A 285,647-nucleotide genomic window follows, 5' to 3' on the forward strand; every position below is an offset into this window, starting at 1 on the left:
CAAGCCCCGCTGGAATTTCTCTATTTTCATTTGTTCGTTCCACCCCCAGATTTTGGCCGTATTGGCCCGGAACTCGGCAGCGTACTCACGTGCAGTTTTGGATCCTTGCTGCAGGTCCCTCAAGGCAGTGAGGGCTCTCATTTCTTGCAGGGGATCTTTGTACTGAGTCATTAGGGCTCAAAGGAATGCGGCAACAGTATCTAGCTCTCTTGGGCTATGAAGGTAGCATTGGCTTGCATCTCATCTCTCAGCCCTTTGGCCATCTCGGTTCTCACCATTTGGAGGAATTCCCGGGCGTCGGGATCTGGCTCTTCCTCCTCGTCATCTGGGCATGGCCATTCTCTGTCTCCCCCATCCTCTTCCTCTTCATCCGGGCATGGTCACCCTCAATCATCCCAGCCATCTCTCCCGCTCACCTTCGAAGGGCTGTGGTCGCTTTCCTCCCCTGCTCTCGAGCGCAGGGAGGGTAGTGCCAGGATTGCTTCTCTCCAAGCTGGTGCTTCATCCATCAAGGAGGTGGACGTTCGGAGGACCCACACTTTAGGGGTGATAAACAGCTGCTGGATGTGCAGGGGAGATCCTCTCCCTGTAGCTCTCCGAGCGTCGAGGATGTGCCACAGGGGTGTTTGCACTCCAGCATCATCTCTTCTTAGCTCACCTCGTAGACTCACCAGAGTTATGAGGAGTTTTCCATTGTCTGGAGTTCTCTCCACCATATGGTCAGAAAGTTGCCAATTCGGTTACTTCCCCAAGTATGATTACTTCCAAAATGTCAAGCATTGATATTTCTCAATAATCAAGCTTTTGTTCTTTAATCAAAAGTTGCTTTATTGTTAAAACTCCATAGCTTGCCCAAGGACGGACTCCTTGGAAGTAATGACATACATAGCATTGCATAGTAACTTATAGGCATGCTTCAAAGGGAAAGGTTACAGATAACTTCAAAAGGATAACATAAAGATGCAAATCGAGTTGAGGGTTCAAAGGCTACTCACTAGTATCTCTTTATGACTAAGGAATGTCAGCTAATAAAAACATCTCCCTTCCTCACACATTCTCTGGGAACCGATAAGGCCTGGCTCCAACCCTATAAGAGTTCTATAAGCTGCTGACAATAGTATTCTGGGGACATGTGAGAAAATGATCCTTAGCAGAGAAGCCCATCAGCCTGCCTGATGGGTTCTCCACCTTTGGGCTTGTGATCCCCCACTTGGGGGTCACACCTATGGCTTGCTGCAACCTCTGAGATTACACAACAATTTCTCTCTCAAAGCTGGAGGGGGCCAGGACTGCAGAGGGCGGCTTGCCTTCACATCTGGACTCTGTCTTCTCATTGCTGCCTGAAAGAAGCATTTCTGCACGTTTCTCCACTCCCCGGCTTCTGTGGCAGGCCTGGCCTTTGCTGGCACAGGGATCCCCGTGACCAATGGCAGCCACTACAGAGAGGCTCTTGGGGGATTGCTGGCAGGTATCTGGGCTTCTTATCTCCCCTTGGAGTGCTGGTGGGAGCAGCTCATTGTCCTTCACCACATTATCAATTGTGAGCAAACAGCAGGGTGCTGGAGGTGAAAGAGAGTCAACAAGCAAAGGATAAGCTTGGCTGCTCTGTTGATTTTTCCTAACCGCAGCCAAATGGAATGGGGTGGGGAGATCATTCCCTGTCTGTGGCAGGGATTTTTAAAATTGTGGCACATCCGATAGTGCAAAGACCAGGCCTGTAGCTATTGTGTCCCAGCCGCACCACTTTAACACCAAGGCATGGCTCCCAGCCCAGCCCCACTGCCCTCTCTTGCCAGAAGCTCAAGACAAGCACCACAGTTCCCATTTCCTCAGCGCTGTCAGACGGGAAGGCGACTTCCAGTCGTTCCCACATGGCCACATCTAGCAGGTTGGCTGGTTGGGGAGCCCCACAAGTGCTCATCTTGGGCAGCCCCACACCAAGCTGGCATCCGAGGCACCACCAAGACATGGGCCAGGTCAGTGCCACCCACTCACTGGCCCCTCACCGCTGCCTGTGCCTGAGCTGCCCTCACCACATCGCCTCTCACCTGCCTTTTGCCCACCTTGCACCACAGGGGGAGGGGGAGGCCAAACAGGGGTAGGCCAAAACCAGGGGCCAGGGCCGTAGGCTTTCCAATTTCCCAGGAGGGGGTGCTGGGGCTCAGCCAGAGGCATTGCTGAGAGGTCCCTGAAAGAACTCGGATCCAATGATATCATAGGGAGGGGCCAGTGTCATCACAGGGAGTGGCCTCCATTATCACTATCTATGGAGGTGGGGCCATGGGGGTTTTAGGGAGAAGCTTCCCAGAAATTTAGCGGGAACCCCCCTAACAATGACCTGGGGCTGGACCAAACCCAGGAAAAGGTGGGAGTTGGCCAGTGGTTATAGTGGTATCTCAGCAGTCTCCTGTTCTATCCTGTTTTTGAAATTAACTTTCAGAATAGTCACTTTAAGATCTGCAGACATGCATATCATGTGCATAGGATTAACTAATGGTCACAAATCTGACAGTAAAAGGCAACACAGAAAAGCCTTTAGGGGAACATTTAGAAGTTTCTCTGGATGTTCATTTACAGGTGTCTTGTTTCTGCCTTATTCATGAGGGTTACATTGTACAGAAACTTAAAAAATTATGGCATCACAGATACTTGCATTTAGTAAATGCATGGCTGGAGTCTCTGAGCTAGGGCAGAACAGAAAACCGTTGCTCTGCATTCAAAGCAACTGTACAAGGAAACAGCTACTCTGAAGTCCCTGTTGAGTGTCCTGGAAGGTTCAAGTGTTCTCCTACACTGCAGGCTTCTCAGTCTTGATGTCAGATTTGTGTCCATTGTCTGGGAATCTGAAAGATTTTTTCTGCCATCTATGCCTGAAGGATGCAAGAACAGAAGAACCCTTCAGCCTTCCAGGACACTCAGTGGGAGACCTCAAAGTAGCTGCTTTATTGCAAAGGAACTTCAGAAACAGATGGGAATAGGAGATTGCTGAATTGCAAACTATTACAATACTCAGAACAATGGAACCCTCAGGACTTAACAAAGATATTGGCATCATCTCTCACTACACATGCTAAGTCACTCAGTTCTCACTTATACCCAGAAATCAAACTATTTTGTTCTAAATGGTGCCACTGGACTCAGAGTTAGTTCTCACAGCCATTGTTAATTTCTTTATAATCTGTATAAGATCCTGACTGTGGTGAAATCTAGAAGAAGAAGATGAATTGCAGATTTATACCCCGCCCTTCTCTCTGAATCAGAGACTCAGAGTGGCTTACAATCTCCTTTATCTTCTTCCCCCACAACAGACACCCTGTGAGATGGGTGGGGCTTAGAGGGCTCTCACAGCAGCTGCCCTTTCAAGGACAACCTCTGCCAGAGCTATGGCTAACCCAAGGCCATTCCAGCAGGTGCAAGTGGAGGAGTGGGGAATCAAACCCGGTTCTCCCAGATAAGAGTCCGCACACTTAACCACTACACCAAACTGGCACCAAACTACACCTACCACCTGCCCCCTGGACCCCTGTCCATCCTGGCTTGTGAAGGCTTGCCAGGATGATATCAGGGGCTCTCTGGGTGATATTGTTAACCTGTCCCTGACAAGTGGGACATTCCCAGAGATGTTAAAGGAGGCCGTAATTCGGCCGCCTCTGAAAAAACCTTCGCTAGACCCTAGAGTACTAGCTAACTACCACCCAGTTTCGAACCTGCCATTCCTGGGAAAGGTGGTTGAGAAAGCGGTAGCAGAGCAGCTGCAGGTTTTCCTGGATGAAACATCTGCCCTGGACCCATTCCAGTCCAGTTTCCGCCCGGGCCATGGGACAGAGACAGTATTAGTTGCCCTCACAGATGACCTAAGAAGGCATCTGGACCAAGGTGGGTCAGCACTGCTGATTTTTTTTGACCTATCAGCAGCATTTGACACGGTCAACTACAACCTATTGACCCACCACCTCACCATTGCCGGGGTGCAGGGGGTAGCCTTGCAATGGTTTTCCTCCTTCCTCCGGGGACGGGGACAAAGGGTGATGCTTGGCGAGCAGACCTCCCTGCGGCACCCACTTATATGTGGAGTGCCGCAGGGAGCTATTCTCTCGCCCATATTATTTAACATCTATATGCACCCCCTTGCCCAGATTGCCCGAGGTTTTGGACTGGGCCGTCACCAGTATGCTGATGACACCCAGCTCTATCTGTTGATGGATGGCAGACCGTTTTCTGCCCCTGAACAACTGTCCAAGGCACTAGAAGCAGTGGCTGGATGGCTACAGCAGAGTCGACTGAAGTCAAATCCAACAAAGATGGAGGTCCTGTACCTGAGTCGAGGGGAGTGGATTCATGCATCCAGCTTCCAGCCCTGGGCGGTGCCATTCTGGTACCAGCGCAACAGGTGAAGAGTCTGGGGGTGATTCTGGACACCTCCCTCTCCATGGAGGCCCAGATCACAGCAGCTGCTGGGTCTGCCTTTTTCCATCTACGGCAGATCAGGCACCTATCCCCCCAAGACCTGGCTGCAGTGATCCATGCAATGGTGACTTCCAGGCTGGACTACTGAAACTCGCTCTACACTGGCCTACCCCTGAAACTGATCCGGAAACTGCAGCGGGTGCAGAATGTGGCAGCTCGCCTGCTGACTGCGTCACCTGTACAGGTGAGCATGCGGCCGGCACTCCGTGACCTGCACTGGCTGCCTATGGAGTACCGGATCTGTTTCAAGGTGTTAGTTTTGACTTTTAAGGCCTTGCGCAGCCTGGGTCAACATACCTACGAGACCGTCTCCTCCCATATACGCCCCAGAGGTCGCTTCACTCGGCCTCTCAAGCTTTTCTGATAGTCCCCGGCCCAAGAGATGCCCGTCTGGCCTCTACCAGGGCCAGGGCTTTCTCGGTCCTGGCCCCGACCTGGTGGGATCAGCTCCCTATGAGATCCGGGCCCTCCCTGGCCTGCTGGCCTTTCGTAGGGTCTGCAAAGCGGAGCTGCTCCGCCAGGTCTTTGGTTGAGGCAGCGGGCATCTAGTCATCGATCGGTTGGCCTCCCCCCTACTGCTCTGCTGCTCTGCTGCACTACTGTACTGTGATGCTGTATTGCGGTACTATTTTGTGCTATGCCACCTTGCTGTCATGTCATCTTGCTGAATCATCTTGCTGCACTTTGATGACTGTTGTAATTGCTTTTATTGTGACTTTATTTCTATTTGCTGTACTCCGCTCTGAGCCCCCATTGGGGGAATGGGCGGAATATAAATAAACTAATAATAATAATACCAATTTACTGCAGTTTTCACATCTTACCTAATGTGTTATTCCAGTCTTAGCTGTATGTATTGCTATTTTGCAATTAACTATGTTTATTACACCCAAGTGAAAAAACAAATACAGCAAATAAGAACACAAATACATACAAATACATACAATACATAAACATACACATTCCATACATCCTCCAGATAGATCCAAACTCCCTCCACCCCGCAAACATACTCCCAAACATCCCGGGAGCGAACAGAGATTTATTTATAATGTTTCTATTATTCCAGTATTAGTCCTTTACTTTTTACCCAACAGTATATTGGTTCCCAGCTCTCTTTACATTTTTGTAAATTTCCTTCACGTAATCTTGTAGTCATTAAATCCAACTCCGCAGCTTCAATAAATTTAGCAATAAATTCTTCCCTAGAAGGAATTTGAGGCGTCTTCCAGTATTTAGCAAATAATATTCTTGCAACAGTAACAATATACATTAGCACCTTAATCGTTTTAGGTGGGAGATTCTCTCTACAAATATTCAGAAGAAATAGTTCTGGAGAATGGTGTAGCTTAATTTTTAGAATTTTTTGGGTCCAAATATTAATTGACACCCAGTATTTTTTAGCATACTCGCATTTCCACCAGATATGGAATAGTGATCCTTTAGTCTTTTTACATTTCCAACATTTGTTGGAATAGCTGGGATATATTTTCGCTAGGCGGTCTGGTGTTAAGTACCAACGGTAGATCATTTTGCATAGATTTTCCTTGAACAAAGCCGACATAGTTAATTTTACATTTCGTTTCCATATTTTCTCCCAGTCATCCAAACTAATATTAAACCCAAAATCTCCTAACCATTTTATCCAAGATTCTTTGACTACCTCTCCCTGCATTTTCTCTCGTAGTAACCATTCATAGATTTTAGAAATTAATTTCTGGTCTATCAGGATAATTTGGTCAAGGTCATTTAATTTCTTAGGAAACCCTCTTTCTTTATCTTTTTGATAGCTTGCTTGTACTTGACATTTCAGCCACCAGTCTAGTTGGGCCATTTCTTCCATTCGCAAGTTGTTCTGTTTATCTAATAAATTTTGGTAGCCATTTAAATTATTCCAGTCATAGAGATTGGGGTGGGTATGAGCCTCCACTGGTGATAACCATAATGGAGTATAGGAATAGAACTTTCTAATATCCATCCAAGCCCTATAGAGGGATTTTCTTATTTCATGCCTCCAAAACAAACTATTTGGTGGAGGGTTTTGGTACCAAAGATATCCGTGCCATCCTCTCCCCAAACCTGCCCCCTCCATGGTCAACATTCTTTTATTTCTCAATGTAATCCACTCTATTAGCCAAACTATACGACTAGCCTTATGATACAGGTTCCATTCTGGTAAGACAAACCCACCTCTCAGTTTACTGTCTTGCAGTACTTTCAATCTAATTCTGGGCTTTTTGTTCTGCCAAATGAATGATAAAATCATTTTGTTAATCTGTTGGAAAAATTTCTTCGGGAGCATAATAGGAATCATCTGAAAAAGGAACAATATTCTTGGCAACACATTCATTTTAATAGTTGCAATCCTGCCCAGAAGTGAAATATGCAAATCTTCCCATCTGCTTAAGTCCACTTGAATTTCTTTTATTAATTTCTCATAATTGTCCCAATACAAGTCTTTAAGGTCATTGGTCATTTGAATTCCTAAATATCTCACTTTTTTCCCATATGCAAATTCTGACTGGGTTTCAAATTGGTTGATTTGTTCTTTATTCATATTTTTTGTGAAAAATTTCGTTTTCTGTACATTAATCTTGAGTCCCGATACATGTCCATATTGTTTTAGTGTTTCTTTCAATTGTTTAATAGATGAGTTTGGGTCTTCTAGAATACACAACAGATCATCTGCAAAGGCTTGAATCTTTAGCTCCTCTCCCCTAATTTTAGTACCTTTTATTCTATCTTCGTTCCTTATTCTTTGCATTAAAAGCTCTAACGTTAGTATAAATAATAATGGTGATAAGGGACAACCTTGTCTTGTACCCTGCGCTATCGCAATCAGGTCTGTTTTGGTATTGTTAAAGCTAATCCTTGCGTTTTGTTCTGTGTATATAGTTTCCACCAGTCTACGAAAGTTTCCTGCGCAACCTACTGCCTCCAACGATTTCAATATAAAATTCCAATTAACATTGTCGAAGGCTTTTTCTGCGTCCACAAATATTAGTGCCACCTGCTTCTCAGGATGCTCCTTATAGTATTCAATAACATTCATTAGAAATCTTACATTTTGTTTCATTTGTCTACCTGGAACGAAGCCTGTTTGATCTTCATGGACAACAGCATTTATGACTTTTTAAAGTCTGTTTGCCAGCACAGTAGCGAAAACTTTATAATCACTATTTAGCAGGGAGATAGGTCTATAGTTCCTTGCTTCTGCTGGATCTGTGCCTTCTTTGTATATCAAGGTAATAAGTGCCTCCTTCCAAGATGCTGGAATTCCATAATTCTTTTGTACGTCTTCAATTACGTTTTTGTACGGGATAAGCAATTCTTCTTCAAAAGCTTTATAAAATTCAATGGGGAGGCCATCCGGTCCTGGTGCTTTATTCGACTTTTGTTGGTTAATCGCTTCCCCAATCTCATGCATGGTTATTGATGCTTCTAATTTTTCTTTTTGTTCTTGTGTTAGCTGTTTTAGTTTAGTCTTTGCTATATATTCTTCTTGTAACTGGTTAGGGATTTCTTGTCCTTCATATAATTTTTGGTAGAACTTTTGAATTATTATTTTCATCTGGTTGATTTGTGTTGTCTCTTTCCCTTCTTCATCTTTAAGCAATTTTAGGATTTTTTTACTTCTTTCCTTTTTTAGCTTATATGCTAGCCATCGGCTGGCTTTATTTGCACTTTCAAAGTGGGTTTGTCTCATCCATTTCATCTTCTTTTCTACTTCTTCCATTAATATTAAGTTAATTTGGTGTTGGATAGCCAAAATCTTTAATCTTATTTCTTCTATATTCTTTATCTTTAGCTGTTTCTCTTGTTCACTTAATTTTTGAACCAGTTCCTTATAGGCCTTCAAACGTTCTTTTTTCCTTCCTGCTGTATATTTTATTGCAATCCCACGAAAGAAGGCCTTAAATGTATCCCAAATGATGTGCATGCTGGTATCCTTGGTTAAGTTGTGTCGGAAGAATTCATTTCTTTCTTTCTTTGTTGCCTCCAAAAATTTTGTTTCTTTCAAGATTTGCAAATTAAGGGTCCACCGTGAGTTCTTCAAAGTTCCTAATAAATTAATCTGAATTGGGTTGTGATCAGCGTACGTACTAGGTAGGATATCCGCTTGTCGGACTGATAACATTAAGTCGGCCGACAGCCAGCACATATCGATTCTCGACCAACACTTGTGAGCAGATGAATAATAAGTATAATCCTTGGTTGATGGATTCTTAGTTCTCCACGCATCTAATAAATTAAATTCATCAGCTAGTTTTAAGAAATCTTTTGGCAAACTACTTCGCAGCTTCCTTTTTTTTTGTTCTTCAAATTTTTTATCTTTTTCTGTGTTGAAGACCGCGTTATAATCACCTATAATGCAACAATTCTTGGGTTCGAATTCCATCAATTTTTTATGCAGGGTTTTGTAAAATTTTGCGAGATTTTCATTAGGGGCATAAATGTTCACTAGTATCAATTTATTTCCGCAATACTCTATCTCTACTATCACTATTCTTCCCTTATTATCCGTATATAAACAACTGGATTGGATGAACTTGGATACATATATAGCTACCCCTTTCTTTTTTCTTTCCGGATCAGATGAATGGTAGAGCGTACCTAATTTCTCATTTCGCAAATATTTTGTATCTTTTTCTTGAATATGCGTCTCCTGTAGACAAATTATTGAAGAGGATGTTTTTTTTAGTTGTTGGAATATCCTTCTTCTTTTTCCTGGGTCATTTAAGCCGTTAACGTTAACTGATATAATTTGCATTTCAGTCCTGGTGTTCATTTTAACAAGTCTATACTATCAGATATTACTTTCTGAACTTTTTTAGTTTGGGTCCTTGTCTTTACTCCTCCTTTCCACAGCTTCTGCACAGCTCCCTCTTCTGATTTACTCCGACAGTCTTCTTCTTGTTCTTCTTGTTCGTCTTCCGTCTCGGATTCGTGGCTACTTAAATCCACATATTGATCCCAGAATTCCTCTAATTTTTCCAACGATGTTATGTTATGTCTTCTAGTTTGATATATGAAGAAAATCCCTTCCGGAATTAACCATCTAAATTGCACTGAATGTCTCATCAACCAGGTTGTTAGTTTACGATATTTAGTTCTACGTTGGCGGACATCCCAGGGCACATCTTTCAGCACTTTTATGTTAGCATCCTTCCACTTCAATCCCTGCTCTTTGACTTTTTTCAAGATTTTTTCACATGTCGCAAGATGGGTAAATTTAACTTGCACTTCTCTTGCCAAGTTATGTTTCCTCGTATAGTTGGAGGAAATTCTTTTGGCCCACTCAATATCTCTCCTTCCCTCCTCCAGCCATTGTTCATCTTCAAAGGTCAGCAGTTCCAAGATTTTCTCTATTATATTTTCGTCCTTTTCCTCTGGTATGTTTTGGAAGCGTAATATGTACGCTGCTTTTTCCATCTCTAACTTTATTACTCTTTCCTCCAGTTTGGCCACAGTTGCTTTATTTTCTCGGGTTGTATTGGCCACCTCCTTCTCACTTTCGACTATTTTATCCACTTTAGCAGCTAAACTATGAACCTGTTGAGTATTCGCTAATAGCTGTTTTTGGAATTCCTCAACTTGTCTGTTTGTTTTTATTATCTGACCCATTAGGTCTACTTTCATCGCCTCTAACGCTTCTTGGTTTTGCCTAAAACCAGCCGTCACTATATTTTGCAGTTTCTCAATAGCATCTTGATCTGTTGTTTCTGGTATTGGTTTCCCCCCTCCCCCAGGAGTTGGTGAGGGGGTACCTTGTCCAAACTTTTTGGGACCCATTTCTGTTTCTTAGAAACTTTCTCCGTTTCTGAGACAATTCTTAACAAAAATTCTTTTACTTCCTATATTTACCTACCCCGTCTCCTTACTCAGGGAGTATGCTTAATTAATTAATTAACTAATTAATTAATCCAGTTAGTTTCCCAAATCCCAAATCCTTATATAATCAACAACTGTTCAATTCATTACATTAGTTTCTATTCCTTAAATAATACAATTACTTTGATCTCCTAATACATTAATTAATTACAATTACCCTAATATCTTAATTCACCCTTACACAATTAACTATTTTTCCTATTATATCAGTTGTTACATCAGATATATAATACTTTCCTTTCCACTATGCAGCAATTATATATAGAGCAGTTATATATTCAACAATTATATATACAACATTAGCCAGTTCTCTACCTTTCAATTTAATTTTCCTTTCTGCAACGTATTAATTATTAAGTTCATGTTTTCTAGTGTCCTCCTCTTTCTCCTTCTCCTTCTCCTGCTCCTCTTCTTCCACAATAAGATACCTTCTTTCGTGTTTCCTTTCTTTCTGCAGTTAATTATAATTGTCTTTGTCTTTGTTATCCTTGCCCACACAGATTTATTCCAACAACTTCCAAACAGTCAAAAGCCCATCTTCAGTGGGGAGACAGCCGCAGCGCAACCGCTGCTAAAAACCCTCTCCCCACCCTTTGCCAAGTTATATCTCCCAAGTACTGTACTTGAATTTCTTTCTTTCTTTTTGCACCGTTCTAAACCATTAAATAGTTTTCAGAGATCCTATATATGTTCAAACGCCTTTCTCTTCCCGTCTCGTACTTTCACTTTTAAACCACAGCAACGCCGCCATTAATCTACTCTCCACGTGTCAACGTCTGACGATTTGTCCAGTCAATTTCTCCTTTCCCTTTCTTTATATCTTCTTCCTTTTTCTTCCTCTACTGTTATATTATATTATATTATTCAACTTAAGTCTTTCTGTCCGTTTTTCCAGCTCCAGTAACTCACTCAGACTGACAGCCCCTTTGCCTCCACCATACAGCCTCTGCCATTACGACCGCTGTCCGCCATTAACTTCTCTGTCCTTTCAGTTCCGTTCCACCTTCCCCGTCTCCACCTTGCTAAAGCGACTAAATTTTATCTTTTTATCTTCTATCTTCTTCCAGCGCAAAGACAGAATCCTTAACTCCCGTCTTAGCCCAAAATAGTCTCGTACCTGCTGTATTTCTTGTCAGCAACCTCGTTCGCCACTCATCCGCTTCTTTTCGCTCTCCGTTTTCTGTTCTCAGTTTGCGCCTCCCGACCGAGCATTAGCCCGGCCGCCGAGTCTCCGCCGTCGTTTGAAAATAGGTGAGAACAAACCTTCGGGTTCCTTCTTTTAGTCGTTCCTTGTAATGGATAGAAGATGTTGTCTCTGTTCGTTCCCTTATCCGGTGGCCCGGTTGGTCACTAAAGTGTTGCTAGGCATCGGCTGCAGGGACAAACTGGGGTTGAAAGAGGAGCCTCCGCTCCCCCCCCGATCCCAAGAAGCTCCCCAAACTGCGATACGTCTTCTGACGTTTCTTTAGGAGGTACTTCCCTTCAGAAAGTCCCCCCAAATGCCCAGCAAAACAGTGCAATTCCCGGAGCTCGGGAAAATGCTCAGCCGCACCACGCCATAAACCGGAAGTCCTCAGCTGTATGTATTGCTTAGTTACTTAGACCTTTTTATTCCAATTGCTCTTCCCGGCAATTTAATCCTCCCCCCCCTTACCTATATATATTAGAAGAAATCTGTTTCAATTAATATTAGGGAGTGAACATACTAAGTCTCTCAGCTCTTGCTTATGCCCATAATGGAACTTTACTTGACTTGTAGGTACCACTGGATTCAAACCTTGTTCCCCCGCCTGCTTGTTAACTCTCATATGGGCTTGCTTGTTTACTGCCATTCACAGATCTCTCACACATCCAGTCTCAGCTATAATCACCTAGTACTCATGTATCTTGACTCTAAATTCTATTTCACCTGTATCTGATGGAGTGTGTTTGCACATGAAAACTTATACCCAGAATAAAACTCTGTTGGTCTTAAAGGTGCCATTGGAGCCAAACTTTATTGCATCAGAACAACATGGCTACTGACCGGGATCTAAATAAAATAGCATGCATGCTTATGAAAGCTTATACCTAGAATGAAACTTGGTTGGTCTTAAAGGTGCCACTGGACTCCGACTTTGTTCTGCGATTTCAGACCAACACGGCTAACCCACCTGAATCCATTAGCTACTTGGTTGCCCCTTTGAACCTGTACCACAGCAAAATATACCACAGGTACAGAGTGCACATTCCTTGGCAATGTTGTCTCTGGACTGCACACAGGACAAAAGGAAATGTTAAAAGGCCTCTGATCTTCATGTCCCCCCACCCAATCTCACTTTCCCCCAAATGTAGATCAGAGCCAAGCAAGCATGTTGAGCCCAACAAAGGCCTGACTGTTGCCAAACTGAAAGTTAAGGACTATACTTTCTTTTCCAACAGACACCAAACATATTTAAGTATTGATGTGTTCTGTATATCAAAACCTTAGTAGTTAGAGAGTCCAAAAACTTTTGCAGGTCACAATTACCTTTTACAATATCAAGTGTCCTTCAGCCCTCTAGGCTAGCTGGATGGATGGAAAAATAGCTCCCTTTCCTAGATCTCAGATGAGAGCTCTGTCCTCCCTGATGGATCCAGCAGCAAGAGAGCTCCTCTTCCTATTGCCCAGAAACATTATCAAAGCTCTTTCCCCACCCCCTTGACCCAGGTCTGCTCAGGTCAAAACAGCTTTTCCTGTCTCCAGAGATAGTCATCCTACTTGTTATGTTCATATATATGTTTCCTGCCTGGAGAAGAGAGGGTAGAAAGGGTGTGTGTGTTTAGCTATCCATCTATCTAGCCATTGTTTGCTCTGCTAGCTCAATTAGCATTTGTAAGAAGGTGAGCTTGAAAGATCATTACACCACTGACTCCCTTCTTTCCAGTTCAGAGGAAAAAACACACACAGGGAGGTTTCCCTGCCTCACAATGTCCCAGGAGAAAAATGAATTTCTTCACAGGCTCCACTACTCCATTCATGCCTTTGAAAATCATTATCTCTCCTTGAAAATCTAAAATGGGTTGGAAAACATTTTCATATACTCAAAAGAGTTTGTGACTATGGCTGGCACTCATTGCCTGGGGGAGGCCTGAGCCCCAAGTCTTGTATTGGTTGCCCAGGGGGGCTCAGCCCCTCCGGAAAAATCTGGAGGGAGCTTGAGCCCCTGAAACACCCCCTCCCCATAGTTTACACCTATGCCAGGGGCCAGTGTGCACCAAGGACAGTGAGGCCAGGCGAGACTCTGGCGATGAGCGTGGCCTGGCTGTGCCTGCTGCTGCTGGAGGGAATCACCCTCCTGCTGGTCGGGGCCAGCTCCAGTGAGTGAGTGATCAGGGTGGGGCTCCAGCTCTCTGGGGGGAGGAAATGACCGGAGGCAGGTGCCGGGCTGAGGACCTCGGCTGTAGAAGGGACAGTGCAGACCCCCTTCCAGTGGCTCTGCCATGACCTCACTCACCCTTGGAAGCGGACCTCTGCCTGGAATTGACCCAGCTCCTCCCCAGGAGGAAGCAAAGGAGAGATGGCCCCAGTCCCTCCTGGGACACAAAGGGAGTCTTGGGAAGAGCCAGAACTAAGCAGAGTCTAACAAGATCTTCCAAGAGTCAAAGATCCCTGGCTCAAACACAGACACAGAGTCCTCGAAGCAGCACAAACTTGTGGCCACTTCCTGGTTTCGGTGTCTCAACATCGGTGAACAAACATTTAGGCATTTTTGTTTTATTTTTAATGCTTGTGACATCATGTTAGGGCCCCATGGCCTCCACCACTTTCCCCAGTGACCCCCCCTCATAAATCTCCCTAGCTAAGGGCCTGGCAAAGACCACTGCATTACACAACTCTATCACTCTGTGCAAGGAATGCACAGAGGAGGAAGATATGTGCTTCTCATGAACCCTGGGCAAGAGCAGCTAATGCCATGAGTGTGGCCCATTTGTACCCTAAAGCCCCAGAATGTCTGTGCTGCTGAACAAGCTGTCAATCGCCAAATGCTTTCAGAGGCAGAATGATTCTGTGAGGTTGTCAGGTTTCGCTAGGTAGCTTCAATAAACTTCTCAGATGGATTAATTGAGAAAGGCTTTATTAAAACTGAAGATCAAAGCTAATGCATGGACAGCTCTTGTCAGGACTAACTATAATGGCCATATCTCTATTTTTATATGCAAGTTAATACTGAGCGCCAAACTACTCTGCCAGAATAAAAAAAGGTAGTGGTAGTAGTCCCCTGTGCAAGCACCAAGTCGTTACCAACCCATAGGGTGATGTCACATCAGGATGTTTTCTTGGCAGACTTTTTATGGGGTGGTTTGCTAGGGAGAGTGCTTAAGCTCATGGTTCAGAGATGTCAGGAGATGGCCTGGAAGAGGAAGCTAGAAAGGCTGCTAGTCTGCAGTAAGGTAACCCCAGGGGCATGAGCAAAGGATGAGGGGGCTTGGAGTGATGCAGTGCTGAGCAGGGAGCCTGCCACTCTGTAGCTGCTTGACAGGTGGAAGAATAAACGGGCTGTTGTGTTGGTGCAACCTAATCCTGCCTGTTGGCGGGGGTTGGGGGGGGGAGAATGGAACTATGCCCAGCTTGTTTGGTTGGAGAGCCAGTTTGGTGTAGTAGTTAAGTGGGCAGACTCTTATCTGGGAGAACCGGGTTTGATTCCCCACTCCTCCACTTGCACCTGCTGGAATGGCCTTGGGTCAGCCATTGCTCTGGCAGAGGTTGTCCTTGAAAGGGCAGCTGCTGTGAGAGCCCTCTCCAGCCCCACCCACCTCACAGGGTGTTTGTTGTGGGGGAGGAAGGTAAAGGAGATTGTGAGCCGCTCTGAGACTCTTCGGAGTGGAGGGCGGGATATAAATCCAATATCTTCTTCTTCTTCTTCTTCTTGCATATCTCCGCCCTAGCCAGCCTGTACCTACCCATCTCTGCCCATGGTGTGCCACCGACCATACAGACAAATGAAGAAAATATGGCAATAATCCCAGGAATGCATCATTTGAAATCTGCTGGTTTCATGCAGCCCATAGGACTCCCAGACCTCATGTTGCCATGTTGTTTTCAACAAAAGGAATGGGGTACAGGCAAGTGTCCATTTTCTTGCTATCCATTCCATGATGATAATGGCAGAGGTCATCACACACACTGTGGAAAGGCCCCAGATGCACAAACCACAGCTCTGTCGGGCCCAGCTGCCTGCTGGAACCACATTCTCCAGTCCACAATGAGAACCACCTGATACTGTGCCTCTCCCAAAACGAGGCCTTCATCCAGATGAATATCTGCTTGGCTAACTGTTCAACCCTATCCATGCTCAGACAGAAACCCTATTGTGCTTAATGCAACTTGGCCTTTAGCATATGATTTTAGGATTGTAGCCTCTAGGGCACCTAAGTGGGCCTACTCAGAGGTAAGTCCTATGGTATTCAATGGGCTTTGCACCTAGGAAAGTGTTTTTAGGATTAAAGCCAAAATTAGCAGCTTTGCAGATTTCTGGACACTTGTTGAAATGTACAGAAGCAGGAGTTGTTTCATTTTAAGAAAATGTTCTCTAAAAGCCTCTGGCTGGAACTATCTAGCAACTCCCTGGTTATTTTTAACTTTCTAAAAATAGATAACCTCAAAATGAATTGATCCAAATCTTGGATGGAAAGAAGCAGTCGAGGGTGCCACAAACCTGAGGACAGGAGTGAATGCCAGCCACCAAAACCCACCATCCTGGACTCCAGCTCTTGTTTTTCTCTTTGGACTCCAGTCAAATTCAGCAGGGAGGAGAGTTCTCAGCCCAGCCTGCTGAAGAAGCACTTTGTGCCTCACATGGCTGGGATGTGCAGCCAGGACAATCTTCCTAATGTGCCATCTAACTCTGAACAGAAGATATTCTTGAGAGGCCTGGTGTTGTTCTGCCTGGGAGTGACACAAGGATAGCTTCTGGGTTTTGGTGCCTCCTGGCAGTTCACGTGTGCCTTGGCTGTGGCACTGTCTGTGCGCATACATATGTCCAATTGAGACAGGGAAGTGTCAAAGTGCCAGACAAATTGCACACAGCCAAAAGACTGAGGGAAGCTCCTGCCCATGGCCCAGCATGCAACGGGGCCCCCAAACCATCAGGATGGTGTCTGTTGTGATCTGTAGGTCTGTGGCCACTTGAAAGGATTTGCCTACAAATGAGTATTTCTTGGTTGTCCACCAAAAGAGGTCCTTCCTGAGATGCTGACTCTGATGTGCTTTTGGAGGGCTTTGAGCTTTTGATATGGCAATAGGGCCCATGGAAATACCTGAGAGTGCACCTGGGCCCAAAGGATTGTCTCGATAACTGCAATCATGTCACCTAGCAGATGTGCTAGGATCATCGTCCACTGATTTCACAGAGTGAACCTGCATCACAGTCAGTTCTGTGCTCTGTGAAGTGAAGTGAAGTGAAGTGAAGTGAAGTGAAGTGAAGTGAAGTGAGGTGAGGTGAGGTGAGGTGAGGTGAGGTGAGGTGAGGTGAGGTGAGGTGAGGTGAGGTGAGGTGAGGTGAGGTGAGGTGAGGTGAGGTGAGGTGAGGTGAGGTGAGGTGAGGTGAGGTGAGGTGAGGTATGGTATGGTATGGTATGGTATGGTATGGTATGGTATGGTATGGTATGGTATGGTATGGTATGGTATGGTATGGTATGGTATGGTATGGTATGGTATGGTATGGTATGGTATGGTATGGTATGGTATAGTATAGTATAGTATAGTATAGTATAGTATAGTATAGTATAGTATAGTATAGTATAGTATAGTATAGTATAGTATAGTATAGTATAGTATAGTATAGTATAGTATAGTAAAGTAAAGTAAAGTGAGAACAATACGAGAACTCGTGGGCATTCGATGAAATTGCTGAGCAGACAGGTTAAAACGGATAAAAGGAAGTACTTCTTCACCCAAAGGGTGATTAACATGTGGAATTCACTGCCACAGGAGGTGGTGGCGGCCACAAGCATAGCCACCTTCAAGAGGGGGTTAGATAAAAATATGGAGCAGAGGTCCATCAGTGGCTATTAGCCACAGTGTGTATGTGTGTGTGTGTATATATATATATTTGGCCGCTGTGTGACACAGAATGTTGGACTGGATGGGCCATTGGCCTGATCTAACATGGCTTCTCTTATGTTCTTATGTTCTTATGTGAGGTAAAGTGAATTAATTTTTATATCCCGCCCTCCCCCGCCAAAGGCGGGCTCAGGGCGGCTCACAGACATGGAACACCATGATTAGAATAAAATACAATGTAAACAAGAGTTTAAAATACAATTCAATTATATAAATTAATTAAAATAGATAAACAGGTGCTATAAGTCACAATCATACCTAAGATGGCTAGATGGCTACAGGTCAATTTCAATTTAGCCAGGTTCTGTCTTAAAGGCAAGCTGAAAGAGAAAGGTTTTGCAAGCCCTGTGGAACTGATTGAGGTCCCGCAGGGCTCGCATCATCTCTGGAAGTTGATTCCACCATCGAGGGGCCATTGCTGAAAAGGCTTGCTCCCTGGTTGTCTTCAGTCTAACTTCTCTTGGCCCAGGGATTTTTAAAAGTCTAGTTGATAAAACATGTTTTTTTCTGGATTGAATCTATCAGATGTGTGATGACCTAGACAGGTGTTAGTTGGCTCTTCAAGGAGGTTGATGAGAAGCCAGGACCAGAGAAGCACTGGATCCTGTCCTGAATGTCCCTGAGTGCCTGCTCTTATGAAGGCAATTGAGGTAGGCATGGTGTGAAGAAATGCATTTTTTCTTTGGAGGTTTGAAATGAGGAAAACCTTCACTCTGAATTTTAAAAGGCCTTTCCCCCCTTTTCTTCCTGGGTAGTGAACAGGAAAGAAAGGGGGATGTTAGTTCAGTTGTTTTCCAGGTGTACCCCAGCCCACCTTTGTACAAATGCAAACAGATCAAGCAGGAGAGATAATGGGTGGGTCATGCTCTCCCCCCTTCTCCAAGTAGGGGACAGAGGTTTGGAGGACTTTAGACTAGAAAGGCTCCAGGAATAATCTCCAGGCTGTAGGACTTCCACAGTGGTCTTCAAGGTCTGCATTTTGAACTTCCTGTACCTCACAAACCTGTTCAGAAATGCGAAGTCAAGGATAGGCCTCCAGCCCCCATTCTTTTTAGGAACTATGAAAAAGAATAGATGCCTAAGAACCATTGCAATGATACCACAGGTTTGATGGCGGTGATCTCTTGATGGGGCAGCGAGGGATGGGGTGAGCTCAGGAATGTGTCATGAGGTGTGGGGTGACAAATTCTATTGAGCAGTCATGGGTTATGGCTTCTTTTACTCATTTGCCAGTGACTGATAAATTCCAGGTTTGATGGAATTTTTGAAGCAGTCCCCTCACCGGAACTAGCCTGGTGTGACTTCTGTTGTTGCCACTGTTTTCCTCCCTTGCTGGAGGCTGGTGTTTGGGCTGAACTGCAGTATTGACTTGTGGCTCTATAGTTAGGCTTGGATTTGGTCCATCACTGCCACTTGGAGCCTAATCTAAATCATGGAAGCATTCTGTAGGAACAAAAGGACTGTGGACCATAATTTTTCTGCCATCTATCCTCTCTTTTATAGGTGAACGGCAAGACCTTCTTTTTGTCCTTGGTCTCAGTTAAGATGTCCTCTAGGCTACCCCGAAATAGCTTGCCACTCAGGAAAGGCCAAGATGTCGCATGAGGCTGAGAAAGGGAGTCCACATTCCAGGACTTGAGCCAGAGGGGTCTTCTGGCTACCCCTGTGGAAGCCACAGCCCTTGCTGGAAACTTGGCTGTGTCCAGGCTAGCATCAGACACGAAGGCTGCTGCCCTCTCCAGATTGTGATGTAACTTGACAGGCGCTGATTTAAATCTGGGTATTCTCGGGACAATTTACCAAGGCCATGCATGAAGCTCTTGCCAGCAATTGAGGTAATAATAATAATAATAATAATAATAATAATAAAAAATTTTATTTATATCCCGCCCTCCCCACCTCGGCAGGCTCAGGGCGGCTAACAACATTTTATAAAAACATACAATAATAGATAAAAGCCTTTAGATTTAACAATATAAAACATTAAAACATTAAACTTAATAACATTAAAACCAATCCAATAAGTACAGTTATTCAGCGGTATAGATCTTCAACCCGCATTGGCGGATCCTTAATTACCGATCTTCTTAGCAGTCCAAGTGTGCAAGTTTAAAAAGGGCGGTCTTGCAGGCCCTGCGGAACTGATCAAGGGCCCGCACCTCCTCGGGGAGTCGGTTCCATAGGGTAGGGGCCACGATTGAAAATGCCCGTGCTCTAGTATTCTGATATTTAATCTCCTTCGGCCCAGGGATGGTCATTAGATTTTTCCCGACTGACCTCAGTGCTCTCTGGGGTTCATATGGGGAAAGACGGTCCCTCAGGTAGGCAGGTCCTCGGCCATATAAGGCTTTAAAGGTAATGACCAACACTTTGTACTGGACCCGGTATATAATCGGCAGCCAGTGCAGTTCACGTAGCCCCGGCCGTATATGCTCCCGTTTTGGGAGTCCCAACAACAGCCTGGCCGCCGCGTTCTGCACTAGCTGCAGTCTCCGAGTCCGGCACAGAGGTAGCCCCAAGTAGAGGGCATTACAGTAGTCTAGTCTTGAGGTGACCGTTGCGTGGATCACTGTTGCGAGGTCCCGGCGCTCAAGGAAAGGGGCCAACTGCTTTGCCCGTTTCAGGTGGAAGAAAGCTGACTTGGCAGTGGCTGCTATCTGGGCCTCCATCGACAATGAAGGCTCCAGTAAAACACCCAGGCTCTTTACCCGGTGCGCTGGTTTCAATAGCGCACCATCGAAGGCCGGGAGAGCTATTTCCCTTCCCAGAGCGCCGCGACCCATGCAAAGGACCTCTGTCTTCGCTGGGTTCAACTTCAGCCCACTCAGCCTGAGCCATGTCGCAACAGCCTGTAAGGCCCGGTCGAGATTCCCTGGTACGGGGTTGGGCCAGCCGTCCATTAGTAGATAGAGCTGGGTGTCATCTGCATATTGATGGCAACCCAGCCCAAATCGTCAAGCAATCTGGGCAAGGGGGCGCATATAGATGTTGAACAACATTGGGGAGAGCACTGCTCCCTGAGGCACCCCACAATCCAGTGTGCGCCTCTGGGACCGCTCACCCCCAATAGCCACCCTCTGTCCCCGACCCAGGAGAAAGGAGGAAAGCCATTGCAAGACCAACCCCTCAACCCCAATGTCGGCGAGGCGGCGCGTCAGTAGCCGATGGTCGACTGTATCAAATGCAGCCGACAGATCTAACAGCATCAACACCGCAACGCCGCCTCGATCCAGTTGCCGTTGGAGGTCATCCACTAAGGCGACCAACACCGTCTCCATCCCATGGCCCGGCCGGAAGCCAGACTGACATGGGTCTAGGACAGAAGCGTCATCCAGAAACCTCTGAAGCTGCAACGCCACAGCCCTCTCAATAATTTTACCTAAAAACGGTAAATTAGACACCGGACAGTAATTCGCCAATTCGGCTGGGTCTGCTGTAGCTTTTTTCAAGAGAGGGCGGACCAAGGCCTCTTTCAGAGGTGTTGGAAAATGCCCCTCTAAGAGGGACCTGTTTATGATGTCCCGTAAAGGACACCTAAGCTCCCCCTGGCAAGATTTAATCAGCCAAGAGGGGCAAGGGTCCAGATCGCATGTTGTCGGGCGAGCAGCAGAGAGGATTCTGTCGACTTCCTCCAGGTAGTGGCTAGAGATACAAAACACTCTGTGCTAGCAAAATGAGCCCCGTGGCACAGAGTGGTAAAGCTGCAGCACTGCAGCCCTCAGCTTTGCTCACGACCTGAGTTTGATCCCGGCGGAAGCTGGGTTTCAGGTAGTCGGCTTGAGGTTGACTCAGCCTTCCATCCTTCCAAGGTTGATAAAATGAGTACACAGCTTGCTGGAGGGAAAGTGTAGATGACTGGGGAAGGCAATGGCAAACCACCCTGTAAAAAGTCTGCCGTGAAAACATTGTGAAAGCAACGTCACCCCAGAGTCGGAAACGACTGATGCTTGCACAGGGGACTACCTTTACCTTTTTATCAAAATTGCAAAACTATAATAAAGATTGTAATAAACTATTACCCCATGTGATTCAATATTTAAGAATATATTTTTTCTGAAACACTTAGTTTCTATCTCTAAAATCATACAACACGGTTCCCCCCATGCTATTATTCCACATTACATCAAAAGCCTCTAATTTAAGCTTAAATATACAAAACATCAACAATTTCTACAAGAACATCTGAACCCAAAGCATATACAATTCACAAGGTAAGTTCAACAGGAGAATACAATGCAGTTCACCAGAAAAGTTCACTATGATCCTAAAAGAATGAGTACCAGTCCTTAAAATTTGACCCAGAGACTCAATAGTTCACCCAGGAACCTTCTGTACTTCTTAACTGTCTACCAGAGACATGATGTCTTCTTCTAGATCGCAGCACACAATTCCAACTTGGTATGGTTTCACTTTTGGCTTAACAGGTAATTTGGTAGCCCCTATTTCCACCATACGTCTTCAGAAACTCTATAGATTGATATTATTTCGAACAGGAAAGCCTGTATTTTTAATCAGGTTTTCAGGAATTAGTTCTGAAGAATTATGATGAAGAATTATGATGATGAAGAATTATGATGATGAAGAATTATGATGAAGAACTTTTGAACTGCTCTTATAATTTCCAGCTGTGTGTATCATACATCCTAATGTCTTGTAATGTAAGGTAATTCACAAGTGCAGGGAGAAAGTCAGAGTCAAGAGCAATCTGAACAGAAATAGTAGGCTTCCAACATAAGGGTTACATGTGGCAACCATGGATTTAGAGCTATTTACACCTATGAGAGAGAACATGCAGCTAAGGAATTAAGTAGGACAGGATTCTGCCCAGGCTACACGTATTCTGTTCTGAAGCAGCCTCTTGAAACAGGTGCTTGAGCTGGCCTGTCTGCAGAACTGTGACTCCTTATGCGTCTTGAATACAAAAGTAAGAAAGATCCACAGACACAAAGAACATTTTCTTGGCTGTTGTGCTTAATTGCATTGGATGGTGCTGGAGGGGAAGAGGACCAGGCATCTCCTGCAACAGAGAAAAGTCCCGTTAGCGCACTATGCTTATTAATTATTATTGAGAGATAATTATTGTCTGTGTGAATTCACAGAAACGTATGACATATTCAATTTGTGAAAAATTGAGTTGGCTTTTTGTAAATCTATCATAGTTGTGAGCAGTGTTCCCTCTAAACTGAGTTAGTGTGAGCTAGCTCACAGATTTTTAGTCTCCAGCTCACACATTTTTCTTTTAGCTCAGGAATGATGACCCCAGAGCACACTAATTTATGCAGTAGCTCACAACTTCAATGCCAGTAGCTCACAAAGTAGAAATTTTGCTCACAAGACTCTGCAGCTTCGAGGGGACATTGGTTGTGTTTGTTTTTCATTTGCCTGCTGGGTGGCACAGGTTCTGCAAGGCAGCCAAGAGTTCCTCTGGTGAACTGAGATGTCACGGGTTTGTCTCTGCCACAGGCTCACTAGCTGGCCTCAGCCCCGGCTCCAGGACGCCTCCCAAAATGGGGGCAGGTGAGCAAGGTCAAGGGAGCCTTCTGTGTGAGGCTGGAGCAGCTCACTGGGTTATAAGGAAACCTCATTCAGGAGCAAAGCTTGCAGTCATGTGGCCGTGTTCCCAAGTCAAGTTGACTCTACAAAGCAATGCCAGGAATCTCGGTGCCTTGATGACTGACAGCTCAGGAATTCTGGCACTGAAGGAAGGGGCGCGTTCAAGAAGGGCTGCAGTTTGGTATTCCAGCGTAGGGTTTTTAATAATGCATTTTAATAAATCCTCCCTCGCCTGAGTTAAACTGCTTGGTCAAAAAGTGGAGCATAAATCCCTTAAATGAATGAACGGGGCTCCAAAGAATTAAAGAGGTTCTTGCAGGGCCCCAAAAGAGGATCCGGAGCACAGGGGGAGGGGGACTTCCTTCTTTTCCCTTCTTGGACTAGATGAATCTGGAGGTCCTTCCAACTCTATGATTCTCTGCTCTTTCCCTGCCCCAAACTGTCCTCCCCCAGTGACATTCCCGGAATCCTCGGGGTCCCCATTTAACCCCCCCCCCCCGCCGCTTGGCCAAGGCCAAGGTTTCCGAGCGCGCCCCTGAGGCCCCGCCGGGCTCTGCAAGCTGCCCGGGTCCCGCCGGCCTTGCAAGGGGGGGGGGGCGGGAGAGGGCGGGGCCGGCCCCGAAGGAAGGAAGGCGGGGCGCGGGGCGGGCGAAAGCGCGCGAGGGAGCTGCCCAGTCACTCGCCGCGTCCCGTTAGCGAGAGGCGCCCGCTCCGCCCGCCCGCCCGCAGCCCCGCCGCCACTCCCGCGCCCAGCCCGCCGCCGAGATGCCCAAGACGGTAGGAGCCCGCGGCCGGCGGGGGGGGGGGGGTTCCTGGGAGCGGCGCTGCTTGAGGGGGGGCTCGCCTGGGCTCTTGGCTGCGCGCTCCCGGGCCGGCTTGTCTGCGAAGGGAGCGCGCTGCAGCCAGGCGGCCCGAGGGCGCCTCCCGTCCTCCGCAGGAGCCCGGGAGAGCGGCGGGGGAGCTGCCCTGGCGGCGAGAGGTGGGCCGAGGGGGGAGGGCGGCCGCTTTTGCAGCGCTCGAGGCGGCGCTCTGCTCGCTGCCGGGGCCTTCCGCGCAGGCCACCCCTCGGCCAGGGGGCGTTTGGGCCCTTGCGCCAGCCGCGGGGAGGCTGGCTGGCGCGCACTGGGGGAGCCCGGGCTGGCTGCAGAGGCTTCCCAGGCGCCCGGCAGCCAAGACGCGGCGTGTCGCAACAAGGTGTCTCTTCCTGCTGCAGCTCGGGGCACACCCTGTTGCAGAGCCGGGCGGAGGCAGGCCCGTCTGGGCTCCTTAGCCCACCAGCCGGGCGGTTATTGGTGCAGGTGGCAAGCAGGTGAAGGGGCTGCAGGCGGGGTTGACCCTGCCATAGGGGGGCAATGGGGGGCCCTCGGTGACACCATCAGCGGGCGGGGGGGCTGCCTTGCCTGGGGTGCCCGACAGTCCCTGGCTGCAGGTCCAGCTGACCTCATCTCTTGGAAATGGCCTTGGGAGGCAGCTGTGGATGCTTCAGGCTCCAGTGTAGGGTGAGGGATATGGGAGGGCTGGCATTGCCCACCAGCCTCTTGTGCTCCACACACCACTCGCCCTGGTTGAGGGTACAGGCACCTTCCCTCAGCATGCAAGCAGGACTGCTGGGGAAGGGGGCTGATCTGCACTGAGGGTGGGGGCTTCATCTTCACGTGGTGGAGCAGTCCTGATACAGATGGCCCCCTTGCCCCATGATGGCTGCTTGGATGAGAGAGCAAAAGGCAGGGTGGGGTTTTTGGTTCTAGATGAGTTTTCGAGTTGCAAAACTGGGACTTGTGGCGGGGAGAGAAAATTCTCTGATGAAATGCAGCCTCTTAAAATGGTGAGTGAGATGCTTCTCAAGGCAGAGCTGTAGAGGGTATTTATCGACATCCCCAGTGAGGCCCCAAAGTTGCTCACATCACTCTCTTTGCTTGCACTTTATCCTCACAGCAGCCCCATGATCCAGGGTCACCCAGGCAGTTTCCATGGCAGGGTGGAGATTTGAACTTGAGTCTTTCAGATCTTCATCTGGCACTCTTACCCCTACACAACACTGCCCCTTGGTGCTTCCTAATAACTGTTAACCCTCCCCCCCGCCCCCAAGTATTTGTATGTACAAAGGACAGACGCGGCTCTTTGCTGCCTGCAGATCTTCAGTTCTGGTGTCTGTGGAGACTAAAAAGAAAAAAACCCAGGCAGGGTAAGAGCAGCAGCCTCTCTCTTCTCAGAAAGGAGTGGTGGTTAGAGGAAGATTGGTGAGCTGCTTACTGTGTGGAGGCTGGGGGCAGGCCCTGCATCTCGCCCAGTGGAGGGAGGGCCTTCTTTGGGGCTTTGCCCTGCCTTCCCTGTCACTTCTGTAAGCAGCTGCTTGTTTACTGCAGAGCAGTTGACATTGCTCTTCTCTCTTTTATCCACACAACAACCCTGCAAAGTAGGCTAGGCTGAGAGGGTGTGCCTGGCCCAGTGTCACCTAGCAAAATTTCCATGGCAGAGGGGGGATTTGAACTGGGGTCTCCCAGATCCTAGCCTGGCACTTTACTTGCTGCACCATACTGGCTCTCTGTTGCAGTCGTCTTCCTTCTGGACAGCACTGGCTGCGTGGAGAGACGGCTGCTTCTTAGGGCTGGGCATCAGCTTCCTTTTCCACACTGATTTTACTAACAAACCCTTGCCTCCCCCAAGTTTCCCAATTGCTTCAAAGTTTGAAAAATGCTTGGGTGCAGGACAGTGTTGCTTGCTGCTCCGTCTGAAACAGAGTGTATTGGGGTCATGCTAAGTTAGGCAGGCAACAAGTTCTGAGGAGGGATGCCGTGCAGACATGCAGTTTCGCTGCAGCCAAAATAAACTTCAGGGTACTCTCAACCCACTTTTCTCCAGTCAGGGACAGAAAGCAGGTTACAGTATTCCCTCACCCGGACAAACAATCACCACAAAGAATTAGTGAAAAAAAACAAACTCAACCACAAGAAGAAGAAGATGAAGATATTGGATTTATATCCCGCCCTCCACTCTGAAGAGTCTCAGAGCAGCTCACAATCTCCTTTCCCTTCCTCCCCCACAAGACTCCCTGTGAGGTGGGTGGGGCTAAGAGGGCTCTCACAGCAGCTGCCCTTTCAAGGACAACCTCTGCCAGAGCTATGGCTGCCCCAAGGCCATGCTAGCAGGTGCAAGTGGAGGAGTGGGGAATCGAACCCGGTTCTCCCAGATAAGAGTCCGCACACTTAACCACTACACCAAACTGGCTCTCCAACTACAAGTCTACCAACTACAAACTACTGTGTGGGGAGGGGAAAGAGTAACCTCCCCCCCCCCTTTGGTGGCTTCAGTCTCTTTCCCCAGGCAGTGCAGTGCAGGCAAGAACGGGGTGATAGATGGCAGGCCTGTCCCCTTGCTTTGTAAAATCCCCTCCAGTCCGTTATTATCATGTTAATGCAACAAAGCAAGGTGCAGACAGTCAGATTTCTCAAATGCTGATCTGTGTCATGTGATGTTAAATAATAGCTCATAATCAAGAATTCAAGTGGCCCAACATTCCTTGCAGGACTCTGGGCACCCAGGGATCTACTGGTGGCTTAAAGCCAGATGCCTTGGCTTACACTCTGTACACCTAAGGGTACTACTGCTTAAGCTGGTTGACACAAAAATGTACATGGCTGGATTTCTCTCTGCTTAATCATTGGCTGCTGAATGTGTGAATGGGCTGCATAGAAAAGCATTATGTTTGTACTGATACAAAAGTACTCTTTGGCAGATCTGTGATGATCTATTGGTGCATGCAGTTAATTGCTCAGCCATGTGGACGTAAAGCAATGTGCATGCGTGTGTGAACCAGCCCTCCTTTCTGTTCAGATGGTAGACTTTGATGCTTAGGGTTGTACTGGCTACTGGTAGAAGTCCAGCATTTCTGAAGGCAGAAGAGGCTTTTGAAAACGTATTTACTTCCTTTCTCCCCAGTTGGGACCCAGAGCAGCTTATATTGTTCTCTGATTCATCCTCACAACAACCCTGCGAGGTTGGTGAAGCGGAGAGTGTGTGACTGGCCCAGGGTCATGCAGCCAGCTTCCAAGCTGCAGTGGTTTCCTAGATCCAGATCTGACACACTGGTCACGGCCCCACCCCTCGCTGTTCTTTTGCAGGAGGTTTCTTGGCCTGAAGCTGCCAAATTGGGAGTCCTTTTTTGTTGTTAGTTCCCTACTGGCCAGAGCTGATTTCTTTAAACTTGTTGATCATTCAGCCTATGCAAGGGTTAAGATTAGGGCTGTTTGTTTGGTAGAAACCAACCCGAATAAATATCCGAAAAATACTGGTAAGGTATTAGGGATGTGCATTTGGTAGAAATCAAGCCGAATAAATATCTGAAAACTAAGGTATTTGTAAATTGATTCGGCTGCTGATATAGTTGATACCAACAAAAGCTGTAAACATTTGGCTTTATTTAGCATTACTGAATAGCAGCTGGGGAGAGGTTTAATGTTTAAAGGGCTACACTTAACTTTTGTTTCTGGCTCTTTCCTGCTGTTTGCTCTGGTTTCCAGGGCAACGGGAGGGAGGGAGAAGAGGGAATCTGCAGGCCAATGACAAAAGCCCCATAGGAGGAGCTTAAAGCCAATCACTGCAATGCATATGCAAATAGAATTGCATTGCAAGTTTGCAAGGTTGTCGCAGGCTTCAGATGTGAAGTCCAGCTACCTGGCTTTCCATGTCTGTTTTCCAGGGAACAGGAGGGAGGGGGGAAAGGAGCAGTAGCCATTTGGCCAATAGTATTTCAGGTTATGCTCTTTAGGCAATCACAGAAGTTTGGTCTTTTTAAAAATTCTTTTGTGCATTAACAGAGAGCATAAAAGCAAGGGTCTGGCTGAGCAACACTCCATTGCTGAGGGAGGTTTGGAGAGAGTGTGGCTGACTTAGGCCTCAGCTGCTAAGTCTGACCTTTCTGCTGCCTGAGAGTCTTTGCTGTGTGAGCTTCAGAACACATCCTGCCTGCCTGCCTGCCTGCCTGGAAAAGACAGTGACTGGTTTGACTTAACAACACATTTAAAAATTTATCTTATTTTATTGGTAGTTTGTTCTTCGGGCTTGGTGGGCAGGGTTGGTTGGTGGTGAGGGGGGATTGAGGCCAAAGGCCTTTCCTTTTCGTTTTATATTTTCTTTGGTTAACTAATAGTTTTAGTTGATTTTTTGACTTCTGACTTGTAGTTATTTTTGAGTTTTGGCCTGGTGGTTGTGTGTGAGGGTGAGGTGAGGCCCAGAGGGCTCAGGCCTGTTGGGGGTGGGGGTTCACCGTTCTTTGTGTGTTCCTCGGGTTTCAGTTTAGGTGCTGCTAAATAGGCTTTTGGGGTTTAGGAATTGTTTAACTTTTAAGCACTTTTAAATAAATTTCTTCATAAGGCTTTAGTTCCTCCCTAACTAGGCCTTTGCTAGGAGGATATGAAAAGAGGCAAGGTTGTGCCTGTCTTCACAGCAGTGGTGTAATAGCCTAGATTATCTTTTTGGAAAAAGCAGTGTGCTTCAGTGAAGGCAGGCGCTTTTAGAAAAAAAAATATTTCTCTTTTGGTTGCCCTGCAGTTTTTCAATTTCCAGGAGGCAGCTCTTGCATTTCCATAGAGGAAATCAGGCTTGTTCCAATACAATATTGTCTGGAGAGGTTTAATAAAGAATAAAATAAAACATTTTGGAGGGTTTGCTATTCCATTTCGAGGATAATTAAATAAACTGTAGCCAGAACTAGTCACTAGTTCTAAAAAACTAAAACCAATAACCCAAAAACAGAAAAAGAAAAAAACCTGATGCAAGAGTAGGTTAGGGTCCTCTGGAAAGAAAAAGCCCTCGCTTTTCGGTGGGAGAGTTCATAAAAAGGTGCTGGACTCTGTTAAGGTTCAGGTTACAGACAGGGCAGGCAGGAAAAATGGAACATGGTGGCACCCTGGGGGCAAGGCTAAGGAGAAGACTGGGCAGAGGGGAGGGCTGCAGCTATCCCCCAGCAGCGCAGAGGATTGCTCCACAGTCGCCCTCCACCACTCCATTCTCAGACCGGAATGGGGCAGTGAAGAAGCATGCAAGGCCCTCTTCATGGAGGCTGCTGCTGCTGCTGGGGCATGCCCTGCAGAGGTGCCCACAGGTGCTGGCACTGGGCAGAGGTCTGCTGCTCAGGCAGTGCCTCCTCCAGGCTGAGCTCTCTTTTGGGGTAAGCTTTGGAGACAAGAGCTCATCCCAGCTACCCAGAAGCTTCTGAAGCAGCTAGAGAAGAGACTGGATGCCCCTGCTGCCGTTCATCCAGAGTCCAGCAGGCCTTCTGAGGAGGAACAGGAGGAAAAGCTGAAAGTTGTGCAAGAGGAAGAGATGGAGGTGCACCCCAAGGTGCTGCCGTCTCAACCCCTCTCCCCCCTCAGTCATCTCTTCCTCCCTCCCCCCCAGAAGCAGTGTGTCTGCCCTGAGCTCCTTGCAGGAGGTGGCTTTAGGGGTGCGTGCAGTTGCTGTTCATCGTGGATGCCCCAACACCTTCATAAGAACATAAGAGAAGCCATGTTGGGTCAGGCCAACGGCCCATCCAGTCCAACACTCTGTGTCACACAGTGGCAAAAAAATTATATATATACACACACACTGTGGCTAATAGCCACAGATGGACCTGTGCTCCATATATTTATCTAAACCCTTCTTGAAGGTGGCTATGCTTGTGGCCACCACCACTTCCTGTGGCAGTGAATTCCACATGTTAATCACCCTTTGGGTGAAGAAGTACTTCCTTCTATCCGTTTTAAGCTGTCTGCTCAGCAATTTCATCGAATGCCCACGAGTTCTTGTATTGTGAGAAAGGGAGAAAAGTACTTCTTTCTCTACTTTCTCCATCCCATGCATTATCTTGTAAACCTTCCATGTCTGGAAACACCTGCAGCTAACAGAGGAGACCCACTTTGCACAGCGCCAGTTGTGTAGGGCCCAGGTCAGCCATGGGAGAGACGTCAGTCACCATGTGAAGGAGCACCATGAGGCAGTGCTGCTTTGGGGTGGGGGGGAGAGGCTGCTGCTGGGGTGCCCAACTGGTCACCACCAGCCAGCCAGGAAGTGAGTCATCCGGCAACCACCTTTATTGCTGTCCCTGAGCAATCTGTGGCAGGGAAGAGATGTCAGGCATCTCTAACCGAAATGCTTGGTGAGGTTGGCACTGGAGTACCCAGGCAGGGGAAACAACAGGACCCCTCTCCTTGGTCGAAGACGCTGCTTTCTGTGGGCTGCTCCAGGATGCGCCTCCCTGGTAGGTGCCCCCTGCTTGCACCACGCTGAGCAGGACTGTGTTGCCATCATTGCACTGGGCTGCCCGGGGCCACATGAAGGCATAGTTGTCCTGTGCTCACAGGAGAACTGTGCACTTCACATCTGACATCTGGACATCCTGTGCACTGGTGGCAACACAGTGATGTTGTGAGGGGGGTGGTGAAAGTGGTGTTAGGCAGCGTCAGGGCTGCTGGGCCATTTGTTGCCAGGCTCTGCTGCATGCTGAGGTACTCGATGGGCCACACATGGCAGACATCTCAGCCACCACTTAGCAGCATGAGCAGGCAGGGACCTCTCCATGGGTGACCGATGGTGGCTCGAACATGAGGGCAGAGGCACTGGGCCTCAGGCACCTTTATTTATTGATTTATTTATAAACTGCACTTCTCAGCCACCCTCGCCTGTGGACAAGGCTCAGGGCGATGAACAAGAGATTAACAAACACAAGCATAGATCTGATTAAAACAGTAAAAAAGAATAAGCAACACAAAAGCAGTTTCAGAGAGCACAAAAATAGATCATGCTGAGTCATTTTCCCCGTTGGGGGACAGAGAGAAAAAGGAGAAACTGGGCTAGATGGATGGGCACCGTTGCTGTCCTCAAACATTAGGCAAGACCTCTGCCTTACAGGCCCTGTGGAACTGCACAGCCCCCCTTCTCCACCTGTGGTTAAGGATGCCTTGGGGCTGGGTTCTAAAGAGAACCCCAGGGTGGATGCTGAGACCCATGAGCTCAGGCATCTCTAGAAATCCTGGCACATCATGGGTCGCTTCTCGCACAGCATGAAGGATGCCCATCTGCTGTGCAAGAAGCAAACACTGACAGAGTTCTCCCTTTCTCACAATACAGGAACTCATGGACATTCAATGAAATTGCTGAGCAGTCGGGTTAAAACTCATAATAATAATAATTAATAATAATAATAATAATGTTTAATTTATATCCCACCCTCCCCACTGAAGCAGGCTCAGGGCGGCTTACATAGCATAAAATATAGACATTACAACAATGCAATAATAAAATATCCCAATTTCATGACAATTATATTTCTCAATTAAATATTAAATTACATTAAAACCATCAATTGAAACTAACAATTTAAAAACCACAATTTAATTCGGTGCTGCAATCTTGATATGATACAATTTTTCATGACGACAGTAAAATAATTCCATATTAAAAAGCCAGCTGGAAGAGGGAGGTCTTGCAGGCCCGGCGGGACTGGTTAAGGCTCCACAAGGTCCGTAACTCTTCTGGTAACTGGTTCCACCAGTGGGGGGCTGTAATCGAGAAGGCCCTCTCTCTCATAACTTTCAATTTGGCCTCCTTTGGCCCAGGGATTGTCAGCAGATTTTGCAAGCCAGATTTCAGTACTCTCTGGGGAACATATGATAAAAGGAAGTACTTCACCCAACGGGTGATTAACATGTGGAATTCACTGCCACAGGAGGTGGCGGCGGCTACAAGCATAGACAGCTTCAAGAGGGGATTGGATAAGCATATGGAGCAGAGGTCCATCAGTGGTTACTAGCCACAGCGTATCGTTGGAACTCTGTCTGGGGCAGTGATGCTCTGTATTCTTGGTGCTTTGGTGGGAGGGGGGGCTACAGTGAGAGGGCTTTTAGTGTCCTGGCCCCACTGGTGGACCTTCTGATGGCTCTTGATTTTTTTTTGGCCACTGTGTGACAGAGTGTTGGACTTGATGGGCCATTGGCCTGATCCAACATGGCTTCTGTTATGTTCTTAGGTGTGCTGGAGCATCGCCTGACCAGCGGTGTGAGCACTCACTGGAACTCCATCTGTGCCACGCTCAAGCACTGGGTGGAGCAGCAGGAGAGAGCCCCAGCTGCTCTGATCTCTGAAGCTGATGCCATTCAGAGAGAGTGCCAGCTCACCCACAAGGAGTGGTTGGCCATCTCACAAACTGGAAAATGTGCCAGTTTTTTGGAGATTCCAGGGATTGAACCTGGGACCCTCTGCTTCCCAAGCAGTTGCTCTACCACTGAGCCACCGTCCTACTCATCTGACATGGCAACTCTGGCTCTCATCATCCCCATGACCCCATGATTCAGGCAGCTTGTGAGGACTTGGCCTCCTTTCTGGAGCCATCAGTGCGCACACTGGTGAAATTAAAACAGCAGCTCAGAAACTGTTCTTCACATTGATGATGGTGAAAGGGTAAAATAGGGCAGTGAGAGATGTGTGCCAAACTGAAACCTGTAGAACCCACAGGAGCGCCATAAATATAAACATTCTCCTTTGCGGGGGTGGGAGGTGGCAGTGGTAGTTGGTGCTGCCGAGAGAGGAGGATCGGAGTGGACACGCAACCCTCTCCCTCTTATTTTCTGAGGCCTTCTCTGGGGAAATGGTGTATACCAGGGGTGGCCAACGGTAGCTCTCCAGATGTTTTTTGCCTACAACTCCCATTAGCCCCAGCCAGCATGGCCAATGGTTGGGGCTAATGAGAGTTGTAGCCAAAAACATCTGGAGAGCTAGTGTTGGCCACCCCTGGTATATACGGTTTCTTTGGGTTTTCCCTTGTCTTTGGGGGAAAAAACCAGCATTACTGGGCTGCTGTGTATTGAGTTGGCCTTGGCTCAGGTGGGCTGCCCACCCTGCAGTTTTGAGTGTTCTAATCTTCAGGACTACTTCCCTGGCTTCTAATCCTTCTCCTCCCTGCTAGGATTCTCTGGTGTGACATTGGTTAGTTCTGTTGAGTTTGCACTGCTGCCACACAGGCCCTGGGGTGTGCTGCTGGGTAGGCACAAATGGCACTGGTTCTGCTGTGCTTGCTGTCCCCCTCCCCCTCACTTGGATTGTGATTATGGTCAGTCTCTTTGAGCTGGCATTTGCCCTAATGGTACTGCCTTCTGCTGCTGGGCATTAGTAGGTTGGCACTGGGTTCTGCTGCTTGGCACTAGTGCTTTGCACTGGTTCTGCTGTCCTTGCAGAACAGCAGTTTCTCAGTTCCTACTTCAGAGATTCTCAGAGCTGACCTTAGTCCTCCTGGTGGGTTTTGTCGCTGCCATAGTGGCACTGGTTCTGGTGAGCCCATTGCAGTAGTTCTGCGGCTGGTCTTGCAAAACTGACCCTCATGCACTTCCGTTTCTCGTTTCTACTGCAGAGATTCTCTGGGAGCTGGGCTTGTATCGCCTTGGTATTTGCCGCCATTGGAAACAAAGGAGGAAAGGGGTGCCCATAGAATTGGACCCCCTGGTCCAAAATCTTTGGAACTTGGATGTTCTTTTGAGGAGAAGCTCCAGCAGCTATGCTGCAAATTTGGTGCCTCTGCCTCAAACCTCTGATCACTGAATAGAACCCAGGATATTTGTCATTGATTCCGGTGGTCCCCTTAGGCCGTGATGAACCCAGTTATATTTGGGATTCCTGAATATTTACTGAAACTGATTATCATGCCAGGGATATCAGGAAATACTCAGAAATAATCTTTGCACCCAAACTTGGAGGAAAAAACCCATTTCCCCCCTTGCCCATCCCTCCCTAGTTGAGATCCCTCTGCCCCCCCCTTGTGCCTGAGCCGGATGATACCCCTTCTGAAAAGCCTTTGGTGACAACAGTGGTTGACTCTGGTTACCTGATGGACTCTGTATGCTGCACAGTCTCTGGAGATGGACCCTGGACAGTCTCAGTAGCTGTGTCGGAGTAAACATGGTCTCGGCACAAAAGACCCTTGTAGGTGAACGGAGAGGGCTTAGCTGAAGGCAGAGGCAGGGGCTGTTGAGGGGGGAACTGGGGCATGGCATGGATGTCTTCCTGAAGGTGAGGGGGAATGTGAAGCCCTCACCTGGGCGACGTGAGTCCTGGGCTCCATATGCAGCAAAGGATTCTGCCTTAGTTATGGAAACCATGAAAGCCTCATTCTCTGGGTTGGTGGGGCTGCTTTTTAAAATGGTGTGTTAATAGTTCATTTTTAACTAACTTTATCTGTTGGCGTGTTTGTCGTGATTTACTTGGAAACTGCCCGGAGCAGGGTTCCTGGAGAGGTTGCAACAAAATGTTCTTTGAAAGCCTGGAATCTCCACTTTCTGACTCTGGGCTTGACTTGGGGGCTGTCTGCCCCTTCCAAGCAAGAGGGGAAAGCAAGGCGCTTGTTGCTTTGAAAGCAGATCTCTTCTGGGCTGCAGTGAGAACTAACAGAAATCAGTGGCTAGTTGGATAGACAGTATTAACATGAAGATGCAACACTAACATGGCTGTGGAAAGAAAGGGGTGGGTGGGTGGAGGGGGGATCAGTGAGAATCTTAGGAGCTGCCGGGTCGTCCTGCCCACATCTGTTCAGGAAGCCCATGGCTTTTGGGGCCAGCTCTCTTGAAGGCCCAGGGTCCGGCTTCAGCTTCCCACCAGTTGTGGACATGGTGCCATCTCTGAAAAGCATTGTCTGTGACAGGACTTGCCTGTGATGGTGGTCTTCCAAAGTCATTGGTTTCCAGCCCTTCCTCTGAGTTGTGTTAATGGATCAGGGCCTCTTGTGTCCCAGTTCCTCCTCTGCTGCACCTTCCCCAGGAAGCAGCTCTCTAGTTAGCTGTTCCAGGAGTTCCCCAACAACTGTGGGGGAGGAACTGCTCTGGCAAATGGCAGACATAACTCTGTTTTGGTGCACCTTAGGAAAGTGAGGCACTGTGGGGAAATCAGCTAGGAGTGTGCAGGGATATCACTGTGTTGCTTAATGGAGATGAGGCATTTGCTGGCTGGGAAAGTAGGGTGTGTTCTTGTGAGTAAGTACAGTACAGGAAGCTGCTGCTTTCAAGTGGGGGTTGAGTTTGAGCTAGTGTGTTCATGGTGAGGTCTTGGGTGACTCACGTAGGGCTGCATTTGCAGGAATTCTTGCCTGAAAGTCGGCATAGCTAAATAAAATGGGACTTACTTCCAAGCAGGCTTGCTTAGAATTGCTCTCCAGGCCTGTGCTGTTGTAGATGTTTTGGCTGATGGGTCGGATTGAGCCCTTCTCTGCATGCACCTGGGACTGTAGCTGTCGAACTGCAGGGCCTAGCCAGCTTCCAGGCGACAAAGCAGTAGCAGCCTGCAGAACCTGCCCGAGTCAAAGCAAAGCTCTGCCGCCTTTTCCAGCTCCACAGAGCAGCTGCTTCGCCTGCTTGCTGGAGACCACTCAGGAGGCCGTTCCTGACAGGTGGGGAGGCAGGGCCGGGAGGTGCCTTGCAGGGAACGGCAGCAGTGGAAGCTCAGGAGTGCCTTGCTGCTACCAGTTTGGGAGCCCCCCTGTCATACTTGGCTTCTCATACTGAAGGGTATTGTGTGGCAGCCAGCAGGGTTCAGACTAAATATCTCTCCAGGCTGCAGCTGAAAGCTGTGCTTGATCGACCACCGGGCTGAGGAACGTGACCCTTTGCTGCCCTGAGCCTTCACTCATCCGCAGGTGTTTATATGAACATCCGTAAGGTAGATCCAGGTGGGCAGCCGTGGGGGTCTGAAGCAGCAGAGCAAAGTTTGAGTCCAGTCAGGCACCTTGAAGGTCAACGAAGGTTTGTTCTGGGTAGAAGCTGAATAAGCTGTGCTGTCTGCACATGAAAGCTTAGAATCAGAATAAAACTTCGTTGGTCTTCAAGGTGCCCCCGGACTCAAATGTTGTTCACGTAGGGTAGATTCTGCAGGTGGACACATGCTGATAACTGTTTTGTGGAATGATTCCTGGAATGCGGTTGCGGTGTCAGGGGCTTGCATATCCACTTCCCAGTGGTGGTGGCGGCTGCTGTGTGGGGAGCATTGTGCCTGCCTTGCAGGGGGGTTTCACAGGTGCCTGTTATCTTGGGGGATTCCACTTTTATTGGCCTTTCCTTTAACCAGTGCAGAAGAGAACATGGTGGGCCTGAGCTGGAATTTTAATGGATCTGTGCTTGCCCAAACTGGCTTTATGGCCAGTTTGCTTCTGGGTGGGGGGCCATGACTTGTGGGCAGCCCCTGCTGATGCCTTTCCTGTCTGATGCAAGCAGCTGGCGCTCAGTGCAGAGCTGAAGACGACTGGAGAAGGTAGAGAACGTACCCCGGAGCCTTTTGCCTGCAGGCTTCCTCCTCCCATTCTTGCCATCACAGAATCTGAATGAAGCGTGCAGGTGCTTTTCAGTGGGCAGGGAGGGAGGGTCTCTGGGAAACTTGTGCTTCCAGCTGTGCTTCTCTGGAGCAACCAGCATGCCTTGCAGAGAGGCAGCTTTGCATTTCCCTTGGAGAGGTTGGCTCTCTTAGGTGGGCTGTGGTATGTGCTTCAACCTGTTTGGACAGGTAGATGAAATTGCAAGAATTTGGTGATTTGCAGTCTGCTGAAACATTCCCGTTGGTCCTGCGTGAGTGTCTGTGAGTGAAAGTGACAGCCCTTAGAGCCAAGCTTTTGTCATATTTTCTAAAAATCTTCCCAGAGAACTGACCTCCTTTCCTCAGAGAACTTGGTGGCATGCTGAAGACTCCCTGGCTCAGAGAATGCAACTTGGCTTGCAAAAGAAGTCAGTTGGGCCTTAGAAGAGGAGAGCTGCCCTCCCTCCCCGCCCCTCCCCTCCCCTCCCCCCAGGAAATGAAGCCGCTGCCTCGAGAGGAAAGGAAGCGCTGCCTTCCTTCGCATGAAGCTTCGCGGTGTCTCATCTTCCCCTGCATGCCTGGCAGGAAATGGCAGACCTTCAGCCAGAATGTGTGCAGTTTTGAAACAGGCCGTTTGTGGTGGGCAGTTTTTCCTTCTGCCCCCCCCCCCCGCCCCCAGGCCAGGCCTCCCTGCTCCCAACAGCAGCTCCATGGGCAGATCAGAGGCTCCCTCCCGCTGGCCTTTTTCCAGCATTTGAAAAGAGGCCGGTGACTAAATGCTTCCTCTGAGTGATGTCAGCTCCTGGACTTTTCCCTGACTTGCTGCAACTCAAAAAAGGCCTTATTTGGTGCTCCCCATTCAACAGGCCTTCCCTGAATTAGCACAATAAAGCTGCTGTTATCTGGAGCTGAATCAGAGGTTTCTGCAGCCCTCTGCCCCTGCAGGCTCCCCTCCTCGGCTGCCAGATCCACCAGGTCGCACCCTGCTGCTTCTCCTCCACCGTCTGTGGGGCCCACTTCAGCTCAGGCCTACTGTCTCCAGGGGAGAGAAGAGGGGGCCTCACCTTCTCCCAAACTCCACTTTCTCCTGGGTGGGGCAAGGGGGGCCATTTGCCTTGCAGTTCATCTAGCTTGACTCTGAGCAGCTTGAGCCAGCTGGCCTTCTGTGGGGTGAGCTGGGCAGTACCAGGATTGGCTGCATCTGTGAGCAGCTGGACCAGTCCAGGAGGGAGTCTGGCCAGGCTCCGTTGAGCTGCAAAGGGACACCTCCCACAGGCATCAGCAAAGGATCTTGCCTGGGTGCCCTCTGAGAGGCCCTCCTAAGCAGCACACAGTTTAAGGTGGTTGGCAGATTCTGCACTGCTGTGCCCTCCCCCTTGTTCCTGGACTGGACTCCAGAGACCAGGGCCACGGACTGGCATTCTGTATCTCTGCTGACAGCAGAAACTCTTTGGATCTGACCTGCCATTTAGAAGCTTCTTCTGTAGTGAGATCGGAGGGCTCAATGACGTGCCAAGCGCCAGCCTCTGGGTGCCCTTGGGTGGAGTATGTGGGCTGTATTCTGAGGAAGAGTAGCAGTTACTAACCTGGCAGTGTCTGTTGGCCTGGGTGTGCCTGTAAGCTAAACAGAGCCCCCAAACTGCAGTGTGGAGGGCTGATCAGTACCTTTCTCAGTGACTGGGCAGGCGCCCTGTGCCCTTGGTTGGCATGGTTGTTTCTCCAGATGGCTGGCTGGGTTCCTCCCAGGGCTTCTTTCTTGTGTTGGGGGTGGGGGGACAGCTGCAGTGTGTGATGCTGCTTTGAGTGTGCCTTCTCTGGGGCTTATGCTTGGCCCAGCCTGCCTGTCTCCATCTTGTCACCTGGCTGGGCCTCATCCCTGTTCAGCTTAAGAGCAGCCGTTCTTGGTGATGAATGCTGAAACCGCAGCTTGCTGTCTGGTCTCTGGCAGGCCCAGCAATGCAGCGCAAGGGGAAGGGTCTCCACCACCTCTGGCTTCAGGCTAGTATGAAGTCAGTGATTCTCCAGATGATGAATGCTGGTGAGAACAAGTCCTCTGTTCTGTGCTGGAGAGGTGCAAGTGGGAAGCAGACTGTCTTGGCTTCCCCCAGGCTGCCTTCAAAGATGATGCAACTCATGCCTGGGCATGGCTGAAAAGGGTTTGCGTTGCTGGTGCGGCTTGTCAGTAGCAGAAGGCTGCAAAACCCTGCAGGGCACATGTGCTCCTCTCCAGAGACTCTGAGCTGCTGCTGGTGGTGGGAGGGAGGGAGCTGTACCTGATGCCAAGGAAAGGGGGGGGGGGACTGCAGCTCACAGGCAGCGCATCTGCTTGGCATGCAGAAGGCCCCAGCTCCAACCCCTGGTGGCTCCAGTTAAAAAGATCAGGGAGGAGGTGACGTGAAAGATCTCCGTCTGAGACCCTGGAGAGCTGCTGCGAGTCTGAGTGGGCAATGCTGACCTTGATGGACCAAAGGTCTGATTCAGTCAAAGGCAGCTTCATGCTTTCCAGTGGCTTCAGCCTCCTCAGTGGAGGCAGCCTCCCTAGCTACAGCTTTCCCTGCAGGCAGAAGGTCAGTTGCCATAAACCATTTTGGGACCAAACTGTGTGATGGGGAGAGAATAAGGAGTGGTTCTCCCCCAGCTGCTGCTTCCCCCTCCGCCTTTAGAGGAACAGGCAGGGGAGATGCAGTTCAGTTAGAGTGAAACCTGCCCTGTTGGGACTCCTTTCCCAATGCGGTTCTCCTCAGCTTAATTATGCCTTCACACGGGTATCTGCTACAAGTGCCCTGCAGTTATCCATAAGTTCTCTTCCTCCTTCCCATGGGGCCAATAGAGTTGGGGAATTGACACTGAGATAATAGCACTGGCAGAGTGTTCATTTCCCCGTTGTGCCACACAACTCCCCAAACATCTGCTATTAAGTATTTAAAAAGCAAGATGACAGTGGATCTCGTGAGGTTGCCTCCATTTTGCCCCCCCCTGTGTGCAGATGTGTCAGATGTTGCTGAGAGGCCTTCAGGTGTTTGTGCGGAGAATGCATGCCACTGCCCCCCCCCTCTTACTTTGGAAAAGATGGGGAGCTGGGTGTGCACCACTATTCAGCATAGACCCAGGTGGGCAGCCGTGTTGGTCTGAAGCAAAAGGACAAAGTCTGAGCAGGGGCACCTTTAAGGCCAGCACACTTTTATTGCAACATGTGCACACGAGAGCAGATACTCAGAATAAAACTATTGGGCTTAAAAGTGCTCCTGGACTCAGAATTCATTCATGTAAGTAATTTGTAATTTGCATGCCCATGAAGCAGATACCCAGAATTGAACTTTGTTGGTCTTAAAGGTTCCCCTGGACTCCAGCTGTGTTTGGATATTCCACATCGTGTGAGGAACTGGGGCTGGGTGTGCAAATGGCCAGTTGGTGACTTTGCAAGCTATGTGGAGGCAGCAAGAATATAGACAAGCTGGAGCGTGTCCAGAGGAGGGTGACGAAGATGGTGAGGGGTCTGGAGACCAAGTCCTGTGAGGAAAGGCTGAAGGAACTGGAGAGGAGGCGGCTGAGAGGGGATAGGATCACCACCTTCAAGCACTAGAAGGGCTGTCAGAGAGAGGATGGGGCAGAGTTGTTTTCTGTTGCCCCAGAACATCAGACCAGAACCAGTGGGTTGAAACTGAATCAGAAGTGGCTTGGGCTAAACATTAGGAAGAACTTCCCGACAGAGTGGCTCCTCAGTGGAACAGGCTTCCTCATGAGGGGGAGTGTTCTCATTCTTTGGAGGTTTCTAAATAGATGCTAAAGAGCCCCGTGGCGCAGAGTGGTGAAGCTGCAGTACTGCATCGGAAGCTGGGTTCAGGTAGCCGGCTCAAGGTTGACTCAGCCTTCCATCCTTCCGAGGTCGGTAAAATGAGTCCCCAGCTTGCTGGGGGAAAAGTGTAGATGACTAGGGGAGGCAATGGTAAACCACCCCGTAAAAAGTCTGCCATGAAAACGTTGTAAAAGCCCTGAGTCGGAAACTACTGTTGCTTGCACCGGAGGGGGGGGGCACCTTTACCTTGTTAAACAGAGGCTGGGTGGCCATCTGACAGCAATGCTGATTCTATGAGCTTTGTGAATTGGAGGTTGGACTAGATGACTCTGGAGGTCCCTTCCAACTCTGTGATTCTAAGGAAGAGCAGTATGTTCCCACATTGTCCATACATGTTCCCACATTGTCCATACCTGGAAGTGTCTGTTGGCAAGTAGACAGGTTCATGGAGGAGAGGTATGTCATTGGCTACTAGCCGTGGAGACTGAGGTCTGAATCCAAGTGGCAACATTAGGGGAAGGCCTCAGCCTCTGTGTTGCTGGACCTTCAGAGGACCTGGCTGGTCACTGTGTGAGACAGGATGCTGGACTGGATGGATCCTTGCTGGCCTGATTCAGCAGGGCTCTTCTGATGTCCTTCTCAGGGGAAGGCCTCAGCCTCTATGCCCTGTTGTTGGCCCTCCAGAGGAACTGGTTGGCCTCTGTGTGAGACAGGAGGCTGGACTACATGGACTCTCACTGGTCCGATCCAGCAGGGCACTTCTGATGTCCTTCTCAGGGGAAGGCATCAGCCTCTATGCCCTGTTGTTGGTTCTCCAGAGGAAATGGTTAGCTGCTGTGCGAGACAAGATGCTGGACTAGAGGGACCCTCACTGGTCTCACCCAACAGGGCTCTTCTGATGTCCTTCTCGGGGAAGGCCTCAGCCTCTCTGCCCTGTTGTTGGCCCTCTAGAGGTTGGCCACAGTGTGAGACAGGAGGCTGGACTAAATGGACCCTCACTGGTCTGATCCAGCTGGGCTCTTCTGATGTTCTTCTCAAGGGAAGGCCTCGGCCTCTCTGCCCTGTTGTGGGCCCTCCAGAGGAACTGGCTGGCCCTTGTGTGAGACAGGAGGCTGGACTAAATAGATCCTTGCTGGCCTGATTCAGCAGGGCTGTTTTTATGTTTACCTTTCTTACTGCAGATGAGGCTCTGTACTGATGGGAGAAGTGTAATTTCTTGCTGTTGTGTTCTGAAAAATCCCTAAGAGAGGCATCTAATGAGGAGATGGTTGTAGGAAACAGCCAAAATATGGGTGTCACAAGTGGCCCTGGAAGTGGAGGCTGGAGGCATTTGGCTGTCTCTTTAGCATGATGCTTCAAGTGCTCAAGGTCCCCCAGCTTGCTGTACCAGAGGGAAAAACATGGCAAGCACAAGGAGTGCACATATTCTAATTGTTCAAGGGGGGGGGGGGGGAGAAGGTTAAGATGGCACACTGTATTTCGGCCTCCAGGCACAATTGTCAAATGCTGCCATCCTGCTAGGCAGCATTTGATGACAGTCTGCTAGTTTTGGGTTCTTATTTTCTCATTAAAACATCAGAAGAGTCCAGCTGGATCAGTCCAGTGGTCACTCTAGTCAAGCAGCCAGCTTCACTCAGCAGCTGAACAGCGCCCTGGAGGGCTGGGCCAGCCGATGGCACCTCCTCCCTTTAATGTTGCCTTCTGGCACCGGTAATCAGAGGCTTGCTTTAATTACTCGGGCTAGTAGCCGCTGGTAGAGCTCTCCTCCAGGAACCTGCGTAATCCCCCTTTAAAGAAGTCGATTCCTGTGGCCATCACTACATCCTCTGGCACTGACTTCCACATTTTAATAACTGAGTGTGTAAAGAAGTATTTCTTTTTGCCAGTCCTGAATGTGCTTCCCATCAGCTTGATTGGATGCTGCTAAATGCTAGTATTTGGGGAGGGGGAGGAGATGTTCTCTGTCTCCCCTTTCTCCCCGGGGCATAACTGCGTAGTGCATCCACAGCCCCAGACTGTGCAGAAGCTGCAAAGATGAATATAAACTTCTATCCCCCCCCCCTTAGCTGTCTCTTTTCTAAATGGAAGAGTCCCAGACTCTTCAGCCTTTCCTCCTAGGGAAAGTGCTCCACCCCTCCCCCATCGTCTTGGTTGCCCTCCTCTGTGCTTCTTCCAGCTTTGTGGTTCCTTTTGGAGACACAGTGACCAGAACTGTGCGCAGTGCTCCAAATGAGGCCACCCCCACAGGTCTTCTTATGTTTGGCGGGAAGCTTTCGCGCATCCGGGCGACCGTGGGAACTTTGGCGACTCAGCAATATATGCTGAGATCTGGACTCCTTCTATGAACCAATGAGCAGTTATGGCGTGAAGCTTGTCTGCTGTGATTGGTTTGGGGACTTGGGGGGTGGTTCTACGGCCCCACCATGTTGTCTCATGGTTCCTGTTTCACTCCAATGTATTGAACTCAGAATTTAACAGACCTACACGGGGGCATTATAATAAAGACCATCTTGTTTTCAGTCCCTTTCCTAATAATCCCTGCAAAGAGTTTGCCTTTTTTGTCAAGGTGCACACTAGATGAATATTTTCTTTGAGCTGTCCACTGCAACCCCTCTCAAAATGGCTGTCAAAGCTTCCTTATAAAGGCAGCACTAAGGGCTGTGTAAAAGGAGTGTGTGGCCAAGTGCAGGCCCGGAGATTTCGGTGGCTGCTTTCCAGCATTGCCATGGAGTCTGTGTGGGACGCTGGTCAGTCTCTCTCTCTCTCTTTGTTCCTTGTTTCCTCCTCTGATACTGTTAGGGAGAATGTAGAAGCCCTCACGCTAGCTTGCGTCTCACTTATTCCCTTTGGAGGGGAGTGGCTCTCTTTTTTTTAGTTCGGATTTGGAACGCCATCTTGCCCCTGCAGAGCAGAGGTGCTAAGAGGAGAAGGAGGTTTCCTCCAAGCAGTTTTGCACCTTAGTTTTCTTTATCTTTACTCCCCTTCCCCCAACGGCATGGCTGATTGCAGCCTGCAGAGTGGGGAAACTATTCCAGTGGCATTTGGGGCAAGCCACTCTCTGGTGCTTCACACAACCAATAAAACATTAGGAGGGCAATTATCAGTCTTGCCTGTAAGCTCTACTTTGGCCTCTGCTCTGGGAAGAAGCAGTTCACCCACCTCAGCAAACAGTGGGATGTTAGGTTTGCATTGCTTTCCATTGTAGATTCTCGGGCATTTTGACGTGGTCACCACCAGCCCTGACTTGGGTCAAATGCTGACCCCTCTCTGCTCAGCTGTCGTTGATGGCCTGCTTTGCCAGGCTTTCATTCTGGGACATCAGAGAAGGGGTCTGTTCAGAATTTAAATAGATGCAGTCTTGGTAGAATTACCCTCCGGAATGCAAAGGGGAGAATTTGGTTTCCTGTAGATCGGGGTGGTCAACGGTAGCTCTCCAGATGTTATTTGCATACAACTCCCATCAGCCCCAGCCATTGGCCATGCTGGCTGGGGCCAATGAGAGTTGTAGGGAAAAACATCTGGAGAGCTACTGTTGGCCACCCCTGCTGTAGATGGCTGGAGAAGGCAGTGGCAAACCCCCATAAGAAGTCTGCCATGAAAACGTTGTGCGATTAAAGAAATGACTGGTGCTTGCACAGGGGACTACTTTTTCTCCTCCCTTCCCCCACTGTCCCCACTGTGCCAGAACTGCTGGGGACAACGTGGTTGGCATGCCGTTTACAAAGAACGTTCTTCCTTGCTGTGCTGGTGAAATTCCTTGACTTGTGGATTAGAATGATTTGAAATGCTGACAGGTGACCTTTCTCAAAAGGCTCCACTCACTGTCATGTAGCGCTACTTTCACCCCAGAATTGTGTTCTCTTGTTCACATTTTTATCCCATCCTCCTTGCAAGGGACTCAGGGCAACGTGTGTGGTTATCCACCCGCTCCGTTTCCTCCTTGGAAGAACCCCGTGAAGCGCATGAGGCTCAAGAAACAGACCTCTATGACTCCAAGCTTCTGTCTGGTTTCCAGTAATGGGATATCTGGGGTCTAAGCAAGAATATATTAATATATTGGATGCTATTAATGTTATTTATTAAAAAGCGCTGCTGGACTATTTTAAAAATTCAATTATTGTGGACCAACTCATTTGTATTTTTAGTTTATGTCTCCTGTTATTTTATTATAGCAGCAGTTTTCTTTCTGGTTTTTTTTCTTGGATGGTTATTGTAATTTGAAAAAATTTAATAAAAAGTTATTTTTTAAAAAAGCAGGTGAGACTGAGTGTGTGACTGGCTCAAAGGCAGCCTGAGACATTTATGGTGGAATCAGGATTTGAACCGTTGCAGTCTGGTGATGGACCCAGTTCTCCCAATACATCTGTCCCACTTGGGGTCCTGCTCTCCTTTGTGCTTGCACACTGCAGGCAGGCTCACCGGCACTGCTATGGAAAGCTTCTGGCAGATCTGGGTCTTTGAGATCTCTTCCATTCAACAATGGTGGTTCTCAGGGCTCAAGAGTGCACAGCGTGGTGTGAAAGATTTGGTCATCAGAGAGTCAGTTTGGTGTAGTGGTTCAGTGCGTGGACTCTTATCTGGGAGAACCAGGTTTGATTCCCCACTCCTGCACTTGCACCTGCTGGAATGGCCTTGGGTCAACCATAGCTCTTGCAGGAGTTGTCCTTGAAAGGGCAGCTGCTGGGAGAGCCCCCTCAGCCCCACCCACCTCACAGGGTGTCTGTTGTGGGGGGAGAAGATATAGGAGATTGTAAGCCGCTCTGAGTCTCTGATTCAGAGAGAAGGGTGAGGTATAAATCTGCAATTCTTCTACTTCCTCAGAGCCAGAAGGGAGACGGCCTTCTGACTGTAAGATGTTGTTAGTGGCTGGAATGTTGAGGAGATGTGAGCTTAGATCAAGTCTCTGTTGTGAAGTTGGCAGGGTGGCTTTAGGTGAGAGCAGCAGATGGACCAGCTTTGTAGGGCGGTTGCAAAATGACCGTTCTGAGCTGCCAGAAAGAGGGTTGTGTTGGAAATGGGCCAGGGAAATGCTGCTGCGGATCATGATGATTGGGTTTGGGTTTTGTTTTTTGTAGATTTAGACCGGGGTCCCCAGTGTAGGGCCTGTGTGCAGCACAGCACCCTCTTGACACCCTTCCCGGTACCCACCAAGTGTTTTTAGAAAGCGGGTGGGGCTATGTGGGCTCTTGGCCAGAAGGACTTTGATTGGCCACTGGTGATCTGATTGATTGGGCAATATTGTTTCAGCTGCAGCTGCTACTACAGTGTTGGTTTTATTCTCTCTCACTCCTCTTTCCCAGTGAATTTTCTTTTAAAGTTATCCTGCTTCCCTGCACTTGGGCTTCCTCTGTGTGTGTGCGTGCTTCCTGTGGAGCTGCTTTCTACTTGGCAGCCATTTTGCACTTGTGTCAGAACACCAGAGTGCCCCCAGGCTTAGAAAGTTTGGAGACCCCTGGCTTAGATACTGCTGGGGCCTTGGAGCGTATAATCTGAAGGAAGCGATGCTGCATCCCCTCCCCACAACTCAGTTTGCTGGAGGCCACATGACTCTCTGGCGGGGGCGGGGGTGAGCTGGTGCTGCAGCATTCTGAGTGGGTCAGGTGCTTGGTCATTGGGTGCGGTCAGAAATATACATAGAACAAACTTGAGCCTGAGAGAGACAGTGCGGTATAGTGGTTGAAGTTTGGGAGACCCAAGTTCAGATCACTACTCATGCCATGGAAGCTGGCTGAGCGGGCCTCGGGCCTCGGGCCCCACAGGATTGGTGTGAAGACAAAGTGATGGATCTTTGCTGGGGAGAAATGCAAGGTAGAAGTGGAGGAACTAGAATGCAGAACTCTGCCATTGCCCTGACGTAGGTTATGCTACATGGCAGCAACAGCGGGCAGTGAGGGTATGTTGGCGGGAGACTGGCAGAAAATGTCCCAGGGAGATGGTGGACCTGCACGACAACAAAAGACCCCCAGCCGCCTTTCCATGGGTCAGATACATGGCCATCCTTGCTGATGTAGCACTGTGGTGAACAAGAGCCTGAGGACGAGATCTACTCTGAAACTACTCCTGAACAGGTTTCCATGATTATTTTCAACAAATTGCAACTATTTGTTTATATTAATTTGACTTGTTCTATGCCTTGGTTGTCCTCACATGCCCTTTGATGTGACTGCAGTACAGCCACCACCTCCTAGTCGCTCCATAGAATCCCTGGCTGGCGGGGCGATGGCTGGGCGTCAGTGTGCGTGGCATTTTTGCCTGCACCCAAGGGAAGTCTTAACTGAATGGCAAAAGTCTTACCCAGTTGTGGAAGGTTAATCCTGGAGAACAGAAGCTTTGGGGGATTATTGCAATATTTGTAAAGTCTGCCACAAACAAAGCCCCTCAGTGATTTACAAACCCATTCTTTGACCCTTCATCCAGTCAAAGGTAAAAATGAAGCCCAGGGAATGTTGGCCCAGTTCTCAGATTTTCACAGGCAGGGTGGGGGAGAGGAATTACTTGATGTTCTCCCCCCCCACACCCCCAACAGAACCAGGCCTACCTGCAGTCGCGGTGACATTCAGTTGAGTGACATTCTTGACGTCTAAATTTCTCTCTGGCTTCCCATATCAACAAGACCTTTAATGGGGCGGGGGGGGGGGGGTCCAGAATCCCTGATCCAGGAGATTCCTGGTCCAAGCTGGCTGAGCACAAAATTACACTCAGCAGTTCTGATCTGCCACCAGCCTCTTGGATGGCCCAAACAGTCAAAGGTTAAGGGGCAAGTTTCTAAATTGACCGGGATTAATCAAGGAAGTCAGCCCTGTAAGGCAGGCCACTTACAGAGTGGCTGATTTTGCACTGACCTTTTACTGGCGCGACCACCCTCCTCACGCCGGCGGATCTGCAGGGATTTCGCACCAGAAGCGCCGGCGCAGCCAAAAGAGCCTGCAACTTCCGTCGCGAAGCCAGCTCAAACGGAAACCGCCAAGAAGTAGGAAAACGTTTGAGCGGGTTTCGCGACGGAAGTAGCCGGCTCTTTTGGCTGCGCCGGCGCTTCTGGTGCGAAATCCCTGCAGATCCGCCGGCGTGAGGAGGGTGGTCGCGCCAGTAAAAGGTCAGTGCGAAAACGCCCAGTGAGTTTCAGTAACAACTAACTTGCTAGGTGGACTCTTAAATTCTAAGGTACTGGAAATGGGACTGAGGCAGTTGAGGCACAAAACACCAAATATAATCAAAGGATATTTATTAAAGCCTGCAGAAAGAATATTAGCAACCATGTACATTTAAAAGACAAGTAATACAGGAATTCAGAGTTCCCAGATGTTAACTCATCTGAGTTGAAACCTCCCTGTCCGGAGAGCCTGGTCCATTCGGAGGTTAGCTCATTGCACTCATGACAAGGAACAAAGAGCAGAAAAGGCTGACTAGGTTTGCAGAGGGCTGGGCCCCTGCCCGATCCACAACCAGACCACTGATTATGTCAGCAGGAACAGATGGGGGGGAGGAGTTATCTGCAATCTCACCTCTCCTTGGAATAGCGTAAAGCACCAGAAAGGAGAAACGGGGAAGAAACCCAGCCACAGAACCAGCGTGGGCACTCAGAAGGCTGAGCATAGCAAACATCAAAGTATTATGCTGTGTTTGTTATACTCGGCCTTCTGAGTAGCCATAGCGTAGAGTATGCATGGAGTAGCACAGCATCACTTGAAGGATGCCTGCACCAGCTCCTGTGCTGGGAAACAAGTGGTTTGTGAATTGTCATCCAGGGGTCTCTCACAGCTGATTTATCAGCCAGGTATTCCCCTTTTTGGGCTCTTCAACCCAGTTGCTGACCTAGATTTTGATATGAAGCCTTGAGTATCTAATGAAAGACCAAGAAATTAAACCAAAGGTCCAACTTCTTTATAGGGTGTTCTATAATTTTTAAGGAGCCCTGTGACACAGAGTGGTCAGCTGCAGTCCTGCAGTCCAAACTTTGCTCATGACGTGAGTTCAATCCCTGTGGAAGCTGGATTCAGATAGCCAGCTCAAGGTTCACTCAACCTTCTGTCCTTTTGAGGTCAGTCAAATGAGTACCCAGCTTGCTGAGGAGAAAGTGTAGATGACTGGGGAAGGCAATGGCAAACCACCCCCTTAAAAAGTGCCATGAAAACATCGTGATGCGACGTCACCCCAAAGTTGGAAATGACTGGTGCTTGCACAGGGGACTACCTTTGCCTTTACCTTTTAACAATTTTTTTACAGGGAAAAGTTTGGGGGTTGAACTAGATGACCCTGGAGGTACCTTCTAACTCTGTGATAATGTGAAAAGCTTGTTTTTCCAAAAAGATAAAGGCAACAAAAAGAAAGGAAGAGATGTCTCAGAGGGGTGAGGAAAGGTGCTTATCAGTCCTTTCCAGCAACTATTGTTGTTATGGTGTCCGTCGAAAGCCTGTTCGCTTGCATGAGGGCAGCCAATGGTAGACCCTGCTTTACAGCGGCCACGCCCACTTCCTGAAAAGGTTGGCAGTGGAAGTTCTGGAAGGCGCCACGTCACCCATGGCACCACACTGGAGTATCTCAGATTCATACTGTTTTAATCAAACAAAAGTAGCCATATTAGAAAAAAATGCTTGGAAATGTTATATGCCAGCAGCAGCAGAATTATTATCTAATGCACATAACAACCTTGATAGTTTTATTGAGGCAATACTGTTTCTTAAGATGCAGTATTCAGGGATCCTAAAAGGAAATATTTCATAAGTGATATTTTAGTGCTCTCAAACATCAGTTTGAGAAATGGTGCCTTGATCATTGAAACAGTTTCCTAAGCAGAACTGGCCAAACCAAGCCTTGGCTAAAAGCCAGCTTAGAGATGAAATGGCTGTGCAGGCTGCATATGGCAGTTCCTGCCTTAGATTTACCCCCAGGCAGGCCTTTGAGGAAAGGTTCGTGGTGGCTGCTTGCTCTATTCAGATGTGCCAAATGTGGCTGAGGGACTGTCATCCCCAGGGCTTTTTTCATAGCAGGAGCTCCTTTGCATATTAGGCCACACCTCCCTGCTGTAGCCAGTCCTCCAAGAGCTTACAGGGCTCTTAGTACAGGGCCTACTGTAATCTCTTGGGGTGTTGGCTACATCAGGGGTGTGTGGCTTAATATGCAAAGGAGTTCTGCTACAAAAACCCTGGTTCTCCCTACCCTTATTCTGGCTTCTGTCTAGAACGTGCCCTGGCTCCAAGGGGGAAGGCCTGTGCCAGCTCAGGTGGGAAACTGGAAGATGGCAGACTAGAAGACCCGTGCTGGTTGGGTGGTGTGTGTGTGTGCTGGAGGAGAGAGTAACAGCAACTGGAATCTGGCCCCAGTTCTCTTTCAGGCTAGCAAATAACAATGGCTCCAGATCCTACCAGTTGCCAGTTTGTGTTTCTAATGAACACTGTGGAAGTATTTTGTGAGAAACTGGATTTTTCTGGTAGCTGCACTGCTCCATTCAAGCACAACTTGAATTGTCCTGGCTGTCACCACTCTGGGAGGGCCCAGAGCACCCCCCCTCCTTGTTTTCCTTCTTAACAAAACACCTTTTATCTGTGACTGAAGAGGCAGGCAAGCCCAGACAGCATAGGGCTGCGAAGCCCCCAGGCCAGGTGGGGGTTCTCCTGCTCTGGAGGTTCCCAGCCCACATGGGGAACCTCCCCTGACATCACTGACGCCATGATGTCACCCGGAAGTGATATAATTGCGCCGGTGATGTCGCTTGCAGGCCACTCTAGGCGTTTCTGAGAGAACTCTATGGTTTTCACGGATGCTCTAGCGATTTGGGAGGGAAAACTATGGTACAATATGCATTGCGCGTGCAAAATAAATCCCCCGCCAAAGCCCACAGGGGACTTGGCAACTCTAAGGCAGCATAACAGCAATAAGTTTATTGTGAGTGCTCAAGAAGAAACAAGTGGATTGTAACTTTTAGTACAGTACTGAACATGGAAATAGTGAAGGTGGTACAAAGCAAAATAAAAAGCCCTGACGTAACTAACTGTACATTCCCTTCCTATAATTCTAGCTGACTCACCACTCTTTGGATGAGGGCGCTCTCATGACTGCAGCTTTCTCCAGCCCAGCCTTTGCAGAGGGAACCCTCCTGACTGCAGCCTTTCCAGAGAGAACAACCCCCCCCCCCCCCTAGGCAGACCTGTTTATTTTCTTCCTTCCAGGTTTCACTCCTCTGGTCTCCACTGGGCATGTTTTTGCTCCAAAACTGCTGCCCATCCGATCAGAGGGACAGAAAGGATCCTGGGAAATGTAGGCCCTGTAGCTACTCTAACGCAGGCTTTCCTGGAGTCTGCAGGCCTCACTAGGCCTAGGATCATGGCACACACCCCTCCCCCAGATCTTCCACAACTTTTCCCTTTATCTGGATCTTTCCCAGACTCATTAATCTGGGCTGGACACTTTCACAGAAATCCTTGATCATGAGCTGGAGTGGTAATGGTGAAATAACTATTTCAAGTGCATAGCTTAAGTTTTTTTAAACCTTGCAGACTATTTTCTCCTTGTTTTGATTCAATGACATCAGCTTGGAAAATGGGCAGGTGAAGGTTGATAGAAATTCCGTCATTTGGCTTTTGGCTGATGCCGACTTGTGGCAGGCACAGGACAAACTAAAAATAGTCCTCACTGCACACATGATTCAGTGCCATAAAACGTGGCCAGCAGCTTTCCAAGGACACTGGTCAAACTTGTGGGGTTACTGGCAGTGACTGATACTAGCAAGGGAGGCCCATCCGTCCGTCCATCCCCCTTCGTGCTAGAGAGGAGTTCCAGAGAGATGTGAGCAGAATGGGGTGTGGGGCAGGGCCTCCATTGGGGTCATTCTCAGCTGCAGAAGAAGAAGATGATGATATTGGATTTATATCCCGCCCTCCACTCCGAAGAGTCTCAGAGCGGCTCACAATCTCCTTTCCCTTCCTCCCCCACAACAGACACCCTGTGAGGTAGATGAAGATATTGGATTTATATCCCGCCCTCCACTCCGAAGAGTCTCAGAGCGGCTCACAATCTCCTTTATCTCCCTCCCCCACAACAGACACCCTGTGAGGTAGATGAAGATATTGGATTTATATCCCGCCCTCCACTCCGAAGAGTCTCAGAGTGGCTCACAATCTCCTTTCCCTTCCTCCCCCACAACAGACACCCTGTGAGGTGGGTGGGGCTGGAGAGGGCTCTCACAGCAGCTGCCCTTTCAAGGACAACCTCTGCCAGAGCTGTGGCTGACCCAAGGCCATTCCAGCAGGTGCAAGTGGAGGAGTGGGAAATCAAACCTGGTTCTCCCAGATAAGAGTCCGCACACTTAACCACTACACCAAACTGGCTCTCCTTCCTCCATGAGGATGGACATTGTGAAATCTGTTGACCTCCAGGATTTTCCCATCCACCCCCCCCCCCTTGGTGTTTACTGACCTAAGAGGGTGCATGAATGCTGTTAATTCATAACACCAGGAATCTTCTCTGATGGCTGATTCACAATAGCATCCAGTAGTTCAGGAGTTGGCAACCAGAGTTCTGTTTTCCAGAGGGTAAGTTGCAGTAGTATGCCAGAGCACATGCCAGATGTCACAATCCTGTTGTGAACAAAAGCAAAATGGGGAAGGGACCATGAGGTGGAAAGATTGTGAAAACGGCAGATTATTGCCCAACCAACTATACGTGCAACAAAGGGGGGCTGTGCTATGTCCATCTGCTGATGGACGGCTGACTGGACACCACCCCAGATAATTTGGCTGAAGGGTTGGAGGCCGTGGTTGGTTGGCTGAAGCAAAGCTGGCTGAGATGGAATCCTGTGGCTGCCCCCCCCCCCCCCCCCGATTGGGGTGCTGATTTGCAGCTCTGGACAGTGTGGCAGTAACTCTGGCGCCTCCTGTTAAGAGTGGGTGAGTTTTCTGGATGCCTCCAAATCTACGGAGGCCCAGATCACAAACATTGTCAGACCAGCATTCTTTCCGTTATGCCAGGTGAGGCAGCTGCCTCCCTTCTTGCCTTGCCCTGATCTAGCCGCAGTAATCATGCAATGATCACTTCTAGTCTAGACTACTGTAACTCACTCTGCGCAGGACTACCCTTGTGGCTGACCCAGAAGTTACAACTGGTCCAGCCTGCAGCAGCCAGGCCCTCATCAGAACTCCTTTAACAGCACATATCCAGCCGGTGCTGTGCCAGTTGCACCGGGTCAGGTTCAAGATTCTGGAACTAACCTTTAAGGTCCTAAGCAGTCTGGGTGAAACTCTCTGCCTAGCAAGAACTGTGCTCTGTGGGACTTAGTCCAATTCCACAGGGCTTGCAAGGCTGAGGTTACACCAGGCTTGTGGTTGAGGACAGCAGTGGCTCTTATTTAGCCTGGCCCCACCTTTCCTTCTCCCCACTTTGGGGGTTAGGACAAATCTGGCTTATTCAAGGTGCCATCTGGAACGGGCATGGAATGTGTTTTTGCTGTTTTTAACATTTTAAATGTGACTGTATCTCTTAGATGTTTTACACCACCCTGAGCCCCAAGTATGGGGGAGGGTGTTTCAAAAATCAAAGAAGGAAGGAAGCTTTTCCAGTTGCATCTCCACACCAGTGCAGTGCAATTCCTCTGCGTTGCTATGTCTGTGCAGCTTCCCAGAGGGCTTCAGACCTGAGGCTTGCAGTGCTGGAAAATGCTTTGAAACAGTTTCATTGTAACCGTCAAAATGGTGCTGAATGAAGGGGCCCCTTCTGAAACAGTTTATTTACAAAATATGTATCTTGCCTTTCCAGCTTGCAGAGAAGTTTACAGCAGTATTCCGGGAGATTTACCACAGCTAAATCCAATATTCCCTATAAGCTGTGGAGTCTTGCAAGCAAAAATTCTACTTTTGGGAGCATTAAAGTTGTGAGTGAGCAATTTGGCTGTTGCATAAATTAGTTTGCTCTAGGGCAGGGATGTCGAACTCATTTGTTATAAGGGCCGGATTTGACATAAGTGAGACCTTGTCGGGCCAGGTCGGGTCATGTGGATCATAAAATGTAATGCCGGGTAGCGGACAGATAAACTGTATAAAGGGCACAGACACACAATTAAAGATTTTTACTTAAAATAAAACATGCTTAAAATATTAGCAGGCTTGCAATATTTTGTTTTACAGTCTCTGATAAATGTCACTTCTTGCTATGAATTATTGCATCAAAAACTGCAGGCAGTGTCTGTGCTGTACCAGTCTTGAATATGTGCTGTTCAGGTGTGCACATCTGTCATGATTCATTGACATTCATTACAGACATCTCATGGTCAATGCTTTGAGCCTAAGACCCAGAGGAACATGAAGCAGCTGGGCATTGTGAGCTTTTGTACAGAAGTTGCTTCATGTACAAGTCAAGAGCATGTGAAGGCACCATGGCATAGACTGAGGGCTATGTGCTTGTCTACAAAACTATCATTTTCCCCAGAAAAATGACTACAACTAAACCCCCCCCCCCCCCAAAAAAAAACCTACAAGAACAGAGAGAGCCATGTACAGTGGTCAGTGTCAGCCTACTATCCAGGAAGTCTAAATTCAAGACCCCCAATCAAAGGAAAATGTGAAAGAAAAAAATAAGGAAAATTTGCTGGGTAAACCTGGGGTGGAACACACTCTCAGCCTAATGCTGATATTTCTCTTCTAAATAGTTCACATGCTTTCCTATTGAGAAAGACTGCAGGGCATGAGTAAAGTGAAAAAGAGAAGGGGAACTCAGTTACACCCATAACAAGCCCAACAAATCTCTCTCTCGCCCCCTCTGTAGAAAGGCAAAAAATTCATACCTTCACTAAAACATTGCTAGTCTTAAAAGCACTCTTCGTAGCTCTCCTGATGGTGGGGACTGTGCAAAGGAAGCTTTGGCTCTTTCTTTCCTTCCCTGGGGCACAAGGAGGGGGAGGAGCCTCAGCCATTCATTAGAAGGAAGAGAGGCTTGTCTTAGTAGCTCTGCAATTTAATTTAGCCTGGCAAACCTAATCACCCAGCAGAGCTATAGAGCCAAGCTCCCTCATTGGCTGAGGCTGCTCCTCCCTCCTCCTCCCTTTGGGAAAAGGGAGGGGGGGAGAGGGAAAGGCCGCTTTGCTGCTCTGGCCTATTCCGGGGAGAAACACAAAATGGCCACTGAAAAAAAGCAGGCAAGGGAAAATTAAGCAGACAACAACCAGTTGCAGGAGGGCCTGATTGAAGCCCTCTGCGGTCCTGATCCGACCCGTGGGCTGTATGTTTGACATCCCTGGTCTAGAGCCATCCTTCCTGAGCTAAGACAAAAATGTGTGAGCCAGAGGCTAAAAAACTGAGCTAGCTCCCATGGTGCAGAGTGGTAAAGCTGCAGTACTGCAGTCAGAGCCTTCTGCTCAAGACGTGAGTTCGATCCCGGTGAAAGCTGGTTCAAGTAGCTGGCTGCAGGTTGACTTAGCCTTCCATCCTTCTGAGGTTGGTAAAATGAGTACCCAGCTTGCTGGAGGGAAAGTGGAGATGGTTAGGGAAGGCAATGGCAAACCACACCGTAAAAAAGTCTGCCGTGAAAATGTTGTGAAAGCAGCGTCACCCCAGAAATGACTGGTGCTTGCACCTTTACCTTTTTAGCTTGCACTAACTCAGCTTTGAGGGAACACTGGTAAAGACCCAGAATACCAAATAAAATGTGGTCTAGTAAAAAGGGGAGGGGCAACCAGCTGAACAGCCACCAGAAAGCCTCCCCAGCATTCTGTTCTTCCCTCTCTCTCTGGTCTGCAAAGCACTTTCACACACTCACCCCCTCAGAACTTACGTAAAGGATTTGGACTCGCCTGTTTTCACTGGGGGTCTGCTCTGGAGGGTGAAGAGGCGGCTACAGAAAAGCCTTTGTCTTTGGCTCCCACAGACTGGCTGGAAGCGGGCACCACCCGTGGCACATGCTGACAAGCGGCTCTTTTCACATGCAGGTCCACACACACACACACACTCCCTGAAGTCCTCATTTTTTGCTTGTCCTGCAGTGGTTTCGTTGGTGTTTTTCCCCCAAGCTCTCTCAATCTGATCAAAGGTGGCTTGAAAGAGCACAGTGAAACAACAAGGAAAACTTGAAAATAACGCAAATGAAAAATGAGGGTGAAAAGAAACTGAGACAAGAACATGGCCGGCCAGCTCCCACCCACCCCGCACAAAACCCTGTGCAGAAAAAGGCCCCTGCCCTTCATGGTGCTTTTGGTGGATTCCCCTGGAGGCATAAGTTGAACTGGGGTACCATGGAATGACTTCACTCTATTTAGTTGAGCGTCCAGGGGAAATGTGTCAGATGAGCTGCTGTGTGGAAATTTGCACAGAGGTCTTGTGGATTGCGCAGATAATCCTAAATAAGAGAGCTGCTTTTATGTGCCACTACACACAGTACCTTCAGTTCTCATACCCAGCCAGCTCTAATTGTCCTTGCATGGTGGGGGTGCCATCTAAAGCAGGGATGTCAAATCTGCGGCCTAGGGGCTGAATCAGGCCCCCAGAGGGCTTCTGTCAGGCCCATGAGCAATTTGCTGTCATCTGCTTTCTTCTCCCTCTCTCTTGCTTCCTTCTGTACCTTCGCTTGCATGGCAGAGCTTGCTCAGAGAGCCAGTTTGGTGTCGTGGTTAAGTGTGCAGACTCTTATTTGGGAGAACCAGGTTTGATTCCCCACTCCTCCACTTGCACCTGCTGGAATGGCCTTGGGTTAGCCATAGCTCTGGCAGAGGTTGTCCTTGAAAGGGCAGCTGCTGTGAGAGCCCTCTCAGCCCCACCCACCTCACACGGTGTATGTTGTGGGGGAAGAAGATATAGGAGATTGTAAGCCGCTCTGAGTCTCTGATTCAGAGAGAAGGGCAGGATATAAATCTGCAATTCTTCAATTGCACAGGAACTACAGAGCAGTCTATTTTCTCCATTGGCTGAGGCCCCTCCCTTGGGTAGGAAGAAGGGGGAGGCAAAGCTTGCTTTGTCAGGCTCTCTCAATCACACAGCAGAGCTACTGAGCCAAGCCTCTCTTCCTTCTATTGGCTGAGGCTCCTCCCTCTCCTGGTCCTCTGGGGAAGGAAGGAAAGAACCAGAGCTTCCTTTGCCCAGTTCCCTGGATCCCATGGGAGAAATGCAAAGAAAGCACCTTTAAGACCAGTGAATGCTAATGTTTTAAGCATGTTTTATTTTTAAGGTTTTTTTTAATTCTTTAATTGTTTGTGTCCTTTATAAAGTTTATATCTTCTATGTAATCTTAAATAGGTACACACATGGGCCGACCTGACAAGATCTCATTTATGTCAGATTTGGCCCTCATAACAAATGAGTTTGACACCCATGATCTAAAATAAGGACGCTGCAGGGAGGAAATTTGAAATTCATCTCTACTTTTCCAGGGCAGGCTTTCGCCTTCTGCCCGGTCATGCTGCTTTCCTCTTGGGCGTGTTTCCCAACTTGAATTCACTTAAATCCCCGTTTGTGTGTACGGGAAGCTTCCGATGAAGAAGGCCTCCAGTGGAACACTTCCTCTTTCCAGAAGGTGGAGCCCCTGCCAGGGGCCATTCCTGCTTGCAGAACTGGTGCTGTGCGTTGAGTCTCCTTCCTTCCTTTCTTCCTATTTTTTTTTCAATAGAAAGAAAACTTGAAGTGACAGGGCTGGCCATGAATGCCCACTCAGCTCCTCTGATACAACCATTCCTGGTTAGAGTTATATTTGGAGCTCGCCCTCATAGTCTGGGCAGGCAAGGGCCATGTGGTGAGTAACCAGGGGTTATTTCCGAGCAGTGTGGCTTCTGAGCTGTGCAAATCCCTGCTGTGCCCCACCCAAGGCTCAGGCTGCCCAGAAAGGGAGGTTCTCTGACAGGCAGGGAGCAGTCTTGACCAGATGGCTTGAAAAGCACTTCAGTGGAAATAAGTGCAGGCATCCTGTTGAGCTGTGGTCACTGAAAGGCAGGATTCCCATCTGAGATGGAAGGGGAAGGCCCAGGTGATGGCCACCCTCCAGCTAGAGTTTCCTAATTCTCTGCTTGGGCATCTTCTGCAGTGCTTTGTGGACTGGAGCCTACACACGCATGGGAAGATGTGCAGGGGGCAGCATTGGGGTGGAGGCAAAGATGCATTGGGGTCTGCTCCTTCTGGGAGCTCTCAGACACGTCTCCGTGTCCAGAAAGCAGGTTTCTGTCACTGGACAAAGAGGAGAGGCGAGGGAGAGGCAGCCTTAACCAGCCACAGTGGCAAGGAAGCTGTCTGCCTGTGGTTCTGCCTGAATCCAGAAGGCCTCTTCCCCAGGAATCAGAAGCCTCATACACTGGATGTGTGTTGAGCCCATGGGGCCCACTGGCTCCTTCTCCTGGAACCTGCCAAGTGTTTCTAGAGAGTGGGTGGGGCCAGCAAGACTTCTGATTTGCCTCTGGTAATTTGATTGGCTACGCAGAGCTTTTAAAAAGTTGCTTTGGCAGCAGCTGCCACCACTGCAGGAGGATCGTCACTGTGTGACCGAAGGGAAGCTACAGCAGCCGCTTCATGGCTGGCCCTGCCTCCTCCAGCATCCATTTTTGTGGCTGAGCCCACTGCACAGTTTCAGAATTCCAAAGGCGCCCTCAGGCTCAATTAGTTTGGGGACTCCTGGTTTAGCCTCTGCAGTGCTGAGTGTGCCATCCTTCAGAATTTGCTTTCCCTCCTGCTGATGATGTTCTTCTTCCCCCGTCAGGCATTCTGTTTGAAGGCCTTAATCAAATCTGCTGTTTTGGACAACATTTCTGGGGCAGCCATAGTTTCTGTAGGTCTTCCTCTTTCCTGCCATTGCATCTGCACAAATACACCCAGCATTGAAACAAAAGACAGCTGCAGACGCTGTCTTGCCACATGTAACTCTTTCCAAGAGAGAGAAATATGGCCAAGGAGGTGTTTTTTTAAAAAGCGCTCCCCAAAGGTCTCAGTCTTTGGCTTTTCATTTTAGCTGTTAGTATATTCTTAGTCGACGACACCAGACGGTTTTCTGTATATCAGTTGTCCCAAAAGAATTCCCTGATGATGCTCCAGGATGCACTCAGTGTTCCCATTGGGCCGAGGGGAAATGCAACCAAGATTTATCTCTCCTCTAAGCTGACTCAAAGTGCTGTAATGCAGATTAATACAGCTGATCCCCCAGATAGGAATGATTGATGGCGCTGATGTCATTCTTCCTTGCCTGGAAAAGCTTCACCTTTGTAGTCAAATTAGTGAAGAGGTCATACTTCTGAGGAAGAGCAGACTCTCTGACCCATTTCCCACTCCCCTTTTGCCGCTCTCACGGTCGTCTTCTCAGCGCAGCTTCCTCCCGATTTCACACCATCTGCCGCAGGGCTGCAGCAAGCGGCGGCATTTTTGCACAGCAAACAGAAACCATTAAAAACCAGTTTCTGTTTGCTGCTCGAAAACAATGATGCTTCTTGCAACTGTGGGGCAGATAGTGTGAAATCAGAAGGAAGCCACGCTGAGAAGACAAACGTGAGAGTGGCGTAAGGTGAGTGGGAAATCAGTCTCTCTCTCTCTCTCTCTCTCTCCTCCTTCTTACTCTAGAGCAGGGGCCCCCACCTTTTGGAGTCTGCAGGCACCTTTGGGATTTTGACGGTCTGGTGGGGCCACCACAAAACGGCTCCTGCAGTAAAGCTCCCTGTGCTGGGACAGCTGCCGGTGCTCAGTCTGCACATCCACTCATATCTCCAGTTTGGAAGCTGTATTGGGCAAGAGCCTCTCCTGGCACCGCTCACTTTGTAAGAAGACTTGGCAGGTGCCAGGAAGGGTGTTGGCAGGAGGCTTGCAGGGTTTGGGGCTTGTTGGTTCCAGACCCTCATCGTTTGCAAAAGTCCTGCGATGCCCTGAGGGCAGCAGGTGTTCGAAGGGCTCCTTAAGCTCACGTGAAGCAGCTGCAGTGCCTCTTGCAAAGTGTGACTTGGGCTCTGCAGGAGCCTCCCCCAGGGTCAGCCTGGGAAATGCATTGCCTTGAGGGAGCCAGGAATGGCAAACTCTTGAGGGTTTCCAAAGCCAGCCTCTTGTCTCCTAAAGACTGAAGGTGCACCATTCTAGAGACAGTCTTTTTCCTGCTTGGTATTTATTGGTGTCACCAAGAGATAAGGAGCTGTGCCCAGACTGTGGCACGGGTGACTGTAGGAGGTTTCTTCCCTGTGCTGTGGACTCACCGGTACAACTTGCATGATGGCCATCGATCCCAGCAAGGTGGGTGGCCCCTCAAAGGGAGGCCTGTTGTGATGGAGCTATAATGTGGTGTGCCGGTTTTTTAGGGGGCCTTTTTCCTTGACCTGCTCAGAGTGTGGCATCTGGGGAGAGACCAGTGGCCCACCATCTGCTTCCTTCTAGGTTGCAGTTACCTGTGCTGAGAGAACTTCATGGGTACCTGTAGCCTCTTTCCCCAGCAAAGGTGAAAGAAATTTGATGATGCAAAGTGTTGTCAAGTCATCGCCAGCTTCTGACAATCCTCTGGGGTTTTCAAGGCAAGAGACGTTCAGAGGTGGCTGGCCGTTGCCTGCCTTTCCTGCCACTGTGAACTTCCTCAGGGGTCTCCCCTCCAAGGAATAAGCAGGGCTGGGCCTGCTTAGCTTCTGAGCTCTGAAAAGAGCCAGATCAGGTCAAAAGTATTCAGAGATGGCTTTTCAGGGAAGCTGATGGTTGAAGGCCTTCTCTTCGCTCTGGAACCTGCAGCATCTCTGCCAATGGCCTTTAACATGATTATGGTTTTATTTATGCGCACTGCTTTACACACTGCGCAACTCTCCTGTTTCTTGCGCAGGAGCAGCTGCCACCAGTCTAGAGTGGCCCTTTCAGCTCTGAATTGCTCTCTCTGATCAGCCCCCATTGGAGCTTCTCCTTGGAAAGAATTCCTTTTCTCTGAAAGGATCTTCCGTATTGTTCTGAGCCACTTTGGGTCTGGGGGAGGAGACCTGACAGGGCAATTTAGCCAAACAATAAAGTGTGTTTCTAAGCACAGATGGAGATGCTGCGAACAAAGAAGCCAGGCACATGTTAGAAAATAACTGCATGCTGAGCAAAATAAGCCTAGCAGACACTTTACCCTCCTGCTGCAAAGTGGGATAGTGGTCCAGAGGTCATGGTGGTTGGAGGCGATCAAGTCTTGTCCCTGCCAGCTCTGACTTTAGGGGTTTAGCTGGGGAAGGGACCACTGCACCAAGCAAACCTAACCAAGGCTCGGGGCAGGAGGTTTCCCTGAAATGTGGGTTCTGTGCTTTTTGTTGTTGTTCAGTCATACAGTCAAGTCCGGCTCTTTGCAACCCCATGGACAAAGTCCACGCCCTCTGTGCTTTTTAGTGGGGTGCAAAACTCTTCTCTCTTGCTCTCAGAGTGCCCAAGGCGCCAGCTAGTCAGGTCGGAGCTTGATGGGGAATTCACCGTTGATAGCAGGAAGGCTGGTTACTGCTCATGAATGTCTGGCAGAAATTACAGCTCTCGATCTCTTATGTCACAGGCCTCGGTGAGGGAAACCGAAGTCTCTGTCCCCGTGAAGTTGAACCTAAGGAAAGAAGGAAGGGGGAGCATCCTTACATACATACAATGCAGATTTGTCCTTTATACACCTGCAGAATTTCCCTGGGTGGGCAGTGGGACTCAAGGTGTGCATTTAAGAGACTAAACAATTGGCATCCTTCAGGGTTGGCTCCGCCTGTCTTCCAAATGAACTGTGCAGCAGGCTAAAAAGGCTCTTTCCAGAGAGAATAAAGTTATGGCTGTCCATATTAATTTATATTGATTTCACTCACAAAATTTGTATGCTGCCTTTCTGCCCTTACAAGGGCCACCAAGACAGGTGACATTTCAAAACATGCATAATATAAAACATACATAATAAAAGAATACAAGGAAGCAAGATGTCCTAGTTCCGCTGTACCCTGCATTGGTCAGGCCACAGGTGGAGTTCTCCCTTCAAGAAGGATGCAGGCAGAATGGAGTGAGGGCAGAGGATGATCAGCGGCCTGGAGGAAAGGCTGAGGGACTGAATGTTCAGTCTGGAGAAGAAGAGGTTGGGGGGACATGATTGCTCTCTCTAAGTCTTTGAAGGGTGTCAGAGGAGGGCAGGGAGCTGTTTCTGTCAGCAGCAGAGGAGAGGAGAGGAGTTGTAATAATGGGTTTAAATTAAGGGTGGGAAGGTATCAACTGGATATTAGGAAAAACGTTTTGACAGGAAGAGTTGTTCAACACTGTTCTTGGCTACTGAAGGAGGTGGTGAGCTTCCCCCACCCCCCCAGGCAATCTTTAAGCAGCAGCTGAACGAAGACTTGTCAAGAATGCTCTAGGCTGAGTCTAGGCTGATCCTGCATTGAGCAGGGTGTGTGTGTGTGTGTGGTTGGGCTAGATGGTCTGTATGGCCCCTTTCAACTCTGATTCTATAAAACCACATTTTAAACCCGTTGCTGGGGGCAATGCTTGTGAAGAGAATGCATGTAAATCCATGTAAATGACTGTAACATTGTGAAGAAATTTCTATTCATAAGAGAGAGTGGATGAAGGCTGCCAAAACTGCCAGCAAGTTCTAGATTTGGCGAGTACTGTTCTTCTCTTTTGAAATTGTTTTATTGACCTGTGGATTTAACAGCTCTTTTCTGCTGGTGTGGAGTGATTGTGACTATATGCAGGACAAGTCTGAATACATTCAGAAAGCTGTGAGAAGGAATATTGCTGCTTTTTAAAGAGACCACAGGCTGGTTTCACAGGACTGGTTTGCATACATTGTATTTGCATATATTGTCATTGACTTTTGCATGTTAAAAGAGACATTGTTATCATTTAGAAGTGTTGTTTATTTTGGTGGAATTTTTTTTGTCTTGGTTAATATTAGTACACCAGAAGCTGTCTTTATTGTATATGCTGGAGGAAGATGGCAACATAAGAGGAGAGACAAATTTTGTTACAGGGCGTGGGGGAGTTCCAGAGCTTTGGAGCCAAGACCTAATCTCCGAAGGTGGGGGCCGCCTGAAGCAGGGCCCCGCCCGTCTTAGGTGTTACTGACGTCGATGAGTCTGATTCAGCCACTTCCTGGCTGAGAGCAGACAGCCGGCCCAGGGCGGCATCAAGTGTGCCGGCTGGAAAAGGAGCAGCCAGGGGCCTCCGGATGGCAAGCGGCCCACCCCCAGAACAGGGACTGCACCCTGCAAGAGTTTCCACAGCACTCACGGTAGCTTTCTGGAGTGGCTTCAATCTGGCCCAGGATGGGCTGCATGTGAGATAGGGATGGCAGGCAGATGTGCGCGTGTGTACACACTTTTGATCCACCTGCATGCCATACCTGGGGCGGCTTAAACCGCCTGTCTGTTATCAGCTCCTGTGTTCTTGTGAATCTATTCATCTCGGAGGCTGTATCCCATGGGGATGATCCGCTGTGCCTCTGCGTCGGCAGGGTTGCGTCTGATTGCCAGAAAAGGCTGCTCCCTTTCCTGAGTGAAACGAAACTGTCCAGCATGCTCAGACATTTGGCCACAGGTGCTCAGTGGAACTGTAGCTGTGGCCACCAGCTTCTTTGGCAAGTGTGCCAGCAGTGCAGCTGAAGGGTGCCAGGTTTTCCCTCCATCGCTGGATCGGTGCTCTGGACATGGGCTCTCTGAAAGAGGCAGGCTGCCTGCCCATACCACAGAAGCGTCACACTTCCTTAGCTTGAAAGCTGGGACTGGCCTGATGCTGAAGCCCACGCCTCTTTGCAGGTTGCAGGCTTGTGTGCCTGTGATGAGATTATAAGGAGACCCTGCAACCCCTGAGTCCCTTTGTTTCCCCTGGGAAATCTTGTCCTGTTCCTCTCTCTCCGAGGGCACAGTTATGGGGCTCTGGTGATGAAGGGCACTTCCTGCTGCTTTGTGTCCCTCTTTGCTGCAGTGGGAGGCAGTGCAGTGAAAAGGAGTGAAAGGGGGAGGTCAGGATGAAATGGTTGACCAGGCCTGTTGCCCCAAAGTGAGCAGGGCCTCCTGCCCTTGTCTGCCTTCTCAAATGAAAGGAGGAGAAGAGCGAGTAAGCTTTCGTTAGTCACTGGGTAGTTTCATTTCCTTCCTTCTTCCCAAGAGGCATAAGAAAGGAGGTATTCATTTGGCTCCACCTTCTGTGGCAGCCATTTTGGACCCCTCTCAAAATTCCAGAGATGACCACAGGCTCAAAAAGCTGCGGGGGACCCCTGCAGTAGTCTCTCTCTGTGTGTTTGTATTGTAATGTGCATGTAAGTGTGTGTTCACTGCCCTGGAAGTTGTGGTGACCTCTGCTGACTGACCCCTCTTAGAGGCCTAGAGGATATTCAGGGAGGTGGCTGAAAGAAGCCTGCCCCTGCCTCCCAATCCTGGTGTTCCCAGGCAGTCTCCCATCCAAGTGCTTGCCAGAGTCAACCCTACTTGGCTTCTGAGATCTGATGAGATCAGGCTTGCCTGGCCCATGCAGGTGAGGGCAGACTTCATGATCTCTTGACGGAAGTGGAAGTGTAACAGCATCCGGCTCCCTAGGATGTTTGAGCTGCATGACTTTGCTTTTGCTAGTGCAGCCCCCCCCCCCGCCCGCAGCAGTTGCTTGCTTCTCTGGGGGGGGGGCCTCCTGTGCAGCGGATGTGCTCTGCTTCCTGTCGTGGGGCCTGCCCTGGCTGCTGCCGCTGCCTTCTCCACACAGGGCTGAGGCCGGCAAGAGTGTGTGGCGGGGAGGGGGGAGGATGCTAGACCCAAACACTGTGCTTTTGATCCCTCCCCCTCTCTGGACCTTATGAATCTGTTGGCCAGTTTGGCTGCTGCAGGTCAAATCTGTCAGCCTGGTGGATGCCCAGTTTAGAAGGAGATTGAAATGCCCTCCTGTGTATCGTCCCAGGCCAGCACTGTGGAGCAGGAAGAGCCTTTCTGGGTGGCTCCAAAGAGCAGTCCGGACTCTTCCTCTCGCTTTCTAGCTGTGCTGCCTTTGATTCCGGTCCGGTGGGTTCCTCCTGTCTCCAGCGGGATGCCTTGGGAGGGTGTGGGCAAGAAGAGGTCTCTTGGAGAAGGAGGGCCGGTGAGCCTCTCCCAGGGCAGCAGACGGGGCAGAGGAGACTCCAAGGTCTGCCTTCCCTTTATTTTTAACCCAGTGAAGTTGCCTGAACTGACAGGCCCATCTAGTGTGGGGGAGGGGGGGGGCTGAAGGAGGGTTTCTCTGCTTTTTGGACAATAAAAAAATTCCTGTTTGTGCTGCAGTCGGGTTGCCCAGCCCCCTGGCCACTGATGGGGGGGGGGCGTTCTTGGCTCCAGGTTGGGCCAGTCCTGGAGATTTGGGGGTGGAGCCTGGGGAGGGCTGCGACTGCAGTGGAGTGCAGTGCCACAGAGCCCGCCCTTTTGGCCTCTGTAGTCTGCACACTCGAGATGAGCTGGAATTCGGGGGGGGGGGGGGGCGCCTGGAAGCTGGCAACTCTGTTTCCCATCCACCCCCTTGTGCTTGGCTCTACTGGAGGCCCTCCAACCTCTTCTCACTCAGGGAGCTGTGGGGAGTTCAAGGGGTGGGCTTTTTCTTGCCATAGGGGGGAGGCTTGCATCACTTCTTAAGTCTCCTGGACTGAATGCCTTAAGTATTGGTAGTGGTTGTTGTTATGTGGGAGAAAACCATCCATTAGACAGTAAGTGCCCACCATGAGGAGCTGGCTCCCGTGGGCTGAAGAGGCGGGCACTTTGGCAAGGGTTAGGTAGGAGGGAGGCCACCGGGGATACAGAGGGCCTTTGCGGCTTGGAAAGTGGGGCAGGAATTGCCTCCATGTGGAGTGGGAGAAAGCCCCAGCCAGGGCAGGCAGTGGGACTCCCCTTCCCAGCTGAGGGGGAGGGGGTTGGCTGGGCCCCCCAGAGTGCCTCCTGGCTGGCATTCGGTCAGCTGGTCAGCTGAGGGTGATGAAAAGGCTGGTTTAATTAAACCTAATCCCATCAGCAATGGCAAGCGCTTTCATATGACCCGGGGCCTTGAAACAGGAGCCACACAATCCCACCAGGAGTCTGAGCACGAGGGGAGCCGGAGAAGGCTGTTGGAAGAAAGGGGGCCAGATGGCTGTAAGTGACGAGGGGGGTGGCCAAGCTGGGGGCTGGGGGGTCCTGGGTACTCTGGCAGGTACCTTTGAGCTCCACCTGCCCAGAGCAGGGAAGAGAATGATCTGGAGGATGCCTTTGTCCTTGTGGGGTGGAGGTTTCTGGGCCTCTTGATGCTGACTGGAAGCGCAGCCAAGGGACCAAAGCCCTTAACCTGACAAGCTGTCAAATTCCGACTTCCTCACGGCTTAATCCCGAGGGAGGGAGGGAGGGGAGCAGCACTTGCAGCAGCACTGTGGTTTGGTGGGCTGTTTCCAAACCCTCAACAGAAGGCCCCTCCCTGTGGAAGCAGGAGTCCTGCTCTAACACTCAGTTGGTTGATGGTGGATCTCAATAATCCTCACAACTCTCCTATAAAGAAGGCCACAGCCTGGTTATGAGAGGCGAGCCAAGGCCCCCGGGTGGGTGGGCTCTGACCCCTCCCGGAAGTCAGCTTGTGGCTGAGGACTAATGGGGACCTGTTGATGAGACCTGCCCCCCCAACACTGGAAGGGGGGCACAAATGAGGAGTGCAGAGCCTCTCCCACCTGCTGAATGTCTTCCAACAGCCCCTCAGTAGCCAGCCCAGGAGGGCCTGGACTCCTCTTCGGCATGCCCTTTCCCACTGACGACCCCCTTACCTTACACCACACATGTGCACACAACTACTTCTTTCAGCCGTCTGGTCTATCCATGCAACTAGTTTGAGGGGAGGGGGCATGGCTCAGCGGGAGAGCCTCTGCCTTGACTGCAGAAGGTCCCGGGTTCAGCTCTCCCTCGGCATCTACAAAGGAGCAGGAAGTGGCTGATAGGAAAGGCCTCAGCCTGAGCTGGTCAGAGTAGAGAAGACTGACCTTGCTGGACTAAGGCAGTAATTCCGTGCAGGCTGCCCGTGTGAGCCCGGGATCTTGACCTCATATGGTAGCACACATGTCCCTTATGCTTTGAAGTGTTCATGGCCGACATAGAACCTGGGACTTTCTGCATGCCCAGCAGGTGCTCTGGCACAAGGTCACAGCCCAGGGCCAGTGGGGAGCTCCACGGTGGGACTCCCTAGTGGGGAGAGAGGCCTGGCTGTCCCTGCTGTGCTGAGTGAGTGTCGCTTGGAAGAGGTCAGGATAGAAGTGCTAAAGCAGAAGGAGGTTCCTCCAGGTGTGTGAGCATTCCTGCTTCTGTCTGAATTATGGGGAGAGCCTGATTATAATTCCCTCTTGCTTGCATGCAAGTCTCTCCATCCACTGCAGAGCGGCGGAGGAAGAGGCAGGAGAGGGATGGGGTTGGGGGAAGGAAGCACTTTGGTTTGTCCAGTTTTCTGTTCCTATCAGTGCATCAGGAACGCTGGACATGTGAGGTATTTATAAGTCATGTTTGCATGTACTTCTGCTTCTAGTGAGTAGCCCAAAGTGTTTGGTTCCCAGAGCATGGCTGTGCAGCCAATAAAACCTTCATTGATTGCTGCAGCGAAACAGCAAGCTCTGCACCTTAGAGTGCCTCTACAACCCCCCCCCCCCCTTGCAGAGGACCAGCAGGGAAAACCGAGGCCTTTTCTCACCACCCCACCCACCCGATGCAGCCGGTGGGCCCAGGGATGGCATGTGAGGAGGGGGAAAGCTCTCTCTCTCTCCAGCCTTGTCTGCCAGGAGGCAGGACACCTCTTTCAAACTGCGGGTATCTCCTCCCCAAGTCTTTCAGCAGCAAAGGGAGCTGGGCTCCTCCTGACCCCATATGTGTGACCCACTCTCTTGTTTTTTGCACATCTGGGGCAATTGGCTGCCGTGTTGATTTGCCCTCAGTCTGTCTCCTGCAGCCGCTGCTGCCTCACTGTGCCACATCTGAAAGCCCCGCAGAAGGGCCACGAAGGAGGGCTGCGCCCAGCCATGGCCTGGCATGTCTGTCTGAAGATTTCCCTGGAAAGGGGTGGAGGGTTTTGGGCTCCCACCCTCCAACAGACTTGGTCTTCCGGCAAGGCCCAAGCAAGGGGATCAAAGAAGCAAATCCCTCTAGCGTAGCCAGGATTAAGTCTTTTATACGTAGATGGTTTTGGAACCTGTCTTTGGTGCCTCTTGGTGTGGAATTTGCTTGTGAAGGGAAGGGTGGGGCAGGTGGGAGGTGGGTCTGGAAAGTATACAGGGAATGCAGCTTTTGAAGAGCCCTGCACCAGGCACCAGCTAGCACACACTCTCCAGTTAGATATTACGGGAGGAGGGGCAGGGAACTCTGCAAGGGCGGGGGCCTTCTGGCTGCTGTCTCCCTCACTTAGGCGACCCCATTGCAAACACCAGAGCAGTGACTGCAAGGAGGCTCCTGGAAGAGCTCGGGGCCAAGGCAGGCTGGATCTGCTTTCTGTTCCTGATGTCAGGGAGACAAAGGGACTGGCTTCCTTCCCCCCCCCCCTCCCCTTCTCTCTCCCTGTGGCGTCACTGTGGCTGGAAGGGGTTTCCTTCCCCCCCTCTCTACTTGACCACAGCTTAAGAGGGGGACGTTACTGATGATGCGAACACCCCTCCCATTCTTTCTGGTCAACAGATGTGCACATTTTTTAATTTGATCGGAGGTGGCAGCATAGTTGTGTGTGTGTGTGTGTCAGAGAGAGAGAGACAGAGAGAGAAGCCCCTGGGTTGGATGGTGTTCTCTCCATCTGTGAGCCTTCCCGCAGAGCCATTTGAAGTGTTCCAAAGATTTTGAGCCCAGGGTGCATGCAGGTCTGTTTAATTGTCTTGCATAACCGTGCTCCCTGCAGCCCATATTTCTTTAATAAAGTGAACTTTTAGATGTGTATCCTGAAGTGCATCATTGTTCAGAGAAAATTCTAATTAGGTTTGCTTGAAAAATGTCTGTTCAAATTCCTTAAATTAAACCTATAAGCCCCATGTCAAAACTTGCAGAAGGGCAAAGGTGCAGGAACCAAGGAGCAGGGAGCTGAAAAGTGTCTGAGTACATAACACCTTGTAGTGAAGAGTGGGTGGGGCTGCTCCAGGTGAGAACTGGAGGAGTGGGACAAACACCAGGTGAAGCAGAACAAAGCAGGAGTCAAGTTGCACCTTTAAGACCAACCAAGTTTTATTTAGAATGTAAGCTTTCGAGTGCTCTCTAAGCACACTTCATCAGACGAGGGGATCAGGTATTGTGAGCAGAAATACAAGCAGTTCGTTGATGGTCAATTAGTTTGCCCTCTTAATCAACAAGCTGCTTGTATTTCAGCTCACAATACCTGATCCCCTCGTCTGATGAAGTGTGCTTAGAGAGCACACGAAAGCTTACGTTCTGAATAAAAATTGGTTGGTCTTAAAGATGCAACTTGACTCCTGCTTTGTTCCACTGCTTCAGACCAACACGGCTGCCCACTTGGATCTATCTGCCAGGTGAAGTAATCTGTCGACTGCTGGCTATGAGTAAAACCTTCATTTAAAAAAAATGTTTTACATGTGATCTGTAAGCAGAACTGGACACGAATACACTTCAGTGATTTTTTTGTAATATTTTCAGCAGTCCTGTCAGGTAGCCTCCTGATGTGCCCATCCATAAAAGCTATGCAATACCTTTATTAAGAGCAACCAGAATGGCACTGCATACATGTGTGAACTTCTGAGTTTTCCAAAACTGCCAGTTAGGCTGGGTGTTCAGAAGAAAAAGTGGTGCGGTGGAGAATTCTGCTCACCCATGTAAGGGAGGAGGGGCAGTTTCAGAGAGGGGGCGGGGCTTGGTGAATTCTGGGGAAACCTGACCTGGGGCTTCAAGGCTCTTTCCTTCTCCTCACCACGACTTCTGTGCTCCTTGCCCATGAAGAGAGCCTGAATTCCTTAGACAGGTTTTGCCAAGTCCAAGGCAGCTGGTGATGTCAGATTGGTGAACCAATTACAGCAAACCAGATGCTTCTATATGCATATATGTGTTACTAGCTTCCTTTCCACAGCAGCTGAGAGCTTTCTACAATCGCAGCAGCTCAGCTGACTTGATGGGTGCCCCAATTATGGGGGGTTCACTACAATAAAAATTGGGCTGAGACTTTGACCAGGGAGATTCTGAAGTTTGTTTTTGTTTGGTTGGCTTCTGGTTTTGTCTCCTCAGATAAGACAGGAATACAGTGTCAGATCTCGGAAGCTGAGCAGGGCCAGCTGGTTAGTAGTTGGGTGAGAGACCACCACAGAGGCAGGCAATGGCAAGCCACCTCCGCATGTTCCTTCCCCTGACCTGAATGGCTCCCTCAGGCTAGCCATCTTGGGAGCTTCAGCAGGGCCGGTCCTTGGATGGGAGACCCCCACGGAAGTCCAGGGCTGCTCTGCAGGGCTCTTGTCTTGAAAGCCCCCCAGGCTCACCAGAAGTCGGTTGCACACTGATGGCGCTTTCTGCCACTCGATAAACAGAGAGCAGCACCTTTGCTTCATCCCGTAGCAGTGAGCCGTAATGGCACAGGGGTGCCTCTTGTGCGGATTGCATTATGTGCATAATGCTTTTTGCCATTCTGTGACCGATCTTCAGTTGGGACGTTTATCTAAGAACCCCATGTGACAATTGGGGTGGGGCTGTAACTGAACATTGTTGTTAAACGTTCTTGGATTTTGATTGGACCTCCAGTGCTAGGGGCTTTAACCCTCTCAAGCTCTGCACACTTTCCACAATGAATTTTGCGCGCGCGCACACACACACACACAAAGCGACTGTTGACAATGGTATGAAGAATTGAGCTGAATTCTCCCCCTCTCCCTCTAAGATCCTCGTGGCGCAGAGTGTTAAAGCTGCAGTACTGCAGTCCTAAGCTCTGCTCGCGACCTGAGTTCAATCCCGGCAGAAGCTGGTTCAGGTAACCAGTTCGAGGTCGACTCAGCCTTCCGTCCTTCCAAGGTTGGTCAAATGAGTCCCCAGCTCCTGGGAGGGAAGTGTAGATGACTGGGGAAGGCAATGGCAAACCACCCCGTGAAAAGTGTGCCGTGTAATGCTAAAGAAAATCATGGGTCTCTTGCATTGTGTGTTGTTTGAACCTCAGGGAGAAGGTTTCACACTTGCTAAGGATAGCCCGTCTCTTGGCTGCTTGTGTGTTTGTGGGTTCTGTGTGGTGTTCTAGTGCAGCAACTGCAAGCGCTTCCTCTTCTGTTTCAGATCAGCGTGCGAGTTACCACCATGGATGCGGAGCTGGAGTTTGCCATCCAGCCCAACACGACAGGGAAGCAGCTCTTTGACCAGGTAAGAGTGGCCAGCAGCACAGGAACTGCTTGGGCAAGCGGGGTGGGAATCCCTGCCTTAGGTAGGTGGGAATCGCTTGGCTGTGGCTTAGTCATGCATGTTGCGACGGTCTGCACTGAGGAACATGGATGTGAAGGTTTATTTATTTACTTCATTTATAGTCTTGACTTTCTCACTAAAACTCAAGGGAGAATACACAATTAATAAACAGCGTGTTACATACAAACAATGCATTAGAACTGGATTAGAAAACTGGAGAATGCAAAAAATGATGTGCTGCATATAACAGACAATGTAATAAAGTTGAATTGCAAGGAGGAGAAGAAGAAGAATTGCAGATTTATACCCCGCCCTTCTCTCTGAATCAGAGACTCGGAGCAGCTCACAATCTCCTTTACCTTCCTCCCCGACAACAGACACCCTGTGAGGTGGGTGGGGCTAAGAAAGCTCTCACAGCAGCTACCCTTTCAAGGACAATTCCTGGGAGAGCTATGGCTGACCCAAGGCCATTCCAGCAGGTGCAAATGGAGGACTGGGGGGACAGTGGCTCAGTGGTAGAGCATCTGCTTGGGAAGCAGAAGGTCCCAGGTTCAATCCCTGGAATCTCCAAAAAAGGGTCCAGGCAAATAGGCATGAAAAACCTCAGCTTGAGACCCTGGAGAGCCGCTGCCAGTCTGAGAAGACAATACTGACTTCGATGGACCAAGGGTCTGATTCAGTATAAGGCAGCTTCATATGTTCACATGAGTAGGGAATCAAACTCGGTTCTCCCAGATATGAGTCCACTCACTTAACCACTATGGCTGACCCAAGGCCATGCTAGCAGGTACAAGTGGAGGAGTGGGGAATCAAACCTGGTTCTCCCAGATAAGAGTCCACGCACTTCACCACTGCACCAAACTGGCTCTCCAAGAGGCCTAGCTTGAGAAGGAAGGGTGTTTAAGAAAAAGTACCGGAGAAATGGGACTGGACCATGAAAGTTTTATCGTGGTGTGAAATGGACAAACTAACTAGAACACTAAGAGACTATGATTTAGAGATATTCAAAAGGGAGTGGAGAAAATTTAAAGGATATATGGAGAAAACTTGGAAAGTAAAGAAACATTGGACAATTTTTTAGTAGTAAGAATATATACATTGAACTTTGAGCAGTTAGAAGTGCCTTTAATATTGATTTTGAATTTATAACCTCGGGGAAGTCAACATTGGAGGGAGGGGGGATGAAAATGTCATATGGGTTAATGCGGGAAAAAAAAATTAAGAAATAGTTAAGTTTTGTAACCATATGCTACCAATAAATTGTTTAAACCCCGAGAAGGAAGGGTGTTCATCACTGACCTTTAACTGGCAGGTTGGTACCAAACTCAAATGTGTGCTGCACCTTCAGAGGAGAGAAAGGGAGATGGGGTAGGACTGGGGCAGGTGCTGCATGGGAAATGGCATTTGCCAGAATTCCCTGCTGCCAGCACCTCTGAAAGGTAGAGAATCCTGTCCTAGATCTAGAGGGAAGACAGAGGGCAGAGTGGAATAGAAAGGTGATTCTGCGTCTGTCCAAGGTGAAGTCAGCTTGTTGGTGTGGTGGTTCTTCTGCAAGCAGAGACAAAAGGGTCGTGTTTCTGAATTAAATCCCTCTGCAGACGAGGGGTTCATCCCCTAGAAAAATATCTGAATTGTCTTTTGCCCTGACATAGATGGCCCAGGCTAGCCTGATCTTGTAATATCCTGGAAACGTAATCAGGTTGAGCCCTGGTTAGTCCTCGAATGGGAGACCACCAAGAAAGCCCTGAGGAGGCAAGCAAAGGCAAAACACCTCTCTTCAGCTCTTGCCTTAAAAATTCTCCACATCAGTCAGTTGCACTTTGATGGCACTTTCCCCCTGAGGCAAAAAGAGCAGAATGGGAAGAGCATCCTGATGAGAAGTGGGAGAGGCCAGGCCTGCCTTTGTCTCTTTCCCCTTCTCTCCTGCCCTCTGCAGTCCTCCATCAAAGCGAGCTGCTCGCTGGGGCACGAGAGGAGTGAGCAGAAGCTCTTCTTGGTGTGACTTCTGCGGCTGATGCTTGTCCTCCTCTGCTGGTTTGTGCTCATGTGACTTCATTGTGGCTTTCAGGGGGGTGCTGCTGCTTCATGGAAAAAATCATTTGTCAGCTCTTTTCCCACGTGATGGCACACTCTCTTTGAAATGACACATGATGGCACACTCTCTTTGAAGTTGACACCTGAGTAGCTTTTTTGTTTAAAAAAAGGTCTGTCAGTGAACCTAAGGAAATGCTGTTCAAGTCCTTTATTATAGTATTAGCAGTGAATCAGGTGATGCAAATTGCCACTGGCAGCAGCTGAACAGAAGGACGGAACTTGGGCTGTTGAGCAGAGACAAGAGAGTTTATCAGCTGCAGCTGCTGAGAAAGCCTGTCTCCCTCCTGCCACATCCCCCCTCCCCAGTGGCCCTGTAGCCAGGATCTCACCTGACTTCTGTTCACCCGGAGACTGAGAGGCAATTCCAGTGTGAGGCTGTGAAGTTCTTGTTGAGCTGCTGCTGACAGGGGGAGAGACCCACTGAAGGGCTGGAGTGGGGGGGGGGGAGCAGCTCAGGGGTTCCATGACCCTGCCCTTCCTCAGAGAACCCCTGCACCCTTCCTCCTCATTGCGTGGTGTCCATTCCTTTCCCGTCAGATGTTTGGGCTTGGGAGGGGGAAGGTGTGTTGGGGTTCACCTGCTGGTCAAGCCGACCCTCTCCTGGGAAGTTCTTCTGGGCTTTCAGCTTGTGGGCCAGTCTCCTCATGCATTTCTTGATTCCATTTTAAGTGAGTCATAATACTTCTTGTATGGCAGTGGGTGTAGTATAGCCAGGAGATCTGAAGGTTGCCCGGCAGCCTGAGAGGCTGGCTGTTTTTGTGGTGAGCTAGGTTTGTTTTTTGGGCTGAGAGAACTGTGACTGACCCAAGCTCACCCCACTGGCTTCATGTGGAGGAGTGGGAAATCAAACATGGTTCTTCAGATGAGAGTCCACCACTTTAGCCACTACACCAAACTGGCTGCCTTTTGAGTGAGTAAAACCTTGTCTGTAAAAGACTGACCTTTTTTTCTAAAAGAGAATCGTTTATGGCTGTGTTTTACTGCTGCCCCCTAACCTCCCAGTTTCCCACTGAAAATTCTTGACAGAGGCAGGACAGGGGCATGGATATGTTTTCTTTCCTGGCTCTCGCATCTCTGGGTTTCCTATGCAAAGGCGCCTGTCAGGGGATGAGTGCGCATGTCACTTGTTAGCCCTGGTCCCCATGTGGACCCCAGGCACCTCTACGGGTCAGTGTTGAGGGTTCCAGACTGTTGTGATAAAGAAGATCTAAGCAGGGGGAAAGGTAGATTATAGTGGAAGAGAAACATGTTTTGGTGCTGGAGGCAGACATGCTCCACAACATACACCTGTCTGTCTCTGAAAATATCAGCTCTTCCTGAGCAAAACATTTACTGTAATTTCATGTCCTCTTCCTCCTGGGCTGTAACAATACCACCCCCTCCCTGAGCTTCTCTTCCATCTGTCCAAACAGCAGTTTCTTTTCCAGGGACATTCTAGACCAACAGCTTTCGGTGGTTTGCCTGTGCAAGCAAGATGGGCCTGGGCATATCTCAGACCCTCTCCTCCTCCCCTCCCTGGGTGGATAACAAATTGTGTGAGTGGGCCACAGCAAGAGAGAGAAGGGGTGGGGCTTGGATTCTAATCCCTGTCTTCAACTCAGGGTTTGTTTGGTTTTTTGTCAGAAATGCTGTAAATTCTGCACGTCTCTGCCTTACAAGTTGGCGTTTGCTCTCTAGGACTAGGGTGGTGCCTTTCCTGGTGCCCCCCCCCCCAAAGTGTTCTAGAGACTGGGTGGAGCCAGCGGGGGACTTGACCAGCAGGGCTTCTGACTGGCAGCTGGAGAGCTCATTCAGTTTGCAGGTTAAAATAATGTTTTGGCAGCAGCTGCCATCCCAGCGTTGGTTGCATTCTCTTTCAGTCCTCATTCTAAGTGTATTTTTTGTAAATTACCTCTCTGATTCACTGTGCATAAGGTTCCTCAGTGTGGGGGGGGGGGTAAGGGTTTTTTGGCTCCATGATGGGCATTTCCTGGTTGGCTCTGCCTCCTGGGGCAGCCATTTTGTAGTTGCACCTCCTTCCCTGTGCCATATTTCCAAAGGTGACCACAGGCTCAAAAAGTTGAAAGGGGGGGGGCTGGGCTAGATATTAATAATAATAATAAAAAACTTTTATTTATATCCCGCCCTCCCTGCCAAGGCAGGCTCAGGGCAGCTAACAAGACATGGTAAAACCATGATACAATAAAACAATATATTGCCCCTATAAATGGTTGCTGTTGTATCTTATTGCTTCATTTATCCTCCACTTTTCTCCCCAGTGGAGCCAAACACTAGCCACTGCACAACATTACATCACGCCATATTATCTTCCCCTTTCTTTGGCGGGGGGGGGGGGGAGAGGGGAGAAGAAATCCTGAGCCAACTCAGTTAATCTCCTTTCAGGATAAATTTCTTTCCCCTGGGCTGGCTGTTGATCCTCATGAGGTCTGGGAAGTCTGGGGGTGTTCTCCGCTGGCACCAGCTGGCCTGAAGTGCTGAGAGCAGGGAGTTGGACACCATGCCTTGTGGCTTTACCTGTTTTGAGGGACGGTGGCTCAGTGGTAGAGCATCTGCTTGGGAAGCAGAAGGTCCCAGGTTCAATCCCCGGCATCTCCAAAAAAGGGTCCAGGCAAATAGGCGTGAAAAACCTCAGCTTGGGACCCTGGAGAGCCGCTGCCAGTCTGAGTAGACAATACTGACTTTGATGGACCAAGGGTCTGATTCAGTATAAGGCAGCTTCATATATGTTCATATATAAAAATGTAGCCAGACTGATCAAATCATTCTCTGTCTCTAAAGCATCCAGAATTTGTACAGTTCACTTTAACTTTCAGCTACAGAGGAAATAAATAGTAAAATTCCTAAGCAATGTGCTAGAATCAAGGTGAATTAAGTTTTTTCAAATAATAAAACAATTGAATTAGATTCCTTGAAACAGAAACTGAAGTTCCGTTGAATGGAAATTTCCCTTTATGGCAGAGCCTGCAGGCCCCGTTTCCGCCCTGCCCTCCTAGTTGGAGGGGCTTTTCTTTCACTCTTGGGCAGCCACCACCACCACCACCACCACCTGGCCATTGCAAGGAATTGCCCACTGGGAGAGTCTCAGGACTCCCTGCTTCCCTTCCCAGTTCTGAGGCCTTGCCTCTGGGTCTCCCACTGCCAGTGCCTGGTCACCACGGGGACAGTTTACAGCCTTGCACACCCCTGGAGAAATGGCCGCCTGCCAACTGCCTGCCTCCCCCCTGCTGGTGCTCCTTTTAGAACAGCGGGTCAGACAATGGAGGTCTATGTGGTACAGAGATCCACTACAAGATTCCAGAGTTAAAAAATATTTATTAAAAAGTTTACAAGCGTACTTTCAGCACAGCACCTAACTGAAGAAGGGATACCAAAAGAAGCAGAGGAAAGTGCAAATCCTCTGTCCCTCTCTCTCTCTCTATGGCCTTTCAGATGTTAAAACAGGACTGGCTCCTTAGCTTAGGTAGTTACAAATCCCTGGTGGAACTGAAATCCCTACAAAGTGACCATTACCTTGAGGCTCACTCCTGCTTTTGAGGTAAGCATATGATCAATGGCTGCTTTGCCAGGGGAGAGGTCTGCATGTGCTCATGGACACAGCACCCCAGGAGAAAGAGAGGGCCTTCCTGTTGCGAGGAAATTTTATCAACTGTTTCCCCTCCCACGGACCAGGTCATGCCAGGTCAAAGAGGCGTTTTCTGGAGATCTCCAAGAATCTCTTTTCCCGAAGACTTTCTAGCAATCTCTTTCCTCAAACTCTCTTTCCTGTTTGAAGGGGGGGTGAAGAGGGTGGAGCCTGTCCATCCCATTGTCTCTAGCATTTGTATGAAGGGGAGGCCATCTCTGCCCAGAGGGAGGGAAAACCCTGTCAAAGCACAATGTGGAGGCTTTTGCTCCACTCAGATGTCTCAGGAAAAAAGGCATTTCTTCATACCCTTCCTTAAAATAGACATTTCCGTTCCTTGAATTGCTCTTAAAACCTGGTTTTAAATTAAAGCTATGTATATTAAAACTAAATTCAGATGCTGCAATTAAACACATGAAGTTCAACATAAAAATACTGGCCTAAGAATGAACTGGAGGCAAAATATCTGACATGATTAAGCATTCTAACTAGGGGTGTGCAAAAAACAATATTCAGATTTACACAGATTTGGAAATACACAGGGCCAAAAAATTCAGAATACCATGTATTTCCAATTACCGGTACTCGGAATAGCCGCATATACGGTAGATGCGCGGCTATTTCCGAATATACGGCCCCATTATGCCCTATGGCCATTGAAATCAATGGCAAAATAGGGTACCGTATATACTCGAGTATAAGTCGACCCGAATATAAGCCGAGGCTTCTAATTTTACCCCAAAAATCTGGGAAAACTTATTGACTCGAGTATAAGCCGAGGGTGGGAAGCGCAGCAGTTACTGGTAAATTACAAAATTAAAATACTGGTAGATACCAATAAAACAACATTAATTGAGGCAAGACTCTTTTATTTGTTTTCTATGAAATATTTTGTAATGAAAACAATTCATAATGTTTGTATTAACAGGAAAAAGATCTGAAAATAAATGAGATGCATTTAATTGATCTGAGAGCTTTTGTGTGATTCCCCCCCCCTTAGTATTTTTTTTCTTTTAAAGAGGGTCAACCTAAACAATATGGTATCAACAATAACTAAAAAGTGCAAAACCTTAGCTCAATCAGCAACTACGGTAAGCTGATTGGCTGGCCAAAGGGTGATTAACATGTGGAATTCACTGCCGCAGGAGGCGGTGGTGGCTGCAAGCATAGGCAGCTTCAAGAGGGGATTGGATAAGCATATGGAGCAGAGGTCCATCAGTGGCTGTTAGCCATAGCATATTGTTGGAATTCTCCGTCTGGGGCAGTGATGCTCTGGATTCTTGGTGCTTGGGGGACAACGGGGGAGGGTTTCTAGTGTCCTAGCCCCACTTGTGGACCTCCTGATGGCACCTGGGATTTTTGGCCACTGTGTGACACAGTGACACGGCTCTTACGCTTAGGTTTGGCCACCCGCCTTGTGCAATCCCCAACTGCTTCTTTGTGGGACATCTGCGTCCCCCACCCTGCACCATAAGTTCTAATCATATATACGAGGAGCAACGTTCCCTCTAAGCTGTGTTAGCGTGTGCCAGCTCACCGGTTTTTAGCTTCCAGCTCACACATTCTTGCTTAGCTCAGGAAGGATGACCCCCCCACACACACACACACTCATTTACGCAGCAGCTCACACCTTGCATGCCGGGAGTAGAATTTTTGCTCACAAGACTGCAGCTTACAGGGAACACTGACGGGGAGGGAAGCTTTGCATTTCTCACCAGTAAACGGAAAAGCACGCAGCACGCTCTCCAGCAAGCCGCCACGTGCTACCCTTGCGCACGCGCGCTCATCCCTTTTTAACCCGCCTCTTCCCCCTGCTCTTTTTGAGCGACGCCAGCGGTAAAGGGGACCCGCCCCATAGCGGCTCTTTCTCCTGTGTCAATGCAAAAAAAGGCCCATCTCAGAAAGCGTAGCTCGGTTTGCTCCTGTGCAGACGATGCCTCCAGCTGGGGCTGCAGGGTAGCAAGTTCTTGAATTGAACTTGGCGACCCTACTGGCAACCGCTGTTCGCTGGCCCGCTCTTCGCCTCATGTTGGGCTGCCAGCCGGCGGGCACGTCCCAATCGCTCGGGCCCTTCGCTCCTCGAATGCTGAGCAGCGGCGGCAGCAGCAGCAGCGGTAGGGCGGCGGCGGCGGCGTCCTGCAAACCCGGGCGTGGCACCAGAAAGAGAAAAGGCAGCGCCTTGGCCAGAGACACGCCAAACCCGGGGAGGACTTGGAGCCGCTCTGCGCCAGGGAGGCGGCGGGGCCCCGATCGCCTCGTGCTCCACAGGTGCTGCCGCAGCGGCGATCAGGGAGGGGCTTTTCGGTGTTGCAGCCCCCGCCCTCTCCTCCTGCCCACCCCCGGGGGACTTGGCATTCCAGGCGAGGGGAGGGAGGGAATCGCGAGCGGGTTCCCTGCTGGCTGGCGAGGCGCGCACGCAGCCTTTGGCCAGGCGGGAGCCGCCTCGCTTTGGAGGGATAGAGTTTCCGCTTATTAGACGTGCAGGCAAAAGAGGCACGGAGTGCAAGCGGGTTGTCTGGCGCGCTTCTCTCCCCAGCTGGGAGTGTCTGCAGGCCGAGGTGGTGAAGCTGTTCAAGGCCAGCCGCGGCGCGAAGCCGAGTGGAGAGACGAAGGAGCAAGCGTCGGCCCCAGCCTTTGAGGTGCTGGACGTCCCTTGCGAGAAGCACCCTGCGGCTTTCCCCCGGCGCTTTGGAGAGGTCCCCTTTTCCCCGGAAGATCTGGAGCAACCAGAGTCGCCATGCAGGAACCTCGTTTGTCCTCCCAACCCCATCCGGGGGTGACAGAGTAAGAACACCCCCCCCCTCTAAGACCCCAGCCCGTCTAAGAGACTCGGTAGCCCCCCCCCCCTCCTTTCTGTTCCCCAGACCTTAATTATTGGAGAGAGAAAACACCGCTGCCGCCTTCTCCTCTTTCCCGCCTCCCCTTCATGAGTCTCAAGGCGGCGAGTGCAGCCGGCTTCTGAGGGGCCTCACGGCCGCCATCTCCCCGCCGGCCTCACGCGTGAGTTGACTATAAGTCGAGGAGGGGGTTTTTCTGCCCAAAATTGGGGCAGAAAAACTCGACTTATAGTCGAGTATATATGGTATATTGGAAGCCACCTGGAGGAGAGGGGGTTTGAGGGAGAGCCTCCAAATTTGCAGGGGATCTGCAGGGGACTCTCCCCTACAAACCCTCCAAGTCCCAAAAAGATTGGGCCAGGGGGTCCCATTCCAGGGGCACCCAAAGAAGGTGCCCCTATCCCACCATTATACCCTATGGGCCATTGAAATCAATGGCAACATAGGGCATAATTAGAGGCTACTAGGGGGCAGGAGGTTTGAGGGAGAGCCCCCAATTTGCAGGGAACCCGCAGGGGACTCTCCCCTACAAAACCCCTGAGTCCCAAAAAGATTGGGCCAGGGGGTCCCTGTCTTTGGGCTCCCCAAAAGGCGCATTGCCAACAATGATGAGGAAAGCCCAATTAGCCACTTCCTCCACTATAATTACTGTGGGGAAAGTGGCTCTGGCCAGAGGGGGGTTTGAGAGAGAGGCCCCAAAACTGCAGGGCATCTTCAGGGGACTCCCCAGCATGAAGCCCCCCCGGCCCGAAAAGACTGCACCCATCAGTGGGCACCCCAAAAGGAACACTGCTGCCAATGGTGAGAAAAAACCAATTAGAGCCACTTCCTCACTGTAATTGTCGTGGGAAAAGCGGTTCTGGAGAGCAGGAGGTTTTGACGAGAGCCCCCCAAACTGCTGTGCAGCTTCAGGGCACTGTCCTACACAAAACCCACAAGGCCAAAAAAAAAAATTGGACCAGGGAGTCCAATTCCTGGGGCACCCAAAGCCAAACCTAACTTCACACCAGAGAATCTCTATAGGACCCAAATGCACTACATCCCTCTATCTAATCTATGAACCCTGCAGGCCTGGCACCAATATAAACCCAGTTGCCAACGTCACTGCCACACATAACACAATCTGCTCAAGGTCTGCTCTGTAGACCTGGCTGCAGCAAACCTAGATGCCAGCTCTCCAGCCCTGCCCCAAACAACACGGGGAGAGCTGGCCAAGCACAACAAGCCTGCTGGTTCTGGGTCTCTCACCCAGGTGCCAGCTTCCCTGCCACAGAACACACAATCTACAGATGCCAGCTCTCCAGCCCTGCCCCAAACAACACAAGAGTGGCGGTGGGCCACACCTAGCTCCACATCATTCTGTGTCTGACACAAAGCATTTAGACTTACCTTGAGTGATGGATGGTTGCCTGGTCCAGGCTCTTTTACGTTACACAGGGTGCACGATGAGGAGGCGAGCCAGAGTTGCACCCCAAATGAGGAAGATCACTGGGAGGGCCTCAGATTGTGTGAGAGGAAGGGAACCATTCCTTCTCTCTCAGCTCAAGGCCTTGAGCTGGCACTAGAAATGAGGCCAGATCCTCACGGGCCATGTGCGATGCTCGCAGTGTCAGACGAGAGCATTTCTGTGTGGGTCTTGAAGGGCCCAAGAACCTCCACAGTCTGAGAAATGACCACCCAGTTCTCTTGGGTGAGACGGTTCTCATCCTGAAAGACCCTCGTCTCAGAGACGAAGGCATCCAGGGCTGCTCTCTGCTCCAACATGCACTCCAGCATGGCGCAGGTGGAGTTCCAGCGTGTGCTGACGTCACTGATCAGGCGGTGCCCTGGCACGTCTGTCAGTGTCTGTTTCTCACACAGCAGATACAATTCCGTATTGCTGCATGAGAAGTGACCAGTGATGTGCCAACACTTCTGGAGCAGAAGTCAGTACTCATGGGTTGCAGCTAGATACCGACGATCCTGGCTTTTCGTCTGGCCCGATCCTGGCTTTTCGTCTGGCCCAATCCATGCGGTGGAGAAGGTGGGCCATGTAAGGAAGGCGTTTTAGGCCCTGACGCTGGACAGCCGCCTTGATGTTGGAGCCACCATCAGTCACCAGGAAGCCCTTGGCGACGTCCCCGCTGCCTACCCAGCCCTCTAACTGCCGTGAGAGAATGGCTCAGAGAGTGTCCGCCGTGTGCAGCGCGTCGACTGCTTCAGCGTGCAGCAAGGCCCAGCGATAGCCAGCCAACCTGCCAGCCCTGACCCTGCCTGCCGCTACTGCACCTCACTGGGCTGCCACCAATGCTCAGTCAGGGAGAGATACCCCTCGAGCGCATGTTGGGAGCTCCAGATATCTGAGGTGAAATGCACAGTCCCCCCAGCAGCATGGGACAAATGCTCCTTCACCACAGATCTGGTCGCCCTGAAAACAGCTGGCACAATGGTCCTGCTAAGGGTGGTTCTAGCAGGAACTTTGTACCAGGGCACCAGGTACTCGAGCAACCCTAGCACCCCAGGATTCTCGACCACTGAAAATAGAAGCCCATGGGCGACCAACCTGGAAAGGTTCCAGGTGATCACCTTCCGGCCATGCCTGATTCCTCCTCTTGGCACACAGGTGCCACCCCCACCAAACGTCTCAGGCAGAGATGCCTGGCGTCCCTGTTCTCCCACGGAACGCTCCTGGAGAGCTCCGGAGGTAGTCGCGATGGGACGGACCTCCTGGCTGGGTGGTGTTGGCCGCTTGGGCACCCCAGCACCAGCCTGCTTCTCCCCCTTAAGAAGCACTGCCTGGTGGTGCTTTTGCAGGTGGTTCCACATCCCCCCCCAGAGTCAGGTGGGCAGAGTCCTGCCCACGACTGATCCGGGCCCTACACAGCTGGCACTGCGCATAGTGTGGATCCTCCGTAAATCGGAAATGCTTCCAGACTTTGGAGGTGTACAGATGCCCAAGCTGACCAGCAGCTTGGGTGTCCAGAGCCACCTCCTGTGAGGTGCTCGGGGTGGACACATCGTGTCTCAGGGTGGCAGGAGGGGCTGGCTGCCAGGAGGAAGTGGGTGAAGATGGAGGCACCTCGTGTGTCTCCATCTTTTCTCCCTGCACCCCATGCGGCCTCCCCTCCTGGCCATCCCCTGAAGGGACTGCTGGTGCCAGAAGGAACCAAAGAAGGGGGCTGGTCCTCCTCAACCAGCTTCTCCTCCAGCTCCTGCATGACACTCTGCACCCTCCTTGGGGTGATCGTTTTGGACAGAAAACTGTCCCCAAAGCTCATCTCCAAGGAGGGCTGCTCTTGCTGCCCCTCCTCCGGCTGCTGAGGCCAAGCGACTGGAGGAGAGACTGCCCGAGCAGCAGACCCCTGCTCAGTACCAGCACCTAATGGCACCTCTGCTGGGGGCGCCCCAGCAGCAGCCTCGATGGAGGCTCCAAGGCAGGCCTTCTTCTTCATCACACTCTGGCCAGAGGTTGGAGTGCTGGAAGGGTGGCTGTGGAGTGGCCCTACGCACAGGTAGGGGGGAGACCTGGGTCCTCCCCCTCCCCTCCACTCCTCTAGTCTTCTCCTTGGCCTTGCCCCCAGGGCCCCTCTTCTGCTGCCTGTCACTCATGTCACCCTTGGCCAGTCTCACACAGCCTGAACTGAGAGTGGTTTTTTTTTACAAACCTAACTCACTGCACTGTACCCTGAACCAACAGGTGCCCTGACTTCTTTTTAAGAACCCTCCCACCAAAACTTGTTTGTTTCTTTGGTCCCTAACCTATCCTTCTTTGGGTTGGGGTAGTAGTGATCTGTTAAAGTTTAGGAGACTAGGTGATCCTGCCTCTACCTGGCTACAGTTTTTAAAAGGCTACCTTGAGATGAAGGCAATCCTTGTTATATCCTCCTAGTGAAATTTCTCCTAACTAGATCCTGGGACAAACTGGATTTCCTTGCAAACTAGAAATCAGGTGTCCCCTATAACTAGAGAGAAGCTGTGGTTTACCCTGTGGAAATCTAAGGATGCACCAGCTTTTAGTGGCTGAAAGCAAGATGCACTGCACACTGCCTTTTATGAGAAACCTAAAATCTTTTTAAATCACCCCTATCTGGCCTACTTGAATTTTGAAAAAAGATAAAGCCCTAAACTGGATTAATTTTTTTTAAAATTTCAAAAAACACAATCCCTAAAAACACCCTTATTAGTGGGGCAGCCTATTTAGTGGCCCTAGGCAAACCGAAAGCAGCCTCAGACTCCAAAAACAACTCTATAAAAACCCCACCCCACACAGCCCACACACCAACCCTCTCACACCAACCAGAGGTAACTTAAAAAAACCAAAACGTGACAGAAAGAAACTTAACTTTGAACCCTCCTTTTCACCAATAAGAAACCTCAGGCCAAATCAGTCATCAACACACACACACCCAAACCCAGAACCAGGAAAGGGACAACAGGACAGGAGGATGCAGAACCTGCAGCAACAGAGAATAGATCCAAACAGAAGGCCAACAAACTCAACTGTTAAAAAAGTGGCCTTTTCAACTATAAGAAACCTCAGGCCAAATCAGTCCACAACACCCCCCCCCCAAAAAAAACCCCCAGAACCAGGAAAAGGAACAACAGGGAAAAAAAAGGCCAACAAACTCAAGTGTTAAAAAAGTGACCTTTTAAACAATGAAAATTAGGCCAAACAGCCCCCCCCCCCCCAGGAACCAGAACCAGAAGAGAAAAGGAACAACAGCAGCACAACACAGCAGCAACAAATTAAACACAGAACCTTTTTTAAACAGTAAAAAACTTAACTTTTAACAATACAGGAACTTTACCAACCACTCCCCCCCAAAAAAAACCCTTCACCCTAACCCCAAGAAATCCAAGCCACCCAAATCAAGAAAAGTAAAAGGACACTGCACTTCTAAAAGTCCTCTCAATAAAGTAAGATACGGACAAATGGGCAAACCCCCCACCCCACCCAAGGCCCCCAGCCCCAACAGAACCCCCTAACCCCAAATAAGCTACCCAGTACTCACCCGCCCCAATCTGGATAAGTAAAGGGACTTTGAGTCTTAAAAAGTCCTTTTACTAACTAAAATAAAAACAAGAACCCCAAGACTGTCTTACCTTCAGACATCTTCTCTTCTCCATGCACTGGCAGGTCAGGCAAGGCTGAGAGAGAGCAGCAGCAGCTGAAGCCAACCAACACACCAACACAACAGCAATGGAATGGAGTCCAGCCAGGCAGACTCCTTAAAAAGGTTCTCTGGCCCTACACAGAGCAGTTTCAAAAAATAGCACTGCTTTGTGATTGGCCAGAGAACACTGTTTACTTAGATACCCAAGTAAACAAAAGAACAACAATGTTGCTGATGGCTGAGGGATTAGCCCAGCCATCAGCTACACAACAGCCCTGCAAAGCATGCATTTGCAATGCATTTTGCAAATGCATGCTTTGGATTGGCTGCTGGGGCTCCTCTCCCCCTCCCTCCCTGATCCCAGGGAGGCTATGGGAGAGGCAGGAAAAGGCTTCCAAAAGCGGGAAAGGAAGCAAGCAGCTCCCCTGAGGCTGCAGAAGCTCCTTTACCGCCTTTTCCATTGACTTCCGTACACTTCCGACTATTGGGCTGAATACTTCCATTTAATGGGCTGAAAATGGAATCGGATGATTCGGTGGTCAATTCGGTTCGGCCGAACTGATTGCACACCCCTAATTCTAACCTGTGCGATAGATGTTATGAATACTTGCGACTGCAGGGCTAACAGCGTAAAAACTCACTTCCCATCTGCTAACCTACTGGACTAACCTTGTTCAGCAACAACCAGCCGTTGCTTCTGGCACCTGATCTTGAAGCAAGTGATTTTGCTCACTGCCTTTTCTCTGCTTGTTGGGAGAGGAAAAATGCTCCCTAAACAGATTTGCCTGCTGAAATTCAAAATGTAGGCTGAGCTATGTGACCAGATGCTTTGGACCACATTTTGACAAAAAGCTCTTATACGGTTTGGCTGCTATGGTAAAAACATTTATTTGCAGTTAGTTACAATACAGCCTGTTCTCCCTTGGTCTTCTAAACCATTACTATCTTGACCCAACCTGAGCACCAGAGTATGGCTAATATTTCTTGTAGCATCACAAGAAATCTGCAGGCCAGTGTGGTAAAACACAGCATTTTTTTGGGCCCAGGGTCCAGCGGGGGCCTGTCTTGCCAGGGTCTCTCGCTTGGATCTTCCACAGGCCTCTGGCACTGATAGTGGCTTTACCAACTCCCCCCCTCCCCGCCCCCACACATGATCACTGGTGTCAAGAAAACCTGTCACTCTTGGCCATCATGGAGAAGGCATTTTCCTTTAAATCACTTCGCCAAGCCAGCCAGCAGCTTGGAGAATCCATTTAAAGTTGCTTTCTTTCCACCTCTGTCCCTCCCCCATCTGTATGCCTTCCTGCCTTTCTTCCGGCTCTCAGACATCTGACATTCATGCTTTGTGGCTCTCAAACTTCTGATGTTATTCTTTGTGGCTCTTACATTAAGCAAGTTTGGCAACCCCTGGTCTTAAGAGCTGATGATGTCAATATAAAATTAAAGGGATGGCAATCCCTGGGCATGTAACATGGTGCAATTTCTTTATTTTGTACATGTTTTCTTTGGGAAACATTGGCCTCTGGGTAGCCGCCCCTTTTGCTCCACCGAGGGCAGAGCTGCCCACAACTTCTGGCAGAGGCGTAGATGATGTTTCCACTCAAGTCTGGGATGTGGGAGGTCGGATTTTTCCATTAGAACACTGAAGAAGCTGTGATGGCTCTTCATCGCTGGTTACCTCCTTGCTGAAATGGTTGGGTGCTTTATTCATGTTGCTTATTTTCCCCATTTTATTCTGCCCTCCCTGCAAGTGGGCTCAGGGTGGATCCCTACAGAGGCCATTCGGCACCCCAACATGTACAAATTAATAAATAATTAAAACATATTAAAACAAGAAAATTTAATAACAAGTTGCACTATTTGTTATGTGCACGATCCCCAAACGGGGCCGCTGGACGCTCTGAAGCGATGACTTCAGCAGAGGAGGCCGACTTTTGTGTTGGATGCTGCTGCCTTTCCCAGTTTATCTCCTTGGCTTGTGCCAGGACAGCACAGCAGGGGCTGAAGGGAGACAGTGGGGGCTGAGGTTCCTGTGTGAAAGCACAGGCAGATTTCTTTCTTTCTTTCTTGAGACTTTGATCCCGCCCTGCCCCACAAGCGGCTCAAATCACAATAACACATTCATGAAAACATTCAAATGTGAAAACATTCACTTAAGTGAAAATTCAGACACCGTAATTAAAGCATAATAGCAGGTCAGTGAATAGCTGCGCTCCCCCCCCCCCCCCAATCCCAACCCCATGCCAGGGAGATCAGCTGATCTGGTGGTGGAGGCCAGAGGGTGGTCAGAACAGGAGAGGCTGATGTTAGTGGACATCCGCTGCCTCAACCAAAGGCCTGTTAGAACAGCTCTGTGGAATTGCAATAAACCACGCAGGGCCCTGATCTTAACTGGGAGCGCGTTCCACCAGGTTGAGGTAAGGTGGATGGCCTTTGGGGCGGGGACTACTAAGCAGTGTTGGAATTGCAGCAGACCTAACAAAGAATGCATTAATCCCAGAGGTATAAAGTGGGATTACAAATGTGAGATCTGAATCCAGGAGTTCTTGGGTCTCTCCGAAGCTACTGGACTTGAATGTAGCTGTCCTGCCACAGACCAACATGGCTGCCCTCCAAGGCAAACTGGAGAGAGGCCATCTTGGCTTGTACTTTTCAATCAAAAAGGCCAACTCCATGCTGGGAATTATTAGGAAGGCAATTGAAAACAAATCAGCCAGTATCATCATGCCCCTGTATAAATCGATGGTGCGGTCTCATTTGGAGTACTGTGTGCAGTTCTGGTCACCTCACCTCAAAAAGGATATTATAGCATTGGAAAAAAGTCCAGAAAAGGGCAACTAGAATGATTAAAGGGTTGGAACACTTTCCCTTTGAAGAAAGGTTAAAACGCCTGGGACTCTTTAGCTTGGAGAAACGTCAACTGCAGGGTGACATGATAGAGGTGTACAAGATTATGCTTGGGATGGAGAAGGTAGAGAAAGAAGTACTTTTATCCCTTTCTCACAATACAAGAACTCGTGGGCACTCAATGAAATTGCTGAGCAGTCAGGTTAGAAAGGATAAAAGGAAGTCCTTCTTCACCCAAAGGGTGATTAACATATGGAATTCACTGCCACAGGAGGTGATGGCGGCTGTAAGCATAGCCAGCTTCAAGAGGGGATTGGATAAAAATATGAAGCAGAGGTCCATCAGTGGCTATTAGCTACAGCATATTACTGGAACTGTCTGGGGCAGTGATGCTCTGTATTCTTGGTGCTTGGGGGGCGGCAAAGGGGAAGGGCTTATAGCCCCACTTGTGAACCTTCTGATGGCACTTGGAGGGTTTTTTTGGCCACTGTGTGACACAGAGTGTTGGACTGGATGGGCCATTGGCCTGATCCAACATGGCTTCTCTTATGTTCTTATGTGACACAGAGTGTTGGACTGGATGGGCCACTGGCCTGATCCAACATGGCTTCTCTTATGTTCTTATGTGACACAGAGTGTTGGACTGGAGGGGCCATTGTCCTGATCCAACATGGCTTCTCTTATGTTCTTATGTGACACAGAGTGTTGGACTGGAGGGGCCATTGTCCTTATCCAACATGGCTTCTCTTATGTTCTTATGTGACACAGAGTGTTGGACTGGAGGGGCCATTGTCCTGATCCAACATGGCTTCTCTTATGTGACACAGAGTGTTGGACTGGAGGGGCCATTGTCCTTATCCAACATGGCTTCTCTTATGTTCTTATGTGACACAGAGTGTTGGACTGGAGGGGCCATTGTCCTGATCCAACATGGCTTCTCTTATGTTCTTATGTAACACAGAGTGTTGGACTGGAGGGGCCATTGTCCTGATCCAACATGGCTTCTCTTATGTTCTTATGTGACACAGAGTGTTGGACTGGAGGGGCCATTGTCCTGATCCAACATGGCTTCTCTTATGTTCTTATGTGACACAGAGTGTTGGACTGGAGAGGCCATTGTCCTGATCCAACATGGCTTCTCTTATGTTCTTATGTGACACAGAGTGTTGGACTGGAGGGGCCATTGTCCTGATCCAACATGGCTTCTCTTATGTTCTTATGTGACACAGAGTGTTGGACTGGATGGGCCATTGGCCTGATCCAACATGGCTTCTCTTATGTTCTTATGTGACACAGAGTGTTGGACTGGATGGGCCATTGGCCTGATCCAACATGGCTTCTCTTATGTTCTTATGTGACACAGAGTGTTGGACTGGATGGGCCATTGGCCTGATCCAACATGGCTTCTCTTATGTTCTTATCCTTTGATCTTTTTGTGTACAGTTGAGTCTTGAAGTGGGTCTTACTGTGCGCTTCTTAAACACTGAACAGCTTGGGACTGCTCTGCTCTGACATTTCTGGAGTTTCTAGTAACTTTGTTTTCAGGGGACTCCTTTTGTCTTGTCTTTTCTCTTATGGAACCTCCTGTACATCAGCCATGCCTTGCTGAGGAGACTGCAGTGGAGAACATGGGCCTGTCTCTTGTTTCAACACAGCCTTTGCTTCTTGTCTCTGCCACTGCAGAGGAAAACCTGCATTCGTGGGCCAGAAGACTTCCGTGAACAATTGTGCACTATTATAGCTAGCTGTTCTCCTCTGGAAATGTCTAATAGGCTTCTCAGGAGCTCCCTTGTGGGGGGCGGGCACTGAAGACACTTTTAAAAGCTCTTCTGTCAAGCTGTGCAAGAGTCTGTTTGGTTTCTCAAACATGCACAAGTCTCACCACAATTCTCTAGTGCTTTTTGGCATTCAGAATGCCTAATGTGTGGAAAGCAAGTGGGGCTGTTAGTCCCCCATGCCATCTTCAACGCTGGGCACTGTGGGCAAGTCAAGGGGCCATGCCAGGAATGGTGAGTGGCTCCCTTCACTGCCCCTCCCCTGAGCTAACATCACAGGAGGGGAACACCTGCATCCTCCCCTCCCCACATTCCACTCTCCCCAGTACAAGCAGCCGTGGTGGAGGGCTAATAATGGAAAATGCTTGAGAAAGTTATATGTCGGGGTGGCCGTGCTTGCTTCATGTAAGAGCCACGCAGAATAAATGTCAGATGTTTGAGAGCCTTAAGACATGAACATCAAATGTTTGAGAGCCACAAGATGGATGGAAGGAAGGAAGGAAGGAAGGAAGGAAGGAAGGAAGGAAGGAAGGAAGGAAGGAAGGAAGGAAGGAAGGAAGGAAGGAAGGAAGGAAGGAAGGAATAGATGGAGAGGGGGATGGAGGTGGACGTGGAGAGAAAGCACCTTTAAATTTAAATCCATTCTCCAGAATGCTTTAAAAAGACAAGCACCTTGTCCAAACTGGTGGATGGGGCAGTGGGGGCTTCAAGAGCCACATGGGGCTCCCGAGCCACAGTTTGGCCACACCTGTTATATGTTCTATTTCAAGTTGTATGTTACATTTTTACAAAATAAAAAATATATCTTTTTAAAGAGAGAGAGAGAAAGTCAACAGGCGATCCCTCCCTCTGTGGCATCCATGCCCAGCCCTGACTGGGCCAGGCCACCTCATCTCAGCAGATCTCCAAAGCAAAGCACGGCCAGCCCTGGCTAGTATTTGGGTGGGAGACCTCCAAGGAAGACCAGGGTGGTGCTGTGGAGGCAAGCAAGGGCAGACCTCCTCTGAGAGTCCAGCATGGCCCCTGGGCATTTCCTAGCAGAGGTGTTCTGCTGCCACCCCCTGGTCACTTGGCTGCCTTGCACGACTCCCTGGCAAGGGCTTGGTCTGTCCTTGTCCTGACTGATGCTGGGAAGGGACTCAGAGGGCTCTGAACTGAAGCTCTCTGGGGCAGCTGTGGGGTGATGGAGGCATCAGCTGACATCATGGCTCAGTCCACCAGCTGAGGCTGTCAGAGGAGGGAGGAATTCTGGGAGCTGTGCCTCCCCCACGATCTAATCTGGCCTTTTCTAAGACTGGCTTGGAATTCAGCAGCTATCTGTCTCTGGACAATTGCAAGAGGAGGAAGTTGATTTGCAAAGGAAATAACCCATTCAACTCTGGCCACAATGGGAAATGAAAACGATTGTTCCATACTTTTATTTTTGCTGCCTGACTGAATGTTGCCCGAATAAAAAAGCTTGTGTGTGTGTGTGGGAGGAAGAGAGAGAGCTCAAGCAGGGGTCATTTTGTAGAACAAGATGTGCTGCAGCTCATTTGCATATGCCCCACACTCCTGACACCACCAGAAGTGTTACTGAGATATTCTGCAATGAATTTTGAAATGGCCCAGACTAGTCAGAGCTTGGAAAATAAGCAGGAGCCTGGGGAACTCCAGGTTCAACCCTCCTCTCCAATAGTCATCTGTGCCCATCTCACAGGGTTGTTGTGAAGAGAACACACTCTGGGTTCAACCCACACACACTCCCCCCCCCCAAAGCTCATTCCCACCAGGCCCTCTGCTTCAACCAGGCCCACTTCACAGGCTGTTGTGAGGGGAAACTAGGGGCTGGGGAATCACACACTCCCTGCACCCCTTGCAAAAAGGCCGGGGCATCAAGTCTGGCAAAGGCCTGTGTGATGATTCCCACACTGTGAGCAAGACTGCTTGTGCCTGCAAATGAATGCAACTATGAGATGAGAATGCCTCCCAGCCCCTCCCCAAATTCTCTTGGGGAAATGGTCTCCTCAAAATGGTGCTTCACACACCCCCAAAGCCAGAACGCCCCATCTAGTACCTTGGCCGGCAGTACCTGCTAATCTGAATATGCCCAGGCCCGGTGGGGGGGGGGCACATGGTCACCATGATTCCCCCACTGTTGAGATCCTGCCTGAGCTGCATGAGAAGGAGAGAAGGTCAGTGGGAGAGAAGTGCAGAAAGCCGGGAGGGGGGGGAGATGGAGCTTCCAGCGCATGGCCTGCCCATCTCTCCTGGGATTGGTTTTCTGCCATGGTTTTCAGCCAGCTCACTCTACTCCCCCCCACCCCCAAGCTCAGTCACCAACCATCCCCGAGCCACGCCCAACTGAGAACACCACCCATGTGCTCTGGCACACGTGATCCCCACTGAGGTGGCAGCTACTGAGAACTTCAAGCTCTCAAGTGAACACTTGAGGGGCATACTGAAGTGGGGAAGCAGCTAGATTTGGACAGATACTGATGCCAGCGCTGAGCATAAGGAGCCTTGCGGTGAGGCTGGAGGCCCAGGTCACTTTGGTTGCCGGATCAGCTTTTTATCATCTCTGGCAACTGGTTCCCTGTCCCACCCACTGGGACTTTGCTACAGTGATCCATGCAATGGTCACTTCCAGGCTGGATTTCTGTAACTTGCTCTATGTGGGGCTGCCTTTGAACGTGATCCGGAAATGGCAGCTAGCGCAGATTGGGGCAGTATGCCTGCTCTCAGTGAAACCTCCACAGGCACTCCAACTGCACTGGCTGCCAATCAAATACTGGATCCGGTTCAAGGTTATGGTCTTGACTTTTAAAACTTTATGTGGCCTGGGAACTGCCTCTCCCCATATGAGCCCTGGACGCTCTTCTGACCAGCCCCTCCTGAGGGTCCCCAGCCCAAGGAATGTCCGCCTAGCCTCAACCAGGGCCTGGGCTTTTTCGGCCCTTGCCCCAGCCGGGTGGAACGTGCTCCCACCCAAGATCAGGGTTCTGCAGGACTAGCTACAGTTCTGCAGGGCCTGTAAAATGGAGCTTTCCCACCAGGCTTTTAGCTGAGGCAGCAGACATTCCGTTCTGTGGCCTCCCCTGTTCATGGCCCCTTTCCCTGGTGCCCTGCTGGAGAGGGGCAAATAGCTGCTATCTTGGAGGGGGGAAGAGTTAGCTGTATTCCCTTTTCCTTTCTCAGTCAGGGGTGCATGTGTGGACGTGTGGTGAAGGAGAGACACATGAGAAAAGCTGCTTTGCTATGCGTGTGAAAAAAACAGTGCTATGCTATCCCTTCCCCATACAAGGTTGTGCCATTGCCACTGCAGAAGGGGAAGGGATAAGAAAGTGGTGACAGCAGTGTTGGAAGAGAGGCACTCCCAAGGGTCCTTTTGTCCTCTCCTCCTGTTGGGTGTGAGGAAGCTGAGGAGCCCCAAAGAAGGGGGCTGAGAGGGCCAGAGGAGGCGGCAGCTGTGGCTCCAGGCCTGAGGAAATGAGAGCCACAGAGATTTCAGCCCTAGAGGGGCTGCCTGCTCCAAGGGGAGAGAAATGACAGGGTGGCCAAAGGAAGTCAGCAGTGGCAGGACAGACAGGAAACCAGGGAAACAATGGTGGGTGGAGAAGGAAGAAGAAGATGATGATATTGGATTTATATCCCGCCCTCCACTCTGAAGAGTCTCAGAGCGGCTCACAATCTCCTTTCCCTTCCTCCCCCACAACAGACACCCTGTGAGGTAGATGAAAATACTGAATTTATATCCCACCCTCCACTCCGAAGAGTCTCAGAGGGGCTCACAATCTCCTTTCCCTTCCTCCCCCACAACAGACACCCTGTGAGGTAGATGAAGATATTGGATTTATATCCCGCCCTCCACTCCGAAGAGTCTCAGAGCGGCTCACAATCTCCTTTACCTTCCTCCCCCACAACAGACACCCTGTGAGGTAGATGAAGATATTGGATTTATATCCCGCCCTCCACTCCGAAGAGTCTCAGAGCGGCTCACAATCTCCTTTACCTTCCTCCCCCACAACAGACACCCTGTGAGGTAGATGAAGATATTGGATTTATATCCCGCCCTCCACTCCGAAGAGTCTCAGAGCGGCTCACAATCTCCTCTACCTTCCTCCCCCACAACAGACACCCTGTGAGGTGGGTGGGGCTGAGAGGGCTCTCCCAGCAGCTGCCCTTTCAAGGACAACCTCTGCCAGAGCTCTGGCTGACCCAAGGCCATGCTAGCAGGTGCAAGTGGAGGAGGGGGGTGGAAATCAAACCCGGTTCTCCCAGGTAAGAGTCCGCACACTTAACCACTACACCAAACTGGCTCTCCAGTTTGGAACAGGGAACAGGCCCAGAGCTGGAAGGTCGGCTGTGGGGCTGGTCTGGCTAGTTCTGTGATCTGGTGATGATCCTGTGGGGGCCACAATGAGGGCTGTCTGGGCAACACAGTTAAGAGGGTTTCCCTCCTATTTTATCCTTGCGTGAAGGTTCTCCTGTGGTATGTCTGGCTGAGATGTTTTGGCCCTCAGATGCATAGTGAGCCCTGGCCTTAGGCTGCTTCCAGAAGTAGTACAAGACTCAAATCCAGACTTCGGATGACTTTGTAGCCCCAGTGATAACAAAGGGCTCATAAAGGTAGTATTTGACTTGTTCAGTGTTTCCTTGAATATACAAGTGAGCATTCAGGGCACCATCAGAGTAAAGTCAGGAACGTTCGAAGAGCCCTCTTGGGTCAGGCCACAGGCCCACCAGTCCCAGCATGCTGTTGCCATAGCAGCCCCCGCAGCAGGATGATGGAAAGAGGCCGACTGCCTCTGGGCCTGGCAGCAGCAGCAGGGCTAGCAGCGGCCGTATGAATCTGCCCAGTCCAATCCAGGCTGGCGGCCATCAGCACATCCTGCGGCAGGAAGTGCCACCATTTAAGCACACGCTGTGGGAAGAAGTGCTTCCTTTCGTCTGCTCTGAAGGTTTAGGGATGTGGTGTGTCCCTGGGTGGACTGTAAACATTTTTATAAAGTCACATGATGTATGTGCAAGTGCACATAAAGTGAAAATATTGGGTGCATCTTCCACTCCTCAAAAACACTGCCTAACAGAGAATCCACCAAGTCTCTCTCTCGGCTTGGCTTCGCGAACGAAGATTTAAGAAGGGTGATGTGGATATGCCCTTCAGGCCTGCGCAGAGGAATTTTTTAGGTGAAGCGCAGTGTGCGCGGTACTGGCTCCACCCTTTCACCTGGGGGTCATCTGCCATCGCCCAGTAAGCCGGGACGCCGGCAGCGAGTCCTCCAGGTGGTAGGTGTTACATTAACGAGCTCTATCTGCCCGGGTTTGATGTTAGAGTTTTCCTTCTCTTAGGCTGGCGAGGTTGGTGGGCCCAGCCTGCCCATCCGGTTATACCGCCGGACAATTCGGTCGCACCATGACGTAGCAAACTCTGTGAAAAACAGGGGGGACCAGCGAGAAGGTGTTGCTACGGATGCAGTAATGCAGGAGAGGCCATTGCAGTGACCATCTGCCAGGCATAGCCAGACAGTGACCACGCGGCGTTCACTACACCGGGAGAGGAGAGGCTATGTATTGCGCATACACTTTCCCTGGGGGGGTAGGATACCCAGAGGGAGCCCGCCCCCATCCACCAAGTACAAGCAGAAGAAATAGGTCAGCCCAGGAAGCTGCACGGATATACAAATGAGCTGCTCAGCTGCACGGGGTTTGATGCAAGGCCTTCTTCCCAGACAGCCCTTCCCAGGAGGGCTGTCACTCAGAATACAGCCCTGCAGGATCCTGCTGCCTCCCAAACTTAGAAAGGGAGCCCTGAGTCCAGTGCAGCCTCTGTAGCGCTGTCTCGATGACACAACCTTGTGCTTGCCGTGAATGATGGGCAGCTTTCTTATTGTCCCTCCCTCTTCGGTTTAGAGCAGGGTTCCCCAGTGTGGCCCCCGGGAGCCTGCCAAGCTTTTAGGAAATGGGTGTGGGGGGTGTCACTCAACTTAAAGGGGGTCCCATGGGAGCAAGAGCAGGAGGTCTCTCTCGCAAGCAGCCAGTGTTGGGGTTCCAGGCCCCTTTCTTTTGCTCCCTCCTTTCCACTGGTTTCCCTTCATTCCCCTGAGCCTGCTTCGGCGGGGAGGGCAGGATATAAATAAAATATATCATTATTATTATTTTATACTCCTTCTGCAGTTCTTTTGGGATTATGTTTGCTTCTACCTCCTGCTGCAGCCATTTGGGGTTTTTGTCTTTTTGGCAGCCATTTCGGAGTAGCAGTCACCACCCCCTCTCAAAATGTCAAAGGTCCACCCAGCATCCAGCAGGTTGAGGCCCTCTGCTTAGAGAAACAGGGGTGTCTGAGGTGGGCAAGGGAGTCCCTGGTGCCCAGTCCGCATGCTGACTCGTACAAGTATTTGGGATGTCTCCATACAGGCAGGGTTTTTAAATCTGCGCCTAGAAGCAGAAGGGAAATTTTCTGGGTTTAGAAGCAGCAAGGCTGGAGACCCCAGTGCAGGGCCAGAAAACACGGCTTCCTCCTGTTGGAATAGACAGAAACTACCCAGTAGATGAAGAGGCGAAGCTTCCTTACTGTGTGGTCCAGGTTCCAGAAAGCTGGTTAGAATTATCAGACAGGCCTGTGTTCCCTGATCTTGAAGGTTGGCCGCTTTCTCCTGGTCTGATCAGCAAACGTATGCAGGCGCTCCCTGGCAATTCTCACACACTCAGATGCCTAATTTGGAATGGTTTCCCTTTCCCTGCTTTCAGATGTGCTTCTGCCCGCTGCTCTGCCCTAGTGGGTTTCCCTCTCTTGAATGCTGGCTGCCTATTCAGCCCCATATCTCACCTGGACAAGCGGGTGTGTGGTGGGAGGGGGTCTGGCCTGCTCCCCTGCTTTCTGCTGCTCCTCATCAGAGCCTGGGCTGGGATAACTCAAAGTCCTGGGTGCAGAGAGGCAGGCTGCTCCAATTTGTCTGACTTGATTCTAGTTTTAAACCACTTTTAAACTTTGTCCGTTACAAAGTACCTTTCAGTCCTTTGTGAGGTAGCTGTATTGTTTCCTGGTTTTTGACCCCTGTCAATCTCTTTCTCTCTTGAAAATTTTCCCTTTGAGGTGTGTCATTGGTGGAATCCCCCCCCCCCCCGCAGCCTGCTTTTCTGGTGGCTTCCAGTTTGTGGTGTGAGGTTGAGGGGGGGGCACCTTCTCAGCAGTCTGCAGGTAGCAGGGCGTTCCCTTCAAGGTATGCCTTCCCAGGGAGGCAGATGAGTTAAGAACATAAGAGAAGCCACGTTGGATCAGGCCAATGGCCCATCCAGTCCAACACTCTGTGTCACACAGTGGCCAAAAAAGAAAGGTTCACAAGTGGGGCTAGAAGCCCTTCCACTTTGCCCCTCCCCACCCCCAGCACCAAGAATGCAGAGCATCACTGCCCCAGACAGTTCCAGTAATATGCTGTGGCTAATAGCCACTGATGGACCTCTGCTCCATATTTTTATCCAAACCCCTCTTGAAGCTGGCTATGCTTGTAGCCGCCACCACCTCCTGTGGCAGTGAATTCCACATGTTAATCACCCTTTGGGTGAAGAAGGGCTTCCTTTTATCCGTTTTAGGGTGCAATTGCAGGGCAGGGGTCCCCAGCCGTTTGGATCCTGAGAGCACCTTTGGGATTCTGAGAGGGCAGTGGGCACAATCACAAAATGGCTGCTGCCAGAGCTGGGGCCAATCACACAATGTCAGCGATTGAAGTTATCTGCATCTCTAACATCTAGTCTGAGGAACTGTGTGTGGGCACATGAAGGCTCACATCTGGAATAAGACTTCTTTAGTATTAAAGGCGCCACAGGACTCTTAACTTTGCTCTACTGCTTCAGACCAGCATAACTGCCCACCTGGATGTATCTCTAACAGTAACTCTTCAACAGTTCAGGTAGATGTTGTGTTTACCAGGATGCCTTTTAATCTTCACAATAACCAAATCTAGAATCTACAGCTGAATAAATAACCAAATATAGCGACCGTGAAAAGCACAATAAGCAAGAAAATGTACAATAAGGTATTATTCAAAACCATGTGTCTGTTTATCATAAGAAATTGTGCAACATGTATGCAAACAAATAAATTATTCCCAGTGGGGAACAATTCCTCTGCTGGTCAAACAATATCTGTCACATCCAAACAAGCACAAAATGGAACCCAAAACCAATTAATATCACAGTCCTCAGGACAATCAATAGTACACAGATCTCAGATGCCATCCAGACTTGCTCATGCAGTCGTGTCGAAGGTTGCACACAGCATAGAAGATAGTTCATGAGTTCAAAAAAGTATGTAGATGGTTGATGACTATTCATGAAATCAAATAATGCAACTTCCAGATCTGCCTAATGTTTGATAAGTATTTCAAATATGAATCATGATCAATGTTGAACGAGGCCCCCGCCTGTTGTAGATATGACAAAAGTTCTGTGTTTCTATAGCTGGCTGTTCCCCGCTGGATAATATTGCAGTGAGTGGCTTCTGGCCATGGAGGTGCCAGGAAGAAAGTGTGTGTCACACCCACCCTGCAGGCCCACCTTTGGCTACTGATCAGTAACTGTGCTCAGTTCAAGGTACTGGTCTTTACCTGCAAAGCTCTTTGTGGCTTTGGTCCCACTTACATATGATGCCACCTCTTCTGCTGTGCTCCACCATGGCAGCCTCAGTCATTTGAACCTTTTGAAGGCTCCTCTGCATGGATGGGGAAGAGTGACCATCACCTGTGCATCATGCCTTCTCCTTGCCCCCCCCCCCCCCCATTGCAGCAGTTTGCCTGAGGAGGTCAGGAAGGCTCCTGCACTGCTGCTGCTCTGCAGGATGTGCAAAAGGAGAAGCTTCAGGGGTCTCTCTTGAAAGGGCATCGATCCATCGTGGGACAGGCTGGTCCAGAAGGGCACTTTCATAGGGGAATGAGGAGTGCACTGGCTGCACCTTTGGAATCCCTTCTTCTGTGGTGCTTTTGCGATGTTGGCCTGGTCAGTTTACAGTCCATGTTGTCATTTTATTCTGCATGCCTCCTACGGCTAGTGCATTGTTTATATGAATTCAGTTTCATGTTCCTAGTTCAGTTGCATTGTTTATTTGCATTTGTGGTTGAGTGTCTTGCTTGTGTGTGCACGCGCCAAGTGCCGTCAAGTCGCTTCCAACTCACAATGACCCTGTGAATGGATGACCTCTGAAGCCTCCTGCCATGAATGGCGTTGCTCAGGTCTTGCCGACTGAGGAGGGCCTTTGTGGCTTCCATGGCTGAGTCTGCCCAGCTCCTGTTGGGGCTTCCTCTTTTCCTGCCGCCTTCAACTCTTCCTTGCATGACTGTCTTTTTCAGCGACTCCTGTCTTCTCAACACAAGTCCAAGTTATGACAGCCTCAGTTAAGTCATTTTCGTTTCTAGGGAGAGTTTAGGCTTGATTTGATGTAGAACCCTTTTAATTGCCTTTTTTGCAGCCCAGAGTATCTTTAAAACTCTCCTCCGACACCACATTTCAAATCAACCGACTGTCGGCTTTCTTCACTGTCCAACTTCCCCATCTATATATAGTAATGGTACCAGTTGTCTTGATCTTGGTCGCCAGCGTCACAGCCTTCCCCTTAAGGATCTTTCTTGGCTCCCCCGTGGCTGCCCTTTCCCCTGTCAGCCACCTTCCGCTTTCTTGCTTGTGCTTTCCTTTTGGTCAGTGACTGAGCCGAGGAATAGAAAGTCTTGAACGACTGCAGTTTCTTCATCACCAACCTGAATGTTGTGTAATTTCCCCAGCAGGTGTTACTTTCGTCCTCTTGATGTCCAGCTATACCCCTCTTTGACATTTTCTGCTTTCGCCTTTCAAGGCTTCACTGTTTTCTGCTATTAATGGGGCAACATTTATGTATCTCAGATTGTCATTGCTTCTTCTTCTAAACGGAGTCCAGCTTTCCTTATGGTGTGTTCTGCATACAGATTTGCTAGCTGGGTCTTGTCAAATAAACCTCACTTGGGTGAGGAAGCTGCTTCCTTCAGTGCTGGTGGAAGTTGTTGAAGGCCCATGAATCACTGCAGACTTTGCAGACACTCCGGTCTAGTGACATCAAGTGGCCTCCCTTTTGGACAGAGTGATTCATTAGCAAGCTGGAATGTGCCTGTGCTTTTGAGCTCCAGTTAGCTCACATTATGCTAGCTGCAGAACCCTGAGCAACTTGGCCGGCGAGCAGAACAGTTCCTTCAATGGAGGGGGGGGAGGTGCAGGGGGTGTGCACAGTTTGCTTCCCCTTTTCTGTCCTGGCTGCTGCTCTGGAAGGCAGGAGCTGCCCCTTCAGGAGGATTGGATGGGGCTGCTGCTGAATTGAGCTCACCTCCCTCTTGCCCACAATGGCACCCTGCAGACTTGTCCTGTGGAGGCAGCCTCTTCATCTTGGCTGGCCGGGCAAAGGCTGCCTCTGGGGGGAGGAAGGGGGGATTGTCATCCTCATTCAGATGATCAAGATGACATGAGAAGGGAGCTGACCCAGACTTGCCTCTACCCAGGAGTGCCTTGTAGGCCCTCAGAAAGCCCCCCTCTCCCTCCTGGCTTCTAGGAATCTGAGTCAGTGAGGAAGGCATAGGTTGGCCGCTGGACGCAAGCCCAGAATGAAATGCCAAATTTTGAAGCATGAAAAAATAAGCTTATGAGGTTATCTTTAATAAAAGATTCCAGTGCAGATTGAGAGTTCTCATTATTGCATAGGAAAGCATGAATATTGTCCCAGCACTACCGTTTATTCCAGTACATACTGAAAACAATTCAGCTTTTCCACCACCTCACTTCCTCCCACTGTGTCTTCCGGTGTTCATACTGCTCTGGCTGGCGTAATAAAATATCAGCCAGAACTTCCCATTGGCCTTGGCATTCTTCCAGTTGGCAGCAGCTGACTGTTAGTGCTGGGCTGAATTTGCCAACCTGCCCAATTCAACCGGGAATGTACAAAATTCCTTTTTGAGAAATTTCTATGGCCTTTCAGTCAACTGTGCATTTCCTCCGAAATTCCAAGGGTGCCTGCAGAACTCAATTCTTCAAGATAGTATTGAAAGGGGCTGGATTATCGCCCTTTCCTCCCTACCAAATGGAAGACTCTGCAGGGGGAGGGACCCAAATTGACACCCACCCCCCAAGCAGCCAGAGAGGCCAAACATCCCTTGCTGTAAAGCACCCACGGCGCTGGGGCAAACATTCTTCTGCCCGTCTCTGAGGTGCTCCTGGACGCAGATCTACACAGTCTTGTGGTGATGAGAACGAACTGGAATCACTCTGGACACACAATGAAAACAAAGAAAAAACATTTTGCTTGTTGCTCAGTATACTTTTGAGGGGGGGAATATAGTATAGAATACCTAGATTTGAGTCAGGTCGCACCTTAGAAACCAACAAGGGGGCGGGGAGGGTTATAAGCTTTCAAGAGTGAAATTGCCCTTCATCGAATGCCAGACAGAACCGAGATTCCTTCTGTCCCCGTCTGAAAAGGTGAGGGAGAGGCCTTGCAAAGGAAGGAGTCAGAAGGCGGCCAGCTTGGTTAGAGGAGAGGTGAGAGGGGCTCAAGGGCAGCAAATTAGTACCTGTAGTGAGATAAGAATCTCGAGTCCCTGTTCTGAATTTGTGAATGAACTCAAGTTCAGCAATCTTACATTCATAGAATCATAGAGTTGGAAGGGACCTCTAGGTTCTTCTAGTCCAACCCCCTGCACAATGCAGGAAACTCACAAACACCTCCCCACTAAATTCACAGGATCTTCATTGCTGTCAGATGGCCATCTAGCCTCTGCTTAAAAACCTCCAAGGAAGGAGAGCCCACCACCTCCTGAGGAAGCCTGTTCCACTGAGGAATTGCTCAAATAGTCAGGAAGTTCTTCCTAATGTTAAGCCAGAAACTCTTTTGATTTATTTTCAACCCATTGGTTCTGGTCCTACCTTCCAGGGCCGCAGAAAACAATTCCACACCATCCTCTATATGACAGCCCTTCAAGTACTTGAAGATGGTGATCATATCACCTCTCAGCAATCTCCTCTCCAGGCTAAACATCCCAAGCTCCTTCAACCTTTCTTCATAGGACTTGGTCTCCAGACCCCTCACCATCTTCGTCACCTTCTTCTGGACCCGTTCTAGCTTGTCTATATCTTTCTTAAAATGTGGTGCCCAAAACTGAACCCAATACTCCAGATGAGGTCTTACCAGAACAGAATAAAGCAATACCATCACATCACATGATCTGGATACTATATTTATGTTGATACAGTCCAAAATTGCATTTGCCTTTTTAGCCACTGCATCACACTGTTGACTCATGTTCAGCGGTATGATCCACTAAAACCCCTAGATCCTTTTTGCACATACTACTGCTAAGACAAGTCTCCCCCATCCTATAACCATGCACTGGATTTTTCCTACCTAAATTCCTACCTATCGGCAGCGTTCGATATGGTCGACCATCGGCTCCTGGCGTGCCGCCTTGCCGACGCAGGGATTCAGGGGTTGGCCTTGCAATGGCTTTCCTCTTTCCTTGACGGTCGGGGACAAAGGGTGGCGATTGGGGAGGAACTGTCCCGGAGACACACGCTTGAGTGTGGGGTGCCTCAAGGGGCAGTGCTTTCCCCGATGTTATTTAACATCTATATGCGCCCCCTTGCCCAGATGGCCCGAGGGTATGGGCTGGGTTGCCATCAATATGCTGATGACACCCAGCTCTATCTGCTTATGGACGGCCGGCCCGCCTGCGCCCCAGAAAATCTGGACCGGGCGTTACAGGCAGTGGCTAGGTGGCTTAGGCTGAGTGGGCTGAAGCTGAACCCGGCGAAGACAGAGGTCCTTTGCTTAGGTCGCTGCGGCCCGGGAAGGGAACTCCCCCTGCCAGTTTTTGACGGCGCTCCATTAATAGCGTTGGGCAGGGTTAAGAGCCTGGGGGTGCTGTTGGAGCCTTCATTGACGATGGAGGCTCAGATAGCAGCCACTGCCAAGTCCGCTTTTTTTCATCTTAGGCGGGCGAGGCAGTTGGCCCCCTTCCTGGAACGTGACGACCTGGCAACAGTGATTCATGCTACGGTCACCTCGAGGCTGGACTACTGTAATGCCCTCTACATGGGGCTACCCCTGTGCCGAACCCGGAAACTGCAGTTGGTGCAGAACGCTGCTGCCCGGCTGTTATTACGGCTCCCAAGATGGGAGCACATTCGACCGGGGCTCCAGGGTCTGCACTGGCTGCCAGTAATATTCCGAGTCCGGTACAAGGTGTTGGTTATGACCTTTAAAGCCCTATATGGCCTAGGACCTGCCTACCTTAGGGACCGTCTCTTCCCACATGTTCCCCAGAGAGTACTACGTTCAGGTTCACAAAACCTGTTGGTAGTCCCCGGGCCAAAGGAGGCCCGCCTAAAATCCACCAGGGATCGGGCCTACTCAATAACGGCACCTTATTGGTGGAACCAGCTGCCGGAGGGGGTGCGGGCCCTGCGGGATCTAGGGCAATTCCGCAGGGCCTGTAAGACAGTCCTCTTCTGGCAGGCCTATGATATTAACTGACAATGTAAAATATCCTGGATGAAAAATGTATCTATAGGCCGCCGGTTTTTATTCTATTTTGTTTTTACTAAATTATGGTTTAATGGTATTTTAATTGTTTAAACTGAAATTGTTTTAATTATTGTGTTGTAAGCCGCCCTGAGACACCTAGGTGAGAAGGGCAGGGTATAAATCTTAATATAAATAAATAAATAAATAGAACTTTACATTTATTCCCATTAAAATTCATTTTATTGGTTTTAGCCCAGTTTTCCAGACTGTCAAGGTCACCCTGTATCCTATTTCTGTCTTCTTCTGTGTTTGCAACCCCTCCCAATTTGGTATCATCTGCAAATTTAATAAGCATTCCCTGTATTCCTTCATCCAAATCATTGATAAAGATGTTGAACAAAACAAGTCCCAGGACAGATCCTTGAGGCACTCCACTTGTCACTCCTCTCCAAGAGGATGAGGAACCATTCGCAAGCACTCTTTGGGTGCGATCTGTCAACCAGTTACAGATCCACCTAATGGTAACAGGATCCAAACCACATTTCACCAGCTTGTCAACAAGGATAGTATGTGGAACCTTATCAAAAGCCTTACTGAAATCAAGTTAAACGATGTCTACAGCACTCCCCTGATCCAGCAAGGTAGTCACTTTCTCAAAAAAAGAGATCAGGTTAGTCTGACATGACTTGTTCTTGAGAAAACCACGCTGGCTCTTAGTTATCGCATCCATTCTTTCTAAATGTTCCAGTACCGACTGTTTGATGATTTGTTCTAAAACTTTTCCAGGTATAAACGTCAAGCTTACTGGTCGGCAGTTACATGGATCCTCTTTTTTCCCCTTCTTGAAGTTGGGGACAACATTCACCCGCCTCCAATCTTCCGGCACCTCTCCTGTTCTCCAAGAATTCTCAAAAATAATAGCCAGAGGCTCAGCAATTACATCTGCAAGCTCTTTTAGAACCCTTGGATGCAATTCATCCGACCCTGAGGACTTTGTTTCATTTAAAGAAACTAGGTGTTTTTGTACATTGTCATCTCCCCTTGAAGCTTCTGTGTTTGAGGGTTTCCAGTCTAGAATTGACTGAATAGAATATTCAGTGAGGTGCAGATTTCCCCTTTACTCTCTGTTAAACCTCTCCCTGTAAGAGCAAACGATGCTAGTCCCCTCCCTGCCCGCTCCCAGGTCAGGAGCAGAAGTCAGCGCTTCAAAGCAAACCCTCTTTGGCATCCTTTATATTTGCTTCTTTTGGGGGGAACTGCAGCAGCCCTTGGGCTTGCTCTGTAGTGTGACTTGTCTCTGGTGATTTAGCTTGTGCTTCAGGATTATTTTTACCCCTGGAGGCCAATTTGCTGATCCTTGAAGGAGGCTGGCAGCTTGCAGGGAGACCTGCAACAGACCTTCATGGAAGTCCTTAGATGGACATTCCTGGGCTTCACTTATCAAAGGGGAAGAATCACAGTTGCTGAGAGGTGCTGGCTTCTGTTTTGGAATAGCTCATCTTGGGTGAAGAGGGTAACTGCGGTGGGTTTGAGGTTCCAACCAGCTGAGCCTCAGCCTTCTGAACAGTTACCAAGAAAACAAGTTACAAGACTGTAGAAAAGAGCAAGAAGTGAGCCGTGACTCACAAAAGCTCCTCCCCTGCCGCAAATTGTGTTAGTCTAAGATGCTACCGGACTCTTGCTCTTGTCTGCTGCTAAAGACAGACTTACAGGGCCCCCCATCTTCGGTTATGAAACTGTTCCTCCTCCCCCATCCTCATCACCTTCATCAAACGGATGCTTTGTTCTCGTACCAGAATGTTTTAATTGCAGCGTTGGCTGCCCTGGTGCTGACAGACATCTGATTTGTTCATAAATATTGTGGAAGTGCCATGAATGGGAAATGTCCGTCATGGCAGAGAGGCTTCTGATGATCTGTTGAAGTGAGAAATGGGACATGAGTCTGTCTGGCCCTGTCTGTCCTTGCTAGCTAAAGTAACCTCGAGGCTCTGTGTGTGTCAAGGGCCCTGAAGTCCCAGCTGACTCATGGTGACCCCTCATGAGGCTTCCAGGGTGTGAGATCTTCAGAGGTGGTTCTGCCAGTGCCTGCCTCTGCAACAACGCAGGACATCATTGGTAACCAGGGCTGGCCTGCTTAGCTTTCGGGGTCTGATGAGCCTGGGCTCGCCTGGGTCCTCCAGGGCTTGGCTGTTGTGATGCCTTCTGCATGGATCTGCCCCGGGATTCAACTAGGGTGCTTCAGTCGGTGCAGAATGCTGCTCAGCTCAGTTACTGTGGGGATCTAACAAAGTCTGAGTCCAGTGGCGCCTTTAAGACCACCAGAGTTTACTCCTGGGAATAAGCGCTCATGTACACGTTGTGGATCTTTCACACAAAAGCTTCTCCCCAGAATAAAGCTTTGTTGGTCTTAAAGGTGCCCCTGCACTCAGATTTTGTTCTGTTGCACGAGAGCCACACAGGCGCCCCCTGAATCTGTCTCTTTGGGGATCTAGGCAGAGTATGCCCATGCTGCACATTTACACCCACGGGCTGCCCATCATTTACCAGGTTCAATTCAAAGAACTGACCATCCTGTGCATAGTCGCTCGTGGCCTTGGTCTGTCCCCTCTGCAGGACTGCCCCCCCACCCCCACCCCGTGCTCTGCCATGAAGCTCTGCTCATTTGAGCAGCATCTTCTGCAGGTGCCACCCTGCAAACAGGCAAGGTCAGCCACGGCACATCCTTTGCTGTTGCCCCCACCTCGTGGAGCGGCCTGCCAGTCATCCCACAAACTATGCAAAGTGGAATCGTGCAGGGCATTTCTGTCAAAGTAGCAGAGCAGCAGTGTAACAGAATGATTCAGGAAGGCCTTTTTATGAAGAGAACAGAACTGTGCCACCGTGTATCTCTTTGCTGCATCTGTTATCCTGCTTTTACTACGTTGTAGCTGCTTTCACAATTCCATTTTCTGCATCACTTGATATATATCAAGCCTGATACTTTTTCTCCCTTGTTTTCTAATTTTTTGTAATACTAGTCCTATTCTATTGCTTATTAGATTTCTCATGCTATTTGATTACAATATTTTATACCATGTTAAAACCGCCTTGAGTCTTAGTGAGAGGGGGGGGGGTATAAATGAAGCAAAGAAATAAATAAGCTAAGCAGGGCTGGCCTCGGAAGTCTAGGGGAGCTGTGCGGAAGGGCACAGGCAAGGGCAAACCTCCTACGTTTGTGTCTCTCCCTTGTTCTGGAAGATCTCCAGCCGCCAGCTGGAGGTTGGCAACCCTGATGCGTGCCTGTTCCTGTAAATTGGAGGGGTTAGATCCAGGGTCACATTCCCCACCCAGCAGCAGTGAAGGGATCCTACAGAGTGCTTTTCACCCCAAACTCTCATTTAATCTCAGTTTTTCCTGAGCAGGCTTTTCCTTCTCTCGCGCTGGATGCACCACTCTGGCTGTGCTGCCTGGCGACCCTTCCCCGGGTGATGGACACTAATGCGCTGGTTTCTGACTTCCTTGACAGGTTGTGAAAACCATTGGCCTGAGAGAAGTTTGGTTCTTTGGACTTCAGTACCAGGACACAAAGGGCTTTTCAACATGGCTTAAGCTAAACAAAAAGGTATTGGTGCTTGCTCTTCATACTGTCTCGTTTTCCGTCACCTTCCCAAACTGGAGGGCGCCTGTCTTTCTTAAGCAGTCCCTCAACTCAACACCCATGTGAGCTCCCCCCCCCCGTAGATCTCTGCATTCCCCCCTCCCCCAAGCCTAGCGAAGGGCAACAGCATCCCAGAAGTGGTGGCAGAGACGTTGGTGGGGAAAGTGGGTGTTCCAGAGAAACAGGCAGTCCCCAGTGTCTGATGCCTCTCTTGCCTGAATGAGGCCTCTCAGACGAAAGAGCCTTGGGCTGGCTCTCTTCCCACCCTCCCCATCTCCCCCACATTGCTCTTGAAGTGTGTTTCCGCAGTACATTCCCTGGGGCTCTGTCACAGATGCATGGGGGTGGTGAGGGGAACCTGCTATGCAGACGGATCTCTACTCCCCACCCCCACATACACCCACCTCTGTTCCTCCTATCCATCTTAACCCTTGGAGCAGACCAAGCACTGCAGACTTTGGAGTTTTAACTTGAGGGAGCCTGGGTTATCTCCTCCACCCCCGAATACACCCTTGCCACCCCCGGGCACACCTCCTGTCAGAAGGGGATGCAGGCGCAAAGGGGCTGAGCCCTTGGCCTGGAGGGCTGCTGCTGAGTGGGACTTTAAGCCATGCACTTAGCGGAACGTGCAGTCTACGAGGGCTGTGGCCCTAGACTGAGGGAAGGCCAGCAGGAAAGGAGCAAAGAATTCTTTAGCACCAGGAAGGCTGAGCTGGTCCTTGATGTGCTCGCAGACTTCCTGATCCAGCCATTCCCTCAAATCAGCAAGCTTGAGCTCCTCATGGGAGGGCGCCCATCCCCACTCACGGCAGCCCCCCCCCCCAACTCTAGGAGAGGAGAGTTTTATCAGAGTCAGTCCCCCGTGCCTGCACTTTCCCCCCTGAACAGGAAAAGGCTAATCCTGGGAGACTGAGGGCCAGAAGAGAAGAAGGAACTCCTCCTTCCCAGAGAGGGAGAATGTGGTCAAAAGCACACAGACTTTGTCTAGGGAGTTCGGGCTGTTTTGTCTCTAAGGACGTCATTCTAGGAAAAAGAGGCCACAGAGGGCCAGGAACGTTGGTTACGGGACAGGACAGTCATGAATGTACCTATGGCACTTATGTCCACAATTCATTACAGCTGCAGTGTGTCTCTGCAGGTGACAGCACAGGATGTCCGGAAAGAGAGTCCCCTGCTCTTCAAATTCCGGGCCAAGTTCTACCCAGAGGACGTGGCGGAGGAGCTGATTCAAGACATCACGCAGCGCCTCTTCTTCCTCCAAGTGAAGGAAGCCATCCTGAATGATGACATCTACTGCCCCCCAGAGACTGCCGTCCTGCTGGCTTCCTATGCTGTCCAGTCCAAATACGGGGACTTCAATAAAGATGCACATAACCCCGGCTACCTGTCTGGTGACAAACTGTTACCTCAGAGGTACGTCACATTTGCAGCTCTTGGGGTGGCTGTGCTTGGCGGGGGACGAGGCATGTGGCCCTTCGCAGGCCGTGGCTTCTGCTGCTTGAATCCTTCTTGTGAATGAAAAACAGCCAGGCTTCCTTCCAAGACCTCTTCTTCTTAATGTGCCACAATTGGCCTATTTGGAAACAGTTCTCCCATCTTTTCCTCCTGTTCTTTGTTTCCTAGAGTTTTGGAACAACACAAACTCAGTAAAGATCAATGGGAAGAGAGGATCCAGGTGTGGCATGAAGAACATCGGGGGATGCTCAGGTAAGCCTGAAGCATCTCTGGCCATGTGTGCGTGTGCCTTCTGCGACTGAGTGCTGCTGGGATTTAGTAACTGAGCGTTTCTTTGGCTCTGCCTTTGAGTGTTCCCAGGTCTTCCCAAGGCCTTGTGGTCCTTGTAACTGTCCTGGGTCCTGCCCATGTTACATGGGGGGAGGATTTAGCTTAGGGGGAGTGGCTTTGCTTCAGGCCATTTGTTGAGTCCTGTAGAGACTGAAGCATAACCTGGAGCTGGAGACTTCCTGGCTTTGGCCACAAGAAGAATTCCCTGGAATTTTGTGGCTTTCAAGTCGGGCTCTGGATCAGTCTCCAGACTCTGTTTGAGAAACAAATAAGTTTCTTTCAGGAGGGCAGCCATGTTGGTCTTCAGAAGAAGATTTGAATCCAGTAATACTTTTAGAAACCAGTGAGATTTGGGGGGTGTTGGAGAGCCAAAGCTCCCTTCATCAGATAGGAAGGTTCTTCTTGGCACTGAGAGTATTGTGCATCCTGTAGATAGAAAACTTGTTTGCAGAAGTAAGATGGGGTAGTCTGTAAATCAGGACAAGAGCATTTGTGCCCAACTATTCTCTTCCGCACGGATGCCGGTCGTTCCCCCTTGCGCAGGTTCTGCCTCCGAATCTCAGCTACATAGACAGTCAGCTCCTGTGCTCAGTGGAATCACGCGAGCTCAGCAGTCCGGTCATTTTCCTCGTGTGGAACTAGCTGCAGCTCTGCCTTACAGGTGCTGAATAACTTTTAGCCATCATTCTTGCTATCTTTTTATAACTCTTTTGAGTGTTCAGCATGCTGTGTGTCCTCTGCAATCCCCACGACATCCCTGTAGTAGTATTATCTCCACATTGTATTCTGCTTTCATTTGTGAATCCTGCAGAACCGTGAAATGTAAATGAGGGGTGGTTTTTTTTGGTGTGTGTGTGTGTGCATTTTAGGGAAGATGCTATCTTGGAATACCTGAAAATTGCACAAGATCTGGAGATGTATGGCGTGAATTACTTCAGTATTAAGAACAAGAAGGGCTCCGAACTCTGGCTGGGGGTAGATGCCCTCGGACTCAACATTTACGAGCAGAATGACAGGTGAGCAGAGCAGCCTTCGCCTTCTTGTATCGGCTGCATCAGACTGTGTCTTTCTAGTCCAGCATCCTGTCCCCAACAATGCCCAGTCCCTGCCGCCATTCACAGGTCTGCTGCTTTTATAGGCTCGCTTTGCCATTGTGTCTAAGTAAAACCAGAACGGCAGACTGCTGCAGAACACGGAGATTCCTTGTGTAAAAAGGCAAAGTCTTACTGGGTTAAAGTACATGCAATGTTACAAGGGGTCTTGAAAACGGTGTTACCATTTAAAACTGAGCTTTTTAAATTAAGCATACGACAGCAAGAAGTAGACAAAGAAAATATGCATTTAGTGGTGCGTGTGGCAAGAGCTGCAAGAATCCTATATGCTAAAAGTTGGAAACAAAATGAGAGTACCAAATATGGAAGAGTTATTAGAGAAAATTCTATTAGAGAATTTATTTTTATTAGAGAAAATTCTAAATATAGCTGAATATTTTAATGGCCCTTTTGAATGGAAAATTGAGAAAAACAGCAGTAGATAAATGGGATAGACTGTATAGTTGGTTACAAGAAACAGGAAGTAGAAAACTTTTATGCAAATGAGGCAAAATGGATATAAATTAAAGGTAAAATATGATTTGTAAAACTTTAACGTCTGTATCAACTACCTTCAGACTCTGTTTTATGTACATACGTTGAACATGAAATGTATTTTTTCTGCATATACATTAAATTAATAAGCTAGAAATATGACGGGGGGAGGGGAAGAACATGGAGATTCCATTTGGCTCTTGGGGGTGGGAGGTGATGCTGCTCCTCCACTCTCCTCCTTCAGACCTGAGACAAAACACCAGGTCTCCTCCCACAGCTAACTCACATCAGTCACTTCGTCCTGATTCAGGCTCATGAGCTGGGAACTGTGCATTTCTTTCTTCTTCACTTTTTGCAGGTTAACACCAAAAATTGGATTCCCTTGGAGTGAAATCAGAAATATTTCCTTCAATGACAAGAAGTTTGTTATCAAACCAATTGACAAGAAAGCCCCCGTAAGCCTTTCTTTCTCTCTTACAGTTAATCCTCTTTCCCTTGGTGACCTCCTGCCTTTTTCTCTTGCCCCTCCTCCACCAAGCAGCCCAGGGCAGGGGCCACAATTTTCCCTCCCTCCATTTAGTCCCAACAGCTCTGCGGTGAAGGCTCTGGGCACTGCGGGGCCCGCCAAAACATTTCCTGCTGCTTGTGGCCAGTTGTTTGCAGAAAGCAGATGGGGCTAGGTGGGGTCTTTGCCCAACAAGGCTTCTTTTTGCCGATGGAGTGACTATGCAGATTTTAAAATAGTTGTTTTGGCAACAGCTGCCCCCACTACGCAAGGATTGTCCCTGGGTGACTGAGGGTAAGTGGCAGCAGTCGTTGCCTGGCTGACTCCACCTTTGATGGCTGCCATTTTTTAGCTGTACCCAGCATGCCCTGTCAGAATTCCAGATGTGTTCCGCTTACCTGCTTTGCCTGTCAGTCTGTTAATGCCCCAAAAACTGAGTCCTGTCCTGTCCCTTGCGGAATCGTTGAGTCTCTCCCCACTAGTGGGTGTTGCATTCTGGAAGGATGAAATTCCAGCCCTGTCAATGTCTGTCTTTGCCAACCCCCTGCCTTGACCTGGTGTGCAGGGCTGACTCCTGGGCTTGGAGCCAGGGGGTTATTTGCATTTGTTTTGCGAGGCCAGGTGCTCTATATACCGTGGCTACTGTTCTTTGGGATTCTTCATTTCTCATCCACCTTTAGTAATGCTGCATTTTGGATTGCATGGGTTTGCCTTCGAAGGCTGAACATGTTGCATCAGGGCCCAGCTGAAGCCATGGAGGGAGCCCAGCATCTCTGCCTTTGGGCATGAGTCTTGCTTCCTCCAGGATGTCCCCACCTGTGCCTTTTGGTGACTAGCGGAATCCAGTTTGACCAAGGAAAAAAAAAGCTGTCTGTCTGTTTTAATTGGGCTGTGGATTCCTTTATCTGGCTGTGCTGTCTGGATTTGATGGACCTTTGTTTTGCAAGCAACTTCTAGAGTGTCTGAGCAGATGTGTGACGTTAGCCTGGAAAGTTTTTCTTGCTGGTCACCTTGAGAGAGTTCAGCTTCAGACTTAACTCTCCAGTTTTGCAGCTTTCTGGCCTCTCTTCTAAGCAGAAAATTGCTGAATGGCTGTTGGCCTGCCTGGTGTGAACAAGTTAAATGGACGGGGGAGGGGGGATAACCTAGGCATGCAACTGTTCTGCAAAAGAAGGGGAAGTGTGTGTAATCCTGTACATTCTTCCCTTTGTTTTTGCAAAGGACTTTGTCTTTTATGCTCCACGGCTAAGGATTAACAAGCGCATCCTGGCTCTGTGCATGGGGAACCATGAGCTCTACATGCGCAGGCGCAAGCCAGACACCATCGAAGTGCAGCAGATGAAGGCCCAGGCCCGGGAGGAGAAGCACCAAAAGCAGATGGAGAGGTGAGTCCAGCTGAGTCTTGGGTGGAGCGTTCCCAAGAGGAACCGTGTGTGGGCATGTTGGCACTCAGAGATGGTGTAAAATGTCTGTGGTATGGCTGGAGGTCAGGGGTGGGGCTAAATGTTCCAAAAATTCTGCAACTGAAGACTGTTAGGAGGGGAGGTGTTGGCTGCCCCCGTCTGGCTGCCCAGAGATCACTCTGGGGTTCAGCAAGCTGTGGGGAAAATGGAATCAGCTACTTGCAGCCCTTCTTTAGGAGGACAAAAGTGGGAAGCTGGTTCCCATCACATTTTTCAAAGGGATTCTGCAAGGAAGGGGTTGTTAAGTGTTAGAATGGGGTGAAAAGTGCCATCTGACTTATGGCAACCCCTTTGGGTTTTCAAGGCAGGAGATGTCCAGAAGTGGCTTGCCATTGCTTGTCTCTGCATAGCAACCATGGACTTCCTTGGTAGTCTCCTATCAGAGTCCTGATGTCATTGCTTAGCTTCCAAGACCTATCAAGACCAGGCTTCTCTGGGCCATCCCGGCTGGGGCAACTGTCAGCAAATTCAGTGCAAAGCCCAGCCTTGGAAATCCTGAGAATGAATGGCTTCAGAGGCCACTGGGCAGGCGAAGGGCTAGAAAATGCCCTCCTCCTCCTGTCTAATGACCTCCAAACAGTGCCCAGTTTCACCAATATGCCCTAAACCAGGGGTGGCCAATGGTAGCTCTCTAGATACCTTTTGCCTACAACTCCCATCAGCCCCAGCCATTGGCAATCATCTGGAGAGCTACCGTTGGCCACCCCTGCCCTAAGCAATTAAGCCACTTAGTTCTTGGATGGCCTTAAGAGGAGGAGGAGGTATTGGAAGACACCCCCCCCCCACCACCATTGCCAAGACATGAGCAGTGGTGGCCTCTGAAAGGGGGATGGGAGTAAGGATGGCTGCACAGTCTGGATGCTGCCCAGATGAGAAGCTGCTGGGTGTGGTGGAATCCCAGGAGTGAGCGACACAAATGCAGAAAGACCCGGGTCCCGAGTCATGATTGGCTGCGCAAAGGGAAAGGCTGGGTTTCCCAGATACAATAGGATGCGTTTCCCTTTCTCTGAGGGTAGATGCAATTCTTGTATATTTTAAACGAGGCAAAAAACTGTGCTCCTGATATATGAAATGTGGGAAATGCTCAATGTGCCCAGCAGAATGTGCTGCCGTTGGCAACTGCAACTGAGCACAAGTAAAAGACTTTGCCAAGAGGGTCTCAGATCAGTGGGGAGTTTGTTGAAGGGAGTAGTGAGTTTTGTCAGCCAAATAACCTTCTCTCATGTGTGTCCCCACCACCCCATAGAGCCTTGCTGGAGAATGAGAAGAAGAAGAGGGAACTGGCTGAGAAGGAAAAGGAGAAGATTGAGCGTGAGAAGGAAGAGCTGATGGAGAGGCTCCGGCAAATAGAGGAGCAAACCAAGAGAGCTCAGCAAGGTATGGGGTGGATTTCCCCAGCCATGACATTGCCAAGGACTCTCCTGAGCTGGTGCTGTGGCATCCTGGGCCAGGAGAGATGGGTCTGGTTCTGAGCCTCTGCTTGGAGAGTGCAGAAGACTCCTATGCTTGTTTTGTCCCTTTAGAACTGGAAGAGCAGACCCGCAGGGCACTCGAGTTGGAGCAGGAAAGAAAACGAGCTCAGGAGGAAGCAGAGAAGCTGGCAAAAGAGCGCAAGGAAGCCGAGGAGGCTAAGGAAGCCTTGCTGAAGGCATCGCATGATCAGAAGAAGACCCAGGAACAGCTGGTACGCTGGCCAAGGGTTCTGTCAGGGCACTTGGTTCTGCTCCACCAAGGGTTCTGCTCAGGGTACTTCCAGAAGAACAGAAGCCAGAAACAAGGAGCCTGAAATCAAGAACCAAGCAGGGGGATTAGAAGAGATGCCAGTTTTGCTTATTTGTGGCTGGGGAGCTGAAGTCCTGGGGCTGGAATTCAGACCAATGCTGGTGGTGGGCATTGCACAGAAAACACATTAGCTGGCAGCATTTCCAAGGGAGCCAGTTCTTTGCAGCCTTGTCATCCCAGATCCTTTGACGCTTTTCTCAGGCTTTGCATTGCAGTGTGGTGCAAAGCATCTGAATGGGATGTTGCATCTGACTTGCCGGAGAACTGAGTGTTTGTTGAGAAGGTTCTTGTGACCTCCGATGCCCTAGACAGGTGCAGCAGGCTGGACTGTTTCCAGAGCAGGGGTGGGTGAGGAGGAGGAGGGCCCGAATCCCAAGGAACCTCCATCTCTGGGAGATGCAGGCAGCTGTGGTGGTGCCCACGGGAACGGCAGGTGTGATGTGGTAAACATGTTGCCTTCGTCTGCTGTGCAGGGGGGGGCGGGCAGATGGACATATGCACACACACTCGCATTAGAAGTTGCAAGCAGAACTCTCAGTAGCCTGGCTAAGATGCCATTCCCAAGGTGCGAGACAAAATATTTTTTAAACTGCCATATGGTTATAGAATCAGTTCCACCTGAGATTACAGCAGGGGTACAGAAAACCACAAGTGTCACCTGGAGCCCCATCTTCTAATCGCAAGCAACCTGTGGTTTTGCTTTTTCAGGCTGCTGAGATGGCAGAACTCACCGGCAGGATCTCCCAGCTGGAAATGGCCCGGCAGAAGAAAGAGAGTGAGGCGATGGAGTGGCAGCAGAAAGTGAGTGGGGCTTTTCTCTCCTTTCCTCCCTGTTGCCTTCCCCTGTGGCCTCCTGCATCATAGCAACAGAAGTGTGATCTCTAAATGGCTGCAGCTGTCAGTTACACAATCGGAAATCCAGTGGGAGAGCTGGCTGCTGGTTCTACTCTGCATGGGTGCTTACCAGTCCATGATTTCCGATGCACACTTTGCTCTCCTGCATGTAGGCCAGTGCAATTTCATCTTCTTTTTAATAGCATGTTACTTAACACTTGGCTCAAGCATGCACACCCCTCTGTGGATATTGTGGAGTCCCACACAGACGGCATTAATGGTGGTTTTCTACCAGGCAGCGGCCAGGGCCAAAAAGGCCAGAGACCACCAGGAGATGTTGGTTAGCTGATCTTAAAGATCTGAGGGGCTCATAGGGGAGAGGTGTTCCCAAAGGTATGCTGGCCCCTGACTGCATAGAGCTTTAAGGATAAGAACCAACACCTTGAACTGGATCTGGTACTCGGTACGCAGTTTGCACAACACAAGATAGATCTGTACCTGCAAAGACAGCAACATCTGTGCAGTCGCATTCTGCACCAGCTGAAGTGTCCAGAGCAGGACCAAGGGTAGCTCCACTTAGAGTTAGAATAATCCAGCCTGGAGGTAACCGTTGCATGGGTCACTGGGGCCACATCATGGGGGGGTGAGATATGAGACCAACTGCCTGACCCTCAGATAGAAAAAGGCAGATCTGGCAGTGGAGGTAACCTGGGCCCCCATGATCAAGAAGGCATCCAGAAGTCCCCCAGGCCCTTCGACCCTGATGTAGGCGCCAGTGGAGCCCCCTCAATGGATGGGAGCCTGATCACTGATCCCAGTCCCCTGCAGCCAGGCACAGGACCTCCGTCTTTGATGGGTTCGGTTTCAGCTGGCTCTGTTGCAACCATCCCACCACAGCTTTTGTCGAGCTCCACCCAACTCCTCCGGGGCAGAGCCCGGGCAGCCATCTGTTAGCAAATAGAGCTCAGTGTCATCCACATACTGGTGACACCCCAGCTCATATCTAGTGGGACACCTCCCCACCCCCGAGCACCATCCTCTGTCCCCAATTCTGGAGAGAGGAGGCTGGCCAGTATAAGGCAACCCCCCCCTCCCCGCATTGGCAGTGCTGATGTGCCTCAATCCAGATGCCTCCAGAGATCATCCACGCAGGCGACCGACACCATCTCTGTCCTGCGGACAAGGCAAGGATCCAGGATATTAGCATCCTCCAAGAAAGCCTGGGACTTTAGTAATCTACCTGCCCACACACACCTGAGGGGCCTATCTGTAAAAGCCTCCCTGCCTCATCATTGGGAGGCGATTCTTAACTACCACAGTCAAAAGTGGCCATTTCCAAGCCCTGGGTGGAAGGTTCTGCCAGTTATTGACCCAGCTCACCAATTCTCATGTTAAAAGAGTAAAAGACATTTGCCTTGTGCTGCAGACAGCCAAAGCTGGAATGATGAAAGCAAGAACAAAGCATACAGTTAGAGTTTAAAAAAAAAATGCTCAAAAAGTCTCTTGCCAAGCTAGGCCTAGTTCCCACAGGAGGCACCGCACAGAGCTGCCGTATTTGGAGGATCAAGGTCAGCAGCCAAGTCCTCCTCCTGTTACCAAGCAACGTGTTAAGTACCTGTTCTGTCTAGACTACAATGGATTACACACTTCGCTTCCTCCATATTACACCTGCGCATTTCTTAATGGTTACATAGCGATGTCTGTTAGCAGCAGCTAGAAATCAAAGTTATATAGTTCCGAAGTCTGTTAGACAAGCATTATAAGCAGGTTTCTAATGAACCAGAACGCCCATAGAATATTATGTTACAGGAACAGAATACAAATAGAATAACACATTGCAGAAACAGCCTGTCAGGCCCATCCAGGCACTGGATTTTGGTAAGAAGGCTTTGTCTCTCTTCAGAAGAAGCCCACAACTGATAAACCTTCTTAGTTCATTTAAACTGCTCTTTCTTTCATGCGAGCTTTGGTTGGGCCAAAACTGATTTCTCTTTGAACCCACCAAGGTGTGCGAGAGACTGCCAAATCACTCACGGGTAAGATGAATTCAGTTACATGAGACTGGAAACCAGAGTAAACAAGAACATAACTTGCAGCCTGAAAGATACAGCTCTACCAATAACAATACAACTGTACCTGTTATAGCAATTATGCTTTCCCCAGATTTCCCCAGTCACTCATTAACCATTCATACATGGCTCATTCTCTTTTTTTTTTTTTTTATGTCCAAAAACTTTTTTATTGAATTTAGTAAACATACAAATAAAGCAATCAATGACTGTATCTGCAATCATTCTTTGTGTATAAGCATAGCATAACACCTCTTTTTTGGTCCTCCTTTTTCCCCCTTCCTCTTTTTTAGGAACACATAACTCTTTTTTAACATACACAATTGTTTTGCTACCAGCTAATTGACAAGGTTATAACTTAAAGATCTGAGCCTTCCAGAACTTGCAAAACATTATTTTTTTCCCTACAAAGAATACGTGCTGATTTGTAACCATTCAGAATAAGCAGCCATTTTCTTTCTTCCCCCCATGTACTAATTGCTAATTAGCAACATTGAAGAGGAAGAACATAAAAACTGAGACAAAATGGCAAGGCTGATTGCTAAACACTACATCTGTTATGGCCTCTGTTAATTCTTATTTTCTTTTGTTTGGGATTTGGAATTTATATTTTTTCAAAAGAAGAAGACTGCTTTTCTCTCTTCCCCCCTCCCCTCCCTTCTTTCATCTGACACATTTCAGTGAATTATAAATATATATATTGGACCCAAATACTATTTGACATTACATGGAACTAGCTTACAATAACATTGGTTACAAATATATTTAAAAAGAAACAATGAAGAACCTAAAACTGACTAAAAACAATTGACTAAACAGGATTTGATTTCATGGCAGTTATTTTTTTTCCTATTACTGTAGTGGCTAAGTAAGAATAAATTTGGCACAGAAGATTTCTTTGCACTGTACATTTTCAGATCTGCAAGGAAGACTTTTCCCCCCATAAGGATGCCAAATCCTTTGCTGCCACCTGCTGATAACTGTTCATAATATAAATTGTTCTTGCCTGTCTTCATTATATATGTAATTTTATAAGTACTGAACTTGAATTTGCATACAAAATTACATATATAACAAAAAGAGCCAAGAACAATTTTGTAAAAAAATATTATAAGTATAAAATATATATTTTAGGCATTTGATGGTATAACAAATTATAGTAATTGTGAATATTAATTTTAATATTTTAGTATTTATAGTAAATATTAATAATTTATACTGATTGCTTATAGAAAACTGAGGTTTTTCTGTTCAGTTGCACAGTTGAGTTTGACTCTTTGTGACCCTATGGACCAAGTCACACCAGGCCCTCCTGTCTTCCACCATCTGAAGTCAGCTCAAATTTATGTTAGTTACCTCAGTAACGCTGCCCAGCCATCTCATCTTCTGCTGTCCCCTTCTTCTGCCTTCTGTCTTCCCTAGCATTAGGGTCTTCTCCAGGGAGTGCTTCCTTCTCATATGGTGGCCAGTTTAAATAAATAATCAATTTATATAATAATATGTTTATATTGTTTAAGGTGATATTACATTTATGTGGTTATGTGGAAAAGCTGTATAGACTGTTCCAATACAGAAAAAAGTCAGCAAAACTGAGAAAAATGGCAGCTGAAACAAGATCAACTAAGATATCAGCTCAGAACAGGACACATAATTAGAATCATAGAATCATAGAGCTGGAAGGGACCTCCAGGGTCATCTAGTCCAACCCCCTGCACAATGCAGGAAACTCACAAACACCTCCCCCTAAATTCACAGGATCCTCATTGCTGTCAGATGGCCATCTAGCCTCTGTTTAAAAACCTCCAAGGAAATAGAATCCTAGAGTTGGAAGGGACCTCCAGGGTCATCTAGTCCAAACTCCTGCACAATGCAGGAAACTCACAAACACCTCCCCCTAAATTCACAGGATCCTCATTGCTGTCAGGTGGCCATCTAGAATTATTGAGGAGTGGATTTTGTCCAGTCTGAAATCCACACATTATTTCACTTATAGAGTCCCCCTTTCCAGTTCTAACAGATGAAGGGGGGAAAGAACCCAACCATACAGCTTGCAATCTTATTAGCGGAGGGGAGCAAGAGTCCCGGAGCACCTTAACTAACACAATTTGTGGCTGCAGGGCTTTCATGAGCTTTCACGAGTCGCTGCTCACTTCTTCAGACACAGCTAGAATGTGAGTCCATCTCTCCTTCTATGTTGAAGAGTGAAGTGATTTCAGATGTCAGATGACAATAGCAGGTGTTGGTAATGAGAGAAGAAACCTAAGTCTTCATTCAGTCCAGGAGGATGCCTTGTCTTGAGCTTTATTATCAGTTGCAATTCAGCAGTCTCTCTTTCTCATCTCCCTCTGCAATTCCTTTGTAAAAGAACTGCTGCTCTTAGATCAACAACAGAATGTCCTGGAAGGTTAAAATGTTCCCTCACTGGTTTTTGAATGTTGTGGTTTCTAATAGCAGTTAAAAAAAAAAAAAGAGTCCAGCAGCCCCTTAAGGACTAACATTTGTGGCTGCAGGGCAGGAGCTCCCTTGAGCCACTGCCCACTTCTTCAGACTTATGTCCCATTTATTCTTTGCGTCCTCCTGGACTGAATCCACCTGGGATAAACTGCAACCTCTAGTGCCATTCAGCAGTCTGAAATCACTTTTATCAATTTTGTATCTCTGGTGCCTCGTGTTACATTTTATGGCACTCGTGGCCTGGCCTAATAGAGTGGCAGTTATGTTAGATCTGTCCCTTGTAACAAATGAGTTCGACGCCTCTGCTCTCTAAGCATTATACCAAACTATCTTTCGTGGGGTGGCTGCTGTTGAACAGTAGCATGCAGCCAATCTTGGGCAACTCATGGAGCAAATTGCCAGGTGGCTGCTGCCAATTCTGGCCCGGACCATTCCTTCCACCAAAGCCAAAAGGGCCTGACCCCTTCCCCTGCATTTTACTGGCAGAAACCAGGGATTCCATGGGCAATAACAGCCATTGAAGGGGCATTTGTTCCTTAAAGGTGCTGCTTCAATTATGTGGGGAGGTAACCTCCAAATGTACATTTTTTTGGTTAGATTTCAAATCTGGGTCTTTCCTTAGGTTGATCTGTCTTGTCAGTTCATGGTTTCAATCTCCAGATAAGTATCTTTGGCCATGTAGATCCTACCAACTTTTCTGCTGATGAAAGAGAAAATGCTGGGAGTCACATGAGATGGGGCTGCAGTAAAGAAACGAGCTGGGCAGGATTCCCCCCTCCCTCCCTCTGGTGCTGGTGGGGGAAACCTGGAAGGAGCCAAGCCCGTGTTAGTTGAGGAGTCTTCAGTAATTTGGGTTTTTGCATGATTGTCACCTCTCTCTCTTCCATTTAAAGGCACACAATTTATCACAGTGCTGGAAAACCAGAAAAGGTGCTTATAAGTTTTAGGGCTTGTGATGTGGTGATTTTGCTCACTGTTGAAAAGTAGGCAAAATCCCCTCGTGAAAATGTCCTTGTGTCACTAACTTGCTAATGGGACGTTACCCTCTCCTTGCAGGCCCAGATGGTTCAGGAAGACCTGGAGAAGACCAAAGAGGAGCTGAAGACTGCCACGAGCACCCCTCACGTCCCTGAGCCCATGCAGTCTGAGAACGAGCACGACGACGAGCAGGACGAGAACGCGGCCGAGGCCAGCGCTGAGCTGAAGGCTCACGCCTCCATCAAGGACCGCAGCGAGGAGCAGCGGACTACAGAGGCAGAGAAGAATGAACGGGTGCAGAAACACTTGAAGGTAAGGGGGGGGGCTGAAGGAGGACTCTGGCTTGACGCAGGGAGAGACCTGCCTTCCTGCTGGGCCCAGCTGCAGATCCACAATGTGTGGTTTCCTCAGCAATGGCAGCCCACTGTCTCCCAGAGTACGTTGGGAGTATCAGAGCTTTGAAAGCTGAAGGGTTCTTCTCTGCTATGTTTATCAAGAAATTGACGTTAGAAGAGATTGGTCAGCTAGCCAGGCCACAAAGCCCGCAGGTCTGGTCTAGGCCTTCTGTAGTTACATTTGGTGTTCAAAGCACTTTGTGTACAGCACTAGCACTTTTATTACTAATTAATTAATCAATTTTAAACTTATTAGAATTTTAACGTTAAATGTAACTTTGTTGATTTGTTGTTTTTGTATAATTGAATGATGTTGTCAGCCGCCCTGAGCCTGCTTCGGCGGGGAGGGCGGGATATAAATAAAATTACCTACCTACCTACCTACCTACCTGTAGCTGAAGAAACTATGCTATGAGCACTGGCCGCTGTGTCCCCTGCACAAATGGACTGCGTGAAAAAGACCCCAAGACATTATTTTTCAGCCCATCAATGTGTCTCCAGTCTTCCAGACACTGAGGTCATCCAGTCACTCTTCTTTTAATCACTGTCATGTACAGGAGCACACAATGAGATAAAACAAACCAGGCAGGTGGCTCTTTAAAGATGCTGTGCTATAACTGCCGCCAGATATCTGGTCACCTGTACCAGTAACTGGGCTTTCTGCTCCCCTTAGTAACCAAGACATTTTCTTATCCAGGAACTCAAAGCCTGCTCCAAGCAATGGGAGAATTAAGTTGCATTTTAAATATGAAAATGCAGAATAATTATATGGTCACTAGAATCTATTTGATCTGAACCACAGGTACACAGTGGATCAGAAAAGGGTATACCTTGGTATCTTCCTATGAAAACTGCAGACGGCAGTGCAGTCTACCGTGCTAACATAAATGCCCTTCTATGCCTTGGGATTGTCAGCAGAAGAAAATGTCTTTGCATTTTAATTGGAGGAGGAATACAAAAAGTATAACACTCTCTGGGCTCTAATAGAAATGTTTCCGCAATCTAGATTCTTCAGACAACATTTTATCAGGTTGCACAGTTCCTCTCTTCCCAGGGCAACCATCGTTTTATTTGTTATATTTAGAAGACCAGTTTCACTATTAGATTTTAAAATTTTGATTTTTCAATGAAATGTTCTCTGCCAGACTTTGGCCTCCAAAGACATTTCTCTCAGTTCTGCATGTAAAACTATCCCAGCAACACATTTTTAGGGCTCCCAGAATGCAGTGTAAGAAGCTTAGTGAAGGAGGTTAATATTTTCTGTTACCGCATTAATCCAGATGCCTGCTGCATACAGTAGGTGTCCAGCAGCCTTAGTGCTGAAGGCCTGAGCTGCAGCTGGAACATCTTGTCCTCCTGTGATAATAAAGAGCTCTTGTGACGGTTCTAGTTGACCTAGTGGCAGCTCTCATTGCCAAACTCAGATGGATCTTCCAGGAAAGATTAGCCTGAAATGCGACTCCCAGAAAGTTATCTGCTCAACTTATCAATAGTGTGACTGGCAACTGGCCATCTGAACTTTCTGTGCTCTGAGGCCACTTCTCTATACGGGGGTGGGGTGGGTGGGGGTTCTACAAATGAGCCTCTTCTCGGCAGTGGTGGTCTGTGAAAAGGGGCCTTCTGTCTAGAGGAACAGTCAGTATAGGACACAGAAACGGGCCTGGGCGTCTTGAATGGATGGTTTGAGAGGTGTTGCTGTGGGTACAATATTCAGGGTTTGAAGAAATAGGAATGATTTGTGGTTAGTGGTTAAGTGTGGTATTGGCTGTGGCCAACTGGAAAAGAGGTGGTGGGCAGCAAGGGAGTGGTCTTGTGGGCAGAAAGTCCCATCAAGTTGCAGCTGACTTATAGAGCCAGTTTGGTGTAGTGGTTAAGGGTGTGGACTCATCTGGGAGAACTGAGTTTGATTCCCCACTCCTCCACCTGCACCTGCTGGAATGGCCTTGGGTCAGCCAGAGCTCTGCAAGAGGTTGTCCTTGAAAGGGCAGCTTGTGGGAGAGCTCTCTCAGCCCCACCCACCTCACAGAGTTTCTGGTGTGCGGGGGTGGGGGAGGTAAAGGAGATTGTGACCGCTCTGAGTGAGATGCAGCGTATAGGGCGGGATATAAATCCAACATCATCTTCTTTAGCATAACTGAAACTTTTGGGATTTCATTTGATTTCCCCAATCAAGGAGCAGGTGTCAGGGCACTTTGGGGGGAGGGGTGTGTGTCTCCTTTCACGATCAAAGCATTTTCATAACATCTATATGTGAATTAGAGACAAATTTAGAAGTGGAGGCTGCCATTTCAGCAGCAGTAGATTCTGAAATGTCAGATATATTTTTGAATAAAGAGAGTGTCATTCAAAAAAAAAGAAAGAAAAAAAAGAACTACTATAGATTTTCTGTAGTTAATAACCAACTTTCTAAGGAACTGTGATTTGGGGAGGGCTGTAGGAGTATTCCCAGCAATGCTGTATTTTATTATTATTATTATTACTTTGAATTTCTATCCCGCCCAGTCCGCAAGCGGACTCAGGGCGGCTGACAACATTCATATTCTCAAGTTAAAACCAATAAAAACAATTACAATTTAAACTTTTAAAAACCATTTTGTGGTGCTGTGTCACTTCAATATAAGCGAGTTCTTATTTTCTGAGGGTGACCACCTTGAACTCTATATGATGTCGGGTGGCAGTTCTCTCCCGGTTAGATATCAAAGGCCTGTCGAAATAATTCAGTCTTACAGGCCCTGCAGAAAGTGGAGAGATCCCGCAGGGTCCTTATGGCCTTCGGGAGAGCGTTCCACAATTCTGGTGCTCAGGTAGAGAACCTCCGTCTTTGTCAGATTCAGCTTCAGCCGACTCAACTTGAGCCAAGATGCTACGGCTTGAAGAGCCAGGTCTAGATTTTCTGGGGTACAGTCTGACTGGCCACCCATCAATAGATAGAGCTGGGCGTCGTCTGCATATTGGTGACAGCCCAGCCCATATCACCTGACAATCTGGGCAAGGCGGCGCATATAGATATTGAATAACATCGGGGACAGAACCGCACCCTGTGGCACACCACATATAAGCGGGTGCCTTCGGGATGATTCCTCCCCTATCACCACCCTTTGTCCCCGATCTTGGAGAAAGGAGTCAACCACTGTAAGGCGGACCCCTGTATCCCCACGTCGGCAAGGCGGCCAGTCAGTAGCTGATGGTCAACCGTATCAAAGGCGGCTGACAGGTCTAATAATAACAGCACTGCTGAGCCGCCCTGATCCAGATGTTGCATGAGGTCATCTGTGAGGGCGACCAGAACCGTCTTCATCCCGTGACCTGGTCAAAAGCCGGACTGGAATGGATCCAGTGCGGAAGTGCCCTCCAGGAATCCCTGTAGCTGAGTTGCCACCGCCCACTCTATAACCTTACCCAAAAAGGGAAGGTTTGATACCGGCCGATAGTTCGCCAATACGGCCGGATCTGCAGATGGTTTTTTTAAGACGGGACGGAGCACAGTCTCTTTGGGAGGTGTGGGAAAGACCCCTTCTACCAGGGATCTGTTGACAATACCTTGTAGTGGCTCACGTAGCAACGCCTGGCTAGCTTTTATAAGCCAGGACGGGCACGGGTCCAACCCACAGGGCGTAGGGCGTACAGCAAAAAGGATCCTGTCGACTTCCTCCAGGCTGAGTGGGCTGAAGGAATCTAGAATTGGACCAGAAGACGTGCTCAGTGCCCCAAGTTCTTTCACTGTATCAGTTATGGCAGAAAGGTCGCATCGGAGTGACGAGACCTTATCTGCGAAAAAACTCGCAAAAGCCTCACAGCCAATTTCCAATTCTCTAACGTTTGGTTTACCTTGTAGTAAAGTTGTTAGTGACCGAATTACACTAAACAATTGTGCTGGGCACGAAGTCGCAGATGCAATCCGGGACGCAAAGTAAGCCTTCTTTGTGGCCCGGACTGCCATCTCATAGGTCTGCATAAATGACCTATAAGATGTTCTCGTAGCTTCATCGCGAGCGCATCGCCATGTTCTCTCTACTCATCTTAATCGCCGTTTCTTCGATCACACAGAGCAGATCGTGAACGAGGATGAAGAGGACATCGGGGAGCGATCTTGTTGATGGCTGTAGAGAGCGGGTTATTCCAGCGAGTCTCCAGAGGGCCAGGGATCCTGTAAAGCCATTTAAAGCCGCAAAGAGTCCATCTGGCTTCGCGGGTGACCTAAAACTTGCTCACTGCCTAAACGGGGTAGGGGTGGGATATCCACACGGGCCCTAAGGGCATAGTGGTCAGACCAGGGCACTGCTTCGGCAGAAATCTGATCCACTACAACTCCCGCCGCAAAGATCAGGTCTAATGTGTGTCTGGCTCGATGTGTGGGCGCCGTTATATATTGGGAGAGTCCCAATGCTGTCGCCTGAGTGGAAGCCGTGTCCTTGGCATGGATATTGAAGTCACCCAGGACTAAATGCCGAGGATGCTCCAGTGCCCAGCCTGCTACAGCCTCCATCAGGGACAGTAAGGCACTGGCTGGTGCGTTAGGCGGATGTTACACCAGCCAGATTGCCAAACTCTCCCCAACGTCCCACATCAGGCCAGCACACTCTATGCCCACGATCTTTGGTGGTGGAAGCGCCCTGAAGGAACAATCCTCCCGTATGAAAAAGGCCACCCCTCCCCCCGCTAGTCTGAGCCTGGTGAAGAACGGAGAACCCAGGCGGGGCTACTTGGGAGAGAGCAACCGTCTCCCCATCCCGCACCCAGGTCTCCGTCACGCAAGCCAGGTCCATGTCCTGCCTGATAAAAAAATCCTGCAGGACTGAGATTTTATTTTTTATGGACCTGGCATTGCACAATACCAGGGACGGAGCCGAGTGTTTCCACTTGGCCCCCATACCTCCTATCCTTGGGATGGAACACAGGCTGGAAGGGGAGCGAGCCCTCTTGTGTCTCAGTCTCCTTCCATTCCAACAATGCCTACTCCCACCGCTGTACTTCCCCTCCCCAGGAGTGCTGGAATCCCCTGGCCAGACATCTCTTTCCGATGGTCTTCACAGAGTCTGAGCTCACCAGCAGTGTGCACATCAATGTATCCTGCTCCTCCCACCCACCCACTCACTTAACCTAATAGTCTGCCCACTGATATTTCCTATGACCTAACTAAAACTTATTCTTACCACTACTAATTTTATCCTAGCCAATTAATTTAAAAACTCTCTCCCCCCCCCAACAATCTAATTAGATGGCAAAATTTGTATATCAATTCAATTTAGCAGGTAAAATATTCAGTTAGGTCCAAAGACAATCAATTTTTCCAAAGAAGAAAGAAAAAAGATGATAGTGCTTGCTGTAAGGTTCTCTAGTAGTGCTTTCCCCTTAAGGGAGGCCAATCTTGCAGGACAGGAAGGAGCACAAACCATTAATCCAGATATTAAATAGCAGTCATGTGTGCAAGAATGCCACCTTGCTTCACCCCCTTACTCAGTGCAGTTTGATCTTACATCTGGCCAGAGGGGGCACAGCTCACTTGAACAGAAGGGGGATCAGAATTGTTGAGTTGTTGGACTGGATTGGAGTTGGAGGTCCTCTCTACAGCTAGCCCATCACTGTAGCCCTCATGCAGTCGTGATTTAGAGCTGAAGTGTGATGTAGTGCTGAAGTGGGCGGATTCTTATCTGGGAGAACCGGGTTTGATTCCCCACGCCTCCACTTGCACCTGCTGGAATGGCCATGAGTCAGCCAGAGCTCTCACAGAGGTTGTCCTTGAAAGGGCAGCTTCTGGGAGAGCTCTCTCAGCCCCACCTACCTCACAGGGTGTCTGTTGTGGGGGTGGGGTAAGTAAAGGCGATTGTAAGCCACTCTTGAGATTCAGAGTAGAGGGTGGGATATAAATCCAGTTTCTTCTTCTTCTTTTCCTACTGACTAGTTTCCAAGAAGGTAATAAACCAGCTTAACTTCCTCCCTTCCCACATGACCAAGCCCCCCACCCTCCAGCCCCACTCAGTGTCTGAGTACTTTTCTGTGGCCAAGTCCCTTCCATGACAGCCGTGCAGATGTGCCTCAGAAGTGCTCTTCCTATCTGGAAGGAAACAGGCCTTGGCTCCTGTGATAGGGAGAGCAGGGGGAAGAGGCTGTTATCTCCGAGCCCTGCTCAGAAGGGGCGTCCCACTCCAGCGGAGTTTGCTCTTGGTCCAGGCATGCCCCAGCACAGCTCTTGGGCACTACTTTATAGCTGTGAATCACAAGAATGGGACGTGTAATAAGAAGGGTGCCTTTACAGGAAGGCCCTCTGGCCTCATCACCTTCCCCTCCGTCTCTGCTGAGGCAGGCAGCTTGGATCTTCCCTGCAGGAGTTGCCCACTCTTGAAGGGCACTGCCAGTTGCCCATCTGCTGGAGCTCAGATCTGTTCACGTGGGAGCCACGCCCAGATGATTGACTCATTCAGAAATATTCGCACCTGGCAAATCTGAGAGCTTGGAAAGGGTGTTAAGAGGCCTTGCTAGCGGGCTTCAGGCTGGCCTTGTGCCTGTCCCAAGTTCCTTGAACATAGGATGGTCATTGTGAAGGCAGGAGAATAATCGAGCTTTCATCAGGAATTTAAAGAAGGGAGAGAACTGAAAATTTTAAAGCAATGCCAAGGATAATCCAAGGAGGAAAATGCACAATCCAGGGAATGGTGCAAGAGAAGTCCAGGCAGGGTTCTCAGGCTTCCCCAAAGAGCAAACATCCATCCGTCCGTTCAGAATACAATCACAACTCCTCCATCTCTCTCGCAGCCCTGACATAGTTGGGAATGGGAAATCCCACACTTCACAGACAATAAGAGGTTTTGGGGTGAAGAAAGGACATTTTTCTTAGCTTTCAAACAAAGAGAAGTTGGGTCAGTGTGACTGACTGAAGAGGGAAGGCAGCCAAGGATTTGTCTGCCCTGATCAGAGACCAGGGGAGGCGCCCGGAATTCCGCTAGGAGTAGCCCTAATAATCAGGACTAGTTGGTAGGTGAATGTTGACCACGTCACTGGCTGAAGGACCCCTCCCATGCTTTTAATGACATCTGGAACAGACTGACGGGGCCTGTCTCTCCTTCTTTCTCTCCTCTCCCGACAGGCTCTGACCTCTGAACTGGCCAACGCCCGGGACGACACCAAGAAGACGGCCAATGACATGATCCACGCTGAGAACATGAGGCTGGGCCGCGACAAGTACAAGACGCTGCGCCAGATCCGGCAGGGCAACACCAAGCAGCGTATTGATGAATTTGAGTCCATGTAACCATTCCTGCAGCCCCCGTTCTCTCCTCTCCTCTCCTCCTTTCCCTTTCCCTCGCTACTCATGTGTAACTGTTATGCTGGAACTATGACAGAAGATCGGTCCCAGGAAGCCAGAGAGTTCTGTGCAGATGCTGCCATTCAGCGTAGGACCAAACAGTCACTTGTGCCTTCTTTTTGACTTTCTGACAGTAGTGAGAGATCTTTTACTTACTGTGGGCTAAGCAGAAACCTCCCTTCTGCGTGGCTTTCTGATGCCTTGTCTCAGTTGTGCTGCAGTGGTGGCCTTGCTTCAAGCCCCTCCATACAGCCCACTCTCACTCCTGTTGCTGCAATACTGCTGACCTGGTCTAGGTTCCCTGCTTTCCAGAGGAAGACAGCTTGGACATGAAATAGCAGTAGAATTTAACAGAAACCGGGTTGAACATAAAATGCAGCATTTGTGCCTTTTTCCTAAAGACCAAAGTTGTTGATGGCTTCCCAGCCTGATCCTCCTTTTCTTCTTGGTACCTTCTCCGTCCCACTAGCTGAGAGGCTGGATTTTTTTAGCCACCTATTTGGGGTCAGTCCAGTTATGCCCTTGAGCATATCTTGCTGCAAAATAACATTTTTTGCATCCACAAGTAGGAAAGTTTGTACAGCTTCAAAGATTAGTGGCCATTCATATTGCCAATGTAAGTCAGGCAGATTTTTCCTTGGGGGTGTTAGCCACCACTCCCTGGGAGAGCAGAGGCAAAATCACCCAACTAGACTTTCAGGAGAGAGACTCCAGAGTACACCAGATGTGGTTCAGGTGCCTTATGGCATGAGCTTTTATAAAGAAGTCCTGCTGACTTGGATGACCCGTGCCCCTCTTCCCTTCCCTTCCCTTCCCTTCCCTTCTCCAGGCTGCTGGCCATTTGTCTTGGATTTAACACTGGCTTTGGTTTCTGCTGCCCTGGCAGCTTCTTGTCTTGGAATGCCTTTTGTTCTTCTTTGAACAGGAGTCCATAGCTATGCTTTTTAAAGGTAAAAGACTGATTGGCGAGAGTTGCTTGGTTGTCAGCTGTCAGGTGCAATCCTGCCCATGCTGTGACTCAGGGCCACCTCCTTTAATCGGAGGAAGAGCCTGGCTTCCCCAAGGCTGTGGGCCTCCTCGGGAGAAAACAGGGAAATGCAGACGCAGTCTGGGAAGCCAGCCTCTCTTCAACTAAAACGAGTTTCATGCCAGTGGGAGTTTCTCTGCCCTTCCGGCCCCTGGTTGCCCCGGATTTACCCCCTTTAAACTCTGCTCTGCACAGAACTAAAAGCTGCCTGAAGGAGTAGGAAGACACAAGCCAGCTTCACTGGTGCGTGGCCAAAAAACAGCTACAGAAGTCCCAAACTGCCTCTTACATAAGCCTTCTCTCCAAAGATGCCAAGTCTCAGCATCCAACCTGCGTGCCCACCTGCTCGCCATCCTGCCCCGTCACAGATGTCCTGTGCCTTTAGGAAACGAGGTGTGGGGGATGCAGTGGGGACAAGCTTCTCCATCTCTCCTGAGAACCTGCAGCCCCTCAGCTTCGAGTTCTTTTTCTTTTTTAGAATAAAAGCTTTCAGTGAAACGTGTCAAAACCAATTTACGTTCTCTTTACTGAAAAGTTTCTGGCATTGAGTTGACTGTGGTTTCCCTTCTCACTACCGAGTGAACAAATTCCCTTTTGGCTTCTGGTGCCGGAGTTCTGCTCCTCCCCCTGCACTCTGGTATCCCCCCCCCCCCTTGCCAGCTCTGCCCAAGGAGAGATCTTGGCCTCGTTGCTGGCCCAAGGAATGTCTTCTGCCCTGGGTGCCGTTTCTTCAAAGTGCTCCAGAATAGGAACAGTCCAGTGTGTGCCGGCCAGTCTGTTGCCTTATTGTCACTCCAGTTCTTCCTTGATCTTACCAGTATTACATACTCCAGTGGTATCTAATGAGATTGAGCTCATTCTTTTCTAGCTATGCACAATTAGAAAACATTAGTCTTGGAAGTGTTTTTTTGGGGGGTGGGGTGGGGTTGAGGGAGACTTTTCCTTTCTCCCTGGAAAATGTATACTGTATTGTAAAGAGATAATATTTTGCAAGGAAATTAATGTAAGAAGCATTCAGTATTACAGTAAGGTTTCTAGACACAGGTGTTTTTTTTATTATTACTTCTTAGGATCCATGGAGTTTTTGCCTCCCCCTCTCCCCATTTTGTTTACTGCTATTTGGATATATCCGGTCCTCCTCGAGGGGGCTCCCCATTAAGCATTTTGCCTGGCTTTTATTTGTGTTTTGAATTTTACTGTAAATTATGTCTCCTTTTTGACCAACCTTTTTCTGTGTTGTGTTAAAAACACCAGCCCTCTGGAGAGGCTGCAAGGTCGCCCACAAAACTCCTGGCCAGTCAGAGGCCTGGTGTTAAGAAGGGTTTTGGTCAAGGTGCACAGCCTGTTCTTCATCCAGTGCCAATAAAGTTTAGACCAACTGAACCTTTTGTGTCCTCTAAATGACTGCAGCCTCTCGTTTCCTGTCTCTTCCGGCACAGATCTCACTGCTGCTGGTGTGAAAAATGCAGGAATGTGGAAAAGAGTCTCCCAGCTGTGTGAATGGGCTCCGAGTCTATCAGCTGTGGCCAACTGGAAAAGAGGTGGGGGGCATCACATCCTCACAGGGAGTGGTCTTGTGGGCAAAGTCCCATCAAGTTGCAGCTGACTTATAGAGCCAGTTTGGTGTAGTGGTTAAGAGAACGGAGAGAGAACTGGGAGAACTGAGTTTGATTCCCCACTCCTCCACTTGCACCTGCTAGCATGGCCTTGGGTCAGCCACAGCTCTTGCAGAGGTTGTCCTTGAAAGGGCAGCTGCTGTGAGAGCCCTCTCCAGCCCCACCCACCTCAGAGGGTGTCTGTTGTGGGGGAGGAAGGGAAAGGAAATTGTAGGCCGCTCTGAGACTCTGTCCTTGAAAGGGCAGCTGCTGTGAGAGCCCTCTCAGCCCCACCCACCTCACAGGGTGTCTGTTGTGGGGGGAGAAGATATAGGAGATTGTAAGCCGCTCTGAGACTCTGAGATTCGGAGTGGAGGGCAGGATATAAATCCAATATCTTCTTCATCTTATGGTGTCTCCAGAGGGTTTTCCAAGCAAGAGGTGTTCAGAGTTGGTATGCCTTGCCTGCCTCTGTCTAGCAATCCAGGATTTCCTTGGTGGTCTCCCATCAAAAGACTAACCAAGGCCAACCCTGCTTCGTTTCCAAGATCTGATAAGACCCGGGTAGCCTGGGCCATCTGGGTTGGGGCGGGGGGGGGGGGATAGTCTTACAAGCACTAATGTGAGAACTCCACGTGTGTTCAAGGCAACACTGTGGAACTTTCTTTTAATGTATATCCCATTTGAACTGGTAGCAGCTGCCTGGAACCCCTCCAGGCTTCCTTGGCCTGAGCTGAGCAGAGGTCACCTTATAGCAGCATTTCGAAGGATAACTGGCAGAAGCACCACCAGTGCCCTTGCTGGAGATGTTGGTGGAGGTCTAGTCGAGGACCCCGCGGAGATCCTTGGGAAGGAGACGTGCAGGCCAAGCAGCTCCCAGCAAGGCTTCTCTGCCTCCTCCACTGCCGGGCTCGCTGGGCCTTCACAGATCGGAGACTGGGGGTGGGGGGTGAAATTATTATTTGTCCTCTAATGACTGGGGAGGGCTCCAGACACTATCAACTGCTGTTCTCTCCCCACCCCCCAAAGCTGCTTTGTTGAATTTTTTCATTTTGGTGTGGAAGAGCGGTGTGGTCTCTGATGTGCAAATGGCCTTTGTCGTGCACTTTTGCCAGGTTCTCAGGATGGCATGTTTCGGAGAGCGTAACTGTGTGTCGGCCTCTAGGGTTTCCAGCACTCACTTGGCAAATGCCAGGAGGTTTGGGGATGGTGGAGTTTGGGAAGGATGTGATGTCGCATCTGGGTGATGGTCTGTGCCAGCTCCCGAGTTTGTTATGTTTCCCACAGAGACTAGGGGAAATTCCTAGAGCAGGGGTGTCAAACATGTGGCCCGTGGGATGGACCTGTCCCCCACAGGGCTTGTATCTGGCCTGCAAGCCACTGGCTTTCTGCTTCTTTCTGCTTCTCCACTGCTCTTGCCTGTAGCCACAGTGGGATCCACAGGGTCCCAGCCCAACCACTCGAACATCGAGGCCAGGGCCCCAGCCAGCCCTACCTCTTACCACCCCCAACTTCCACCAGCAGGGGGGACCCTGGAGCTCCCTCGCTTGCTCTGGAGGGAAGCCCCAGCTGGCCAGGACCCCTCCCCCACCCAGCCTCTGCTGTGAGATGGATCCTTGGAGAGCTGGCTGGAATCTCAGGGCCCTGTTCTGGGGACTCACCTGTCCACTGTGCCACACAGGGTGGCTAATTCTGATCCCTGGGCAGATTAATGGGAAACCTATTTCTGCCAGTATCAACGAACAGAGAGGAAAGCACATTCATGATCCATATTGAAAGAGAAGCCCCTGCACAGAAAAGAAAATTTGGGATGCAAATTATTTCAAGAGCACAGTGTTCCCAGACACAGAAATCCTCTGCTGCAATTCCGTGTGCAACTAATGCTGAAACAGCAGCACACCTAATCTGTGGACAGCCCCAGTATGAAAGCAGCACTCTCTCAGCACAGTGTGTAGCAAATAGTGTCTCATGCTTGGTTTTTTTTAATTGTGCTGTCCCTAAATGTTAAACTAAAGACAATATTCCTAAGGAACTGTATTTCTAGGGGGGCAGCAAGATGCTTGTGTTCTCTGGTGAGCCACTAGGGGGAGCCAGAAGGCATTTCTTTTTGCCTGCCTGCCCAACTGTCCACCTAAAATGGAAACTTGCCGTTTTTGGCAGGATGTACTGGTCACATCAGTATTAAGTGGTGGGAAAGCCTTCAGCATGTATGGATCAAACACAAACCTTTGACGGGAGGGGAAGTTGACGGTTTTGATCACAACTCTGGAAAAGCCCCACTGAACTTCAACTGCCCAGAAGAATTGCCCCCCCCCGCTATAGATAGATAGATAGATAGATAGATAGATAGATAGATAGATAGATAGATAGATAGATAGATAGATAGATAGATAGATAGATAGATAGATAAATAATTTTATTTGTATCCCGCCCTCCCCGCCGGAGCAGGCTCAGGGCGGCTAACAACATCATAAAAATTTCAATTATACAAGGAAAGCAAAAGAAAACAAAATTACATTTAAGCATTAAAATTCTGATTAAGTTTAAAAATTAGTTAATTAAGTTAATAAAAGTGCTAATACTATTGTTCTTTTATGATGGCGGTTATCATTAGCAATTTCTTTCTTTGTCAGCGAAAGCCAGTCGGAAGAGGAAGGTCTTGCAGGCCCTGCGGAATTGTTCAAGATCCCGCAGGGCCCGCATTTCCTCTGGAAGTTGGTTCCATAGGCTCGGGGCTACAGAGGAGAAGGCCCGGTTACGGGTGCATTGCAGCTTTACCTCTCTCGGTCCGGGAATAGTCAACAAGTTTTTCCCGGCTGACCTCAGTGCTTTCTGGGGTTCATATGGGGAGAGACGGTCCCTAAGGTAGACAGGTCTTCGACCATATAGGGCTTTAAAGGTAATGACCAGCACTTTGTAACGAACCCGGTATATAACTGGCAGCCAGTGCAGCTCGCGCAGACCAGGCTGTATGTGCTCCCATTTAGGAAGCCCCAGCAACAGTATAGCCGCTGCATTCTGCACCAACTGCAGCTTCCGGGTTCGGTACAGAGGCAGCCCCATGTAGAGGGCATTACAGGAATCCAGTCTCGAGGTGACCATTGCGTGAAGTACCGTTGCCAGATCTTGGCACTCTAGGAAGGGAGCCAGCTGCCTTGCCCGCCTTAGGTGGAAAAAGGCTGACTTGGCAGTGGCTGCAATCTGGACCTCCATTGATAATGAAGGCTCCAGTAAAACTCCCAGACTCCTAACCCGGTGCGCCGCTTTCAGCGGCGCCCCGTCGAAGACCGGAAGAGGTATTTCCCCTTCCCGAGCGCCCCGACCCAGACAAAGGACTCCTGTCTTCGCTGGATTCAATTTCAGCCCGCTCCCCCTCAACCAAGTTGCCATATTCTGCAAGGCCTGGTCTAAATTCTCAGGGACGCAGTCAGGCCGGCCGTCCATCAGCAGATAGAGTTGGGTGTCATCTGCATATTGATGGCACCCGAGTCCATATCTCCTGGCAATCTGGGCAAGAGGGCGCATATAGATATTGAATAACATTGGTGAGAGAACTGCCCCCTGGGGCACTCCACAGTCCAGTGTGCGCCTCCGGGACCGCTCGCCCCCAATAGCCACCCTTTGTCCCTGATCCTCGAGGAAGAAGGAGAGCCATTGTAAGGCAGACCCCCTCACCCCTATGTCGGTGAGGCGGCGGGTCAGTAGCCGATGGTCGACCGTGTTGAACGCGGCCAACAGATCTAGCAACATCAGCACCGCCACACCGCCCCGATCCAGCTGCCGTTGGAGATCATCTACCAGGGCAACCAGTACTGTCTCTGTCCCATAGCCCGGGTGAAAGCCGGACTGGAAGGGTCTAGGATGGAAGCGTCATCCAGAAAGCTCTGCAACTGCAACGCCACTGCCCTCTCTATTATTTTACCTAAAAACGGTAAATTAGAGACCAGTCGGTAGTTTGCCAATTCGGCCGGGTCTGCTGTACTTTTTTTCAAGAGACTGAGAGCCCTGGCGGGATGGGCTCGGCTAGCCTGATGTTGTCAGATCTCAGCAGTGCCGGATTAAACCCTGTGGAGGCCTAGTTAGGCAGTCAAAATCTCGGGGCCCCCCTTGCAAATTGTCTCAGAGTTGGAGGGCCCCACTGCTGCAGCCTGCAAGCACTGTTCCAAAAGCCCCTTTGACAAAACCGTGCCAGAGGGGCAAACTTGGCAACAACACCAGCAGCAGTGCACCAGGCAAGTTGGGCAAAGAGCGACTCAGTTGCTGGCTGCGTGTGCAGGCTGGGAGGGCTGCAGCAGGGGGGAAACGAAGGGAGTCATCCCACAACAGACACCCTGTGAGGCGGGTGGGGCTGAGAGGGCTCTCCCAGCAGCTGCCCTTTCAAGAACAGAGTCTCAGAGAGGCCTACAATCTCCTTTCCCTTCCTCCCCCACAACAGACACCCTCTGAGGTGGGTGGGGCTGAGAGGGCTCTCCCAGCAGCTGCCCTTTCAAGAACAGAGTCTCAGAGAGGCCTACAATCTCCTTTCCCTTCCTCCCCCAAAACAGACACCCTGTGAGGTGGGTGGGGCTGAGAGGGCTCTCCCAGCAGCTGCCCTTTCAAGGACAGAGTCTCAGAGAGGCCTACAATCTCCTTTCCTTTCCTCCCCCACAACAGACACGCTGTGAGGTGGGTGGGGCTGAGACGGCTCTCCCAGCAGCTGCCCTTTCAAGAACAGACTCAGAGAGGCGTACAATCTCTGTTCCCTTCCTCCCCCAAAACAGACACCCTGTGAGGCGGGTGGGGCTGAGAGGGCTCTCCCAGCAGCTGCCCTTTCAAGAACAGAGTCTCAGAGAGGCCTACAATCTCCTTTCCCTTCCTCCCCAACAACAGACACTTTGTGAGGCAGGTGGGGCTGAGAGGACTCTCTCAGCACCTGCCCTTTCAAGAACAGAGACTCAGAGAGGCCTACAATCTCCTTTCCCTTCCTCCCCAGCAGACACCCTGTGAGGTGGGTGGGGCTGAGAGGGCTCTCCCAGCAGCTGCCCTTTCAAGAACAGAGTCTCAGAGAAGCCTACAATCTCCTTTCCCTTCCTCCCCCACAACAGACACCCTGTGAGGTAGATGAAGATATTGGATTTATATCCCGCCCTCCACTCCGAAGAGTCTCAGAGCAGCTCACAATCTCCTTTACCTTCCTCCCCCACAACAGACACCCTGTGAGGTAGATGAAGATATTGGATTTATATCCCGCCCGCCACTCCAAAGAGTCTCAGAGCGGCTCACAATCTCCTTTCCCTTCCTCCCCCACAACAGACACCCTGTGAGGTAGATGAAGATATTGGATTTATATCCCGCCCGCCACTCCAAAGAGTCTCAGAGCGGCTCACAATCTCCTTTCCCTTCCTCCCCCACAACAGACACCCTGTGAGGCGGGTGGGGCTGAGAGGGCTCTCCCAGCAGCTGCCCTTTCAAGAACAGAGTCTCAGAGAGGCCTACAATCTCCTTTCCCTTCCACCCCCAAAACAGACACCCTATGAGGTGGATGGGGCTGAGAGGGCTCTCCCAGCAGCTGCCCTTTCAAGAACAGAGTCTCAGAGAGGCCTACAATCTCCTTTCCCTTCCTCCCCAACAACAGACACCCTGTGAGGCAGGTGGGGCTGAGAGGACTCTCTCAGCACCTGCCCTTTCAAGAACAGAGACTCAGAGAGGCCTACAATCTCCTTTCCCTTCCTCCCCAGCAGACACCCTGTGAGGTGGGTGGGGCTGAGAGGGCTCTCCCAGCAGCTGCCCTTTCAAGAACAGAGTCTCAGAGAGGCCTACAATCTCCTTTCCCTTCCTCCCCCACAACAGACACCCTGTGAGGTGGGTGGGGCTGAGAGGGCACTCCCAGCAGCTTCCCTTTCAAGAACAGAGTCAGAGAGGCCTACAATCTCCTTTCCCTTCCTCCCCCAAAACAGACACCCTGTGAGGTGGGTGGGGCTGAGAGGGCTCTCCCAGCAGCTGCCCTTCCAAGAACAGAGTCTCAGAGAGGCCTACAATCTCCTTTCCCTTCCTACCCCACAACAGACACCCTCTGAGGTGGATGGGGCTGAGACGGCTCTCCCAGCAGCTGCCCTTTCAAGAACAGAGTCTCAGAGAGGCCTACAATCTCCTTTCCTTTCCTCCCCCACAACAGACACCCCTTGAGGCAGGTGGGGCTGAGAGGGCTCTCCCAGCAGCTGCCCTTTCAAGAACAGCATCTCAGAGAGGCCTACAATCTCCTTTCCCTTCCTCCCCCACAAAAGACACCCTGTGAGGTGGGTGGGGCTGAGAGGGCTCTCCCAGCAGGTGCCCTTTCAAGAACAGTCTCAGAGAGGCCTACAATCTCCTTTCCATTCCTCCCCCACAAAAGACACCCTGTGAGGTGGGTGGGGCTGAGAGGGCTCTCCCAGCAGCTGCCCTTTCAAGAACAGCGTCTCAGAGAGGCCTACAATCTTCTTTCCCTTCCTCCCCCACAACGAACACCCTGTGAGGTGGGTGGGGCCAAGATGGCCAGCAGCTGCCCTTTCAAGAACAGAGTCTCAGAGAGGCCTACAATCTTCTTCGTGGTCTCTGTGCATCACACTTGTGGGATACTGCGCCTGCGCTGGTCCCCGATCGGTATCTGTAAGAAAGCCCGGGAATTTTCCGCGGTCGGCGCCACTGGGCATGCGCAGGCGTCCCATTGCGCACGCCCAACGGCGCCATCACGGTAATCCCGCCAGTTCCTTTCTGACCGCTGCGCAAAGAAGCTGCGTTTTCCTCGTGTTCCCGGTCGGTGAGCTTCGGGTTTTACCCTTTTTTCCCCTAGCCTCTGTAAATATTAGCCTGTTTGTTGTTTTCCTTAGAGTAGTAGTTAGTTCTTAGTTAGTTAGTTAGTTTAAAAAAAAAAAGTCTTTGTTTTTTCGGGTGCGTGTTGCGGCGGGTCGTCCTCCGGGACCTCCCCCCCCGTTGCTCCCTAGTTTTTCCCCTCTCAGAGGACTCTGAGAGGACCTTCCCAGCGACCCCTGTCTATGGACAGTCGCTGGGGTTTTTTTAAGAGGTGCCAGGCCTGCGGGAAGAAGATCGCCCCTCCCGACGGCCATTCCCTGTGTCTTCTCTGCTTGGGTGAAGAGCACCGTGTGGAGGCCTGCCCACACTGCCTCCGCTTCTCCAAGCAAACCAGGAAGAACAGGGCGGCAAGGCTCTCGGCCACACTAACTGCCTCGGCACTTCGCCCTCCGAAACCAACGGCGGGCCCTTCGGCATCCGTACCGAAAATGGCGGCTGCCCAACCCCCGACGGTCCCATCGGCCGATGCGACCTTAGTCGACGCGCAAGCTCCGAGGGAGCAGCAGCCCGCGAAATGGGCCCTCGAGGTGTCGGTCGAGAGGCCCACGAAGAAGCGACGGGAGGAAGCGGGGCGCGATTCCTCCAAGAAGGCGAAGAGTAAGGAGAAGCGGAAGCGACCACGCTCCCCTCCGCCTTCCCCCGATGTGTCGGCACCGATCGGCACCGAGCCGCCGAGAAGGGTTCCCCCCTCTCCGCTCCACAGCCCCCCGACTCCAGGGGCCAGCGTGCGTCAGCCGCACAGCCCTCCAACGCCAAGGGCTAGCGTCCATCGGCCACGCAGCCCTCTGACTCCAAGGGCTAGCGCTCATTGGCATCGCAGCTCGCCGATTCCCGGGCCCAGCGCTCATCGACCGCAGCCTCCAGCATCGGAAGTGGAGATCGACCTAACCCATCGATCCCCATTGGTGGCATCTCGTCGGCAGAGCATCGACTCGGCATCGGACGTTGAGGCACTACCACTGGCCGACGCGGCGACGCCTGCAGTGCCCAAGCACGTGAGACGAAGGGAGCCATCGGTCGAGTCGCGCCGCTTCCCACCGATACCCCCCTGGGAGCAGCATAGATGGCAGTCGACGTATCCCTGCTGCCCGCAGTACCACTGGTACCAGCCAGCGGAGCACCCGGATTGGGAGCATCGGTCCGAAATGTCCTCATTCTCCAGGACATCGCACCGATCCAGACAACCATCGGCATCGGTCTCGATCCCACCGGAGCGACGCGTCGCACCGACAGAGCCCCCGCACCGACCACCGACGCCGACCCAGTCGCCACGAAGGGAGCCATCACCACACCTGTCGGAGCGCTCGGGCCACAGAGAGTCTTCGCCATCGGGGTCGGAGAGCGACGGGGAGAGAACCTGGGAACCCTCACCGGATCCCAACACAGCGGAGGACCTTCCAGTCTCGCCTTCTGAAGACCTGCGGTCCTATGCAGAGATGGTCAAAAGAATGGCAACCACCATCTCCCTACCCATCTCACAGCCCAAGCCAGTTGTGGACGATAGCGTTTTTGATATCGTCCAACGGGACACCTCCACAGCTGTAGCCCTGCCAATGACCAGGGTCATGCTACAGGCACTCAAGGACCCATGGAAGAAGCCATCCTCGGCACCGGTGTCCTCGAGGAAGCTGGACCATATGTACAAGGTCTAGGAGATGGGGGCTGAGTTTCTATTCACGCACCCAAAACCAAACTCAGCCATCGTCTCGTCTTCCTCGAGGTTGCGCAGGGTGCATTCTGCCCCCCCTGACAAGGAGGGGAAGAAATTGGATACCATGGGCAGGAAGATCTACTCGGCGGGGTCCCTGGGCGCCAAGGTATCGAACTATACGGCCTGCATGGCCAGATACCAGTACGCCATGTGGGAACAGCTGTCCCCCCTCCTGTCCTCCCTACCCGAGGACAAGAAAACCGCTGCCAAGAGATTGCAACAAGAGGGCCAGAAGGTAGCAAAGCAGCAACTAACAGCAGCGAAACACCTGGTGGACGTGTTTGCCTCGACCATCATGTCCGCCGTCTCCATCCGCAGGCACTCCTGGCTGAGGTCTACCGCCCTGCAGCAGGACACCAGGGCGCTCATCGAGGACTTGCCCTTTGAAGGTGACGGGCTCTTTAGTTCCACCACAGATAACGCCCTGCAGGAACTAGACAAAAACCTAAAGATCTCCAGGAGCCTGGGGGTGCAGGCACCCTCCAGACAACCCAGAGCCAGGCAGTGGAGCAGGTCCTGGACTAGGAAACCCCCCCACAAGCCGTCCTCAGACCAACAGTGGCGCCCACGTCCCTCGCAGCCCGACAAGCAGGCCTACTCGGGAAACAACAGAGGTCGCTACAGCACCCAGCCTTCAGGCAAACCTAAGGGCGCCCGCCCCTCCAAGCAGGGACTTTGACTTTTCTGTACCACGCATCATCGCCCCCACCCACTTCACTATCCGCCTCCGCCCTTTCCTGCCTGCCTGGGAGCGGGTGTCATGGGTGCTGGGGACCCTGTAGAGGAAGTTGAGCCTGCAGCAGAAACTGTGCCCCTGCCACCTGCACCAGTGCCCCTGCCTCCTGCTGGAGAAGATCCCAGCCCCCCTGCCTCGCCCTCTCGGGTGGCGCGTGTGCGTGACCGCCTCCGTCAGGACCTCAGGGATCGGAGGAGGGCGGCACGCTCACAAGCAAGACGCTCCCTGAGTTTTGAGAGGATTCTGGCCCTTCTAAGAGCAAGGATGCTTGAGTTGCAACAGGATCCTGGCTGCCTCTCTGAGCCAGCAATTAGCCCAAATGGGCAACAGCCAGCAGAGGGCTATATAGCTGTAGGCTTTGGGAGGAGGCTTTGTGGAAGCAGCTAGTCATCTACCTGACGTCCTAGCATCCACTTCGGCTTTTGACTTTGGACCTCCTGACCTTGGCTTGACTTCTGGACCCCCTGACTACGGCTTCTGAACCTCTGACCTACGATACCTGGACAACGATTTGGCTTTGGCACCTTGGACACTCTTGCTCACCGGTTACAGACCTTGGACTGCCCCTGGACTTCGCCTGGCCTGGCCCCAGCTCGTGACAGATTGCTTCCACCCACACAAACACCCATTCCACAGGATGGATGCTGAAGCAAGTGGAACCGCAGGACTACTGGCTGCCCTCCAAGCCCAGGTACAGCAGCTGACACAGGCAGTAGTGCACTTGCAGCAACAGCCTGCAGCCAGTGCTCCAGCCAAGTGCCCAGTTCCCCCACCTGACAGATTTGGGGGTGCTGTGGAAGAATTTCCTGCGTTCCTGGCACAGTGTCAGCTGTACTTTGAACTAAGAGCACGGGACTTCCCCAATGACAAGACGAAGGTGTGTTTTATCATTAGTCTGTTAAAGGGGCAGGCGGCCAAGTGGGCCACACCCCTACTGGTTGGGTCCTCTCTCCTACTGACTGATTACCAGGGGTTTGAGGCCCACCTGTCTGCTGCCTTCTCCAACCCAGTCCAAGCAGCCACAGCCAACCGGAAAATCAGGGCCCTGAAACAAGGCCAGTCCTCGGTGGCTCAGTATGCCACCGAATTCAAGCTCCTGGCCCAAGACTTGGCGTGGAATGAGGCTGCTCAGATGGACCAGTTTACCGAGGGGTTGGCAGAGGAAGTCCTGGACGAACTGGCCAGGGTGGAGCGGCCCCCCACGCTCCAGGAACTTATCACCCTCTGCCTCCGCATCGATGGCCGCCTGGAAAGTCGCCGCCAAGCCAAGACCCGAGGGCGCCAGCTCCCTGCGCCATGCCACTTGGCTCCTCTCCCATCCCCAGCTAGTACCAGAGACGAGGGTGAGCCTATGCAGCTTGGAGCTGCTCGACCCCGCCTGACTCCAGAAGAAAAGGCCAGACGCCGCACGCAGAACCTGTGCCTCTACTGCGGCACGGCAGGCCACTATGCCTCTGGCTGCCCTGCTAAACATCGAATACCCAGACCTACATTGCCACCGCCGCCAAAAGGCCAGCCCCAGGCGTAAGTGGACCCTCCAGCCTGGGGCGACTAGCTGGGTCCTCCGAACAACAGGCTGATACCCCGGGCCCGTTCCTGCTACCAGTCAAACTCCATCTGCCCGATGGACGCTGGCTGTTTGTATATGCCATGCTGGACTCGGGAGCGGCCCACTGTTTCGTAGATGCCGCCTTTGTAAAGCAGCACCAGATCCCAGTGCAGCCAAAAGAGATTCCGACGCTGGTGGAGGCTATTGACGGGCGCCTCCTCCGTTCTGGCCCCGTCACCCAGGAGACCTGTCCCATCACCTTCCACGTCCAGCAGCACCAAGAACAGCTGCAGTTTGATGTCGCCCGCATGCCTCGCTTCCCGCTGATTCTAGGCCTTTCCTGGCTGAAGCTGCACAACCCCATCGTGGACTGGGCTCAGCAAGAACTACGCTTCCGAGACCCATGCCCCCATCTGACTCCTCCCACCACTCTAGCAGCCGGCATCCCGAGTGGTGGTCCTCAGCTCCCTCAGAAGTATGCAGATTTCGCCGATGTCTTTGAAGAGACAGGAGCAGATCAGCTTCCCCCTCACCGACCCTATGACTGTGCCATTGATTTGGTACCTGGGGCACCACTCCCGGTGGGGCGTCTGTACCCAATGTCGGAGCCTGAGTCGGCAGCTTTGCGAGACTACCTGGACAAGAACCTGAAGCGCGGATTCATCCGACCCTCAACTTCTCCCCTGTCTGCTCCAGTCCTCTTCGTGAAGAAGAAAAGCGGGGAGCTCCGGCTGTGCAATGACTACCGGGCCCTGAACAAGATCACCATCCGCGACCGGTACCCTCTACCACTGATCCCTGAACTCTTGGATCGTTTAAAGGGGGCCCAAATCTACACCAAGCTGGACCTCCGCGGAGCGTACAATTTGGTGCGCATACGGCCCGGAGACGAATGGAAGACCGCGTTTGGGACCCGATACGGGCAGTACGAGCACCTGGTGATGCCCTTCGGATTGACCAACGCCCCCGCTGTCTTCCAGAGGTTCATGAATGATGTATTCCGGGACCTGCTCGACCGCTTCGCGATCATATACCTGGATGACATTCTAATTTACTCCCGCAATCCTGCCCAGCATGCCGAGCACGTCCGCCAGGTCCTACAGCGCCTACGAGCCCATGGCCTCTACGCCAAGCTGGAGAAGTGCGACTTTGACCTGCGCTCCGTTGAGTTCCTTGGTCACATTGTGTCACCACAGGGAATCCTCATGGACCCGAAAAAGGTGGAAGCGGTCCTGACCTGGCAGGCCCCTCAGAATCGCAAAGACCTGCAGCGGTTCCTTGGTTTTGCCAACTACTATCGGCAATTCATCCCAGCCTATGCATCTCTGACAACACCCCTGACTCAACTACTCCGCCCCAAAGAACCTTTCCACTGGTCCCCAGAGGCCGATAACGCTTTCTCCACCCTGAAGACCCGCTTCGCCACCGGGCCACTCCTGAGATACCCCGACCCCCAGCTTCCCTTTATGGTGGAAGCTGATGCCTCCAACGTGGCCCTGGGAGCAGTGCTGTCCCAGCGCGAGGAGCCGTCCCAGCCACTCCAGCCCTGCGCCTATTACTCACGCCAGCTCACTGCGGCAGAGAGGAACTACACCATCTGGGAGAGGGAGTTGCTCGCGATCAAGGTGGCTTTTGAGGTTTGGAGACATTACCTTGAAGGGGCTCGCCACCCTGTCCAAGTGCTCACCGACCACCGGAACTTGGAGCATCTCCAGACCACCCGCCGTCTCAACCAGCGCCAGATCCGGTGGTCCCTATTCTTCTCCCGCTTTGACTTCAAGATCACCTACATCCCCCATACCCAGAACCGGAAAGCCGATGTGCTCTCGCGGAAACCGGAATACGCTCCTGCTTCGACTGAGACCGTGCCTGCTGCTCCCATCCTGCCACCCTCAGTGTTTGCAGCCACCTCCACTTCACCAGCACTCGTGGAGGACATTCGTGCTAGCCAGGCCAATGATCCCTGGGTCCAGCAACACCTCCAGGCACTCCAAGATGGCTCAACAGGCGAGTTCACGACTCGAGGCGGCCTCTTGCTACACCACGAACGCCTCTATGTGCCGCCCGGGCCCTTGCGGGCAGAAGTACTACGCATGACCCACGACGCGTTACCCGCTGGGCACTTTGGACAACATAAGACCACCCACTTGCTGACACGGGAATTCTGGTGGCCACGAGTTCGCTCCGATGTTGCCCGTTATGTCAGCTCCTGTGACGTCTGCCAACGGGCCAAAGACGTCCCAGCCAAACCCTCGGGGTTGTTACAGCCCTTGCCCACACCCTCAGGACCCTGGGATACCATCTCGATGGACTTCATCACGGAACTTCCACGATCCAAGGGTCAGACGTGCATCTTGGTGGTCGTCGACCTATTTACCAAGATGGCCCACTTCATTCCGTGCCCGAAACTTCCCACAGCTCAGGAGACAGCCCAGCTCTACCTGCAACACATCTTTCGTCTGCACGGACTCCCAGCCCACCTGATCTCAGACCGGGGCCCCCAGTTCTCCTCTCGGTTCTGGCAAGCCCTCCATTCCAGCCTGGGGACTCGAGTGCACCTGTCCTCAGCTTACCACCCACAGACAGATGGTCAGACAGAGCGCACCAATGCCACGCTAGAGCAATATCTCCGCTGTTACACCTGCTACCAGCAGGACGACTGGACCACTCTGTTGCCTCTAGCGGAATTTGCATACAACAACGCGGTCCATTCCTCCACCCAAATGACCCCGTTTGCTGCAACCTACGGGTACCACCCTCGGTTCTTCCCGGCGATCCTGCCACCCACGAATGTCCCCGCCGTTGAGGCCTACCTGCAAGAACTCCGCGCCAGCCAAGACTTGCTCCGAGAGCAGCTACAGCGGGCCAAGGAAGCCTATAAACTAGCTGCGGACCGGAAGAGGCAGGAAGGCCCCCCAATCCAGCCGGGGGATCAGGTGTGGCTCTCAACTCGCTACCTGCGCCGGCCTGGTCGGTCTCACAAGCTGGATGCGCGGTTCATTGGACCCTACCCTGTCTTAGAACAAATAAACCCCGTCGCCTTCAGGCTCCAGTTGCCACCCCACCTCCGCATTCACCCCGTGTTCCATCGCTCCCTCCTTGTTCCAGCTGCACGCCCTGACCCAGCTCGGCCTCCTTCTCCACCGCCACCACCACCAGTGTTGGTGGATGATGAAGAAGAATACGAGGTGCGCCAGATCCTGGACTCCCGGTACCATCGTGGAGGCCTCCAGTACCTTGTGGACTGGGAGGGATACGGCCCAGAAGACCGGTCTTGGGAGCCCGTGGACAATCTTCATGCCCCAGACTTGGTGCAACGGTTCCACAACGACCACCCCGACCTCCCAGGCCCCTCGACGGAGGGGGGCCCTGGGGGGGGGGGATAGTGTCATGGGTGCTGGGGACCCTGTAGAGGAAGTTGAGCCTGCAGCAGAAACTGTGCCCCTGCCACCTGCACCAGTGCCCCTGCCTCCTGCTGGAGAAGATCCCAGCCCCCCTGCCTCGCCCTCTCGGGTGGCGCGTGTGCGTGACCGCCTCCGTCAGGACCTCAGGGATCGGAGGAGGGCGGCACGCTCACAAGCAAGACGCTCCCTGAGCCCTGAGTTTTGAGAGGATTCTGGCCCTTCTAAGAGCAAGGATGCTTGAGTTGCAACAGGATCCTGGCTGCCTCTCTGAGCCAGCAATTAGCCCAAATGGGCAACAGCCAGCAGAGGGCTATATAGCTGTAGGCTTTGGGAGGAGGCTTTGTGGAAGCAGCTAGTCATCTACCTGACGTCCTAGCATCCACTTCGGCTTTTGACTTTGGACCTCCTGACCTTGGCTTGACTTCTGGACCCCCTGACTACGGCTTCTGAACCTCTGACCTACGATACCTGGACAACGATTTGGCTTTGGCACCTTGGACACTCTTGCTCACCGGTTACAGACCTTGGACTGCCCCTGGACTTCGCCTGGCCTGGCCCCAGCTCGTGACAGCGGGTCTCCTCAGACAGGTGGGCCCTTTCTATCATCAAAGAGGGCTACAAAATAGACTTTGCTCAGATTCCAAACCAGTCCGTGGTGATTACCACTCCTCCCTCCCCACCTCTGCTGGCGGAGGTGGCCACCCTCCTACAGAAACAAGCCATAGAGAAAGTACCAGCAGGGGACAGAACTGGTGGGTTCTATTCCCGCTACTTCCTGGTTCCCAAGAGGGATGGAGGGCTGAGACCCATCATGGACCTTCGGAATCTGAACAAATTCATCCTGTACCAGAAGTTCAGGATGTCCACACTGCAATCTATCCTGCCCCTCATCAACCAAGGGGATTGGATGGCCACCCTAGATCTCAAGGATGCCTACTTTCACATCAGCATCCACCCAGAGTTCAGAAGGTTTCTAAGGTTTGCGGTAGGCCCACAGCACTTCCAGTTCACGGCCCTACCATTTGGACTCTCCACAGCACCCAGGGTGTTTACAAAAATGATGAGCGTAGTGGCTGCCCACCTCCGGCTGCAGGGGGTGATAGTCTTCCCATATATAGACGACTGGCTCCTGGTAGCCAGTTCAAGGGAAAGTCTGTCTGCCCACATCACAACCACACTACGCCTTCTCGATGCCCTGGGTCTGCAGGTCAACCTAGAGAAATCAAAACTCACTCCATCAAGGACAGTGCAGTTCATAGGGGCAGTACTGGACACAAACCTGCATCGAGCGTTCCTGCCCGCCCAGAGGGCAGAGGACATCACCAACACAGTACAGTTGCTCTAGAGTCAAGGGTGGGGCACAGTAAAACAGCTTCAGCGGATGCTGGGGCTGATGGCGGTGACGACAAGCGTGCTTCTCTTCGCGAAACTGAGGATGAGAGACCTGCAGCTATGGTTTCTCCGTCAGTTCCGCCCAACCAAAGACTCACCTCGAAAGAGGTTCACTATTCTTCCTACGACGCTCCAATCGCTCCAGTGGTGGGAGTCGAGGGACAATATCTGCCAAGGAGCACCCTTCCACCTCCTGGCTCCCACAGTGACCATCACCACGGACGCTTCCCAGTGGGGCTGGGGCGCCCACATGGACGGTCTGTGCGTGGGGGGCCAGTGGCCTCCCAAGCTGGCCGTGCACCACATAAACTACCTGGAACTGCTGGCGGTCCACTTTGCCCTTCGTTCATTCCACCCGAAGCTGGCGGGAAAGACGGTGGCACTGCTCACAGACAATACCACCGCCCTGGCGTACATCAACAGACAGGGCGGGACGGTGTCCCGTCGCCTCTGTGCACTGGCGATGGACTTGTGGACGGAATACATCCAGCACGACGTCTTTGTGAAGGCCACACATCTCCCAGGGGTCCTCAACATACAGGCGGACTCCCTGAGCAGAGGGGGGGCCTCACCACACGAGTGGGAACTCCAGTGGCGCTTCCTGCAACCAGTTTTCCAGCTTTGGGGATACCCGCAGCTGGATGCCTTTGCCACAGCAGATAACAAGAAGTGCCCCATGTTCTGCTCCAGAGGGGGTGCCGACCCAGCATCCCTGGGGGACGGGCTTCTCATCCCCTGGGAGGGCCGTTTCCTCTACCTGTTCCCGCCCCTCCCCCTATTGACGAGAGTAATCAACAAGATAGCAACGGAGAGGCCACGTTGCATCCTGGTGAACCCTGGTGGCCTCGCCAGAACTGGTTCTCCTCCCTACTACACCTGTCGGGGGGAAACTTTTACCACTTCCCAGCGGAACCAGACCTCCTGTCATCTCAGGGGGGGCTGGTGCTGCACCACAACGTGCCACACCTGAAACTGACGGCGTGGCTCATAGACCCTTAGAGTTCTCGGGCAGGGTCCAGGAGGTCCTAATAAATAGCAGAAAACCCTCCACCAGGGTATCCTACGATAGGAAGTTCTCGAACTTTATGGCTGACCGGCCAGGCGCACCAAGGGAGGCAGGCCTGCCGGCAATCTTTGACTTTTTGCTGTCCCTAGTCGACGCAGGCCTGGTCTTCTCTTCCATTAAGGTCTACCTGGCAGCCATATCTGCCTTTCACGAATCTGTGGGCGGATACTCAGTTTTCGCCCACCCCCAGTCCAAAAAGTTTATGAGGGGGCTGTTTAGACTGCATCCACCATCTAAGCCTCCCACTCTGTTGTGGGACTTGACACTGGTCCTAGACATGCTAACCAGGCGTCCCTTCGAGCCTATGGCCACATGCTCCCTGCAGCTCCTGTCCTGGAAGACTGCCTTTTTGGTGGCCATCACCTCTGCTCGTCGTGTGGGGGAGCTCACGGCGATGCGTTGTGACTACCCCTACCTAGCCTTTAGAGAATCTGGTGTCTCCCTGGCCCCAGATATCAACTTCCTCCGTAAGGTGCCCTCCCAATTCCACCTCAATCTAGAGGTTTGGCTACCCGCCTTTTTCCCTAACCCCTCCTTGGACGAGGAGCGGAGGTTGCACTCCTTAGACGTCAGGCGTGCCTTACTTTTCTACCTAAAGCGCTCTAAAGCCTTTCGCAGGGACCAGCAGTTATTCGTCTCATACACTGCGCCCAGACTGGGCGCCAGGATCTCTTCACAGAGATTCTCAAAGTGGCTGACGGAGACCATCAAGATCTGCTACCTCCTAGCAAAGAGGCCACTGCCGGGACCTGTTCGTGGGCACTCCACAAGAGCGATGGCGACATCGGTGGCGTTCCTGAAGGGCGTGCCCTTGGCGGATGTCTGCAAAGCTGCTACCTGGTCTTCCCCGCATGCTTTCATGAAGCACTACACGCTGGACGTGCATGCTCAACAGAGGACTCGGTTGGGGACTGCGGTTCTACAATCTGTTGTCTCCGGTTGACCATCTTCCCGCCTCCAGGTATACCTTGCTTGCTAATCTCCCACAAGTGTGATGCACAGAGACCACGAAGAAGATAGACAGGTTGCTTACCTGTAACTGTAGATCTTCGAGTGGTCATCTGTGCATTCACACTACCCGCCCTCCTTCCCCACTGCTGACGGTCTCCCTTCAATAGGAGCTTTCAGCGGTCATGAAGGAACTGGCGGGATTGCCGCGATGGCGCCGTTGGGCATTCGCAATGGGACGCCTGCGCATGCCCAGTGGCGCCGACCGGGGAAAATTCCCGGGCTTTCTTACAGATACCGATCGGGGACCAGCGCAGGCGCAGTATCCCACAAGTGTGAATGCACAGATGACCACTCGAAGATCTACAGTTACAGGTAAGCGACCTGTCTATCTCCTTTCCCTTCCTCCCCCACAACAGACACCCTGTGAGGCGGGTGGGGCTGAGAGGGCTCTCCCAGCAGCTGCCCTTTCAAGAACAGAGTCTCAGAGAGGCCTACAATCTCCTTTCCCTTCCTCCCCGAAAACAGACACCCTGTTAAGCGGGTGGGGCTGAGAGGGCTCTCCCAGCAGCTGCCCTTTCAAGAACAGAGTCTCAGAGAGGCCTACAATCTCCTTTCCCTTCCTACCCCAAAACAGACACCCTGCGAGGTGGGTGGGGCTGAGAGGGCTATCCCAGCAGCTGCCCTTTCAAGAACAGAGTCTCAGAGAGGCCTACAATCTCCTTTTCTTTCTCCCCCAGAACAGACACCCTGTGAGGAGGGTGGGGCTGAGAGGGCTCTCCCACCAGCTGCCCTTACAAGAACAGAGTCTCAGAGAGGCCTACAATCTCCTTTCCCTTCCTCCCCCACAACAGACACCCTGTGAGGCGGGTGGGGCTGAGAGGGCTCTCCCAGCAGCTGCCCTTTCAAGAACAGAGTCTTAGAGAGGACTACAATCTCCTATCCCTTCCTCCCCCAAAACAGACACCCTGCGAAGTGGGTGGGCTGAGAGGGCTATCCCAGCAGCTGCCCTTTCAAGAACAGTCTCAGAGCGGCTCACAATCTCCTTTCCCTTCCTCCCCCACAACAGACACCCTGTGAGGTGGGTAGGGCTGAGAGGGCTCTCCCAGCAGCTGCTCTTTCAAGAACAGAGTCTCAGACGCCTACAATCTCCTTTCCCTTCCTCCCCCAAAAAAGACAGCCTGCGAGGTGGGTGGGGCTGAGAGGGCTCTCCCAGCAGCTGCCCTTTCAAGAACAGAGTCTCAGAGAGGCCTACAATCTCCTTTCCTTTCCTCCCCCAGAACAGACACCCTGTGAGGTGGGTGGGGCTGAGAGTGCTCTCCCAGCAGCTGCCCTTTCAAGAACAGCGTCTCAGAGAGGCCTAGAAGCTCCTTTCCCTTCCTCCCCAAAACAGACACCCTGTGAGGTGTATGGGGCTGAGAGGGCTCTCCCAGCAGCTGCCCTTTCAAGATAAGAGTCTCAGAGAGGCCTACTGTCTTCTTTGCCGTCCTCCCCCACAATAGACACCCTGTGAGGTGGGTGAGGCTGAGAGGGCTCTCCCAACAGCTGCCCTTTCAAGAACAGAGTCTCAGCGAGGCCTACAATCTCCTTTCCCTTCCTCCCCCAAAACATACACCCTGTGAGGTGGGTGGGGCTGAGAGGGCTCTCCCAGCAGCTGCCCTTTCAAGAACAGTCTCAGAGAGGCCTACAATCTCCTTTTCCTTCCTCCCCCACAACAGACACGCTGTGAGGTGGGTGGGGCTGAGACGGCTCTCCCAGCAGCTGCCCTTTCAAGAACAGACTCAGAGAGGCCTACAATCTCCTTTCCCTTCCTCCCCCAAAACAGACACCTCGTGAGGTGGGTGGGGCTGAGAGGGCTCTCCCAGCAGCTGCCCTTTCAAGAATAGCGTCTCAGAGAGGCCTACAATCTCCTTTCCTCTCCTCCCCCAGAACAGACACCCTGTGAGGTGGGTGGGGCTGAGAGGGCTCTCGCAGCAGCTGCCCTTTCAAGAATAGCGTCTCAGAGAGGCCTACAATCTCCTTTCCCTTCCTCCCCAAAACAGACACCCTGTGAGGTGGGTGGGGCTGAGAGGGCTCTCCCAGCAGCTGCCCTTTCAAGAACAGAGTCTCAGAGAGGCCTACAATCTCCTTTCCCTTCCTCCCCCAAAACAGACACCCTGTGAGGTGGGTGGGGCTGAGAGGCCTCTCCCAGCAGCTGCCCTTTCAAGAACAGTCTCATAGAGGCCTGCGAAGCCCGGGAGCAGCTAGCCTCCCCCAGTGGGGAAGGGACGGGCAAATCCCCGCGCCCTTCGAGGCCTGGTGGGGCCGCCCCCCTCCAGCCCCTGCTTGGCTCCCTCGCCTGCTGCACCTGCACGCTCAGCTCCCGGCCAAGGGCAGCCCGGGTGGTGCCGTTTACCCGCCGCCCTTCCCCCTCGCCCCTGCCCGCCGCGGGCCCTCCGGAGCCGCCTTGATTCAGCTTGAATCAAGCGCGACATTTTCCTCGTGCCTCATGCAGACTTCAGCACACTAGCAAACTAGGAAGCCTTGGGTGCGGTGCAAGTGCAAGACTTGTGTGAGGCGCTCTTGCTGGTTCTGTGTCCATGGAGAGGCCCTCCGGGGTCCTGCTGCCTCCCCCAGCCCAGCCATCCATTTTCCCCGGGACCTCTGGAGCCAAGGACCCTGTCAGTCTTGGGCACAAGGAATTCCAGCTCATGTGACGGGGGGGGGGGGGGAGCAGACTCCACTGGGCTGGCCCAGCCAAAGGCTCTGGTGCGCTTCTGGCAGCCCCCTCGGGCCCCCGCCTTCATGGAGCAGGACCGTGCTGGTCACAGAGGGGCGGGTGGGGGGGCGGTCTGCTCTCCTTGCAGGAGCCCTTGTGGTTTAGTGGGGAGAGAGCGCTGGACTGGTGAGGCTTGGGTTTTAATCCCCCATTCCCTGTCCAGTTGGTGTGATGACCTTTCACTTTTTCTTTGCCTAATCTACCTGGCAGGGTTGATGTGAGGATAAAACGGGTGAAGCTGCATCCCCCCCCTCCATCCTGTAGGTGGGAGGGGATGCCATTTGTTCTGACACTGCGCAGGGTGTCAGTCTGAGTTGCAGCTTTCTGGTGTCCTTTTTCTTTAACCACACAGAACCCAAGCGCTGCTCTTGCTAGTTCCCTTTTGCTGGGGCAAGTGGGCTTTCAGAACTGGGAGCTTCACAGTCAAACTTGCACCACTTATGGCTGGCCAGACCAGATGCAGCTCATGTAGGGCTTGATCCATTCCTTCATGTTAGCTGTCTGCTCTACAAGCATGGGCGGGCGACCACCAGGTGCCAAGAAAGCCACCATGCCAAGCAGAGGGGCCGCATTTGGTTCGTCCTCAGCTGTTCAGAGCTGTATGTGTTTCAATACGGCTCTTCCATCTTGGACTCAGATGTGGCCCTGACACTCTGCTGGAAAAGCAGTCTGGGTAGGATGGCCTGCCACTGGAGGTTCATGGATCCTCCTGGATTCTGGAAGGCTCTGGAGAATTCTAGGAGTCCAAATACATGCTCAGCTGAGGCTGCAACTGGAGTGTGTGATGTGAAGCTCCCTGAAGCTCCCCTGAAACTCCAGTTGCTGAAGAATGCTGCATCTGAGCTCTTATTGGGAACTAGACAGAGCACACATATTACTGCTATTCTGCCATCACTCCATGGGCTGCAGTCACTCAAAGGGACGTTTTCGGAACTAAAGTACCCACCTGATGAAGTCAGGAAACAGATTAACAAAGCCAGCATGATACCCAGAGAAAACCTGTTACAAGGCAGACCCCAAAAAGACAACAACAGAACACCACTAGTGGTCACACACAATCAACTGAAAACAGTTCAGTGTATCATCAACAACTTCCAATCTCTATTGGACAGTGACAGCTCTCTTTCAAAAGTACTGAGGGGCAAACCTTTTCTTGCACACAGACAGCCCCCCAACCTCAAACAACTCCTCACCCACAACAATACAGCATCGCATCTGAGCATGGACACTGGTACCAGGGCTTGCAATAAACCCAAGTGGCAACTTTGCTGCCACATACACCCAGACAACACAATCACTGGGCCTAACAGCATTAACTACACCATCTCAGGCTCATTCACTTGCTCATCTTCCAACATTATATATGCCATTAGATGCCAACAATGCCCTTCAGCTCTCTACATAGGGCAAACAGGACAAATCCTACACCAAAGGATAAAGACACAAATCTGACATCAGGAATTACAGGACTGAGAAACCTGTGGGAGAGCACTTTAACCTTCCAGAACATTCAATGGGTGATCTCAAAGTAGCTGTTTTACTGCAAAGAAACTTCAAGAACAGAATGGAGAGAAATTGCTGAATTACAAATTATTATGAAACTTGGAACAAAGACCTTCCTTGGACAGAACGGGGATATTTTTTTAAAAAATCTAATTACATATGCTAAACTTATTCTCACCAACTATAGCCTCGTGGCACAGAGCGGTAAAGCTGCAATACCACAATCAGAGCCCTCTGCTCATGACCTGAGTTCGATCCCAGCGGAAGCTGGTTCAGGTAGCCGGCCCAAGGTTGACTCAGCCTTCCATCCTTCCGAGGTCAGTCAAAGGAGTCCCCAGCTTGCTGGGGGGAAAGTGTAAAAGACTGGGGAAGGCAATGGCAAACCACCCCGTAAAAAGTCTGCCATGAAAGCAACATCATCCCAGAGTCGAAAACGACTGGTGCTTGCACAGGGGACTACCTTTTTATAGCTGTATAACCACAATATTCCAATGTATTTCTCTTTTAGAATAGTGTATCAGAATAATGTTTTTTGTATTTACATACTCAAATAAGGAATATTGGCTATTATCTCTGTCAAGCATCAGTATTTTGAATGATCAAGCTTTTGTTTAAATCAAAGACTCATTTTATTGATAATCCAATACTTGCTACAAGGTCTGATACCTTGGAGGTGATACAGTTTCACACAGCATAGAATCTTAAAGGCTACTTCAAAGGCAAAGTTGTAGATAACTTCAAAAGCATAACATACAGATGTAAATTGCATAGAGGGTTCAAATCAACTATCCACTTGGTCACTACAACATCTCCTGGTTCCCACACATTCCTAGTTTACTGATAAGGCATAGGGATGGGAACTCGGGGGAGAGGCATTTTTATTTACAATGACAAGGTTACTTGCATATCCTGAATCATTGAGAGTTACAAGGTAGGGGGTGGCTTTGAAGAGGAGTCTTTATGTAGAAAAGAAAGAGAAAGGGAAGAGAGGGGGGAAGGGTGAGCATAGAATACATATTGAGTCAATAATCAGAAATATCATGCTTGACATATATACTAAACCCATTTTCACTATATTTTAATGGATTTTTTTCTTATGACAAACTAGAATGATGTTTATAATAATAATATTTAATTTGTATCCTGCCCTCCCCGCCGAAACAGGCTCATGTTACATTTTAAAAAGTAAATTAGGTGGACAAGAACATCTTAACCCTACTTGCTAGCAATAGGGCAATTAACTGACAGCTTTTATTACCTTCTATTGGTCTCCCACGCAAATGCTACCCAGACCAAATGTTCTTTCAATTTATTAATTACATTATTTTGTCACTGGATTTTAACTTTGTACCAATTCGCATTCTAAACCACTGCCCACCAGCTATATGTAGCTCTACTCACTGTACCCCATTCCATTGTCTGAGGAAGTCTGCATGCACACGAAAGCCTGCATTCTGAATAAAACTGTGTTGGTCTTAAAGATTCTACTGGACTCCTACTTTGTTCTATTGCTTCAGACCAACACGGCTGCCCACCTGATCTATCAGTTTAGAGGTTGCGGCCTCCACCTTGTGGAATGGCTTGTCTGAGGTTCCCATTCTTCGGACATTTTGCAAAGCATGCAAACCCAAATTATTAAGAGAGCTTTTTTTGCACAGGAAGTAGGGGAGCACTGTAAGAAGTGGTTCACAAAGTTACCTGGATAAATGATTCAAGGCAGTGGTCTGTATTGTTGCATGTAGCTATAAGCAGAATCCCACCAGGCAATTATCGCATTGCTTAACATGCCAGGCAAATATTTATATTTTGCTTCAGTTCTGTTTTCACACTTCTGATTTGTTATATAGCCTTAATCCAACAGCATTGTTTATTGGAGATCCAATCTGTGTAGCCCACCTCTGGAGTCCCTGTAAGAAAAGTGGACTATAAATCATGAAAACGAATAAATGCAAATTTACAAACTGCAATTCCAGAGGTGTAGCCAAGTTAGTCTTGTGGCACCTGAAAGGCCACCAGGATGTAACTTCTCTTCCTACTTGAGATGAAAGTAGCAGATGCCCCCCCTAGTTGTGCTGGGGCTGGCTGGAGTGAAAGAGAAAGACTCTGCATCTGCTCAGAGGCCCTCGCCTGGCCAGCTTGGCCAGAAGCATCACAAGATGCCTGAGCTCTTACACAGACAAGATGTCCCTGCCCTCAGGCTGCGCTCTTCTCTGGTGCAACCAGGCCAAGGTCATGCCTGGGGCCCTCCCAGGCCCCCAGCCGGCTTCCCCCGCCTTGTGCAACCCTCAGCAGCCTTGACCTGCTCTGGTGCGATGGGCTGGCATGAAGCTCCCCTCTCCCTCCCCCTTCCCGTCTTCAGCTGCTGCCTCCCTCTCACGCAGAAGTACTTATAGCTGCCAGCCAGCCTGCTTGGGGTTGCAGACGAGACAGGAGCTTTGCTCGGCATGCTGGCTCAGTGCTTCCCTGCGATCGCCCGTCCTTTGCTGAATGGACCTGCTGTGCCCAGAGCGTGGGCTCTTGGTGTGTCTGGAAGAGCAATGCGCAGCCCCGCTCTTCTCAGTCCACATCCTGGGAGAGGCTTCAGTTACACCCACCGGCTACAGGATGCCCCCAGGGACCCCAGGTGAGCACGCAAGCGCTTGGCTTTTCTTTCTCAGTAGCAGAGGGGTGTCTGCTCCTATGGTAAAGGGGAGGGACGGTGGCTCAGTGGTAGAGCACCTGCTTGGTAAGCAGAAGGTCCCAGGTTCAATCCCCGGAATCTCCAACTAAAAAAGGTCCAGGCAAGTAGGCATGAAAAACCTCAGCTTGAGACCCTGGAGAGCTGCTGCCAGTCTGAGCAGACAATACTGACTTTGATGGACCGAGGGGGGTCTGATTCAGTAGAAGGCAGCTTCATATGTTCATATGAAGGGGAAGCAGGGCACAGACTCCTGAATCAAAATGCTTTTATGTGACTGAGCCTGGGGCAGGTGATGGCCTCTGATCATTCACTGTGTTTCATTCTGAGGGGAGGAGTTCACTCCTCTCGGGAACCTGTTCGCAGGGAGGGAGGGCTGGGGAAAGGCAACAGAGGGGGAGGGCCTCCTGGGCTCTCAGCACACTGGGTGGTTCATCCCCCCCCCGCCCGCCTTATTCCTGGAGAGCTTCACTCCAAGTGCATGCCCCTGCACTTCTCTTCCTTGGCTGTCAAAAGAGGCCGGCAGGCAGGCAGGGTGCGTGGCCGAGACTGTGACAGGCAGGGGTGTAAATTTCAGAGAGCAGCCAGGCTCATGTCCCTCCCGGGCTGCCAGGGGCTCCCATATTTCCCTGTTTACACACACACACTAAAAGTCCTTCCATCTTGGCAAAACCGAGCAACTTGATTGGTTGGGACTGGTCCATCAGCCTTTGGCCTGTCAAAATATCAGCGAAGAGCACTTATGTGCCATTGGTTCAGCCCACTCCTCTCTCCCGCCCAAGTGGCTGTTGCTAGCCAGCAAAGCTGGTTCTGTCAGTAAAAGGCAACCAACATTAGGTCTGGCCATTACTGGCTCTCCCTAATCTCCCATTGGCTGAGCCGTCTGTCACACTGATTCACAGAGGAGAGAAAGAAAACCTTCCCTCAATTGACTGAGAAGGGAGGAGGAGGGAAACAGCCAAAGAAAGGCTTCCCTTCATTGGCTGAGGACTCCTCCCTATCCTCCTCTGAAAAGGGGGGAAAATGGCATCCTGTGGGAACAGACCAGATACAGAGAGAGAAATATGGAAGAAAAGCAAGACAGACAGACTGAGGTCCTGTGCTTAAGACCAATAATGTTATCAAAGACAGACTGTAGGTCTGAAAGGCCAGTGCTGACGACAGCTGCCAGTTTCAGGTTGGTGGGAAATCCCTGCAGATTCTGTGGTGGAGTTTGAGGAGGACAGAGGAGTCAGGGCTTCAGAGTGGGGTCATTCGAACCCAGGTTCTTGCTGTGGAAGCTGACTGGGTGATTTTGGACCAGTCACAGACTTCCAGCCTAACCCACCTCACAGTACTGTTCAGATCAAAGAGGGGAGAAGAGAACGATGCAAGCTGCTTTGATTCTGCCTCCCCCACTGAGCAGAAAGACTGTCCTTTCCCTGTGTGCTGCAGGGAGGGGGGAGGCAGTGGAAAGCGGAACTCTGAGGGAAGGAGCTAGGGTTGCCAACTCCAGGTAAGGACATTCCTGGAGATTTAAGGGGTGGGACCTGGAGAAGGTGGAGTTTGAGGAGGGTTGGGACCTCAGACCATTTCCTCCTGGGGAACCACTGTTGCCAATCTCCAGGTGATGGCTGGAGATCATTCAGAATTACAACAGCTTTCCAGATGGCAGAGACTGGGGGAGGGGGAGTGAATGCCTTCACTTGGGTGGGAAGACAACAAGGGTGGGGTGGACGCTCTCACCCAGAGCCACTTTCTAGAGCGTGTATTTTTCTCCACAATGGGCCTAGTTCCGGGTGGGTGGGTGGGTGGATGGATAGACGATATAGAAACACATGAGAAGGCCCGTGTTTTTTTGAAATAGAAATAATTTCATGTTGTAATCAGTTAGTCTTTATTACTAAATGTGGGCCTGGGCTGGGTTCAGCCTCATCCCACCCCTGGAGCCCCTGAGCCAAATAGGTGGCCATGTCACCATCACCCCCTGCCCCACTGCCTGCCCCAGTTTGGCTGCAAAGTGGGTGAAGACTGGGGGGGGGGGGGTCATGTCTGCTGAGCTGTGTCCTGCTTGGTGGATCATAAGTCCTTCCAGCCCAGACTTTATAAGAGGTGGAGGACAGACTAAGATGTGCCAGTTTGCCAAAGGCTGTCAGAGTCAGGGAAGGCCCTGGAGATCTGGGGATGAAGTCTGGCGAGGCAGGGCTTTGGCTCACCAAGAGAGAATGCCACAGAGTCCACCCTCCAGGAGAAATGACTCTTCCGGAGATCACTTGTCATCCCAGGATCTCTTCAGGCCCTGCTTGGCAGCTGGGCAGCCATCTTTGCGGTAGATGCTGAGCTGGTCTCCCCAGCCCTGTTTCTGCTGCGCTAGACAGGCAGGCGGAGGAGCCTTCCGCAACCTCCGTCCCCCCCCCTCGGAACAGGCTGCCCTTGGGGGAGGGAACATGCCAAGGCTGCCAGATCACAAACAGACCTTGCTGGCTGCTTTCAGCAGATCTCAGCCTGACACTCCCACAAGCGTTCAGCCTTCCCAGAAACCAAGGAGAGATGTGACATTTTTGTTGTTGTTGCTCTTGTCCATTAAGGGGACATCAGGGGTTTTGAGAGTCTGAAACTGGTTCAAGGGCAGCCTTCCACAGGAAAGGCTGGATTCCTACGCAGCAGGGCCAGGATTTCAGGCCCCACAGTCCAGAGAGAAAAGTGACAAGGAAATATCACAGAAGAAGATTTAGGGTGTTTTTACATTCAGCTTGATCCAGAGTTTTAGAGCCTTCAAATTCCCTGCCTCTGTTTTGCTTTAATTATTTCCCTTTCCATTTGTGGGGGTGGGGTGTCTCTGATCAGAGGGCAGCCGGAATACCAGTGCTTAGTTAAATGTATACGATTGCTTGGAAATCATCGTGTCAACACTGCAAAAACGCTTTTGTGGCAGCGTCGAAACCCATCTCACTGAAACAAATGTAAATGCCTCAGGCAGCAACGATGCAAAACAATTATGAGAACGTTATGTAATGTAAAAGGAGAGTTTACAATGCGGAGATAGAGAGTCGCAAACTGCCAGTGTAAAAACACCCTTAGAATGCTTGTTTGCTCTTGGAAGCTTCAGCAGTATGGGAATAGCTCAGGGGGCCATCAAATTCCCGGGAGGGTGGGGGGGGGGCTGGATTTAGCTGCACCGACAGCCAACAGGTACTACAGCAGCTGTCAAGCGGAGAGACTTTTCTAGAAAGTCCAGACCTTTACTCCATCAACCACACTTTCCAAAGGGAAACTCAGAAATGTACATCAATTGAGATGGTTTATAATTGGGGCTGCTTCAAATTTTTGTGGGTGAACCATTTGGGAGAGCAAAAGTGCCTCTCTACGAGGTTCTCTAAAAGACCCTCAAATTGTCCTCTTGTGTCCCACCTCTCTCCTGCCTCAGGCAACCAAAAGGAAGGATTTTCTCTTCCTCTTGCAACCCACTCCCTTTCCCTTCATCCCAATCCAAAGCTGGCAAAGAGGTGCCATTAAATTATCTTTAAATTATTTAAAGCCCCCCCCCCCTGCCAAATGTCTGCCTGTTCACACTGGGACATTAAATTCTCTGTGGCATTTCAACAGTAAAGGAAGAAACCCCTTGAAAGGTACAGAATCCCTTAGGCAAGCAGGAGCAGGCAAGAGGATTCTTTAGACTGCAGGCCTCCTGGGGATGGGAATCTGCTTTCCCCTGTTTGGGAAATAACTCAATGGGTCACTAATAATAATGATATTTAGCCTTTCCTGGATATCTCTAGAAAATGTTGTTGTTGGCACTGTCTGCTTTTCACACCTGAAAAGGCCTCAGTGGAGGAACAGGAAGTGGAAGAGGCCAATTCTGCAGGAAGTCTAACTGACAGTGTCCAACTCAGAGCCCCCCAGAGCAGGCAAAGACCTGGATGTGGTTTTCAGGCTGAAAGCAAAACTGAGTCCTGTGTTAATTTGTAATCATTCTGTGCTCTCCTGCTGTGTCGGCCCACCTGCTAAGTGCAAACTTACGCTTCAGCTCGGCCCAATCTTGTGGCAGCAGCCCTGGGACCCCTCGGGCCACCAGCTCCACCCCAGGCAGTTTTCAGTCTAGAGAACTGGTGGTGGAAATGGGGATTTGGGGAGGGAGGGGGCCTCAGGGAGGTATAATGCTGTGCAGTCCACCCTCCAAAGTAGCCATTTTCTCCAGGTGAAATGGATCTCTGTCATCTGAAGTTGGTTATTATTCTGGGAGATGTCTAGGCCTAGGGTAGCCATAGAGCCCCCGGTCCAGGCGGAGAATCTCCCACCAGGGAGGCTCTCAACCCACTGGCCCGCATTGGGCTGGCGGGGGGAACCTCCCCTGCGTCGCTGGCGTGATGAGATCATGTGGAACTTGGAAGTGATGTCATCAAAATGGTGGCGCCAGTGTGGGGCTGTTCTAGGCGTTTCCGGGAAAACTCTATGGTAAAAACCATAGAGTTTTTACCTCCCAAATGGCTAGAGCGTTCAGGAAAACCAAAGAGTTTTCCCAGAAATGCCTAGAGCGGCCCTGCATGGGCGCCACCATTTTGAAGACATCATTTCTGGGTCATTTCGTTACGCATGCATGCATCACGCATGTGAATGTCCCCCGCCAGGGGATAAAGAGGACTTGGCAACCCTAGGTAGCCAGGTCCCCCCAGCCATGGAGAGGAAATGGGGGAGGGGGAATAAGGCTGCCAGATTGGGGAATCCCTGTAGTTCCTGCAGATGGAGCCTGAAGAGGACAGAGAGACCACCATGGGGTACAACGCCACAGAGTCCACCATCGAAAGCATCCATTTTCTCCAGGGGAGCTGATCTCTGTGGTCCGGAGATGAACTGTCATTCCAGAAGATCCTCAGGTCCCAAGCTGGAGGCTGGCATTTGTAGGGTCCCATCTGGAGGCTGGCAAACCTTTGCAGGGCACTGCACAGTTGAAGACAACTGTCCCCCAACTGGCCTGGCCCTTGGGCTTAGCCAGCACCAAAATGGCAGCCCTTCCCCCTCGTAGTCAATCCCCCTCGTCAGCAGAATGGGTCGGGCCTGGCTGAAGGGGACAGCATTCAGGTCAGCTGAAGCCCAGTAGGACTGGGGGGGGGGGGGATGTTCTACTCTTGTGAGTTCAATTCCTCACATTGCATATCATTTGGCCATTATAGTTAATTAAGCACTGCTTTGCATCTGAATAGTTTCTTTATTTTAAGCTATTGCCTGCTGTTCTGTTTTTCCCATTTTATGCTGCAAGTCACTCTGAGCATGTTCTTGGGAGAGGTGCTACAGAAATGTTTAATGAAATAAACAAGTTCCCTTTGTGTTTCTCTCCCCGCTCAAGTTCTGCAGACAGAGTAACAATTAATTTTATAAATCGAGATGGAGAGAAATTCTCAGCCACAGCTAAAGAAGGGGAAAGTTTGCTGGAGGTGGTGGTGAATCAAAACCTCAACATCGATGGCTTTGGTAAGTGAGAGAGGCACACATCTCCATTTCCTTAGCAGGAGTTACTGGTGGTGTCACGGAAAATGGCCACTTTAGGTACTGTGGCAAGAAAATTGGCTGTCTTGTGGGAAGGGGAGGGGAAGCAGCCTTCTCTCTTTGTCTCCTCCCCTACCTCCTCTTCTCTTTCACTCTTCTCCTTTTCATAGAATCATAGAGTTGGAAGAGGCCTCCAGGATCAGCTAGTCTAACCCCCTGCACAATGCAGGAGCTACACAAATACCTCCATCCCATACATCTTTCCTGCCCTCCTTCTCATCATCTGCCTAATTCACAGAATCAGCATCGGTGTCAGATGGCCATCTAGCCTCTGTTTAAAAACCTCCAAAGAAGGAGGACACACTGCTTCCACCTCATCAAATCCCACTACTTCCACCTCATCAACCAGTTCTTCCCTGTTGGTGAGAATCAAGTCCAAGATAGCAGATCCCCTTGTTTCCCTCTTCACTTTCTGGAGAATGAAGTTGTCAGCAAGACAAGTCAGGAATTTATTTGACCTTCTGTTTATAGCAGAATTGGACTGCTAAAAGATGACTGGGTAATGGAAATCTCCCATGACCCCTGTGTCTTTGAGAACTTTACAATCTGTTGTAGGAATATCTCATATAAGTCATCTGCCTGGCTTGGTGTTCTATAGCAGACCCCCACCATAATATCACTGTTATTTTTTACTCCTTTCATTTTTTGCCCAGAGACTCTCAACTGAACTCCCATGCCCAGATTTACAAATTTCCTCACAGCTATATACTTCCTTCACATATAATGCTGCTCCTCCGCCCTTTCTTATTTGTCTGTCCCTTTTAAAATAAGTTGTACCCCTCAATCCTAGTATTCCAATTGTGTCATCACACCAAGTTTCAGTAATGCCTATTAGGTCATAGTCTCCTTCCTCTATTAGGACTTCCAGTTCCACCTGCTTATGCTCTGTGCATTAGTGTAGAAACATCAGAATCCATGTTTTATGCACCCTGAGTTTTTTTGTTTCCTTATGTAACTGCAAGTTAGTGTTACCTAGTGTATGTGCCACTCCCTACAAAACTTTAGCATTCTTGTTTCTAGTTATTGGCATCATAGTAGGCTTTGAGCTATTGTCTCACTCCCCCATATAATTTAGTTTCAAGCCCTCCTTACTAGGCTAGCAAGGCTCTTACCAGACAGTCTTTTCCCTACCTTGATGAAGTGCAAACCATCTCGCGATAGAAGACCACCATCTCAAAAGCGTAAACCATTGTCTAAAAATCCAAACATTTCCTGATGACACCATCGACGTAGCCAGTCATTTATTCGCAGTATTGTTCTTTCTCATCCTAAGCTATGCCCTTCAACAGGAAAAACTGACAAAAACACAACCTGCACTCCCAGCTCCTTCACCTTCTGACCCAGAGTCACATAGTCTCTTTTAATACATTCCAGGCTGTGCCGGGCAGTATCATTTGGTCTCACATGGATCAGCAAGAAAGGATAATAATTTGCGGGTTTGATGATTCTTCCTACCCTTTCTGTCACAACCTGGATGCTGCACCTGGTAGACAGCAGACCTCTCGAGACAACAAGTCTTGTCAGCACACTTTGGGCTCTATTCCTCTGAGCAGGGAATCCCAATTACCAGCACCCTCCTCTCCCTATACTGGAGAGCAGAAGCTGGAGTCCTCTCATCCATGGGGGCCTGAGAAATTTCTTTCAATCTTTGTGGAGGCTGAGGAAGTAGCCCTTGATAAATCGATGGTGCGGTCTCATTTGGAGTACTGTGTGCAGTTCTGGTCGCCGCACCTCAAAAAGGATATTATAGCATTGGAGAAAGTTCAGAAAAGGGCAACTAAAATGATTAAAGGGCTGGAACACCTTCCCTATGAAGAAAGGTTGAAACGCTTAGGGCTCTTTAGCTTGGAGAAACGTTGACTGAGGGGTGACATGATAGAAGTTTACAAGATAATGCATGGGATGGAGAAAGTAGAGAAAGAAGTACTTTTCTCCCTTTCTCACAATACAAGAACTCGTGGGCATTCGATGAAATTGCTGAGCAGACAGGTTAAAACGGATAAAAGGAAGTACTTCTTCACCCAAAGGGTGATTAACATGTGGAATTCACTGCCACAGGAGGTGGTGGCGTCCACAAGCATAGCCACCTTCAAGAAGGGGTTAGATAAAAATATGGTGCAGAGGTCCATCAGTGGCTATTAGCCACAGTGTGTGTGTGTGTGTGTGTGTGTATATATATATATATATATATATATATTTGGCCGCTGTGTGACACAGAATGTTGGACTGGATGGGCCATTGGCCTGATCTAACATGGCTTCTCTTATGTTCTTATGTTCTTGTTCCAATGGTTCAGAATCAGTATTTAATAAGCCTTCCCTCTATTCCTTCATCTAAATCATTTATAATGATGTTGAACAAAACAGGACAGATCTTTGAGGCACTCCACTTGTCACTCCTCTCCAAGAGGATGAGGAACCATTCACAAGCACTCTTTGGGTGCGATCTGTCAACCCTGGAACCAGTTGCTTAGCCACAAAGGCTCAGAATGTTTCCTGCTCCTGCTGGTTGTATTTTTCTACATGCCCTCCTCCTGTGTTGGGTTCTCCTTCATTTGCTGAGATGCCTTTTCCTCTTCCTCCTGTTTTTCTCTCAAGTGCACTTCATGGGTTCTGTCCATGAAATCCTCACCCTCCCTTATACACTGTAGAGTGGACAAGCATGCCTCAAGTCCTGGCATCTTCTTCAGCCAGGCTACCAACTTACACTTGCTGTGTGATCACTTCACCACTGACATTTCCTTTTTCATAAAGGGGCCTGTGAAGGGGCATTGGCTTGCTCTACGTGCCACCTCATCTTTGATGATAACACTTTCCAGCAACTGGACCCTGTCATGGCAGAGGAGCTGGATATGCTGGACCTGGCCTATGGCCTGACAGACACGTAAGTATCAGTGAACCTTGCAGAATTCCATTTCATGGAACAGAAACAGTGTCAAGTTGAGCAACCTGGAATGCCTTAGCTTGAAAAAGAAGTCTGTAGTCATATGGCTGCAAATACACCTTTGACATTGAGGGAGCAAAGCCTGATTAAATTCTAGAAACCTTTAGAGGGAGGGTGAAGTTGGACTTTCAGGTCAGAGAGTAGAACCTGATGGAACCCCTGTTGTGAAGGTACATAGAATCCATTTCCCAACCGGGAAATTACAGGCCAGTCAGTCTGACTTCAATACTGGGAAAGTTGTAGAAACCATTATCAAGGACAGAATGAGTAGGCACATTGATGAACCCATGAATACTCAGCATGGGTTCTGTAAGGGAAGATCTTTCCTCACTAACCTGTTACAGTTCTTTGAGGGGGTGAACAGACATGTGGACAAAGGGGACCCGATTGATGGTGTTTATTTGGACTTCCAGAAAGCTTTTGATAAAGTTCCTCATCAAAGGCTCCAAAGTAAGCTTGAGAGTCATTGAGTAAAAGGACAAGTCCTTTTGTGGATCAAAAACTGACTAATTAATAGGAAGCAGAGAGTGAGTATAAATGGGCAGTCTTCGCAGTGGAGGACGGTAAGCAGTGGGGTGCCGCAGGGCTCAGTAATGGGTTCCATGCTCGTTAACTTGTTCATTAATGATTTGGAGTTGGGAGTAAGCAGTGAAGTGGCTAAGTTTGCAAATTGTTCAGGGTGGTGAGAACCAGAGAGGATTGTGAGGCACTCCAAAGGGATCTGTTGAGGCTGGGTGAGTGGACATCAATGTGGCAGATGCGGTTCAATGTGGCCAAGTGCAAAGTAATGCACATTGGGGCCAAGAATCTCAGCTACAAATACAAGTTGATGGGTTGTGAACTGGCAGAGACTGATCAAGAGAGAGATCTTGGTAGATAACTCACTGAAAATGTCAAAACAGTGTGTGATTGCAATAAAAAAGGGCCAACGCCATGCTGGGAATTATTAGGAAGGGAACTGAAAACAAATCAGGCAGTATCATAATGCCCCTGTATAAATCGATGGGCAGTCTCATTTGGTACAATTCTGGTCACCACACCTCAAAAAGGATATTATAGCATTGGAAAAAAGTGCAGAAAAGGGCAACTAGAATGATTAATGGTTGGAACACTTTCCCTATGAAGAAAGGTTAACACACTTGGGGCTCTTCAGCTTGGAGAAACGTCGACTGTGGGGTGACATGATAGAGGTTTACAAGATTATGCATGGGATAGAGAAAGTAGAGAAAGAAGTATTTTTCTCCCTTTCTCACAATACAAGAACTCATGGGCATTCAATTAAATTGCTGAGCAGTCAGATTAGAACTGATAAAAGGAAGTACTTCTTCACCCAAAGGGTGATTAACACATGGAATTCACTGCCACAGGAGGTGTTGGCGGCTGCCAGCATAGGCAACTTCTTATGTTAAAACAGAAAACTGTTGTGGGTTGTTTCCTGATGGCTGAATTATGTTATTCTATTGCTCTTTCAAACCCTTTGCAACCTGCACTAAATCGCTGGCTATAGTAGATGAATAATGACATTGTTTATAATTCTCTCTCTCTACCTCACACTACTTCTTATCTTATTAGTTCTAAACAGATAACTAAAATATAAAAAAATAGACCCCTTTTGAATGGCTGTGAAAATCTATCACAGATGCATAACATTTGTAGCTAAATTCTGCTTATCTTTTATACATAATTCCCCTTTCATCTTGGCAATACAAAGCAACCTGATTGTTTGGGGACTGGGTGGGACTGTGGGGCATCAACCATTGGCCCACCCAACCATCAATCAATTGCTCTTGTGTCACACTGGTGACTCTGCTCTCCCCCACCCATTGGCCCATCCAACCATCAATCAACTGCTCTTGTGTCACACTGGTGACTCTGCTCTCCCCCACCCATTGCTGGCCCCAGGAGAGATGAGAATTGGCCCTCTGTGGACACTACTAGGAAGTGGCTGCTGTTAGGCAACTACCCTTGCTTCTGTCAGTAAAAAGCAACTAAGTATGATTCTTTCAGTAAAAAACTGATGGGGAAGGCTCTTTCAAGTCCTATTTTGGCCTTTGAGGGAGAACTCATTGGTTGACTTCACTCATCTCTCCCAACTGAGTGACCATTGCTAGCCAGCCAAGTCGCTTCTGTCAAAGGCAACCAACCTTGGTTCTGGCAGTTTATGGCTCTTACATTGGCTAAGCCACCAGTCACTCTGCTTTGCAGAGGAGAGAAAGAAAGCTTCCTCTCAACTGGATGAGGGATGGAGGAGGAAGGGGAGAGCCATGGAGAAAGCCTTCTCATGTTTGGCTGAAGGAAGGAGGAGGAGGGAAGGCTTTATCTTGATTGACTGAGGACTCCTTTGTATCCTCCTCTGGAAGGGAAACAGACAGAGATGGGGGGGAAACAGCATCTTGTACCAGCAGACCAGATACAGAGAGAGAGAGATAGGGAGGATAGACAGATTGAAGTCCTGTGCTTAAGACCAACAGTGTTATCACAGAGATAGTGTTAGATTGAAAGGTATCACTACAGGCCTCTGAGACAATCCTGACTATGGCTACCAGTTCCAGGTTGGTGGGAAATTCCGGGAAATTCTGTGGTGGAGTTTCAGGAGTGCATAGGCGTTACCGTTTTAGCGTGGGGTCTGCAAGACCCAAATTCTTGCTGTGGAAGCTGGCCGGGTGATTTTGGGCCAGTCACAGACTTCCAGCCTAACCTGCTTCACAGGGTTGTAGTGCAGATCAAGGGGGGAGGGGAAGAGGAGAATGATATAAGCTGCTTTGGTCCGTCCTCTCACTGTGGAAAAAGACTGTCCTTTTCCTACGTAGAGGCTGCAGGAAGGGGGAAGATGATGGAAAGCTGAACTCAGAGAGGCAGATAAAGGGAAGGAGATAGAGTTACCAACCCCAGGTTAGGAAATTCCTGGATGGAGCCTGGAGAGGGTGGGTTTTGAGGGATTAGGAAATTCCTGGGATGGGACCTGGAGAGGGTGGGTTTTGAGGATGGGTGGGAACTCAGACAGGTAAAATGCCATACACCACACAGACACCCCAAACCAACCATTTCCTCCTATGGGACCATTGTTGCCAATCTCCAGGTGAGGGCTGGAGATCACTCAGAATTACAACTGCTCTCCAGACGGCAGAGATCAGCTCCCCTTGAAGTGTGTGTGTGGGGGAGGGGAGTGAATGCCTTCACTTGGGTTGGTGGGGAAAACAGCAAGAGTGAGGCGCACTTGCCCAGAATCTCTTTCTAGAGCCCATTGATACACTTCCTGCACCACAGTCACATACTCGTATCAGAGTGTGGTATCTTAAGATATCACCCTGGCAAAACTTTAGAATTGTCCAAGCAGTCAGCATAAAGCATAAAGCTTGCACTGCATTTGGTTGTTAAGGGTGTAAAAAATGTATTGTGGTGACCTAATTTTCTGGAATAAAATTTGGTAATCTCCAGAATACTGACTGCTGCAGTTGTCTTTCTCCACTGCAAAATGAAGAAGCTTTGAACTCCATCTAGTGGTTTAGTGGATGCATTATTGAGGTACCACCTTGCTTTGCTAAATGGGTAACAGGAAAATGTACAGCAGAAACTCAGACTTTGGGATCTGCTTTTCAGGTCTCGTCTTGGCTGCCAGGTGCGTGTAAAGAAGTGGATGGATGGCCTGACAGTCCAGGTCCCCATGGAGGTATCTGACATCAGGAAAGAACTGGAAGTGGAGAAGCAGAGCAAGCAATAGCTGATACGGGCTCTACAATATGTCCTTTCTCTGGGATACCCACCACCGTGTCTGTTTCTTTTGTTGTTGTTCATCTCTGTGTCTTCCTGTCATCGAAAATCTTAAGTAGCAGGGGTCTCTGTTTACTTCACATCAAAGTACTGCCTTGGTTTAACAGCTACCAATTTTAATTAAAGCTTTTAATTTGATTATGAGCAGTTGGAGTGTAAAGAATCTACAGAGTAGGGGTCTAGAAAGCAGATTTCAGTCCAGAAAGCAGATTCTGTAGATATAATGAAGATCTCTAATACAGCACTGGACATTGGGGATCTGTAAAAGTAGGAATTTTAGCAAGTTCTGAGGTATTTTCTACATCCCCAGAGTACATGAGGTATCTTCTACATCCCCAGGTTCTGAAAGAGCAGAATAGATTAAAAGCTCTGGAATGAACAGAGCAATTTAGATTGGAGGAAATGAGAATTAGAGCTGAAGAAAAGAAATTGGAGTTTGAGAGGGAGCAGCAAGCAGAAAACCTTAGACTTGAGGCAGAGAAATTAAAGTTTGAGAAGTATCAACAAGCAGAGCAGCTTAGACTTGAGGGAGAGAAATTATATTTTGAGAAGGATACGCTGAAATATGAAGATACATTCTGTGAAAAAACAGCTAGGACAAGATAAAGGGAGAATCAATGTAGAGGTTCTAAATACTGCAGGGATAACAACCTAAGGATTTTACTTTATAAGTGGTTAGAGGAAGAGCCCCACATTTTCATGGCAACTTCTCAGAAAGCTGCCCAAAACTGGAATATTCATGAAATAACTACCCAGCCTCTAAAGGAAAAGATGACAGAAATTTATGAAAATTTTCCTTCAGACAAAGTAGTAAAAATTTGAAGCTAGCAATGTACAACTCATTCAAGCTGGGTCCTGATCACTTCAGGAAAAGATTCAGGAATTTACAACCCCAGTCTGGGAAGTTATATGTAGCCTTTGGGGCAAAACCAGGAGATCTTTTTGACAACTGAATTACCTCAGCCCAAGCAGACAGCGGAAGAATCTTATGATACTGCATCTTATGATACTGTGCTAATTCTTATCCCAACTTCCCTTCAAATTCTTGTCAAGGGAATAAGAAAACCATATTGATTTAAGCCAATTTTCAGACCTGAGTACAGGAGGGAAGAAGGGAGATAGAAGAGCTGAGAATAACCATTCTCCTAGGGAGGTGAATCACTCTGATGAAATGGTGGGAAACTGGACTAAGAATTGAAGAGAGGATGCTGAGGGTGTGCGGAAAAGGAGTACTTATAAACACCTGTCCTATAGCACGACATAAGCAGATAGCTCTTGAACATAGAGTGAGGGTGGTCAGGACATCTGCTGATAAAAGGAGAGACAGCCTCATGACCTTTACATCAGCAGCTAAGGGAACTCATACAAAGACAGAGACCCCGAGAAATCATACTTATGTGATATCTAAACCAGAAGCACACATATGGCTACAGAATTTAGAGAAAAGATTACAACTGAATGGAGACAATACACTAGGCATTTTGAACACTGAATCTTCAATTACCCTGATTAGAGCAGACCTTTGGAAACAGAGGATATAACCCCTAACCAGTACATGCTTCTGAAAGGTAGAGGAATACCAAGATAAGTTTCTATTGTCCAAATGAGAGTGGGTTAGAGGGGTGTCAAGAAATTGATCTTATTATGCTGTTGTATGTAAGTGTTTGTTTGTATCCATGACTTCAAGTCTGTAAAACAGGGGTGGCCAACGGTAGCTCTCCAGATGTTTTTTGCCTACAACTCCCATCAGCCCCAGCCAGCATGGCCAATGGCTAGGGCTGATGGGAGTTGTAGGCAAAAAACATCTGAAGAGCTACCGTTGGCCACCCCTGCTGTAAAGAACAATATCCCTGGCCTGTAAGTATTTGTTGAATGTGTATCTCAATCATTGTTAGAGCCAGTTTGGTGTAGTGGTTAAGTGCATGGACTCTTAACTGGGAGAACTGGGTTTGATTCCCCACTCCTCCACTGCTGGAATGGCCTTTGGTCAGCCATAGCTCTGGTGGAGGTTGTCCTTGAAACGGCAGCTGCTGTGAGAGTCCTCTCAGCCCCACCCACCTCACAGGGTGTTTGTTGTGGGGGAGGAAGGTAAAGGAGATTATAAGCCGCTCTGAGACTCTGAGATTTGGAGTGGAGGGCGGGATATAAACCCAATATCTTCTTCTTCAAGTTCTAAGATAGCACCAGCTCCAATATCATGCACCTGGGAGCTGTCAAGTTAATTGACAGTTGGCCAGCCAAGTCTGAGGTTTAGCGTGACAGTTCAACATCTAAATCATCTTGAATTAATTGTTTAATTGGCTGGGTACAATGATAGGTTGTTTAGTTTCAGGAGTGACAGCCAGTTGGGTATAAAAGGAAGCCCAGTCTGCATTAAAAGGGAGAAGAAAGATGAGGGAAGAGGCAGCTGTTCGTTTTTTTCCAAAAAAGAGAAGAAAATATATTATTATTACCCAGGATCCAAAGCTCCAGAAGGAGCTGGATGCTCCACCAAGAGGCTGTGCTGGAGGGTTGTGGGTTGGAATCCTCTAAAGGGAGGCTTCTTGCCAGTGCCTCAAAAACTTCCACTAAGCTGAATGTGAACAGTGCAGCTAAGCAAGTAACCTTGAATTAGCTTGAATTGAGGATCCTGTGAATTTAGGGGGCAGCATTTGTGAATTTCCTGCATTATGCAGGGGGTTGGACTAGATGACTCTGGAGGACCCTTCCAACTCTATGATAGCCAGAAACAGATGTTAGTGAGACGTTTGTATTTTGTTTGTGTTCCTCTGTATTCCATACACTCCATTTCCACTACATGTTTATTTTTATTCTTTTATTCCTTTTTTGTAATTAAACCAATACCTTTATATTTTAATTGCAATAGAGTACTGGTTCTATGAGCTGGTATGATATTATAGAATTCAATTTTGCTACCAAGTAAACGAACCTTGTCTGGCTAATTGGCATTTTGTTATCTAAGATTTAAGCAGGCCCACCCCCTGATATCTTGACAAGAGGAAAGGCAGACCCTCTACCAGGTTGCTGCTAACACTGATCAGGCTGCTGTTAACACTCCCCAAGAATTCTGGGAAGAGATCTTACGGGAGCTCAAGCTCGTGTTCATATTCATACAAACTAGTATTCATATCATTAGGGTTTGTAGAATCTTTCAGTCTCAAGTGCCGTGTTCTACTGGAGAAAGTTTTTCTTCCAGATGTTTCGTTCTCAGCTGCGGAGAACATCCTCAGTGGCGTTGCAGCCGGAGCCTCAGTGGCGTTGCTCCGGCTGCTCCGGCTGCAACGCCACTGAGGATGTTCTCCGCAGCTGAGAACGAAACATTTGGAAGAAAAACTTTCTCCAGTAGAACACGGCACTTGAGCCCGAACGATTCTACAAACCCTAATGATGTTACCAGCCGTGAAAACCTGAAATCTTTAATAGTATTCATATCCATTCACATTCATGTAAGAGCTCTTGTGGGAGCTCAAGCGCATGTTCATATTCATGCCACCATCATAGGGGAAGAGCAGCAGGAAATGAGTGAAACTCCTAAAACAGAGATTAGATGTAGGGAGTTGCAAATGAGAGTTCTGAGGAGAAGAAGGGGGAGGGAAAGGTGCAGGAAGCCGGCAAAGCTGCAGAGACCTCTCCGTTGGAAAATACAGCAGAGGGAGAAGGGAATCCAAGAGCTGAATTTCTGCAGGACCTGAAGTCTGACCACAGCCTAGAGGAAGGGTGTCAAATTCCTTTGTTATGAGAGCCAGATCTGACATAAATGAGACCTTAGGTAGGAAAAATCCCATGCAAAGTTATAGGGTGGGGGAGACTTGTCTTAGCAGTAGAATGTGCAAAAAGGATCTAGGGGTCTTAGTGGATCATACACTGAACATGAGTCAACAGTGTGATGCGGTGGCTAAAAAGGCAAATGCAATTTTGGGCTGTGTCAACAGAAGTATAGTGTCCAGATCATGTGAAGTGATGGTATCGCTTTGCTCTGGTAAGACGTCACCTGGAGTATTGTGTTCAGTTTGGGGCACCACATTTTAAGAAGGATATAGACAAGCTGGAACAGGTCCAGAAGAGGGCGACGAAGATGTTGAGGGCTCTGGAGACCAAGTCCTATGAGGAAAGGTTGAAGGAGCTGGGGATGGTTAGCCTGGAGAGGAGATGGCTGAGAGGTGATATGATCACCATCTTCAAGTCCTTGAAGAGCTGTCATCTTGAGGATGGTGCGGAATTGTTTTCTGTAGCCCCTGAAGGTAGGACCAGAACCAGTGGGTTGAAATTAAATCAGAAGAGTTTCCAGCTCAACATTAGGAAGAACTTCCTGACCGTTAGAGCAATTCCTCAGTGGAATATGCTTCCTCGGGAGGTGGTGGGCTCTCCTTCCTTGGAGGTTTTTAAACAGAGGCTAGATAGCCATCTGACATTGAAGATCCTGTGAATTTAGGGGGAGGTATTTGTGGGTTTCCTGCATTGTGCAGGGGGTTGGACTAGATGACCCTGGAGGCCCCTTCCAACTCTATGATTCTTGTTGGGGCAGGCCATGGATGTCATAAAATGTAATGCCAGGTAGCAGAGATATAAACTTTATATAGCACACAAACGCAATTTAAGATTTTTAAAAACTCTTAAAACATGCTTAAAATATTAGCAGTCTTAAAAGTGCTTTCTTTGTATCTCTCCTGTGCGATCCTCAAGAGGTGGATGAGAATAGAAGTTTTCAGTAGGACAAGGATGACAGAGAACTGATATAAAGATTTTAAAAGACTTTAGAGCTTATTGAGGGGTTTGGTACAATAGTGAGTGTGCGGGAGGGGGGGGGGGACTTAACCTAAAAAAAATTAGAAAATATTAAATCAACACATAAAGAGCACGATCCTTATCCAAATTAACAATAGAACAGTAACAATCCAAATCAATCAGAGCTACTCTAATTTGGAGCAGGAGTTCAATCTGAGCTAGAGATGTGGATGGGGTGGGATGGGGAATAGGGCAGAGAAATGAAATTAGTCGAGGCAGAAGTGTCCAGTCTTCCAGATGTGAGGGACTCAGTAGGAGAGATGAGCAAAATGCTCACTCTCTGTGTAGTACAGTGTGGATCTGGAAAATAAAAGCTGATCGCAGTGTGTGTGAACAAGATCTTGGGGATATGGGTGGACTATAAGCTAAATATGAGCAGTCATTGTGGTGCAAGGATCAAAGGGCTAATGCTGTCTTGGGATGGATCAACAGAGGCAGAACATTCAGATCACAAGATGTCATAGTCCTGCTGTACATCTCATTGGTCAGGCCACACCTGAAGTCATGTGTACAGTTCTGCCGGTCTAACTTTCCAAAAGGATTTGGACAGTATGGAGGTGGTGCAGAAGAGAGCACTGAAGATGATCAGGAACCTAGAGACCAATTTCTATGAGGAAAGGCTGAGGGGGAAAATGATTGCTCTCTTTAAGGAGCTGAAAAGTTTTTACTTACAGGAGGGCAGGGAGCTGTTCCTGTTAGCAGCATAAGAACATAAGAGAAGCCATGTTGAATCAGGTCAATGGCCCATCCAGTCCAACACTGTATATTACAAAGTGGCCAAAAACCCAGGTGCCATCAGGAGGTCCACCAATGGGGCCAGGACAGTAGACCTCTCACTGTTGCCCCCCCCCCCAAGCACCAAGAAGACAGAGTGTCACTTGCCCCAGAGAGTTCCATCAATATGCTGTGGCTGATAGCCACTGATGGACCTCTGCTCCATATGTTTATCCAATCCCCTCTTGAAGCTGCCTGTGCTGGCAGCCGCCAACACCTCCTGTGGCAGTGAATTTCATGTGTTAATCACCCTTTGGGTGAAGAAGGACTTCCTTTTATCAGTTTTAATCCGACTGCTCAGCAATTTCATTGAATGTCCATGAGTTCTTGTATAGTGAGAAAGGGAGAAAAGTACTTCTTTCTCTGCCTTCTCTAACCCATTCATAATCTTGTAAACTCTATCATGTCACCCCTTAGTCAACATTTCACCGAGCTAAAAAGCCCCAAGTGTTTTAACCTTTCTTCATAGGGAAAATGTCCCAACCATTTAATCATTCTAGTAGCCCTTTTCTGCACTTTTCCCCAATGCTATATCTTTTTTGCAGTGTGGTGACCAGAATTGTACACAGTACTCCAAATGAGACCGTACCATTGATTTATACAGGGGCATTATGATACTGGTTTTGTTTTCAATTCCCGTACTAATAATTCCCAGCATGGTGTTGGCCTTTTTTATTGCAGTTGCACACTGTCTTGACATTTTCAATGAGTTATCTACCATGATCCCAAGACCTCTTGGTCAGTCTCTGTCAGTTCACACGCCATCGTATTTAAAGTTAGGATTTTTGGCCCCAATGTACATTACTTTGCACTTGGCCATGTTGAACCTCATTTGCCACATTGATGCCCACTCGCCCAGCCTCAACAGATCCCTTTGGAGTGCCTCACAATCCTCTCTGGTTCTCACCACCCTGAACAATTTAGTGTCATCCGCAAACTTGGCCACTTCACTGCTCACTCCCAACTCCAAATCATTTATGAACAAGTTAAAGAGCATGGGACCCAGTACCGAGCCCCACTGCTTACCGTCCTCCACTGCGAAGACTGCCCATTTATACTCATTCTCTGCTTCCTATTAATTAGTTAATTTTTGATCCCCAAGAGGTCTTGTCCTTTTACTCAATGACTCTCAAGGAGCCTTTGATGAGGAACTTTATCAAAAGCTTTCTGGAAGTCAAGCAGAGGATAGAACTTGCAGTAATGGGCTTAAATGATGGGCAAAAAGATCCTGGGTGGATATGAGGAGTTCAGCAGTGGCCGCTGGTCACCTCCTTCTCCTGGGCAGCCTTCAAACAGCAGTGGGTGAACTCTTGTCCGGCCTGCTTTAAGCTGGTCCTGCACTGAGCAGGGGGTGGACTAGATGGCCTGGATGGCCCTTTCCAACTCTTTGGTTCTATTATTCTAGTCTACAAATAAGTCAGATGAAAGGAGGAGGGATTCAGTATGTCGGTTTGCAACCCAAGTCAGACTCAGATTAATGGCTCTAAAACCAGGTTTAGTTATCCTGTTTTTAGCCCATAGCATAAAGTGGGATCTTTTCAGAAAACAAAAAAAATATAGGAAGGGGAATCTTTTGTCTTCTAGACTGATGTGGTTTAATTGTTTTGTCATGTTGGTACTCCTTGATTTCCCCCCAAAAGGCTTCCTTTGCTACAAGATTCTCTGCTTTGTTTACACCTGCAAGATTCTCCGTTAGACACAAAACAGGGGTGTTGCTGTCCATGCTGGGCCCTTCCCTCCTGAGGCTTGTTTACGGTGTTCCTCATGTCGTACCCCCTTTCAGGCTGGGGGGGGGGGGAAGCGGGGCTGGTAACATGTTTTTGGTAGTGCTCAGAAGGCCATGTCAGGAACACTGGATGGGAATATGGGATGTACAGGTGAGGAGTTGTCATAGAACGAGGCGAAGCTGTGGTTTGCACAGATGGGCTGCCCGTTCTAGGGACCTTTGCTTCCCCATGACACCCTCCTTTCCTCCTGAACCTTCTTCTGGCCCAGAGCAGGTGGGGCCTTAACTGAGTGGCACCCTTCTGGTTCTAGGGCTTGACTGGAGAGAGTCTGGAGCATCCTCTCCACTCCTTCTTCAATTAGGGCATGCCGGCCAAATATATTGCATGAAGAACACAGGATGAGTAAATGAGATGAGGTTTATTAAAGAAATACTGTGGCAATTAAGTAAATAGGAGGAAAGTTATAAAAATGGAGCAGAATTAATACAGGGATACTAGAATTGCAAAGGGCCAAAGTCACAGAAAAAAGGTTGGCCACAAAACAACAAAACAATGGCCACAAAACAATGCTCCAGGTGGGGCTTAAGATCTCCTGGAATTAAAATTGATCTCCAGACAACAGATATCACTTCCCCTAGAAAAAAATGGAAGGTATACTCTATGGCATGAGGCCCAGCATCTTGTCCATGCAGGAGGGAGAGGGAGGGGCCTGTCTGCTGGGCGCAGGGGGGGGGGGGGGACATAGCAGGAGCCTCGTGGAGAACAAAGGGTCAAGTCCATGCAGGAGGGATTTTCCCCCAGGTCAGTTTGCCGGGGATCTTGGAGAGTTTTTCTTTTTTGCCATCTCCTGGGGGGAGGTCTTTGTGATTTTCCTGCATTGTGCAGAGGGTTGGACTAGATGACCCTGGAGGTCCCTTCCAACTCTATGATTCTATGATACATGCAGAGGAAACACTGCGTACAAATGTTCACAATAAAAGTATGATAAGAAAACTCCAAGAACGATTTTAGGGGGTGGGAGGGGGACTTCCAGGGGTCAGATTGGTGGAAGTGGAGAATAGTCCAAAAGCAGAGGGGAATCTCTTGGCAAGTTCCTGGTTGGAAGTTGACTGTGGTGCTCCTCAATCCCCGAGGCTGCTTCTTGCTTGGCCAGTGGTTGCCTAGCAGTGAAAGGCCTTGCCTTGGGTGAAGCCTGGATATTCTCCCAACAACCCCCATTTGAACTCAGGACATAGTCACCTGGGAAAGCTGGGGAAAAGATGGATTTGTTCTATGAAGACAGGAGATTTATGGCCCAGGCCCTGACTGTGGTAGTGGCTTCTTCAATAAGTTTGGCTGTGGCTTAGGCCTGGGAAGTGGCTGTTGTACCACCAGGGGAAGAAGGGGTGGTCTAGCAAAAAAACTCAGTAGTATAGGCCCTAAGGTGGGTGACATTAGTTTCCCCAAGAAGCTGGCCAATGATTTTAGCAGAGGTTAATGACTTAAGCAGTGGTTCCAGAACAGGTATTGCCGATCTAGACAGTGGCTTCCTGGGACCAGTGCTGGGAGAAGTCATTGGAGGAAGCAGATAAGGTGTAGGTGTCCAGGGGCCTTGCCATGTCTTTGCTGAGGCCTGTTTGGTGTAACCTTCACTGTTTGTTGTAACCCTGCTGGGAATGTTGTGGGAGGATGCGTGGGGTTGCTTTTGCCTGCTTGCTTTCCCTTCTGCCCGTAGCACAAGAAGTACCCCCTCTGCCGTGATGGGGAGGCTTGTGCCTGGGTCTCAAGGGCATGACAGCTGCTCACAGAGACTGTCTCAGCACCTGCTGGCACTCAATGGGGGGAGAAACTGTTACCTTTGCTTGCGCTGGCTTTTTGCTATGAATTTGGGCGAGCTGGTCATGGCTCGGGTGGGGTACATAGATGTGGCTCAAAGGGTCATAGCCAGATCTGACACAGAGTCATACCTGCAGCATTGTGTCTATCAATAATATCCTTTCCTGAACACCAGCAAGAGGCCTGATTATTGAGGGCAACCCAGGAGCTGACAGTGGGATCTGCACCACCACCAAAATTTGGATTTGGAAATTGGATGTGTACGTTTGGCATTTCCTCGTTCAGAGTTGCCTGAGAGGAAAGCACGAGAAGCAAGCCCGTTCTGCCTCCCTTCCAGCCGGAAGCCCCTTTCCTTGCTTGTGCCTCTTTTGGGGCTCTGGGGGGGGGGGCACAGAGAGCACAGGGCTTTCTCCCCTCCTTGGAGGGTGACCAAAGCTGGCGCTGGGAAAGGCTGCTCTGAGCAGGCCGCCTATTGTAGAATTCTGAGGATGGCCACAAGGGGGAGCTCTGCGGACAGGAGACGGCCTTTGTTCCTCAGCACATGAAAAAGGCAACAACTGACAAATAAAAGTGCGCTTTTAATAAATTACTTACAACCATAGCTTAGAAACAGCTCTTTAATGAATTTATGTGCAAGACAGAAATGACAGTGGCGAGTTTGTGATGCAAATATATTCTGACTGCGGCCAAGTCAAGTGGACGAAAAGGCAGATGGGCAGAGAAGAGTCAGGTCCACAGAAATCTGCCCACACAGAGGAGGAGGTTTGATTCTCATTCCTTCCTCAAAAAATGCCTTCACTCTGCGAGCCCCAGATCTCTAGGAAGAAAGAAGAACTCCCTGCTGGCTTTTAGTGCAAGGACGCCGGGGAGCCTGCAGAGGGGAGAGCAGACTGCCTAGACCAGTCCAATAAAGCAAAGTCACTTTCTTCCAGCCTTCTCCAGGGGGCCTGGATCCACCCGGAAAACCTTTCCATAACTTCAGTCTCTGCAGCCCTCACTCATGCCTTTTGCAGTGTTGCCTCGCTTGAGCCTTTCCTCTTTGCCAGGACCTTCCCTTTCACTCACTTGCAAACTCTGCAGCCTCACTCATTGCCCTTCCAGTAAACGTGCCCACCCACGACTGGGTTCTCACACCCGCCCTCTGCAAAATGACTCCAATGAAGTGGAGAGGCCACTGATGACGCTCCCCCGCCAGGACATCTTAGCAGCAGCACCAGGACATCAGGCCCATTTGGAAGCACAGCAGGATTTCCCCAGATCTGAGCTTCTCTGCTGCAGTTCGCTACGTGTTCCTTGATGTCCAGCTGCTCTCCACTTTGCCTTTTCTACATGCTCCACGCCGGGGCTTCTCTTGCCAGAGACGGGGGTTCTGGTTGAGGTGCAAGCCCAGCAGCCTGATCCGGTAGCCATCAATACTTTTCATGTCATGTGCTAAAATTTAGGGTGGAAAAAAGGAACCCGGAGATGGTTCCATAGCCAGTTTTGGAGATGTGTCAAGTCAGTAGCATCCCTCCCCCCTTAAAGACAAACTACCCCTGAAGCTGGCTGAGACTGAGACTGATTTCACACTAGGCTTGTTCCGGGTGGAGAGCCCTCTTCCTACCAGGGCTTCACTCCACTTTCGCACAAGTTGTCCCGGAGCTGTGAGTTGGCGCGCCACAATTCCACAGCAAGCGGGATACATTGGCAAGCGGTTTCCACTTGCTGCAGAATAGCAGTGTGCCAAAATGCAGCTCTGGGGCAACTTGTGTGAAAACGGAGCGAAGCCCTGGTAGCAAAAGGGCTCTCCACCCTGGAACAAGCAGAGTGCGAAATCAGTCTGAATGAGACCATCAGTTTATCAAAATCAGTACTTGTCTACTCAGACTGGTTTTAGGGAGGGGTCTTTCATCTCCTACTGCCTGGTCCTTTTAACTGGAGATGCTGCAGGAGATGGAACCCTGGATCTTCTGCATGCCAAGCCACAGCCAAGGGCCTGCATTAGCAGTGAAATGCTCAACATGTCTTCATAAAGAATGGGAATATATGAAAAACCAGCTTAACTAAAAATGCTTTGATCTTGAAGGGGTAAGGAATGATCAAAATGAAGAACACTGTGACGAAGCAAGTCCTTGTTTGATGCAGGTCTTACTTTCATATAAAGCAACTAGAAGTGGAGCGTCAGATGGGGGCAAGCTGAACAATGAACAATGACATGTAAGCTGTGCAAAATGTTTGCAGCATTACCATAAAGCCGCATGAAAGGCAGCCAAGAGCTGAAGAGACCTTCAACAGGATCAGCTCTTCCGTGGGTGCAAAACAGCCTCACCAAACACACCCAGATTAGCTGACCAACATCTCTCTCATCCCCACATCACGTGCTCAGTTCCCTCCCCCTCTGGCTCCCACAACTCTTTTGGCATCAGGCAAAAACCCAACGGCCAGAGTTCTCCAAAGAGTGACCACCCGGAGAGTCGCTTGAGTTCTCAGACAGGAAGGGCTTCCACCATCTACTCCTTCTCGACACCAACTTTCCTTCTCAAAAGCCAAAACTGGAGTCTGCAAGTCATATGGCAAAAGCAAGGCGTATGAATAAGGGCTGGCTATTAAGAGTGTTTGGGAAAGGTTCTGGTGACAATAAATGAAAGCTGAGCACTCCAGTTGCAGCGAGAGAAATGGGAAAGACTGGAACTTGGAAGGAAGGAAGCAACACGGGGCTTGTGAGCACAGAAACACATTTAAGAGTAGTTATTATATTTTTAGGGAGAAAAGACAGCATGGAATAGCCCAAACCTTGAATTCAGCAGGGGCTCATAGGAGCACAGCTCCTGAACCTTTCTGAGGGTGCCCCCTCCCCCCCCCCACCTTGTCCACTGAAGAGGAGGTGCAGCTGCAGAGCAATCCCTGGAGGAGCGCCACCACCTCTTTTCCTACCTGGCCCAAACTCATGTCACAAAAGGAAAGCAGGGCTGGTACTTGGAGACCACCAAAGAGGACCCTGCAGAGGAAAGCGATGGCAAAATGCTTTGGCTTCCCACTTGCTTTTGGGGCCCTGTCAGTCATCTTGCACTTCTTGTCCTCCATCTAACAGGCCCAAGGTGGGTCACTGTCAAGAAACTGGCCTTCTTCTGGGCCTCCTCAAGTTACTGCAGGCTGGGAAATGGTCCCAGTGATTTGCAGCTTCAAGAGAGGCAGAGGCTGAAATGGAGCCAGGCCCAGGTGGAAGCAAGGAGGTCACTTGGGGGCAAGCGCCAGAGGCACAGGGCTGGGTGGCTGAGCAACACGCTGCCTCAATTCCAAACCAATCACTAAAAACAATTCGAGGCCCACAGTGGGAAACAAAGTTGATTTTTGTCTTTCAGGACTTCACTTACCAGTTTGTGAAGAATTTTTTTAGAAAACACACACACACCTTTTGGGCAGCATCTTCAAAGTGCTGAAAACCTTTAAAAGGCCAGTCTTGTTTGCCCCTCAGTGTTTTGGGTTCCCTGGAAACTTGGGAGTGTTGTTTTCCTTGTGCCCGGCTCTACACACCCAGTTGCCCTTCTGTGATTTTTAGCATGAGCAACAAGGTAGGAAATGATGTGCAGCACCTCAGGGTGTTTAAAGCGTTGGGTGCCCTACAAGTCTTCAGGCTCTAGACAAGATTGCTTTCTTTCCTGTGCGCTGAGTGAAGAAGTCTGCGATATTATTTACATATTTATTTGTGAGCTTGTAGAGGCAACCTGTTAAGATTCCTCCAACCAAGGCATGTATCTTACACAACCCTTTTGCACCCCACCCGATCATTAAAAACACAACACTGTGAAGACGGCACTTTCGGCGTGGTGCTCCTAGACAAACGTCTCTTCTGCCAGCCTCAAGTCCTTCTGCTCCTTGGCTGCTGGGCCAGCACAGGGCGGGTTCCTCAGCCACTCGGCCCTGCTCCGGAGAAGTTCACTCTCCACAGCCTCTGCAGCCACGGAGCAGCAGCTCTTGGGACTGTCGTGGCTGAAGTACTCCTGGACGGTGTTGCGGATGGAAGCCGGGAGGAGGATGCGGAAGGTGTGGCTGAAGCTGCTGCTGCTGGGTTGGGGGGCTGCGGCCTGCTGGACCGGCTGCTCCACAAGAGGGGCACTTGGAGGGATCATCACTTGGCTCACTGACTCACGGTGGTACCTCCTGGAGGTGGACTGCAGGACCAACGGGGTGTTTTGCCCATAAAACACCGTCTGGGGAATATGAACTCTGACTGTGTGTACGTTCTTGGGAACATTCGGGTCACAGCTGCCCTCTGAGCCGGCACCTGCAGTCACATCCTGGTCTTCTTGTCCCAACGGAGACGCCCGTGGACTTCTTTCTTTTGGGGCCATGTAGACGGTTATCTTGGTGCGCTTCAGCCCGTCTTGGCTGTGAGGGACAGCTTCCGGGCTCTTTAGCTCTATGTGCCTCACAGTCTTCTCTCTCGGCACTTGCTGGCTCCTCAGAGGAACGCTCTCCAGATGACAGAGCGGAGGCCTGGGGCCTGACAGAGCAAGGCCCTCAGGGGGAATCTCTGCCCATCTCGGCTCCTTCTCGCCTTCTTCCCAGCCGCTTTCACTGTGGAGGCTCTCCAAAGCACTGAAGGGCATGAAGCCGCTGCCCTGCCCTCGGTTGCTGCTGCTCTCCAGGCTTTGCCCCCCATCCTCGACGTGCAGCTCCAAAGTGCCAGGATCAAGGGGCTTATGCCACTCTTTGGAGGACCTCTTTGGGGACAAGGCATGGAGCCTGGCAGAAGTGCCAAAGAGGAATGGCAGGGGAGAGGCGTCCGCGGGGCTGAAGGCAGACGATTCAGAGCAGTAGGAGAAGGCACTGTCCAAAGAGCTGAGGGAGGAGGCCGAGGGGGACGTGGTGGGCGAGGACAGGCTGGAGAAACTGGACCGGACGGACAGGCTGGATTTCTGCAGAGTGAGGCCTTTTGCCCAGCTGCCGCTCGGAGCAGGGGGCCGCCACCAGCATTTCCGCCTTGCTCTGCTCAGCCGAGGACTCAGGCCTTCCTGGAGGAGCTTCTGGCTCTCCAGCTGCAGCTGCTGCAGCCTTCGGATGCAGTCCCCCTGGCTGTGCACAAGGGTGGCATCACAGCTGGACTGCCGGGCTACCGGCTCGTGCTCCTGGGCGGGGAGCTGAGAGCTCGAGCAGACGCTGGGCTCGGAGGAGCAGCGGTCCCTGGCAGGGTCCAGCGAGCAGATGGAGCCCACGGAACAGAAAGAGGCCTCTTCCTCCAGCAGGTCGTAGCTGTCGGCACTGGCCTTCTTCCGGGCTTTGCTCTGGTAGCAGGCGGTTATCTCCCGGAACAAGTCCCAGTCTTCTTGCTCCTCGCTGAGCTGGAACCCCCCAGGTGGGCTGAACCGGCCGTCCTCCATTCCCAGCACACGAGGCTGCGGCTGCTTCCAGGGCTCCCGGTAGGAAGCAGCAAATTCCATCTCGTCCGAGGAATCATTGGGTGGAGCTGCTGGGGGAAGACACAACTTCATGCTGATGGTTTCTGACCCCTTAACTAATTGCCAGCAAACATCATTACAATGCCAACTCCCAGTGAAGGGGACATCCCCCCCCAATTGGTCTTGGATTGGCTTAAGGAAGAGGATCTGTGCTCCCAACCTCCCCTCCCCCAGAGGATGCGGCCAGTGTGATTGGTTGGTGCAAAACAGGACTCTTGTTTGCTCACCTACCCTATTGACACTTAGTCTTTAGGAGCTTCAATGAACACCGTGGGCTCCCCTAGCGGACACACATACACACAGGGCTTCTTTTGTAGCAGGAGCTCCTTTGCATATTAGGCCACACACCCCTGATGCAGCCAGTCCTCCTGGAGCGTACAGGGCTCTTTGTCCAGGGCCTACTGTAAACTCCAGGAGGATTGGCTCCATCAGGGGTGTGTGGCCTAATATGCAAAGGAGCTCCTGCTGCAAAGTGAGCCCTGTGCAAGCACATGATCTTACGCTGCAAGTAAGCTCCTGCTTAGGGGCTGCCCTTGATCTCCTTGCCTTCAGAAGTGAGGCGGGCGGTTCACCAGACAGAGTTGTTTCTGCAGGGGCCCTTTACCACCTGCGGAACTGCTCTGTCGTTCAGCCGGTCCCCAAGCTGAGGCAGTTTGTACCTGCAGGGGAAGGCTGCGGCTTTTTAGTTAATTGGAGGGGATTTTATTTGTGTACTTTTGCCTTGCAATTTTTAGGAGCCAGTGACATTTTAAAGCGATTTCATACCACTAGCAAGTTGAATTATTCTGCTTCAACTGTAAGCTCCCTCAGAAGGCAAGTAAACCAAGGGCCAAAATACACCATATTTTGCCTTCTCCAAACCTGACTCTTCTCAGCAGCCCCATCCCTTTTAAAGTCTGCTGGGGCCCGATTCAGCTTGAGACGAGGGGCTTGGGGGAGGGGCCACTGCCTCCCTCTGGGCTGCTTTCCCATGCTGAGCTGGAGCACGGGTCCAAAATGGGCCAAACGACTCCCTCCCAGGGCTGCTTCAACTCAGGGGATTGACACTGGAGGGATGGAAGGAGAAACATCTCCTTCTCCACAACATCCTTCTGAGCTGAACTGGACTGGCACAGGCTTTGGAAACCACGTTTGCCACAGCTGTTGTGCAGCTGCAGGGAAAGCAAGTTGGGAGAAGGGTGTAGCCTAGCCCTGCGCATCCAGTGATGGTCCAGACATGAGGCCCAACCAGTCCCACGGCTCTTTCCCACCTCACAGACCCTCCCCCTCCTTTTTGGTGAGGTGCTGAGTGGACTCTAGTCAGCCTTTCCCACTGGGGCTTCAGGGGGATTGCGAGCATGAAAAGGGCAGCCAATCAGCCTTACCCAGTAAGTCATCCAGGCTTCCTGACTTCTCTTTCTCTGGTCTTTGAAAGAGCAAAGCAACATCTCCTCCAAAAACCTCAGTGGAGTTTTCAATCAGGAACTGCACCAACATGGCCACCTGCCAAAGGGAAGAGACGCCCCGGTGAGGGTGGAGGAGGCAGCGGGAACTGTGGCCCACAAAGCAACACTCCCAAGCGACGCTTCTGGACAACCTTCCCCCAAGAGACTGTGAGGAGCCAAAATGCCAGCCCTGCAGAGCTGTGTGCAAAGCCACCCCCTGCTCCTCTTGTGTGGGCAGGCCTTTCTTTAGACATCAAACATGCTGCTGCAGCCAGAAGTGGCCCAGCCCTCCGAGAGATGCAGCATCCCCAGCGCATGCGGAGAATCTCTTTCGGCTTTTGTTTGTTGAGACCCATTTCCCTCCTCAACCAAGCAGAAGCTCACTGGGCGGGATCTCCCTGTGGGTGGCTTCACCTTCTTTGTCGACTTGCTTTCCTCCTCGGGCCCAGTGGGGCTGGGGAGCCACAGCATGTTGGGAGCAATGCAGAGGGCCAGGTTGAAAGCAGTCATCTGATTCTCCGTGGAATTCTGCTCGATGTGATGGAGGACTCCAAAAAGATGCCTGAGCAGGATGAGGTTAGCTTCTGGGAGCTGATTCACTAAACTGGACCCAGGAAAGAGGGAGAAGCCCCGGCATGTCACAAAACAGCCTCCTGAGAACACCCAGCCCATGCCGTCTGCCCCTCCCTGAAGCAGCCCACTGTGTTCCCAGGGAGGAATTCACCCCGGCCCCGAAGAGGCAGGAGGGGAAGGGATCAGGGGGCATTTCATTTGAGGCAAGCCTTCCCCCAAACCCAGTGCATGTTCTGCCTCACAGCTGAACGATCCTCAAGGGTGCAAATCTTGAGAGTTTTGTATCTTAAAATTCTCCCTAAAATGATGAAGTTCTAAATCAATATCTGCAGGCATTCATGTCCGATAGAAACTGTCTCCGGAATCCTGTGAGGCGCAGGCTACACAGCAGTGCTGCGGGTCCCCTGGAGGCTTCTTAAGGGATCTCCAAGGGGAATCAATTGTAAATGTGCTTCAGAAGGATTGCTGGTGTGCCTGCAATGGGACCACTGCCGGCAGCAGCCTCAGGGAAATGGTGGGCTGCATCCCAAACACACCTGACCTCAAAAGTCATATGGAGAGGCGGCTCTGTGAGTCCTTTAAAAGCCCCAAGCAGCCTCAGGCAAGACAAAAAGCCCCTCCTGCCCTGCCCTGCCCCTCCCATCTCCTTTTCCCAGCAACATCTCAGGACCCAGCAGGCCGCGCAGAGCCCCTTCCCAGAGCTGCTTCTTGGGGAGAGGAGGGATTCCGCATCTCCTCCACATCTTCCTTGAGGCTTCTTTGAGAAGGTCATTGTTGAGCTGGGAAAGGGCCAGAGCAGAAGGGCAGCGAGGCTTCTTTCTACCTGCTCTTCCTTCCCTCCGAGGCAACCAGGGCAGGGCTGCTCTGGGCAAAAATGCTGAAGAGGAAAGGCTCCCACCCAGAACTCTGCCTAAAGTGCTGCTGGAGCCTGGGATCCATCGTGGGGGCCTGGTGAGCAGAGCAGCCACCCTCCAATGCTGCCAGGATCTTCTGCCTTGGCCCATTTAGAACCAGAGAGTTGGAAGGGACCTCCAGGGTCATCTAGTCCAACCCCTGCACAATGCAGGAACTTTGCAAATCCCTCCCCCAAACACCTCCCCCCACAGCAACCCCTGCAGGCAAAAACTTCCAGGACCCCTGGCCCAAATGGCCTGGAGAACCACTGCTGACTGACCCCCACGTGGCCACCCGCATCCCCCTGGGTGTGTCAGAAGGGGCCACAAGTTTCTGAGAAGCCTGCCCATGACCCTCCGTTGCCCGGCAGAGAGGCAGGGACGCTCACGAACCTTCGGACTGCTTCAATCCTGTGCGCTCGGCTTCCTTTATCCATGGCTCCCATCCACAGATCGTGCATTTCTGAGGATAGAACACTATCAGGTATATTTCGCAGAAAATCCTAAATCAAATATATATATGCAGAACAATGCAGTCAGTGCTGGGATTTGTTTGATGGCGAAGCATAAACTCTCTGCTTGAAAAGCCACCGTTCAGAACAAGGGACTTCACAAACACAAAAGGGGCTCTTCTGTACTTCTAGTCAGAATCAGGTGACAAGTTACAAGCCCTGCCTAAAGCATCTCCCACAAAGAGCCATCCTGCCACATTTTGAAGACTGCCAGTGAAGGGGAGCTCCCCGCCTTCCACCTCTGGAGCTGGAGCTGCCAGGGGCCCAGCTGCCTTCTCAGGCTCCCTTGAAAGTAGAGTCAGGCACATCTTGCCTCTAAAGTACATACATGTGAATGCATTAGCGTGAACTCTCCCCCCCAGCCCCGCTTTTTGCTGTCAAGTTGCAATGAACTCCTCTCAGTGCGCAAGAGGCATGGTTCTTAACCCGTCCATCCCGACTTTCCATTTTGCCAGCCTGCAATGCTTCCCAGAGAAGCTGAACTGTGTCTGGCTGGCTTTTGGCACACTGCTGCCACTGGGACTCTTTCAGCGTTTGCTCTGCAAGCTGAACTGAGCTAGAGGGGTGTGGCTTGGAAACATCCCGCCCCCCCCTTCTCGCACACAAAGTTTTACCAGGCTTAAGAGAAAAGCACTTTGCTTCCCTTTCCATTTCTCAGACCCTGCCCCCTCCCCCGCCAAAGTCATCTCAATGGCCATTTAGGGATATGAGGAATTGTTCCCACCTCTCAGCCCTGGACATTTTGCTAGCCTTGTTGGAACTCGTCTTGGTTTTCCAGGGAGTTGCTCATATATTTTGTCCAAGCTAAGAACATTGGCATTTCCCTTGAAATGTTGCATCAATCACAATTTTGTGGCAATTCTGCACAAATCATCTTGCCAGTAGTCAGCCTGACTCGAACCCACATCACCCCCCCCCCCTCATCTTGACTCCTTGAAGGGGCCACCTGATGCTCTGCACAGCGACTTCAAGCTCTCAGTCCACACAGCCGCAGCCTGCAGCTCCCTGCTCTGAGACACAGCTGTTGCTCTTTCATCTCACTTCATTCCTTTTCCCAATGGACCAGAGTCTTCTGCAAGTCCTAACCTGCAAATGGGCAAAATCAGCACCTGCCCGCCCACGGGCCTTCTCTGCTGTGGCCCCCATCTTATACAATGGCCTACCTGAGGAGGTCAGAAAGGCTTCCTCTCTGGTGGCTTTCTGTGAGCTATGAAAACTGAATTATTCAAGAGGAGTTTTCTATGATTCACAAAGATAAATGATCAGGGACTGTGGCCTACACTCCTGTGTACAGCTAGCAGAAACTAGGATCCTATTCTGTATCCTATGTCATGTTAGCACTCCTGCTTTGCTTTACAGGCTTCTGGTTGATTCAAGCACCCGCATCCCTGCTGCCTTCCTCCCTGAATGTCCCGTCCTGTGGCTTTTGTGGACTCACTCTGGCATCTGCCCTGACTGCAAGCAAGAAAGGCAGACTATGAATAATGTCTGCAAATAGTTACATAGACAAGTGCCTTTTGAGTTTTTGTGTAACATTAGTGCAAAGAGAAAAATGCACTGAAGGCAGCAAATAGCTTTGTAGGAGAGCGATAACTGCAGCTGCAGCTGGTCTCCTTTGGGGGGGAAATGAATGCACGTATTTCTTAGTGAGGGGGACTTATACAGCCTTCAAAATGTCAAAATAGATAAAATGAAGGTAATATTGAATGGCTTAACCCAGGGCTTTCTTTGTAGCAGGAACTCCTTTGCATATTAGGCCACACACCCTTGATGTAGCCAATCCTCCTGGAGCTTACTGCAGGCCCTGTAAGAAGAGCCCCGGAAGCTCTGGGGTGTGTGGCCTAACATGCAAAGGAGTTCCTGCTACAAAAAAAAAGCCAACGTGTATTCTTGCACACCCAGTAAAACCTTCAGGGCACCATCCAGCCGCTTTGAAGTGCTCCTTGCTTCCTTAACATCCGACCTGACTCACCGTGATGACAGCGGCTGCAACTAAGACAGATTCGCAGTCCATGTGCACTTCGTCTCCAGAGTTGAGTTTCTCTTTCAGCTCCTTCCATATTTTGGCATTTGCTGAGCGCCTGAAGATGCCCCTTGTGGAGGGGCCTTTGTGGTAGAGGAGCTGCAGGAGATCCTAGGAGGGGAAAAGGCACCTGCTGAATATTTACCAAAGACGGTTCTGGGCTTCAGTGTCCATTTCAGACATATTGCTTTAGGTTCTCACAAGTGACATACCTTATCGCACCACTTAGACAAGACCTTCGAGGAAATATGGATGATATAAAAGAACAAGTAACGTTTTTGGCCTCCTAATGCATGTTGCTCTTTTAGTAATACGAGCCATAGGAGAATCCATTTTCTTTGTGTTGAGAATACAGCTCTGGAGCTTTCCCCCCTGGCAATGCAGTGGTCTTGAAGGAGAGGAAGTGGATGTCCACCCAGTATACCTTCTGCGCACAGAGTTCCCTGCCTCGTCCATACCCATCACTTTCAGAAACCATCAACACCTGGTGTGGAAAATTTGGGCCGGAGGAAAGAAGTCATCTGCATCCTCCAAGTACCTTTACAATCCACTTCCTGTGCTTCTAGTTTTGCACTACTGCAGTGAAACAAGGAGAGCACTGCCGATGTGCCCACAGAGACAGCGAGCATGAATGGCACTCGGCCTGCCCCATCACTGGCCCACGACAGGAGCCATCTCTTGCCCAGAGGACCTGCTCCTCGTGCTCACTGAGGGGATCTGGCACAGTCCCATGTTTCCTTACAACACTAGGCAGGACAGGGGAGGCATCGTAAGGGCAGTCTGACCTTGGGGGTCAGCAATGGCCGTCAACAGCAGAGAGAAAGCAGAGGTGATCAACCAGCAAAGGGAAGGCAGTCACTTGGACAGGTGGGAAGCTCAGGACAGAGCGGCTCAAAAGCATCGTGGGCAAGGCCAGCCTAAGGTCTACGTGTCGAGAACCCCACATTACCATGATTGGCTTGGGAAGGCTCCCATCAGGACAAACCGATGTCAGGGAGAGGCCAAAAAGCTTCCGTGGGGTGGCTGGGGACTGCGACACTGGGCTGCCCGTTGGGGTGCTGCTGCTCCGGCGGAGAGCCCAATCAATCAAAGACTTCTTCCTCTTAGTCAGTTTCTGAAAAGTTTCTGAAAGGAAAAAAAAAAATCTTTAGGTTTCCAGATGCTCTTCTGGAAGAATTTCCCATTGCATGTAACCTCAGATGTTATGTGATGACCTGAAGGGCCCCGGGAGAGAGAGGCTTCCGTGCTGAGTGTCCCCTCACCCCCTTGTCCCCACTGAATCCAGCCCCTCTCCTGCAGCCAACAGAAAAGAACATAAGAGAAGCCATGTTGGATCAGGCCAACGGCCCATCCAGTCCAACACTCTGTGTCACACAGTGGCAAAAAATTTTATATATACACACACACACACAGTGGCTAATAGCCACTGATGGACCTGTGCTCCATATTTTTATCAAAACCCCTCTTGAAGGTGGCTATGCTTGTGGCCGCCACCACCTCCTGTGGCAGTGAATTCCACATGTTAATCACCCTTTGGGTGAAGAAGGACTTCCTTATAAGAACATAAAAGGAGAAGCACTTCTACAAATGGAGCAAATTGTTAACCAACTTCAATACTTTATCCTGATGCCTGTCTTTTCATTCCCCTCATCCTTAAATTAATCAAGCCCAGAATGACAATTCATACAGTTGCATCTCCACACCTTGAGCAATGCTTCTGGGGCAACTGGTTGCCGCTTCCCCATCACAGAAGATCAGGAAGAGAAGGGCTAAACAATTCTCCTCCTGCTTCGTGCTTCCCACCTGCGGATGGGCCTCTCCTGATAAGCAGGGACTGGAGCTCCAGGGCACCTAATGCATCGTCTTGGCCTTAGAAGGAGCTGTCGGAAGTCCTCCTGCTGTGTAGATGTCTACTGAAGGGCTGAACTTCCTGCTCCCGTCATGTCCAGCCTCGTTACGGCCTTCAGCAATCCTGAGCATTTCATTTGGACTCCAAGGGACTTAATGCAGAGTGAGGATGCTGGAAGCAGGGCATGGACCTTCCTACAAACATTGGACTCCACAGGATTCAAGGGCGGAACACTAAAGGGTGGAACACTATGAATCTAAAACAAATACCCCCTTCCCTGACTGACTGACGATAATGCAGCAGAGTTTTAGCACAGTTTTAGAGAGCCAGTTTGGTGTAGTGGTTAAGTGCACGGACTCTTATCTAGGAGAACCAGGTTTGATTCCCCACTCCTCCATTGGAATAGCCTTGGGTCAGCCATAGTTTTCATAGGAGTTGTCCTTGAAAGGGCAGCTGCTGTAAGAGCTCTCTCAGCCCCACCTACCTCACAGGTGTCTGTTGCATGGTGGGGGGAGATAAAGGAGACTGTGACCACTCTGAGACACTGAGATTCGGCATGGAGGGTGGGATATAAATCCAATATCTTCTTCTTTTAGCTCAGGCTAGCCCAGTTTTTCCGGATCTTGGAAACAGAGCAGGATCAGCCGTGGTTAGCTCTTGCACGAGAGGCCGCCATGGAAGCCCAGGGTCACAACACCAAGGCAGGCAATGGCCAACCACCTCTGAACCTCTCTTCCCTTCAAAATGCTACGGGGTCGCCATAAGTTGGCTGAAACTCCATGGCACTTTCCACCCCCCAAGCAGCAACGCCAGATGGCACATGAGCCTCCTCCCACCCGACCTTTGCTCGACACTGCCGGGTACCTCTTTGCAGCTGCCCTGGAGCAGGAGGCTTGGCTTTGAGGATGAACTGGCACTGACTGGCCCTGGGGAGCTGGTCCAGGAGGGAAGTTTCATTCTCATCAGACAGCTGCAAGTTACTGCTGGTTCCCTGGAGGTGGTCTAGGGAGTCTCGGAGGCAGCCAAGAAGAATGCTGAAGGGATGCTCGTGACCTGTTTTCACAACACACAAGAGGGACCCTCAACAAACAATGGAGGTTCAGAAAGTCCTGCTTTCAGAAACAGACCTTGAACTTGCAAAAGGTTGCTGTTACTGGATGGACATGGGACACTGGAGGTTTTTCAACAGAGGCTAGATGGCCATCTGACAGTAAGGAGGATCCTATGAATTTAGGGGGAGGGGTTTGTGAGTTTCCTGCATTGTGCAGGGGGTTGGACTAGATGACCCTGGAGGTCCCTTCCCACTCTATGGTTCTGTGACATGCTGGGGCCAGAGGGAGAGCTCGTCCGAGGTATGCAGACCAGTGGCAAAGCCTAGTCTTGAGTCAGCAGCAAGAACTTCTCCAGTGTCTGCTTGTCTCTTCAGCCTTCGATCATTTGAATGTTACCTTCCAGAATACATTTCTTACTGGTCAGGGCCAGTCTACCCAATGACAGCTAGTATCCTGATCCAAGGCCCAGTCTCTCCATCCCAAACCATCCTGGTTTCCCCACATGTTGCTCTTCCAGCACAGTTGCTCAAAAGGTCAGGCAATGAAGTGTTGCTGGAGAAAACATACCTTCACTGCATTTCAAATGACATTCTCCTGGATCACAGTAAGGAAACTGCTCTATCAGGCCTGCGAGGCAGGGATCAACTGTGGACTTCGTAGGAATAGTATCCCGCAAGCTGCTACGCAGGGCACTTTGATTCATATTGCATTTTATTGAATGTTCTGTTTCTGACTGAATTTTTATTGCTTCATTCTGGCCTTTTATTGATTTATTGTTATAAACTGTAAACTGCCTTGAGACTTTTATTGATTTATTAGCTAAAAGTAACTAGTCAGTCCTCCTTAAGAGAGCCTGATGGCAGATCACGAGCTTGCATGCTCTTTGCTGCTCAGATGTGGTGCATTTCTCCCCTTCCTTTGTCCTCCTTTAGGTTTTCCTGCTTTTCTTTTCCGCAATAGCCATGGCGAATTGATATTGGCTGCAAACCTAAGAGTGCTGTCCTGGGAATAAACCTCATTGGAAAAAAACAGTGTTGCAAGAACCAAAAGAGGGCGTTGTGGTGGAAAATTAAAAAGATTAAGAACCTAAAAGGTTAAATGGATCCAAATAAATGGGCCCAACATTAAAGGAAATGAATATAAGATATTGTCAAGCCCCTTCCCTCTCATCTTTATTTACTGTCTAAGGCCTTCTGTTATTCACGACTTAGCTGGCCTAGTATCTGGCATACTGCTGCCTATTACCCAAGACCTTCCTGTTTTGTCTATTGGAGAATGTGAAGGTGTCACCCTCTCCTTTCTCAGGAATTCTTATCTCTTACCAGAGCCTTAATAGAAGGTTTTGTAGTTTAGAGTCGTTTTTATTGTAGCCTTATAACCTTTAGATTTGAATATTGCTGCCATTTGGTAACGGTCTATGCCATCCTATATAGTGAATGTGTATCTGATACCTCTTTAGTCTCTTCAGTGACTCTGTCTATGAAGCATCTCTTGAGTTCTAATAAATGCATCTAATTGAAATAAACAAAGGACGCCATTCGCCTCCTTGGCGCCTGGAGGGGGAACCGCCAAGCTGCCCCAAGCCGTTTCCGACTTTTTTTTAAAAAAAAGAAACCATCCAGAGCGTTTGAGTACTTGACCTGTAAGGGAAACAAGAGAGGAATCTGGCTTCAGAGGCACCTTCCCAGTGAAAGCCCAGCCGCCTCACAGCCGCTTTCAGGGGAGCGCGTAGAGACTTCGGGATGGCTCTTTTTGAGCCATCCCGATTTGGGGCACCTCCCAGCCACCCCAAAATGCCCATCTGTTATCAGCCATTGGCACTCATGCATGCCCGCCACTGGGAAGATTTCTCAGCTTCTCATTAGCATTAAAACAAGAGTTGGGGAATTCCCTTCACTCCAGTGCTTCTCAGAGGCCGTTTTCCCACTCAAACAATCATGGGCTCAGGGGAGGTGCTCCCCCTTCCCTCAGCCACCATGATGAGCCTCAGAAATATTAACAAGAAGCTCATAGTGGGTCGGGAGGGAGGGAGGGAGGGAGGGATGTGTGCCTGCACAGAGACAACTCGATGAACCAGTGCCTGCATCACTGGTTGGACTCCTGCCTCTGGGAAACTGTATTTTGAGCAGTGGTTCCAAATTTAATGATGGTGATTTGAGGAAGGGAGAGCCTCTTGAAACACGTCCAGTTTAAACCCGGGCGATCTGTCATCACTTATCTAAAGCCAAGAGCTCAGAGGAACACTACTGGAAACTGACCAGAGTTTTGGAAACTGACTAGAGACTTCTATAAGGATTTCCTTTTTTGCATTCTAGGCATGAATTATGGCTCTGGAAATGTAATTTTGTATTGCTGAGTGCATAAGCGTGTGAATGACAATTATAACACACTAATACTTTGGCCACCAAATAAGAAGGGAGCACTCACTGGAGAAGATCCTGATACTGGGAAAGACAGAAGGTAAAAGAAGAAGGCGACAGCAAAAGAGGAGATGGCTGGACAGTGTTACTGATGTAACAAACACGAATTTGAGCAGACTTCAGAGGATGGTGGAAGACAGGAGGGCCTGGCGTGACTTTGTCCATGGGGTCGCAAAGAGTATTAAGTAAGATTCGGTGTTATTTTGTGGTTGCTCATAAATGGTGGACGTGGCAACCCTATAACAGTTTTCAGCTTCAAACGATGATTTATGAATAAATGGCTTTATACTCAGAATAAATCCATGAGAAACAGAACAGAGTTTGCCACCGTTATTCTTTGGGGGGGCTCAGAAGTGTCTTACATTGTGCCTTTAGACAGCACAAATCACATGGTTCAGTAAAGTCGTGTGTTGGCCTAGGGAGTATTTTCTATCTAAGTTGGCCAACTGTATAACCTAAATGCCTCCGACCTGGAATACACTGAAAGCTGCTTTCTCCTCCTGTTTTTTGGCAAAGCTCTGGGTAAAGCTTTGAAGCGTAACCTTTCTTTAAGTCGACTTAGGCAGACTAGAAATGAGATTTATGCTTATACAGAACTGACTTCTATGGGATATTTTTTCTACTTAATGGTTTGTTTAATCAGAATGGGAGTGATCAGATGATTTTTAAATAAAAGTTTTAATTATCTTGTGAGTCTATTGGCTAGAAAATACAGGGACTGATTTCTTACTAGGCTTGTTCCGGTCTCGAAGCCCCTCCCCCCAAATGCTTCTTTCTGATTTCACACAAGCTGCCCTGTGGCTGCAAGTTGTCCTGCCTCTTTCCAGCAGCAAGCAAGAGCCTCTGAAAACCGGTTTCTGCTTGCCGCAGGCAAGAGGCAGGGCAAGTCACAGTCCCAAGGCAACTTGTGCAAAATTGGACAGAAGCGCCGGGGGGAGGGGGGGATGGGCTCCAAGACCAGAACAAGCCTAGTGAGAAATCGGTCAGAGTTTCATTGTGAACTTGAAGCAAACAAAGAAACAAACCTTAGTATCTTCTTGGAGATTGAGGACTGTGCCCTGCAAAGAGTGAATGTCAGGGAACATTCATTTGTCAAGCAGCACTACAATCTCCATTCTAGTGGTTAATGCGTGAGTCAAAGAGTTTTAAATCTCCGTGTGGCTGTTTCAAGTCATGTCCCCCTTGCAGTTGGATCCCAGCAACTACCACAGTCCTTGGGATGGTCCTTATTGTGTTCTGTGTACACATGGCCCCGGGAAGCCTGAGCGAAGTGGGGAGGGAGTGGGGCTGCAAGCACCTGGTGTCTGCCGCCCCATCCTGTCTTCGCCCAGACTCCCTGAGGCTCGGGAAGCCTGGGCGAAGTGAGGGGTCAGTGACATCATCGGGGCATGCGTGCTTTGTGCAAATATGATGGGGGGGCAGCAGCAGAGTGCTATTCTGTCTGGGGCGCAGAAAAGCCTAGCGCCGGGCCTATCTGTGTGTTTCTGCTGTTTCTACTGCTGTTGCTGGAAGGTTCCTATGGTCCTGCACTAAGAGTCAGGGTATAAAGACATTTGTACCAAGGTTACCACCAGTAATCCACTTCAGGAACTAGTTGGAAGCTAACCATAACGGATGTCAAATTTAGCACAAGTAGCTCTCTCCACAGTCGGAGTTGAAAAGGGCCGGGGAGTTGAGCGGGAGGCATCCTGTGACCCCAGGGGTCAGCCAGCACTAACGGGAATCGTTATTAGCCCTCCTCAGGAGGAGACTGCAGCTGCTCTTGGGCCACGGGGAGGCCCAGCTCTGTGAGGAATGAGAAGGTCTGAAAAGAAAAGTCAGATTTTAAAAATCCTCAAACATCCCCACTTCCCAGAGCTTCATCAAAAATCCAGTCCTGGCCTGATTCAAAAAGCCCCTCCCTAAATATGATACTCTTGGTAAGACAAATGTAATAATAGAAATGGTTATGAAATATTATGAGAAAGGTCAAAAAAACTTGCCCTGCCCCCTTGGCCAAAACAAATACCTCTTCTAATTTGAATTCCACATTTGAACATACATCATCTTCTTACTAATGCCGATGATGTAAAAAAAGAAAATTTCATTTGGGCCATTTTAAAGATCCAAGATTATCCTAGGGTTGGTGTCTTGAATTTGAACTATAAGCTATTACACCATTTTTATTTTCATTTCTGGTGTTTCTGAAATCCCCTTCTGCTACCCATAACTCAGTCTTTTGGCTCCACATCTCAAATCCACGTTTCATACAAACAACATTTCCAAGGTCTTTTGTATCAAATAGATATTTCTCCCCAAAGGGTACATGCCACCTGTGCGTAAAACAGGCATCATCATTTAGAAGAATGCGCAGAGGGGCAGCTGTCTTACAGCAGGATCTCGATGAGCTTCGCCTGCAGTAACTCACATTAATCCGTTCTGACAAAACAAGACCGGAGCCCAAGGCTCCCCTTAGGGCCTAGAAACATTCGTGCCATTTTGAGTTCTTGTGAGTCAGAGCTCCCTTTTTCACACACTGGCATCTGCAAGAAGTCTGACTCACAAAAACCTATCCCTGCCAGAAATATAGGAAACTGGAATAAAGGCTGTTAGCGTGGACTCCTGCTTATTTGACCATATAGAATATATTGTTGTTGTATTTCCATGCACGTGTGAGGGATTGTGGGGTTTGTGTGTTTGAGGCTAGGGGTCTCAGGGTCTCCAATGAACAGACTCTATGAAATGCAGGTGAAAAAAAGTCAAAATGGTACAGAATCCAGAGAAGACTGTTAGGGAAGCCCCAGGAAGCCAAACACAAACGGCTGCTCTGCTTCTGTGGCTCTAACAGGAGGCTTTTTTGCATGTTGGTGCAGGCTGCTGCTTTTTTTGCTTGGTGGTGCAGGCTGCTGCTTTCAAGGGACGTGTCCAGCAGCTTGCTGACTGAAAGAAACGAGTGTTTCTTGACAGCTGATCTGGCTGATCTCTGACTTGCTTGGGGCCCGGAGGCCCTTGGAGTTCAGGGTTCACAGCTCTCAGGAAGCTCTCAGGGAAGCTGGGTCCCTCTCCTGGGAGCAGGAGTGAAGGGAAGACTTTTCCTTATACTGTTATCTAAAACACTCCCAGGAATTGCCGTCTGCCCTGCTGAGGCAAACTAACATACATATCTGCAAGGACAATTCCACAAAATATCAAATTTCAGATTGGGGAAATTGTTCCCCCCCTCCCAACTTCATCACGCCACAGCATCCACCGACACTGGGCCATGCACCTGAGAACTCAGATTTAAAAACACTGGAGTCTCTCAACATGGAGCTCACTGTGTCCTGCCTGGTTTGGCCCTTAGGAAGAGCTCTTTCAGAGCCATAAAACTGTCTTCCACTGTACAGGTTAATTCCTTCCTGGCCAAAGCCATGAACTTCAGTAGAAAGATTATCTAACTTTTGGCTTCTCCTGGTTAAATAATAGCTCCTTACTGAATTTGTGTTTTCACATGTGCCAGTACATTTGGTTGCCATGCACCACGGACTTCGTAGTCTTTAGGCTGCTTAAACGGTAATTCTTGTATTTGGTGCCAACAAATGCTTTGTGAATTTTATGTTTTCCACAAAGCAGGCTCAGGGCAGCTTATAGGTCATGTAATTTTGTGATGGAAAACAGAAGGTAAGTATTTAAAAAAAAATCCAGGCATTAAAAATTCAAATTACATGCGGAAAACCAAAGTAAAGTTACCACCATAGTGACACACAGATAGAACCTTCTGAGCAATGTCGTGGGATGTTCAGCTACTAACCACTAGATCAGGGGTGTCAAACATACAGCCCACGGGCCGGATCAGGCCCACAGAGGGCTCCAATCAGGCCCTCCAGCGACTGGCTGTCGTCTGCTTCATTTTCCCTTGCCTGCTTTTTTCGGTAGCCATTTTGTGTTTCTTCCCAGATAAGCCAGAGCAGCAAAGCAGCCTTTCCCTCTCCTCCCACCTTTTCCTAAGGGGAGGAGGAGAGAGGAGCAGCCTCAGCCAATGAGGGAACTTGGCTCTATAGCTCTGCTAGGTGATTAAGTTTGCCAGGCTCAATTAATCACCCTGCAGAGCTACTGAGACAAGCCTCTCTTCCTTCTAATGAATGGCTGAGGCTCCTCTCCCTCCTCGTGCCCCAGGGAAGGAAAGAAAGGGCCAGAGCTTCCTTTGCCAGTTCCCACCATCGGGAGAGCTGCAAAAAGTGCTTTTAAGACTAGCAATGTTTTAGTGAAGGTATGAGCTTTGAGCCTTGCTACAGAGAGAGAGAGAGAAAGAGAGAGTTTTGTTGGGCTTGTTAGGGGTGTAAGTGGGTTCCCCTCCTCTTTTTCACTTTACTCATGCCCTCCAGTCTTTCTCAATAGGAAAGCATGTGAACTATTTAGCAGAGAAATATCAGCATTTGGCTGACAGTGTGTTCCACCCTAGGCTTACCCAGCAAATTTTCCTTCATTTTTCTTTCACATTTTCCTTTGATTGGGGCTCTTGAATTTAGACTTCCATGACAGTAGCCTGACACGGACCACTGTACCTGGCTATCTCTCTGTTCTTGTAGCTGTTTTTTTTTTTGGGGGGGGGGGGGGAAGTTGTATTTTTTTTTTAGTTGTAGTCATTTTTCTGGGGAAAATGATAGTTTTGTAGACAAGCACATAGCCCTCAGTCTATGCCATGGTGCCTTCACATGCTCTTGACTTGTACATGAAGCAACTTCTGTACAAAAGCTCACAATGCCCAGCTGCTTCACGTTCCTCTGGGTCTTAGGCTCCAAGCATTGACCATGAGATGTCTGTAATGAATGTCAATGAATCATGACAGATGTGCACACCTGAACAGCACATATTCAAGACTGGTACAGCACAGACACTGCCTGCAGTTTTTGATGCAATAATTCATAGCAAGAGGTGACATTTATCAGAGACTGTAAAACAAAATATTGCTAGCATGCTAATATTTTAAGCATGTTTTATTTTAAGTAAAAAAATCTTTAATTGTAAGTCTGTGCCCTTTATACAGTTTATATCTTCGCTACCAGGCATTACACTTTATGACACACGTCCCGACAAGATCTCATTCATGTCAAATCCAGCCCTCGTAACAAATGAGTTTGGCACTCCTGCACGAGGCTCAGCTGATGGCCAAAGATGGAGGATTTTGCAGATTTAAGCCTTCATAAACAAGTGCTTCTTAAAAGAATGTACCATGTAGGATGGTTTTTGATGGAAGCAGTGGGCAAACCAGGGAATTTGCTTTCCCTCCCTTTAGTAAATCTACCCATTTCTCAGCAAATTCCACTTTTGCAGAATTCAACAGTAAACTTTCTCTGAGTCTGCAAAACTTTCTTCTATGGGTTTGGTATTGGAATTATAGCAGAGATGCATACAAACAGTTGGAAGTGTTCAACTTGCACACATTTCCATTCAATCAATCAATCAATCAATCAATCAATCAATCTTTATTGCATTAGCAACAAAATGCCAAAGCAACCAACAACCAGACTCAACAATAAAAAAAACTCAATAAAACATTCAATACAACAATAGAATTATATTAATCATGATAAAATTTAGGCTGAATTATCAATAAATTGTATCCAGTGACATCCTAAGAAAACAACCCACATTTCCATTCAATTCCACTCTAATCCCAAGCCTTCACTGGAAACTTTCCAAAGCATTTTATTGAAGAACATATTTCATTTGAACTGCCCTTCTCTGCTGCGTGGACCTGACAGTCTAAGTTTTACATCTGGCAAATGTTGCCAGTAAACATCTAAGAGTTCTTATTCAAAGGCCCACTGAATTCTGGGATGTGGTGATAGTTCAGATCTCTTTCAAAAGACCAACTTCCTGGATGATAAAAGGAATAATGAATGGCTCAGCTCCAGGTTTCTCGACTATTGCTCCAGTCCTTACCAATAAGCGGGTATGCAGGATCATCCCTTCCTGGTATGACCCAGAGGTGATAGTCGCTTGGTCGGCCCTGTGAATTGAGAAACAGAAAGAGGGCTTGTCAATGTGCAATAGAGGCCAGGCGCCGAAAAAGAGGACAGCAGTCTGACTGTGCAGAGTCCAAAACAACGGAAAGAGCTATCAGTCGAGCAGGCCTGGGCTCAGGAAATCTCCTGGAAAGCAACAGGATGAAAGTCCCTGCTCGCCTCCAGCAGAAAGGAAAAGGTCCAACACAGAAAAAAGGTGCAAGGCAAAGCTTTTCTGAATCCATCAATGAGGCTCAGAGAGAATCCTAGTCAAATAAGAGTCCAGGAGCTTATTCTAAAATTTAAAAATGGGCAGCACAATACAGTCCCTATCAGAACAAAGTGTGCTGTGAGAGAACTGCTCCTGTGCTTTCTGAAATGCACAATTCTGAACACTTTCCTTTCTCTCATGATTTCTTAATTTTAAGACTTAAGCCCTTGTGTAGGAATGTAGTACTCTGAAAGCCAAAGATCCCTCAGCGTAGGGCATCTGAAATATAAACATAAGAGACTTTTGGGGGGCAGACCCCTGAGGAAGGGGGAGCCTTCCGGTTCTCGTGACCCTGCTGGGAATGATGTGGGCCTTTGTGGGAGAGACTTCCCAGTCGGTGCTTTAAGGATTAACTTGTGAGATGCCACAGAGCCTCCTCCTGTCTTCCAGTTACACCTCCCAACTCATCACCTAGTACCAAATTGGTGGTTACCATGTAATGATGAGGAGAGACTCTGTGCCTAGGAGCACGCTCTTTACCTGTCTTGACACTGAGAGCAGGGCATGCCCTTAGTTCAACTTCATTCAGGTTCTACCAAAGTCCTTTCTCAGTCATGAGAGGTGTTTAGGATTGCCTGGGGCTTCTGGCCACCTGGCTGGCTCCTTTCTCAGGATTTGCATTCAGCTTGACCAAGCTGAAAAAACCTGTATTAGGCCTATATGGCCCGATGCAGGTTCCCCAGAACCTGGTTTCCTAGTTAGATATTGCTGTCTATGGTGGTCCGAAATGCCAGGCAGAACTCTGGCTTCCCTTTAACTCCTCCCCACTTGGAAGCAGGGCGGGGGAACGGGGAGGTTTGAAAGGATCTGCCTGGCAATGGGGCTGGCACAGAGGTGCCACTGCCAAGCAGAAATGTCTGGCTTCCCTTTAACTCCTCCCTACTTGGAAGCAGGGCGGGGGAAGAGGGGTTGAAAGGCTGTCATGCGGGCTCCACTGCCAGGCAGAAACAGCAGGGCTGGGGAAGGAAGGGGGAGGCATTGAAGTGCCGCCCCTCCATTCTCCAACCAGGCCTGAGAGTTGCCTCATGGCTGCAGAGCACTCTCTCCACTGTGTCCTGTGGGCCCAAAGGCTCCAGCGGAGAGATTGTGCTGCCACTGCCGTGTGATGAGAGAGAAAACCCCTGTCTCTCCATTGTATCCTATGAGCCCAGAGGGTACAATGGAGATGAGAGACTTTTTGCTTCCCCAGACAGCTGCCTTGGTAGGCCAGACGGGGAAGCAAAGGGGGGAGGTATTTAAAGATGCCGCCATGATTTCTCCTCGCTGCCCTGGCAGGTCAGTTGGGGAAGCAAAGGGGAGGGAGAGAAGTCAGTTTCATCCCCCGCAGTTAGAAGCCAACAGCTGAATATTTTCAGAAATGCAGAGTATTTCCTGAATCCCAGTATAATACCCATACTGAGATTTGAGAATATTGGGATTTACTGATATTTGGGGGGGGGGGGTTTGGTTTACCTGAACCCCCCAAACACCCCCTAGTCCTTTGGCCTTGTGAGGTCCAGTTCTCCTTTCACTATTATGGGATTTCAGCCTGCCCGTGCAGTCCTTTAGCTCCATGATGTCAGGCAGCAATTTTTCTCCAGGCCAGTTTGGCCCAGGGATCCTGGATTGTTTTCCTGCCGCATTCTGGGCATGGAGCCTGCAGGGGTCACTGGGGGTGTGGGGAGGATGGAAGTATTTGTGAACTTCCTGTATTGGACTAGATGGCCCTGGAGGTCCCTTCCAACTCTACGATTCTATGTTGGGTAGGTGAATATAGGTACTAGATCAAGATTATTTTTGGGGAAAAAGCATTCTGCTCATGCTCAGAGGCACACAGCTACATTGCGGATGGAGAAGTTGTGATGGATGACTGTAAAGACACCGGGCTGAATGAGAGGGGCACTCCTTTTTCTTCTCCTGTGGCCCCCCCAGTGGCACAACTTACTCTTGAGAAATTTTTCTTCTACAAGTAGAAGAGTGTGATTGATCTCACCTTGATTTCCTGCCCAGTGCCCTCACTTCTTGGTCCTGACATTAAGCAAGCAGGAAGAAGGAAGGAGCAAAGGAAAAAAAGTTATGAATAGAATGTACAAAATGAGTTCATTCAGTAGGAAGTGTGCTGGATCAGGATAAGAGCTCTGTTGCTGTCCCCACAATGATCCCTTGAAAGGCAATTGAGTAAAAAAACGAATAACACATTTCCCCTGACATCTCCATTAGGAAATGGACTGAAGCCTATTTTTTTAAAAAAAGCTGGGGAAATGACGGGTGGGGGGCGGGTCTCTGCCTAAGACAGCACTGCCTCTAGAACGGGAGGCCCAACTGGGATATAAAGCTTGACATGTTCTACTGCTTCAGACCAACACGGCCGCCCCCCTGGATCTCTCTTCATGGGATATGAAGCTGACACTTACCTGCAGCCCCAGGTTCTGTGTTGCCTTCTTGATGATGCTGTCTGCTGTCTCTGTGTTGGAGATGCTGATTGTGGTGTTCTAGGCATGGAGAACAAAGGCACATTTCAGAGCAGCTGCAAAGCAGTCCTGGGGCCACTGAGCCACGTCACACTCATGCTGCTCAGGTGGATGCCAGTGATGCTCTTTCAATGTGATCACATTTAAAACTGTTCAGTGACTTATACCAATGTCCTGAATTCCCTGCCGGCCTCCCCAACCCATTCTTCCTTTCCTTGGTGCCCTCAAAGATCTTTTCTCTGCAGTTTTTCTCTCTTGCCATCTTTTGGTTTAGATCTATTGGACCTGAAAAGAATTTGAGATTCCCAAAAAAATACAGATCCCAATACCGGAAAAGTATTTGGTTTTTTGGAAATCCCATTTTCTTCCGGGTTCAATTCTCCCCACAGGAACAGCTGGGGTTCTGCTGGGCAGTCTGGCTTAAACCAGAGCCCGCAAAGCAGCTGACTGTAGGGAGAACTCTTCTCCCAGGCTCCACTGGGGCTCTCTCTGACAGTTCTGTTGAACAGCTCAAAAGAGCCCCAGCTGAGGGGGCGAGAAGAGTATCTGCCTGGCTGCTTTGCGAGCTGTCTTCTGTGGTCCCTTCAGGGCTGGCCCAAGGGAGCGTGCCACCCCAGGCAGACTTGCCAGTCGCCACCCCCTCCATGGCGCTGCCCCCTCCCCTTTCGTACTCCCCCCCAACTGCGCACCAGCCGGGAGCCCTCCCCACTCGGAATCATCAGAGAGAAGCTTCTGGCCAGTGTGCGGTCTCTGCATTGCTCCCTGAGCACCCGAGGCAGCAATATTTGGATATTTGCCAAGGGTGCTGGGTCAGGAGGGTCCAATTGGGCGACCTCCCCAATGCCTAGATTGCCTTGTGTGAGGGCCAGCCCTGGGTCCCTTGAAATGCCCCTTGTTTAAAGGGACTGCAGAAGAAAGCTCCGAAGCAGCTGAGTGGCAGGAGTGACCTGTTCCAGCTTGTCAGATGTTGATCTGGGTTCGGGGGCAACTGAATGGATCGGAGGTTTGGGGGGGGATCCCCCCCCCCCAAAAAAAATCCCAGATATATCTGGGATGCCAAAATATACCCCAAAGTTCTAATACGATGCTTTCTGGGTATATTTTCAGTTCGGGTAGACCCGAATGCACCCTCCTAGTGCCCACCGAGTGTTTTTAGCAAGTGAGCAGGGCCAAGTGGGGCTTTTGCCCTGCGAAGTTTCTGACTGGACAGTGGAGATTTGACTGGCCATGGAGATTGTTAAGAAGCCAGCTTTGGCCCCAGCTGCCACCACAGCACAGGAGTCTTCACTGGGTGACTGAAGAGAAGCTGCAGCAGCCATTTTGTGGCTGAGCCGGCCAAGCTGTGCCAGAACTCCCAAGGGGCTATAAGGGGTTGGCGGCTCCTTCTCCAGCAGGCATTTTACAGCAAAGGAAAGAAAGGCCCCTTCCTTGAGGAGCTGCCTCCAATGGAGGGGCAAGTGGACGGAAGCAGAGGCAGCCCCAGCTAGGCAACGGCTACCTGGAGATTTGGGGGCAAGTTTGGGGCGGGGGGGGGAGGAAGCTCAGCAGGGTACAATGCAGCAGGGTCTTCCCTCTAAGCCAGCCATTTTCTCCAGGGGAACTGATCGCTATTGTTTGCAGATCAGTTGTAACAGTGGGAGATCTCCAGGCCCCATCTGGAGGGGCTGGCAACCCTAGGAACAGTAAGGTGTCCATAGGTACCACAGGTATGGATTGAGTGCAAATGAAGCAGAGGAAGAAAACATTAGGGACTGAATGGGATTCACTGGTTTGTGACACACAGCTTTGCTATGGAATCTTCATCACTAGAACAAATTTGTCAGAGCAAGTGAGCCATGGCTGTATGTGTGTTCAAAACAGCACAAAACCTGTCTGTGTGGATGTTAGAGAGAAGATGCAGAAAAGGTGGGAAGTCAGAGATATAGAAGTGAGTCTCAGGCCGATTCCTCACCAGCATTTGTTCTGCCGCCACGCTTCTCCTTGCACCGGCACAAGCCACTGATTCCCCACCAGTCGCTCCACAGTGCCTCTTGCTTTGGGGCTCCCTCTTCTCGTGGCGGCAACTGGAACTCCAACAAACCAGCATCCTAACCCTAACCCCACAAAACAATTTGATCTCATATACGACAACCCTAATGGTCCAGAACAAAGTGTGCTGGCACGATCCATGATGACAGACAGAGTTTATTCTCAAACTTACTTGCATTTTGTTTGTGTTTCTGTTTGTCTGTCTGTGTGTGTGTGTGAGAGAGAGAGATTTCTCTCAGATGGACTCTCATGGCTGTGAAACCTTTCCTGTTAAGGAGTGCTGACTTTATGTGGGAGCCCATGAATGGGTTGGTCTGTGTGGCAAACACACTCCTGCCCTTCAGACCCCCCTCTGGAGCTATGAGCACCTCTGCAAATACAGATGTTGGCTGTCTCTACTTGGCTCAAACGTTCAAAACAGCTGCTGTTCTGGGGTGTGTCCTGAATCCTTTTGACTACCTTCTATTCAGATGGAAGATTTGAAAAATTCAGTGTTACTCACAGAGGAGCTATTGTCACCATCCATCAACAGAATCTGCATGAATAAACTTTTGGGACATTCATTCTGCTTCATTTCATTGCTATGCCTGTAATTCAGAAGGATACCATAAGGAAAAAAAATCCCAGTGTGCCAGACACACACGTTTCCATGGGTGTGGGAGGATCATGAAAGAAATACAAATAGTAAATACAAATGCTGAAATTATTACAATAACTAAACTATGATTATGGAAAAGAGAGGAGATCAGAAAGGATTAGATTATTTCAGTAGAAAAAAAACTTCCTGGAATTCAGGTGATTTTTCATGAAGAATGAACCTTTGTTTAAAGCAGGGGTGTCAAACACGTGGCCCTTCTGCATAACAGCTTGCTTTGCCATGCTTGCTCAATCGCACAGGATCTCAGATATATTTGGGGAAAACCTCTATTTTCTCCATTGGCTGAGGCTCCTCCCTTGGGGAGGAAGGGGGAAGGCTGAGCTTGCTTTGCCAGACTCTCTCAATCACACAGCAGAACTATTGAGTCAAGCCTCTCTTCTTTCTTTTGGCTGAGGCTCCCTCCCTCCTGATCCTCTGGGGAGGGAAAGAACCAGAGCTTCCTCCACCTAGTTCCCTGGATCCCACAGGAGAAATACAAATAAAGCAGCTTTAAGACCAACAAGTGCTAGTGTTTTAAGCATGTTTTAAAAAAATTAATTGTGTTTGTCCGTGTCCTTTATAAACTTTATATCTCTGCTACCTAATCTTAAATTGGTAGACACATGGCCTGGCCCAACATGGCCCAGCCTGACTAAGTCTCATTTATCTCAGATCCGGCCCTCATAACAAATGAGTTTGCCACCCCTGGTTTAAAGGTTTGGAGCAGAGCAATTGGGGCCGATGGGCTGTGAAGTCTGCAGTTGAGGAAAGAGCAGAACCCGCCCCACCCCCAGCCCTCTCTAGCCAACTGAGATGGCAACAGGCATTCTAGACCCCACATGGCTGAGACAGAGAGAAGCTGGCATTTCTTACCACAGCAATGTTGACAGCCATCTTTCCTTCACTTCAGGCGAGCTGGGAACAAGAAGTAGACGCTGAGGTAAGACAGTGTGCAGGGGGACCAATAGAGGGTTTTTGGTGGCACTGTTCTGGATCACACCATCGGAAATATAAATCACAATCCCTGACTAGGCCAGAAACAAAAGTATAGTCCCTTCATGGTTCTATTATATTTTAATAAAAAGAAACATTATTCTTAAACTCACTTTGCTGAGCTAAATATCCAGGCAGGAGTGGAGGAGACGCCAATATGGGAAAACCGTTTGATTCAGAGTCTTCACCTTCTCTGCAATGACTTTTGATCAATATTTTCACAGAATCATAGAGTTGGAAGGGACCTCCAGGGTCATCTAGTCCATCCCCCCTGCACGATGCAGGAAGCGCACAAACACCTCCCCCTAAATTCACAGGATCTTCATTGCTGTCAGGTGGCCATCTAGCCTCTGTTTAAAACCCCCCAAGGAAGGAGAGCCCACCACCTCCCAAGGAGGAAGCCTGTTCCACTGAGGAATCCCTCAAACTGTCAGGAAGTTCTTTCTAATGTTGAGCCAGAACCTCTTTTGATTTAATTTCAACCCATTGGTTCTGGTCCTACCTTCCGGGGCCACAGAAAACAATTCCACACCATCCTCTATATGATAGCCCTTCAAGTACTTGAAGATGGTGATCATATCACCTCTCAGCCGCCTCTTTTCCACGCTAAACATTCCCAGCTCCTTCAACCTTTCCTCATAGCTTGGTCTCCAGACCCCTCACCATCTTCGTCACCCTCCTCTGAAAGAAAATTTTCTTTCTCTTCCTTGTCTTACAACTCCTAGAAATCATTTATTTCCCTGGCAGTATCTTAAATGACATGAGGGAAATGGTAACCAAACCAGGATTTGCCTAAACAAACTTGCTTCACATAAGAGCCACATAGAATAAGAGTCAGATGTTTGAAGAAGAAGACCGCAAATTTATACTCCGCCCTTCTCTCTGAATCAGGGACTCAGAGTGGCTCACAATCTCCTTTACCTTCCTCCCCCACAACAGACACCCTGTGAGGTGGGTGGGGCTGAGAGGGCTCTCACAGCAGCTGCCCTTTCAAGGACAACCTCTGCCAGAGCTATGGCTGACCCGAGGCCATTCCAGCAGGTGCAAGTGAAGGAGTGGGGAATCAAACCCGGTTCTCCCAGATAAGAGTCTCCACACTTAACCACTACGCCAAACTGGCTTTGAGAGCCGCAGGACAAGAATGTCAGAGGAAGGAAGGCAGGGAGGGAGGGAGGGAGGGAAGGAAGGAAAGAGGAAAACAGATGGGGAGGAGGGAGGGAGAGGTGGAAATAAAGCAACTTTAACTTTAAATGCATTCTCCAAGCCAGCCAACAGGGCAGTGAAGGCTTCAAGAGCCACACAATATGTGTGAAAGAACCACATGTGGCTCCCGAATCACAGCTTGGCCATCCCTGATCCAAGAGAAAGTAAAGGGGGTGCACTGAGCAGAACCCACTGTGAGCTCTGTTTGGGGGAAATATTTTAACAAGCAAATAAAGCTTCTCATTTGAAAATACTCAAAAAGGGTAATATGGTGATTATGTCTCCTAAAGGTGAGATGAAGGCAATCCCTGTCTGCATGGTGCCACCTGAGGCTCTGTTTCTTGGTCCCATGGTGGGGGGGGGGGGAGAAGTGGGTGTGTGTCAGGAACGGGCTTTCATATTGGGGAGGGGGGAGAGCTGAAGACAATTAAGTATTACCTGTAGGTGACAATGAAGTTGCTGGTTGGCCAGCCCAGAACAAATGAGTTCTCAGGGCTTATCTTTTTCTCCGACACTTCACTGAGACAGGAGCCTATCCACACCTCGCTCAGCCGTACTTGCTTCTTCATTTTCAAGCTGGAGGAAGACCTGGAGGTCAAGCACGACACGGTTTGTGTTCACAGCAGAAAGATGCATCATGGGTAATGTGTGCCTTTGCATGCATGTGAAAGGTTTTTCCAAGTGTCCCAAACACAGAACTCCTCGTCTGCTAACTTATGAGCACCAATGAAGAAGGTGTGTTCCACGGAGACAGATTCCATCCTATTGTCTGATGAAGTGTGCTTTTAGCACACAAAAGTTTACATTCTCAGTAAAACTTCATTGGTCTTAAAGGTGCTGCTGGACTCCAACTTTTGTTCTATGAAGGTGTGTTATTCACACTCATGTTTTATAGTATGCATGCATAAATGGGAAAAAATCCTGTCTTTATGATCTTTTTCACACAGCCTAAGTATTCCGGTATGGCAGCTGGTCAGTTACTGAACAGTAACGGGTTTCTGTTGGCATTTCAGACAGACCCGATTCAGTAACTGGCTGCTACCGGAATACTCTCACCTTTTCACACAGTCCCGCGGCTGTCCCGGTAGTGAGGCATGCCTGAGTTGTTACTAACAAAGAGCAGCTTCTTCCACTTTTCAATCCCTCCCTCTGGGTTGAAATCGCTATGGGGCGCTGTGTGAAATGTCCAGTATCTAACCAAGGAGCAGTTTTCGCGCCCTTTTTCGCCCACCGGCGCGCGATCTCCGGCTTCTTTTTTTTTTGGAACGTCGGCTAAAATCGCTATAGCGCTATAGTGACATATCACAACAGCATCACCATAGATCGCCGCCGCTGAAACTTGGTAACTTATCTCAATGGAGCCTAGCCATCTCTATGGTGGTGCTGTTGTGATACGACGCTATAGTGCTATAGCGATCTTTGCCAGACGTTCCCCCCCCCAAAATAAGCCGGAGATCGCGCGCTGGCAGGCGAAAACGGCTGGCGCTGGTGGAAGCGAGATAAGAGTGGAACAGTGTGAAATGGCTTGCTTCAATCACGGAACCCTACCGGGAAAAAAAACATGTGTCTGAAAACTCCCATCCCTGTCTCGGATTACTGCAAGGCGGCACACTACCGACTCCCTTCCGGTTTCCACTGGTAAGTGTGAAAAGGGCCTATGTGTCTCAAGGATCACTGGAGTTGTGTTATTTCCCCAGAAATACTGCTGTCCTCTTCGACAAACAATAATGGATCACCTACGAGGCACAGCCACGCCAGCGATACTGAAGGCAGCCCACACTTGAAGCACCAGGAAAGGATTGCGCTCTTATATTTCATATAAATGGACATCTGCCCCAACATCATCACACTGGATTTCAAGAAGTTCCAAAAAAACAAGCAGATTCATTCAAAAGAGGTTGGAAGGGAGGGTAAAGAAGGCACAAAATCCCTTCAGGAGGCTTGACAGCTACTAAAAACAGCCGCAGCAACCGAGGCTCAGATTACAGGTGAGGAAGGCCCCACACAGGAAGAGAAGACGACAGCACACCCACTGGCCTCCTGAGGAAGGACCAGCCTTTGGCCCAAGGAATCAGGCCCACAGATCACCGCCACACTTACTTTGACTTGGCCACAATCAGTCTGTCACTGAAGAGGAACAAATGGCGCTCTTGGGTCTGCAGGCCCACCGTCAGCTGCACGCGCTCCTCCAAGAGGAATGTGGCGTTTGGTTTCCCAAAGGCCCCAGCTGGTAAGCCATTGTCAGGATGGGACAAGGGGAAAATAATTTCCCTGCTGGAAAAGAAATTGGTGGACTTAATCTCAGGACAATTTCACCAAGAAATTCCCTCAATTAAATGTAATTTCTCTACCAAAGGAAAGTACAGAAGGCCCAAACAGAAATGGGTTAAATTTGGGGCCCAACCAAGCTGCGCTGAGGGAGTCCTGCATCCTAGCCTTCTTAAACACTTGATGCCAGAGAACTGAACTTCAACAACTGTAGGCACAGAATCCCCACAATACATCTGCTTTGGTCCTGAGTCTCCCCTGGTGAGTCTATCATCATTTCTTTAAGAAACCAGTGAAGATTCACTTTTTCCAAACTCAAATGATGTTTATAATGTATGTTACATGTTAAAAAGTAAATTAGGTGGACAGGTACACCTCTGGAAATAATAGGATCATAGAGTTGGAAGGGACCTCCAGGATCATCTAGTCCAACCCCCTGCATAATTTAACCCAGACTTGCAAGCAACAGAGTAATTAACAGACTCCATTTATTGCCTTATGACACTCTCACCCTCATTCCTCCATTTTGACATGTTCCTGTTTTATTGGTTTCCCACAGAAATGCTATCCAAATGTTCTTTAAGTTTGTTAATTTCACTATTTTGCCCTTGGATTTTAACTTTGTACAGCTTTGCATTCTTAACCAGTTTGGTGTAGTGGTTGAGTGTGCGGACTCTTATCTGGGAGAACTGGGTTTGATTCCCACTCCTCCAATTGCAGCTGCTGGAATGGCCTTGGGTTAGCCATAGCTCTGGCAGGAGTTGTCCTTGAAAGGGCAGCTTCTGTGAGAGTCCTCTCAGCCCCACCCACCTCACAGCGTGTCTGTTGTGGGGGAGGAAGATAAAGGAGATTGTAAGCCGCCCTGAGTCTCTGATTCAGAGAGAAGGTTGGGGTATAAATCTGCAATTCTTCTTCTTCTTAACCACTGCCCACCAGCTATATATAGCTCTGTTCACTGTACCCCATTCCATTGTCTGATGAAGTCTGCATGCATACAAAAGCCTACATTCTGAGTAAAACTTTGTTGGTCTTAAAGATTCTCCTGGACTCCTACTTTGTTCTACTGCTTTGGACCAACATGGCTGCCCACCTGGATTTTTCTTGCATCTTGTTTCTCTAGGCGGCCTCTATGGCTTGCTTGAAAGAAACAGCAGTGCACACATAGACAAATCCAAAAGCGGAAGGCAGGTCAGCTGCAATTTTAGATTGGACACAGCCCTCTCCAGGGTCTACAACCCTCTCTGCCCTTTCACCCCCCTCCCCCAAGAAAAGTCTCCTGCTTCCTTAAACAACTCTGCCCTCTTATACCAGGAACACTCTCCCAGAAGAGCCCCCACGTTGGCCAACGGCTGGCAACCAGTGGGAGACGGGATGACACGACACATGTCACTAGTGTGACATCAATGTGATGCTCTAACCACACAGTTCTGCCTAAATCCTAAACCGCTGCTTTGATGCCATGCTGATGACCGCATGTTATTTCTGGGGATTTGCTGGAAGCCATGTTGCACCACCACTACCGGGCCGTTTTGAAAAGTGGGGTGTTTCTGTGTCTATCAATAGGCAGACTGCTCCAACTTCAGTGGAAGTGTCATGGGGTGTGGTGGAGCCCTCTAGCCCCATGCACTCCCTCCAATGCTGCAGCTGGCAACAGCATGAACTGGCTGCCCCCACCCTGGCTCTGGGGCCACCTGCACACCCCGCCCCGCTGTATGGCCAAATATGAGGGAGGAAGGAAGTGGGCAGAGTGAACCAAAAAAGGCTAGTTTATTAAACCAATACTGTAAGTGTTCATTAAATAAGAGAACAAGGTATGAAAACAGGGAAGAGTTAACACAGGGAACACTGCAAACACACCAGGCAGAAATAGTCAGGGAAAGAAGCTTGTTGGAAAGAAATGAAGATGAGCTGATTGGATTCCCACTTTTCTGTTAATATCTGACTCACACTGGGTCAGACTCAGCCCCTGCCTTGGGGTGAGGGACGTACTCCCTTAGGGTTGCCAAGAAATATCTGGGGACTTTGGGGGTGAAGCCAAGATGTAACAAGCATGATTGAACTCCAAAAGGAGTTCTGACAATCACATTTAAAGGGACCGTGTTCCTTAATGCCTTCCTTCCATAGGAAATAATGGAGGATAGGGACACCTTCTTTGGGGGGTCATAGAACTGAACCCCCTGGTTTGATTCCCCACTCCTTGCAGCTGCTGGAATGGCCTTGGGTCAGCCATAGCTCTTTTGCAGAGCTGTCCTTGAAAGGGCAGCTGCTGTGAGAGCTCTCTCAGCCCCACCCACCTCACAGGGGGAAGAAGATAAAGGAGATTGTAAACTGCTCTGAGACTCTGATTCAGAGAGAAGGGCAGGGTATAAACCTGCGGTCTTCTTCTCTCAGGGGACAGGGCACAGGCTCCTAACAGCTATTTAAAAAGGACTAGGAAAGGGTAATAGGCCCCTCCTAACCGCACCCCCCAAATGCCCAGACAGCATAAGGGTAAAAAAAATAAAATCCCACCCCTGCCCATATTCTGCTATTAGATGAGGAGTTTCCTGCTCAGCTGTTCAAGCCCTCTTTCTGCTGACCTTGTCACTGTTTGGCAGAGGAAAATAGAGGGGGCACAATATTGCTTCCAGTGTAAACCCGGAAGTGACATCACAGTGTCAACGTGATGCTCTAAGATACCCACAGAGTTTGGAGAAGAGCCTGCGAGCATTCTGCCAGCACAGGGACAGAAAAGATGCCATGCAAGCTGCTGCGCAAGCCATTTCTCCCTCTCCCACAAGTTCACCCCTCTCTCTCTCCCATCACCCCAGGGGATACTTGTGCGGGAGGCCCTGGGCACCTCTGGGATGGGAGGTTTATCTGGCTCCCCATTATTTCCAGGGCCCCAGCTTGCATACATACGTTAATAATGCACACTGTCAGGAGTGCAATTCTAGCTGGGAATTATATTCTTTTTCTTCTACTGCAGCCGAAGTCACAGCAACAAAGACGATCCAGAAACCCACCAGTGATCTGGGGGTGGCAAATGTCAAGGGCCATCCACCCCACCCCGCCCGCCCCTGTGCCTCCTGGGAGTCAGGAAGAGGCCTCCCTGCATCCAAATAAAGCCAAGAGAGAGGGAGGGGGGACTCTGCAGGGTTTGTGGCCCTCCCCTTGGAGCGCTCCGGAGCCTGGACAAGCTCCTTCCCCAGGGAGGCAGCCCAGTTACCCAGCAGGGCATCCAATGAAAAATGATGCTCTTTTTAAAGGTTGTTTGGCTCTAAGTGTAAATCATTTTAAGTTTTTATCTCAGGATTAAAGAAATATTTATTTCAATTAAATAAACTGCCAGGAGATATTATTTATGAGGGTGTTTTTGGAACCCAACAGAAACAGAGAATGGTCTTCCCTTTTCTGTCATTCCAGGGTGGAGAGAAAAATCTGAGCTCTCGTTAAAGACTTGGACCGACTCCTCACTAGCGGTTGCTCCATCCTCGAGCTTCTGCTTCCCCCGGCTCAAGCCATCAATTCCCCACCAGTTGCTGTGCGGCTGCATTTTGATCCCCAGCTCCCTCCAAAAAAACAAGAGCAAGAAACTGTGAGAGAAACTGGAGGGAGCTGTGGATCAAAATGTGCCCACAAAGCAGCTGGTGGAGAACTGATCGCTTGAGCTGGGGAAAGCAGAAGCCCAGGGGCGGAGCTACCACTGGTGGGGAATTGGTCTTGAAGTAGCCACGCTGGCCCAGGGCTTCCGGAGGACTTAAAAATATGCAAACAGTAATTCTGTAGCACCACAGCAATGACACCCCAACTATAAATATGTCTCTTGCCTTGAAAACCCCATGCGGACATCAGGTTGCCAGCTCTGGGTTGGGAAATTCCTGGGAATTTTGTGGGTGGAGTCTCGAGAGGGTGGGGGTTGGGGAGGGAGGGGCCTCAGTATGGTACAATGCCATACAGTCTCCCCTCCAAAGCAGCTGTTTTCTCCCTCCCCAAGCTCTGCCCCCAGATCTCCAGGGACTTTCCCAGCCTGCAGCTGGCAACCCCAGTGAGATCTCTCCTCGTCTGTGTCTCCCTCACAAGCCTTGGGCTGTGGGTTGCTCGCTTGGGACCAGGCAGTCCTGAACGAGGCTGGCTAGGGCTTGGGCAACAGGCCCGTAGCTACAGTGGGGCCCAGGAGGGGCCAGGCCCACTCTTTCAACTCCCCTTCCAACTGGAGGGCCCCCGATCTGTCCCCTTTGCTCACTGCCTCTCTGGTCCTTTCACTTTTTTCTCTCTCCTTCCCTAACACAGCGTGCAGAGCAAGTGCGGGGGGGGGGGGGAGTCAAGAGGCCTGTCGCTCTGAGAGAGGGGCACATAAGAAAGGGGTGGGGGAAGCAGAGCTGCTATGACTGCCCAGGCGATGGGGGGTTAGCTTGTGGAACTCAAGGCAGCTGAAAGTGCTGAGAGCCCAAGGCCACCAAACTGAGTGCCCCCCCCCACAAGTCCTGCTGTGGGCCCCACCAAACATTAAACCCTGTTGGGCAGGCACCGGGGGGGGGGGGGCAGAGGCCTGACCCAAGCTGTGGCGCAGGCAAGAAGGCAGCTGCAAGAACCCCCTCCAGCCTTGCCTCTCCCGCTTCAGCAGAAAAGAACTGCCCTCAAGGCATGCCCCCCCCCCCGCCCGCAGTCTCTCAGGCGGCAGCTTTGCTTGGAGAAATGTGGAATTAAAAAGCTAGATCAGCAAATTATAAAACAGGGTGAAAATGCACATTTTTAATAAAATGAACATTTGTACACGGATAAGCACAGGAGAAAAAAGTGCCATCAAGTCGCAACCAGCTCATGGCGGCCCCAATCCTGCGTGTCCCAGGCCAGAGAGGAGGCCAAGGTGGTGAGCCTGGACTTCCCCGGGGGCCTCCCATCCAAGAACGAGCAACGGCCGCTCCGGCTTCTCTCCCAGGCTCTAACAAGTGATTCGGGCTGCTAGATAATCATCATATTCATTGAACAGAAGTGCTTAAAGATCACACATTTATAAAATGGTCCTGAAGACCATATCCCAATTTCAGGACTAATTCTGGGCAACAAAGCATGAACAGCTGTCTCTTCCCATTTTACACACCCTACCAGTTAAGATCTGCTTCACAAGCCTTTTTCTTTGAGCTTCCACTTTCTGAGACGCTGGTGATGACTAGAGACAGGGCATTTTTTGTGGTGGCACCTCACCTCTGGTGCATCCTCTCCTGTGAGTCTCTCTTGGCTATTACTTTACCCAGGCTCTCAGTTAGGGGTGTTATCTCACCAGCTTTTGAATTGTCAGCTTCTATTTTATGGATAGTTTTTATGCTGCTTATACCCAATGGTGTGGGTGTTAATGGCTTGTTTTAATAGTGTGGTTTTTCATTGTTAAGCTGCCTCAAGCAGGACTCTGGAGAGGCTGCATAGAAACATCCTAAATAAACAAAGAAATAAGATCAACACCGATTTTAGCTGCTTACCTGGATTTCGTCTTGCTGAGAGCTTTGCTGATGGCTGAGGTGGATCGCCGCCTTTGCACAACTGGCTTCATCTTCTGTGAGAAAAGAAGATATTGGATTTATATCCCACCCTCCACTCCGAAGAGTCTCAGAGCGGCTCACAATCTCCTTTATCTTCCTCCCCCACAACAGACACCCTGTGAGGTAGATGAAGATATTGGATTTATATCCCACCCTCCACTCCGAAGAGTCTCAGAGCGGCTCACAATCTCCTTTATCTTCCTCCCCCACAACAGACACCCTGTGAGGTAGATGTAGACATTGGATTTATATCCCACCCTCCACTCCGAAGAGTCTCAGAGCGGCTTACAATCTCCTTTACCTTCCTCCCCCACAACAGACACCCTGTGAGGTAGATGAAGATATTGGATTTATATCCCACCCTCCACTCCGAAGAGTCTCAGAGCAGCTCACAATCTCCTTTACCTTCCTCCCCCCACAACAGACACCCTGTGAGGTAGATGAAAATATTGGATTTATATCCCACCCTCCACTCCAAAGAGTCTCAGAGCGGCTCACAATCTCCTTTACCTTCCTCCCCCACAACAGACACCCTGTGAGGTAGATGAAGATATTGGATTTATATCCCACCCTCCACTCCGAAGAGTCTCAGAGCAGCTCACAATCTCCTTTACCTTCCTCCCCCCACAACAGACACCCTGTGAGGTAGATGAAGATATTGGATTTATATCCCACCCTCCACTCCGAAGAGTCTCAGAGCAGCTCACAATCTCCTTTATCTTCCTCCCCCACAACAGACACCCTGTGAGGTAGATGAAGATATTGGATTTATATCCCACCCTCCACTCCGAAGAGTCTCAGAGCAGCTCACAATCTCCTTTATCTTCCTCCCCCACAACAGACACCCTGTGAGGTAGATGTAGATATTGGATTTATATCCCACCCTCCACTCTGAAGAGTTTCAGAGCAGCTCACAATATCCTTTACCTTCCTCCCCCACAACAGACACCCTGTGAGGTGGGTGGGGCTGAGGGCTCTCCCAGCAGCTGCCCTTTCAAGGACAACCTCTGCCAGAGCTATGGCTGACCCAAGGCCATTCCAGCAGGTGCAAGTGGAGGAGGGGGGAATCAAACCCGGTTCTCCCAGATAAGAGTCTGCACATTTAACCACTACACCCAACTGGCTCTCTATTAGATCTATGGCTGACCCAAGGCCATTCCAGCAGGTGCAAGTGGAGGAGTGGGGAATCAAACCTGGTTCTCCCAGATAAGAGTCTGCACACTTAACCACTACACCAAACTGGCTCTCATAAGAGAAGCTAATGACACGCCCTGCTTCCTCAGCCGTGCCTTCTCCCTGACACACTTGTTTTCTGGTGGGCATTCAAAGGTGTGCCCCCGGGCAGCACAGCCTCACAAAGAAAGATCAAAGCAAGGATGCAAAGATAACCTGAAAAGCAGTGAGAGGGAACCAGGCAGACGAAGCCTGGAGGAGAGAGATCAGGACAGGAGATGGCCCTCCAGCTGGGGGGAAGCAGGAAGCAAGCAGCCTCCCTGGGACTCGAGCAGGCAGGCAGGCAGTGTCCTGGAGCAGGACAGGCGACCAGCTGCTCCCAACTGAAGGGGGAATCAGAAGACAAGTTGGAAGAGACAGTGGCTCAGGCTGGGCAACCAATCCAGGAAGGAGCACTCCTCTCCCCGCTTTGCCTCACCTGCAAAGTCTACCTCAACTCACACACACACACACACACAGCTTACAGATCACTCCATCAAGATGGTGAGAAACTTCTTCAGAAAGGGGGGGGGGGCTTCTTGGGAAGCACATTTAGACCAGAGGAGGACCTGACAGCAAAGGTTTTAGAACAGAACCAAGGCAGAGAAGGGAAATTGGGCTTTCTGAGGTTCCTCTCTGAGATACAACATTCTTATAAAACTGCCATCCAATATAGAACCAGAAATGTGAAATGAGAAGAAAGGGAAGCGGTTTTCTTTTCTGATGGGAAATCCTCCCATTCTGCCCCCCCCCAACAGCCAATGACCGAATTGCTGCTCCAGCCACTCACAAAGGAAGCCCTCTCGGGAAGTCCGGGCCTTCCTGTCCTCAGCCCATCGAGGTTTCTTCCCAAGTCAAAACACGCATCTGCTTTCTATACAAACAAAACATAAAGGGCCTGATCCTGCTCCGCATAACCCCACCTAGGAAGGCCCATTCATGTCGAAGGACGCAATTTGCTGCGGCTCTGATGAGGACTGGAACGAGACTCACAACTGTCCCCACATCAGCGGGGTGGAGGTGGAGGTGGTCTCTGGCAGTGCCAGATTAAGCCCTGTGGAGGCCCCTAGGCAGGGGGGGGGGCGCCTCTCGCAAATCATCTCAGAGCCAGAGCACCCGCCCTGCCACCTGTGGCCCTCTCTGCAGCCTGCAGGCACCTTCTCAAAAACCCTTTTGACAAAGGTGTGGAGGGGGAGAGGCAGAGAGGCAAACTTGGTGATGATGCCAACAGCAGCCTCACCAGGCAAAGAGTGGCTCAGCTGCTGGCTGCATGGGCAGGCTCCAAGGGCTGCAAGCAGAGGGACAACTAGGGGGGAAAGCCAGCCTGGGGCCCCTAAAGGCGTGGGGGCCCATAGGCTAGTGCCTACTTGGTCAAATTGTTAATCCGGCCCTGTTGGCTGGCCTGGACCCATTTCCTTGAAAGTCCAGCAAAAGAAGGGCAACGTAAAAGTCTGATGCATTCCACAACCATACAGACATTCTACTGCTGACATGCCCAGGGAAACAGAGAGGATACCATCTTGCTTAGAACAGACTGGGAAGAAACTGACCCCTCTTTTTTCTGGAGGTCACTTCTAATTCCAGGGACCTGCAGCCCCCCCCCCCCGAGGCTGGCCGGCCCTGAATGCTACAGACACGTGGGGTGGGGGGGCACCTGTGTTTGCTAGCAGGATACAAAACATTTCACTTTCCCATCAAGAGGAGGCTGAGTGGAGCCAGCATGGCTCTCTTGAAGTCTCTGAAGGGCTCTCACTTCAGAGAGGGCAGCGGAGGGGAGGACTCCCACTTTTGGATTTAAATTAAGGGGGGGAACGTACTAGTTGGATATTGGGGGGAAATGTTTACAGTGATAGCTGTTCAATAGTAGAGCCAGCTCCAGAGGGAGGGGGGGAGTTCCCCCTCGTTGGCAGTCTTGAAGCAGAGGCCGGGCAAATACTCATCAGGGATGCTCTAGACTGCTCCTGCATTGAGCAGGGGCCTGGACTAGATGGCCTGTGTGGCCCCTCCCAGCACTGTGGTTCTGACTTCTGGGGAGGAGCCCATGGCCAGATTTGGCTTTCAAGGCTGGATTTCCTGGGCTGCCTCTTTGTGGCCACTTGTGAAGTGTGGCAGCGCAGGTTTTCTTGCCCATGGCTTAGCATCGCCTTGGAACGGGAGCTGTACAGAACAGAAACAACGCAACCCCTGTCCGGAGCACGGGGAGGAGGAGGTGGACTTTGCTTTCAACCACGCTGAACTTTCAGCTCACTTTCACTCAACTTTCAATGCACTTTAGTGATCATGTCTAAGAGGATTTTGCCATTTCACACAGTAAAATCCAGTTGCAAAGTGGACTGGAAGTGGATTGAAAGTGGATTACTGTGTGTGAAAGCACTAGATGTGATCTTGTTGCTTGTTTACTGGCATCTCCAGCATGGGGCTTCTTGGACCTCTCTCTGTCCCCCTCCTCTTTCAACCAGCTAAGACAGGCAGCTGCCAGAAACTCAGGCCTGTGTTTAGCTGATGTGAACACGCAGAATGGATATGCAAGAGGAAAATAAGTCAAGCCTGAGAATAACAACAAGGATGGCAAACCTTTGCCAAAGAAAAATCACTCCAGGCAAATCTGAACTCTTTTTTATGGAGATTAGCAACAGAACATTAGCAAAGTGTCTTCATTTTAATGCTTCCTCTCAGTAGAAAGAGCCCTGGGCAGAGTTACTCCGAAGATCAGGACTGCAGCCTTGGATAAACAGATGGAGCAGAGGTCCACCAGTGGATATTAGCCACAGCATATTGTTGGAAATCTGTCTGGGGCAGTGATGCTCTGCATTCTTGGTGCTTGGAGGGGGGGTGGCAACAGTGTGAGGGCTTCTAGTGTCCTGGTGTCAAGTCGGCTGGATTCAATAACGAGGCTTTGCTGGTACAAAGTGGCTAGTTTATTGATATCATTGTTCTCGACTACAGAGAGATTGAAGGACTGAAGATCATAGAGTAAAAGCAATCATATAAGGTACACATCAAAGGGATTCTTGAGGGAGGGGCACTCGCAGGGCACATTCACACATTGATGTTACTAGTTCGTTCTCAGGCCTGGCTTGGCCTTGAGCGTCTTCCCGCCTCCAAAACTCCCCCGACACTCTGCCTGAGAAGGCACTATAATCTCTTTCCCATATTCCCATTTCAAAGCAACACTACATAACAAAGGAGAGGAGGGGGGTGAGGAGAGTTCAGGCTAGCAGCATTGGCATACAGTGTGGCTTTACCCAGGATACATCTCTCCTGAACCAAAGATTGAATGCAGGCTTGACCAGAGTTAAAGCAGACTTGACACCTGGCCCCACTGGTGGACCTCCTGGTGGCACCTGGGTTTTTTGGCCAGTGTGACACAGAGTGTTGGACTGGATGGACCGCTGGCCCGATCCAACATGGCTTCTCTTACATTCTTATATTCTCTGGTCCCATCCAGTCACTGAACTCAACCTCTTGTGTGTCTATATCGCACAATGCATGTGTGATGCATGCACTATTTTCTAGGGTGCAGACTGCACTATTGAGTCACTGCACTTTGACTCTTGAATATGCCAAAAGTCAGGGAGGCCCAAAAATGCTTTCTTGACCTCCACAGCTGCCACAGGCTCAACAGCCATCTGCACAGCCCTTCAGTGAAGACAAGACTGGAAGGCGATCCCTCGTGCCCACATCCCCTAGGCTTTGGGTGGCTCCTGCTTCCAGTGAGCCTGCAAAGGGCCCAGCCAACCTCTGAGGAAAATTTGCAGCTTTCAAGCAAGGTTAAGCCCGTTTACAAGGTCCTGGAAGCTGCTTCCCAGCATATAACGTGTGCAGTAAAAGTCTGGGCTTTTTCGGTTTTCTTCCTCCCAGAAGAGCTGGGTGTGGTGCCTCTTGGAAAACGCCATGGGCTGCATTTCTGACCAGCCCTCGTTTATGAGCGGAGTCAACCTTGTTGAGCGGAGTCTCCAAAGGAGAATCTGCTAGTTTCTTGCAAGCTTTGCTGTGTATTTTAAAAATGCCCTGGTTTTGCTGTGCACCCTGGCTACAAAAGAAGCATCTGCCACAGGTGAACCCCAAGGGCTTCCAAGAGGCCTAGAGAGAGAGGAATGTCCTGCCCCTGAGGAGGGGCTTCATGGGAGAGCCAGTTTGGTGTAGTGGTGAAATGTGCAGACTCTTCTCTGGGACAACCGGTTTGATGCCCCACTCCTCCACTTGCACCTGCTGGAATGACCTTGCATCAGCCATCACTCTGGCAGAGGTTGTCCTTGAAAGGACAGCTTCTGTCAGAGCTCTCTCAGCCCCACCCACCTCACAGGGTGTCTGTTGTGAGGGAGGAAGAGACAGGAGATTGTGACCACTCTGAGATTCAGAGTATAGGGCAGGATTATAAATCCAATATCATCGCCGTCTTCTTCCTCCTCCTCCTCGCATGTGGAAATGGGCAGCTGGCACTTTTCATGGTAGGAAGGTGAATAACATCCCATTAAGGCTCTATTAGAAGGACAGGACATTTTTCTCCTGGCCAGATGGCACCCCTAGAAACAAACCAATTGCCTTTCTAATCCTTTGTGACAAGATCAATCACACGAAAGACCCAAAAGTTCTACCAGGGTATATTTCATCTCAGGCCAAGGTCACTCCATGTGCTAGGTGACTAAAGTGAGGAAGAAAAGTCCTGGGGCCCCAGTGGGTGGGAAGTTGACTTCTGGTGACCCCTCCTGGAGTTTTCAGGGCCAGAGAGGCTCAGAGGGGCTTTGCCCATGCCTGCCTCTGCGTAGCAGCAGCCCTGGGCTTCCTCAACGGGCTCCCATCCAAGGACTCAGCAGGGCCCCTGGGGGGCTGCCACAGAAGGCAGCAGGTGGCAAGGCGCAGAGAGACCCCGTGGTGCTGTAGAGCTTGGCTTGTTGTCACGGTGGTGTTTGAACCACGTCCCCCTCTGCCCCTGACAGCCAGAACATTTCGAGAACTTTCCCACTGGTCAGAATACTGAGAAAGGAATGTGCCCCTCAGCACCCCACCCCACCCCACCCCACCCCCTGGCAGTAATTCCGGAACCCTGCAGGAGTTCCGGTCTCTGCACACAGCTTAAGTGTGGCTCCTCCATGTGCAGCTGCCCTCCAATTTTAGGACTCACGCTCCTGTTCTGAGCATCTTTTAGAAAGCTCAAGCACTAGGATGCCCCCCACCCCCCGTGGGAAGGCTCCTGGGCAAGGCGTGAGACAGCAGCAGCACCAACATGCTGCAAAACCCAGATCAGGCCCGTTATAGAATGTGCAGGTGAACCCATGTGCTGGAGGCATCGTCAGCTTCATGTTCCGAACCTTCACTCCAGTGCCCAGACGGAAGCCGAGATCCCTCTTTCCAGTTCTGACCCAGCACGGCGGGACCAGACACAAGGTGGCCATCATCCAAATGCTGCCAGCCACAAAATGGTGGCTCCTGCAGGTCACTGACGATCCTTATGCGGTGGTGGCAGCTGCTGCCAAAGCAACACTTTTAAAAATCTGCACAGCCAATCAAATCTCCAGTAGCCAATCAGGCGCCTTGCTGAGCAAAAGCCCCATCTGGTCCCACCTACTTTCTGAAGACACTTGACGGGCCCCGTGGTGCCCATGGCCACCCCCTCAATGGCTCCCTCTGGGCTGCGGCTCCCCCGGGCCTAGTCAGGCTATATCTGCAGAGCCTCCATTCCGACTCCCTATTGGCACTCGCAAGACCTACCCTTGTAAATACCATAAATCTTCACTACAATAAATAAAACCTAAACTGTTGCCTGATTACTGGCCCAGGCCATTGCTTAGAAACAGCTGCTGTCCACCTGGAAAGGATTTGCATTTGTCTCTTAAAAGTGCCCTGCCTCTGGCAGGGGACCAGGTCAGGCAAACCCACTCAGGGCCCGTCTGCGTGACTCCCACCCCACAAGAGGGAGGGCCTGTTCCGGAGGAGGCTCCCCTCGCTCACATTAACCAGGCGCGCAGATTCCCGGAGCTTGTCCCAGGGACGCCACGAGCCCTCTCCTCTTCCATTCTGTTGCCGAGGTGACCAATCTGCGTTTACTGAAACATACTTTGAAAGTGCTTGAAAATTTGCAACTCTCTCCGCTGCAACTGCGCATTACTCATCTGAAAGCTGCCAATTCTGGCCTTGTATTTCTTGGCATGGGGAAGCTCAAGAGCCGAAGAGCCTCATTCCAGACCCATGTATGGCCCTTTGCTATCAATGTGTCCAGTTCAAAGGGCCAGGATTACTTCTTAGCAGTGCTCCTGGCATCAGCGCCAGCATCATTATCCAGAACATTAACTTTGGACAGAGCACAAACACGCTCCAACGCACCTGCCCTAGGCGGAGGAGAGGAAGTTCTCCTTGAGACATCGCAGGGGCAGAACAGGCATGAAGCAAAGTTTGCAGAAGTCCCGGCCTTTTGGTTAACACATCCTGGTGAGTTGACAAGCTTTTAGAGCAGGGGTCCTCAAACTATGGCCCGTGGGCCAGATGCGGCCCGCTGAGGACGTTTATACGGCCCGCCGGGTTATGGCAAAATCAGACCGGAAGTGACGTTCGACCTAAACTCGCGTTAGCAACGCACACTTCCGGCACTGGGCTGAGGCGGCAGAGACAGAGTGTGAGGTGATACCGAGGTGAGGTGAGTTCCCAGGCCGGGGTGTGTGGTGTGGGGAAGGGAGAGAGATGCAGAAGACGGAGAACTGACGGCCCGCGGCCTTGTACAGTAACGGCAGTCCGGCCCTCCAACAGTCTGAGGGACAGTGAACTGGCCCCCTATTTAAAAAGTTTGAGGACCCCTGTTTTAGAGAATGCAGTTCTGCTCTGCTTGCGCACAACCTCTGCTCCAGTTCCTGGCATCCCCACCTCAAAGGGCTCAAAGCAGCAAAACTGGGAGACCAAAAGGCAAAGACAATATTTGAACACACTCTGAAATATTCATCATCCTCATTCTCCCCCATGGGAGAATTAGTGCACAGTCACCTCAGCATCTTCTTTGTAGATGATAAAGGTCAGATTTTCATACCACTTTGGTGGCTCTTCAGAAACGAGAGCATTTAATATTGTTATAAGCCCCCCAGCCATGTGCCTGAGGCGGGGGGTGGGTGTGCAGGGAGGGGTCATGCAGCTCATTTAACCACCTGGGACCCTGACTGGGCAGTCCACAACTCAAGTAGGCACCGATATTGGGGGTCACAAAGCAGACCGACAAGAAAGAGATCTGAGCACATATTATTTGGCTCTGTGAAAGGGAGAATGCAGGAGTATGAGAACTAGGGTATGTTCACCCCTGCTCAAAATACTCAATCTCAGAGTGGAACTGTCTGTTAACTAATTTGTTCTCCACAGATTTTGTGCCTGGGCGGGGGGTGGGAGTCTGCGGAGTGATTTTGCCTAGAAACCCTTGTATGCCTCTGAAGATGCCCTTTTCACACAGGAGAACTGATCTCTGTAGTGCAGAAATCAGCTGCAATTCCAAGAGAATGCCAGGCCGTGCCTGGAGGGTGGCAACTCTAGACCCTGCATCCTCTTGCAAAGCACCATCAGCTCCCATGACATGAGATGCACCAGTGTAATTTGCAGCTCGGCCCTCTGAACTGCCTTCTATCCCTACATTCAGTCCTCTTCTTCAGACGGTTTACAGCAGTGCACTGTGGGTGGTGTGCGTGTTTTGCATCAGAGTCAGGCGAGCCACTGCACCATCCACAGTGACACCGCCCTGGACAGGGGATGTGACAATAGGAAAAGCGGGAAGTGGGCTCCAGACTGCCTGCTTCCTGCTCCTTGCTTGAATCTCCCAGCCCTCCAGGCTGTGTCATTGTGATTTGTGAGTGTGGGTTCCAAGGGTCAGTGAGGTCAGGGCCTCACACTTTTCTACCACAGACTCCCTGGGGCTACTGCAGAAGCTCAGGTCTGGGGCTCTTGCTTTGGTGGCCCTAAAATGATTCTGAGCGAGAATCCCATGCTGCACAGGTAGGCTTCCCAACCCTCCCGCCCTGGCGGGGGACCCCAGGATTTCCACCCTCTTCCCCCGCTCCCCAAAAAAACAAAAGTGGGGGGAGGGGGAAACGGCGCCGGGGAGCATGGCGAGCCGCCCCATCCCGGAGCGGGCGAGGCCGCCGCGCCGCCCCCTCCCCGCCCACCGCAGCTGCTCCTCCGAGATAGGCCCAGGCTGAGCCCATCTCGGAGGAGCAGCCAAGAGGCGGCAGCAGCACAGGCAAAACCAGGGGAGGGCGGAGGCAGGCCAGGAGCATGGCAAGCCACAAATCCGGGCCCTTCTAGGACCCGGACTCGTGGCTCGCCACGCCCCCGGCCTGCCTCCACCCCCGCCCTCCGATTCCACCCCAGAGGCGGAGCGGGCAAGGCCGCCGCGCCGCTGCCGCCTCTTCTCCGCTCGCCGTGGCTGCTCCTCTGAGATGGGCTCAGCCTGAGCCCATCTCGGAGGAGCAGCCACGGCGAGCGGAGAAGAGGCGGCAGCGGCGTTGCCCACTCCGAGACGGGACGGCTCGCCATGCTCCCTGGCGCCGTTTCCCCCCCTCCCCCCTAGCTCCACCCCAGTGTCTCCTGGCTCCACCCCCAAAGTCCCCAGATATTTCTGGGGTTGGACTTGGCAACCCTATGCACAGGGTTTGAAATGGGTTAAAATGCATTCTGTTGCAACAGGCACATAGAAAGAGGGGCGGAAATCACAAGCCACGCAGAGGGACATTCTGAAGGGACCCCTTTATCCAACTGCACAATTCCAAAGACTTGGGGACATTTGGGTCTTTGGAAGAAGACTTGTAATGCTGGTTGTCATATTTTACTTAACCCCCCCCCCACACACACACACAAAGCAGACTGCAAGGGTCACCCCACCCCCAAGTGCTGGTATGTGTTCTAAGGCTCTGCACAGGATGACAGTCTGAGGTCAGGTCTACCGATATAGTGGGAAGGGGTGGGTAAAATTGGATTGGATTCTGTTGTCTTGTAATGCTTATTCTTAAAATATAGTTTAAATATAATTTAAAAGAAATTATTCTGAGATTTTTACAAGGTTATGGAAGTAATCTCCCAAAAAACTAATTTACACAATAGTCAAATGTAGACTCGCTCACAACTTTAATGCTACTAGTCTTTTTTGCTCACAAGATAGACTTTCCAGTTACAACTCTGTGGAGGTTAGTGGGAACAGGGCTCCTGGCACCACCAAAAGGTCTGTGGGGTAATTAGGGGGCCTACATGGAGGCAATAGTCAGGAAGGGAAGCAGGCGAGGTTGAGAGAAAAGGCTGGGTGGAGCCAACCCTATAAAGCCGACATGAGTATAGAACGCGGGGTCCTGTCCAGTGGCCCCAATCCCATCTCCTTTGTGCTCACAGAGAATATGAGCTTCTCATTTACTGAAAAGGGCAACTGTCAGGGTGTGGATGGAAATCCCAGGCCTCTTGCCTCCTCCTTCCCACGGTCTCCTAAGAAAGAGGCAAAACCTGACAGTGAGGATGCAGAATCAAGGGCAGTGTTCCCTCTAAGCTGAGTTAGTGTGAGCTAGCTCACAGTTTCCAGCCTCTGGCTCACACGTTTTTGTCCCAGCTCAGGAAAGATGGCCCCAGAGCAAACCAATTCATGCAGTCGTTCACAACTTTCATGCCAGGAGCTCACAAAGTAGAATTTTTGCTCAGAAGACTCCACAGCTTAGAGGGAGGATTGATCAAGGGTATCATTGATTTCTGGCTTGCCTTGGGACTTTCTGCTATTTGCTTCACCCTGTGCATGTCCTTCATAGGCCACACCCCGGCAAGCCTGTGGGCTGGGCAAGTTCTGGGCATCTGCAGCTGAGGGGCCTGAAGCCTTGCCACACACTTGTCACAACAGGCCTTTGCACCCCCCACGCCCCATGCTCCTGGCAATGCAGACAGAAGCCCCTACGTTGGCTTCCCACTAGGCCTTCAGCCTCTGCTTAGGGGGGAACTGTTAGGCACATAAAATGAACTTTTGAAACATAGAAAAACCAAGGGCTAGAAGCATAAGCTCCAGCTTAAAGTTGCCAACAAACTAAGAAGAGGAGCTCTAAGTATTTATCTATCTGAGCTACTTCAACATAACTCATCTTCACTTGGCATTCTGACTAATTGTTTTCCCCCCCTTCAGGCATTTCTAGAACTCTGCAGACGCAGGAGGTGCTCAATCATATCTGAATGAACAAGTTTCCTCCTCCTTCCAAGAAACAGAACATGATCCCGTTATTTCAAAATGTTCCCCACAAGAGGACAGGGGAGGGGCCTGAGCTCATCGACTGGCTCTTTGCTGCTTTCCCATTTTTTGGGAGCTTTTCTGCTTGGTGTTCTGAGAGATGCGGCAAAGGAAAGAGCTGGCTCTCCCCATGGCTCAGCGTTGCCCTCTGGAGCTATTTATGCTGGCGAGGTTGGCCTGAGGATTTCTGGAACTTTTCTTTTTTTAAACCAGGAGCTAAAAACATGCCCTCAAAAGGACAAAGGGCTTCGATTAAAAACCCACAGAAAAGGGGGGCTGGCTTTACTCAGCAGAAACGAGGGGAGGCTTCCCAGGGGCTGCCCCTGCTCAACAGACCCAGGCAGCTAGGCCAGGAGGAGGAGGACGGATGCAGGCCCCGCCAGAGGAGGCCTCCAGGAGCCATTTGCAGCATCCTTCTCTTCTCAGTGGGGGGTGGGGGGAGGAAGAAGCTGCTGGAGGAGGTGGCGGCTGACCCAAGGGGAGCTGCGCTTACGGGCTGGGCCTTCCTGGGAGGAGCTGGGATTCCTCATGCTTGCTACGCAGCAGCCAAACCAGACACAAACACAAGAAAGCACCTAGGCATGCTGTCCAGATGCCATGCCAAGAAGTACTTTTTCCCTACAAAGAAAACAAGAAAGCAAGTAAGGAGCCTTCCAGATGCTACATTTCTAGATGGATACCGATGGGATTTTATTTAGTCAGCTGCAGATTTTCCGGGCTGCATGGCCACGGCATTGTAAGACCTGATATTTCTCCAGCAGCTGTGACTGGCATCCTCAGAGTTATAACCCAGAACTTCCGAGGACTCCAGTTTTCTGGGTTATACCTCTGAGGATGCCAGTCACAGTTGCTGGTGAAATGTCAGGTCTCACAGTGCCAAGACCGCGGCCACACAGCCCGGGAAACCGACAACAGCTAATGAACTCCAGCCATAAGAGCCTTCGACAACATATTTATTGGGATTGTTTGTGAAGAAACAGACTTGCTGCTAGCCCCGTTCCCTCAGGTACCAGGAGACTGGAAAACCCCACAACTGTTCCAGTCTCTGCCTTGTCACTGACTCCTAGGCAGGGTTATTTCCAAATCTAAGGGGGGGGGGGAAGGCTTCCCTCCTCTGCCCACCAACAAGGACTCCCACCCGCCTTCCCTCTGCTCCACTTTCTCTTGTTTGTTCACAAGCCCGCTCGCTGCCCATGTTGACAGCTGCCTACATCCTTTCCCCTGGGGTGCTGGGCATGGGGTGCAGAATACTAAGAAGGGAGTGGGCAAGGAGCCCTGCCAAAAACCCTGGGCCCCCCCGGCACATCAAACTCAACCTGGGCAGAGTCCTAACTGCCCCCAGCCAAACTGAGAGTATCTTCTGCTGGATGGATTTGCACATCCAGCACTCTGCATCTGAGTTGCCATTTAAAGAGGCCGCCTAGCTGCCCTGGGTCCAGCTTTGCTCCTACAATCCAGTAGGGGGCAACTTGGCAGTGCCCAAGCAATGGTCAGCTCACCTGCTGCCTCTCCCCATCACTGCCCTTTAGGAAGCAAGGCTTAACAGGCACGGCGCGTTTACAGAGGTCAGGCTTACAGCATTCAAAATACAAGGCAGTTTAATACTGGTAAAGACAGACCAGTGGTGTCTCTATAAGGCTACAGATAAACTTGAGAAAACAAGAATGCAAAATATGCAAAAACAAACTGAAGTAAAGTAAAGGTAAAGGTAGTCCCCTGTGCAAACACCAGTTGTTTCCGACTCTGGGGTGACGTTGCTTTCACAACATTTTCATGGCAGACTTTTTATGGGGTGGTTTGCCATTGCCTTCCCCAGTCATCTACACTTCCCCCCACCCAGCAAGCTGGGGACTCACTTTACTGACCTCGGAAGGATGGAAGGCCGAGTCAACCTGAGCCAGCTACCTGAACCAGCTTCCACTGGGATCGAACTCAGGATGTGAGCAGAGCTTACTGCAGCTTTACCACTCTGTGCCACAGGGCTCTTGAAAACAAACTACAAGAAGGTATATCAAAATACTGTAGAGTGCAAACGGAAAATGCCACTTGACCACACAATATAAAAAAATGGGTGACAAGGATATGGCTATCAGCAATATTCAATGTACCAAATAACAAGTGTGTAAATATGCAGAAAAATGGATGGCATAAATGTATAAATACTTGATGCATCACAGAGGAGTCAAAATACATGACAAACCAATGGATTGCCAACGAAACTCGTTTGAGTGAATCTTCATCAGACAATTTCTGCATTGTCGTGTATTTTCAAAGATCTGCCCATTCAGAACAAGGAGCCAAAAAAAGATCTCTCAATTGTACTGTATACAACTGTGAGGTTTTGCTCAAGAGTCATTCAAAGAGGTTTCTCTGATGAATGCAGAAAAAGCTTTTATTGAAAAATCAGTAGCAGACACCAGACAAGGGTACCCTTGCCAGAACTGGCTTAATTGAAACAGAGTACATATCTATTTACAAATATAACGGCTCTAAGTTGTGTGCCCGAAGTTCGTGCTCTACAAATATTTAGAAAGATTTCCAGGCCTTCACAACATCTCTATGTTCAGCTCAAGGTTAGTTTCCCCAGAGCAGGGCATCCTCCTGGGCCAGTCCTGTCCGTTGCCTTGGATACCAGATAACAACACTCCTTGAAGAAACATTCTGAGGCTGATGCTCCCACCAACTCTCCCCTATAGCTAGCCATGTTAAAACTACAAAATAAAGACTGGTCACATGGTGATTATAAGATGAATAAAATACATGGTGATTAGATGCCAAGGAATAAGGGTATAATGATTAAATGAATAAATGAGCAAACAGAATAATAACAAAGTACAATATGAAATAGTAGTAATAAGCAAGGAAAACAATACTAGAATATGTGATTAAATGAGCAAGGAAAACAATACCAAAATACAGAACACACCACAGGACCTGTGATCAACGAGCAAAGAAAACAATACTGGAAACGAAGAATTCATGTCAGGAGACCATCCTGACAACGATGCAAAAATAACACCAGCTGTTATTACTGCAAGTGCAGAAAATCCGTCACCCCGTGCTGCTCAGCACAGCTGGCTTTTGCTTGGGGACGTGAGTAGGACTACAGCAAACCTTTGAAAGCTCTGCCTCCCACAAACCACTGTCTCCCGACCTAACCCAGGGCTTTTTTTGAGCAGGAACACAGTTCCTTGGCATCAGGGGGTGTGGCCTAATAGGCAAAGGAGTTCCTGCTGGGCTTTTTATACAATCCCCTCCATGCCTGACCCCATCTATTCACAAGGAGACTGGAAACAGAACTTACTGTACACAGATTCCTGGCTTTTAAGGGGCATGGCCAACTCAGGGCAGCAGCTACCAGCAGATCTCTCAAAACCTCACCGGTTGCATTATCACTCACACACAAAAAGTGTGTAAACAAACATTTAGTGCACAGTTTATAATGTCCGTACAGCGAAATAACAGAAGGAGCACCCACATGACGCTCCCCGAGGCAGTTTTCTAAAGTCCTGTCTCAGAGGCACCGCCTTCAGCCGCTTCTTGCAGCTCAGAATCTGGGTGGAGACAAGGGCAACGTTCTGCACAGCTTCTCACAAAGAGATCAAAAGACCGTATTTCCTGGATTTCCTGCGGTTTCGTTGGTTTTACCCTTCGTCAGCCTTCTCTCAATGCTGTTTTAACTGGAGCCACAGAACAAAGAATTCAATCACGGATCAACGCGCACAGGCTCAAGTCTCTGCTGCTGGCTCTCAATATGGAGAGCCCTGTCCCTGTCTCCACCCAGATTCCGAACTTCAAGAAGCAGCTGAAGGCAGTGCCTCTGAGACGGGACTTTAGAAAACAGCCTCGGGGAGCGTCGTGCGGGTGCTTGTTCTATTATTTCGCTGTATGGACTTCTTATAAATTGTGCACTAAATGTTTGTTTACACACTTTTTGTGTGTGAGTGATAATTCAACCGGTGAGGTTTTGAAGGATATATTGTGCTTAATACACCTGTACATGTGCTATTGTATTATCAGCAGATCTCCGGCAATCACTGACAACAGAAGTCAATCTAGCAAGACCCACAAATGTGCAGGTTTTGTGTTTTCATGCACTCCTTTACTGAAGTGTTTTCCTTTCGGCAACTCTCAGAAGCACAAAGCCAAGCTTATATTCATGAATATGCATCCGTTCATGGACAGAAGCAGATGTTGCAAGAGGACACGCATTCAACAATGTTTAAAATCTATGAAACAGAACAAATAAACTACTATTTATTTAGGGTTTGTAGAATCTTTCGGGCTCAAGTGCCGTGTTCTACTGGAGAAAGTTTTTCTTCCAGACATTTCGTTTTCAGCTACGGAGAACATCCTCAGTGGCGTTGCAGCCGGAGCAGGCGCTCTGACCTTCCTTATCACTTCCCTTCCAGGAAGCCCCACCAAACAATGGGCACATCCACAAACCAATTGCCCTCTCAACACCCCCCCTCCAGCCTAGAAATAGCAGCTCTCCAGCAGCCCTGGCCTCACTCAATGCATAGCAGCCAAGAAGGTCAGAGCGCCTGCTCCGGCTGCAACGCCACTGAGGATGTTCTCCGTAGCTGAGAACGAAACGTCTGGAAGAAAAACTTTCTCCAGTAGAACACGGCACTTGAGCCCGAAAGATTCTACAAACCCTAATGATGTTGCCAGCCGTGAAAACCTGAAATCTTTGATACTATTTATTTAGTTGGCCTCAACAAAACAGCAAGGGAAACTGAAAACCACGCCCTAATTGAGAGCATGGCCCAGGCCAGCCCAGTCTCGGGAACTCAGCAGGGTCACCCCTGGCCGGCATTGGCGGGAGGCCACCAAGGAAGGTCAGGGAACGGGATGCTCAGCAGAGGCAGGCAGCGGCAACCCCCCGCTGAACTTCCTCACCTTGAAAACTCCACGAGGGGTTACGAGAAGTCGGCTACAACTCGACAGGCCTTGCCACCACCTGCCAGCTGAGGGCTTCCCAGGTGATCAGCAAACACCAAAAAATCCCCCCGAAGGCATTCATTCCAACCCCAGCCATCTTTCGTTTTGAGCCTTTGACTTCCTGCATCTCTCTCAGGCAGTTCTTGTGCCCACAACAAATGCACAACACACCAACCACACAGCCAGTATGAAAAATACAACACGATCCAGGGGTCGCTGCGCACTGAGATCGTTGTCTCCTGGATTAACACGATGACTTGCAAGTGTTTTCTGTGCTCGTCTGAAAAGAGATTTCGAGTCTTGCTGGCTGCAAGCCTATTGCTGGAACTCTGTCTGGGGCAGTGATGCTCTGCATTCTTGGTGCTTGGGGGGGGCAGTGGGAGGGCTTCTAGTGTCCTGGTCCCACTGGTGGACTGATGGGACTTGGGTTTTTTGGCCCCTGTGTGACACAGAGTGTTGGACTAGATGGACCATTGGCCTGATCCAACATGGCTTCTCTTATATTCTTATGATACTTGTTTCCCTCCCCGCCATGGATGGGGCTGTGGCTTAGGGAAAGAGCCTCTGCCTGGCATGCAAAAAGTCCCAGGTTCAATCCCCGGCATCACCAGTTCCAAGGACTCAGCAGCAGGGGATGTGGAAGATCTCCTCTGCCTGAGAGCCCCGAGAGCTGCTGCTGGTCCGAGGAGGCAATACTGGCCTTGACAGACTGCTGGTCCGATTCGGTATCAGGCAGCTCCTGCCTCAAAAGCAGCACCGCTGGAAGCAGCTCCGCCTGCCTCTAACACACCAAGACTTAACAACATCTGCTGAGACGTTTTCTTTCCCCCAAACTCATCAAAAACATTTTAAAATATGTGTAACATCTGGCTTGATGAAGCATCCCAGAAAAACTCAAAGGCTCACAAAATGTGTTGTGTCATTTGGTTGGTCCTATGAAAAGGTGTTACGTGAATTCTCGATTTTTCGATTTTACTTTTAGACCAGCACAGCTGCTAACAATTGATTTCATTACCAGCCATTCCGGTGTTAGCTGCATGTGAAATTATTGATTGATTTACAGTATTTATGGTCCACCTTTCTCACTGGGACAAGGTGAATGCCGCAGCACAAGTCAAGACACCCAGCAAGAAGGGGCATTCAAGAACCAGGGTCAGGGGATGTCTTCTGCAAAGGATGCAGAACTGAATGACTCCAGAAGTCTTGTGAGGGCTGCACTGCCCCAAATGGTCTACAAAGTCATCAGGACCAATGATTAGGGACTCTGGTCTACACTGCTGTGTCTATAGCCTGCTGTAAGTCGGATCCCACTGTGTCAAGTTAATACTTATCCTTTGTTTCTGCTGTTTTTTAGATTTCTGGTTGGTTCCAGGGAGGATTCACACATTTGTGGATATTGCACTTCAAAAATTGTTTACCTCCTATACTCTTCCTGTCCACACAGAAGGGTTTGCCATGTTATGGTCATAAATCCATTTTTCTCTCTGTTCACTGACAATGATGGAGGTATAAACTTAAGAACCCTGCTGGATCAGACCAGTGAGGGTCCATCTAATACAGCAACCTATCTTCTCACACAGTGGTCAACCGGTTCTCCTGGAGGGCCAACAACAGGGCAGAGAGGCTAAGGCCTTCCCCTGAAAAGAACACCAGAAGAGCCCTGCTGGATCAGACCAGGGAGGGTCCATCTAATCCAGCATCCCATCTTCTCACACAGTGGCCAACCAGTTCTCCTGGAGGGCCAACAACAGGGCAGAGAGGCTAAGGCCTTCCCCTGAAAAGAACACCAGAAGAGCCCTGCTGGATCAGACCAGGGAGGGTCCATCTAATACAGCATCCCATCTTCTCACACAATGGCCAACCAGTTCTCCTGGAGGGCCAAAGAACAGGGCAGAGAGGCCGAGGTCTTCCCCTGATGTTGCCTCCTGGCTCTTGAATTCAGAGGTTCAGTGCCTCTGAACATGGAGATTCCCCTCAGTCACCATAGCCATTAGCCACTGACAGACCTCTCCTCCGTCAATCTGTCCAATCCCATTTTAAATTATCTGTGACTGTGAATATCACCACGTCCTCTGGTAGTAAATTCCACATTTTAATCAATCACTCTGTAAAGAATTATTTCTCTCTGTACATCCTGAATCTGCCTATCAGCTTCACTTTAGATTAGATTAGATTAGATTAGATAATTTTATTTATATCCCGCCCTCCCCGCCGGGGCAGGCTCAGGGCGGCTAACAGTAACAGTAACATTCCATTGTATAAAAACAAGGTTACATTCAACATTAAAATTCTAATAGATTTAAAATTAATTACAGTTATAAAAGTGCTAATGCTATTGCTATTTGTTCTTTATTATGATGGCGGTATCATTAGTACTTAATTTTCTACATCATCGAAAGCCAGTCGGAAGAGGAAAGTCTTGCAGGCCCTGCGGAATTGTTCAAGATCCCGCAGGGCCCGCATTTCCTCTGGAAGTTGGTTCCATAAGCTCGGGGCCACAGAGGAGAAGGCCCGATTGCGGGTGCATTGCAACTTCACCTCTCTTGGTCCGGGGATAGTCAGCAAGTTTTTTCCAGCTGACCTCAGTGCTCTCTGGGGTTCATATAGGGAGAGACGGTCCCTGAGGTAGACAGGTCCTCGACCATATAGGGCTTTAAAGGTAATGACCAGCACTTTGTAACGAACCCGGTATATAACTGGCAGCCAGTGCAGCTCGCGCAGCCCAGGCTGTATGTGCTCCCATTTAGGGAGCCCCAACAGTAGCCTGGCCGCTGCGTTCTGCACCAGCTGCAGCTTCCGGGTTCGGTACAGAGGCAGCCCCATGTAGAGGGCATTACAGTAATCCAGTCTCGAGGTGACCGTTGCGTGAAGTACCGTTGCCAGATCTTGGCGCTCTAGGAAGGGAGCCAACTGCCTTGCCCGCCTCAGGTGGAAGAAGGCTGACTTGGCAGTGGCTGCAATCTGGGCCTCCATTGATAATGAAGGCTCCAGTAAAACTCCCAGACTCCTAACCCGGTGCGCCGCTTTCAGCGGCGCCCCGTCGAAGACCGGAAGAGGTGTTTCCCCTTCCCGGGCGCCCCGACCCAGACAAAGGACTTCTGTCTTCGCTGGGTTCAATTTCAGCCCGCTCCTCCTCAACCACATTGCCATATCCTGCAGGGCCCGGTCTAGATTCTCAGGGACGCAGTCAGGCCGGCCGTCCATTAGCAGATAGAGTTGGGTGTCATCTGCATATTGATGGCACCCAAGTCCGTATCTCCTGGCAATCTGGGCAAGAGGGCGCATGTAGATATTGAATAATATTGGTGAGAGAACTGCCCCCTGAGGCACTCCACAGTCCAGTGTGCGCCTCCGGGACCGCTCGCCACCAATTGCCACCCTTTGTCCCCGATCCTCGAGGAAGGAGGAGAGCCATTGTAAGGCAGACCCCCTCACCCCTATATCGGCGAGGCGGCGGGTCAGTAGCCGATGGTCGACCGTGTCGAACGCGGCCGACAGGTCTAACAACATCAGCACCGCCACACCGCCCCGATCCAGATGCCGTTGGAGATCGTCTACCAGGGCGACCAGTACTGTCTCCGTCCCATAGCCCGGGCGAAAGCCGGACTGGCAAGGGTCTAGGATGGAAGCGTCATCCAGAAAGCTCTGCAACTGCGACGCCACTGCCCTCTCAATTATTTTACCTAAAAACGGTAAATTAGAGACCGGTCGGTAGTTTGCCAATTCGGCCGGATCTGCTGTAGTTTTTTTCAGGAGGGGTCGGACCAAAGCCTCTTTCAGGGATGATGGAAAACGCCCCTCTGAGAGGGATCTATTTATGATGTCCCGTAAAGGACATTCAAGCTCCCTCAGGCAAGATTTAATTAGCCAGGAGGGGCATGGGTCCAGATCGCAAGTTGTAGGGCGCGCAGAGGAGAGGATTCCGTCAACTTCCTCCAGGCTGAGCGGGTCGAAATGATCCAGAGTTAAATCAGAAGACAGGCAAGGGGCCTCGGGCTCATGTACTGTATCTAAGGTGATGGGCAGGTCCTGGCGGAGCGACGTGATTTTGTCTGCAAAAAATTTCGCAAAAGCCTCACAGCCTATTTCTAATTCTCTTACGTTTGGTCTGCCTTGGGGCAGAGTAGTTAAGTGTCCAATTATTTTGAATAATTGTGCCGGGCGCGAATTTGCAGACGCAATCTTGGCCGCAAAGTACTTCTTCTTTGCGGCCTTGACTGCCATCTCATACGACCTCATAAGCGTTCTGTAGGATGTTCTCGCCGCTTCGCCACGAGTGCGCCGCCACTGCCTCTCTAGTCGTCGGAGTCCTTGTTTCAACCGGCGTAGCTCCAGGGTATACCAAGGAGCCAGCCTTGAACGAGGGCGCAGAGGACGTCGGGGTGCGATCTCGTTGATTGCCCCAGATAGCCGGTCTTGCCAGGCATCAACCAGGGCGTCAAGGGAATCACAAGGAGGCCAAGGATCCCGAAGAGCCGTTTGGAACCGTTCCGGGTCCATCAGGCTCCGCGGGCGAGCCAAAATAGGCTCTCCGCCCTTACAGGGTTGTGGTAGCGTCTCCATACGAGCCTTGAGGGCTAAGTGATCCGACCATGGTATCGCCTCCGTTGCGATTTCGTTCACTTTAATCCCGGCCGCAAAGATCAGATCTAATGTGTGCCCCGCCTGATGCGTGGGAGTCGTAACAAATTGGGAGAGTCCTAGTGTCGCCATGGAAGACACTAGGTCCATCGCCTGAGTGGAAGCCGCGTCATCGGCGTGGACATTGAAGTCGCCCAGGACCAGAAGCCCCGGGCACTCCAACGCCCAGCCGGACACCGCCTCCATCAGGGATGGTAAGGCGCTGGCCGGTGCGTTAGGCGGACGGTACACCAGCCAGATCGCCAACCTCTCCCCGACATCCAACGCAAGGCCGACACATTCAACACCATCGATCTTTGGGGCCGGGAGGGCCCTGAAGGAGTAAGCCTCCCGTATGAATATCGCCCCCCCGCCCCCCCGCCCGCTAATCCGCGACTGGTGGAAGACCGAGTAACCTGGGGGGGTCATCTGGGAGAGTGCCATTGTCTCTCCCTCTTGAACCCAGGTCTCGGTCACGCAAGCCAGGTCTGCATCCTGCCGAAGCAGGAAGTCCTTAATGGTCTCGATCTTATTGTTTATAGACCTGGCGTTGCATAACACCAGTGTCGGACGCGGGCACTTGGATGCCCTTGAGTTCTAGGATAGTCTAGGATTTCTAGTCTACCTCCATTACTCTCCCCCCAGTTTGTGCCAATGAGCACCAGGATACCATGACAACATAGGACTACTCTCCTTGACCCCACTTACTTTCCCGTCTCAGAAACTGCAGTGTTGTTCTCCAAGCACAGTCCTTTAGCCTTGCTGCAGCAGCCCACCACAGCACCAGGTGGACATTTCTTCAGAGATTTACTGAAAGGAGAGCAAACTATAGTGATGTTTTCAGAGCTGCTGCTGCTGCTGCATTTTCTTCTCTCTCCAGATTTCAGGAAGATCCAAAAGTACTTCCTGCCACCAGAACTTGCCTGCCCGTTATCCCCTTCATGGGAATTCACACAGGAATACTGCCTGGTGACGGAAACAGCAAAGGCACCAATTCTGCACCAACTGTGCAAAGATCAATCAAACAAAAAATCACAATAAATCAGTTTCTAAGAAAATCAAGACTCTAACGGAATGAGAGGACAGAGAGCAGCTGTCATCCAGAGCCACTGTGATAACTGTATGTATGATGGTCACTGCATTCGACTGAACTGCTGTGGAATGACCTCAGGAGACCATTGATCACAACTTGAAGCATGTTTTTCATGGAGATATTCCATCGTTAAAAAGTCTGACAGCCACTCCACTGAGTCACAAGCCATTTCTGAGACACAGAGATTTCCACTCAAGCACACATAGCCCAGAACAGAGAGCCAGTCTTCCTTCACAAACATAAGAACATAAGAGAAGCCATGTTGAATCAGGCCAATGACCCATCCAGTCCAACACTCTGTGCCACACCATATATATAAAACAGGGAATGAGAGGACAGAGTGGCTGTCATCCAGAGCCCCTGTGATAACTGTATGTATGATGGTCACTGCACTCGACTGAACTGCTGTGGAATGACCTCAAGAGTCCATTGATCACAACCTGAAACATGTTCCAGATCACTCAAAGAACAGGTATCGAATGATAGTCCTTTGCCTTTGTTCAAGACCTACTTGTGACAAAAAGACTCTGTGACAATTGGCTGCGGTTCTGCTGTATAAAAAAGCCCCCTTGAAGTTCAGCATGAGGGTGTGGATCTTCTAGATCATTTTTCAAGAATCCCCACTGGAATGAATTATCATCCCAGCTGGAATAAAGCTGGAAAACGCAAAGAATACTTCTCTTTTACTGGCAGAGGTCTTCACTCACAAGCCTCCCTATGATACCGTGAAGCAAAATAGTGCACTAAGGGAGAACAAGGACTTCTCTCAGACCACCCAGTGTGTTCGATAGCTGTCAAAAACTAATATTGCATGTCACCTTTAAAACCGCTATATGGTAATTATTGTTCCATGTAAACTCACATGCAATAGGCAATAAATTCTGTCACATGCAACACACAAGACACTGCTGAATGTCAGCTATTCCTAAGAAAATCAAGACTCTAACAGGGAATGAGAGGATAGAGAGCGTCTGTCACCCAGAGCTGTCCGAACCAAAATGTGCTTATTATTACATCGTGCTATTTCATATGCAAATATGGCAAGCTGCCAGGTCCCCACAACCTCTCACATTCTTCAATATGCACCATTATATGTGGACTCCACACAGGCAACATCAAGTATTGAAATCAAATACCATGAGACATCAGGTGGAGAATATTCACGGAACGTCTGGCATCACAGAAGAGAATTCTGAGAATTCTTGGAGAAAAGTTCTCTCACCTCAATATAGTTATGTAAAAATACACATGCTTTGTTCCTTGCAATCCATGTCTCACAATAGTACAGCAACACACTTCCAAAGGAGGTTTAAATGGAAATTTAACACTGACAGGGAGTAAATCCAGATGACAATATTTAAAGGGCATATATGAGAGACAGAAAGGTTGGGAGGACCAACGAACTGAATTCTTGTGCATAAAGATTCATCTGCAGGCCAAAGCAAATTGGGAAACAAGGTGCTTTTTAAGAAAGCAAGTGAAAATTTCACTGGACTGAGATTTTGGCAAAATGGCCATTTTTGTGCAGCAGCCAAATTTGAGGGCTGAAAGAACGTCCTGCATTCCTGGGGCCCTGAGAGCAGCCGGCCTCCTTCCTGCCCGCACAACTTTCCCAGTCCGCTCCCACTTTAAAGAAAGAGGGGAGGAAAGGGAGGCAGGCAGGCAGAATTGCAGCCCGCACCAGAGCCACCTAACAGCAAAGGAGTTCTGTGGCCAGGAGGAGGCCAACCAGGGGGCACCTTCTCTTGCACCAGCCTCTCTGGGGCTGAGGGCTGCAGTGGGTCTAGGTGTGTGGAGCACAAGGCCCAACTCCTGGCACTGCGGCTGCCAGGAAGGGTCCCCTTCCAATGGAGTTCCTTCTCTAGGAAAGCTGAACTGCACCATTCAGTACTGACCTTCAGGAAACCAGTAAGCTGGTGGCAACTGAAAATACCTTTAGTCAGATCTAACTGAGTCTTTTAACTGAATATTTTATTGTGAGAACTCTGCAAATTTTTATTATTGATTTAAACATGAGACTTACACTGGTATAAAACTGTTTGCTTTCTTGATTTCTGTTGCTTTACTTCCTTAGGAGTTTTAAAGCCAGAGGTGGAATATAAATTTCAAAAATGAGTGAATGAATAAGTTTTGCATTGAGTGGCTTGCTTTTCTCATCTCCTTCTTGTATTGTGGACTGCACCAGCTCCTGTTCATCCTTTTTATGCAAAATGTAAAAACTCCTCTCTGCGTCACTACCTTAATTTCTTCTGCCTCTTCTTTTATCTCTTCTTCATCTGAATCTTCCCTTCAACCCTCAAATGCCCAGACTCCCCCTTAAACCGCTTCTCCCTTCCAGTGGAGATGTTTCTTCTCATACCAGTCTTTGTCTTTCCAATGTTCTTCCAACACCACGTCTTCTGGGATTCACTTGTGCACATTTTAAAAACATCTTTCTTCAAACTTGCCCCAAGTGATTCTTCCCCACCTTCCTTTCTGTGGAGGCTCTTAATGCCCTGCCCCTTTCTTTCCCCACTCCTTACAGGGAACCTCAGCTAGCATTTCAACTGTAAACTTCCTCAAAGTTTTGAGTCCAGTGAGGCACCTTAAAGGCCAACGACGTTTAATTCTGGGCATCAGCTTTCATGTGCATGTTGGTCTTAAACGTGCTACTGGACTCAAACTGGAACACACCACAGCACGAAGGAGGATACTGCAAGGAAGGCCTGGATTACTGCAAGGCCTTTCATAGGGCAAGAGCCCCCCTGGCTTTCAGGGGGGAATCCCAGCAGCGGCATCTTTTCTCTTCCCTTCATGATCAGCTGCACGCACCAAATTTTGCTCTTCTGGACCTTTACAAATATGGGGGAGGGGCTCAGTTGGCCACCATTTACCTGGTCACTCTACTGCTTGCCCCATCACTCCTTTCCACCCCCAGCCCCCCCCCCCTTTGGGAAAGGCTCCTCAACCTTTTTGAGCCGGCAGGCACCTCTGGAATTCTGACGCAGCACAGCGGCTGCTGTGGGAGGCAGAACCAATGACAAGATGAGCAGCTCCGCTTCCCTTCCGTCACACACTCAAATCCTTGTGCCCGGCTGGCAGCTGCTGCCAAGGTAATGTTGTTGTTTTTTTAAATCTGCTCAGCCAATCAAATCTCCAGTGGCCAATCAGAAGCTTCCCTGGGCAAAAGTCCCACCTGCCCCTCCCCTTTCAAATGAAAGCACTTGGCAGACAAGAGGAAAGATGCTGTCAACAGGTGCCACCCAGGGTCAAAGCAGGATTTTTTTGGTGGTGGGCTCCAAAGCCCCAGGGGGTGCTAATTAAATTAAAGCAAACTAAATTGGTGCTGTTGGAGGGGGAAGATCAAAAAGAACCCCCCTGCCTTGCAGGAATCTTGCAGGAGAGAGAGAGACAGAGAGACCGCAGCAGTGGCGCTCAAGGCCACAGGGAGCCACGCTGCCCTGCCCTGTTGCATCAACTGGCTGGGCCATCCGTGCTCTCCAACGGCCCCAGGTCACTGCTGTGCAGGAGGCCACCAGGGCTGGGCTGGCTTGCCTCTCTTTTTTCCTTTCTCCCTGCCTGGCTGGAGCACAACCTACCTCGCTGGCTGCCCGCTCTCCCAATCAGCAAGCACACCTGGCCGCTGTCACTCTAAGATAGATCCCGCCAGGCAACAGCAGCACTGGCAATACGAAATGGGGAGATGGCAGGAGACTGGGGTGGTGGCACCCCCAAACCAATAGGGGGCACTGGTGCCATGGCACTCATGGGCAGCACATCGAGGACCCCTGCCTTAGGGCCTTCTGTGTTTGAGCTCCCAGGAGACTGGGGCTGTGATCACACATGCTAAATAATGCACTTTCCAACTGGATTTTGCCAATCCATACAGTAGAATCAAGTTGGAAAGTTCACTGTAAGTGGATTGAAAGTACATTATTGTATGTGAGTGATCACAGCCATATAAGAGTGGGGTTTTTTTTTGCAAATTTACTGCATTTTCACACATGCTAAATAATAGTTTTAATCCACTTCAGCAACTGTTTGCAAGTTGCCATTTCACACAGTAAAATCCAGTTGCAAATTGCATTGAAATTGGATTAAAAGTGCTTTATTGTGTGTGTGTGTGTGTGTGTGTGTGTTTGTGTGTGTGTAAGCTCCCTAAATTGTGATGTTGCAGGAAAGAGATTTTCACTCCAGCAGAACATTAACCCCTTCACATTCCAGAAAGCACCTGCAGATTTTGTGGATGGAGCTTGGGGGGGGGGGGCGGTTGGGGAGCAGAGGTTCTTCAATGGGGCATAATGCCATCAAGTCCACTTCCCCAAAAGGCCATTTTCTCCAGGTGAACTGATCTCTCTTGCCTGGAGATCAGCTGTAACCCCAGGAGATCTTCAGCCACCACCTGGAGATTGGCAACCATGCAGTGAAAGAGAGCCTTCTGTGACTCAGCTGCCCCCATGCCGCCTCACAGAATGGAGGGGCAAGAGAGCAAGGGAAAGGAGAGAAGGCTACAGACGTTTGTGCCCAAATTCCCTTGAATAATTCTGTTCAAGGAAAATTAAGGTGTTTTTAACTCTCAGTAACAACGTTTCACAGTTTTCCTAAGGGGCTCTAATATTTTCCTATCCACTGCTGCAGTATTTTCCCATACACTGACAAGAGCTCTGCAAGGTAGTCCATATATGACAAATGAGAAGGAAGAACCTGAGGGAGACTTGGCTGGAAGATCTCAGAATGCAGAGCGGAATCAGGAAGGATCACTGCTCACAATTTAGGCTGTTAACAAAACAATTGTACCCAGTATCACTTTTCTCCACTCTCCGACATCACTGTTAAGGGCTTAAGGTGATCACACATGACACTGGTCATGCCCCCCACCCTTACTTCTGTCTCCTCCCCCCTTGTTCCCTGTGCTCTTCAATTAATGCAGAAAACTTCTGATTTTCTTAAGACAACTTATCACATTTGTTTTTACTGCAATTGGATTTTAAGAGTTTATTATATTTTTTATGGTTTCTGGCATCCTGCACCCTGCTTCAAGAGCTCAGTGAGGAAATGAAGGAGAGCAGAAATGCCGCAATAAGCACATGCACGAACCCAGAGCAAGAGGGGGAAATTCTTTCCTTAAATCAGCCATTGGCCAAATGAATGCCTGCCCATCAAAACAATCCCAAAGTTCCCAAGCATATCCTACAGAAGGCCTTTTCTTAACTGAACAGACCGGCACGAAAAGCAAACGGTACCTTCAGCTCTGGAGACAAAATCCCAGACTAGGCTGCTGTTCTCTTCCTGCATCTCAATTCCTGCGTCCCTCCCTGTTTATGGTGCAACAGCAGAATAACAGCTCTGCCAGCCGGGCCGTGGAAAACATGGAGGAAAATTCTACTGACGTCATACTCAGCTGCAGGCTCATATTTTTTTTTTCCCCCTGGCATTTTTGGGGCCAGTGCCCAATATTTATATAAGCATAAGATCAGCCCAAATTGGGACTGTAACTCAAAGATGAGAGAGATGTTTCCAAAACACACATTCCACACTTTTACAACTGATGACCCCCCAAGCCCAGCAGCCACGGATTGTGGCCCGTCATATCCTCACCCCCCTGCTGCTCTCCCCCATCCACGACAGTGCCGGCAAGGCAGGCAACCAGCAGCTTAGCTGCAGAGGACTGTTGAGGGCACAGCCCTGGCTGAGGTCCTTCCTTGCACCACTTCTCCCTCCAGCCGTCAGCTCCCCTTGGGCAACACCCCTTGAAAAACTTCAGGGCCACCTCCTCTCACTTCATTCCAGAGATGGTCGGGCATCTTTTGGGCTGTTACAAAAACAAAGGGGCAAATAATGTGCTGGATTATTTATTTGGTTCCCATCAAAGATAGAGGTCTCCATTCATGGCCAAAAATATGGCAATAAATCTATGGCATACCAAGGGGAGGGGGAAGGTCTCAATTAAAGCTCCTAACAAGTTGTTCCCAGATTTCGTGGGAATTATCCTCAACATTAAAAAGTCCCCCTTCCCCCACACAATGCTCCCTTCCTCTCCCTCTCTTTTTCCTTTTAGAGGGGGAGATAAAGGCCATTTATACCAAGAATGCAAATCCCTCCCCCACCCCACAATTCAGCAGCCAGCTACAATTACAGAACCCAAACACACCATGTTTCTGATTTTGTCTTACTGTGACTGGCTGCTAGACTCACCTCACCCTGCCTGATTCTGGAAGGCCCAATTACGACAGGCTTCAGTCGTGGAAATTATTTCAGACCTTTTCAAAAGAAATATCTCAACAGGCGATTCCCTATGAGGAGTTCAAAATACATGGGGGTGAAAACACCATTTTTCATTCCCGAGGCCAGGTCACTTGGGGGTATTTGGGGGTCACAATGCTAAACTGCAGCAACCAAAACTAAGAACAGAATATCTGAAAGGGCAGAAATGAGGAAAAAGAATTCTTGCATAATGATAGAATTAAAGGTTATCAATGAAACCAATTGGCAGTATAACCAAATCGAAGGTTGTAGTTTTCTCTAAAAGCTGGTACCCACAAAAATGGTATATAGGTAACCAAGAAATCGAACAAACCCAGTGCTATAAATATTTAGGCTTAATGTTCAATTATAATCTCAAATGGGTAGTCCATTGTAACAGAATAATTAATACAGCCAGTTTCTCCTCCTCTCAAAAGTATAACCAAGACTGACTAAAGGAAATATTTCTTCATACAACTCAGAGTTAACTTGTGGAACTCACTGCCATAAGGAGACGCAAGGAGCACTAACTGATAAGCTTTTAAGGGGGAATCAGACAAGTTCATGGATTCATCAGCAGCCGTTTGCCTTGATAAATGCAACCACAGTCAGAGAAGGAAGGGAACTTCCAGCCATCCGGAAGCTGGGTCTGATCCAGTAGTTAAGCCATATTATGACTCACTAACAGTTTCTGTATCACTCAAACACATTCCGTTTTCCCTTGTGCCAGCGGGCACCATAGCACCCACCAAAACCTTTCCTGGTGCCCACCAGGTGTTTTCAGAAAGCGGGTGGGGCTGGATGGGCACTTCTGATTGGCCACTTCTGACAGGGCTTCTGGAGATCTGTTTGGCTGGGCACATTAAAATAGCATTTTTAGTGACAGCTATCAGCACAGTGTTATGTTTTATCCTCTCACTCCTCCTCTCTCCCAGCCTCCCCTGCACTTAGGCTTCCTCTGTGTGCTCCACCCCCTCCGGCAGCCATCTTGTGGCTGTACCTACATCCCTATGACAGAATGCCAAAGGTGCCACAGGCTCACAAAGGTCAGGGGGCCTTGCCTTAGAGTGAGCCTGATGCCAGGACTCCACTTGAAAACAGGATATCCATGCCACTCCTTGGACTTCCTCTGCCTTCAACGGCAGCCAGTGCCAGGTACGCAGAGTGGTATTCTCCCTCCACCCTGGATTACCTTGGTGACGCACTGGTCTGTGGTTGACGTTGAATGCAGGACCTGCACTCATGCAGAGGCACTGTGGCCAAACTGGGATTCCTTCCCCCCACCACCACCGCTGCCACAAACTGAAGAGTGCAAGGCAGTCCAGAGCCTGAGGCCTCATCAAGAGGCAGAACGGAGGGAATGGCTTGGACCCTCTGCTGATAAACAAGACACTTCTTTTAGCAACTGCTTTGTCCGTTTCTAATAACGACGCCCGGTTTGTGTATCAATAAGCCATCCCAGGCAGCCGACAGGGACCTTCCCCCAAAGGAGGCCCCAGGCAGAAAAGGCCGACTTTGGGAGCACACAAGTTGGAATTAAAACACGTTGTTGCGTTTGCTCCTTTCGGGAGACGGGCATCCGGTCCTGAAGGCAGCCAAAAGTCTCTTGAGCAGAGCTCTGCTCCCCCTGGTGGGTGGACAGATCAGCTCTCTCTCCCTTCACTGCCTCTGGGCAAAGTATGGTTGCCAGCCTCCAGGTGGGCCCTGGAGATCTCCCAGAATTACAACTGATCTCCAGAAGAAGAAGAAGATGATATTGGATTTATATCCCGCCCTCCACTCCAAAGAGTCTCAGAGCGGCTCACAATCTCCTTTCCCTTCCTCCCCCACAACAGACACCCTGTGAGGTGGGTGGGGCTGGAGAGGGCTCTCACAGCAGCTGCCCTTTCAAGGACAACCTCTGCCAGAGCTATGGCTGACCCAAGGCCATTCCAGCAGGTGCAAGTGGAGGAGTGGGGAATCAAACCCGGTTCTCCCAGATAAGAGTCCGCACACTTAACCACTACACCAAACTGGCTCTCCCAGATGACACAGAGATGGGCCCCCCTAAAGGAAATGTGCTGCTTGGAGGGCACTTGGTGTAATTAGTAGACTGATCAAAGTCACCAAGAAATACAGCATCTTTCAGTTTGCAAAAATATATTACAAGGATCGTGTACAACACATAATAAACAATACAATATTGATAGAGGCCAGCGGTGCTAAGGCCTTTTAAAGTAACAGAAACCCCAAAGGGGCCAAAAAAACCTGTCCCCAAATGAATAGATATAAGTTCAAACTTGGAAATAGTCCAGCTGAAATTCAAAAGGTGGGTGCTCCTAAGGAACGTAGCTTCAATGCAGCTGCTTTCTTAAAAAGACGTCTCTCTAGATTTTGATGAAAGAGTCCAATGTTCATGAAAGAGTCCAATGTTCACACTGAAAATGAGAAGCTTAATGCTGTGATTAGAGAATGTAGAATGGGGTTCCTAAACAACTGAGCTGTTAAAACTGAAGAAGGAATTGAAAAGTCATCAAAATCTAGAGACGTCTTTTTAAGAAAGCAGATGAGTTGCAGCTACGTTCCTTAGGAGCTGTTGTGGGGCGGGGTGGCGGGGTAAAGGAGACTGGCCACTCTGAGATTCAGAGAGAAGGGCGGGATATAAATCTACAGTCTTCTTCTTTTCTTAACAGAGGCTGAGCAGCACAGGAGGCAGACATTCTCCAGGAGCTGCTTTTGGACTATTCTTCACCTGTTAAGAGCCAGGGAGCAGGATGGCACCCGATTTAAAGAGACACGAATGTGCCGCGGAACAAAGGTTGAGTCCAGTGGCAGCAACATGCACACAAAAGCTTGTTTTCTGTTCAGTTGCACAGTCTTGTCCGACTCTTTGCGACCCCCTGGACCAAGTCTTCCACCCTCCTCCGAAGTCCGCTCAAATTCGAGTGAGTTACATCAGTAATGCTGTGCAGCCGTCTCAAGATTAAACTTGGTTAGTCCTAAAGGTGCCCCCGCACTCAGACTTTATTCTGCTGCTTCAGAAGAGCACAGACGCCTATTTGGATAAATATGCCCTCACTGAGGTCACAAGGGAAAAGGGAATAAGAAAGGCATTCTGTCGAGACCCGTCTTTAGAATTGGGCTTTTCTTCTAGAAATGAACAAAACTCATGAAAACACAAACACACTTCCTAATGCAACCCTGAACTCCTCACGGTTCTCTGAGCTTGGTGTTCAAAGCGGAGTTGCCAACTGTGGCTTGGGAAATTCCTGGTGACTTGGGAGGCAGGCAGGCAGGCCGGGGAGGGCAGGGACCGCAGCAGAGACACCCCCCCCCCCAGCAGTCATTTGCTCCAGAGGAACTCTTGCCTGGAGATCAATTCTGATTCAGAGAAATCTCCAGGGCCCACCTGGAGGCTGGCAGCCCTTGTTCCCAGCCAGGGCCACAGTGGGAGCATGGCAGAGTCATGCCACATGTCTACTAGGGGTGAGGAAGAGGCAGCAAGTTCAATCTCTGACCTCCACTGAACATGTACAGAGTTCTGTTCTTTACAGGCTTCCCAAGTATGCAGACAGAGCGTGCCTACATAGGGCTTAGGCCATATGCTGATGTAGTAGAATTCTTCAGGTTTCAGTCCTCTTCCCTTCTTATCCCAAGTCTCCCGATGCTAAACACCCGTGTGGCTGCGTGCACAGACCTTCCACACACACACCCCGCCCCAACAGCCATGGTTAGCATCCCTCCTCCTTCCACCCTCGGTCCAATCACGTCTGCTGCAGCCAGGCTGCTGACTGGAGTGGGGCACGGGGCCATAGCACTCCAGTCAACTTGGCGCATCTATATGGACATATATGAAGCTGCCTTATACTGAATCAGACCCTGGGTCCATCAAAGTCAGTATTGTCTTCTCAGACTGGCAGCGGCTCTCTGGGGTCTCAAGCTGAGGTTTTTCACACCTATTTGCCTGGACCCTTTTTTGGAGATGCCAGGGATTGAACCTGGGACCTTCTGCTTACCAAGCAGATGCTCTACCACTGAGCTACCGTCCCTCCCCGTCCCGTCCCTCTACACTGGCTCCCCATCTGCTTCTGAGCCCAGTCAAGGTGACATTTTAAAGCCTTATTCAGTTTGCAACCCACAGACCTGAAAGACCATCTTCTCCCTTATGAACCCACCCAACCACTTGGGTCGTCTTCCGAGACCCTGCTTCACTGGCCTCCACCTTCTGAGATTAGGCAGGTGGCAACCAGGGGGCATGGCCTTCTCAGCCAGGGCCCCAGCATTATGGAACTCTCTCCTTGGGGGAGTCGTCTGTCCCCTTCTTCTGCCAGCAGGTAAGGGCTTCTTTGTTCCGTTTTTCATTCCTTCCTGCACAATGTTTTCACTGTTGTTTATGTGTGCATTTTAGATCTGGTTTCCATTGTTTGAATGATGTGTTTTTGTTCAGTTTTAATGATTTTTAGGGTGTGCTTTTATTCTGTCTGTTTCCAATCTTTGAGCTATTCTGGTGGGGGCAGAAAGACGGGCTACAAAGGCTGCAAGTCAAAACAAGAGCAGGCCTGGGCAGCTTTGCTGGCTGCTTCTGCCTCTGGGTGGCTTCAGAGGGGACTTTCTGGGGGGCCTCAGAGCAGGACGGTGCCACCCTCACGGTGGAGAACAGATAACTGGGCTACCCAAAAATGGCCACTTTCCCTAAGCAACTTAAAACTTTTCCGAACTTTCTCCTGCTTACAAGACTTTCCGCTGTTTAAAAGACTGCAGTGGGAACTCCCCTCCCTTCTCCTTACCTGCCCACAAAGAATTCCTCGAAACCTCTCCTCTGAATGCCACAGTGCCTTTTTGAAAAAGGTGCCAAGGACAAGGTTGCACCAATTTCCTCCCTCCCGCAATGATGTTTGAAAGTTACCCCCCCACCCCCCAGGGCCAGCACTCCGTACCAAGGTTCCCTCTAAGCCAGGGGTCCCCAACCCCTGGCCACGGACCAGTACCGGTCCATGGCCTGTTAGCAACCGGGCCGAGAGTTGTATAATTATTTCATTATATGTTGCAATGTAGTAATAAGACGACGACATTGGATTTATATCCAGCCCTCTGCTCTGAATTTCAGAGTCTCAGAGCAGCTCACAACCTCCTTGACCTTCCTCCCCCGCGACAGACACCCTGTGAGGTGGGTGGGGCTGAGAGAGCTTCTCCCAGAAGCTGCCCTTTCGAGGACGGCTGTGCGAGAGCTGTGGCTGACCCAAGTCCATCCCAGCAGGTGCAAGTGGCGGCGTGGGGATCGAACCCGGTTCTCCTAGAGCAGAGTCTGCAGGCTTCACTGCCGCCCCAAGCGAACAGAAATGACGTGCCTAGTCGTCTCATCCCGAAAGCCCCGGTCCCGGCTGGTGCCAGGAAGGCTGCTCGAAGCCGCAGCGTCTGGTGAGCCCAGCTTCCACTGTGGGAGCCGCCGGCTGCCGCACCAGCGAGGGCGCCTCCTTCCTGCGCGAAGGCAGAACGCGCGGAGCCGCCTCCCGCTTAGAGCCGGCCGAAACACAGCCCGCCGCCCTCCCCGGCGCTGCAGCCGGCCCGCCCGACGCCACGAGGCTCCCGCCGGGGCCAATCCCGGCACCTCCAGCGGCTGCTGCAAGAAGCGCCCTCCCCTCGAAGCCCCCGCCCCGTGCGCTGCTGCCCCCTCCCTCCCTCCCTCCAGCCCGCCGCCGGGCGCCCCCCCTCCTCCCCCTTCCCCGGGACTGGCCTGGCTGCGGGCGGGGGGCGTCATCCTGGCGGCGGCGGGGCGGCCTCCGGCCCCGGGGGGCCCATCGCGGGGAGGGAGGGAGGGAGAGAGGCGGCGGGGCGGCCCAGAGCTGCGCGCCTCCCCAGCGGGGCTCCTCCTCCTCTTGGACCTGCCGGGCCCCCGCCGCCCGCCTCTTCCGACCGACCGACGCCAGCCCTGCCGTCGACCCTGGCGCGCTCAGCCCCGGACGGGGGAACCGCAGGATGAGCCCCCGCGCCTCCACCCCCCTCCGCTTGCTCCGCCTGGCGGACCTGCCGGGAGTCGCCCCGTCGGAAAGGCGGCAGAGAGGAGAGACTGCAGGGGAAGGAGGGGGATTTGGATGCAGGGCCTCCTCTGCGGAGGCCTCTGTGCCCCCAGCAACCCTGCGAGGTGGGTCAGCATGAGGCCGCCTCGTTGGCCCAGCGCCCTTCAGTCAGCTTCACGTCTGCTGCAGCCCCTCCCCCCATTTCATTACCTGGGCGGGGGTGGGGGGAGGGCGGGCGTCGTTTCTCTGCGGTGCTTCCAGTGGGGATCTTGAAGAGCAGCTCTCTATACATCGTTATCTTAAGGAGGAGCTTCTGGGGAGTGGGAATGTTCCCATGAAACGCCTGAAGGTGAAGGCCACCTTTTTGATTTCTGAGGATCCTTGGAGAAGATAGGGGCTGTATGCTACTGCTGCTTAAGAAAGGTATTTTCTGTGGGTTTTTCCGTTTCCCTCACCCGAAAGGGAAGATGAAAAGATTTGCAGCTGAGCTATATATGCTCCAGTTTCAATTTCAATTTGGAGGAGGAGGATAGAAATATTTTGCATTTCCATCCTTCCTTTCCTCCCTGGGGACTCAGGGCAAGGTGCAGGATTTTTCTTTCCTGTTTTATACTCAGATTAACCTTGCGAGGTAGGCTGGGGACAGAAAAGACTGGGCCTAGAGTCACCCTAGAGGGGCCCCTAACATTGTGCCTGCCGACGCCCTTCCTGACTCTGACCAAGTGTTTTTGGAAAGTAGGTTTGTCTGGGGAGGGTTCTCCTGGGCCACTGGAGTTCTGATTGGCTGTGCAGATTTTTAAAAATGCTGTTTTGGCAGCAGCTGCCACCACTGTGCAGGGATCTTCACTGTGTGGCAGCTGGCCCTGCCTCCTGTGGCAGCCATTTTGTGGCCTCACCCTCCACCCTGTGTCAGAATTTAAAAGTGCCCACAGGCTGCACAAGGCTGGAGACCCCAGCTCTAGGACTTCCGTGGCTTGGTAGGGTTTAGAACTTAAGTCTTCCTGGTCCTCAGGCTTCCTTACCCCCTTCCCAGGAACTCCCCCCCACCACCACCACACACACACACAGAGCCAAGAGCCTGCCCCAGCCACATATGTGCAGACAGGAACTTAGGCCACCATCTCGGAGTTTGCAAGACTCTAAGCTTGCCTTCCTGTCATGCAAGCCACGTGCAGGAATTACTTTCTGGCAGGCAAGACTCCCACCAAAGCTGGTGGGATTCAGATACAGCCTTTCTTAAACACAGTAGTATTGTCAAAATCTCAGAAGGTTTGAGAGGCTTGCAAACTCCTCTCCTCCCCGCCCCCCGCCCTGCTACTTTTCTCCCTCTTTCCTGCTGAGCCCCCCCCCCCCGCCGCCCCTTCTTTCTTCACCATTTGCTCATTAGAGAAGCAACCTGGTTTTCATTAGAAGAACAGAAACTTCTCCAATAACGTCAGTCAAGCATTTCCCCTTCTGTATCCTTTCCAGATAAACTCAAGATGTGAAAACAGAAAGAGGAGGAGGAGGAGCCGGCTGCCAAGATGAAGGGCGCATTTTGTGCAGGGGGAGAAGGCGGGACAAGCAAAGAACCGCCTTTGTTTTCTGTTGATTGACAACACATATTAAGCACATTTCTTTCTTGTGGAGCTCAAGGTAGCTTACAAACATTGATGAAGCATAGAATAAAATACATTAAAAGTATAAAATCAAAATTTGAAATCACTGCTCCAGACTGCTACTAAACTTACCCAAATGCAGTCCTGAATAAAATCATCTTCAGCTGCCTCACAGAGATTGAAAGGGGGGGCAGGTACACTGGCCTGGGAATGCTCGTCTGCAATCATGAGGCGGCCTCTGTGAAGGCCCCGTCTTGTGGCTCCTTCTCCTGGTGTGAGTGTCATTTTGGAGCAGAGAGGTCAGGCTGGTATCGCCTCTCTTTTGCTTTGCCCTTTTCCATCCAGCCCAAAGGTTCAGTAAAGTACAGGAGCCAAGAATTATGGCTTCGTTAGAAATGGCGTTTTTGGTGGAACACACCTGAATAGAGTAGGAGTCAAGTTGCACCTTAAGACCAACAAAGTTTTATTCAGAATGTAAGCTTTCATATGAACGCATACTTCTTCAGACTGGGATGGGGTACAGTGGACTGAAATACATGTAGTTGGTGGGCTAAGAGCATAAACTTATACAAAGTTAGGATCAAATGACAAAATAGCAGGCCTGTAGTTACGGGAGGGGGGGGGCCCTCCACCAACACCCCCCCCTTTCCACCTGTATGGCCCCTCCTTTCTCCACCGCTCTCACCACTGCCGCTCTCACCACCCCTTTCTTGCAGCCACTGCTCTCCTTGCGGCCCCGTTCTGGCCACCGCCGCTCTCTGCACCCCTTTCTTGCAGTCCCCACGCTCCCCATGGCCCCGTTCTGGCTGCCGCTGCTCTCAGCACCCCTTTCTTGTGGCCCCCACTCTTCCCGCAGCCCTGTTCTCATCGCCGCAGCTCTCCTGCTGCTTTCCCCACCCCTTTCTTGTGCCCCCCCCCCCAAAAAAATTATGTCCTGGGCCCCTCCACCCAAACATTTCTGGCTATGGGGCTGCAAGATAGTATAATAAATTGGAAGACCATTTAGTCTGGATACGAACAAAAGGTCATAAAAGTTGCCTGTTAATTGCTGTAGCTGATTGCTCTCTTGGAGTATTTGAAGGGCTGTCCCTTAAAGGTGGGCAGGGAGCTGTTCCTGTTGGCAACAAAGGGGAAGACTCACAAGGTCAGGAAGGTACTGGCTGCATATTAAGAGGAACTTTTTTAAAGTAAGAGTTGTTCAAGAGTGGAATCAGCTGCCAAGGGAGGTGGTGAGCTCCCCCTCCCTGGCAGTCTTTAAGCAGCGGCTGGACGGACACTTGTTGGGGATGTGACAGGCTGATCCTGCTCTGAACAAGAGATTGGACTAGATGGCCTGCATGACCCCTTCCAACTCTATGATTCTAAAATCAGCATGGCTTCTGCCATGGGAAATCCTGCCTCACCATTCTTTTGAAGTTCTTCAAGAAGGGGAGCAAGTCCGGTGACCCAATAGACATTATATGCTAGGACTTTCAAAAGGCTTTTGACAAGGTATCTCACCAAAGAGGAGAAACCTTTGCAGTCATGGAATAAGAGGACAGGTTCTCTTATGGATTAAAAGGGATAAATGTCATTCTGCCTTTGTCAGATACAAAGCCGTCCTTATATCAAAGGGAGATTATAACGTGATATTATTGAAGTTTATTCACAAATTTACAATGGAAATCCACCCCCCTGGGGTGCTGAGCAGGCACATGGGATTCTTATCTCATGACATGCTAATTTTCTGCCCCAAACATTTATACTCTGCTCTAATCAAGCTGGTTTCAATCTTCCTTGTACCTCTGCTTCCTGAGTTCCTTCTTTGGAGTTCCCCTCCCACCTTCAGCCTGGGATGCAAGTACTCAGAGATCTCCAGTGTGACTTGCATCTGATGAAGGAAATTTTACTCTCGAAAGCTTTCATCCCAAAAATCTTGCTGGTCTCTAAGGTGCTCCTGGAATCAAATCTAGCTGCTTGCTTCCAGTAGGCTCTGCTTGTCCATTTGGAAGTAAAGCAAATCTCTCATCCGCTATCCAGGCATCCTTGGTCTTCCTTAGTCCTCAGGATTTGAGAGCCAGTTTGGTGTAGCGGTTAAGTGTGCGGACTCTTATCTGGGAGAGCTGGGTTTGATTCCCCACTCCTCCACTTGCACCTGCTAGCATGGCCTTGGGTCAGCCAGAGCTCTGGCAGAGGTTGTCCTTGAAAGGGCAGCTTCTGCCAGAGCTCTCTCATCCCCACCCACCTCACAGGGTGTCTGTTGTGGGGGAGGAAGATAAAGGAGATTGTGAGCTGCTATGAGACTTTGGGCGTTTTTGCACTTACCTTAATTGGCAGCGACGCCCCGCTTCACCACGCAGGGTCTGCACGGTTTTCGCACTAAGTGCTGCGGAGCACCTGGAAAAGCCGCAAAGTCCCGTGGCTTTTCCAGGTGCTCCGGAGCACTTAGTGCGAAAACCGTGCAGACCCTGTGTGGTGAAGCGGGGCATCGCTGCTGATTAAGGTAAGTGCGAAAACGCCCTTTGACATTCAGAGTGGAGGGTGGGATATAAATCCAATATCTTCTTCCTGTCCCCTGGGAGGTGTTGGCAGAGAGAGGCAGATGTACTCCATGTGGTGTGTTCATTGTTCGGGGTACTCTTCAGTCCCTCTTGCCAACAGCTATGCTTCACAGTGTACAGGACTCAGTGCTGTGATGGGGAGGCTCTTCTGGAGAGCAGTGGCCCCTGCCTTTGCTTCAGCACTGGGACTCAGGAGCATAAGCCAAAGCCGGTTCCATCCGCCTTTCATCCTGTCCCTGCTTCCTCCGGTGGCTGCTGCTGGAGGGTGGAAGAAAAGCCACGTGGAAGCATTTCCCAAAGGAAACTGAGAAGAGGAGAGAGAAGACGGGAGGGCACTGAACATCTTCCACCTGACTACAAAGTGGCTCTCTCGGCCTCTGCTGGAAACCCTTTTCAGGGGGGAGAGTTTGCAACCCAGATGGAAACGGGAAGCTGCTAAATAACGGCTAGGGTGGAGAGTTAATTACAAAAATAATTCTAAAAACTGCAGGCAGACTTCAAATAACAATATCCAAAGTACAACTACTATCTTTCTTTCTTTCTTTCTTTCTTTCTTTCTTTCTTTCTTTCTTTCTTTCTTTCTTTCTTTCTTTCTTTCTTTCTTTCTTTCTTTCTTTCTTTCTTTCTTTCTTTCTTTCTTTCTTTCTTTCTTTCTCTCTCTCTCTCTCTCTCTCTCTCTCTCCCTCCCCCCACCCCATCTTTATGCAAAACTTGTATCCCTTTCTAACCTTCTAAGTCAGGGGTGTCAAATTCATTGTTATGAGGGACGGATCTAACATAAATGAGACCTTTTCAGGCTGGGCCATTTGTGTCATAAAATGTACTGCCAAGTAGCAGAGGTATAGGAAAGGAAAAGTCCCCTGTGCAAGCACCAGCCGTTTCCGACTCTGGGGTGACGTTGCTTTCACAATGTTTTCACGGCAGACTTTTTATGGGGTGGTTTGCCATTGCCTTCCCCAGTCAGCTACACTTTCCCCACAACAAGCTGGGGACTCATTTTACCGACCTCGGAAGGATGGAAGGCTGAGTCGACCTTGGGCCAGCTACCTGAAGCAGCTTTTGCTGGGATAGAACTCAGGTCGTAAGCAGAGAGTTCAGATCACGGTACTGCTGCTTTACCACTCTGCACCACGGGGCCGCTAGAGCAGAGGTATAAACGTGATTAAAATGTTTCTAATTTTTTTTAAAAGCTTTATAAAGGACACGGACACACAAGATTAAAGATTTTAAAAAATTCTTAAAAGATTACCACTTTTGCAATATTTTGTTTATTTAATGTTCTCTGATAACTGACATCTCTTGCTCTGATTTATTGCATCAAAATCTGGAGACACTGTGCTGTAGCAATCTTCAGTATGCTGTTCAGTTGTGTATCTGTAAGTTGCAAACCTATTCCTGATTTATTGAGATTCATTACAGAAATCTCATGATCAATGCTCTGAGCCTAGGACTCAGGAGAAATGGCTGTGTATTGTGAGCTTTTGTACATAAATTGTTTTATATGCTGGTCAAGAACATGTGAAGGCATCATGACACAGTGTGAGGTCTATGTGTTTGTCTACAAAACTATAGTCTTCCTCAGAGAAATGACTGCAACTTCTATGAGGCAGTGCAAGAATAGAGAGGTAGCTATGTATAGTGGTCAGGATCAGTCTGGGAAGCCTAGGTTAAAAATCCCTACAAAGCAAATGAACTTGGTCTGGACATACTCTCAGCCTCATCCACCTCACTGGCTTGTTATTATTCCTCATCGAAATAGTTCACATTGCTTTCTTACTGAGAAAGACTGAATCGCGAAGACATGAATACAGTGAAAAGGGGGAGGCAGCCCAGTTGCGCCCAGGAAAGCTATTTGCTCTGTAGCTCCTGTGTGATTATAAAGGACACAGACACACAAGATTAAAGATTTTTTAAAAAAATACAGTAAATACAGTGAAAAGGGGGAGGCAGCCCAGTTGCGCCCAGGAGAGCTATTTGCTCTGTAGCTCCTGTGTGATTGAGCAAGCTTGGCAAAGCAAGTTGTGTTGCAGAAGGAAGCAAGAGAGAGGGAGAAGGAAGCAGACAACAGCCAGTTGCTTGTAGGCCTGAAAGAACCCCTCTGGGGGCCTGATCCGGTCCCCAGGCTGCATGTTTGACACCCCTGTTCTAAGTATTTTACCACTATTTACCCATAATTTCATATACAATTGAGAATCAGAAGCTTAGTCTGGTCTTTGGGTTTAATTTTATTCCAGTGCTCTATGAACAGAGACCATACTTGAACCAAGAAGGACAGGTCTCTTATGTTTCCTTCTCTTAAGTGCTTTCTTAAGCCCTGATGAATAATTAAGAGAGCTGAAAGTGGCATAGGAGAGCTTAGAACCATCACGTGCTTCTGGACCCAGGACCTGCTGCCCTCCTGGCTGCTTCTGTTGCATCTGGTCAAGTACAAGGATTAATCCCCTATGGCAGACCCCTTCCTCTTCCCTCCCTCAGAGGCAAACCTTCCCTCTGTTTTTCTGTTCTCCTCTGTGACTGAACCGCCCATGTAATATGGCTTCTTCTTTAGCTAAGAAGCGTAGCTGTCCCACCCCTTGACAGTTCAGTATTTTGGCTTTTTGGCACAGCCTGGGAACTTGAGGAGCCCTCTTTAACTTAAACCACTGAAAATGACACTTGAGACGTTTTTAAAATCCAAAAAGAGCAAAACACTTTATTTCACATAGAGGGGAAAGGTCAGGTGAATTCAGGGGTTGAAATGTAAAACCAGTTCTTTTGCACATTCTTAGTTCTTACGTACAGGCTAACAAGAGTTTCTTAAGCTTTTTTGCAGTTTCTTGCACTTTCTTTCGTATCGCTCAGACTCTTTTGGTTTCCCAGACTGCAGAGATCAGTTCCCCCCTGGAGAAAATGGCTGCTTTGGAGGGTGGAGTCTGTGGCCTTGGACCCCAGGGGGGGCCTGTCCTCCCCAGGCTCCATCTCCAAATCTCCAGGAGTGCTCCAACCTGGAACTGGCAACCCGGCCCCCTGCCACCCAGTGGTGCTCAGAGGGGACCGGACCACCTTCCTGTGGGCAGGGCTGGCATCAGCATCCCCTGAGGTGGGGCCACTGCCAGGGCCCAGGACTTCTGGAGGGGTTCGCTGTTGCGGATGCTTCCCCTGCTGTGTGCCCAGCTGCCGTGCGGGGGGTGGGGCAGTGGTGGCAACAGCAGGTGATGCAGGCAGCTGAGCCTGTGTGGTGGAAGGCAGGAGAAGTGGGCACGGGCAGGCGGGGGGCAGATGGAACGGAGGGCATGAAGGGGGCCCTGGTGGTGGGCAGACGGGGGCCCCTCAGAACCAGCAGTGGAGCCTGCCTGCAGAGAAAGAGAGGAAAGTGACTGGGGGCGTTCTTGTTAAGCAGGCATCAGCTATAAGTGAATATGACTGCCGCATGGGGGGGGGCATTAATCCTCTATCTATGGGCTGATTTACTCCCCCTCCTGCAAAGACTGCTTTCCCATATGCAGGAGGGAAGAGACAAAGACCAGCACGACTGCTCTTCTATTTATTTATTTTGATATTTTTTATCCCACTTTTCTCGTGCAGCACAATAGCTTACGAAAAAAAAATCTAAAAACAGCAGTACAATAGAAAGCAGCAGCTGGGAAAGGGGGGGCGGAGCCACTGGAAGAACTCCTGGCAAGCAGCAGCAGCAGCAGCAAGGGAAGCAGGACTGGGGGTGAGAGGGCCCCTCTCCCTGTTGCTCCCTGGTATTCTGCATGTTGTCCTCAGTCTCTGCCGTGGTTAATGCAGCAGTCACGTGGGGTTGCCACCCTCCAGGGATGGAGATCTGGGATTGCCACTGATCTCCAGGTGACAGAGATTGGGTCACCTGGAGAAAATGGCCACTATGGAAAGCAGACTCTATGGTATCATACCCCACTGAAGTCCCTCCACAAACCCCGTTCCCTCTGCCTCCACCCCCCAAATCTCCAGGTATTTCCCAACCCAGAGCTGGCAACTCTGTGCCCACAGCTGAGCATCTTGGCACACACTTGCCTGTGTTCTGCAAATGGAATTGGTCAAAAACATTAAGAGAGCCAAGCTCTGTTCTAATGTCACATGAAGCAAATGGTGGCGAGTGTGGTCCTCCAAACACAGGTCACTCTGCCAGGAGCATCAGGCCAGGATTGGAAATAGGGTTGCCATCCTCCAGGCGGGACCTGGTGATCTCCCCCCTTTTACAACTGATCTCCAGCTTGCAAAGATCAGCTCCCCTGGAGAAAATGGCTGCTTTGAAGGGTGGACTGCGTGGCCTTGTATTATGGACTGCGTGGCCTTGTATTATGCTGAGGCCCCTACCCAAACCCCACCCTCTCCCAGCTCCACCCCCCCCCCCAAAAGGTCTCCAGGCATTTTCCAGCAGGCCCGGCATCCCTAACTGGAAAACACAGTTTGAAGTGGGTTTAGTCTTGCATGAGAAGTGGATCTGGGCTCCACTCTGGCTTGTTTTTCAATGCTGCCCCACCCGGGACCCAGGGTACCAGCCAGGCTTCTGCAAGGCAGCTGGGGAATAAGCAAAGGGGAGGAAGCCATCATTTGTTGCAATGGACCTGAGAGATTTCCTACCATTGCCACCGATCTCCGGACTGCAGGAATGAACCCCCCTGGGGGAAATGGCTGCTTTGGAGAGTAGACTTCATGGCATTACATCCCTGCTAAGCTTCCTTTCCTCCTCAAACTCTGCCTGCCCAGATCCCCAGGGATTTCCCCACACAGACTTGGCAACCCCACCTGCGAGTCAAATCCTGAGCTCCCAAACTAAGTGGGGTTAAAACAAAGCTGTGCCTGAAGGAAGCTCAAAGCCTCTTTTTGTAGCTTGCTTCATTCTGCTGCTATTAACTTCGTCCAGCTGGCAAAATTTCCTGGTAAGAAATGAGAGATGATCCAGAGCTACTATTTTATTTCTCTTTGGTGACGTGCCTATGATGCTAGGCTTGTTCTGAAACTGGGAACACCCCCTACCCCCCCCCCCACCGCAGTGCTGGCGCTCTCAGGAGTAAAGGGCATTTCTTTCACACAAGAGGCCCTCCCACCACAAGGACAGCTGGGAGATTCCTGGCCTTCACTCCCACCCTTCAGAGGCCTCTCTGCCTTCAGTCCCCTCAGCCATGGCGTGGTCTTGCAAGAACAGAGTTCTCCAAAGCATCCATAAGTGCCCTGGACATTTCTTTTGCAATCTGAGCATCTCATTGGCAACAGCCACCCCACCCCCTCTTTGTCCCATCAGGAGAGCTCCTTCAGGGATTCTCATGAGTTCAGGATGCTTTCAAAGGACTGGCCATTTATGGGGAAAGTAGACACTTTGTTGTATAGTGGGTTCTATGCATGGAGGAGTCTCGGAGTAAGTGATAACAAGCTCTTTAATAGGAGTGACATAGTATAAGCTCACATTAAAAGACTGGCGTTGGGGGCCTACAGGCTCAACTTATATACATCTCTGTGTTTCCGCGCAAGGACATCATTGGGTCATTTAAACCAGTGGGGGCTTGTGATTGGTCTAGGGCTGCAGAGATTTGGATCCTGCAGCCCTTTGTTCCCAAGTCCCCAAGCTCAGTCCATGTGGCTCCAATAAGCCCGGCAGGAACACCCGAAGTCTTCCCTTGAGTCCACATATATAACACACTTTCCAAAGGACTTCCAGCCCAGCCGCATCTCTGAGTTGTCCACCTTTGGTCAGCTTCAGAGATGTGATTTAAAATTAAGGCTATCCTGTGTTACTCTGATGATGGCACTCTGTGGGTGCTCAGGACCAGCAATGTAATTTATCTGCTTTTTGTGCACCCAAAGGGTGAAAGCGGCCAAATATGGAATGGCTTCCTTCCTAGATCCGCTAGCTCAGAGGTTCCCAAACTTATTTGGCCTATCGCCCCCTTTTCAGAAAAAAAATTACTCAGCACCCCGCTGGAAATCGACCTTCAAGAAGTGGACTAAAAGATGCAGTGACATATTTGTACACAGGGTAAACAAGGATGTTGTAAACAAGACACTTTGAAGCTTGAAATTCTAAAATGATTTTATAAAATCAACCATAGTAACATTTGCATACACAGAATTTTTGAAATTTCTTTATAATTATAATCCCACCCTCCCTGCAAATGGGCTCAGGGCAAGTAACAACAATTGAAATATAGTAGACAATGCATCTCTTCCATTATACAGAGCAATGCAGCAGCAAAACCAATGGAGATAAAATATGCATGTAGCAGTAAACAGGAAAAGCAACAGGCAGTCTGAGTTCAATTCACCAATTAGTTCTGGCTTGCAAAACGTTGTGGTCATTTAAGTCCTACTTCTCAGTCTTGCTCATCCACTTCTCTTTCAAATAGATTCAGTTCCAACAAACTGGCAGCCCTGAAGTCTCCAACTTGAAAGATATACACACAGAAAATAAAGATAACAAAGGATAATATTAAAATAAAAATAGGATATAATGGAGAATTGATCCATGGGTATCCGAGGCTTTGGGAGGGCTGTTTTTTGAGGTAGAGGCACCAAATGTTCAGCATAGTATCTAGTGCCATTACGCAAAACACCAAGTTTCAAAACAGTCGGACAAGGGGGTCCATTTCTATGAGGCTCCAAAGAAGGAGTCCCTATCCTTCATTGTTTCAAATGGAAGGAAGGCATTTTTTTTAATATATATATTTTTATTATTAATACATTATCCGTTTCTCTACATGGTTTCTGATATCCATTTTACATTTACCCCCAACCCACCCCCCTTAGTCTATACCTCCTTTTCTTCTTCCAGCCAGGGACAAAGGACTCGAAGCTTCCACTGAATGTCCACTCTCCTTTCTTCCTTCGCCCATTTCAGATAGGTCAGCCACTTTTCTTTAATTCTTGATCTTCTTTCTTCCCATGATTCTTCTTGCAACATTATAGCGGCTATATCTGACTGGACAAAATCAAAGAGATAGTTATGCCAAGTACTTTCCTTCCATTTACTTTTATCCTTCCATCCTGCCGCTATTACCGCTTTACCCGCTGATATCATTGCTTTTAGTAAATGTTGGTTGTTCTTCCCTATTTTTTCATTCCCTACTAAACTCATCTGCCTTAGTTCAAAGTTAATTCTCGGCTCTACCTGAAAGAATTTCTTTATCATTCCCACTACCATATCCCATAGTTTCTTGGCCTCAGGACACTCCCACCACATGTGGGAATACCATCCCTTTTCTTTCTTACAGTGCCAACACTTAGGGCTCAACCCAGGAAACATATTGGCTAAAGTAGCCGGAGTTCTATACCATTTGGTGAAAAATTTCAATTCCATTTCTCTAACCTTATGTATCTTAACTTTTTTTAAACCTTCCATTATCTTCTCCCCTGTTCGTTTTGTTATTTGGCCTTCTAAACTCCATGACCGTTGAAGGTAGCTTATTGCTCCTTCGTTACCTGAATTCATGCTCCTGTATAGGATGCCTACTAATCCTTTTTTTGTTTTACCCATTAATTTATAAAACTTTTCCATAGGTTCTTCTTCATTTAAGTTACTCTTCTCCACTTCCTTCTTAACTTTAGTGTACAATCCTGTAGCCTTAAGCCAGTATTGTGTTCCTACGACTTCTTGAAATTCATGTAATGGTTTTAACTTATCTAATATTAACAAATCTTCTACCCTTCTAAATCCTTTAGCCTTAAGTAGTTCGCTCCACCTATGCTCCTTGTCTCCTTCCATCAACATTTCTAATGGCGTCCATCTAGATACCCGATTTAGCCATTTCGGTTGCCATTTCTTCCAAACATTTAGCCCATTTTTCCTTGGTCCCACGTTTAAATTAAGTTCCTTCGCCCCCATGTTTGTAAAGATGCCATGTTTTCCTACCCCATTATTAGCTTCATTCTCAAACCTTATCCATTTCTGATCCCCGTCCTTCTCTATTTCTAATAATGCCTTAAGCTGAAATGCTTCATAATAATTGACTATATCTGGGACTCCCCATCCAAGTTCCGATTTATGATTGTATGCCAATTTTTTTGGAAATCTAAGTTTCCTACTACCAAATATCCATTCCCTTATTTTAGTGTTCCAGTTAGTCATTTTTTGCTTATCTAACTCCAATGGTATCGTTTGAAAAAGGTATGACAACCTTGGCATCCAAAACATCGATACACTCTTTATTCTAGTGGTCAGGCTCGTCGTCCTTTTCCCCCACTGCTGCATATCCCTCTCTATCTTCTCCCAGATTTTATTATAATTTCCCTCCACTATCCTGTTAATATTTTTATAAATTTCTATCCCTAGATATTTAAATTTCTTAACTCCCATCCCCATATTAGTTACCCTATTAATCTCTTTCCTTCTTCCAAACCAACATTAAAGTACATTATTTCAGACTTTCCCATATTTATTCTTAAACCTGATACGGCTTCAAAATCTTCTAAAATAATTTTCGTTTCCCTAATGGCTTCTTTCGGGTTAGATAATGTCATGATTATGTCATCTGCAAATAAATTGATTTTTATTTCCTCCTTTCCTATTCTACAGCCTTCTATTCTCCCTGAATTCCTAATCCTTTCTGCTAGTTGCTCTATCGCCATTATAAACAGGGATGGGGAAAGTGGACACCCCTGCCTCACACCTCTCTCAATTGGGAGCTGATCCGTATGTTCGTTGTTTACTCTTACCACTGCTGACCCCTCCCTATAGACCTCTTGAATGGCTTTTAAGAATACTGGCCCAATCCCACACTTCTTCATTATGGACCATAAGAATTCATGGGACAGCGTATCAAATGCCTTGTATACATCTAATTTAAGTAAAGCAAGTTGCCCAGAACGTTTATGGTACAATACATTCAATATATTCCTTATAGGATGTGCAATACTCCTATTCTTTACAAAGCCATATTGATCCTCTTTTATTATATGAGATAATATGTTCCTTAACCTATTTGCTAAAACTTTAGCAAAAATTTTGTAGTCCTGGTTAAGTAAACTTATCGGTCTATATGAACCCACTTCCCAAGGATCCTTCTGGGGTTTTAATATAACGGTTATTTCAGCCATTCTCCAAGAGTCGGGAGCTTTCCCTCCCTTCAATATAGCATTAAACACTTGTTGTAATTCGGGGATCAGTAACTCCTTCATCTCCTTATAAAATTCCGCAGTAAAGCCGTCAGGCCCTGGGGATATACCCACTTTTAAATTGTTCACAACTTCCTCTATTTCCTGAGCTGTTATTTCCTTCTCCAAACTCTCTCTATCTGTATCTCCCAACACTTCTCCACTTTCTTCAATATGTTCTGTTATATCCCTCCTAGCGTATAACTCTTTGTAGAATTCTTGGAACACTTGCCTAATTTCTCTCGGGTTCTGCGTGACCTTTCCTTGTCTCTTAATACTTTCCACCTTTTGCTTTTCTTTCCTAGTCTTGAGATAATTAGCCAGTCTCCTAACGGAGTTTATTGAATCTCTTTGAACCTCATTTCTTACCATTGTTTGTTTTTTCCATAATGCCCTCGAATCCATAAAGTCCAATTGTTTCCTAATCTCATCGATCTTTTTTTTCCTATCAGGGCAGAATCTAATACCTTGACTGCTCTGCAGTGCACCTAATTCCTGGAGTTTCTGTGTCTTGTTAGCATACCATTCTTTTTTTATTTCTTTCTCCATCATACAATGTCCTCTTAACACTGCTTTTGCTGCTTCCCACAAGATATTTGTGGCCACTGTTCCCTTATTTTCTCTAAAATATTGTTTTACTTGATTTTCCATATATTGTCTATTTTCTTTTTTTAATAAGACCATACTGTTGAATCTCCAGGTCCTTCTAATTTGCTCGTTTTTTATCACCAGTTCTATATTTAGTGGAGCGTGATCTGAGATCCATATTGGATGGGTTGTTACTTTCCTCAACTCCCAATTATTTGATTTTTTAAGAAATATATAATCTATACAAGAAGCTGTCTTGTGTCTACTTGATAAATGTGTCGACTTTGGAACCAAACCCAAGGCCTCATGCGCTTCTACCAAGTTCCTTTTCCACCTAGCCTCCTTATCCTTAGTCATATCTATGTTAAAGTCTCCTGCTATAATAACTTCTCCCTCTGAGAATTTCTGAACTTTTTGCATAACTTTATTCAAAAATCTCCTCTGTCCTGTATTTGGGGCATATATATTTATAAGTGTTATTACCCTATTTTGAAACCTACCTTTGATAAACAAATATCTCCCTTCCCTATCACTAATGAGATCTAGTATCCTAATATCGATCCTTGTGTGTACTAAAATTGCTACTCCTCTCGTCTTAGTTCTACTTCTTGCTTCAGCCAATACTTTCCATCCTGGGTGTTTAATCAAGGGTTTAATATCATCCTTTGCCTTATGTGTTTCCTGTAAATACACGATATCTATATTTTGTTGTTTTGCCGTTCTTGTTAATCTATATCTTTTCAGGTCTGAACTTAGTCCATTGACATTCAGTGAGAGCATTTTCAAAGTTTTAGCCATAATCATTCACCTCCCTTCCCTTCCCTGGCTGGATAACAAAGTCTATTCTGCCTCTCCCCTTTCTCCCTTTCCCCCTCCCACACCCTTTCCCCCCACTCTTCCCCATCATCCCCCCTCCCCTCTTCTGGTATAGGGCTCGCATTTGGGTTGATCTCTCCACCCTCCCTATACCTTAAGGTGGGCACACCTCCCCCCCCCTCCTGGATCTTTTATTATTTCCTTCCTTCACTTAAGACCGTGGTATTCCCTCCCTCTTATTTGTGGGGTACTTCCCTTTTTTTTTTTTTTTAAGTTCCTCCTTCTCCTTGGACGTCTCATCGTCTCGTCCTCTGTCGTTTCTCCTGACGTGTAGAAGGCCCCTCCTCTGGTTCATCAACATTAAGCTCTTCCTCTGGTTGAGTTCTTGTTTCTCCTGGGTCCAGACCCATCTTCTCCAAGAGTTTCTTTGCTTCAGCTGGGTTCCTTGCTGTGAGTCTTTTGCCTTCTTTATAGATTACAATAGTGGCTGGGTAAGCCCATGTAAACAATATCTTGTTCTGAAAGAGTTTATCTGCAAATGGCTTCATTTGTCTTTTTTCTTCCAGTGTCTCACTGCAAAAGTCTTGTCTCACATACACCCTTTTACCATTAAATTCCAGCCCCTTCTTCTTCTTCAAAGCCAAAAAGACTTGCTGCTGCACTTTTTCTCTTGTGAATTTAACTATGAGTGGTCTCGGGTCTGCTCCTGATCTTCTGGATCTAAGTCTATGAACTCTCTCAACCTGGTCAGCATTAATCATAACACCTGTTTGCTGTTCTGAGAGCCAATTTATTATCCCGTCTTCCAAGTGTCGTGAGTCAATGTCTTCTGAAATACCATGAATGATAAGGTTTGCCCTTCTTGCTCTGTCAGAGAGGCTTTTAATCTGCTCCTTTAAATAAATTATTTCCTTCTTGTTTATTGACGCTGCCTTATCAGCTTTGTTGGCCAGCTGCCTAATATCTTGCAGATCCTTGTTTATCTGGCTAACTTCATCTTTAATTTTAGCAACAGTCTCCTCTATTTTGTTCTGAGAATGCATCATTAAAGCTTGAAACTGTGCTATCTGTTCGGAAAGCTGTTTCACTGTAGTGGCAGCCATTTTAACGGTGCTAATCACTGCCTCCGGTTCTTATCTGTTTTGCCAAAATACTCCCTTTTTCTCAGTGCTAGCTCTCTTCTGAGGACGCCTTTAACTTCTTTGAGTCTCTAGCTTCACTGCCAAATATTATGACCCCAAAACCTTCAATATTTACTTATCTTTCGGTCCTAATCTCTTTTCTTGTTCGGAGAGGGGCGAGCCGAGGCTGCTTCTCTTCAGAGCGTGCGCATTCCACCCGGAAGGAAGGCATTTAAACAAAGTGCAGTCACTTTAAATTTGATTGCCAGAATTCCCTTCAGAGTTCAATTGTGCTTGTCACAACCTTGCTCCTGGCTTCACCCCAAGGTTTCTTTGCTCTACCCCCAAAATCTCCAGATATTTATTGAGTCAGACTTGGGAACTCTATCCCCACATGAATAGTTGGGGAAAAGCCACCTTTGCAATTTATTTAATTTTGAAATCATTACTTACCATCAGCATTACAGAGATTAGAGTAGTATTTGAAGCAGCAACTGTTTATCTCAGTCAGTTCCATGGGAAGTAAGGTCAGAGCATGGGAAACATGAAGTAATGAATGAAGCAGACAGCCAGCAGTAGGCTCCTGACTTCAGGCAATTCAGGAAACACTTAACGGCTTCCGGAATGACACGAAAGAATAAGGAAGTTTCTTTGAAGAGGCTTTACCACTATGGAGAGGGGGGCTTCTTTGATGTAACACCAGTTGGTCATTGCTTAGTTTTTTTTATGACTGTGTCATAGCTACAGGATTGGGTGGGAGGGCAGACAAGACTGCCATGGTGCCCCATCCACAAGTCGCAGAAGCCTCCTGTCAAGAAATTGAGCGTTTCATCAACCATGTGTGTGTTTGTCTGAATCATTACCTGGAAAATGACAATACCCAACTTCTAAGTGTTTGTGTGGGTTGCTATCAGGTTAAGTAAGCCTAGAGACCATGTTCTTAATGCTAAAGACTTGTAAAATAGTAAACATCTGTGAATTGTCAATTCCAACTGACAGGAGGCCATCTAATTTGACAGGCATTTGACAGGAGAAGATCTAGATGCGCCCAGCTAAATTGGTTGTTTTGTACCAATGATTGGTTGCACAGTTCTAGCACTTTGACAGCCAGTCAGGGATATCAGTGGATTAGTAAAATATCAAAACTCAAGAAGGGGAGCAGAAGATCGGTGCTGGCGCTAGGGGTTCTGCCGCCCTAGGCATGCCTCCCTGTGTGCTCCTAAGGGGTGGATATTCTTTGCGCACTGGTGATGACATCATCATGCCAGCCAGCAGGCAAGCTGAGAGCCCTGGGTCGTGCACACAAGTGCTGCTGCACTGCCACTTTTCTTCACAGGGCAAACGTTATCTGTGCTTCTCAGAGGCTTCAAAGGAAGCCTCTGAAGAGCATCCCACTTTACTGTTTGAAAGCAGCTGGGCGGATGCCACCTTCCCATTGCGCACATCAGCTCTGACTAGCACAATGGGAAGGTGCTGCCACTCAGCCGCTTTCAACCCGAAAGCAGCAGGCAGCGGTAAAATGAGGCTCTCTTTGAAGGCTTCCTTGGCAGCTTCCGACAAGCACAGGCAACATTTGCCCTGCAAACAAAAGTGGCAGCGCAGCAGCACTGCCCGGGGCTCTCGGCTTGCCTGCTGGCTGGCGAGATTGTGCCTACCCTGCCCACTCCCATGCGCTGCCCCTGCAGAAGACACTCTTGTGTCTGGGGCATTGCAGTTGGCTGAAATCAACAGAAGCAACCACCTGGTAACCAGAGGACTGTAAGAAGCTTGACGCTCTGCAGAAAACCTTGTGAAGAGAAAGCTGCAGGTTGGAACTCTTCAGAGAAGTTTGTGCAATTGCCTCAGTGCTTCCACTGTCTTGACTTGAACTGTATTGCTGAGGGAGAAACTGCAAGCAACTTTGAGAAGCTGCTGGCTGTAGCAAGTATTGGCTAGGATAGGCTTGCAAGGTTTTTGTTTCTGTGTTTCTTGTTTGTCTGTACACCTCTGTTTTTTTATTCTGTCTTGTAAATAAACTGCATCCTTCTTATATTTTAAGTGGAAGGAGTTCTGGTCCTCATTGCTAGTCAAATTAGGTGAATTCGCACTAAGTAGCAGACAAAAAGGGACACTCTATCTTTGTTAATGAAAATTTTTCTCTACGTTAGAAATTCTGGATACCTCCCAGAAACGTGATGTTTTGACATCTACCACCCTCTTCTCTTCTCTTCTCTTCTCTTCTCTTCTCTTCTCTTCTCTTCTCTTCTCTTCTCTTCTCTTCTCTTCTCTTCTCTTCTCTTCTCTTCTCTTCTCTTCTCTTCTCTTCTCTTCTCTTCTCTCCTCTCCCCTCCTCTCCTCTCCTCTCCTCCTCCCCTCCCTCCTCCTCCTCTCCCTCCCCCCTCTCCCCTCCCCTCCCCTCTCCTCTCTTCTTTCTCCTCACCCCCTTATTTTTATTCACTGCCCCCCAATTGCACCCAAGGCTACTACTGCCCCCCTGGATCATTCCAGCACCCCCCAGGGGGCAATATTGCCCACTTTGGGAAACACTGCACTAGCTGCTCCACTCTTCTCAGCAAGAGTGGCTCACCAGAGCGCAGCTGAAAATAGGGAACTCACTCCCCCCCTCCCATTCCCACACAGGACAGGCGGGAGCTCCCCCTCCAGATCTGCTCCCAGCCCCCGTGGGCTCTGTTTCCTCTTTAAATAGCCATTCCCCAGAGTTGCTGTGTGGCTGTGAAGAGCCTGAGTGGGTCCAGGAAACCCAGGTCTGACTTGTTCAAAGCTCAAATGTGCGGTTTGGCCCTGAGAGAAAACACCTGCTCTGGGGAGCCATTTGGTACTACTGGACTCTTGGGCCAGAAGAATCCAAGACTCTGGCACAAGGGCCTGGCTCACAATACCCAAACACCCTGCCCTCTGGAACCAGGGAGGCACAAAACCCACAGGCGGATGGAACAACGGTGGCCTAAAAGTCTATTAAGGGCTAACATGTCAGCTCCTGCTCAAGTCCTCAATAATCTCTTGGTGGTGCTCAGAAAAGGTTTGTTGAAGAACACATATTAACAGGTATGACTTTGTGTCGGATCTGGCAGTGTCTGGGAGAACCAGATATACCCTCACATTTGGGCCTTTAATAGCCCGCCCAAATCCAGAGCAAAAGGCCCGCACAAAGCAACAGAGACATTTTCTCACCCGCCACCATCCCCCACCCCCATTGTGCCAGCAGGTGCTAAGACAGTCCTTGAAATGTGGCCTCCCACCCAGGGCCGAATGGTTACTTCATGAGTTACAGACAGAAGCGAAAGCAAGCTGGCAAAAGCGGCCACAGCATCCCCTGCCCCCGACATCCCATCACTGTTACAGACAACCTCAGTAAACTAGGCCCCAGCAAATGCATAGCATGGCAAGTCCCTTGACGTAACATTGCACAGGCTCAGCTGGACTTCCATCCTCCCGGCAGGCTAATGGAACAGGAGAATAGCAGGCTTGAGGTGGGGAAGGAAAAATGCCTTCCTCTCACCCATGAAAACACCTGCGCACACACACACACCCCACACACGCACGTCCTCTTTTGGTTTTAGATGCAACCATAAACATCATGAATTAATGTGAGGTGGAGAGAGTCCTGCAGCCCTTTTCAGAAGTCAGCTCCCTTCTGACAGCAGCTCCCCTCAGAGGTGCCTGAGCTCAGGCCAGGGGAGATGTGTGAACCTCCCAGATTCTGAAGGCCTTAAACTGGCGGGAATCACCAGCATCTTGAATTGGACTGGGAAACAGACATAGCAAATTCCCTGCAGTTGGCACCTGATACAAATGGGCCCCCACATTTGAAAACAGTTGGAGTTTCCAATTCATCTTTAAGGTCTTTCCCACATTAAAAGTGCACTACAATAGTTCAGTCATGGACTCGGAGAGATCAACATGGCAAGGTCAACAGTCTCCAAACAGGGGAAGTCTGTGAGCCAGATGGACATCAGAAGAGCCCTGCTGGCTCAGACCAGTGAGGGTCCACCTAGTCCAGAATCCTGACCCCCACAGAGACCAACCAGTTACTTTTAGCAGCCAAGAATAAGGCATAGAGTCTGAAGCCTTCCCTGAGGTTTTCTGCTGGCTCTGGTATTCAGTGGTTCTCTTTAGATGCCATGGCTCGTAGCCACAGATAGAAAAAGGAAAAGGAAAGGTCCCCTGTGCAAGCACCAGTCGTTTCCGACTCTGGGGTGATGTTGCTTTCACAATGTTTTCACGGCAGACTTTTTACAGGGTGGTTTGCCATTGCATTCCCCAGTCATCTACACTTTCCCCCCAGCAAGCTGGGGACTCTTTTTACCGACCTCGGAAGGATGGAAGGCTGTGTCAACCTTGGGCCGGCTACCTGAACCGGCTTTCGTTGGGATCGAACTCAGGTTGTGAGCAGAGAGTTCAGATCACAGTACTGCAGTACTGCTGCTTTACCACTCTGCACCACTGGTAAACCTATCTTCTAATCCTCTTTTAAAGCCACCTGTGGCCACAGCATCACCACGTCATCTGGTGGTGAATTCCTCTCTATGTAAAGAAGTATTTCCTTTTGTCCATTCTGAATCTACTGGCTGTCCACTTAATTGGGTGCCCACAAGTTTTAGTATTATGGGAGTGGGATAAACAGTTCCCTCTATCCACTCCCTCCATGTTAGGATGTGTGTGTGTGTGTGGGCCTATATATATAGGCCTCAAATCTTTAAATGTGCCGATTAATCCTCCTTATGGGGCAATATCCCTTCACTCACCAGGTACAGGATATTCCGTTTTTTTTTTTTCTGTAGTAGCGTTTACAGATTCCAGTGTAAAACCATTTCATTCGGCGCACATATTTGCTTTCGCAACCATGAACATTGTTTATTAACTATTTACAGAGAAGAAAATATTAATCTGAGAGAGAAACCTATTCTGCCTGGTAAAAGGCAGCAGTTACTTCCAGCTGGGAGGGGCTCGCAATAACAGGAGTCAGGAGATAAACGTCATACGATGGATCAGCCCCCTTCTCACCTGCAGTTATTCTTTTCTTTCTCTTCTCATTCAAATAAAGGCCACAGTGAAGTATTCCAACACTCCATTGGTATAATAAGCTCCGCCTATCCATACCCTTCATCCTGTGAATAAATCTGCATCCCTCCAGCCTCACACACAAGTAGCCCGCTGAGCCAGAACTCCCCATTAGAGGAAGAGGGAGAAAGGGGACCCAAGCCCGAAGCCACCTTGCTTTGCCTAATCCTGGGCCAGCCATCAGTGGTGCCCAGGACACAGGTGGGAGCTGGATGCCACTTCTCAAGCCATCAGGCCCTCAGCCCCCTTGAGGGTGGCAGCAGGATAAGGTCAAGGAGCAGGAGGCACGCTTGGAAAACCCTGCAGCAGCTGGAGAAAGAGGGGGCTTGATGTGCACGGAAGAAGGAAACATGACAGAGACCCAGGAGTGATTTCTGTGATGGCAACACCATGCTCATGCTGCACAGATGTTATGTTTGTTTCATGGTGGGTATAACCAGGATGTGCCTCTTTTGGTGTATGAGTCTCATAGCCTCAGTTTAGTCGTTTTGGCTTCCAGAGAGAGTTCCGGCTTGATTTGGTCTAGATCCCACTGATTGGTCTTTGGGATGGTTCAGGGTATCTGTGGGAACCTTGCAGTATCCGTGGGAATCCTCTGCTGCCTCCAACCCTCTGCCTTCCCAGCGAAGCTCCCTCCTCCCACCCACCTGCTTCTGTATCATACTTTCTGGCCACCTTCCAAACAAGTGGCTAAGAGGGCCCATGGCAGTGACGGGGGCCAGATCTGGCTCAGGTAGCTCTTTTGTGGCAATTGCAAGGCCTAAAAATGACACCTCGCTCTGCCTGGGACTGAGCCCAAGCTTTGGAAACCAGTTTGAGCGGACTCCAAGCTCAGATTAAGCACAGATCCTCAAGGTAACTGGAAAACGCATCTCCTTTTCAAAGGGCAATCTGTTCTACCTTCCTATCTCAAAGGAGACTCATGCATGGAATGGAACAAGCTGAAAATAGTACAGCTGTCAACCACCCCTGTGCTATATTGAATCTCTCCTGGGATACCACCGGATTTGATACGTTCACAGGGAAAGAAAGCAGCTTTTCCTAAAAGGAGAGATGTGAATATTTGGCAGTCGCTTCTGGGGGCAGGGCTTCCTGGCAGACCACTTTGTGACTGAAGAGAGTGTCTTCCGGTTTCAGTGCCTGGGCACCAGGGTATTTACTAACAGAACACAAACGGTTTGAGGAGAAACAAAGGAACTATTAATACTTCATTCCCATCCCTGATTCATTGTGCTTCCTATGATGGGAATTGGTGCAACTGACCCCTCACTAGACCTTGGAGAGGTTTCCTTCATGGATTTCTCTTGTCGGAGTTCTCTTCTTTGCAAACTCTACTTAACTCGGCTCAGAATGCTTTGAGTAGTTGTGGCTTTTTAAAGAAAATCATTTAAAAAAAAAGTTCACATTTCCCAAGAGTTCTCTCCTGACTTTTCCTCATGAAACATGTTTTTGCAGAGGCACCAGATTTAGAGATGCAAGAGCAGGCTCTAATCTCTCATCCTCCCTTGGGCAATGGCCCTTGGTTTGCAATAAAGCTGAACCTTATGAACTGGCCAAAGGTGTTTTCCAGAAGAGGTAATTACGCACTCTGGCATCAGCACTCACTTGCTGCCCCTGGGTTCCGCGGGACAGTCCATCAGTGGCTGTGCTGATTTCTCCAAGGGTGGGGACAGAGGAAGGGGCCTCATCCTGGCATCCATCAGGGGTGGAGTCCCTCCAAGGTGATCCTCACCCCAGTGCTCTTGAACATCTATATGCGACCTCTTGCCCAGCTAGTCAGGAGATGTGGGCCAGGGCAGATGACCCCCCCCCCCCCCGCTGTATCTGTTGATGGACTGCCAGCTGGATACCAGGCCAGAAGTCCTGGCCAATTGTTTGGAGGTTAAAGAAGAGCTGAACCCATCAAAGACAGAGGTCCTGTGGCTAGCTCCTCAGAGGGGCTGGGTTGAGAATTCAGCTTCCCACTCTTGATGGAGTACAGCTACTACTAGCTCCCTACACAGGCCCGCAGCTGTGGGGAAAGCCCTGCCCCATCACTTTACTACCAAGGCCAGTCCCATGGCTCCACCAAGTCCAGTTCCCCATCACCATCGACTTCCTATTTTTACTGCCACCCCTCGTGCATGCAGGAGAAGAGCACCAGCAGGCCTGTGGGTAGGACAGAGCTGGTCTGGGGGCCGGGCAGAGAGTGCTGCTGCTGCCGCTGCCAAGTGACTCACAGCCTCCCCACCATTGGGGGCAGGAGCTCCAGCCGGAAGATGAGCAGGTGTGGGCATTCTTCTTAAATTCTTGAATTGTGGTACCTGGAAAAGTTGTAGAACAAATAATCAAACCGTCAGCCCTGTGATAAGAACATAAGAGAAGCCCTGTTGGATCAGGCCAGTGGCCCATCCAGTCCAACGCTCTGTGTCACACAGTGGGCCCCCCCCAAAATTATATATATATATACACACACACACATATACATATATATATACACACTGTGGCTAATAGCCACTGATGGACCTCAGCTCCATATTTTTATCCAATCCCCTCTTAAAGCTTGCTATGCTTGTAGCCGCCGCCACCTCTTGTGGCAGTGAATTCCACATGTTAATGACCCTTTGGGTGAAGAAGTAACTCCTTTTATCCATTTTAACCCGACTGCTCAGCAATTTCATCGAATGCCCACGAGTTCTTGTATTGTGAGAAAGGGAGAAAAGTACTTCTTTCTCTACTTTCTCCATCCCATGCATCATATTGTAAACCTCTATCATGTCACCCTGCAGTTGACATTTCTCCAAGCTAAAGAGCCCCAAGCGTTTTAACCTTTCTTCATAGGGAAAGTGTTCCAACCCTTTAATCATTCTAGTTGCCCTTTTCTGCACTTTTCCCAATGCTATAATATCCTTTTTGAGGTGCGGTGACCAGAATTATACTCAGTATTCCAAATGAGACTGCACCATCAATTTATACAGGGGCATTATGATACTGGCTGATTTGTTTTCAATTCCCTTCCTAATAATTCCCAGCATGGCGTTGGTCTTTTTTATTGCAATCGCACACTGTCTTGACATTTTCCGTGAGTTATCTACCACGACCCCAAGATCTCTCTCCTGGTCAGTCTCTGCCAGTTCACATCCCATCATCTTGTATTTGTAGCTGGGATTCTTGGCCCCAATGTGCATTACTTCGCACTTGGCCACATTGAACCTCATCTGCCACGTTGACACCCACTCACCCAGCCTCAACAGATCCCTTTGGAGTGCCTCACAATCCTCTCTGGTTCTCACCACCCTGAACAATTTAGTGTTATCTGCAAACTCAGCCACTTCACTGCTTACTCTCAACTCCAAATCATTTATGAACAAGTTAAAGAGCATGGGACCCAGTACTGAGCCCTGTGGCACCCCACTGCTTACCGTCTTCCACTGCAAAGATTGACCATTTATACTCACTCTGTTTCCTATTAATTAGCCAGTTTTTGATCCACAAGTTGACTTGTCCTTTTACTCCATGACTCTCGAGCTTACTAAGGAGCCTTTGATGAGGAACTTTATCAAAAGCTTTCTGGAAGTCAAGGTAAACAACATCTATTGGGTCTCCTTTGTCCACATGTCTGTTCACCCCCTCAAAGAAATGTAACAGGTTAGTGAGACAAGATCTTCCCTTACAGAACCCATGCTGAGTCTTCCTCAATAACTCGTGTTCATCAATGTGCCTACTCATTCTGTCCTTAATAATGGTTTCTACCAACTTTCCCGGTATTGAAGTTAGACTGACTGGCCTGTAATTTCCCAGATCTCCTCTGGAACCCTTTTTAAAGATGGGGGTGACATTGCTACCTTCCAGTCCTCAGAAACGGAGGCAGATTTCAATGAAAGATTACATATTTTTGTCAGAAGATCCACAAGTTCAACTTTGAGTTCTTTCAGAACTCTTGGATGTATGCCATCTGGACCTGGTGATTTATTAGTTTATTCATCTATCAGTTGTAGGACCTCCTCTCTTGTCACCTCAATCTGACTCAGGCCTTTCAACACCCCTTCCAAAATTAGTGGTTCTGGAGCAGGCAAACACTTCTCATCTTCCATAGTGAAGACGGAGGCAAAAATGCATTCAGTTTCTCAGCCATTTCCCTATCCTCCTCCAGTAATCCTTTGACTCCTTGGTCATCCAAAGGCCCCACTGCCTCCCTGGCTGGTTTCCTGCTTCTAATATATTTGAAGAAATTTTTATTGTTGGTCTTTATGTTTTTTGCAATATGCTCCTCATAGTCCCTTTTTGCCTGCCTGATGTCACGAGCTGGGGCTGAGTCAGGCAAAGTCCAGGGGCAGTCCAAGGTCGGCAACTCGTGAGCAAGGTGGGTCCAAGGCGCCAAAACAGAATCGCAATCCAGGTATCACCGGTCAGAGGTTCAGAAGCCGAAGTCAGGGGGTCCAGAGGTCCAAGCCAAAGTCAGGAATCCAAAAGCCAAAGTCAAGAGCCGGAGTGGATGCTAGGATGTCAGGTATGTGACTAGTTGCTTCCACAAAGCCTCCTCCCAAAGCCCACAGCTATATAGCCCTCTGCTGCCTGTTGCTCATTTGGGCTAATTGCTGTCTCAGAGCAGCAGCCAGGATCCTGCCGAAACTTAAGCATCCTCACACTTAGAAGGGCCAGAATCCTTTCACCACTCAGGGCTCAGGGAGCGTCTTGCTTGTGAGCGTGCCGCCCTCCTCCGATCCCTGAGGTCCTGACGAAGGCGGTCACGCACACGACCCACCAGAGAGGGCGAGGCAGGGGGGCTTGGATCTTCTTCAGCAGGAGGCAGGGGCACTGGTGCAGGTGGCAGGGGCACCGTTCCTTCTGCAGGCTCTGCAGGCTCGGTTTCTTCTGCAGGGTCCCCAGCACCCATGACAGTATCCCCCCCCCCAGGGCCCCCCTCCGTCGAGGGGCCTGGGAGGTCGGGGTGGTCGCTGTGGAATTGTTGCACCAAGTCCGGGGCATGAAGATTGTCCACAGGTTCCCAGGACCGGTCTTCTGGGCCGTATCCCTCCCAGTCCACAAGGTACTGGAGGCCTCCACGATGGTACCGGGAGTCCAGAATCTGGCGCACCTCATATTCTTCCTCGTCATCCACCAACACCGGTGGTGGCGGCGGTGGGGAAGGAGGCCGAGCTGGGTCAGGGGGTGCAGCTGGAACAAGGAGGGAGCGATGGAACACAGGGTGAATGCGGAGGTGGGGTGGCAACTGGAGCCGGAAGGCGACGGGGTTTATTTGTTCTACGACGGGGTAGGGTCCAATGAACCGTGCATCCAGCTTGTGAGACCGACCAGGCCGGCGCAGGTAGCGAGTTGAGAGCCACACCTGATCCCCCGGCTGCACTGGAGGGCCTTCTTGCCTCTTTCGGTCCGCAGCCCGTTTATATGCCTCCTTGGCCTGCTGTAGCTGCTCTCGGAGCAAGTCTTGGCTGGCACGGAGTTCTTGCAGGTAGGCCGCGACGGCGGGGACATTCGTGGGTGGCAGGATCGCTGGGAAGAACCGCGGGTGGTACCCGTAGGTTGCAGCAAAAGGGGTCATTTGGGTGGACGAGTGAACCGCATTGTTGTATGCAAACTCCGCTAGAGGCAACAGACTGGTCCAGTCGTCCTGCTGGTAGCAGGTGTAGCAGCGGAGATATTGCTCTAGCGTGGCATTGGTGCGCTCTGTCTGACCATCAGTCTGTGGGTGGTAGGCTGAGGACAGGTGCACTCGAGTACCCAGGCTGGAATGGAGGGCTTGCCAGAACCGAGAGGAGAACTGGGGGCCCCGGTCTGAGATCAGGTGGGCTGGGAGTCCGTGCAGACGAAAGATGTGTTGCAGGTAGAGCTGGGCTGTCTCCTGAGCTGTGGGAAGTTTCGGACACGGAATGAAGTGGGCCATCTTGGTAAATAGGTCGACGACCACCAAGATGCAAGTCTGACCTTTGGATCGTGGGAGTTCTGTAATGAAGTCCATCGAGATGGTGTCCCAGGGTCCTGAGGGTGCGGGCAAGGGCTGTAACAACCCCGAGGGTTTGGCCGGGACGTCTTTGGCCCGCCGACAGACGTCACAGGAGCTGACATAGCGGGCAACATCGGAGCGAACTCGTGGCCACCAGAACTCTCGCGTCAGCAAGTGGGTGGTCTTATGCTGTCCAAAGTGCCCGGCGGGTAACGAGTCATGGGTCAGGCGAAGCACTTCTGCCCGCAAGGGCCCGGGAGGCACATAGAGGCGTTCGCGGTGTAGCAAGAGACCGCCTCGAGTCGTGAACTCGCCTGCCGAGTCGTCTTGGAGTGCCTGGAGGTGTTGCTGGACCCAGGGATCGTTGGCCTGGCTAGCACGAATGTCCTCCACGAGTGTGGGTGAAGTGGAGGTGGCTGCAAATACTGAGGGCGGCAGGATGGGAGCAGCGGGCGCGGCCTCAGTTGAAGCAGGGGCGTATTCTGGTTTCCGGGACAGCGCATCTGCTTTCCGGTTCTGGGTATGGGGGATGTAGGAGATCCGGAAGTCAAAGCGAGAGAAGAATAGGGACCACCGGATCTGGCGCTGGTTGAGACGGCGGGTGGTCTGGAGGTGCTCTAGGTTCCGGTGGTCAGTGAGCACTTGAACAGGGTGGCGAGCCCCTTCGAGGTAGTGCCTCCAAACCTCAAAGGCCGCCTTGATCGCGAGCAACTCCCTCTCCCAGATGGTATAGTTCCTTTCCGCAGCCGTGAGCTGGCGCGAGTAATAGGCGCAGGGCTGGAGTGGCTGAGACGGCTCCTCGCGCTGGGACAGCACTGCTCCCAGGGCCACGTTGGAGGCATCAGCTTCCACCGTAAAGGGAAGCTGGGGGTCAGGGTATCTCAGGAGTGGCCCGGTGGCAAAGTGAGTCTTCAGGGTGGAGAAGGCATTATCGGCCTCTGGGGACCAGCAGAAGGGTTCTTTGGGGCGGAGTAGTTGAGTCAGGGGTGTTGTCAGGGAGGCATAGGCCGGGATGAATTGCCGATAATAGTTGGCAAAACCAAGGAATCGCTGCAGGTCTTTGCGATTCTGAGGAGCCTGCCAGGTCAGGACCGCTTCTACTTTTTTCGGGTCCATGAGGATCCCTTGTGGGGACACAATGTGACCGAGGAACTCGACAGAGCGCAGGTCGAAGTCACACTTCTCCAGCTTGGCGTAGAGGCCATGGGCTCGTAGGCGCTGCAGGACCTGGCGGACGTGCTCGGCGTGCTGGGCAGGATTGCGGGAGTAGATTAGGATGTCATCCAGGTATATGATCGTGAAGCGGTCGAGCAGGTCCCGGAATACATCATTCATGAACCTCTGGAAGACAGCGGGGGCGTTGGTCAATCCGAAGGGCATCACCAGGTGCTCGTACTGCCCGTATCGGGTCCCAAACGCGGTCTTCCATTCGTCTCCGTGCCGTATGCGCACCAAATTGTACGCTCCGCGGAGGTCCAGCTTGGTGTAGATTTGGGCCCCCTTTAAACGATCCAAGAGTTCAGGGATCAGTGGTAGAGGGTACCGGTCGCGGATGGTGATCTTGTTCAGGGCCCGGTAGTCATTGCACAGCCGGAGCTCCCCACTTTTCTTCTTCACGAAGAGGACTGGGGCAGACAGGGGAGAAGTTGAGGGTCGGATGAATCCGCGTTTCAGGTTCTTGTCCAGGTAGTCTCGCAAAGCTGCCAACTCAGGCTCCGACATTGGGTACAGACGCCCCACCGGGAGTGGTGCCCCAGGTACCAAATCAATGGCACAGTCATAGGGTCGGTGAGGGGGAAGCTGATCCGCTCCTGTCTCCTCGAAGACATCGGCGAAATCCGCATACTTCTGAGGGAGCTGAGGACCACCACTCGGGATGCCGGCTGCTAGAGTGGTGGGAGGAGTCAGATGGGGGCATGGGTCTCGGAAGCGTAGTTCCTGCTGGGCCCAGTCCACGATGGGGTTGTGCAGCTTCAGCCAGGAAAGGCCTAGAATCAACGGGAAGCGAGGCATGCGGGCGACATCAAACTGCAGCTGTTCTTGGTGCTGCTGGACGTGGAAGGTGATGGGACAGGTCTCCTGGGTGACGGGGCCAGAACGGAGGAGGCGCCCGTCAATAGCCTCCACCAGTGTTGGAGTCTCTTTTGGCTGCACTGGAATCTGGTGCTGCTTTACAAAGGCGGCATCTACGAAACAGTGGGCCGCTCCCGAGTCCAGCATGGCATATACAAACAGCCAGCGTTCATCAGGCAGACGGAGTTTGACTGGTAGCAGGAACGGGCCCGGGGTATCAGTCTGCTGTTCGGAGGACCCAGCTAGTCGCCCCAGGCTGGAGGGTCCACTTACGCCTGGGGCTGGCCTTTTGGCGGCGGTGGCAATGTAGGTCCAGGTATCCGATGTTTAGCAGGGCAGCCAGAGGCATAGTGGCCTGCCGTGCCGCAGTAGAGGCACAGGTTCTGCGTGCGGCGTCTGGCCTTCTCTTCTGGAGTCAGGCGGGGTCGAGCAGCTCCAAGCTGCATAGGCTCACCCTCGTCTCTGGTACTAGCTGGGGATGGGAGAGGAGCCAAGTGGCATGGCGCAGGGAGCTGGCGCCCTCGGGTCTTGCCTTGGCGGCGACTTTCCAGGCGGCCATCGATGCGGAGGCAGAGGGTGATAAGTCCTTGGAGCGTGGGTGGCGACTCCACCCTGGCCAGTTCATCCAGGACTTCCTCTGCCAGCCCCTCGGTAAACTGGTCCATCTGAGCAGCCTCATTCCACGCCAAGTCTTGGGCCAGGAGCTTGAATTCGGTGGCATACTGAGCCACCGAGGACTGGCCTTGTTTCAGGGCCCTGATTTTCCAGTTGGCTGTGGCTGCTTGGACTGGGTTGGAGAAGGCAGCAGACAGGTGGGCCTCAAACCCCTGGTAATCAGTCAGTAGGGGAGAGGACGCAACCAGCAAGGGTGTGGCCCATTTGGCCGCCTGCCCCTTTAACAGACTAATGATAAAACACACCTTTGTTTTGTCGTTGGGGAAGTCCCGAGCTCTTAGTTCGAAGTACAGCCGACACTGTGCCAGGAAAGCAGGAAATTCTTCCACGGCACCCCCAAATCTGTCAGGTGGGGGAACTGGGCACTTGGCTGGAGCACTGGCCACAGGTTGTTGCTGCAAGTGCACTACTGCCTGTGTTAGCTGCTGTACCTGGGCTTGGAGCGCAGCCAGTAGTCCTGTGGTTCCACTTGCTTCAGCATCCATCCTGTGGAATGGGTGTTGGTTGTGGGTGGAAGCAATCTGTCACGAGCTGGGGCTGAGTCAGGCAAAGTCCAGGGGCAGTCCAAGGTCGGCAACTCGTGAGCAAGGTGGGTCCAAGGCGCCAAAACAGAATCGCAATCCAGGTATCACCGGTCAGAGGTTCAGAAGCCGAAGTCAGGGGGTCCAGAGGTCCAAGCCAAAGTCAGGAATCCAAAAGCCAAAGTCAAGAGCCGGAGTGGATGCTAGGATGTCAGGTATGTGACTAGTTGCTTCCACAAAGCCTCCTCCCAAAGCCCACAGCTATATAGCCCTCTGCTGCCTGTTGCTCATTTGGGCTAATTGCTGTCTCAGAGCAGCAGCCAGGATCCTGCCGAAACTTAAGCATCCTCACACTTAGAAGGGCCAGAATCCTTTCACCACTCAGGGCTCAGGGAGCGTCTTGCTTGTGAGCGTGCCGCCCTCCTCCGATCCCTGAGGTCCTGACGAAGGCGGTCACGCACACGACCCACCAGAGAGGGCGAGGCAGGGGGGCTTGGATCTTCTTCAGCAGGAGGCAGGGGCACTGGTGCAGGTGGCAGGGGCACCGTTCCTTCTGCAGGCTCTGCAGGCTCGGTTTCTTCTGCAGGGTCCCCAGCACCCATGACACCTGATCAGTCTTGCATTTGATTTGCCACAGCCTGTGTTCCCTTTTATTAATCTCACTTGGACTAGCTTTTCACCGCTTAAAGGAGTCCTTCTCACCTTTTACAGCTTCCATTACTTTGTTTGTTAACCATGCAGGCCTTTTCTTATACCTGTTTGTGCCTTTCCTAACTTGTGGTATATATTTTATCTGAGCTTCTAGGATTGTAGTTTTAAATAGCCTCCAAGCTTCCCCAAGGGTTTTGACTGTATTTACCTTTCCTTTCAGTTTCCTCTTCACATGCCTCCTCATCTCAGAGAATTTACCCCTTTTAAAGATAAACGTGGTTGTGCTGGTCTTTTGGGGCAACTCCCTATTTATACAAATGGTGAAATCAATAACGTTATGGTCACTGCTCCCAAGCGGTGCGATTACTTTTACATCTCTCACCAAGTCTTGAGCATTACTTAGGACCAAATCCAAGATCGCCCCACCCCTGGTAGGTTCAGAGACCATCTGCTCCATAGCACAGTCATTGAGAGCATCAAGAAACTCAATCTCTTTCACCCAACCAGAACACATATTGACCCAATCAATTTGCAGGTAGTTACTAAGAACCAGCATGAGTTTCTCAAACACACGTCAGATCAGACTAATTTGATCTCTCTCTTTTTTTTTTACTGGATGAGGGGAATGCTGTAGATAATCTTGATTTCAGTCAGGCTTTTGATAAAGTTCCTTGTTGACAAGTTGGTAAAATGTGGTTTGGATTCTGCAACTTTTAGGTGGATCTGTAACTGGCTGACAGATCACACCCAAAGAGTGTTTATTTATTTTTATTTTTTATTTAGGTAATTTATATTCTGCCTGTTCCCAAAAATGGGCTTAGGGTGGATAGCAACATTCTAAAAACAGTATAAAACCAAAGTTAAAAATGAAACCAGTGTAAACAATACAGTTTGATGGTGGCTCAGTTTGGCACATGTTATATATACTGAGAGTCTAAAGTGGTGAGTAAAATGAAATTCATTTTACAGCAGAGGTGGTACCGTAGCAGAGGGCCAGCTGATGGAATAGCATGAATGGAACAGATCCCTCATCCTCTTGGAGAGGAGTGACAAGTGGAGTGTCTATCCTGGGACCTGTTTTGTTCAACATCTTTATCAATGATTTGGATGAAGGAATAGAGGAAATGCTTATTAAATTTGCAGATGATACTAAATTGGGAAACTCCTAGAATTTGGGGATGGAGCTTGAGGGGGGGGGAGGTAAAATGCTCCAGAGCCCAAAGCATCCATTTTCTCCAGGGGAACAAAGATGAGCTGTGATTCCAGGGGACTCCTGGAGCGTGGCATCCCCAGCACTGCCCCTTGGTGCCTTCTTGGCTGCTGGAGGCATCTGCGGTGGCTGTGAGGGAAGCAGAAACTGGGGGAGCTCCCAATGGAAGGCTGGCAGAGCTGCCGCTTCCCTTCATGCCCCAGCCCAGAAAAAGCCAAGGCTGCTGACTGGTTAGAGGGAAGGACTTCAGGGCCAAGATCCACACGGAAGGAAAAACCACTACTGTACTGGAAAGAGGGAGATCCCTGTGGAGAAGCTGAGTGATTGCTGATAAGTAACACGGACCTCTTCTCTGCATTAACCGTCTGCCACCTGGGTGCCTTTTTTGGGCCAGTTAAGTTGTGCTCACGTATTGTTGCCTGCTGGCAGGCAGATAGAAGGGTTTCTGTATGACTTGGAAAGACGGAGTCACTGGGCAAGAAGAACAACCTTGGATGGGATATTGTCTCTAATTAAAAGAATTGTTTCCTTTCAGTTCTGATCCAGGAAATACAGTCATTCTGTCCAAATCTTGCCCCTGCTTAGACTCCATGCAGGCAATCCTACGGCTCTCAGAAGCACGATATGAGTTTACAGGGCACTTTGCTGACAGGCAACCAGCATTTGTAGGTATCTGCAGTGGCTCTGCTTGGTGTCCCTGGCCTTCACTGGTGCAGGGCCAACCCTGCTTAGCTTCCAGGGTTGATGAGATGGGCTAGCCTGGGCCATCCAGAGGCAGGCAGTGGCAAGCCACCTCTGAATGTCCCTTGACTTCCTTGCTAAGTCAGCATCTCCCTAACTTTGTTGTTGCACTAGAGTTGGAGGCAACCTTCCTTTGTGCCCCTGAAATAGAGAGGCCAATCCTCTGTGTTGTTTAGCGTGTGTGGCTGACTTGGGCAATTCCTGCAGAGTCAGAGGAAAGGTTCATACTGAGCCACAGTGTGGACTCATGGGAGGGCGAGTAGTTATGTTGCACTTTGCACCAGGAGTGCTTGAATGATGCAGCCATACTTGAACAGACAGAATTACCCCTCCCCCAGTGGAGACTGATCAGAAAGAAGCAAGGCAAGAGGCACAGCAGCCGTTCTAGGCAGTGGTTAGGGATTCACAGAAGCCAAATGGATGGTTAAAATGTGCAAGGAGATGTATGTCACCACACATCTGCATCAGAACCCAAAGGCTGGGGTTTGCTTGGTTCCATTCTGTCTTCTCTTGCACTTCGTAGTCTGGGTCTATGCCTCTCTTGCTCATGGTGCCCACATCTGACCATCCCAGCAGCTGTTCCACCAGATCGAAGAGGTAAGTCCCAGGGTTGCTTGTCCCATTGCTGAGCTGTTCCTCAGCACCCCACTCTCTGCACCGGATCAGGCTGGGCAAAGGGGTCACGATGCCACACAACATCCTGATATGTCATTCTGTGTAGGCCCTGAATTGCTGGACGTGAGTCGGCTCTGCTCCTTCCCTCCTTATCCATCCATCCATTTTTATCATGTCATCATCCTGCAGTCATCTCAGGGCTCTTTAGTTCTGCCCCCCTCTTATGAGAAACATCTGGAGAGACAGTGACCATCCCAAGGTCCCCACCCACCACTGGCTGAGTGGCTGAGTGGGGCTGTTGGGCCAGGCTTCCAAGTCCTAGGCTGACTCGCTAACCATGACATCTCCGCAGCTTCTTTTACAGAGGGCAGATGTGGTTGTAGGCTGCCTTCCCACTGCATTCAGCTTCACTCGCAGTTTCTGAACAGCCTTCAGTGGCAACCCCGGGTGGGGTCATTGCAGCACTCTAACTTGGATGTGCTCCAAGGGTAACCAGTGCTGGTCATTGCTGCAGAATTAGAGCTGGATTGAGTCTCAGTCCCCTGCTAAACCTATTACTTTAGTTACTATAGTAAATTAGCTTCCATAGTTGAATCTTTGGTTCTGTTTTCCAGAAGGCAGCAGAGCTCTGCTGGTGCTGTGGCCTTCGGGTGCTGATCACCCTGGACATGATCTTTGACTTCGAGAATGTTTTTATATTCCAAGAGTTAGTGGTGCTGCTGTCAAAGTTTAATTAGAGGGAGTATCTGAACCTGCTCTTAGTCAGCCTTGGCTCTCTGAGTCACCCTCACTTTTGCTGGCTTTCCTTGACCTTTCTGACCCCAGAGATAGAAAGTATGGGCTGAGCTTTGTCCTGCATGTCATAGATGTATGTCAGATGCTCATCACAGAGTCGACAGTTGCATTGGCTCCTATGGATGGGAAGAATGCTTAATGTCTGCATTTATGTCTTGTTCCTGGTTCTTCTGGCCAACCAGCCTCTCTTCTGAGTCAGGATCAGACCATCCAGGGATATGCTTCATAGACTTACTGTGCGCAAGGCTTTAAGTACTGGGTTTTGCATTAATGTTGTAAGCTGCATACTAAATTCTTATATGTTTTAAGGGGCTTAACAGTTGAACTTAAAGTAAAATAAATAAGAGGTGTTTTGAAACAGTTCTCTCTCTCTCTCTCTCTCTCTCTCTCTCTCTCTCTCTCTCCCCCTCTCCCTCCCTCTCCCTCTCCCTCTTCCTCCCTCCCCAACCAACCCAGTGGGAATGAGAGTCCATGAAAAGGCAGACTAAAATTGAACATACTGAACATTTAAGGAGTTGTGTGACTTGGAAGTACTACACACCTTCATTATGTGCTTTGAAGAAGACAATTTGTATAATTATCTGTATGGGATGGTCTTTTTGAACATACAAAATTATAGTATGCATTAATTTGTCTGCTATAATTTTGAATTTTTTTTTTTTTAAAAAAGGGTTTGGCACTCCTCATTTCTATCCCAGACAAGGGTGCCACCGATAGTGTCTAACTGTCCGTTGAGTTTACTGATGCCCTCCAAGTCAGGCCCTCTTCCTTCAGGGGGACAGGCAGACTTCTCACTCCTTTGTCTCAGTCTTTTTTCTGTACTGAACTTCAGTTCCTTGGCTCTATCCTCCCCTTCACTTCTGGCCCGCTCACCTGATGCTGACCAAGCTCAGCCTGTATTCAGCCCCCTTCTCACTATGGAAACCATCAAGGACGATCAGACCTGCCCACCAAAGATGGAGAATGAATGGCGCATACAGAGAGAAACAATATTTATTTATTTATTGCACTTATATCCCGCCCTTCCCAAACGGGCTCAGGGCAGCTAACAACAGTCACAATTCGATGACAAATTCACATTGTAACATTAAAACATTAAAATATTAAAAGAATTTAAATACCGCTAAATTTCAACTCAGATGGCGTTCTGTCTATGTCGAATTAATTTGTCATGACACTATGGGGCAGATGATTCGCCCCATATCCAGCATAACGACAGTCTGGAAATGCCATGGAGAGGAGAGGCTTTGGAAAAGGGTAGCCTGGAAGAAGGGTGAAAACAGCAGAGCAGAGGCTGGGGGCCGGCCTGGCTCTCGCCCCTCAACCACTGCCCACCATCCTCAGCATCAGTTATACAACATGTGCTGCCACCGTCTGGCGAGCCTTCCACTAACGTTTTGTAGTATTGTTGTGAGATTCCTATCTTCTTGGTGTGAATGGATTTGGCCTGAAGGGGTGGCAAAGAGAACTTATGAAAAAGCAGGGTGATGTTCCTGAAGGGCTGTCGCTGTGCTCTCCACAGGGCTCTGGTCAAGTACTTCTTAGTAACAAGCTAGCTGTACCAGAAGAAAAACATTTTTCACACAATTTAAATAGAAATATCAAAAGTTTCTCATCACAAAAATGATGTAGCTCATATACTGTACATAGCATATAAGCACAGTACCTAACAGAACAAAAGTCTGTTTTAATGTGTGACTCCAGGAATTTCTTCTATCGCTGAAGGGTCATAAACGATCCAAAGTTCAGTTCATGAGCAGGAGCCTATACACATTTGAGAAGAATGCTGTGAGAAATTGATGTGTGCAAGAGATTTTCTACAGCAAATATTTCTTCGACTTCTGGAAAAAGCTCCATCCACTATATTAGAAATAGCTTACTAAATACTTGGATAAAATATAAGAAATATGGTGATGAGAGGAAGCCGCTCTGGATAGTGCCAGCAGAAGTAATAAAAATAACAGCTGAATCCGATGAAGAAAGAGCGATGTCATATAATCAACTGCTAAAGATTCAAGGTGATAAAGTTGAATTAAAGTCTGCAGAAGAATTAAATAACAAGTATGACTGGTTTCAAATGCAACAAATAAAAAGTTTGATGGAAAATGATATTAAGTCTGATGGAATTAGACGTGAGCAAACAGAATTGGAAAGGGTTCTGCTTGGAGATAATGAAAAATTAATATCGAAAGTATATAAATTACTATTGAAATGGTCTACAGAAGAAGTAGTAAAATCTCAAATGGTTAAATGGGCAATTAATGTGAATAGAGAAATACAAATGGATACTTGGGAGTACCTTTGGAAGAACTCAATGAAGATATCAACATGTCAGAATATTAAGGAGAACTGTTTTAAGATGATGTACAGATGGTATATGACTCCGAAAAAACTGGCAAAGATGAGTAAAAAGATGTCGGATAGATGTTGGAAATGTAAAAATCACGAGGGCTCTTTTTTTTCATATGTGGTGGACTTGTGAAAAAGCGAAAAAGTTTTGGCAGATGATACAACAAGAAATTTCTAAAATTTTGGGATACGACTTTAAGAAAGTTGCAGAGACTTTTTTGCTAGGATTACAAATGGAAAAATTTCCAAAAGAAGATAGGACTTTAATTTGGTATTTGCTCTCAGCTGCTAGGACATTGTATGCGCAGTTATGGAAGCAAGAAAAAATACCAGAGAAATGGGATTGGATTGTGAAAGTTTTATCGTGGAGTGAGATGGACAAGTTAACAAGAACTTTAAGAGACTATGATTTAGACAAGTTTAAAAAGGAGTGGAAGAAATTTAAAGGATATATAGAGCAAGAGTGGAACGTAAAAAGACATTGGACAGTTTTCTAATAATGAATATGAGAAGAGAAAGACATTGAATTCTGATTGGTTAGGGGTACCTTTATAATTGAACTTAAATATATAACCTTGGCGGAAGTCTAGTAATGGAGGGAGCGGGGATTGGAAATATCATATGGATTAGAGATAGAAAAAGATATAACTAAATATTGTAACCATGTGTTATCAATAAATTGTTAAAACACAAAAAAGCTCCATCCAGCGAAATGTGAATCTTCAAGCCAGCGATCACGTGAGGGGAAATTTAACCTTTTGAGCCGACCCTTGTGTAGAGGCTCCTGCTCATGAATTGAACTTTGGATCGCTTACGACCCTTCAGCGACAGAAGCAGGCCTTGAATTCCGCAGGAGCACCCAGGAGTGCAGCTCCTGCACCTTTCTGAGGGTTCCCCCTCCCCACCTACCTCCCTTGTCCATTCTGCACCCAGTAGGTGCAGCTGCATAACAATCCCTGGATGAGCTCCACCACCTATTCTTCTACAAAATGACCCCTGGATAGAAGAAACTCCTGGAGTCATACATTGAAATAGACTTTTGTTCTGCTAGGTACTGTGCCTATATGTGATCTACATCATTTTTGTGATTGTTCACCTATGAGAAACTTTTGACATTTCTATTTAAATTGTGTGAAAAGGCACAGTTCCCCTGATTTTCTACTGTGCTGCCACTGTTCTCTTTCCAAGTACTTCTTAGAGCAGTGATTCCCCCATGTGGCATCCATGGGCGCCATCTTGTTGTTTGCTGCTACTGGCCATTTGCTTCTTACCTGAAGCCAAAGGCCAGCACTGGCTTTCCCACAATGCAGGAAGCCCCACTGAGGCCAGCAGGGAAGGCGTGTTCAGAAAGAGATGCATCCATCACAGGCCCATGCTTGGCTTACGGCCCCCCAGTTCTGTGACTGGCCTTGGCACTCCATGGGAGCCATTTTGGAATTGATAATAATTAACAATGATGGTATAGCCAGGGTGCCTGAAGCACTGCATAGTTAATGGTTGGCTGGAAGCTATAAAGGTGTGAACTGACCAATGCCACAAAGTCTGTCTTTGCTGTGTACATGCATATCAGAAATAAAACCTAACTTGATTTACATCAAAGTAGTGGAATTGATGAGTGTAGCAGATCATTTGCCGTGTGGGCTTGTCTGTGTGCCTCTAACTCTTCTGCACTTGTGTATAAGGCGACTACTACAAAAATGCTGTAAGACTCAAGGGAGGGTTTTTTGCTTCTGAAGGAAATCTGAGTAGGCAGTGCTGTGTGTCCCCCTGAACCTCTCACCACTTGGGATTGTGGAGCAGGCAGAGAGAATGCCTAACAGTACTGTTGTGTCTTGCAGTTCGGTCCCTGAATTCACAACACAGCGCGTGTGTGTGTGCGCACAGAAGTGACCAGTGGGAGACCACAGGTCACCAGATGTAAGGACGTAAATACCCTCCACCTATGAGGTCTGTGGCGGGAAGTTTAACTGGCCAGGATTGGACCTGGCCAGGTAAGAGGGTTGTTCTGGGAGATGT

General features: G+C 49.7%; 3 protein-coding genes across 3 annotated transcripts; 2 read left to right on the forward strand and 1 right to left on the reverse strand.

The window, feature by feature from the left end:
* Positions 1-23,675: 23,675 nt before the first annotated feature.
* MSN (moesin) lies at positions 23,676-129,293 on the forward strand. Its single transcript, XM_060249715.1, has 13 exons — positions 23,676-23,773; positions 70,192-70,275; positions 105,598-105,693; positions 106,868-107,142; positions 107,353-107,436; positions 108,384-108,530; positions 109,459-109,555; positions 110,827-110,990; positions 112,315-112,445; positions 112,592-112,752; positions 113,559-113,651; positions 119,264-119,497; positions 126,665-129,293. The coding sequence occupies exons 1-13, from the start codon at positions 23,762-23,764 to the stop codon at positions 126,827-126,829; spliced, it is 1,743 nt and encodes a 580-aa protein (XP_060105698.1). The 5' UTR covers positions 23,676-23,761; the 3' UTR covers positions 126,830-129,293.
* A 24,511-nt stretch (positions 129,294-153,804) lies between these two features.
* Positions 153,805-166,452, forward strand: LOC132579399 (adrenodoxin-like). The gene is made up of 4 exons (XM_060249717.1): positions 153,805-154,023; positions 159,401-159,525; positions 162,354-162,483; positions 166,144-166,452. The coding sequence occupies exons 1-4, from the start codon at positions 153,845-153,847 to the stop codon at positions 166,262-166,264; spliced, it is 555 nt and encodes a 184-aa protein (XP_060105700.1). The 5' UTR covers positions 153,805-153,844; the 3' UTR covers positions 166,265-166,452.
* A 12,763-nt stretch (positions 166,453-179,215) lies between these two features.
* Positions 179,216-212,960, reverse strand: LOC132579558 (rho GTPase-activating protein 20-like). The gene is made up of 14 exons (XM_060250011.1): positions 212,875-212,960; positions 207,248-207,421; positions 205,586-205,735; positions 203,825-203,866; positions 202,817-202,901; positions 200,230-200,307; positions 197,504-197,570; positions 188,992-189,180; positions 187,228-187,403; positions 186,228-186,389; positions 184,137-184,246; positions 182,692-182,881; positions 182,218-182,335; positions 179,216-180,861 (listed from the first exon to the last, which is right to left on the reverse strand). Exons 1-14 carry the CDS (start codon positions 212,943-212,945, stop codon positions 179,228-179,230), a joined length of 3,246 nt encoding a protein of 1,081 aa, XP_060105994.1. The 5' UTR covers positions 212,946-212,960; the 3' UTR covers positions 179,216-179,227.
* Positions 212,961-285,647: the final 72,687 nt, after the last annotated feature.

Source organism: Heteronotia binoei, chromosome 11 (genome assembly GCF_032191835.1).
Source record: "Heteronotia binoei isolate CCM8104 ecotype False Entrance Well chromosome 11, APGP_CSIRO_Hbin_v1, whole genome shotgun sequence".
NCBI lineage: Eukaryota > Metazoa > Chordata > Lepidosauria > Squamata > Gekkonidae > Heteronotia > Heteronotia binoei.

Coding starts and splice junctions, on each gene's coding strand:
- MSN (XM_060249715.1), top strand. Junction 112,446..112,591: donor AACCAAGAGAGCTCAGCAAG/GTATGGGGTGGA, acceptor TTGTCCCTTTAG/AACTGGAAGAGCAGACCCGC. Junction 112,753..113,558: donor AGAAGACCCAGGAACAGCTG/GTACGCTGGCCA, acceptor TTGCTTTTTCAG/GCTGCTGAGATGGCAGAACT.
- LOC132579399 (XM_060249717.1), top strand. CDS start 153,845: ATGCTGGCTCAGTGCTTCCCTGCGATCGCCCGTCCTTTGCTGAATGGA. Junction 154,024..159,400: donor GATGCCCCCAGGGACCCCAG/GTGAGCACGCAA, acceptor TCCCCGCTCAAG/TTCTGCAGACAGAGTAACAA. Junction 159,526..162,353: donor CCTCAACATCGATGGCTTTG/GTAAGTGAGAGA, acceptor TTTTTCATAAAG/GGGCCTGTGAAGGGGCATTG.
- LOC132579558 (XM_060250011.1), bottom strand. CDS start 212,945: ATGAAGCCAGTTGTGCAAAGGCGGCGATCCACCTCAGCCATCAGCAAA. Junction 189,181..197,503: donor TCCTGCATACCCGCTTATTG/GTAAGGACTGGA, acceptor TTGTGAAAACAG/GTCACGAGCATCCCTTCAGC. Junction 184,247..186,227: donor TTGCAGCCGCTGTCATCACG/GTGAGTCAGGTC, acceptor TATTTGATTTAG/GATTTTCTGCGAAATATACC.